This window comes from Myotis nattereri, assembly GCF_964212035.1.
Source record: "Myotis nattereri genome assembly, chromosome: 7".
Lineage (NCBI taxonomy): Eukaryota > Metazoa > Chordata > Mammalia > Chiroptera > Vespertilionidae > Myotis > Myotis nattereri.
The window spans coordinates 7969042-8257399 of NC_138082.1; the positions used below are offsets into that span (position 1 = coordinate 7969042).

General features: G+C 45.3%; 1 protein-coding gene across 5 annotated transcripts; it reads right to left on the reverse strand.

Annotated features, from left to right (window-relative positions):
* Positions 1 to 32112: 32112 nt before the first annotated feature.
* SATB2 (SATB homeobox 2) lies at positions 32113 to 212966 on the reverse strand. Of its 5 annotated transcripts, none has more exons than XM_081095481.1 (11): positions 212924 to 212966; positions 208858 to 208939; positions 182741 to 182917; positions 130746 to 130872; positions 129038 to 129161; positions 117051 to 117153; positions 99785 to 100257; positions 80873 to 81085; positions 76434 to 76589; positions 63795 to 63992; positions 32113 to 33669 (listed from the first exon to the last, which is right to left on the reverse strand). In XM_081095481.1, the coding sequence occupies exons 3-11, from the start codon at positions 182910 to 182912 to the stop codon at positions 33208 to 33210; spliced, it is 2028 nt and encodes a 675-aa protein (XP_080951607.1). In that variant the 5' UTR covers positions 182913 to 182917; positions 208858 to 208939; positions 212924 to 212966; the 3' UTR covers positions 32113 to 33207. The 5 variants fall into 5 exon arrangements, with proteins under 5 accessions (XP_080951607.1, XP_080951606.1, XP_080951605.1 ...); XM_081095480.1 differs by having other exon boundaries at positions 212794 to 212964; XM_081095479.1 differs by lacking the exons at positions 208858 to 208939; positions 212924 to 212966 and adding exons at positions 204326 to 204553; positions 205804 to 206146.
* Positions 212967 to 288358: the final 75392 nt, after the last annotated feature.

A 288358-nucleotide genomic window follows, 5' to 3' on the forward strand; every position in this document is an offset into this window, starting at 1 on the left:
GAAAGGAGAGGGATAGAGAGATGGAAACATCGATGAGAGAGAAACATCATCAATCGGCTGACTCCTGCACACCCCCCCCCCCAACCCCCACCCCACCCCCCGCCGGGATCGAGCCTGCAACCGGGCATGTGCCCTCAATGGGAATCGAACTGGTGGCCTCTTGGTTCCTGGGTTGATGTTCAACCACTGAGCCACACTGGGTGGGCTAGTTTTAATAATTTTGATGAGCCAAATGCCAGCAGAGGTTTAGGATACAGGGTGTTTTGGAGGCACGCAGAAGGGGGATGTTAAATGGCACCGTATAAAGGGTTGGCTTTGACCCGCTGAATATGCTTCCATCCGCTGTACAATTCACGCAGAACGTCAGCCTGATCCCGACAACCAAGGACCACGCAGGGTTTCATCCTACTTGATGCCGGGGGGGAGCGGCGGCCATCAGCCCTCTCTGTCTCTGAATGCCACGTGGAGTCCAGTGCAGAGATCATCTCCTGCTAGCGTGTTTTTTTTTTTAAAGAACCGCCGAGGCTCAGGCACCAGAGAGAAAACAAATGCATGTGACACGCAGAGCCAGGGAGGAGGTCGTGTCCGCTGCAGATTTGGATTCAGATCCCCACCGTTGCCCAGGTCGTGACCCGGCCCGTCTGTCTCCCACGGCGAACAGAAGCAGAGCGTTCTGCCTCAGCGGACACGAGCAGCCACTCTGCCGTGTGAAATCCCCATCAAGGCCGCGGAGGTTTCCTGCCATCACCCCGCGCCAGGTAGGCACTTGTCACCAAGCATTAGAGCTGAAAGGGGCTGACAGCGGAACTGCGGGCGAGCTGGGGGCTCAGCCCGGCCCGCACCTGCCGCCGCTCGGAGGGGGTGTCCTCTGTCAGGACACAGCCTGGCCATGGTTTCAGGAGGCACCCGTGTCACTGCCCTTCGCTGTCAGCACGCTGGAGGGCAGCCTGTCTAGCGAGAGCAGGACGGAAACCTTGCCGGCCACCTGCCTGCCCCCATATGGTGACCATTTAAAAACCCGTCACTTTTCTAAGGAAGCTCTCGGATTATTCATTCCTCAAGCGCAGTCTTGACTGGCCCCGATGCCTCGATGCAGGATCACCTGATTTTGTGGTTTGAAGAGCTTTGTTTGAAAAGGACGGCATCTGTGTGTTAACTAAGGGAGAGGTTGCTTAAATACACCTGGGTAAGCGAGCCAGGTCCATCCCCCCTTCTGGGCGCCCACACCCACCTCCAGCGCCCACGGAGGACTTCCTGCGAGCAGGAGCGTGTGCACATCCCCGGGGACCTCCCTCCCAGCCCACGGAGGGGGCATCTCACAACTTGTTTCCTCCCTCCCTGGATCCACAGGCAGACAGTTCACGGGGGAGGAGACGGGGGAGTCAGAACAGGAGCCACAACAAAACACTGACAGGCACAGGAGTGTTCACCCAGAGATCAACAGAGTCCAGACAGCTGAGCCACGGAAAGGGCCTGGAAATCCGGGGCCACCTTCATGCACATCCCATTCCACCCACAGGTTTTCTTTTAAATTCGCCCCATGAGGTGACGCAGGGGTATGGCAACGTTTCACTAGATTGCTCACATTCACTTCCTGATTTGTCTTGTGTTTTCTGATAATCTCCCTTCCCTATCACGTGAACTCCACGAGACTAACTACTGCACCACTACAACACCGGGGCCTGAAGGGCGCTTGACACGTAGGAGGCACTCAATAAATCTTTAGCAGGAACATTGGACAAATAAATGCAAAAAGGAATGGAATCTCGAATAAAGCGCCTGGTGTCTTATAACAGGGCTTCTCAGTTCTTTTGCAGGGGCTGTGATAGAAGGGGTGAGTAAAGTTGAACGATGAGAGTAATATATATACTAGTATATTCATTTTGATTTAGTTTGGTACACTTGGGCTGAACATGTAAATGAAAAAACCCTGCAATAATAAGGAATGCATTGAAGGGGCACCTGCTAATCGGATGCACTTCGCTGCTGTCTGCATGCGAGGCTCGTGCACATGCCCCACCTCACAGCAGAGAGGTTCATAAGAAAACAACGGGTGAGGGTTTACATCCTTTCTCCTAAAAACAGCTGCTAACAACCGGGTCCTTTTCCTTCAGTCTCATCTTGCCACGCACGTCATCTATTCCTCTTTCGTCAACTGACGACTCTGCTCAGCTGATACCTACCCCAAGACTCCTTGTGAGATTCCATCGAACTGCTGCTCAGACCACTAGCTCCACTGGGGGGGTCCCCAAAACCCACAAATGCAACTCCCAAACTCCTGCCCATCCTCCTGCAACAGCGCCTCCTCCCCTGTGTCCATCGCAGTGAAGGTGCCAGCGTCACCCAATCCAGCAAGCTGAGGACACCCAGGATCCCCCCCAGAAGCCACTTCCCACACCACAGCCCATGAGTCACCACGTCCAGTGGATTCTGAGTCCTAAATGTCGCTTGCTTCTATACTTCACTCCAGCCCCCCTTTACTACAGAAACTCAGTTCAAGCTTTCATGATCCTAACTAGGATGGTGCAACGGCCTCTCACAAGCCGTCTTGCCTCCAGTCTTGCCTGGGTGGTCTTTCTAAAATGAAAACTTTTGTGCTACCTCTCCACCAGCTCAGTGTAAACCCACTCAGTGGCTTCCACTGTCTCGAGGCCTCCGGCTGAGCCTCTGTCCTGTGGCCTAGAAGAGCCTGCGGGACCTAGAGCTCGTCTTACCGCTCAACAAGACTTCCCCTGCTTCATTCCTCTACTCCAGCCATGTGAGCTGCACAGGGTTTCTCAGTGGCTAAGGCTGTTTCACCCTCAAAATGCCACTCGTGCCCCCAACACCAGATGAGTTAGGCCTTGAAAAAGAAAGGTATCCTGGCCAGTTGGCTCAGTGGTTGAGCATCAACCTATGAACCAGGAGGTCAGAGTTCGATTCCCAATTAGGGCACATGCCCAGGTTGTGGGCTCGATCCCCAGTGTGGGGTGTGCAGTAGGCAGCCAATCAATGATTCTCTCTCATCACTGATGTTTCTCTCTCTCTCCCTCTCCCTTCCTCTCTGAAATCAATAAAAATATATTTTAAAAAAAGAAAAAAGGAGGTAATAGTTGCCTCCCCCAAGGTGCTGGAATGGCAGAGGTAGGTAGCTAAAGAGGGAAACTTGCCAATATTGGTAGAGCTTACTAAGAAACCCCACCTGCTGCGTTAGCTATTCCTCTTTAATTTTGGTGCGAGAAAGTATTGGCTGGGCCCTCGTGATTTCTTGCCTGGGCCAAAAAAATGCCTTCAGAGGTATCTTCCCTTTGGCCTTCTCCTACTCCATTCTCCATACTGCTGCCAACTCTCTTCCCAAACCTCAAGTAGATTATCATCACACTCCTTCTTGAGTCTTCTGTTGCTCCCAGCTTCGCCCCAGTTCTGAGAAGGCCTCCCCGCCTCCCAGGGCAGCCCACAGCGCACTCAGCTCCCACCTCCTGCTGAACAGAAGGGCATTAGTAGCTTCCAGACTGCCCAGGTAAATGTTTAAATTTTAAATGAGAATGGACAGGTTTAGAACAACAGCAGCAGCAAACAGCGCCTGTCAGAGTCCATCACTGGTGACATGTGTTTGGGGTCTGTGGTTGTCGTTGTAAGCCTTGCCTCTTTGCCTTTCCCAAACTGAAGCAGTGGGAAGAGGCTAGAAAACTACAGGCTTTGAGTGGCAAAGACCCGGGTCCAAAGCCTGGCACTACCACCCGTGATCATGTACACAGGTCCTATTCTCTGTGAGCCTCGGTCCCTTGTCTGCAGGTGGAGACCATGCTCTTATATCACGGTAATTAATTGTGGGGATCAATTGGTGGGTATGCCCCTTTCAAAGGACACCTAACTTACCTTCTCTGGGAACACAATATTGTCCACCTATTTGGATTACTTACATCAAACTTAAAAGGCATATGGTTTCTTTCTATTAAAAACTATTGCTAAAATGGAACAAATAAGCAAAAATACAATAAAAATGTTTAGCCTAAAGCTGGGGCTAAGATCTTGAGGCTTTGAGGGATAGGTGGGCTGGTTTTTTTATTTGTTTGTGTTTCCTTCTCTCACACAGATGTTTGGTCGTGAGAGACAGGCTGCAATGGACGCTATAAAGAGATCATCTGACAGAAGGGGTGGGCTTCGAGGGAAGGAAAACCCTGTTTTCAATTCTTTTAAATCTTTAAGGTCAGCTTCAAACAGGGAGTCGGGAGAGCCTAGCCAAATTGGGAGTGACTAGGCAGTGACCCAAGCCGGGTAGCACATTGCTAGCTAACAGAACCAAGTCACCTTTCGTGCGACCCCCAGCTGAGCGTCAGGTTTGCCTGCCCGCCACCAACAGCCCAGCCCAGAGTCTGTGCTCCTAGGGACCACCTCCCACAGAGGCCGGCTCGGTTCAGGGCTTGGATGGAAGGTGTTTAGATAAACTAATAGTTGCCCAGGGATGTGGTTTGCTCGGGAGAAGACAAGACTGTGTTTAAATGTCTGACATTCCTGGTGTCGCTAATAATTGTAACCTCTGCTTCAATAAAACACACAAATCATGTTTCTGAAACATTCCTAATCACAAGGTATTATTTTTGGTCTGAAACAGATGCAGCCCTCGGCACTTGAAAGGACATCTGGGTGGATTTACCTCCGCTTGAGTGGAAATAAAAATGTTGTAACGCTGTCCAAGCCCCAAATCTGAGAAGCATCTATTGGAGCGGTGGCAGCTGAGCAGCGTGACTGAGGTGCCATTCCCATCTCAACCACTAAGGGCCATATGGGGAGACCCTTATTTAAGGTCCTGGTGGAAGATAAGCCAGTAGGTTGAAGGGATATGAGTTGGCAATTTTGAACACATAATAGTCATCAGGCTGTATAGTAATATGGATTAGCCTTATTTCCATCTCACAGCAAACCCATTTTACAGATGATGAGACTGACACCCAGAAAGTTGTATAATGGACTCATAGACACCTACATAGTAAATGTGGAGCTGGGATTCAAACTCGGGGCTGTCTATACATAAATCCCATGCCCTTTGCATGCTCTCATCCCTAGGGAATTGTAAAGAGCTAACCTCCCCCACAAGGGGCACCTGGAGTCCAATTGCCAGGGTTCAAATCTGTGCTCCATTTGCTGCTATCTCTATGACCAGGATAAGGCGTTTCATCTCTCTGTTCTTTAGTTTCCTCTGAATAAAACAGGAATGAATATAGCTTCTACCTCACAGCGCTCTTAAGAGGCACTACAGATACAAGGCTCAGTGCTAGGCCTCTAGCCTGGTGCCCAGTCCAGACACACCGACACCAAGCCATCAGACAAGCAAACTGGCTTCTCTTCAGCCCAGCCTGTTCCATAGGACCCCTGGGTTAGCCCAGAGACCACTCACTCTAATCCAAAAGAGAACCCTACTGCAACCCCCACCCCCCACTAAATACCCTGTAAACAGCCATGACTGCAGGTCAAATGCTTCATCTACCACAGGGCGGTAGGTCATCTCCCAGGTTTTGCACTCAGTTGCCCTCCCAAGCCTGCCCTGAAGATACTCCCAAGATGCTGAAAACCCTCAGCCCACTTATAGGAATCCACATGTCCTTACTCATTCAGGTCGTGCTGGAGTCAGTCTGCCAGTAAAGATTTGCCAAGCACATGTGGAAAACATTAGCTGCTCTGTGGATTCAGGCAAAAGGTAGTTAGTATCCAAATAAATCAGATTGATGCTTTATCTAACAACCATTAAAGCAAAACCTGGATTCAATATTTCTGGCTGCAGACAAGGCTTCATATAAAAAGAACAATCACCCCAACTGGAAGGAACGAAAGTCTTTGGGTACAGGAGTGCTTTCTCCTTAGCCAGAAATAGATGCACACCAGTGTTATAGAAGTTAATATCTTGCATGGGACATATTAAACAAAGATAAGGTACACAGCAATTGAAGGGAATTATGAAAAATTAGGCAGTGAGGTAAAATAAATTCTTCTTTTTTCCAGTTAATCATTAACATTTCTCCAGGAAATAAACAACTGAGGCTATTGTCTTATTTCCAAAGGTTGCCCAGGGGTGAGCAGAAAAGCTAATTTCATTAGATGCAATACATAAGCCAAGGGTGGTCACACAGGCATTGCATGCATATGTGCCTGACCATAAAAATACCTCAAGAACTGGGAAGTTTCAAAGTAAATGTAAGAATAGGATACACAACGACATTTCACACAGTGTTTAAACATGTACATGTTTCAATAAAATGCACAAATCAGCTCTCCATTGTTTAAATACAGCCACTCGGCCATTATTCAATGCAGGTCAGGTGCCAGGAAAGCAGAAACTGACTTCCCCTTGAGTCCCATTTCGGTATTTTAGAACAAGAGGTAGAGAAATTGTGAAAACAATACATCATCCACCGTCATCAAGTCAAGCAGCAGAAAGGGGGGGAAATCAGAATGCTGAGTTTTTAAGTAACCAAGAATTGAAAAAGAGAGATCTTTCTGTATTTATTCTCATAACTACAGAGTCAATAAAGCTCTGGATCACACGCTTTTCACCACGAAACATAATGAAATTCCACTAGTCGAACAATTAGCAGTGTGGGGCTCCATAATGTAAGGAAAGCTCTTAGCCCAATGGTAGGCACATGTAAGAACAGGGTGATAAGTTATCAGGAGGTAGGTCTTCAGTCTTTCTGTGATTATTATAACTGTTATCCCCTTTTCCTGAAATTTATCTTAACCATGGAGGATGTCACATGGTTTTCTGTTCTGAATGTTTCTTCACTGAAAAGTAAAGATTAATGGATAAGAGTTGCCTCCTTGGAATAAATCCTTGAAAAAGAGATTCAAGTCATTTAAGTCCTGGAGATACACTTGACTCAGTTTCAAAGGCTTTGGCCACTCTCATTTCTTAGGCCCCGGATGTAACAGAAATGGCGGAATTTCCAAATTTATAGTGAATTCTAAATGTTTACCTTTTCCAAATTTACATTTTAACCCCCCAAAAATATAAAATGACAAGATCTACTTTTAAGGAATTGAAATGTATGGCCCAGTAGTTTGTAGAGACATTGAATTTGTCTGATGCCTGCTATCCTCCCTCAATTGTCACAAGTCTATGTAGAGCAGTGGTTCTCAACCTTCTGGCCCTTTAAATACAGTTCCTCATGTTGTGACCCAACCATAAAATTATTTCCGTGGCTACTTCATAACTGTGATGTTGTTACTGTTATGAATCGTCATGTAAATATCTGATATGCAGGATGGTCTTAGGCTACCCCTGTGAAAGGATTGTTCGCCCACCAAAGGGGTCGCGACCCACAGGTTGAGAACCACTGATGTAGAGTCTCTGAGACTCATCCAGGCTCAGCATGAGGATCCCTGGTGTTATGGGGTAAATTGTGTCCCCCAACAAAAATTATAAAAAATATGCATATATGTTGAAGCTATTATTTCTAAATAGGGCCTTTACACAGGTAATCCGGTTAAAATGAAACCTAATGGGTGGGCCCTTAATCCAGTATGACTGGTGCCCTTATAAAGGAGGAAATTTGGACACACAGACAGGTATGCACAGAGGGAGTACAATGTGAAGAGACACAGGGATGGTGTCTGTGAAGACAGGGGACTGGAGTGATGGATCTATAAGCCAAGAGAGGCCAACATTGCTAGCAAACCACTGGAAGCAAGGAAGAAGCAAGGAAGGGTTCCCCTATCAGTTTCAGAGGGAGTATGGCCCTTGCGACATCTTGATTTGATATTTCCAGCCTCCAGAACCATGAGCCAATCTGTTGTCCTAAGCCCCCAGTTTGTGGTACTTTGTTCGGCAGCACTCGGAAACCAAGACACCTGAGCCCGGGAGGCCTTCTGGGCCAGCCCTGGTGGCCTCTTGCCCCTGCGTCTTACTCCCCAAAGGATCTGTCCCCTTAGACACGAGGCAGCTGGTAAGAATTCCAGGCGACCAACCTGGCTTCCGCAACTTGAAGGCATTTGTCTGCAATGTTGTTGGGGTCCCTTTAGATGCGGTGTGTACATGAGGAGAAACAGACATCTCATGAATATGTTTTTGTGCATTACTATTTCCAAAAAGAAAGCAAGGGAAGGAGGCAACAACCTTCTGTTATATGTTCATCTGAGTGACAGGGTTATAAGTTATCAAGAGGTAGGTCTTCAATCTTTCTGTGATGATGAAACAATTTTCTAAGAGGATGGTAGTTTTGGATTTTAAAAAGGGCACATGGAGAACATGGTCGAGTGTACACAGACTCCTTATCCACATCACAGCCTACGTCACATTGATAGGTCGTGGCCATCAGCTGGATTGCATTGGAGTACATGGGCAACTCCGTTTTCTTTTTTGGGGGTAACTTTTACATGTTCTTTTCCCTGAACCTCCTCTTCCCTGGAAAGAGTCCCAGGATATAATAATAATGATGATGATAATGATGATAATAGCTAATATGTGTCATTTGCCACCCACTGTGCCAAATCTTTTATGTGCTTTATTTCATTTAAGCCTCATCATGGTCTTTGGAAGTAGGTGCTTATTGCTTTTGCAGATGAAGAAACAAAATCGGGAAATATAAGTAACTTGCTCAAGAGAAGATGGGAGTGAGCGGCAGGGGCAGAGCTTGAGCACCGTGTTGTTGGCCCCCAAACCCCACACTCTTAGGCACGGCATGATCCCTCCTCTGCTAGACATCCCACCTGGGGGGTACTTTAGATGAGGCTGGATGCAGTGACCAAGATGCCTGGATGCTTCCTGTCTAGACTGACAGCTCTCATTCTCAACCAGTCAACCTTGAGCTCTGTGGGGTGACCCGTCCGCCTGCATACATATAAATCCAACAAAATCCCCATGATTATTTGTTGTGTTCGTACTCTCTCTATTGATTTGAAGTTCTTCATTTTTAAACTCTTAGTGAGCCAGTCAGAGGTTATTTTCAACATCATTTGATAATTTATATAGACTTAAGAGCACCCAGAGAGTTGATTTTGACTCCAAGCCAGCTATAGACATTCATCAAACCACCATTTTCCTGTATGATAAAGGACTCAAAATGAACTTTACAACAAATGTGCAGTAGCGCAACAAATATCTGACATTTCTAGGTCTCTGGTGATTCAAGATACCAGGCCAAATCTGGGCCTATGTAGCCGTCGCATAGAAATATTACATCGATTGGTAGGACAATTTGATGGGAGCTTCTTTAAATAAGAACCAACAATTCAGCAACAACTGCCATTGGTTGAGTGCCTATTCCACCAGTGTTCCAGACACAATACTGGTAACTCTAAGCCCAAAACTGATGGTAAGTTCTTCATGTCACAGATGGGGACAGTGATGCTCAAAGATGTCAGAATTTGCTGGTGGCCTCACAGCCAGGAGAAGGCAGCACTAGGTTTCCAACAGGGGACCGTCTCTAACTCTTTACTGTTTCACTACCCTGATCCTCTAGCCCAGCGGTTCTCAACCTGTGGGTCACAACCCCTTTGGCTGTCGAACGACCCTTTCACAGGGGTCGCCTAAGACCATCCTGCATATCAGATATTTACATGACGATTCATCACAGTAGCAACATTACAGTTATGAAGTAGCAACAAAAATAATTTTATGGTTGGGTCACAACATGAGGAACTGTATTTAAAGGGCCAGAAGGTTGAGAACCACTGCTCTAGCCACATCGTGCGGGCGTTGACCTGGGGGACAGATCAAAGAGTAATCGAGCGACTTGGACAGAGTCTGCATCCTGCCTCCAACTCCATTTAAATTCCATTTTTATCTGTCTGGAGACATTTTTATCTGGAAACATAATGAAGAGAAGAGTTAGCATCCATTACACCTGTAATTCCGATTAGATAATCTTGCTGCTGGAGAGTCCGTGGGTTTTAAATGCAGGTTATCCAAAAGACCAGAGAAGCACCCAGGTCTCTTTATTCCTCATCTTCTCCAAGCACAAAACCAAAAGATCGCTTTGAGAGTGGCGCTCATCTCTCAGACGGAGGTATCAAAAGTCATATGTTTATTAGTCAGAAACACATTTACTCCAAATGGTCCTCAGTGTGACCAGTGCTCACCAATTATTCCGTAAACACAATGAACTTAGAGTCAGACTCGGTTATTCTCCTATTAGCCATGTCACCCTGAAAAAGGCCCTGTTTGCCTCTGTGCCCGGTTTACCAACTGTGGATGTGGTGAAAACAGTATCTGCCCATCCTACACAAGTGCTATCAATACCAAGTGCCACATGAATTCGAGGTGCTAATACTCCACCTCTTCCTTTTCCCTCTATCATCATTAACAGTAACATACCCCCGGTAGTCCACCACTAAATAGTAGGAAAGTACTATTTGTGCAAATATTCTCTCGTTTGCTTTCATTCCCACCTCAGTTAGAAAAACTTGGCAATTTTTTTCCTGGACGGTCACCCTGAACTTGTTAACAGCCAGTACAGAGCTCCCCATGTGCCTTCTGACTCCCCACGCTGCCTGTCCACCTGTGATGAATCAGACCCCCCATGAAGGCGCGTTCAAACACTGTCCTTCTTGGCTTGCTCAGTGACGTTACAGGGTGGTATTTTAACCCCTCATCTCCACAGCCTCTTAATTTCTCTCATCTAGTATGAGGGGTGTACATTCTTACCAAAAAGAAAAACCCAAATGGCACACTTTCAGCTTTATGTGGACTAGGTTGTATGTTAAAGTTTGTTTGATTTTAACGGATAGTGTCAAGTCTCTCTTGAGCCTTCTTTCACTTTCTTTTGCCTTTCAGATGGAAAGGTGAGAAAAGCCTGATCAATGACATTCATTCACTCATCCTTCCATGACAAAGACCAGGGATTTGGGTATGGGCACAATAAGGCTTGGAGGAGGCTTATTAACTAGTCACTCAGAGCCCTGGTTCTAACTTAGCTGCCCATTGGCCTCACTTGAGGAACTTTAAAAATGCTGCCTGGCTGGCATGGCTCAGTGATTGAGCACCAACCTGTGAACTAGGAGGGCATGGCTTGATTTCTGGTCAGGTCATATGCCCGGATTGCGGGCTTGATCCCCAGTAGGGGGCATGCAGAAGGCAGCGGTCAATGATTCTCTCTCATCATTGATGTTTCTATCTCTCTCTTCCTCTCCCTTCCTCTCTAAAATCAACAAATAGACATTTTTTTAAAAAAAAAATAAAACAAATAAAAATGCTGACGCCCAGATCTCAGAAATATTGATATAACTGCTCTGGATTGTGGCATGGGCATTGGGATTTTTTAGGTTCCCCCAGTGATTCTGAGTGCAGTCAAGTGTCAAAGCTGCTGATTTCAAACTTGGAGAAGGCCAGTTTGGGTAGATTTAGCAAGTCAGGGAGAAACATTATGATAACAGGAATGAAGCTATGTTGATTTTCCTTTGGTAGAGCACAGACGTGAACTGGCAACTCCTAACCTGCCCCAGCGCACACTGGGGCAACGTTCAGGGGCTTAGCTACGCTCCCTCTGCAATTCCTCTCATGGCCTCCTTTCTTTGGGAGTTCATTCCTTGGCTTCCTTTGATTTTTATTTAGAGTGAAGATTTTTTTAAAATGCTATTGAAATCAATTCTGCTCTTTGCTTTGCAGCACCTCAGCTTTTAATAGAGAAGATCAACTTTCAGACCACGTTGGAACAAACAAACCCGTCTGTTTGAAGCTGCTTGGTAAAAATTCTTCTAAATACCAATCCCAGCAAACAAAACAGAGAGGCCAAGCTAAGAGGCTGGGGATCATTCCTCCCTGAGCAGCGACTCAGTTGCCGGGTGTCAGAATGACAAGCCAAGAAATCACCAGGTAAAGAAAGAACCCGGGCGGGTAGCGCCCACATCAGTGCGCGGTGTGGTCTTAAATAGTTGGCCCTAATTTGGAATTTCCTTGTTTTGGTGAATTAAAATCCTTAGCACTAATCTCAGGCGGTTATTTTTGTAGGATTTATTTTCTCTTCCTTTTTGTCATTCAATATTCAAAACAACGTGAAATGCACCTCCCTCCTCACATGGAGAGTGAATTCAGCAACAACTCAAGCACGTAATTCTTCTCTGCATGGGAGGCGCTTCTGGACATCTGCTCACCCCGACCGCAGAGCGACCCGGTACCTGACACGGCAAAGCAGCAGAGGAGGGGGTCCCCGGTGGCTCCTCGCAGCACACGCTTCAGGAGAGAAGCACACACACAGCTTTATTAGAGGAAAAGGACCTGTAAATGCCGCCTTAAAAACCTACCTACTATTTGTCTGTTTGTCTCCTTGAAAATAAACTCTCCAACCTTGTATGCATAACCTATGGATGCAGACAGTGGGGTGGTGAGGACCTGGGGTGGAGGAGAGGACCGAAGGGGATCGATGGGGAAAATGGGGGACATACGTAATACTTTCAACAATAAAGATTTTAAAAATTAAATAAGTAAATAATAGACCTGGCTGGTTTGGCTCAGTGGATAGAGCGCCGGCCTGCGGACTGAAGGGTCCCAGGTTCGATTCTGTTCAAGGGCACATGCCTAGGTTGCAGGCTTGATCCCCAGTGGGGGGTGTGCAGGAGGCAGCCAATCAGTGATCCTCTCTCATCATTGATGTTTCTCTCTTCCCTCTCCCTTCCTCTCTGTTTTAGCTATTGTGAATAATGCTGCAATGAACCTACAAGTACAGATATCTCTTTGAGATAATTTTAATTCCTTTGGTTATATACCCAGAAGTGGGATTGATGAATCATATGGTAGTTCTATTTTTCATTTTTAAAGAAATCTCCATATTGTTATCCATAATATCTGCACCAATTTACTTTCCCATAACAGTGTACAAGGATTCCCTTTTTTCCACATCCTTGCTAACATTTATCTTTTTTTAATAATAGCCACCCTAACAAATGTGAGGTGGCATCTTATATGTTTTTAATTTGCACCTTTTCATTTCCCTGTTGGCCATTTGTATGTATTCTTTGGAGAAATTTTGGCTCAGTTTCCTTACCCACTTTTTAAATTGGGTTATTTTTTTATCAAGTTGAAGGAGTTTTGTATATTTTTGCATATTAATCCTTTATCAAATATATGATTTGCAAATATTTTCTCCCATTCTGTAGGTTGCCTTTATCATTTTGTTAATAGTTTCCTTTGCTCAATTTTATTGATTGTTTCTATAGTGTTTTTAATTCACTTATTTAGCTCATGCACATTTAATGGGATTACTGATATACTTGGATTAACTGTTTTCTATTTGTTGTCCTTGTTTGTATCTTTTATCTTACTCTCTTTTTGTCTCCTCTGTTTTTATGGGAGCATTTTATATAATTCCCTTTTAGCATAACAATTATATTTCTTTTTTAAAAGTTTAGTTGCTGCCCTAAAATTTGCAATATACATTTACAACTAATCTTAACTTATGTTCAAGTAAAACTGTATGCCTTCGCAGAAGCACCTTAGAACAAGATTATTCCCAATTCCTCCCCACCATTCTTGTAGCATCACTATCATTCATTTCATTTATCCACGAGCTATAACCACTCAGTACATTGTTGCTGTTACTACTTTGAACGAACAGATATCTTCAGGAGAGTTTTGGCCAAAAGTAAATAAATAAACAACAACCCCTTGATTTCGCATCAGTGTCTTACCCATTGATCTAAAAGTCCTTTATGAGGGATCAATATACACCAGGAGCTCAGTATTCTAGCATTGCTGTTCATTAGAATTCATTAACAGCTAAAATCAATTTCCCATTCTGTTCATTTTACTGCCCTGAAATCCTCTTCCCAGCATATCTTTCTAACAAGTTTGGTTCAGTTTAATACCTACTATCCCACTTTCTCCACTAACAAAAAGGGTCAACATCCAACCAGCAATGTACTGCTAAATATTTCACAGCCAGCTTCCAAAAAATAAAATAAAAATACACAGAAGCAGAGTGATTTCTAGAATTCAGCTCTGTGGGGTATAAACACTGCCACTATGGCCAATTCCTGTTTCTTTTTTTTAAATCTTTGTTGCTGAAGGTATTACATATGTCCCCTTTTCCCCTCATTGACCTCTCCCAGCCCCCCTTCACCACCCTATTGTCTGTGTCCATGGGTTATGCAAATATGCATACCAGTTCATTGGTTGATCTCTTCTCATCCACCCACCATCCCCTGCCTTCCCTCTGAGGTTTGACAGTCTGTCGGATGCTTCTGTGTCTCTGGGTCTATTTTTATTCATCAGTTTATGTTGTTCATTAGATTCCACTTATGAGTGAGATCATGTGATATTTATCTTTCTCTGACTGGCTTATTTTGCTTAGCATAATGCTCTCCAGGTCCATCCAGGCTGTTGCAAATGGTAAGACTTCTTTCTTTGATACAGCTGTGTAGTATGCCATTGTGTAGATGTATCACTGGTTTTAATCCATTCATCTGCTGATGGGCACTTAGGCTGTTTCCAAATCTTAGCTATGGTAAATTGTGCTGCTATGATCATAGGGGTGCATACATTCTTTCCAGATTGGTGTTTTGGGTTTCTTAGGATATATTACTAGAAGTGGGATCACTGGGTCAAATGGTAGTTCCATTTTTAATTTTTTGAGGAAACTCCATACTCTTTTCCACAGTGGCTGCACCAGTCTGCATTCCCACCAGCAGTGAACAAGGGTTCCCTTTTCTCTACATCCTTGCTAGCACTTGTCCTTTGTTGAATTGTTGATGCTAGCCATTCTGACAGGTTTAAGGTGGAACCTCATGGCCTTCTTTTTTTAAATATATTTTTATTGATTTCAGAGAGGAAGGGCGAGGGGAGAGAAAGATGGAAACATCAATGATGAAAGAGAATCATTGATTGGCTGCCTCCTGCATGCCCCCTACTGGGGATCACGTTGGCAACCCCTAGGAGATGTATCAGTAAACATATTGCTACCAGAGATGTCTGAGATTTTGCTGCCAATGATTGCATTTCTTACATTTAAGTCTTTAATCCATTTTGAGTTTATTTTTGTGTATGGCATAAGTTGGTGGTCTAGTTTCTTTTTTATTTTCTTTTTTCTTTCTTTCTTTTTTTTTTTTTTTTTTTGCCTGTATCTGTCCAATTTTCCCAACACCATTTATTGAAGAGACTGTCTTGACTTCATTGTATGCTCTTGCCTCCTTTGTCAAATATTGAGCATAATGGCTTGGGTTGATTTCTGAGTTCTCTATTCTATTCCATTGGTCTAAAAATTAAGATACTTAGAAATAAACTTAACCAAGGAGATAAAAGACCTGTACTGAGAAAACTACAGGATGTTGAAAAAAGAGATAGAGGAAGAGATACACAAGTGGAAGAATATACCGTGTTCATGGGTTGGTAAAATCAACATCATTAAAATGTCCATCCGACCCAAAGCAATCTACAGTCTCAATGCAATCCCTATGAAAATACCAATGGCATATTTCACAGAACTAGAACAAACTCTCCAAAAATTTATATGGAATAATAAAAAACAACAACAACAACAAATAACTGCAGCAATGCTGAGAAAGAAGAACAAAGCTGGAGGGATCACAATACCAGATATCAGTTATACCACAAAGCTACCGTACTCAACACAGCCTGGTTCTGCCCTGTGGCCAAATTCAAGCTCTCCACAGGACCTCACCCGACGGGGAGTTGGAAAGAGACAGACACTGTAGCACAGGATCATGTCATACTCCCACGGTGGACAATGGAAATAACCTCAGGAGCATCAATAATAGTAAGTTGATGGAAAGTAATTTTGTAGTGATAAGTTTTGAGAATGTATAATATTTCTTTTACTATCATTAATTTTATTGTAAGCTTATATAATTTAAATGTTAATAATGTCTGCATTTAGCAATTAGCTCACAGTGTTCCTAGAAACACACCGGTCCGGTCGACACGCTGGTTTGAGGGGCTCTCGCATGCTCTCAAATGGCACTGTAGTGAAAGGATGCAGCAAGCATCGTAATGAGAAGGGCCCTGGATTTTAGCTCAGAGACTGTGGGTGACCTGCGTAATTTCTCTGGCTTTAGTGGCTCTCAAAATACATCCGATTCAAGCCACAGGGCCCTGATTTCCAGCTTTCCATTGCCACGCCAAAAAACTCTATTCTGCTGCCCTTCCCACTTTACACATGTAGATTCCTTTCCACCCAAACACCTTTACAACATGAATAAGCATTTTTCATAATAATTGCTAACATTTATTGAACATATACTATGTGGCAGGAATATATTAATAATAACTTATTAATCCCCCACAACTCAATGAGACAGATACTCTGATTATGACCATTTCAAAGATGAGTAATAAATACACGAAGAGGATTAACAAATTGCTACCACGGCCTCTTTCACTTAATCATTGCAACCTAAGTAAATAAATGAGAACATTCCACTATGAAGGGGTCATTTTTAGGACTACTCAGCGTTGTGATATTTCAAAGGGAAACCTGATAAAACAGGAAGTGTGTTTGTGGGAGCAGATACACGGAAGAAATACCCTATTTTACCAGGGTCAATATTTTTTGATGGCTTACATTTTTTAAAGGCTCTTTCTGCCCTAGCCGGTTTGGGTCAGTGGGTAGAGCATCAGCCTGTGGACTGAAGGGTCCGGGCTTTGATTCTGGTCAAGGGCACATGCCTGGGTTGTAGGCTCGATTCCCAGTGGAGGGTGTGCAGGAGGCAGCCAATCAATGTTTTCATTATTGATGTTTCTATCTCCCTCTCCCTTCCTCTCTGGAATCAATAAAAATATATTTAAATAAATAAATAAATAACGAAAAGGCTCCCTCTGCCGGCTCGTGTTCTGAGTGGTTTAGCACAGGCCCATGAAGCAAGAGGTCACCAGTTCGATTCTCAGGGTTGAGGACTTGATCCCCAATGCAGGGGGTGTAGTAGGCAGCCTATGGATGTTTCTCTCATCAATGTTTCGATCTCTCTATCCCTCTCCTTTCCTCTCTAAAATCAATAAAAAGAAGAAAAAGTAGCCCTAGCCGGTTTGGCTCAGTGGGTAGAGCGTCGACCTGCAGACCAAAGGGTCCTGAGTTCCATTCGAGTCAAGGGCACGTACCTTGGTTGCAGGCTCCTCCCCAGCTCCCGCTGTGGTTGGGGCTTGTGCAGGAGGCGACCAATGGATGTGTTTCTCTCACACCCATGTTTCTCTCTGTCTTTCCCTAAGAATCAATGGAAAACACCCTCGGGCAGTGCCCGTCTCCTGCTTCCAGTGTTTGGAGGGAACAGCCCCAGGGACGCCCCTTCTTCCAGCCTCGGTCAGGCTCCGGGTCTTATCCAGTCCCCACCTTCAGAGCCACCTCGGGGACCAGCCAACACCCCGCTGTCGCTTCCTGCCTTCACTCCTCGTGGCCCAACAACCACGGGCTCCAGATTCCTCAGCATTACCCCCACCCCCAACCCCCCACACACACACAGGAGGAGGCTACCTGTCTCTGGGCGTCTCTTTCCACCTGACAGGGAGGCCCTGGAGGGCGAGGAGGGAGGGGACACGTCTTCCTGAGTTGGAGAAGCCGAGGGCGCTGAGCCTCTTAAGACAAACCCAGCGAGGGGCGCTTCTCTCCAGGACGAGCTGGAGCCTCCCCAGGGGAGGGGGTGACACTGGGAGTCCAAGGAGGCCATGGCCTTGGAGAGGAGCCTGGCCCAGGCCCTTTCGGAGCCGCAGGCCCTGGTGCTGCCCGCAGACCCTCTGCAGAACCACGTCCGGGTGAGGAGGGCGGCTCATCAGGAAGATAGGCCACACCTGGCCCCCCTCCGCAGGTGGCGGCCCCCGGGCGGGGCTGGCGAGTGTCTCTCCCAAAGGCTCCCCCTCCAGCACCGTCAGGCGCCTGGGGGCCTGGAGGCCTTTGGGGGCCCCTCTGTGTCCCCCTGAGGTCTCCCCAAAACCACACTAGGCGTCCTTTTACCACCTGGAGCCTCTCCCAGGCACTGAACCAAATGCAACAATAAAGCTTTTTGCAGGCAGGCAGGAAGGAAGAAAGGGGGGAGGGAGGGAGGGAGGGAGGGAAGGAAAGAGAAAAATATCCTTGAGTGAGGATTAACAAAACAACAAAAAAGAAGAAATAATAAAATAAAATAAAAAGGCTCCTTTCTCTTAAAAAAAATGTAATATCCTATAGTAGGTCCTGACATAGGAAAGAATTCTTCATTAATTAAAAAAAAAAATACTGCTTTACTATGCAATGAGCAAGATGGCAGCATACAGTAATACAAACTTATTAGATACAAACAAATGAGATAGTCCCTTACCGCCCCCCCCCCCCAATAAAAATCACATAAGATAGCACTGATTACTGTGATAATTACCTTCATTTTCACCATCTGGTTCTTCTGAATAGAGAGAGTGTGTGCCCATGAGCCTGAGAACAAGACTGGGAACTGTTGTTATCTTGAAACATTACAACATGTGAAAATAATTGCTTTTAGTGTGGCTAATACTCATATCACACACAACACAACTTCAGGGCAAAATTCTTGTCTGTGTTCCATAGAATAGTTTGACTCCTACATTCAACTCTCCTCAATATGCACACAACTGACTAAACAGTCAAAGACTGAATAAATTTTGCATAAAATTTTCCAAACTAACTCAGTGATGAAAACTCATACACAAGAATAGGGAGTTCGTTTATTTATTTCCATAATGTGCATCACCAGGTGACTTGAGTTTTTAAAGAAAGATAACATATGTGCACTTTCTGCGCTGGTCATTCTCCGGGTGCCCCTCAATCCTGCCCCCCCCTTCCCTGCTCTGTGCCAGGGGGGCTGACCTCTCTCATCGCCTCGACCCCTGTGCCCTCTGGCTTCCGATTGGTTTGGGACAATGGGAGGAACTGACAGGATATTGAAACATGTTGGAAAGAGATGGGGTGAGAGTTTTATGCCCCTGCCTTGCTGTGGTTCTGAAGGACTTCAATATTCTGAGGCCACAGATCCTGTCACACAGCCCCCCTTACCCTTCCACCTCCTGGTCCCTTCAGACCTTCACGGGGTAACAGCTTCCACTGTTGCTAACCCCTCAGGTGCCCAACACCCCTTCTGGGTTCCTTTCCCACTAACCACACCTCCTTAAGCAGGCCCTTCATTACCCTCATATAGTTAAACACTGTGCATGTCCCTTGTCCAGCCATTCATGGAAACACCATGCTTCAAAGAAATGAAATATGCATATCAGAAATATTTTAAATGATGAGGTGGATGATTTGTTCTATGTGATAACTTGTCATTGTATGTGTATGTTTGTGTGCACATAGATACATATTTTCTCTTCTCAATATTCCTTCGAACAAAGGGTAAATCCTGAGCTATTTGGTTTAGGTAAACCTGACTTAAAAGCCGCTTTTCAGGAGATGTACCTGTCGCATACATGGAGGCATCCTGGAAATGCAAGGTGTAGCTGAGTGCCGAAGAAAAGAAAGTAAAGATGCATCTTGGTCTCTGGCCATGGTTTTGGCTACTTAAATAGTGAAAGCCAACAGAGTCCAGAAAAAAATAAGACCCATTCTATCCCACGTTGTACAACTAGTTTTACAGTTTTTCATTATCACCTTGAAGAACTTTATTTTGCTGCCTTTTTCACTTTTGATCTATAGACTAGAGGCCTGGTGCATGAAATTCATGCACAGGTAAGGTCCCTAGGCCTGGTTGGTGATCAGGGCTGATTGGGGCCTTCTGGCTGCCTGCAGGGGTCTCCCTACCCTGGCTGCTGGCTGCCAGCTGCCGGCTGCCGGCTGCCGGCTGGGTCCTTCCTTCATTCCATGCCTCACCCTGGTGATCAGCCCATGACATGGTGAGCAATGGAACTCCCACTCTCCCGGTTGAACTCCCGAGGGGACACTTTGCATATTAGCCTTTTATGTATACAGATTCCTTTTCAGTCACACACAAATAAAGTGAACTAATAATCATTGTCCATAACAATAATACTTGATAACATTTATGAAACCAAATATTGCATGGGACATGTGCTGATTCTCTGAAATTCAAATTTAACTAGGTGTCCTGCTTTCTTAAATTTTGTTGTGGTTTGATTTTGCTAAATCTGGAAACTCCACACATGTGTGAGGGGCTAGCATCCTGGGCAACAAAGCCGTAGAACATTGCCATCATTGCAGAAAACGCTACTGCAGAGTTCTCTTCCAGATGCTTGTGAGCTCCATTCACATCATGTGCTTCCCGTGCATAAAAACCAACAACGTGCTCTGCATCGTCCTCTCGCCCCCTGAAGGGCAACACATTTTTATAAAAACAGACACTTGTGTCATTGAAATCCTGAACACTTATACTGACTGTATTTGTTTGGGCTGAAGTAAATATAGAATGAACCTTTTGACCACCAGATTTGAAGTTAACACATTGGGGAGTTGAAGGTCACTTTCCCCAATAATTAACCTTGTGAGACAGCCTTCTTGTCAATAACACATCTTTTTAAAATTCTGTAAAAAAATAAAATCTCCATACAGAAATGTGTTTAATCCGTTACCTGTCTAGTTTCAAAAATAGTCAGAAGTCTTGACATTCCTTCATGATATGTGGTAGAGACTGGCTACTCTCATGGTATCATTCTGATTTCTTCCCATATAGTTCTCTAAATCTGGCCAGAAATAGCTTTCTTATGTTTTAAACTCCCCTTCCATCAGCACCTGATAAATATGTTGTTAGAATCCTCGATACATTATTTAGAAACTAAAGGAATAGATTGTGTTAAAGGGAGGCATGAAGGAGATTGACCTCTGTCTTTCTAATAAAATTGGGAGAGACAGGATCCTTCCAGCCCAATCAATGCCATTAATTAGTTATTGAAGCAAATGAATGATTCTCTTTACCTGTTCTCCAAATTTAGGAGGAGCTAATATGGTCAATTAACCTTTGGCATCATGAATCTGAAGCAATTTGGAAAAAGACTATTTTTCATTCCCCGGGGCTATTCTCCTGCCCCATGGACTCTAAGAGAAAACTCTACCCAAGACATTCCAATAAACACGGAAGGAAAAGCCCCGAAGCCCTGATGCCAGAGAGGTGAGAACCCCCAGGAGGATGTGGGCCTTGTTTCTGGAGGGAGGAAGCTGGAGCGCTCTCAGCGGGACTAAGAGCATCTTTCTCTTTATGCAGCTTCTCTGATCAGGCCTGCGGATGGGCATCAGTTTACCCGTCAGTAAGTGGAGTTGAATAATATATACTTACCACTCGATAGTAAATGAATATTGAAGATCTTTGGCTAAAGAGGGCCATGAATATGTAAAAGCACTGTGAATACAAATCAAGCATTCATGACTTAGTAAAAGCTCAATATGTTGATAAATCTTGAGTTTTTGCAAATGCTGAGATGTTTCACTTCGATTCAGAATATATAATAGTCAGGGATTGAGGTTCAGCCAGAGAGGCTTTATGCAAAGGACACATATGTAACTACATTCAGCAAAAAGCTGTACATCTGGCATGGAGGGGGAAATTGCAGGGACCAGTCAGTCAAAAGTTCTGACTAACACGTCTTCCCTGCTTTTGATAGCTCTCTTATTTCCAGTCTTGGCCTCGGCACTGAAGCCTCGGGGCTGAGGGGGTGGGGAAGAAAGGTGGAGATTTTCCTCAGGCAAAGCTCTGCTTTGCCCCAACTCCACTGCAGCAGAGGTAGCCGGCCTCCGCCCGGTGGGGAGCCCAGGAGCCCCGAGAGGGCCCTGCTCGGCAGTCATGCGGAGGTGATGGGAGGAGAGCGCTGAGATGGGTGCAGACATGCAGATGAGTTTGCAGAGTGAGGCAGAGGCGCCGGCCACTCTGCACCTTGCTGCTGGTTAGGAAAGGAGCCTCGAGCCCTGGACAGGAGCAGACCACACACCATGGGAGGCGACTTGGTGGCCTCTGCCTTCTTCACCTGGACACAGTGCACCTGTGCCGTGAACAGCTGCACAGTCAGTCGCATCAGGGGCCCGAATATGAACTTGGGAGAGGTCTTTGGTCTCTTCAGAAGGATGAATTTGTCTGTGTGAAGACATGGGATTAACTTTCATGTTTTGATGACTTGCTCCTAAAAGCCCTGTGCTCTCCAAACTCAGCTTTCTGGGTACCTACAGGTGTCACCTCTTTTCCATTTAGGAGTACAGGGTTAATTCAGTAGCTAGGAATACCCATTAGAGTTGACTCTGAGCTTCCTAGCAGCCAGGGCAAAAAGGAAGTTTAACTGTCCTCATGATTGGGAAAAGATGGTAACATACCCATTCCACTGGAGAGATCTTTTGTACTTTCCACTCTAGAAGAATTTCTCTAGTGGAATTTCACTTGGGAGCCACTGAGGGATTACAGGCCACAACAGCATCAACAGTCAACAGCAGACTCCGTGGCAAGGCCCCTTGGGCTGTGGTTTCTCCTAACAAACCTGGATACCAGCAAAGCCCAGTTGAGTCAATGCTGAGAAAGCTCAGCTACTTAACTGTGCATCTTTGGTGCTTGATTTAATTTAAAAATATCGTATCTGGGATAGGAAGTCCCCAGCCTGGTCCTCAGAGCAGCGATTCTCAAATGTCATCTGCAGTTAACTTCTGGCTCGTGAGTGAGAGATTTTTCGCTGCCCGTCAGGGAAAGGCGAAAAAGAAGAGCAAGACATGCACATGTCATTGCAAATCAGTTAACGCTCCTCACCTGGGTAGGACCACACCTTATTCTAAGATTCTGTCCTCCCACCTTTGGAAGGGTTAAAGGTTCTCTCTTTGACATAATGATGGTGGAGCAGATGGTAGTTTTTTATTTTGTGTTGTTTGTTGAATGTATTAGCCAACGTGAACTTAACAACTATATTCACCCCAAGTCCGAGGGGTGGCTACAACTGGTTCATGAAGCCCGATGGACTCTGTCCCCAATGGCACTGCTGAACGTAGCAGCCAGCTGAAAGTTGCACTTGGCGCTGAGAGCTTGGCGCAAGTGCGCCTGCTCCATGCCGGGGCTGAGGATTGCAGTCTCCCCACTGTGCCCCGTGCAACAGGCTCCCCACTGCCCCAGAGTGGGGCCTCGAGACCGCCTGCAGGAAGCAGCCTGGGGTAGAAGTTTAACACACACCTGGTTGAAACCCCATTGTTCCCCTGTTTGAGACAGTGTTATCTGTCACCTGCTTTGGATGTAAAGAAGGTTCTCTTGTTTTGACCATTCTTCTGATGTTCATCACCACAAAGCAATGCTTGCCCACCGTAGAGTTAGTTGTAAAACGTGATCCCAGATCATCTAATGCGTGGGAGTGGGCCTGCCATCAGGAAAGGTTAATGCTGTGCAGCTGAATACAAATGAGTGCCTGTGGAGATCTACCCTTGACCAAGTCCACCCTGGGTCCCGCTCACAGGATAAGAGGTCAGGACACAGTACAGGGTGAGGTCACCCCGTGTTTCTGCTGATACAAGGAGGCAGCCGTACCTTAGCGCTCACTGACCTTCCCTTCCCGTCTCCAGGAAATCGAAGTTGTCCCACCTCAGGGTTCACAGGTCACCTACCCACTGTCATACTTTTCTTGAAGGCAAACACCACGACTCCCCCAAACGTTCCCACAGTTTAAAAAAGTGAACACTTTGCCATTTGCAGCAACATGGTGGCCCTAAAGGGCATTATGCTAAGAAAAATAAGTCAGACAGAGAAAGACAAATACTCTTTGATTTCACTTATATGTGGAATCTAAAAAAAACAACAACAACACAAAAAAACACAAAACAAACAAACCAGACTTCTAGATACAAGGAAAAGTTGATGTTTGCCAAAGGGCAGGGGGTAGAGGGATGGGAACAAACAATAACAAATAATTGGATGCTTGGCAGCAGGCACCATCCTTGGGAAGGGGTTGTAACTATAATGAGGGAAGCAGTGTCGTTTGCAGGCAGGCTCTGTGCTCCAGGTGCTTGAATCCTGATCCTCACACACGAAAATAACCGCAAGATAGGCATTGTTTTTCTCCTTTTACAGATGTGGACACTGTGATGCAGGTGAAACTGTAGCCCGGAGTCACAGAAGGCTGAGCAGCCGAGTAGTCAGGATTCAGACCGGCCCCTTCTGATTTCACACCAGGCCCCATGTTGTTTGAAGGGGACGCGGCACCTTTCTGCAAAGAGCTCAGTCAGGTAATCCTGTTGCTGTTGGCGGTCAGGCCCCGAGCACCCCTGCCAGTCTCTGATGCTCAGGGAACTTCCCACCTAGGAGTCCGTATTTCCCGAGACAGAAGGCAGAAACTCATGAATCATGAATTTTCTGACCCATGTGTGGGCCTGCTGTCAGGAAATGTTAATGCGGTACAGCCGAATACAAAAGAGTGACTGTGGAGATCTACCCTTGACCAAGTCCACCCTGAGTCCCACTCACAGGATAAGAGGTCAGGACCTAACCCTAGCCCTAACCTTAAACCCTAACCCTAACCCCTAACCCTAACCTTAACCCCTAACCCTAACCCCTAACCCTAACCTTAACCCCTAACCCTAACCCCTAACCCTAACCCTAACACTAACCCTAACCCCTAACCCTAACCCTAACCCTAACCCTAAACCTAACCCTAACCCCTAACCCCTAACCTAACCCTAACACCTAGCCTCTAGCCCCTAACCCGTAACCCTAACACCTAGCCTCTAACCCCTAACCCTAACCCTAACTCTTAAACCTAACCCTAACCCTAACCCCAAACCCCTAACCTAACCCTAACCCTAACCCTAACCCTAACCCTAACTGACCTGTGACTTAGGCTCCTTCAGTCCATGGCACCTGCTTGACACTTTCCTTCGGAAGAGAGTGGAATGAGGAAAAACTGCCCTGGGGATTCCAGTCTGTGAAGGGCAACAGCAGAGCCATCCAGCCTTTGGAGGCAGCAGAGGTAGAGGTTCTCCAGGCGGCATCCACGCCCGGGATGAAGGGGCCAAGTTGTGATGCCGGTGCCCCGTGGACAGCAGGGTGGTCTACACTAGAGTGGTCCACACGTGGACATGGACCCCAAACGCTACACCGGATTTTCTGACTCTCCCAGAAATTCTCTGAGCACTCTAATGTTTTTTAGTCCACCTGAAAACTTGCTGTGAAATGTACCCCACTTACACGTTTATAGATTAAAAATATAGGCTTTGGACCCTCCGGGTATTTTCATTTGGAGCTAGAAAACTAACAAATAAGCAAAAACATAAAATATAAGGAAATTATAGGTTATGTTGTAAGCTAAGGAAAAAAAAAAGGAAGTGGGGTAGAATAAAAGGGACCCAGAAGGTAGGGTGAGGTCTCCTTGCAACTTTGAATAAGGTAGTCTGAGCAGCTCCCACTGAGGAGGTGACCTTTGAGCAGCCTACAGGGAACTGAGGCGTGATCCGTGTGGCTCTCGCAGGGAAGAACTTTCCCGACTTAGCAAAGAGATAGAAGAGCAGGGGCCCGCAGGCAAGAGTGGGCCTGTCTGTGACACATCACCTGTACATTGTACTGTGTGCCCACCACCCAAAGTCAGGTCATCTTCCATCACCATATGTTTGACCCCCTTTCCCCAGGACTACCACCCACCCGCTTCCCTCTGGTAACCACCATCCTACAATCTGTGTCTATGAGGTTTTGTGTGTTTGTTTTTCTTGTTTGCTCATTTGTTACTTTCAGCTTTCTATCGCACACATGAGAATCAGCATGACTCTCTAACAACTGAGCCACCTGGCCAGGGCCACCAAAAAGTTTGAGTAAATAAAAAAGTGACATAAGGAATGGTCAACTCTGATACTTGAAAAAAAAAAAAAGCAGACAGAGCATGCAATTAGAAGCAGCATTTGCTGGATTCCACTAAATAAACAGACTCATCACAGGGGCCAGGGAGAAAAAGAGTGGGCCTATTTACTCCAGGAATCCTGGGGGGCGTGAGAGGGAAGGAGGTGAGGGAAGCTCAAATTGGGTCAGGGATGATCATGATGGCTCTGACCACACTGTAGCATATCAAAGGTGGGAGGTTGGAAGCTTGTGAACATATCTCCAAGGTAGAGCTAAAAGGACTTTGCTGACAGATTGAAAAAGAATAAGAGATAAATCTCAAGTTTTAGGCCTGGGCTACTGGAGGGTTGTAGTTGTCATAGCTTGGCTGAACAAACCTGGGAAGAAGATAAGGAGGTCATTTGGGACATTCAAGTGAGGTGTTAACAGGCCTAGAGCTTAACCGTTTGAAGCTGCGGAAAAGGTCCAGGCTGCAGATGGAAACTGGAGTGTTGTCCACACATGGGTACATTTGGTGCCATGATGGAGGTCGAGGAAGGGGTTCATATCCAGGGAAAAGAGGACCAAGGAAGGGCCCTGCAGCACCTTGGGCACCAAGAGAAGAAAAGAAAGAATCAGCAAAACACACTGAAAAGGAGCAGGAAAAATGTAGGAGAAAAACAAGAATGTGGTACCATTTGTGTTTAAACTTCTAATTTTGAAGACATCAGAAGGCTGCTAAAACATCCCATTCATTTTCTTTCTGGTTAAGAAAGAAAATGATCTTATAGCTCTTGACAGGAGGGAATGAGGGAGGGGGGAGGGAAGGAAAGAGATGGTAAAGAAAGAGAAGGCAAGAAAGAGAGGGAGGCAGAAGGACAAAGCAGGAAACACAGCACAGTAGCCCTTCAGGCACAAACACTTCCAATTGTCCGACTCAATCCTGCTTTAAAACTCATCTGAACTGTGTAGGGTCATTTGTAACATGTTATTAGGCTGCTTTCCTTTTTCTCTTGGAAGGAAGGAAGACAGAAAGGGTTGTTCTAGATGCATCTACCTAGTTATTTAATCATAAAAACAATTCTGAGATATATGAATTATTACCCCTTTTGTGGACGGGGAAGTTGGGGACCTGTAAAATAATGTAAATTGTGCCTGGGTGGCATGGATCAATGGTTGAAGGATAGACCTATGAACCAGGAGGTCACAGTTCGATTCCCGGTCAGGGCACATGCCCTGGTTGCAGGCTCGATCCCCAGTGTGGGTCATGCAGGAGGCAGCTGATCAGTAATTCTCTCTCATCATTGATGCTTCTCTCTGATGCTACCTTCCTCTCTGAAATCAATAAGAATATATTTTTAAAAAATAACATAAATTGCAAACATGATGAGACATAGATCCTAGGAAGCTCACTGCCTCCTCCCAGTTGACTTGAGGCAGATTCGGCCTCTGCCAGGCTCCCTCCCCTCCTTTCCCTGAAGGTGGAGGCTGCTCATGGGGCTGAGGAAGTTGCCTCCAGGGACTCCCTCAGTCTGTGCTGTTTTGTGTTAAAATGGAATTGTGCTTGTTAATGGGTAGTGAATAAATTATAGCTCTCCCTTTAATTAATCATTGCTCTGCACTATTTATCGCAGTGCTAATGGAATATTTGTGTAATTATTTCTCCATATGTGGAGGTAACACTTTAAACCTTTTAAAATGTCACCAAAGAAGCGACTTGTGGATGCTTCTGGGATAGTTTTGCTAGCAGAGCATGTGTTTTTAAAAATACGTTTTTCTGTCAGAACTAAACTCCATGAGAAATGTCAGTCTCAGACAAGATTATAAAAAAGTGTGTTAAGACAAGTCCCAAGGTCACCCCATATAAAATAAGTTGGCCAATAAATTGATGTTCAGTTTGGTTCATACAACCTTTCTAGAACACTCTAGGACATGAAAAGAGAGTCATGTAGACCTGCCTTGGATCCTGGCTCTCCTATTTCCTGACAACATTTAATGAGCAGGGTTCCAAATCTCCTGACCCTCATCGCACCTTCCATGCTTCACTCCTGTCTCTGATTTGATATGCTCATGGTGTTGGCCATACTCATTCAGAGGAAACACTGCCACACCTGTCCCCACAGAGCCCACATCCCCTCCACCTGCCTGCCCTGTCCTCTGGGCGGGCAAATGCAAAGAAAGACTTCATACCTTGCCACTGAGCATCCACAGCAACCACACTGTGCTGGTTAGTCCTGTGACCGTAGGCTATAACTATGCGAGCATAGGAGGATTTGTAACCACACGGCAGAGCAGACCAGGGAGGGCTTCCTGGAAGAAGTGGCCCTTGGATTAACCCTTACACTTAGCCAGGAAAAGGAGTAGGGGTGGGAGGAAGAAGAGCTGCAAGCTCTGAGAGTAGCCGCAGGGTGAATGTGCCTTTTCACTTATCCTCTTGGTCTCTATCGTTTTCAACATCCTTCTTGCTACCTTCTCTGGCAGCAGTTGTGTGTTGCCTACCCAATACCCACTTCTCTCTGGAATGAATGGGGAAGGGAAACAGCTGCCAGTCTCCCCGCATCCAGGTGGGGGGCTTGGAGACGTCTCCCCAAGAGAAAGGAAGTACGCCGTTCTTCCCTCCTCTCTCCTTCCTGGGGTGTGGAAGGTGCGTGTGAGGGCCAGAGCGCTGGCAATCCTCTGGGACAGAGGCAGAGGGAACACGGGGGAAGTGGAGGCAGACGCTGGGAGCTCCTGGGCAACGTCATGAAGCCACTTGCCTCCGCAACTTCTTTTATGTAAGAATCAGGTAAACCATCACCTCGTCTGGGTCATTACCAGTTAGCGTTCTTTCTATTATATGCAGCCGTCCCTAAGTGATCCACCTCTCAGGACCAGCCTGGCTCACAAATAATGAGCGTTTCCTTCTCTAGATTCATAGCGCTTGTTTGCACCACTCACCGGACAAATAAATCTCCGCCCGGAGACACCGGTTGCGGGGCTATTTCACTTTTCCTGGATTTATATAAACCTCCCCAACCAGCAACAAGCTTCTGGAGGAAGAGCATCAGGCCATATATCTGTGCCTGTCACTCAGTTCCTAGACAATTCCCTGGCAGCGCCTGCATGCTTAATAGCTGTTCACTGTCGGATTATGCCACGATTGCCCTTCAGAAAAAACGTGGGGCTTTTAAATCTTTGTTTCAAACTCTTCAGGAAGGGCAATAACAGTGTAAAGGAAACTATCCCCTCTAAGGAAAAAAAAAGACAAAAACTCAACCCCCAGAGTAATGGCTCTGCGATGCCGTAATATGACAAGGCGTAGCCAAGAAATCACTCGCGTTGCTTCCTTGGAAATAGGCGTTGGTAGCCCTCGCCTATTTGGCTCAGTGGATAGAGCGTCAACCTGCGGACTGAAGGCCCAGGGTTTGATTCTCCAGGGCACATGCCCGGGTTGTGGGCTCGATCCCGTGTGGGGCGTGCAAGAGGCGGCTGATCAATGATTCTCACATCATTGATGGTTCTTTCTCTCTCTCCCACCCTTCCTCTCTGAAATCAATAAAAATATTTTTTTTAAAAATAAAAAGCAATAGGCGTTGGTAGCACAGAGACCCCCTTCCAGACAGAAGCCAGCCCCCCTGTGAGCAGAGCCTCGCCTTCTGAGTTTGTCACCGCTGAGATGTCTGACCCTGGAAACAGCCTCACGCACAAGGGAGCTGTTGGTGCTGGAAGTCAGATGGCCCCACACATGCTTGCCCTCCACGTTTCTCCCAAACGCAGCCTTCAGTGCCACTTGCACAAACGCTGTGCCTCCCCCTGGACAGAGCCGCTGGTTTGCCTTTGGAAGCCTCAGGGCTGTGCTCTGGGGCTGCCTACCTCCCTGCAAGCACTGTGTCTGCAGACTGTCCTTAGCACTTACCCACACAGCCCGTGGGACAAGGCCAGGGAAACTGAGGAAGGGGGGGTGGGCCATCCCATCTGTATATCCACCAAATACAAGACATGAAAAAGAAAAAAACACAGGCAAGACGATGTACAGTATCAAAAGAAAACAAAAATCACTTTCTAATGGGCTTCCTCTTCGCCAGCTCTGAAGCGAGGCACTTGCTTCCTCCTTGTTAACATTTGCCTTTTGAGTAATTTTTTCCACTGTAAGCACTTTCTAAAAAATCGTTTTCACACATTTCTCCGATACATGATTCCTTTCAGCATTCCTCCATGCGCACATTCTGGGACCCCAGCTCTAAATAGAAAAGACTTTTATTATGTCCATTAACCATGGACATGTGTGCTCCAAAAGTTTCCTGACACGCAGTCATTTGTGGTTTTTAATTATAAACAGAAAATATTCACTAGAAAAATAAAGCAGCAAGCCCATAAATACATCTTTATGCATTTGCTCGCGGACGACAGAGCATTTGGATACACGGCTCTCCCGGCTGCCAGCTCCAGGATGTGAGCACGTGTGCGTTTAGAAACACACAGAGAGGAACATACACTCACATGCACATTCAAGTCCATGCATCGTACTGGACTCTGGCATCTTTAACTTAGAGTACCGCTGTCGGTTTTTCCTTTTAATTTCAGAGAGGAAGGGAGAGGGAGAGAGAGATAGAAACATCCATGATGAGAGAGAATCACTGATCGGCTGCCTCCTGCACACCCTCTACTGGGGACCAAGACCACAACCCGGGCATGTGCCCTGACCGGAAATCCAATTGTGACCTCCTGGTTCATAAGTCGATGCTGAACCACTGAGCCATGCTGGCTGGACCCACTGTCTTCTTTCTAAAATAAAGAAACGGGTTTTCCTCACCAGCTCTCACTCTACATGAAGGTGAATTGGCAAAGGCAACGCCCAGTAAAATACTTGACAAACAACGTCATATTTATTGAATGCGTTTTATTTTAACAACCAAAAAATTCTAACAGCCTAACAATGCACATAAGTTAAAAATTAATTATCACTTAGTGATAACAAAGATAGTTGATTTACATGGAAAAAAGAACATTTACAATATGTTAATCCTTATTCACATTGTTGATACCGCAATAAAACACAATTTGTTTTTCATTTCACACACACAAAAAGGCGGGAAATTGTGCTTTGTCAAGAGGCACTACAAGAGAAAGTTTCTTCTTCCAAATAGATATTATATGACAGATATTGAATAAATAGACATATATGCATTGTAATTCGCAAAGATCTGGCAAGACCACAGGCTAAAATGCCCACAGATTCACTTAGAAACACTGCAAACTTGGCAGTGAAATTAAAAAATAAAAGGCAAGACTTAGCATTGGAAAATACCTAATAAATTTTTGGTTGAAGTGTAAAAGATACCAAATGCGGATGCCATCCATCGATGAACCACCTTGTAAGAGCTTGGCAAATCAGCTTCCGTTCCGTGGACAGAGTGACCTTCAGCGACAGTGTCAGAAGACAATTTGGAGAGAGTAACTCGGAGATCAGGGGGCGGCCGCGGCCTTTCTGATGAAAGCCGCAGCGCGCTACAGGAGGAGGGGGGCTGGGCCCAGGCTTTAACCGCAAACAACCATCCCTTCGCAAAGGTATGTGATGCTCGTGTGGAGACCATCTTTTCAACATCGGTATTGGGAAAAGTACAGGAACATGTCCCTTTAAAAACTCCAGAGGTTACTGAGCAGCTAGAATTAGCTTGTATTGCAACGTCTTCTCCCTGTATAGTGTAAGTTCTGAGTTAATATCTACACATAGAGGTTTGTTTTTTTTTAACTCCTACCTCTTATACCTTTCAAATATATAAATAGTATTAACAGTTATATTACAATGGTTGTGTAGTAAACAGAAAATAACTTTCAAAGTGATATTGCATGAGGTCTTTGACAAGGTTGCATGAGAACACAACTCAATAATAAAAAATAAAAAAAATCCAACGGTGTGGGGCTGTCCGCTGGCCACGATGAAGCCGGGTCAGGCTCACCAGGCCGGTCCTGAAGGTGAGGTCTCCTCTTGCAATGACGCTAATGGAAGTGGGCAGCAATGCTACGAGTGTTTCTGAGAAGAAGCTAAAGGTTGGGGAGCTGTGGCAGAATGCAGCTCTCCTGCTCATTCCACTCAGCAGCCCGTAGGCATTCATTCTGCATTAGGACAAGTCACTGCTCTGTAGGGAACTGGGAAAACGTTTCCGATGGTGACAAGCAGGTGACGCCACTGCAATTGTGTCACCTGCTCTATTGCCTGGAGCTGCACAATGACTCAACCCGGGGCTCTGGTGAGGGCTGCCACGCGGGGGCTGCGAGAGCAGGAATGAGAGTGGTCGGGGGGGACAAATGTGCAGGAGGGAGAGGAAGCCCAGAGTGAAACAGGAGTGGGAAATGCCTTTTGGGAGACGGATGGAGATTTATTTGAGAGGGAGCCCCTTGAACTGGGCAGCAACTTCTTTTCTAACTTAACGTTACATTGAACTATTTTCTATTTAAAAACAAAAACAAAAAAAAGACAAAAGAAAACAGCAACAAACAACTTTTAAATGAGCAGGCTTATTCATTTTAAGATTTGAAGCCACGAGCAGGTAAATAAATTTCACAACAGAATGTGGCTCATACTATGAATTCCATATGTCCAACGTCAAAATGGCGTTTCATCAAGACCACGCTAATGTCCAAGTTTTCTCTGTACCGAATTTCAGGTTTACTCGTCTGGAATTCCACAGAAATACATCTGATCACTAAAGCAACGACAGGTTGAATAACGGAACATATCGAGTCAGTTTAAGTGTGCATTGTGTCTTTAAGAGTAATTGGACTTGTATCATTTAAGGTGCCCTGATTTTCTTTTCCCTTTACCGTCTTCTTCTTTCTCTCTCTCACTTTTTTTTTTATTTTTGTTTTTTTTTTGGCAGTGTTGATTTATTTTGTTAAATACATACCTCAAAAATTACCCATCAAGCTGCCAGATAGGAAGCCATAGAATTCAAAAAAAAATCAGGGATAAACACAGAAAATAAATAGGAATTCAAAAATAGTCACCCCACCCTGAGAGCAGGCCGAAGTTTATCAAAAAGCCAAAGCGACTCACTGGGAAGTGGTTTTTTGTTTTTAATACATAAACAAGTCTCTTCTCCAAGAACTCATTTCACAGTCTCTTCTTTCCGGTTGTAAGGTTCTCTGTCCCATGCAATTTTCATATATATATGTAAATATATAGATAGGTACATATACATATACACACACGTGTCGCTTCCTTCATGTGTCTCGTCCATCTCTTCCTCCCGGGACTGGCCCCCTGGCTCTTCCATGAAGTGCAAGAACAGCGAAGGCAGAGTCTCCCGGGGCCGGCATGACTGTGCTCCAGTCCGTGGTCGAAGTGTAACACTCGAGCGTCTTTGCCAAGGCGACCTCTGGTTGGGAAATACTGACCGTATTCACTCTACAGGTGTATCCTGTGCAACAAAGAAACGTCAAAAAAAAAAAAAAAAAAGGTAAGAAAAACCAAACAGACCAAAAAAAAAAAAAAAAGGCAAAAATAAAATAAAGCCAAAAAAAATTTTTTTTTTTTTAAAAAAAGCAAGGAGAACAGAAAATCCTTGGACCGATGTATTGCTGTGCCTGGCGGGGTTCCCATTATCTCTGGTCGCTGTCCGCGGGCGCGGCCTTGCCCTGGTCCGCGCCCTCCTCCTCGGCCTCCACCTTGAACATCTCCTCCGAGCCCTCCTCGCTGTCGTTCTCCTCCGACTCGGTCAGCAGCTCCTCGTCCTTGTACTCGGCCACGTCCACCGCGGCGCCCAGGTGCTCCTTGAGCTTGCCGTGGTGCTTCACGTGGTACCGCTGGTTCTGGAAGAACTTGATGATGGTGTGCTTGGGCAGGTCCAGCTGCGCCGAGAGCGTGTGGATGGCCTCCTGGTCGGGGTACAGGCCCACGTCATGGATGAAGCTCTGCAGGATCCCCAGGGCTTCCAAGGAGATCTTGGTGCGAGACCGGGGCTTTTTGGCACAACTGTCTTCCGCGGGCGGCGGCGGGGGCGGGGCCTCCTCGCGGGGAGGGGAGCTCTCCTTGGTAGCCTGGGCCTGCTGCCTGTGAAGGACCTGCTGGTTCAAAGGAAAAGGAAGTTAACATGGGACTCGCCATGAGACCTTCGCCGAGGCATCATCCTCTGCACGACGGGCTGTCCGTGCAGCAGGGGCGCGAGGCTGTGCTCGCCTGGACACTCAGGCCTCCAGAAAACCAAAAACACTGCTGGGGATGTAGACTCACATCTACAAGAGGTTAGTAAGAGCCCGGCCCTGGTGGCTCAGTGGTTGAACATCCACCTATGAACCGGGACGGGGGTCATGGTGCGAATTCCGGTCGGCGCACATGACGGGCTTTCGGGCTCCATCTCTGGCGTGGGGCGTGCAGGAAGCAGCCGATCAAAGGTTCTCTCTCATCATTGATGTTTCTCTCTCTCTCTCTCCTTCTCCCTTTCTCTCTGAAATCCCTAAAAATGTTTTTTAAAAAGAGGTTAGTCGTAGTGATGTTGGCAGGTATTTACATTCTGAGGCACAAAGACATTGGTCATGGTGGCCAAGGTCATTTGAATTCAGGCAACCTGGCTCCAGAGTCCTCCTTGCAGTTAGCCAGCATGATGTGCCTGCTGCCTCCCTGAAAGCCAATGGCAAAGAAACCGGACCCAGAGGAACATGCGGGCTCTGCAATGACAACCCATGGGTTCAGGTCCAGATGCTTCCACTTAGCGGGGTGTCTTCATGCAAGACACTGACCATCGTTAAGCCCAATCTCATCCCCTATCACAGAAGGATGAGACTACCTTCCCAGGGGCGTGGCAACAAGGAGTAAATGGCACAATGTACGTAGGAACAGTGCCTACCAGAAATCAGAGGCTGGCAAACGTGTCCACTGAAGGGCCAGAGAACAAATATTTTAGTCTCTGTTGAATGGCTCAACTCTATCTTTACAGCATGAAATCAGCCATAAGTAATATACACACAAACAAACATGGCTACGTGTCAATACCATTTTATTTACAAAAACAGGTGGCAAACTGAACATGGCCCATGGGCCATAGTTTATCCACTCTGGCTTCAGGCCGACTTCCAGTAAATGACAGTCAGTGCTATCATCAGCCTCACGATCACTCTTAGAGGAAGCGTGGACATTGGAGCCAGAAAACCAATCCTTCATAAAACTGGGAACTTTTCTGTATTTTCAGCCCGTGTGAGAAGGGTCATATGGGGGGAGGGCTTCCGGTAGAGGGGGCAGGGCATGGATCCCGAGCAGGAAGCTCAGCTCTGCTCACGCCTCGCAAGGGCAGCAGCGATGTTGTGGAACGAAGAGGCGCACATGGTGGCCCCACTATTGTAAAGGCAAAGACCACATTTCTCCTACCCAGATCCTGCCTAACTTCCCGCATCTTGCCAAGCCCTTTAAGAACAGTGAGTGTACTTTCTAAAAAGTAAACACACGTTTCTCCTCTCACCATTCTCTCCTATTTTATACCATCTTTTTCATGTTAAAGTAACACGTTCAATACTTTGCAGAGTTCCGGGGGAAGTCCGTCTAATCAGTGCTGAAGAAAACATGTCTAGTTGCATTAAGGAATCACTGGTCCCACCACCCTCACCACCATCACTGTCACCACCACACACTACCCACGTGACCTGTTTTCCTTTTTAGCTATAAAACATCACCATCAAAGCAAGTGTTTAAGAAAAAAAAAAAATCTCTGACATTTATCCTCGTCTTAGGGACCATCTGATGAGAAAATAACTTCTCAGCAATGGGAAAATGCCAGTCTTTTACACAGAATTTAACAAATATTGGGGCAGATGAAATTGTTACCTACGATAATGATAAAAGAGGATGAAACTTTTCAAATAGTAATTGATAATCAAGCGACAATCAAGACAACAATCAAATCTAATGCAAATAAGAAGATCTCCTTCTAAGCTGACTGCCGGGAGTAAAGAGGAATCTGAAGCAGAGACCAGGAAACAGTGGCTCAGGAGGTCCCTGTGATGTTGGCCAATTAAAATGAATGTTCCTGGCGTTTGCTTTATCGCTTTCAACTAAGCAAACTCGTATGGTCTGCCATGGGAAGCTGGCATCAGCAAAAAAGTGAGCCCCATTACTTCAACACCCTAATTACAGCAGCAGGAGATGCGGAGTGGCGTGGTGGGCAGCCTTGATGGCAGGAAGACCCTGCCTCTGAGGTCAAAATGTGGGCGGCCGGGCCCTGCAATAAATGAACCCCCATGTCAACAGGTGAGGTGTGGGCTTTCCGGTGAGCGAGGGAGATTGGAATTATGTATGGAATATATACATACTCGAAGATCAGACGCTCAGGCACGAGTACCCCCTATTAGAGCAATTGCATTAATTGGAAAACAAAAGAGAATTAAAATGCCCCATTTTCTAAATTATGCTTGCCTTCTGTAGTAAAAGTCAGCACAACGGTTCCATTTAATTAAATCATCAGATTGGTTCTTTAGGGGTTTTCCATTGTGCACTGGTTAGATTTAAAGAGATTTTTCCAAAACTCTACTTGGAAGTTACTGTAATCTTTCCGCATGACAGGGTCTGTCCCCCCAGCGGGCCTGCACCACCGCCCTGCTTCATTAGGACACAGCAGTGGCAACACATGCACACGGGAAGCCACACATGAAACAGAAACAGCGGGGATCACAGCTGCCCTTACTGACCGTGTCCTCTGTGCCAGGCATTGCTGAGAACTGCATGTGGACGACGTTTATCACCCTCCCGGTGCAGCAGGGAAGTGCTATTTGGATCAAGAACTACCTGAAAACACAGAGCATCTCGGGAAACCCTTTCCATTGGAAATGAAGACCACCAGGTGCTGTGGGTCTGAGAAAGCAGGTGTCCAAGGAACAATGCCAGCCCATCACAGGAGAGAAAGATGTTTCTCAGAGAGGTAACAGCAGTAGACATGATCTACAAAGTAGACTCTCTTGTTTCCGGTCAATGTTCTCTAGTGACTTGGGCAGCATGGCACTGTTCCATGAACAAGGTTAAGTGGTATTTCTAGCATCTTTGAAGTGATAAGGAAAAATAGAGATTGACAAAATGAGTAGCTCTAAGGTTAGACTGTCTTACAAGTCACCAAATGGGCCTACCTGAGGTTTTGGGGGTTTATTATTATTGATTTTGTTTTTTTAAAGAGAGAGACAGAAGAAGGGAGAGGGAGAGAGAAACACTGATGTGAGAGCAAAACATCAATTGGCTGCCATAACTCTATAGTTGACTTTTCAATACGACAATTAGGATTAATAGCATTGAAATTTCTAATTAGCTTCAATAATAAAAAAATAATGATGATGGCATTAGTACGTGGTAGCATTCGTAGAAAGAGTATTACGAATTAAAAACTAGCTTAAATGCTGTAAATATATTTTATTTTCGCAGTAACGCTGGAGGTAGGTGTTTTTTTACCCCATTTTATGATGAGGAACCTGGAGTTCAGAGTTCAGATAATTTGTCTGGGGCCATGGAGCTTGTAAGTAGCAGAACTGGGATTCTAAAACTTGTCTGTCTGCTTTTAAATCCAATGCCCTTAAACGTATGTGCTCCTGCCTTCTGTGAGCAAGACTGCATTGGAAAACTGAACAAAGTCTCTAGAGCAAAGGTGGCAGACCATAAACAAAACATCAGGTAGCAATAACTACTATAAGCAAAAATAGAGCAATAGATGAGGAGAAGTGAGGGGAGGGGACGTTATTTTAGAAACAGTGACTCAAGGAAGCCTCCCTGAGGAGGAAGCATTTGAGCAGAGGCCTGAGGGAGTGAGGACCAAGCCAAGAAGAAGAGCATCGGACACAGGAAACAGCCAGCAGAAGGGCCGGAGGCAGGAAGACACTCGGTGCATTTGAAACATCAAGGAGGATACCACGTTAGAGCTCTGCCATCCAACAGAGCAACTACTAGCCACACTGTCTGTTCACATTTAGAGTTAAATTAATTGAAACTAAAAAAGAAAAAGCTCAGTTCCTCAGTCACATTAGCCACTTCTCAGTGCTTGGTGACCACACTGTGCAGTGCCATCTTGGGCAGCACAGACAGGGCTCATTGCCCTCCTCACAGGAAGTGGTGGTGGGCAGCCTACACCAGACGGTGCAGAGGTGGTCTTGGCCAGAGCAAAGGACCTTGGCATCTACGGTCAGGGTGATGAACGTCCTCACAATGAACTGCAATCATAATCAGCCCAAAATATAGTGGGACGTGAAACTGCCACTATTACTAGAGAGAAGAGAAATATTCACCTATCCACATGTGAAGTAAGAAAAACTCAGTTTGTAAGGTATTACTGGACTTTCAAGGGCCTTCCACAAATAGCTACGCCATCATAAACACAACCAGGAAGATGCATGGGCATTCTCTCCTCAAGAGAATGGTCAATTTACACTTAGCTGACAGCTACCCTCTTTATCAGACATGCTTAGCATGTCTAAAAGAAAGTAGGTTTAAAACAATCAACCTTGGGTCAAAAGAGTAAAAAAGGATCCATTCATCAAATATTTATGGAATGTCTATAATAATTGAATCTATTAACTTACAAAGCTTTCTAATAAGGAGTCCTATCTTCAACAATTAGGTGTTTATGAATAGGTTATGGGTAGGACATAAACAAATAGAAAGTTAAAAGCCTAAGTTCCTTCTAATTTATTTGCTGAAATCTCCCTGGTCTAAATATGACATACATGTACATAAAAGGACATGAAGATGTGACAAAAAACAAACAAACAATGTTGTAAATATATTCAAAAGAGACATCAGCTGCAGAATGAAACCCAAGCCTCCTTGCCCAGTGATGAAGTGTAGTCAGAATACGGACACGCCGTTGTCTGCCCTCAAAACTGAACATCTTGAAAACACAGCGACAAAATGGTACCATGACAAAATCTGAGGAAGATAAAGCAGTGCTTCTTAAACCTCTCAGTGTTCAAATACATTTTGAGGGCTTCAATGAAAACCAGCTGGGAGTCATGTGTAAAATATAATGGTTTTTGCCTGCAGGGAAGGAAGTGAGATCTTGAATGATTAAGTTGAGGAAAGTATATAATTCACTGTATCATTATGGGGTGAAATGGATTACTTATAATAAGCCAAGACTTTGTGGTCTTTTTATAGAGAGAAAATGAGAAATGATTAAGGAGGTGACTGCAGAGGGTGGCTGATCCAGGGTGGCAATAGGTTGAAACAAACTTGCCCAGGTGGTCGCTGCCACCTCTCTAGGACAAGTCCCACCCAGAGAGGTGAACCTCCCCGAGCTTCGGGTCCTCAGGGCTAATGCACGTCCACATGAGATGAGGACACAAACAAGATGGCTTTGTTGCATTTATTTTGAGTTAGTATCAGAATTACTTGGACTGGTTTACTCTTACCGCATTCTATGATGACAGAATGTAAAATAGTTGACCCAAAAGAGGAAAGCATTTTTCCACTAAGAGTTCCGAGAGGAATATATTTAACAGATGATAACAACTGGTTGAAAGACCCTGTGCATAACTCAATTAGACTTTGTTAAATGAATGAATGAATAAATTCTGTTATTTAAAAAAATACCATATATAAAAAATACCATATAACTTGAGATATTTGTCTTAAATTTCAACAACCCAGTGCTATACCCTAATATTACCCTTTTTTTCTAAAGCATCATTTAAGCATCAATTTTGGCTCAAAAATTCAATGGGGAGAACTTAGCATTAATGATTAATGATGAATGTAATACCATATATCTATCTCAACGATTGGACTGTGACCTACACACGGGCATGCCATATGCCTGGCATGCTCAGATCCTCTGTGCTCTGTGGCACTAAATTAACTCCATATCCTCTCTACTTTTAGACCAGTTATTATTCTTGTTCTATGCATCTTACTATTTATTTTTTACAAACTATGTTTTAAAAGTAAAGAAACTTTACTCATCATAGAAACTTACATTTAGTGTGTATAGGAGAGTATATATATATATATATTTACCATTTCTTGTATTTAAAAAAAAAAACACAACACAACAAAACATTCCGGGGCATGGTATAACCCATAAGATGATTGTTATAGAAGTTGTGAGCAAGAGTTTGGGGGTCACAAAGTTCTGGTTTTGAATCCAGCCTTACTCCCAAAAGCACATCTGTTTACTAGCCTGGTAAGTCTGAGAAAGCCACTTTGCTATTCTGTAACATCTTTCATGTAGTGATATGAGGAATATGCGAGACAGTGCATGTTAAGTTCTTAGCAGAGTTCTTGTCCTAAGGTTTTCATAAATAGTTACTACCATCATGAATGAAAAGAGGATTTAAGAATCAGTAGTATATTGCCTCGTGTATTTTTCTATCAATTGTGAGTCACCAACAAATTCAGAGATTTCTTTCCTTTCACACCAAAAATCAACAGATCTGCAAATAGAGGTGTCAACCAGTAAGCGCTCTTATTTCTTTCACTCATACACCACCTCTGTCTTTGCTCTTTAACATGCCACCTGGCACATGGGCGCTGCCTCTTAAGCAGCTGTTACATTACATTTACTTCAGAGTCACAGTCCTGTTGGAGGTGACACCTGCTATATACACCGCCTGGGCTCCCCCGCTTAGGGAGACATCCTTTGTCAATGGTTCTCAAAATGTGGTCCAGAGACACCCGGGAGGATCCCAATACCCCATGAAGACGTCCATGACCTCAAAACTATTTTCATGGCAGAACTAAGACAGTATTTGCCTTCTGATCGTGCTGAAATTTATACTGAAGGTGCAAAAGCAGTGGTGGGAACACTGCTGGCCTGTTGGCATCAATCAGGTCAGCGGCATCAAGCTGCATCTAGCTATATTCTTCACAGCCACACACACAGTAGAAATGCCACTTTCATGTAAGAAGGCCCTTGATGACGTAGTAACATATGATGAATTATATTAAGTCCCAATCCTCGAGCATACCTTTTCAAAATACTCTGCAGGAAGAAATGGGACGCACCTCTGAAGGTGCGAGAAGGAAGATGGACGATGGTGGTCATGACAAAGAGCATCATTTTTATTGGAAGGAACAACTAACAGACACACTATGGTTATTCAGAGTTGGGTATTTGGCAGACATTTCCTTAAAAGTGAAGTAAGCCTGTTACGTCAAGGAAAATATCTGAGAGTATTTGTGGCCAATGATAAAAATGGATCTTTCAAGCAAAAATTCCAATTTTGGAAAACTTGTAGCTGCCATTATAAAATTAACAGCTCCCCACAATCTTAAAACTTTCCTAATGATATTGATGGTGATTTAACAATTCTTTAAGATGTCCTAGAATGGAATATGTCAAAATTTAGATCTACATAACTCAATATTTTCCAAATGACCAATTCATGGTATTGTGACATCATAAATAGGTAAAAGAAACATTCAAAGTGCAAGGCAAATGAATGAGTTACAAAGTTAAAAAAAAATATATGAAAAGTTCATCAATATGATTTTAGATTCTAATTGGCAAATATCCTGTAAGAAAACCACTTGTAGAGTTTTGCTATAGTATCAAAGAAGAATATTACCTGAGGAGGCTATGAATATATTCCTTCCCTTTCTAACTGCATATCTGTGGGAGGCTTGTTTTTCTTCATTTACTTGAACCAAAACCATATATTGTGTCAGAATGAATGAAAAAGCAATTATGAGGATCCAGTTAAGCCAGATACTTAAAAATATTTACAAAAAATATATAAACCTATGGTACTCTTCTCATTTCTTTGTTTTAGAAATAGTTATTTTTTCATAAAAATATATTATTTATACATATCACATATTCTTATACTTATTTTAAAATTAAAGATTTTTAAAAATTTCTCGGAATTAATTTCTACTATGGTAAACACTCACAGTTAAAACACATTATTGGAGTTCTCAAAAGTAAAAGTAAAAAGGGATCTGGATACCAAAAAGTTTGAAAATTTCTGAAATACATGAATCACACTCAACATATAGGCCTGTCGTTTTCCTAATGAAAATCAAGCACTCCACTATAACATTCAAAATGGACCCCGCAGTGTAAGACACCCTTATCTGAGCCAAGTCCCCGGGAACATCTTACGGAGTGAATGTAAGAGAAACTACACATGCATTACGACTGGTCTCTTGACTTTATCACTCAAAGACATTTTCACAGGCAAACCCTTCTCCAAGAAACACAATTCAGACTATTTCTAAGTCCAAGTGATCTTACTTGAGTTGGCTCTTCTGGTTGTAATTCCACATCCTAACATTATAAGACTTATTAAAAACCATGCTTTAGTTTTTGTTGCTTTTTTTGGATTATACAGTATCCTAAGGTCAAAACTCAGGAAATCTGTTATTAAAAAAAAAAAAAAGTATCCATGAAGTGATGACAAATTGCAGACTACAGGTGTTAGATTACATTTTTACTCCAGGCAGGTTTAATATAAGTCGTCTCCTTTTACAATTGCTCTTCGCACATACAGCTATAGGAAGGGGATTGTTTTAAAAAATTAAAAAAGGAGAGAGAGAGAATAAGGAAAAAAAAAGAGCAGTGCTCAATAAAAGAAGATCATGTCAAGAGAAATCAATACAAACAAGCAAAATGGCAGGACGTCTGACATGGAAATATGTGTTCAATTTCATCCAGCCTTAGTCTGAGTTTCCTCTAATATTGTAACCAAGATGATATTGGGACATCATGTATGTTTTTAATGCAGTTTAATAATTGCTTCTCAAAATAAACACTTTGGACAAAGATAAAAGCACTGTGACACAATAATCTGTTAGAATAAACTTGGGTGTTGGAAAAAGCCTAGTTCTTAAAACAGCCTTTGGCTTATATCATTTCCTCTTTGGTAACAAACTGAGAACAACTTATGCTAACGACTGTGGGATGGTTTGGGTAAAAAAAAAAAATAAAAACAGGGTGGAGTGCAATCACTGATCCGACTATAGGGAGTGGCCAGAGCGTGCAAACACAGAAGAGGTAGCGGCTGGGTAGCGGCTCCCGCACCCTAAGAGCTGAGCTGACAGACAGGAACTTAAGCAGAGTCAAGATGAGCAACTATGTCTCAATCAAATAGACACCATGCAGCTTAACAAACCACCATTTCTCCTGTTAGAATGTAAAGAGGCCAAGCATGGACATGTCTGGAATCTAAAGGCAATGATACCTTTCCCTTCATCAGCATCACTGATAGTACGACCAACATTCTACCAACAGGACAGACAGAATCCGTGCGATGACTCAGGAGGAACAGGCTCTTCAGAATGGTCCAGGCCATGGCCATGCATCCTTCTGCCCAGGAGAAACCATCTCCCATCCCACCCACCCCAGCTCCACTTGCTTGGCACCCATGGGCATTCATATCCTCCCTGCTCCCATGCACCCCCACCTCCTTCATAGCGTCTTCTCAAAACAGAAGCATGAACAGAGAAGACCCATCTCTTTAAGGCCAGACTGAAGGTACAGGTACCACTAAAGTGTCTTTAAAGACTTTATATTTGTGTTAAAATGATTAAGGACTAACATGGACATAGCGAGGACTGGCAGTTACCTCTGGAATAATGATTTGAAAACAAATGCATGACTTGCTTCCTAGGTATAACCAAGAAAAAGGTGGCTGTTGCACCATCATGAATGAAAAAAAGGGTCTAGTTCAAGTTAAAGGTAACCCGGGTGACTAAACAAAGAGGGTAAAAGGTTGGGATCACTTGAATACCAGGAATTCATCATGTATTAAAAGAGCCAATCTGAAAATGCATAATACCACATCAATAGCAAAGGCCAAGAGAGGAAGATGTGGGAAGGGTTTGGGATAAGGATGACCCATTAGAATTTTTAGACAGTGGGTCCAGCTGGCGAAAATAATTCTCAAGGTCAGAAAAAGCGTGACCCGAATGAAAACAACAATCAATGCCAGTGATACGTGACTCGGTGAGCTCTAAATTGTGAATTATTAAAACAGATTCAAAGTAAGATTTAAAAGATAGAATGCAGACACTACTTCAGATCAATACATGCATCCAGTAAGTTCAACCAGAGCAGGATTTTGGTTCCTGTTATATGAAAACATGTTACATTAAATGGAGGCAGAGAATACATGCATTTTCCTAAGTACAGATATCGTGTAGCCAATCCAAGAACTGTGTCAATGAAGATTTAAAAATGATTCCTAAGATAAAGCTAGAGTCAGAACTCAAACCACTTCCAAATCTCCTAGTATTTATAAATCCAGTGACAAAAATAGTAACTTGAAAATGCCTCTTTGGTAAAGAATGACCTAAAAATGAGGATAACATGGGGAAAAGTAATTATATATACTTTAAGTCACAAAATCTCAATAAATCATGTGAGCATCACTGAAAGAAAGCATTACTCTTCTTGATTTACACACTCGCTATACAATGTGACTCGGGGGTCAAGTTCCTATAACTATTTAATCAAAGAATTAGGATATTATCAAAGCATTTACTGCATTTCAAAATGTAAGTGGGTACTGTTGCATTTATTCTTCAAAGGAGGAAATGAATACATGAAATTGAGCTCCGGCCCCAAGTCACAAACCCCAGTGTCTAACCTACAACAAACATACTCTTGCTGCTGCTTAGGGCTAGGAAATGAAGAAAAACACAAAAGTATGCTCCATTTCAATTTAGTTTTGAGGACAATTTCATTTTGGTGTGAATAAATATCTTCCAATTAAAATATAAAAATAACCCTGGAAACCACAGAGGATACTATTCAGTGTGTCAAGTTAGGAATTACAAGTGAAGACAAAGAAGTCAGAAAAATTGGAATACATGATGGAGAAGTTCCCCTCCCACATGCTAACCCCACTTTAAAAAAAAAAAAAAGCACAGACCCCATTTCATCAAGCTATCCTAGCACCAAAGAGAGAGAGAAGTCCTGCCGAAGCCCAGCCAGGACTCGGGCGAGGCCTAACTATCCCCTAACTGTGATGGCCCTAGTGACACTGTAGTTCTGTCCTCTCCCAGCTTCTCAAAGAGGAGGATTTATTAAATTACTTAAGGAGAAAGTTTGGATTAGATTGTTTACTTGGGGCAGGAAAAGAAGAAAGAAGGTAACCCATGTGTCCGAGGCCTCAAGGAGGCTCCTGGGAATCCCGGGATGGGCCGCATTTCCTGCATAATTTTTACAGTCGGGGTACGCAGAAGTCAGAACCATCTGACAGCTATGGTTAGTGAAAATATTAGACGTTCACCAATAAAATACTACCTCAGCGTATTTCTTGCTTTCTGGATGTAACCACTTAATGACAGGACTTAAGGAAACTGCGCTGTGTGGATCAAACACATAAAAGCACAAATATTCCTTTTATAGAAAGCGAGCCTTAGGCAGCGCATTATAACCAACCCCTCTGGTGGAAGATGGAGTAGCCAGCACCACCACACGCTGACATTGTGGTGTATTATAACCTCACGTCCAAACTGGGTAAACAGAGTCAAATGATCAAAGAAGGGCTTTCTCCTTGGCCAGCCATAAAGTGGAAGCCACTGGTCCCCAGGGCGTGGCAGCGAAGATTCCCGGAGGCTTAGCCGTGAAAAGGTGTCAGAGGAGAGCTTATCAAACTCACGTCATTTCATCAGAAACCGGCTCCCTTGGCATGACTGTCTCTCAAGAGAAAAGGAATATGGAAAGATGAAACGACAGGAGGTAGAACTTCCCAAAGGCTAATTCTGCATCATTCTTTTAAAGTCTAAGCCACTTTTAATTAATGTGCGAGGATGCTGGCTTCACACCCTCCACAGGAATAACCCTACCACGTGAGCGGAACCAGGGATGGGGAAACTGTGGCTTCTAAACTCGGTGGCAAGCGCACCAGGTGAGATGGAAAGCAGACGGGCCAGGGGGTGGTTTCCTCAAGAAAACGAATGTCCGTCTCCCTCCCAGCGCGCCAAGATGGCCACTGGGAAGGGCAATGCTCAGCTCCTCGTTCCCTGGTGATTCCTTTCCCCACAGGAAGCCCGGGGTCTGCACCTGCAGGTGAGCCATGTGCCCGCGGGCACGGCCGGCCCAGCGGCATCCTTATCGGCTCAGACGCACAGAGCAAGTCCCCCGGCGTCTCTGAGCCTCAGCTTCCTGAGCACACGGGGTGGGCCAACAGAAGGCTCACAGTTGTCCGTATGGAAGAGAATGCCACCGTTAATCAATAATAATACGAGAATACACTCTGCTTCTCCAGCTCACGGCTGCAAGCTCCCTGCTGCCCACCTGTGTGGCCGTCCTCAGGGACCAGAACTGCCAGGCATTATACTTTCAGATGGGAATGTGCTTCTGGGTGGATTTAATGGAAGAGCTGAAAATGCTGCACAAAACAAAGCTACTTACAGATGCCAGGGGCCGGGAGGTCATCAGGAACGCTGGCTGGTGCTCCAGACGCCGCCCCCGAGGTGCCCCTCACCCGAACCCCCACATGTAGTCAATCCCTGGCTGCTGACCAATCCTAAATCTTAAACACGTCTGGGTAGTGTCTCCCTCTCCGCACTTACTCCATTGCTGTTGCTCAGGCCTTGACCACTGATGGCCTGAATGACTATGACTTCCTCCCAACTGGCCTCCTGCCAGGGCCAAAAGAGCGCATCTTCCCAAAGGCCTTCCGCGGCCCTAAGACAGGCAAGGCCTCGGGGCTTCCGAGAAGGCTCCTGACCTGGGACCCGGCCCCGGCCCCGGCCCCGGCCTTGCTCCTCCACCCCCGCCTCTCGGGCTGCCCTCGGACCCCACAGCTGCGGCCGCCACCCTATGCCGCGGTGCCCCTCCACCTCGGGCCTCTGCCGCCCCTGCACCCGGACAGCTCCCCTATGAGGATTCTGAAAGCGCCCTGGGCGGGCCTCCTCCCGCTGGCTCTCGGGTACATGTGCCCCTGCTTTGGGCTTTTCCTCCTCTGTCCCACTTCCAAGCTGGGGGTTGTAGTCATCTGTCCTGCACCTGCCTCGCCACAAATCTGTGAGCTCCTGGGGAGTGGATGCTGTGTGACATCCACCTCCACACGCTTGGCACTGCGCGCAGGTCAGGCTCTGTGTCTGAGTGACTGAAACTCAACACTTGTCCTCCAAGGTCCAGCATCGTCTGCACTGGCGACAGACGTGCCATGCAGACCAAAGTCTTCCTAAAATTTAGAGCATGTCTTCAGCTCCAAGGGGAGGAAAGCAGGGACAAGGTAGATGGCCGCTCATTGAAAAATACACTCATCACCAAAAAGAGCTGAGCGACGGTCGTTTGTGACAGTTATGAAATGCAGACATACGCTTTGAATAGGCTAGTAACATCACACAGTGATTCACGCAGTTCTATCCCCCAAAATTATCTCACTGAAAATCACCGACACTCAGAGACATACGTGCAGGGTGTGACTGTCCTCAGGGCTAAAAGCTGACATGTTTATCGGTTTGCCTCACGCCCTCTCCCCGGTCTGCAGGGCTATTTCTACCTCTGGCAGAACTCACAAGGCCCTCAGCAGACAGCTACTATGATGAGGAAACTGCTGGAGGCAAGACAGCAAGGCAACAAAGAACAATGAGAGAATCTACAGAAGACAGAGAAAGGAAACCTTTTAAAAAGGTACAAGAGCCAGACGTATTTGCTTAAACGTGGGTCGCGTGGATCACGGTAAGAGCCTGAAACACAGCACTTCTCAGCTGCACGCAGAAGGCTGCCTATCTACACGCCTTGGGAAGCACTCAGGTTTTCTCCAAAACACATACGAAATGCCAAATGGTTATTCTTGGAGTCGAATGAATGGCGTGAGCCCATGTGTGGAGGAAGAAAAGTAACGGAGTGACTTCAAAGCATGTATGTTTGCCTCCACTTTGAATCAACCTCTGTAGTTCCTACACCACACAATCCAAAGTGAGTGAGGCGAACGGTTTCAAGTCGGGGCCAGAACCTGCCGTCGGCGCTTCCTGCTGCCTTTGCAACACAGTTAGATCTTATCAAAACGTGTTTTTAGAAGTATTCCACTAAAACCAAATAAACCGTGGAAGTATGGAAAATCTAGATGCTAAATAGAAGCCATCTCCTTCATACTGGCGGAGACCAAAAAGCATTTTGGTCCTAGAGAACGTTTTTGCTCCATGGTGCGGGGCTTCTAAGGTGCTTTATAATTCCCCTCGCTGACAGCATAGTCAGCTTGGTCAGGGTCTCTGTTGGAATAATAATTCCAGACTGAGCAAAGGATTCTATCAAAACTCAATTATCGCATTAAAACACTCCGTCATGTGTTCCCTCAAGATTCCCAACTTTCTATTTCTGAAAAGAGAACAGATTTAATGAGATATTTTTCAAAGTGGAGCTGGTGAAGGGAATATTTGTGAAGAGGCACTGCCAAAAAGACAATTCACTGGGTAGACACAGATAAGGCAAAATTTACCACAGACGCTGGAGCGGTGGGTATTAAATAGTCATCTCCGAATAAACTCTACACATCCACGGGGCCCGGATGGTCTACACCAATGGACGGCAAACTCATTAGTCAACAGAGCCAAATATCAACAGTACAATGATTGAAATTTCTTTTGAGAGCCAAATTTTTTAAACTTAAACTATATAGGTAGGTACATTGTTATTCACTTAATTAGGGTACTCCTAAGGCTTAGGAAGAGCCACACTCAAGGGGCCAAAGAACCGCATGTGGCTCGCGAGCCGCAGTTTGCCGACCACAGGTTGCCAAAGGTGGCATTGCCTAAAGGAAATCTCTAAGGTCAACTCGCAATTAACTGAAAGGTTTTGATTAAAAATGCTATTGGCTGCTTTTATATCACACAGCTTCCTGCTTATTATATTTCATGGGCTAAGGAGGTGCCAAGACATTAAACTGTCAATAATCTATTAATACTGGACTGTTACACTCACTCTCCCCAAATCCGCAGGCAAAGTTCTTCAAGCCAAGTACCTGCTTGGCTCATGCAAATTCCCCAATATGGAAAACATCTCTTTATGAGCTCCCAGATTAAATGCCTAGAAGTGTTGACAAAATAGGACAAAAATATGCAGATAATAAATGCGTATTCAGGGGAGTTAAACTAACATTTGTTTTCTTAAGAAACTGCTGAAGGGATGGGGACTTTGTCATGGAATCGGGCTTTCTTTCTAAGCCATATTTAACAGTTTCTAAATTGAATGTAATAAACACTTTACGAAGAGAAATGAGAAGTTATTTAAAGGGAGGCTCATAGGTCCCTGCCAATCAGCATCTGGAAAGCAGTTATACGTTGGGGCAGGGTGGAGGGGGGGCTTTTAATGAATTTAATAGAGAAAAGCACTTTAATTAAATGCTGTCAAAGCGGATTGTATTAATGACTGCACACAGAGGAATTTCGAGCGGGCCAAGTTTATTTAGCAAAGAGGAACGGGGCTTTCAAAGCCTGCGAGTATTTATGTTTCCGCAGTTACAGTACATCTAGAAGATGATGGTGGTGCCAAATAAAAGCGTTGAGTTATTAGATATGATTTTATTTATTGTATATTATTAAAGCCTCAAAGGCCTCAGGGGAATTAATTTCATTTTCAAAATGAAACTCCGCGTCTGATCTGAAAGGGTTAAGGAGAGAGAATATTGGCCCCCAATTTTTTCGTGCCCTGAGTGGCTACTGGGGAGGACCCTGCCCAGGGTCAGCCAGTCGGCATGCACTTTGCTGCATGGCAGTGGCAAAACAATCGATGACAGTATTTCTTCTAAGACTTTTTCTCCTGGTGTTTTTCTTTCCCAGTGATTTGCCACTAGACATAATTCATTCTATTACACATAGCAATAAGCTGAAAAATGACCAAAGCTCCTAAAAATCTCCATGAAAATTTGGCTGCCATAACTTTCTTAATGGAAAACACGAGCAGCGCAAACTTCGACAAAGGAAAAGGCATGGGGTGTTTGACTCGGGGCAAACAGGAAAAGAAGAGAGGTCTTCTTCAGTACCTTCTAGTCAGAGGGAGACCACAGAACAAGCCTATTATTAATGCTCATATTTTAAAAAAATAAACAAAGAAAACATGAGCCTTAATGCATGAAAGCTGTAAAGGATTGAAAAGCTGGTCTGGCTGGAAAATCCTACGTGTGTGTCAAAATGATTTTCTCTACCGTTTGTAAAAATGTAATTATCCATGATATGCTATTATCCACGATATGCTGCAAGGGCGAGGGATTTCAAGTGAAGGCACCGCGAGCCGAGGTCTCACGTCCCTGCCTCCGCCATGTCTGTGCGATCACAAACCACGCCATGATTTACCACATCCTTCTCGCAGTTATATATAAACATAGATACACTTCTTCGGTCTGTCTTTAGATTTTAATTCAAAACATGAGGAATGGGAGGAGGGAAATGTGAGGATGGAGGAAAAGTGCAACACACAAAGCCGGGCACCTATTTCCTTTCGAGAGCGGGGTAGTGATCGCCAATGGAGACTTTCAACGTCCTAAATAAATAATCTCATTTTTAATACCCCCCCCCATCCCAGCTATTTATTAGTATCAGATGTCTGATCTGTGTCTTTGTAGTTCTGGGATTTACAAGCAACTCCCCATCTGTGCTAAGATGTTTCAGACCAGTCTTTGAAACGCTGCAAATGCAGATGAATATGACATAAAATAGGAACTGATTCCATGCACATAGGACACAGGACACAGATGGCAACACAGGACACAGATGACATTGCATGTTCGTAGGGGTCCTCTATAACTCAGCTCCGTGCATGCACATATGTAGAGATCATGGAAGTCCAGCTAGCTGACCTGACCGAGGGGCTCAAGGGTAAGTGGTTGGTTTCTTGCAAATAGCACGTTAAGGAAACATCTCCCCTGGTACGTCAGTAGCTCTACTATGAAGATGGATCAAAGAATCGTCAGTTGCTAGAACATACCGGTGCATCTGATCCAGATTATGTTTTACAAGCCAAAGAATCTGTCAATTTGCTTCTCTCCTTTCATTACCAAGGCAGTGACTATATTAACTCCCAGCACAGACTGTTTAACCACTCTAGCTCTATCTCTTTGGGAGGCTTTTGTTTCACGTGAAGTGTAAACTCAAATAAGGATTTCTCTCAAACGTCTACCCCTAAATTATACCGACATACAAATATTTGGCACTGGTCCACCACTATACCTTCCCACTCTTCTGTTACCACACTCTTTGACGTGAATGGTCATAAAACTGAAATGAGAAAAATGATACTTGAAAAGTACTGGCATGTGGATAGTGCACGTCTACAGTACAGGCTCATGTTAGCACATTCTGTTCACCTAGATCACAAGAGAAACAGGAAGACCTTTCCATGTCTACATATATTTATCTTTAAGAGGTCACATCATGGATATTAGCTCCCTAAGCTTAGAGTACTTCTTAAAAAATAATTGACTTTCCCTTCTGAAGTGCACTGTCTGGATTCAGTTTACCGTATTTTTAAAAGTTCTGCTAAAATAACTTGTTTCCCATTTTCTACCTAGAGTCCTCGAATCTCTTGGGTGTTTGGCGGTTGGAAATCACAGACTAGGGACTCATGATGCTACATGGTTCTGATTCTGCAAAATGAATCTAACCAGACACTCAAGTCAGACGTGTACATCACATATGGAAAGACACACGGAGACAGGCTTCCTTGAACATGAAGAAATAAATGTAAAGGAAGGGAAAGCATGGCAGGGGGAAGAGGAGAAACAACTGTCTAAATAAACCATTTTGATCCCCAGGTGATCATGTGAGCTGTAATACCATTTGGCCATTCAGTTCTGGGAACACCTGACCTTTCTCTCATTCAGTGGTTTTCAGCATATTATTTTCTTTATAAAAAATAAATAAATGGATATGCACAGACCTTCAAAAAAAGTTAAATGGAGTCTATTCAGTGTTGTGCTGGAAATGTCTAACAACTGGCTCTCTGGAGAAAAAAAGCCCCAATTCGATCATTTGCCAGTTTCTGTCCTGAGAATAATCCCAGCGTGGCCAGCTGAATTCTACTGACGGTGTAGCACCGCCTTCCCAGATTCCTGACCTGCAACCAGGGGTGCCAGGAGCCTGTGTAGACCGACTCCAGCTCACACATAATCTGCTGTGCAGGGGGAGACCCGTTCCTCCTCTGCTTCCAGCCTTGCTCCCTGGGAGCCCTTCGCTTGGCCTGATTTACCTGTCATTTCCCCAGCCCCACAGTGATGAGGACGACCCCGATGTGATTTATAATTCCAGAAAAGAGTCTATATCAAAGGTGAAGGGTTATATGATTTGCTTTGAATTAGATCTAGAAAACAACCTGTGAAGAAATTGAACTTGTGACCTTGGAACTGCCAAACCTATCTACTTTGCTTCATCCCCCATTTCTAGGGTTAAACCGAGTAATAGGACTTTGGCAGTCTTCCTTTAATCGAAAGTGTGCTTTTCTATCATTACCAGGGGAAGTTCCAGACTTCAGCTTAATAGAAGTCAGCGGCAGTTTTCAGCTACATTAGATTTCCACACTAAACAGAAACAGCTGAAGAAGCCACCGTAGGTAGGTTGGGCTACGAGCGTTTAAAACTCAGTGCCTGCCTTTCTCCTGCAATTGTCATAACTCTCAGTCATAAGACAATCCGCTGGATCTCTCTGAGCCCATATGAGGTGTTCATTAGCTATTCTTTTGCTGCCAATTTCTTTTTCCAAAATGCATTTAACCTCCCAGGAGCAATGTCATACTACACTCATATTTAAGAAAATCCTAGTCATCTATATTGAATGTGTTTTAAATAATTATAATCGGAAAGATCTGCATTTAAAACACACATTTATGTTGGTGTCTGCCATTCTGGAGGACATCACAATTTTTTCAAAATTAAAATCAAATGGTTATATTTATCACCAGGCTCGTAATCCTACGGCGCCCACTCATGGAGCCATGACTTATGCATTTGCTGTGAAGTGCACTTCAAATGATAGGTTACCATCAATCGCAAAACTTGCAAATGTTTGGCTTTTTTCTTTTGTTGGTGGTGGGTTAGAGCCGCTTCTATACTCCTTCGATAATGACACTATTCATGCATGCCCCCACTCCTCCTGACTTGCACTGATGATAGGAAAGGGGGTAGAATTCCAGGTGGTGATGCCAGAAATTGAGTCACGTGCATGATAATCACCCACTGATATTTCAGTCCGGAGGACTGTGTGAGTGTCCTAGGATCGCAGTGGATTCTGCATCTTTGCTCAACCTACACGACTGAGCCTACTGTGCAAAAGTCTGTATTCACTCCTCTGGTAGCAACACCAGCCAGAGACTTTCCTTCCCCATGTGAGCCCATCGGAGGCCAGTGCAGAGCTGATGGTGGGTGGGTGCTTGTCTAATGCTGGACCAATGCGATTCAAATACTGTCATGAGTGAGTGACGTTTGGACAACCCTGTGGATTGGAATGTGTTGAGAGGGTCAGCAGAAGCTCTAGGGATGATCCAGAAGCTACGTGGTCTTTTCGCTTTTTCAAGCTAAAATCATTTTTTTAAAAAGTACCAACCCACTTTTGTCATATCCAATGCATTTTATTATGCCTAACAGGGATTTTATTCAGAGCTCAGAAGAAAAGTTTTCACTTTTAAATAACATATAATGCCTTTTAAAAGAGCTTGGAAATGTAGAAAGATCAGATGAAACCAGACAGCTCTGAATTTTTCAACTCTGACTCCAAACAGCTGCACAACATACAGCCGCTGGAGGCGAGCCGCCCTCACATCTCACCAGGATCCTGCTCCCCTTTCTCAGCGCCTTCTGTGCAACCACCTTCTTGTGTGAGCCTCAGCCCTGGAGAGCTGGGGTTACTGCCACTATTTCCAGAAAGTGGAAGTGGCCTCAGCAAGACCACAGAGCTCCCACTCCGGCGCCGACCCAAACCCAGGTCTTCTGAAGGCCCAGCACTCACTCCTCATTACCCAGACTCCTCTTCGGGCTTCTGGCCGGCTACAGTGCCAATCTACTTGGATCAGCATTTTGATCATTTAATCACTTGTGTTAAAAAGGAAGGAGGAGGGGAGGGCAAAGAGATCTAATCTTCATTTGGATATCGTACTTTCTATTAAGATATCTTTGCCTGGCCGGTGTGGCTCAGTGGTTGAGCGTCAACCTATGAACCAGGAGATCAAGGCTTGATTCCCAGTCAGGGCACAGGCCAGGGTTACAGGTTCAACCCCGGTGTAGGGCCTGCAGGAGGCAACCTATTGATGATTCTCTCTCATCATTGATGTTTCTATCTCTCTTTCCCTCTCCCTTCCTCTGTGAAATCCATAATAATATTAATTTTTTTTAAAATCTGGCACTTCAAAATTTTATAAAAATGGCTGGACTCGTATGGATTTGTGGGCCAGTTTTGTCAGTTGCATCATTCCCAGCACGCAGCCCCATAAATCTCAGAAAAGCAACGAGGACTGAACGTCCAGAGCTAGCCTCATGCCGTGTTTCAGCTGCAGCCTTCTCTCAGGTTCACGGACTTGGGTGCTCAAGCCCGAATTAAAGTCTGTGAAGTTAGCACCCCTGCTCTCAACAGTCCAGTGATGAGAACTTCATCCACGTGGGGAGACCCTTCTGTGCAGACGGGCAGCTGTTTCTTCCACAGAGACAATGCATACCTCCCAAATCCACACCCACCGATGAGAGCGAAGCGCTCCGGTCGGAAACGTGAGGAGGAAACGTGAAGCAGGCTCCCATGGTCCCAGAATAGTGTGTGTGTTTCTGCCACGACTGCTCCCTTGGAGACGGACCAGTTCACACACCTGACCCTCCACAGGCCACACACGGCTTTACCAGCACCCGCTCCAGGAGCCAGGTAGTTCGGTTCAAGGGTTTGGTCAAGTACTAACAATAAATTAACCCATAACCCCAGGGCCAAGTCATAAGGTAGCTACTTAGAGAAGTCACCTGGGTGGAGAGAATGAACATGAACAGGATTTGGAAAGCAGTGTTTGTCTGTGTGGCCAGGGAGCAATTAGGGGTGAAACAGACATACTTACTGTTTCCCATCAAAACCAACTTTTCAAGTGCCACTCAATCACTAATCTGCATATGCAATTTTTTTTTAGAACTATGTGAATCCCCTGGGATTCTTTAGTATCGCCTCAGAATGTCTGTTTGCTTCAAATAGCCATACTTTCTTTCTTTCTTTCTTTTTTTTTAGATAATATCATCTCTGAGAGGCTCAGTGTGTTTTAAAAATATTACCCAGTACCTTCTGGAAACAGCTAGAAAAGCTGAAGCAAAGAGATTCCACACAAAGTCAGAATCAGAGGAAGAAACAGAACCTATGGATTCCACTAACTCACAGTGGAATTCTAGATTAAGGCAAGGTAATAAGAGGGAAAATGGAAGCTTGTTTTAAAATATAATTCTAAGTGAGTAAAGGGGAAAACTGCTCAAAATATGTGTGAAATTCTACCTGGTTTATTCACTGCTACACACATGGTGCCCAGAATAATGGGTGGCACACTGAAGGAGCGCAACAAATATTTGTTAAATAAATGAGTAGAGATGTGAGAATAAAAATGGCCAGTCTTCGCAATCATGTCTGTAACTTGAGGCCTGAAAACAGTTTTTCCATCAATATTAATCATCGTTGCCAAAAGCCAGACTTTGCTAGACATCTACACACGTACTCAAAGGGGTGTATTTTGGTTCTCACAGATGAAATGTGACAGGGCCCCACAATTGCCTTAATTTAAGTTCAAGCTTATTTTGTTGTTTCTGTGAGTGGGGGGAAGAAAGGACGCGTTCAAATGCGTATCTTAGTTTCTCTATTCATTCTGCCTCTCTCTTTCCCAACTTGCTCCCTAGTGCTCGAATTTAATCAGTTTGCCCCTCACAAAATTTATTAGCCATTACCCTCTGTTTATTCAGGTTTTGGGTTTTTTTTTTTTTAAGTGTTTCAGATTATTGAAAAGAAAGAAAAAAAGGGCAGGAGTGAGGTAGAGAAGGAAGAAAGGACAAAAGAAGGAAGGGAAGGGGGGAGGAAGGAGGGAAATAAGGAGGGAAGGAAGAAAGGAGGACAACAAAGCTTTATGTTCGAAAGTATTATGTGTGCATGTTTGATATTATTTTCCTATCAGAACATCCAGAAAAGGCCAACGTGCTAAAGTTTATCTGTGGCTTCATTTGATGTCAGGAGGAAAAAAGACAAAAAAATGTGTCTGAAGAATACCCTGCTGTCCCAAAATTTTTTAAACCAGACAGAAAACTGATAATTTCTTTGGATGATTTTAGTGATTCCTGAGCCCTGGGCAGTGAAGGAACCTGTAACCATTGAGGAGTATTTGAACGATGTCAATGACACAGCCAATCCTGATTCTCGCCTTTGCCTGGAGAGCAGCATTGGCTAAAACACCTTCCATTCATTGGTTCTAAAAGCCAACGAATCTATCAGTAACCCACAGTGTGAGAGAAAGGGATCATGCTGCACCTCAGAAATGCAAAATATCAAAGTCAGACTATTTTTTAAAGCAACACAGCAATAATGGAAGAGCAAGGTTCTTTGTGTCCCCACAGGGCAGGACAGATGGGGGGAAGGGGAGCCTGGTTGACTGACATTCCATCTCCTGCTCCCAGCCAGCCCTGATGTTTAGTTTGGAGGGTGGTGTGTTGTGAAAGTGCAGGCGGGAGAGCTCAGCTTGGCAAAAACACTGGAACAAATCCACCAAGAATGAGAAGCAGAGAGCTAATTCCAATTACCGACATGATAAGCCTAGTAAAATGTTGACCCCACTTTAAAGAAATAAACAAGCAGGCCCAGAACATGACTATAAAATTCTAAACGTACTTCCTCACAGTACCTACAGCACAATGCCTGAACACGTGGAAGTACACAATAAATGTTTTTCTCTAAAAATGCAATAAAATAAAAAGGCATAAAACTTTAGATACACGTGAAACTTAAAATCGCCCTGGGCATTGGTTTCCTTCTGCTCGCATGTCCACAGCACTTTACATAGAAAAATCATATAAATCTCCCTTAATATGAGAATTTTATATTAGACTTCTCGTTCATACCCACAATCATCCACCATGGTAAGTGCAGGGTCCTAGAAGCCATGTTCAACGATATGGCCCTAATTTCCGGCCCAAGGGCCGCCCATTAACATGTTACCTACAGGTGGTCTACAGCCACTTAGCTTTCTGCTTCTCATGATATTGTTCCAACATTCTTCCCAACAGAACTCCACCTTTAAAAGGCAGTGCTTTCCAAAGGAAGCATTCACCTGACTGGTTGGAAATTAAAGGTCAAGAAAGTTTCCCTTTGTGGGTTAAGGTGGACCAGTCAATTTCCCTCTAGTATAAGAATTTAAAGTAGTAAATATAGTTTGGGCAACAGACGCTGGACTTGACAAAGACACAGAGGTAAGTTATGAGGTAGAGCAAAGGTCATGGGTAGCCCAAGGTTTTGAGGAGGCAGAATTATAATTCAGAGAAACTATGAGTATAAGCAGAAGGTACAAGGTAGACAAGGATTCAGAGTAAATGGGAAATCCGATGGCAGTGAGAAGAAAAGCTGGAGTACAAAGAAGCTGACATGAGTTGGAGGTATGTTATGTCTAAGACAGCAAACAAGAGGGTGAACCCATGGCCTATGGCTGTGTAATTGAACCCTAACCATGTTCACAGTCCCACACCCGGATTTTCATGAAGGTCTATCACCCTCAATTTCTTTGACTTCATCTCCAATAATTAAGCTGAAGAGCCTTAAGCTGAACAGTCTTTGTCAGAATGTCTGGTAAAAGAGCACCTTTAAAAAACTTTAACTTTCGCTAATGTCTAATCTATTGGCTACCGACTCTAAAGAGGTTCTTCAACTTTCTGGCATCATTACTGAGAGAACACATCCACCACACTTTGGAAGAAGGTCAACCCAAGACGGAAGCATCCATTTCCTAGAAAAAAACAAATTGGCTGCAAATGAACTCCAAATCTGCTCTATACTCCCAAGTCACAAATGTAAAAGGTTGGACATGTCGAAAAGCTAAATCATAACGTAGAAGTGAAGAATAAATGCATGTGGTTAACATAATAGTAATGTGAAAGAAGCTAGTGTGGCTCCACCTTGAAGGTCAGGGGCTCCCCAAGTTTTCCCAGGTGAGGACCTACTTGTCCCTAATTGCTGGAATATGTCATTAGAAATGACAAGTGTCCTTTCACATCTCTCCCCAGGACTCAGCCTTGCCCCATTCAGACAGAAGGCTTTGCAAGAAGGAGCTTGGGATGAATCCAAGGTGGGGGAAATTCTAGTAACCTGGTTAGAGAATTTGCAAACATCCATAACTGACTATTAATTAGCTTACACATTTCTTTTCTTAGAAGTCCTTCTAAAAGGAAGCAAATTCACTAATCAAGATATAGCTACAGCTGGAGTACAGAGGCATGAATGAACTCTCAGGGCTCAAAGATAGATGTAAAGTACCCTTAAATATTAGCAAAGGGAGTCATATTCTAAAGCCATCTCAAAAATGTGTGATGCAAAATAAAAAATGTCACCTCTGTTCTCTGACATCACACCGAGGCTATAGGTTTCACCGCATTAAGTATCCTGTGAAAAAGGAAGCTCACAAAACTAGATCTGAAAGAATGACTAAAAACTGACCAAGGCCCGGCCGGTTTGGGTCAGTGGTTGAGTGTCGACCTATGAACCAGGAGGTCACAGTTGGATTCCCGGTCAGGGCACATGCCTGGGGTTGCGAGCTCGGTCCCCAGTGTAGGGTGTGCAGGAGGCAGCCGATCAATGATTCTCTCTCATCACTGATGTTTTTCTCTCTCCTTCTCCCTTCCTCTCTGAAATCAGTAAAAATATAAAACTGACTTACATACCTCAACAGCTCTGCATAGCACAGGCAGCTGACAGCAAGCAAGTGCTCCTGGCTGCCGGTGCTGCACGCGGACGTTCTGCCCAGCACCCGGACAGAAGTCAGACACGGAGGCAGACGGATGTGGAGGGAGGTCTCCCTTTGAGCAAGTTACTTCGCTCCTCTAAGCGTCAGTTTCCCCCCCTCCCCCTTGGTTTTTCACAAGGTTTGAGGAAAATAAGACGCAGAAGTCTCACACTTTGGAAGCCTGGTTCCCCAAAAGGCGAGCTGCTGGGGGACCGAAGACCCATCGTCGTCACCACCCCTATTTTGAGTTCTGGGGTTTGTACGGGAAGAGCTAGGACGAGGCCGCAGCCGTCACTATGCTTTTTCTCTTACGTGTTGGCAACTCACAGTTGTCCCTCCCAGCGTCTGGCCCAGCCCCTGGCACTGGCGGACAGAGAAGTCTCGGTCCGGGGGCAGGGAGGCTGCCCTGTGTATTGAGGGATATGTGGCCCCATTCCTGGCCTCCACCCAGTAGGCACCAGTAGCATCTCCAAGTGATGATAACCCCAAAATGTCTTCAGACTCTGTCAATATCCATGGGGGTCCGAGTCACCCTGGCTGAGGACCCCGGCTGACAGCAGTGGCAGGGCATGGGAGTAGGAAATGCGGCGAATCCGCCCAGGGGCTGCCACGGGCCGAGCAGGGCACAGGCCGGCGGCTGTCCCCCCCAGGTCTCGCATTCCTCCCCGGTGTACGGCATGGAATTTTAAAACAAGGACTTGTCAGGAAACCACACAGCGGCAAGCCCAGAATTCCTGAGCTTACAAAAGAAGCCATGGAAACACTGCGGTGGAAATGTAATAAAGCCATAAAGCACGCACTTCACAGACAGGAGCCGTTCGGCCACGGCTCCCCAGCCAGGCCCACGCAGTGACCTAGTCCTCCGTGAGCACCGCCCCTGCCTCTCCGGTGCGCGGAGAGCGTGGTCAGAGGAACCAGGATGCCAACGCCTGCCTTTTCACTCAGCGGGCGATTGGGCCTTCGGGCGAGGCTCACGTCTCTGCTCCAGTTTTTCCAATTGAAAAATACACAGACTGTCCAATCTCCGCGGGAAGGCGGGGAGGGGGGTGGGAAGAGATCAACCAAAGACCTTGTATGAATATATGCATAACCCATGGACACAGACAATAGGGGGTGAAGGCCGGGCGAGGGGGGCAGGGGCAGGCTAGGTGGGGGGTAAATGGGGGGGGGGAAGGGAACATATGTAATACTTTCAACAATAAAGAGGTGTTTTTTTAAATGTAAAAAAAAAAAAAATGCAGTTGATAATAACGGACACTCTGACCTGACTGGTTTTTGATCCTCCATTCACTACAGGGCCTCAGGTCATAATAACCAGTAGGGAGAAAATCACTACAACCACAAGAAATAATTGTGCCTCCAACTTTTGGCCTGAAAAAGAGAACTTGTTTCATCTTTGCCACGGAATGCCGTAATCTGCCTTCCACGCTGTCTCACTGTGCTGGCCTCCTTTGAGCCACAGCTGCATCGACCAGAGCATTCTGCATGTTAGTAGCACTCGCCCCCCACCTTCCTATCATCCCAGAAGGCGCCTACTGAGGGATGTTTCCCTAATCATCTCTCCTGCTTCATGACATTTTAATACCAGAGGTCTACTGAACAGCTCCCTTTAGAGGCCACGAGCCATTGTAAATGGAAGACTCTTCGTGCTCCCCACAAACCCATTTTCACCCCCTGGGGCAACACTGCCCCCACCCAGGGCCCCCAGTATAGAGGCATCTATCTTGCAATGTGAGCCCAGAGGCGGGAAAGTCCCCTTCTCCTCGGCGGGGCCTTCAATGGGGGCTTCCGGAGGGACCCAGAACACCAGAAAGCAAACGGGAGAAGCCAGACAGTCCCATTTGACCTCAAGGCTACTCACCACCCCAGAGGTCGGCATTCCTGGGGCGGAGCCACCTCCCTCTCCCAGCCCCCCCCCCCCCCAGTCTCTGGGGCCCACAGCACCTCTCGGTGGCCAAGCCCAGCTAGACCCCAACCATGGCCTAGCCCAGCCATGGGCAAACTACGGCCCGCGGGCCGGATCCGGCCCGTTTGAAATGAATAAAACTAAAAAAAAAAAAAAAAAAAAAGACCGTACCCTTTTATGTAATGATGTTTACTTTGAATTTATATTAGTTCACACAAATACTCCATCCATGCTTTTGTTCCGGCCCTCCGGTCCAGTTTAAGAACCCATTGTGGCCCGCGAGTCAAAAAGTTTGCCCACCCCTGGCCTAGCCTCATCTTTGAGGGGAGATCCCACCAACGGGAATTTCTTGGGAAGCTTTCAAAGGATTCTGTCAGGTGTTAGGATTATAAACATAAACTGCAAAACTGACGACGGAAGAAGTCACGATCACGCGTGGACACGTGTGGGTGGCGAGGGCCGTGCAGCGGCGAGGTGCGTGCGTGCCCTGCAGAGAAGGGCCAGCTCTAGCCAAGCAGCCCAGGGGTGGATCTCCTGATTTCGTGGCTTTTATGTGAAATCTGGATTTGACATGAAATCTCCTGGTTTTTAAATGCGGGTTTTAAATTTTAAAACCCTTTGCGGACTTTAAAAAGGAAGCACAGCCGTAGGCAACATAAGCCTATCGATCTGTAAGCGATTTGCAAACCAACAGCAGGAAAAATGTCCCCTCGCCCCAGAGGAGAGGCCCTGACCCAAGGTGCTTCCCAGCGTCGCAGAGGTGCTGACGGGCGAGGGGAGGGGACGCGCCTACAAAGCAGCGAGGTGGGGAGTTATGCAGGACGACCCTGCTTCATAGCCTTACTGCTGAGGAAACGCTGGGAAGGTGTGCCCTGACTGCTTGAAGTGTCAGTGGCATCCTCCTGTGACCACTGTGAGGCAGACTTCCTGCATTTCAATCCCCTACACATACCAGAAGCTCTAATCACCACTGATTTCACCGGAGCTAACAATTTAATAATGGTGCCTTTTCTGCCTAATGAGACAATATGTAACATCGTCCAACCAATATTATGCTACACATAAATTTTAAAATTCCCAAAATATGTAAGCAATCCTAGCTCCTTAAACTTTTACTTGGTATAAGGATACAAGTGAATTCCAGTCCTGAGTTCAATGGCTTCCCTTCTGGACAATTACAGACATTGTGTAGCAGTTTGGGGTCTTTCTGAATACAGTCCCTCCCAATTCAGAGAGGCTGTGCCAAGCGCATTCTCCAGGCTCAGGAGTTCCAGTTATTTTTCATATCAAGACTCTAATGAATACTTAATGCAAAACTTTGTATTTTGCTGCTAAAAAAGATGCAGCATTCAAATCAGTGCAACTCAGAGACAGGCACAATGTAAAAGAAAAGGTGATATATTTGAAGAGTTTCAGAGTAGTTATGGGTTCAAAGTCAATGGCTAAGGTTAAGTCAATGTAGAGAAAATTACCCAATTTGTAAACTCTTTAGCTAAGATCTGAGTGATGAGAGTAACCTCTAATACAATAAAAAATGCTCCCAGTGATACCAGAAGTTAATGTTAATAGCCACAAAGTGTTTAAAACTGAATATAAAAAATTACAGACAGATTCTTAGCCATTAAGTATTGTTAGCACACTCCAGTTTTGACATACTATCATAAAAGATAATAAAACTCATAAATCAATTGGCTGTCCAATTCTAATATTTACTTTTCTCAAACTGGTTAGTTAAAAGAAAAAAAAATCACATTGAATATTCTTTAGCTCCCAAAACATTAGGACCTCATAGAAACGAAAACTTCTGGACAAAAAATGGAGACTGAAATGTACAGGAGCCATCATTCAAATAAAGCAAAGTTCTTAATTATAATGGAGATGAGGTTTTTAGTCTTTTTATCTCAAACTTCTCTAAATTTCCAACCTTAACATAAAAATGGGGTTTAAAATGGGATGCTGCCAATGTCTAGAATAAAACAGCTTTTCACTGCTGGATTGAACTAAGATGAACCTGAATGCAGGTTCCCTTAATATTTTTGTATAAATTTATTTTCCTAAACAAAACAAAATTTTAATTTCTACTAAATCTCAAAATAGGAAAACCCTGCTCTATGTGAGTCAGTGTGTTGATTTAATAGGGAGGTGCTCCGGTGTGTGAATGAGGCCCCAGCCAGGAAAGGTCAAGGGGAGGAAAGAGGGTAGGGTGGGTCCTGAAGGGCAAGCCCAGGGGTTCACCTCCGAGGAATGACGCCCAAGCACCACCCCAGAGCCAGGAGTGAGGACTCAGCCACTTATTAGCCCGCCCGTATCACCCACTGAATGAGTGTGCTGTGGATGGTATGAGACGGCCTCTAGGCGCTTCTAGCTCTATGAAGTCATTGAGTTTAATCTGTGACCTTGGAAATTGACCAATGAGAACAGGAAAGCATTGACTGAGATGTCAATATTTGGATGAAAAGTGATGTAAGCCAGAAGTCACTTCTGACTTCTCCCTCGGGCATGTAAGGGTGGACCAAGGGGAAAGAAGATAGGAAGCGTCAGGGTAGAGCATCTCACTCCATCCTGCACCACCTCTCCTGTGAGTCTTGATCAAGAAACCATTTTCTCTCTCTCCTCATCTCTTTCATTCTCTACACACACATACCCAGCTACGTGCACTCCTGCCTCAACCTTCCTCTTCTTGCTACACAAAGGCAAACTCAGATCCAGACTGCGGAGGGTCCTCTTTGGTGGCAGCTGGGTGGGTGGTATGGGCAGCAGGACAAATCTCATCACCTACCAAAATAACCTGTGGGCAAAACTCTGAGGGGCATAACCTTGGAACCCCTAGTTAAGATTTCTCCCAGAAGCTAACTGATTTTAGAGTGCAGCAAGAGTCAGTAAACTCAATTACTCTTAGAAATAGTTCAATGGTAGCAAAAGCGAAGCAACAAAGCATGCAGCCCAAGTGAAGGTAGATTTCTAAAACAGAGGAAACCAAAGGTGGCAAAAATGCATCTTAAAATTCCAAGACTCTCTCAGTAATTCCTTCCCAGGCTTTGGCTGAGTCCGGGTATTTCCTAGCTCATGGGGATATTTCGTTCCCTCAGCCTCATCACACGCTCCTGGAGGAATTTTGACTCAATTCATGGCCACTTCAGTGTTTCCTCTTTAGAAAATGGACTGATGAGAACTGTGAGTTATGTTTTCTGACGGGGAGATGTAATTCCGCACGAACCTCTTGCTTCCCGATCCCACAGGTAACACGCCCTTAGGACAGACAGGGGCTGCCTCTGGCGCTGATGCTCAGTCACGTTTCTCTGTGTGAGCAAGTGTGTGCATGTGTGCGGACACTGTTCCCCCTGAGAGAAGGGGGTCCTTGTCCTAGGGACACAGCCCGAGACCCCCACAGCCGCCAGCACCGCCAGCACTGCTCAGAGTGGAAGGAGGGAGCTGGAAGGGGTGCTGACCTGCACTGGCTCGGGCGGCAGCTGGACCACGTGCTGCATGCGCTCGCTGTGGTGGTGCCGCGACTCCTCCTCGTAGATCACGTCCCGCTCGTGCTGGGGGAGGTTCAGGAAGCGGCGGATGGTGCACAGGTTCTCCCAGAGCGTGCGGTTCTCCGGGCTGGGGTTCTCCTTCCAGCGGAGCAGCTCGCACAGCCAGCCCTGGGGAGAGAAGGTCACTAGAGGTCACCTGAGGAGCACAGAACAGAGGCTGCTGGCTGCAGGCAGCGCCTCCCCCGTGATCACACTCTCCTGCCCACACTGCTCCCACCAACCTGGGGAGGCACGGGGGCAGCCGGCACCTCTACGCCCAACCAGTCACCACTGGGCGGGTCACACCAATCAATGCCTGAGAATCTTCACTCGTGTTCATCACTTAGCACCTTTCCTATCCCAGACATTCTCAGTTAATTCTCAGTTCCTTTGTAAAAGATGCTCAAGCAAGATTAATTAGCCAATCCTCAGAAAAAAGCAATTTGTGTTGGTCTACTACAATTTTTAAAATTAGCCAATTGCCTGCGGACTGAAGGGTCCCCGGTTGGATTCCAGTCAAGGGCACATGCCCAGATGGTGGGCTCGATCCCCAATAGGGGGTGTGCAGGAGGCAGCCCATTAATGTCTCTCTCATCATTGATGTCTCTATCTCTCTCACCCTCTCCCTTCCTAAAATTAGCCAATTGGATGGTATCCCACCCTATGAAAAGAGTGAAGATGAACAAATATGTATTACAAGATGGAAAATTCTAAAGAAAAACAATGTCTAAGTGTGAAGAGCACTGAATTCCCTAGGGAGAAAACAGCCTTACAATCATCAATAATTCCACCTAACAGAAGCAAGCACCTTAGCTAGAAAGAAAAAAGAAGTGTATTTGTGCTCCATCTCTGAATGCCTGCGGCTCCAGGCCCTGTCCCCATCACCGTCCCTCCACAGCCACACCTGCAGGAAGGTAGGCAGTGGGCCGGGTCACACCTGCAAATGTGTGCCTCCCACCTCTGGTATCCGAATGTTCTCACAATGGCACGAGGAAGAAAATGCAATGCAAATAATGATGGAGTATATGAAAATAATACAGAGGATGCTGTCAACATCGCTCGCTGACTCGTGTCAAAATATTTTCCCCAGTCGCTTTCTAACTCATCATTTCCAAGCTACGTCGCTAATTTTAAAAGCAAGAACTGTCCCACATCGCACCTCTTGTAAAAGAGTCAGGATTTTTCCAGCAAGGTGCATAAGTAAACACAAATGACTTCGTGAAAAATCAACCCCCCACCTCCACAAATCTCTATATCACAACTTGTAAGCCAATGGGCGTTCCCGACACGCATCCTAAAGCCCCCAGATCACATCATGAGCCGCTGTTCGTCTGACACTCCACTGTGTCTTCTGCCTTTACTGCCCCCACTCCCCCGCAAAAAAGGCAAGATTTGATTATCTCCGCTGCATCGGCCAAGACAGCAACACCAGCTGTTCGCATTGTGCAGCCTCTTCCTCGCGGCCTCCATGTTAATAACCTGATCATTCCATTTTCTCCTTCAACTGCTGGCTGTGGCACCGCGAGGAGACAAAAACCCAGGCCCATCTGCAGCAGCTGTAGGCACTGAACTGTGAAGCCACCGGGGATTTATAAACTAATCTGTAACACAACACTGCCTTGTTTTTACAAGTGAGAGGCCACATTTGCGCAGACCTGATCTTTTCTTGCAATAAACTGGAAGCTGGGGAGAGTTAGAGGGCTAGGAAGAATGAAAACAAGGCGTCTAATCATTTCTTTGGAAATGTTTTCCCAAGCATTTTCATAGATTTTTTCTTTTTTCAACTCAACAGAGAGATAGGTAGGTACTAGTTGATTTTCAAGGTGCAACGTCTAGGAACATCGGAGACAAAACGTTTATCAGAAAATCCATGATTTTTTTTTTTTTAAATCTCCCAGTCCCAACGTGTTTCCTCAAGGGTTTCTTGGTACAAAGGAAAGGATTCTTGAAATGGAAACGAAACCATCTGTGGAAAAAATAAGCTATTTCCCTGTCGTTTCACAGATCTGAATGCGTCTCCAACTGAACTCTTTCAGATCTTTCAAACAGGTATGCTTAACCTCTCCCAGGGGAAGCCACAGCCTGGAGACCGATCGTTTAACGGAAAATAGAAACAAAAACCTACATCTGTTAAAGGATGAAGTTCTGAGATGCCCAGACCTTCAGGGGGACGGCACCTGCCGTTCCGCCAGAGGCGTGAACTGCATTGTGGGAAGCCAGCGCTTGAAAGGGGACAGGTGACAGCTGAGTGGTACCTCCACTTAGGACGCTCGGAATGTCTCGCACCACAGTCACCGCCGCGTTTGATTTATAGGCGCTGCTGTAATCGGCGCTCATTACAATCGCTTAGAACCAACCACGGCCTCGTCGCGGGCCCTGCTGTCAGCCATCGGTCTTTAAGGAGTGTGGTGCTCAATTTGCCCACTGACATGCGAGGTCCCGACCTTGAAGCTATTAGGGAGCGGATTAGACACAAGTGTGATCATGTGTGCAGACATAAGCAAACCAAATTAATTTCTGGCACGGGGAGGGAGCCAACAGGACCCTGTTCCCGGGGCACCAGAGCACTCCCCCCGCCCCCATCCCTGGTGGAGCTGAGCTAATCGCGTGTTTAAGGGAACCCGGTTTTGAAGATGAAGCACATTCATGGTATTTAGAGGGTTATTAATCTAGTTTCCCCACCAAGTGTTTGCTTGGCTGATCAGATTAAGGGCTGGAGCCTTCCGCAGCGCGCCCCCTCCGCAGCAGGCCCCGAGAAATCTGTGATACTTCACAGCCTTGGACATATTGCACCATGTGTACCCAGCTGCTTCAATAATTAGCTTATGAATGTATCAGCTGGTTCTGCGATTTTTATAAATAATAACTAACCTACGGAGCAGAAAGATTGTCAGGAGCCTTACAGCAGCACAAAACGGCAAGGAGCTCTCGCTGTCACTGGTTCTACTGAATGCCGGGATTCCCCACTCACGGAGCTCCCGTGGTGTCATTTATAAGTTATTTATTTTGCATCTGAAGTGGCAATGTGTCCTCGTCCGTTTGCTTCACGGCAGCCATGACTTGCTTTCTCCTCACTCTCCCTATTTTATGGTCACCTTCCAGAAATCTATCCTCCCACCTCACCTCCCATCTCACCCTCCATCTTTTTATTCACGCTATCCTTCCACCAGGCCATCCGGGAAGCTTATCTTTGTTTTCTCAGTGGGATGTCTCATGAGCTTGTTTGGTGGCTAATGAATGTGTGAGAAAGTACCACGCTCTTGCCTGAACACACATGTATGTAACTGTGAGTGAACCCATCTCAGGAGAGACAGAGTCCCCACTTTGGGATTTTTTTCATCTATATAAATTTTGCATGCCATCCAAGAAAGTTTTGCAGTATCAGGCAAAAAAAAAAAAAGTGTAAATGTCAAATAAAACAGTGACAGATGACAGTATTCTCTATTGAATAGCACTGTTTCTGCCGTGCATGTTCAATGGGAACTCATGAATTATTAATAAACAAATCTCCTTTTTCTGTTAAAAATCTCAAGTAGGTTTTTTGTTGTTGTTCCCTGTGTGGTATGTGGTGCATTCCAGGAGAATGAGTTCCATTTTGGAAATACTGATACAGACGTTCATCTGATTCTCAGCCCTGGCCAGTTCCGTGAGACACCATGAGCTTTTAATCTGGTTGTAAGTTTTGACCAAATGTTGGCTAAATATTCCTATAGTCAGCTGAGCCTTTTTAGTATGGTAAAACTGAGGCTAAGTATTTGAGCACAGCTCAGAAGCACAGAGAGCATTCAACTTGGATCCCAGAGACCTAACTGCTAAGTTCCTGCTCCAACGTTAAGTAACTGAGTGACTTTCAGGCAAGTGGTTACCCTCTTGGAGCTTCTGGGAAATTAATATGGTACATTCCATGATTTGTTACCTTATTTGCCAGAAATAGCAGATAATGGTTGACTATTAGGATTAAAGGACAAAGGAGAAATCACCTTGACCAAGGTGATCAAGGTCAACATCACCAGCGATGACATGTGGACACCATGAATCCTGTGATGTGATGCACCACGAAGGACACACATAAAATCTGCGGTAGTCTAGCCCAAAATGCATAACCTCAATCGAATCATGACAAACCCACAGTGAGAGATGGTCAACAAAAAAGCATTCTGTGAAAATGGCAAGGCCAAAAAAAAACAAAACAGGAAAGTCTGAGGAGCAGTCGCCGACTACAGGAAACTAAGGAGAAATAATAAAAAATGCTGTGTGGTTTCTTGAACAGGAAATGGACTTAGAGGAAAACTATTGGAATTAGAGTATATTTTTTAAGTTTAGTTAATTATATTAAAAATGTTGATGTCCTGGTTTTAACTATTGCACTATAGTAATTTTTTTGATGTAACGTGTTAACATTAGAGAAAGTTACATGAGGGATATATGGAAACTACTCTTTTGCAACATTTCTGTGAGTCTAAAATTTGTTAAAAAAAAAAAATTAAACATAGGGACTCCAGAGAGGGAATATAGGTTTAAAGGCTGCATCTTTGTAATCGATGGTAAAAGCATTCTCACACATTCAGTGCATATGCAAATAATATCTATTAACATCTCAGTTTAGCCATGTTGTCAGCTTCTTAACCAAATATATTCCCCTCAGTAGAAAAAAACAAGTCTGATCCTCCTTTTCCACTATGAAGGGGATGCGGCACGCACACCCGTCAAAATATAGTTTATTTACAAGTCCACGTGTTCCTATAAAGTTGTACATCAATCTAAATTTACAAAGCAAATTATGTTGTCAATGTATTAGCAATGCTTACTACTTGAAGACATGTGCCATTATTTCTTTCTGGAAGATGAATAGTAACCCCATAGTTTGTCTGTTAGCAAAGTGGTAGTCACTGGTGAGTTACTTAAATGAGACATCTCTCATTCACAATTCAAAAGCATTAGAAGAGGAAGCAGTAAGAACCACAACTGGCTCCTGGTTTTCCTTCATGGTCTCATCTCCCACCCATTTCTCTATTGACCTCGTGCTCCTGCTGTGAGTTACTTTCAGTCCCCAGATCTGCTTGGTGAACCCTATCTCCATGCATGACCTGTGGGGTCGGTACCCCTGTGTGATTTCTCTTTGAGGATGGTTGTAAGTTTTAACCAAAGGTGGGCTGAATGTTTCCATAGTCAATTAAGCTTTCTTTAGCTAAAACTGAGGCTAAGTGAATTACAAGTGTTAGATACAGCTCATGTTCCTTGAGTTACTCCCTTGGCTGAAATGTCTCAGACTCAACCCTCGTCCCCCATGAGAAGTCGTGCTTCAAGGCTCAGCCAACATGGTCTCAACTGATCTCCTGAAAACGGGTTGCTCAGCCTCGCTTGATCGCAAGGCGTTTTGCTTATATTCTTTCACAACTTGATGATGATTATTGTGATGGGTGAGCACGTCTGCGTTCCCATCACAACCGTCAGCTTCCTGATGGGGCTGGAGGGAAAGGGACGGCTTCTTCCTCAATCCAGCCCTTTCAGCAGAGACTCTGCATCCTTGCACATAAAAATTGCTCAGTAAGTGCTCATAGGACTGAGCTGAAATTATTAGAGTGTATAGAAATGAGTGTAGAATTTCTCAGCCTCAAACTCGGAGTTACAGTTGGCGAGGAGTACCTTCCTCCCTCCCTTCCTAACTCCCCTCCTTCCTACCTCCTTTCCTAACAAGTCCTTCGAGAAAACACTGGGATAAAGTTGAGAACACCATGGACTCGCAATGGCCTGGCTGTAGTAAAATACATACTTCATCAGCTTCATTCTCTAGGAGTTTCATTTAAAAAAATAATGACCTAAATGCCACACTATATCAATCATTTTTAAAAATCCATTCTCATCTTTTTAATCATTTTTTTCTGTGTGTGTTGCTGTTGTTGTTCAGATGAAGCATTTTAAAGCTTTCCTGGGTTAAAATGAATGAGGAAAGGCAATATCTATTTCACTAAGAAAAAAATCTTAAAATTTTCAGGTAGCCAATAAGTGAGTGATGACATATTCTCCAAATGACATGTCAAAGGCTGAGAATTTTCCAATGACCAGTGAGGTCTTTTAACATAGGCCAGTGTCTGAGTTTGAAGTCCATCAGATGTAAGCTTGAATCCTAGCTCCAAAACTTAAGGTTACGTGATGGGGGAGGGGATGCAAGTGGGAAGAGTAAGGTTCCTGTCCGTGGTACTGAAATGTCATCGCCTACTAAGGTACTTGTTTTCCTACCGCCAGGACACTGGTAATGATTCCAACTTCCCCATGTTTTCTCCTTAAAAATAAATAAATAAATAAATAAATAAATAAATAAATAAGTTCCATGTTGGTGACAAATTTCCTAGTTTTTATAATATTTTAGAACAAATACAAACCAGGGTTTGCTCAGCAACACACACAGGTTCACAGCGGGCTTTGATCTCCAACAAAAAAAAACATAAATGGCCGTTCCTGTTAAGTAAGGTATTATGAGCCTTGAAGGCAGGGCCTTGTCACAGCTATTCCTGTTCCCCCTGATGTGTCTAGCACAGAGCTGATGGGTGAATTCAATCTTCAGTCAATGGTCCCCACCACCTTTGCCCCGCTGGGAACGCCAATAAATAAGTGGGCAAATGAACAGCTCTGGGAGGATGACTCACGGATTCCTACACCAGCCATGTAAAAGGCCATTTACTCACCCACATTTCCAATACAGAAAATGTCAGCATATGCACCCAAAAGGAAATGTTTTCTGAGCGTCTCAGAAGGAAATTCAGATTATTAACCACAGACAGTTCGCTTTCTAAATGGAAGCACACGAAGTCCCAAAACAAACTTTTGTAGCTGTGAAAGGATTTCTCTTCATCTGGTTGAGACTCTTGTGAAGTGTGAAATGAGCCAGATAATATTCAGCTCTTGTTTCTTAGTCACCGAATTCTCTTTTCATGAATCCAATAAGTGTCTATTAAAATAAATAAACCCCCTAATGATTCAAGATAACCTAATCAGGAAGCTGAAATGGGTAAAAGGCTAATGGCAAGGGAGACTCACCAAGGGCTTCAGCGAATGCCTGACAGGGGGTCACCTCAGCCCGAACAAAGGTGGGTGCTGGGCATTTGGTTATAGTTCATGGTTAATTATTTTAGGCCTTGCATGTGTGAAGTAAAAATGGCCCGCTTCCGTCCTTATTTTTCAAAATGGTACGCTAAGGTCCAAACTATATTTTCATGGGGACCAATTTTCAGCTCTCTCCAGGCATGTCCCTCACATGTCTATGGATGTGCTTGTAAAGATTGAGTCTGTAATTGGGAGTAATGAAAATTTTATTTCAGACCAATTCCTTCACCTCTGTTAGAGAGGGCTCAAGTCAAGAGGGGATTTTAGAAAATCATTCTGCTCTCCTTACACTAGATACATAGGATACACATTGCTACCTAACAGTGTGAAAATTCGGTATGAGTTTATATAAAAATGTACACACACATACATGTGTACATGGGAACATGCATCTGAAAAAAGTTGTCCATATCTGTCAAAAAGATGAATGAATTGGAATTGTGTTCTTCTCCACTTAAGTAGTAGAAAGGTCTTACCAGTAAAATGTATTAAAATATGAAGCAGAAAACAACAAAAATATTTCCAGGCCCTGACTTCAGGTCCAAATCCTAGCATGCCTATGACACAAGACTGTATATTGTGCAAAGTGCCTTAAACACTTGTAAGTGCAAGAGGGGAAAAACCAAACACATCAGAAAACTGGGAGTGGTCGCGGTTTTTAAAGATCGGGGCTGGTTCTAGGGTGAGGCAGGCAGCGACTAGGGCACAAAATGTAAGGGGTGTGGCTCTGAAAGTGCAGGCCTCCTTATATTGTACATCCTAGGACCTAGTTTGCCTCACCCTACTCTTGGCCCTGTGAAAGGGAGAAGATAAACGGTGTCTACAGGAAAGTGGTAGGAATCATTCATAGGCACCAACGTTCTCCAACTGTAAGAACCCTGCAGAGTTCTTACATTAACTCAATGTCCTCTTGAAAAGATTGCTGGGAGTGTTCAGAGACGTGGCTTTAATATGCCAACCTGACTTGTTTCAAAGTTGCATGCAAGTGTCCAAAGGCGCTATGTCATAAACAGGCAAAATCATGCAACTCAAGGTTTCTGCAGTCAAGTTGTGCTTAAAACCAGTACATAAACATTAGCAGTGGGTAAATGCATCTGACATTTTAAGATCTGCATATGAACTCTGTGATTAATCTCTGTTGATAGCTAATTAAGGGCTCCCATAAAAGCTAGTTTTAGGGCATGAAACCTTAACATAACTAATGGTGGGCACAGTAAAAAGATCCCAACTCCTCACTATAAGGTGGATACAGATCTTGAGGGAATTCTGCTTACAAAATCTCACTAGAATCTAATCCTCTAAGATTATGCTGAGAGAAAAGGCAGAGAATCAAAGACAGGTTCAACCCAACAATGAAACAGGAATGTTGAGAAATCTAATTTCTTTACTATGTGGCATCGTAATTTTTTCAAATGGTACTTATAGTGTAAACAGCTGAGTTCTTTATTTGAAGTTGGTGGACAGCCCTGAAATTATGGCATCCATACCCCAGTTGACAAGAGTAGAAAGCCCTCCTTGGTAGGCTATAAAAATTACTGGCCAGCAACAGGGCGCAGCTGCTCAGGTGAGGCTGCCTGCCTCATTTTAGTCTGCCTTCCACGCTGAATCCAAGATGGCAAAAGCAAAATCATTAGGAGTAAGACTAAGATCGCCAACTCATTTTACATGGGGCATCATGTGGTCTGTACTTCCTGTCATGGTTTATACCAAAAAGATGGGGTAAAGATCTGTGTCCATTAGCCTGAGCTAACTCTGCCCCTATAAAGCCATCTCCCAAAAGGAAAATTCATAATATAAGATAAATTGTGCAAAGAGGCAAACCTTTGATCCTTGTATAATATTTTCTAAAGGAAAAGAAATTAACTAATGAGACTAAAGATAATATTTTTATGCCCCAACATAAAAAGTTGGCCTTAAAAATTGTACTTTTGACTTGTCTTACAATTATGCATCATACAGTATGATCGTAAACATCCCTGTGCACACCCATACATATATGTGCATTAGAAGGAAAGACTCTAAAATGTGAACAGTAACTATCTCTGAGTAGTAGAATCATGAGGGACTCGTATTTCCTCATTTATACATTTCTTAATTTTCTAAATTTTCTAAAGTGAGGATATTATTACTTTAAAATATAATAGAGGTATTTTTAAAATATATATGCAACTAAATTGTGCCTGGGACATTTTTTAAAGAGATCAAAAGCAAAGATTAATATGGTAACCCAGAACTGAAATGAAAAGATTATGTTAGCACATATACTGAATGTGTTATAAACTCCAATAGCAAAGAGCAATAAAAGGAAAACAAACCAAATAACATATCCAGTATTTTTCTTTATGTAAAGTTATCTGTTTCTCCTTCATTTTTTGCCTTATTTTAAAAGGACCTGCCACTGAGACCTGTAGCAAATGCATCCTGACATAACCCACACACTACGGAACCACACACACTTCCCAGGAATATATTCCACCAGCAGGACCTTAAGCAAAACCTCAAAAGCTTGTCACTCTTTCAGCTCCTTTTCTGAATCCCTCTTCCCATTGTGTCCCTCAACACTTAAGTCCTCAGGGACCATCTGGGCCCAGAACCTGCAATCTCTCTAAAATTTTCCTTTCTTTTTCCTACTTCTCATTCAAAGCTTGCCTCACACACAGTGTTAGGTATTATTCTTAATAGCTGAGGACAGCGACTGACACCAAAGAGTGAATGTGGTTTACTGGAGGGTTTATTTCTATTTTAAAAGATAGTTAATATGGAAGGGGAGGGGCCACGGTGTCTATTTGAACTGGGCCTTCAAGGTTCCACGCCCACTCCTTTTCCCCAAGCTCCTCATGAAGGATTCCTCTGATTTCACATCCAAGAGGATGAGGAAGCCTCGCTACCCAGCAGCCTCCTCCGGCCCTGCAAGGACCCCTGACCTCTCCAAGAAACACACTGAAGGGAAGAAAGGGGGGAACCTTTGATCTCCATCCTTCAGTGCAAGGAAGAGAGCGTGGCCATGTCCCACTGCAGCCTGGAGGGGTTAAGTACCCTGGCCGAAGTCCCACGATTAGTCCTGTGCATGCACCCTGTGGGTAGGCACCAAAGACACGTGCAAAGTACCAACTCATGCAACTGATTTCACTAAAGATGCTTTTTATAAAGCCAAAGCTGGTGCTCACAAAACGGAGTGAATGTCGTCTGTTAAATCACCATTTCAAAAAGCTCAGCATTTGATGTGCCCATCTCGTCGGCTATTTCCAGCAAGGTTCCCCATTCACAAATGAGCACGAGACCACGGTCCCAAAGAAAAACAGAAAAACTTCAAAGCGCCGGATCCCCACTCAGGCTCAGTCTCATCCTTCAGCATATGAGTTCCCGGGACTACATTTTCCTCCAGATTCTACAGAACTGGGGCTACCGCGTTCTTCGGAGGCGCCGCGCATTTGGAGCACTAACTGTGGGCCGCCTGGCACCCGCGGCTTTCACTCAGCCACCTGAGTTATTTCTGGAGGCTGAGGGCATCACTCTTTCCAGAAGCCACGGTGCCAAGCCAATAGGAAGATCACAGGCATTTTGAATCAAGTTCTCAGACTGTGGTCTTCATTTTTTCTTGAAAGCTTCTTATTAAAAAAAAAAAAAAAAAGGACTGAGTGAAACTTTTATATTTACATCAAGTCACGACTAAGGGGCAGGTTTGCAAAATCAATTGTGTAGCTTTTATACCCGCTGCACATCTACCACATATGTCCTTTATTACACAGTGGAAAACCATTAAATGCACAGTAGTTTTGCCAAGTGGCATTATGCATTTAACAGCTTTATTCGTTTAACAGCTCCAACTCTCATTATATTTTGCCATGTGGTCCATGGGATTTTATGCATCGAACAGTTCAGGAAGGCTCCATGGTATTTTCTTTTCATGTATTTCATTCTATGGTTGGACATCAAATCTTAGCAAACTGCCTTTCAACGGTTTCACTGATGAGCGATAATAGGAATAATCTGGAAACATTTCTACATTAACATTGGAAACAAATATTTCCATTCTCATCAAAGTTCCTTGATCTTCTACTCCTTTCCCTTTATCAACATCTGAAAAATAACTTAAGTCAGGTAACTGCCAAGCGGCAGGTAAAAATGGCTAAGCCCCATAATTAGCCTAAATATAGCGCCTAACTCTCTCACTTTCTCTCTCTCTTAAATTATATATAAAATCTTTTTTGAAACTTGATTTTTATTGAAAACCTTCTTGCTTAATAGAAACACAATATTCAGTAACTTCCTTTCTTCATAGAACACAACGGAAGATCTGTTGGGGAGACGACGGATCTTTTTACCACTTACATCGCAGGGATGGGAACATTAGTCATGAAAGGCCACAGAGGAAATCAAGCTCAGAATCAAAGGGCTCTCGGAATGATGCTGCAGCCAACTTCATTCCCTCCTCCGTGCATTAGGTCATTGTTCATCTCGGGGAGAAATAAGCAGGCACATCCACCTAGCCCAGTGGTCGGCAAACTGCGGCTTGCGAGCCACATGCGGCTCTTTGGCCTCTTGAGTGTGGCTCTTCCACAAAATACCGACTTCTGCGCATGGGCCACAAAGTTTCAATCGCACTGCACATGCGCGCCCGCACGTGGTATTTTGTGGAAGAGCCACCCTCAAGGGGCCAAAGAGCCGCAGTTTGCCGGCCACTGACCTAGCCCATTCTCGGACAGGGTGGTGGTTGTCCCTTTAAAGGAATGGAAACAGACAGTGGATCCCATCCACAGTTGCTGCTTTCAGAAATAAATTTCCAAAACCCTAAGCATCTGTCTACGCTGATCCCCGGAGCATTCCGCCCCACCACCCCCGCTCTGCACAGACCTGCACTGGAGACGCTGCCGTGTGTTCCTGTTAGAGCTTTTAGCACACACCCTGGGCCCTCACGTGTGTTTTCTCCCGGAGAAACAACTGTATTCTACACATAAAAGGAACACCTGACTCACAAGGTGTCTCTGGGGCTTGGAAAGCAGTTATTACACCAATGTCAGCCAGGCCTCTGCTGGGAGTGAGAGGCGATGAGACGTGGCTGAGATGCGGTCTCAGAAAGATGCTGTCTCAGAAAGATGCTGTTTTGTACATATCAAGTTTGGCTCATATACGAGAGAGAGAGAGAGAGAGAGAGAGAGAGAGAGAGAGAGAGAACAGAAGAAAGAGAAAATACATAGCAGTGTTTAGAATTGGAAGAGAAATCATTCGAGGCCAATTCTTTTTTCAACGATTCTTTAACAGACACAAGTCTGGGTTTTGACTTAGTCTCTATATTGAACTCCAATGGGAATAAAAGCAAACTGTGGCGCCAAACTCGGAACACGGCAGGTCCCCTCGGGATTCCTGCTGTTGTTATTACTATGGGAACAGATGTATTTTTATGGGAGGGAGGAGGAGCACAGTGGAACCCCGGTGCTCGCCTCTGCTCCTTTAAGCACCGCTCACCTGACTTTTATTTGCAGCCACCTTGGCGAACAGGGCTTGGGACACCTTGGCCCTTTTCATCTCCTGCTGGATCTCGTCGTAAATGGCAGCTGTGATGTTGACGTTGGCGCCGTCCACCTTGATGGGGAGGTCTGCTGTCGGTGTGGAGGTTTTGGCCTACCAAGAGACCGTGAAAACAATCATTCAAAAAGTGCCGCATTCAGCCCAGCCATCTGTGCAGAAATTACCCAAGGATTTCAGTCAGCTGATGCCAAACAGCATTAGCTACAGAGGGACACTTCCTGTCCATTATTCTAATCGGGTTAATTGTGATTGGAAATAATTGCGGTGCATTCCTATAGGACAGGGGAGCCCTGCACAGCCTGCTCCTTCCCTCACGGAACCCCAGGCGGCTCACAGGTAGGCCGCGCCCGGGGAACTGAAAGCCATCACTTAACTGCCGGCCACGCACGCAGGACACACACAGCTACCTCTCGCTTTCTAAAAATGGCATACCTCGCAGGGAGGGCCAACTCTTCCAGAAAAAAGAAAATGAGTAAATGGGTAGCGGTCTCTAAATAATAAATTATTACTCAATTGAATGCACTCCCCAGAGTCGCTCTCATTCTTTATTAAAGCTTCACGTATGTCATCCGAGTATGTGTGGTTCCCCATCGTTATCATCATTATGCGACCCAGACCGTCACCTAATTTCACCTAGGAAATCAGTGGGAATGAAATAAAATTTCATTTCATGAAACGAGGCTTCGGAATGCCTTTGATGTGGCGTTTTCATTTTCTTAAACTCATATTGTGGTTTTATGTATTCTGCAGCGCTCATTTTAATTGAATGATTTCCCATCAGCTTCAGAGACAAATGAAGGACAATACAGAAGGTGTCTGTACTTCTTGGGGTTGGGAGAACCCTGGAACGTTTGGTGCTACTTGATCGAAAAGACGGTCAGCGCTTGCCCTAGTGTGTGATGCCAGGGGGCTGGGTGGCTTCATCAGAAGCCCTGGCAGCAGGCATCCGCCCTAATCCTTGGCTTCATGAGCGTAACCAGCTGATTTGGTCTAAAGTGGGTTGTTTTTCCTTTTGTCCCCATTTACCCTTAATCCCAAACCAAGAGAGTAGCCCCCAAATCACCACTGTCCCTCTATGGGTGCCCTGAGCTGTCCCCACTGGGCTGAGCATCACAGGTTTGGGGGAAGCCAGGGCAGGTAGTCTGGACAACTCGGGATCATTCTCAATGGCCTCGAAGCCAGAGCGAATGTCCCAAGTTCCCCTGACGGCTTGGATTCCTAAGAGCCATCGGTGACTTTTGCCATTCCTCTTTGACCTCCCTGTCTCATATGATTTTCTAATTATTACCAAAAAATAAGAAGAACTGATGCTGTGCTTTTTATGTGGCAGGCCATCAAGAAAGCATTTTATTTCTGTTATCTCATTTAATTCTTCTAAAAACTCAATGAGTTAGACTTTATTTTCATTTTCCAGATGAAGACAAGTGATAATGAAAGATGCTATTGGACCTCCTGGAAGACAGGCAAAAGCAAGTGAGACAACCTTATTCTGAATACAACCCTTTCAGGTGCCAAAGCGTGGGCTCAGGGCCACGGTGCAAATCTGCCTCCCAAATCTCCAGGTTTACACCAATGCTAGTTTCACAGGAATCTGCTTGCCCTCCAGTTGGGAGTCTGCCTATAACAATCCAATTGCCTGTCACTTTTTGCAAGAAATTCCTTTTCCTTCTCAAAATTTCTAGTACTCTCCCTGTCGAGTGCATGTTTGAGCACATTATTTCTGCCTTTCTCAACTCAGGTTTCTTATTAGCCTCACTGACTCTCTCACCTGACGGATCAAATCCTCTGTAAAACCCTGGGGGCTACAATGAAAGCCCTCCAAGCACTGAACTATGTTGTTAGGAGCCCAGGACTTGGAATTAGGGCAACCTGAGTTCAAATCCTAGCTCTACCACTCAGCAATGTGACCCCAGTTTTCTCATCTGTAAAATGGGCATAACAATGCAAAACAATGAAGATCCAATTCATGCAAAATGCTCACAACACCTGATACACAGTAAGTGCTCAATAAATGATCGCCCTTATCCTTGTATTGTTTTGTTATTATTAAGTACATCAAGGGTTACTGGCCAAATGAAGCCTTATGAGAAGACTCTGGAGGTTTAATTTCAAATCTGAAATGTCTTGCCCTGGCTTAGTTGGTTGGAGCGTCATCCCATACAACAAAAGGTCACGGGTTCAATTCCCAGTCAGGGCACATACTCAGGTTGTAGGTTGGATCCCCAGTAAGGGTGCATATGAGAGGCAACCAGTTGATGTTTCTCTCTCTCTCCCTCACTCTCTCTAAAATATCAATAAACATATCCTCGGGTAAGGATTTAAAAAATAATAATAATAAAATAAATTTAAAATTCTTCAATTTGTTTTAAACCAATTGGGGTTTGGAAAATAATCTCCATGAACCTCTGTAAGGCTGACTCCCACCGAAAGGCTGCCTCAGGGGGCATCTAACATGTTTTCTCATGTAGAAGCTTTACTCGCCACGGACCTTCACTGCTGAAGCATGTCAGTAAGAATTCTGAGTACATACATAATCATGAAATGTTTTAACAACTTCCCCTTTCTCAATGTTTAACCAATAGGAAAACAAGAATGACCCAGAGAATGTGAAATGCTGGTGCCAGAGTTGTGGTCTCAAAAATATTCTGAGAAAAACATTTTATAGTTATTTTCATAAATCTCAAAACTGTGACATTAAACGATTCATTTCCCTGTTATACTTGTCCCAAAGTGCACCTTTGCCTAGGAATTTTCTGGGTGGGATTCTGTGCTACTGAAAAAAGCAAACGCCTGGCTCTGTGCGGCCTTGTAAGCTGGTTTGGCTCTGACAGCTCTCAGGTGTTTGAGAAGACACCTAGGACAACAGTGCCAGAAAAATATCACGAAGGAGCACACAGACCTGCGGGATTTTCTAACAAGTGGGAGTGGCTTTCTCAGGAGAGGTGTGCGGGTGCACAGCCAGGAAGCATGGCTGGACTCTCCCATCATGCTTTAACGGACTTCAGAAGCAGCAAAAATATTGGCCGATTTAATAGAAGTAAATATTAGTGCAAATCAACAGCTCACCCAACTCAATAGCCTAATACGTATGTCCCAAAATGGGGGGAAAAAATCCCCTACAAAAGCTTGGTTACACTCGTCCAAAGGAAGCAGTTAAGAGACTTATTTTTGGTTGAACAGTCATTACAGCTCCTCATTCGCTAAAGACTAAAGTGTAAGCATCGCAGTTTGACTGCACGATAGAAAATGATCTTCAGTTAAAAATTTATTGTGGAGTACAAAATTATGAAAGTTAGAAAATGTGAAAGAAAACGGATGTATATGAAAAAGCTCAAATATTTCTACTAGAATACAATTCTGCTTGTATGCTTAATCCGTTCTTTGGAAATTACCACAAGACAAACTCATTTAACACACACGCACACGCACATGCACACACTATAGCATCTAAGCAAAAAGTCCTTTGATTTCAAAGTACCCATTTTTCTGATTTGTACAAACGTGAATCTGTTGATTATCTTGAGAACTACCACTGAGAGGGAATTGCAACCATCCTGGCAACAGTGGAAGGAGATGGCTGTGTCCTCAACCTCCCAGAGAGTAGCGAAGCTTAAGGATCGGAGGTAATAGGCGAGAAATGAGGGGTTCAGATCTGAATGGAAAATGACTCGTGACTGGCTTGACCCTTCAGTGAGGATCTCTGCAGCCCACGGAGCGACTAGCTGCCCGCATCGGCCAGAGGAACTGAGAACAGAATGCCTTACAGTTGTGGAGAGAGGAGGATGGGAAGCTGTGCCCTGGAGTCCCGGGGGTCACCTGGGAAGCAGAATAATGAAGGCCTACCTTCCCATGACCATGTTCTAAAGGCTCCATGAATGATCCAGCCATTGTGAGGGGTCCCTGCACATGGGAGCTCCCATCATGCCAGGTCCCTCCCCATTCTGTCTTCCTCAGATCACACAAAGAAGAGTTTGGATCCTCATGTGCCCCCTGACCCCCGCTATCTCCCCCCACTGGAGTAAACACGATGTAAGGAAAAGCAGGGCGCTGGCGACGCACACTCAGCTCACACAAACCCCTCGCTCCTTCCTTGATGATGAAGCAGCTCTAGGTGGACACAGCCTCCCTCCTCTCCCTCCTCCATCCCCTGTTTCCTGCCGCGGGGGGAAGGATGGTACTTCTGCTCCTAAAGGGACACCAACGGCACAGGACATAGCAAAGGACAGCCCACTGCATAGGGTCGGTTCCCTGTCCTCTCAGCAACACGCCCAGTGGACTCAGAACCCTGAATTACGTCTGTTTCCAGGGAAAACCCGCAGTGCTGGCCAGCTGCTTCCAGGGCAGAGAGAGAAATGTCCGCGGGGCGCACATCTCACCTGAGGGGTCCGGGAGGAGCTGGGGCTGCTGGAGGCCGAGGACACCATGCTCACGTTGGGGTTCATGCTCCGCTCCCGCTCGTCCTGATAGATGCGGTCCCGCTCCACCTCGGGGAGGTTGAGGAAATTCTGCATGGCCCGCAGGTTCACCAGGAGGGACTGCGAGGCTGTCCGCGGGTCTTCCTCCTTCCGGAGGATCTCGGACAGCAGGCCCTGATTAGATGGGAAAAGAGGCCGAGTCAGATCTGGGGGGGCGTGTTTCTGTCTCCCATACCCATCCCCTTTATTATTTGGGGAAACCAGTTGGCTGTGATGTCAAGAGCCGCAGTCTAATCCCACGGCTTCTCCGGCAGGAGGATGTGGTGGGAAGGCGCTTGCCTTGCGGGCGCTGTGGCTTATTTTGGACCGTTCTGTCCTGACACTTTATCATCACTGTAACCATCGCTGGGGTGCAGAGATGCCAGCTCGCCAGGTAGGCGCCGGGGAAGGGATTGTGAAGTGGCAATTACCAGCAGGTGCCTCCTGCAAGGATTGCAGGAAGTGTTAGAACTCTCTGCTTGAAATTGGGAACACTTGGCAGTCCTGCTCCGCTTTAAAAATCTGCCAAGTTTGGTAAATTTAGTTCCGACATTTAAACAGCATGGGAGATTTACATCGACTTAAAAAAAAAAGTTTGGCTGAATTTCTATGTGACCGGCCACTGCTTTCAATATAGATGTTTCTTCTAGAAAAAAAAAAGCAAATGGCTATAACTTGTGTTAACCCCAGCTTCTCAATGCACACACATAATAGGTATCCTTATGTATGTACCAGAGAGCACCCACACATTTCTATGAGGCACCCTCCCAGGGGGAGCTCTAAGCCCATCATCAAAGGGATGAAGTGTGGTCACATCCGGTGAGGGGCCGGAGCACAACTGGAGATCGCCATGGTAGACTCAGAGACTTTCTGAATGTGTGACATCCAAATAGACATCTTTGAAAGGACATTAGTGCTTTACGTGCTCTGATGACAGAATTCACACACACACACACACACACACACACACACACACACACAAAAGGAAAAGGTTGACAAGAGTGGAGACAAGCAGCATGGGTGTAAGAAAAGGGCGGGGACCGAGCTGGGACACTGTAGGACCGTGGGCACCAGCAGAGCCACTTACACTCTGCACGCCTGTTAGATTATCACACAGGCCTCCCTTACACTCCCAGCTACCTCTGCACTCAGGACACTGTGAGATCAGGGCCTAGGACCAGCCCCCAGGAAGAGCTGAGGTGCTAACCTCTGTTGCTCAGACCAGATGGGGCAACCCCAAGTCATGAGAAGCAGATGCCAAGGACATTTCCACCGAGGGGAATATCCATGCAAAGAAAGCGTGGTCAGATCTGCACCCTGTGGCTTAACTATACAATGATGCAAGAGGAATATGCCATCTCCTGGTTGGCCAGAAATCTTTAGGATAAGTTAGGCGATCTTGGCAAATAAAGTAATGCATTATAAAACAGCGACATACATGTCACAGGAAGGTGCATCCCACTGTTATCAGTTCTCCAAGAGAGTAATCACCGTTCAGGAGACCAGGAAGGCAATTTCACTACAAGGAACCTACAAGCACTATACATGCCATCACACAGTTCTGCAACTTGGGTGTCATGTTACTTTGATTGGAGATGTCTTTACGAATGAGAATGGAATATGCCACGCAATGAAGCCAGGAGAAATGTTACCCAGTGCGGGTCTGTGGGCATGCGTGATCAAGAACAAGGTAGGATGGGATGGAAAATACCCTCCTGGGAAATGGCTCTAAGAAAATCCAGATTTCTTGTCATGCTTTTAGAAGCAACAAGTGACACATTTGTCTTCCAGAAAATGTTACACAATCTAAGTACTGATTCTCTTTCTAAAACTGAGTCAGTTGTGCCTTAAGTTATTCTACTTCCACTTGTGCTAAGCAACCTAAAATATTAATAATAAATTTGTTTCTGAGATAAAATATCTCCAAAAAAGAAGTGAATTTAAAATCAATACTACTCTCCAATACCAATAAGAGGCTAAGATTGACCTTTCTGAGCATTCATAAAGGAGAAGTCGGTCTCTTTCTCCTCCTCCTGCTTCTTCTCTTACTCCTCCTCCTTCCTCCTCTTCTCTCATAAGTGATTTTAACATTTTATTATATTTCAGACTACCAAATTGGAGGAGGAGTTTCAGGGTCTATACCAGTGGTTCGCAACCTTTTTTTGGCCATGCCTCACCTAAGCATCTCTAAAATCCTGATCCCCGCCCCCCCCCCCCCCCCCCCGCATGACATATAATTCTTCTTATTCAAAAAATGAACTCCTATTCACGTGGAGGAAGCCCAAAAGGCCATTAACTTGGTCTAAACAAGCTTCCAAAGAACATGGCGTCCATGAAAGAGTAAAATAAAAGAACAAAAGGACAATTGAAGTACTGAGGAAGAAATCACTAAGAAATTGTTTTAAAATAATAATAATATGAAGTGATATGAAAGAAATAGCAAATAAAGTTTCAAAACGTATCATAGAGAACAAAATGCATAAATACGTCACAATGTATATTTATATACTGTATTTGAGGCCCCTAGAACCATAAGAAATGGTTTGTAAACGTCTATGAAATTATTTTCACATGCTGTACAGTGTGGCTCAGAATTTGCACACATGATAGTGAAATAACAAAAACTGGTCTTCTAATAGACCAGGTTAAAAATTGCTCACTCTTCATCCATCATAAAAGAAAACACTCCAAAGCATAGAGTGGTTTTTGTTTGTTTTCTTGTTTTACTTTCTTTTCCACATTGAACCTGTAGAGCTCTTTCCTCTGCATTTTCCACCGATTGGACAGCCTCACAGGGAAGCGAATCCATCTTTAAGAAAAATCAGGCCCACGCATTCTTGTAAATGGCTGTTCATCCGCATCATTTCTGACACGAGACCCAGTGTCTGTGTTTGAAGGGCTGGTGGCACACATAGCGGCCTCTGTTCCACTCGCCTAACTGCAGGGAAGGTCTCAAGCCAACAAGGTGGCCGGCGCCGTCTCCACGCACGGCCCTGGAGAATGAGCAGCCTGTTCCAAGCTATTTACTCAAGGTCTCATCCGTGTAACCAGGGTCCCGAAGCAGATTCTTCTCACCCAGACCTTTTCAGTAACAAGTGGCTAGTGGGTGGGCCTGGGAAGAGTCTTGGGTGTTTTCTTGAGTCTTTTCCATTTTGGTTACTTATGCGCTTTTAACTACTTAAACTGGGATTTTTAAAAATAGAGTCCAAATTCTGTAGGCTCATAAATGCAAAAGGAGCTTATCTGGGTAGCTGAAAATCATCACTGGGGAGGAAAATCAGAAGAAAATGTATGGCATAACTTAGATACACCACACATTGCCCCATCTAATTATCAAGATAAGTAAATGTTGACCACATGGAAACCGTCTTGAATAGAACATAAATTAATCATTTATCACACATAAATATTTCCAAGGCCCTTGCCACTAGATTATCTGGCATTTTAATTATCAGCCAGCCCAGCAAAGGTGTCACTTGGACATTCCCATTATGCAGCCTGAGATATAGAGAGTGCAGCATGGCACCTGGGCACCGGGAAGGAAAAAAAAAAAAAGATGTACTTTTATGGATAGAAGGGTCATGAATATTGAAAATGTGAAAATTGAGGGGCATTAATAAATTACCCAGGATATTGCTTATTAAACTTTCATATCAGTAATCGCATTAAAACATACTGCGAGCATTGCGCAAAGTGGTCATTAAGTAGTTTCCTCATCGTAGGCGACAGAGCTTTCTCCTGGGAGAGGTTGGAACGGCTCCCCCTCGGAGTGAGCGAGGTTACACACGACCAGGAAACGTGTGGACGGGGAGGAGGAGGAGGAACACCTGCGCGGGGTGGCGAGGCACCAGCACAAATACCTCTTGGGCGACAAGTCGCTGAAAAATGAAGGGGGTTGGGGAAAAAGGAACCTCAACTTGGCTTTCTCTGTAGCCTTTAACCGGGGACTTTGTGAGCTTCATAGTCTTTCCAGCACCAGCAACGAACAGATGAGGTTGGCAGACGATTCAAACAGAGCAAAACAATTCAAAACCCCAACTAGGAGCTAATACAATGCGACCTAGCCTGATTGCTAATAGAGGTTATCTTTGCAGACAAAACATTCAGGCTGACTTTTAAAATTAAAAAAAAAAAATGATGTACTTATTATGTCTAGTATGTTAAATAATATTTATTTCTAACGAATTAAATGACTTTACTGTTTCTGAATTTGCAGTTTCTGTCGATGGGCTTTTTTATTTAAATGATTATGATTTCCATATTTCTTCAATAATTCAATAGTTTGCCCCAGACTTCTAGCGTGCAAAACACATGCTAATACTCAGAAATGTTTGGGAAACATTGCCGTGAATGGCTCTATAGGATGTACTTGTAAGTTTCTGCACTAGCCCTTGAAGACCTGTCTGGGCAGGTGAGAAACTGCCTTATGGGCCTTACCCCTTTAAGAAAACAACAGGGGGCCCCATACCTGGGCCAGGCCTTAGGAACACTGAGCTTGAGCCCCTCAGACACCCACCCCCCTCCCCAGGCACTCCGGGACCACCAGGAATTGAATTATGACCTCCTGGTTCACAGGTCGACACTCAACCACTGAGCCACACTGGCCGGGCTCTTCAAATGTTCTGATACCGTCTTGTCCCTCACTGATCTCCTCTGTGGCCTGGTCTCACATTATCTCTATAACCATGGACTCTGCATATTTCAAACCCCAGGTCATTACTGACTCAATGTTAACAGACAGCGTTCTTCTTAGCTCTCACATCTTTGGTAATTCTTCAGGATTGAGCTATATCCCCCATAGACTATCTGGAGAACCCCCAAATTCAATATACCTAGTACCAAAGAATGACAGACCAATCCATTAATTAATTTCTTATTTGTGACTTGACACAAGGCTCAGAAAGGAATAAACAGATTCATTAAGACACAGATTCTGATGCCAAGCAGTTTACTATGTGATGGTTTACAGAAGCGCAATGCTAAAGATGACAAGGGACATACATTCCAGATAGAACTACCGCCATTTCGGTGCCAGCGAGGGTGAAAGCATTGCCAACTACAGGACTCAGGGAAAGGGTCTTGGAAGAGGTGGGACTGCACTCGGCTGGGGTTTGAAATATGCAGAGTCCATGGTTATAGAGATAATGTGAGACCAGGCCACAGAGGAGATCAGTGAGGGACAAGACGGTATCAGAACATTTGAAGAGCCCGGCCAGTGTGGCTCAGTGGTTGAGTGTCGACCTGTGAACCAGGAGGTCATAATTCAATTCCTGGTCAGGGCACATGCCTGGGTTGTGGGCTTGATCCTCAGTGTGGTGTGTACAGGAGGAAGCTGATCAATGATTCTCTCTCATCATTGATGTTTCTATCTCTCTCTCACTCTCCCTTTCTCACTAAAGTCAGTAAAAAAAAATTTAAAACATTTAAAGAAAAATAAAAAGCATGACTAACCCAGGATACCAAAAGAAGTTCCTATTCATTAAAAGGTGCAAAAACTGATAAAGTCGTAGGAGACATTTTGAAGTGAAAATAATACTGCCCGTGTCAGTATCATTCTGAACTACTGGAGTATATACACAGCCTAACCAGCAAACATTGCCCCCGAAATGAAGTGATATTAGATAATCTGCTCAGCCTTTTTGTCACCTGCAACAAATTAGGCTTTCAATATGCAAAACATCTTCCTTCCAGAAAAACAAATGATCATGATTCCCTTTAATTGTAATTTAATGAGGCATAATTTATTTTTTAAAGTGATATACACCAGGTGTGTACTGAGGAAACTGGCCCAGCCAAACCCCAGCGCTTTTCTTTAGAAAAAACACTTCCAACTAGCAGAGACTGTTTTCATTTCTGTAAACTGTATGTCTGTTTGTGGCGGATGAAGTCGGAGAGATACAGGGTAACTTGTGTTGCAGTGTTCACATATTTATTATAATATACACCCTTAAAGTAACTCAACCCTCACCCCCAAAATACTCAGTTATATAAAGCAACTGGTTTGAAAGTGCTGGGTTCCAATCTAAACAAAGGGAGATATTATTGCAGAGTGTGGGGAGTGGGGTGGAAGAGGGCATAGAGGGGATAAGTGGTGATGGTAAAAATAAAATAAAAAATATAAACCCCAAAGATAGCTGATGTGATTGCTATGCTAAAAGCAAGGCTGTGTGCTGGACACTTCCTTCAGAACATTTAGAGATAATAAGCCCTATCCCTCATAATATATCTTAATTATTAACTGTTAGATGTATGAATAAAGCACATGAGCTTTTTCATGATGGTCCTCTCCAGAACCAAGTCACATCTCTTTAAAAATGTATGAGTTGAAACATTTATCTGGCAGTCTTCTGTAGCGGTAAGTTGAAAATACACTGTTTTAGTTCTAATTTTTATTTTTTAGCAAATGATGTCATAACAGCTAAGCGAGGTCAAAAGGCACACAGATCCCCAATTCACAGATTAGAATTGCATCAGGCCAAGGGTGGAAGGGCCTTGGCGCTCACATGGGCTACCCTGCCTGCACCCACCTCTGAAATGACCGACCACACACGTCCCTTGACACACACACACACACACACACACACTCACACTCACACTCCCTTCAGAGGCACTCCTCACCTTTCAGTGCCCCTTTTACTTGCTTATTTGTTAGCCTTAATGTTCACACATGTCCGAAATGTCTGGTTCCAGCTGACACGAGAGCCAAAGCTGGTCTCCTCCTAAGAAGACCAGGTAGCCCCAAATTCTGGGCCGAACCCTACAAAGTGAACTCCTGCATTTCAGCAGCCACGCGCAGGTCCCTGCAGCTGAGGAGTCAGCGGCCGGCGTGGCTGACTGCACTGGCATCCTGCATCCTGCAAGCGGCCCACAGCGTCGGCTCTCTCCCACGCTCCAGGCTCATTTCCTTCTAGAGCAGCGGTTCTCAACCTTCCTGACGCCGCGGCCCTTTAATACAGCTCCCCATGTTGTGGTGACCCCCAACCATGAAATTATTTTCGTTGCTACTTCATAACTGTCATGTTGCTACTGTGATGAATCGTCATGTAAATATCTGATATGCAGGATGTATTTAGGCGACCCCTGTGAAAGGGTCATTCGACCCCAAAGAGGTCGCGACCCACAGGTTGAGAACCACTGTTCTAGGTGCTTCGAGAGGGCATTTTCCCCTCTGCTCATGAGCATAAACAGGTTTCCCTGAGCCCCATATGCATAATCTACACGCCCACTACGAACTTGCCCGCTGAAATTCATTGTGTGTTGCCAGAAACACCCCCCTCCCCAACCCCTCCCCCCAGAGCACCGCTTAGCCATAAAGCCAGAGTGTGTAGTCTGATTTGAATAAAAGGTTTATAGGGCACAACAATGACAATTTGATTTTTATTATTAAAAATGATGTGTTAAATCCTCAAAGAAAATGTCGTTATTGCATTAGTTTAATAAAACCTCTCTTTTCTTATAATATTTCTTTATTGGGAAAGACAGCCTATGCATGCAGCATTTTTGCAGGATGGGGGTGGATAGAATTGAGCATCTGAAGGGAATTAATGTCTCTGCAAGTATAAATGCACATTCAAGAATAACATCTGCAGATAGATGTTGCTGCTGCAGAGCTGTATCCTACAACGAACTGAAAGACTATTTATTGTGTGTACACACATACACACTGCAGTTGGTGATACTTTCTCCCTCCTTTGAAGGGAAATGGCTCTAGTTCTCTCCCATTTAGGACACTTTTATCTTTTTTTTAAATCCTCACCAAAGGATATTTTTTCCATTGATTTTTTAGAAAGTGAGTGGAAGGGAGGAGAGAAAGAGAGAGAGAGAGAGAGAGAGAGAGAGAGAGAGAGAGAGAGAGACAGACACAGACATCAGTGGGAGACACATCAAGTGGTTGCCTCCTGCATGTGCCCCGGCCAGGGCCAAGGATTAAAACGCAACCCAGGTACATGTCCTTGACCGGGACTCAAACCCGTGATCCTCCAGTGGGCTGACTCTCTAGCCACTGAGACAAACAGACCAGGACGACACTTGCATCTTTTATACTGTGCTGCTATAAAACGTCTTCCCATGAAACAGGAATCTCCTTGGGAGCACAATCTACACATTTTGTGCTTAGTGGTCAGTTGGGGGATATACAGAAACTTAGGGCACCAAGAAGACACTTAATGCGTATTTGTTCATTGTCCTGAGAGCTGAGTCCTGTTTTTGCTGAACAGCCCGCAGCCGGCCCTGACAGACCACATGTTCAAAGATTCCCATTAGACGCAAGATCTTTTCGTGCAATCTACTGAAAACAGGAAGATGATGGAAACCGAAATTTCGGGCAATGCAAACTCCACTTTGGAACAAATATGCCATGTACCCCAAAATACAATAAAACCTCGCTCATGCCACGTGATACATCAAAACACAGAAAGCATGCAACACAATGTGAGTGCCTACAGCCCAACAGCCTGCACGTCTTAAACTTCCTCCCCGTCCGAGCCACACCTGAGCAGGTACAATGGAGGAACCGGGCCTCAAACAGGTTCCTGGCAACGTGGCTCACATGTACCGACCTAATCTGTGTGTTAACAGAGGCCATTAGATGAGCAGTTCCACCTCACTTTCCTCCCTACTCCTTCTCTCCTGGGCTTAGGAAGTCTTAGGTACTGGAATGGGAGGCTACGCACAACCTAAGTCTAAATTTCCGAAGCGCATTGGCACCAACAAGCAAAAGCAAATGGAGAACTGAAGAGGCTGCCCTTGGAAGCACTTCACAGCGGTGCTATGGGCTCCGGGCACCCATGGTTTCTGCTAACACTTGAGTTCCGGGGCCAGGAGCATTGCATTCCCAACGGCCTGGGCCGCTCGTTATTCCATGAGCATTCTCCGAAACAACTGCTGGCAAAATGCCCCAAATTTACTAGTTTTTCCTACTTTTTAAAATCATTGGCAAAGATAGAACTTTCCAAAAATAAAAACAAACCCAAAACATTCATTTATTGAATATTTTTATCTCAAATGTATCAGATGCATTCAGATATAAGAAGTAAAGCAGTTGCCCTGACCAGTTTGGCTCAGTGGATAGAGCGTCAGCCTGCGGACTGAAGGGTCCTGGGTTTGATTCCGGTCAAGGGCATGTGCCTTGGTTGCGGGCACTTCCCCAGTGGGGGGTGTGCAGGAGGCAGCTGATCAGTGTTTCTCTCTCATCAATGTTTCTAACTATCCCTCTCTCTTCCTCTCTGCAAAAAATCAGTAAAATATATTTTTAAAAAAAACAGAAGTAAAGCAGTCTGTTAATAAAGGAGCTGACTCTGTCCTGAAACAGTTATAAAACATTAGTTTTTCCTGCTGAAATATGTCTGCATGAACCTCCATCACCTCCAGGGTCAAGAGCATCTGTTCCCACGAGTCCATGTGCCATGCCACAGAACTTATCCTACCACCGTGGGAGCACTGCTTTGAAAGTCTCTCTACTCCTTGCATTTCACTCCCTGAAGGAGCGACTGTCCATCCTCTTCCACTCTACGACAGCAGAAATGAGTGAAAACAAAGTGGTTCTGAGTGTGAGTTCTGAGTGCGAGTTCTGAGTGTGAGTTCCGCACTCTGAACTGCTGGGTTTCAAACTGGGCTCCGACTGCACATGGATTAATGACTCTTCCTGCGGCCCAGTTTCCTCACGTGTCAAATTAAGATAATAATGCACTTCCCCCATTGGGATCCCTAGAGAACTTATAGCTGTACCCAATACATGTTAAATGTGCAATAAATATCAGCTATCATTATAATGCCTAGCATAGTCTCTGAGCACTTAATAATTATTTGTTAAGTGAATGAATAGATAAATACAGACTTAACATCAAAGTACAGTTCTTACAGTCAAGGCCTTCCAGTTGCTAAGTGTTTTACAAATACAGTCAAAAGAAAATATGAAGAATAAATTTTAGGAAGTAGGGTAATTAAAATTATTGGGGGGTAAAGGAAAATGTAAAGGAAAGTTTAATAAATTATACTAAGTGAAATGAACATTCAGGATAGCACTTAAACTGAGATATTCACTTTATACTTCAGAAAAGTAAAAACAACTTTTCCTCCCTAAGTAACTTTGTATCATTTAAAATGAGCCGTAGTCTGCATCATTGCTTAAACAGGGACTATAATTATTAGTGAGTGATAAAATTAATTTAGCACATCATAACTAACATCCTTATACTGAAATGCAATTAGGTTAGAAAGTGCTCCGTACATGGTACAGTATTGCTTCATGAAGGTTTTTTTTTTTATCTTTCATGAAGGCTTTGCTTTAGAAATATACACATAAAGATATAAGTGGAAATGAGATCGAGTTCAAGATAGACATACAATATGCAGGTGCGGCCACGTGTGTGCATGTGTGTACCAGCTCCCGTGATAAAAAGTATCGTACAGGGTGTTGCAGTCAGAGCAGTTTGAAAGCAAATGCTTGCCCAGCCAGCGTGACTCACTGGTTGAGCATTGACCTGTGAACCAGGTCACGATTCGATTCCCAGTCAGGGCACATGCCCAGGTTGCATGCTCAATCCCCCGTAGGGGGCATGCAGAAGGCAGCCGATCAATGATTCTCTCTCATCATTGATATTTCTATTCTATCTCTCTCTTCCTCTCCCTTCCTCTCTGAAAGCAATAAAAATATATTTAAAAAGAAAAGGAAGTCAATGCTGTAGTCTGCACTGAGGCACAAAACTTGTAGATAAAATTTAAGCAACCTTGAAATTTCCACCTAACTTTGAATTGATTCAGTTATATTTTTCTCACAGCATTTCTGGTCTTTAAATTTAATTCACTTTATTTGAACAAATATGCACTTAACCGCAGGCCAAATGGTCACCCTTTCACTCAATGGCCAGGGCAAGAACACTTGTGTATTTATTTTATTACTTTAAATAAGCAATGGCGAAAAGTACATAAATAGTGGGATCTAAAGCTAGTGTTTCCTGGTGTGTCTTCTACAAAAATTCTACTTTAATTATAAACATCACCCTGAATTTGGGGAAAGTAGTTCCATAATAAAACAAGAGGCCTTCACACTGAACGTGCAGGTCTCCACTGAGACACTCACTGGGGGTGAAAGAAAGTCCTGATTGAGGACAAAGACGCCTTATTTGTGTGAAATGAGTCCATCCTTCCTTGTTAGGGAATAGTGACAAAAGTTTATAAAACCATCGCCAAAAGGCAGTCTTTTTTGGTAAAAATGGTGAAACCTGCATTTTCTGTAATTAGCTCATAACTAATTTTATTTTATTTTAATCCTCACCCAAGGATATTTTTCCATTGACATTTTTAGAGAGAGTAGAAGGGAGAGGGAGAGACACAGAGAGAAGCACTGATATAAGAGAGACACATCGATTGGTTGCCTCCCACACACACCCTGACTAGGGCCTGGGATTGAGTCTGCAACTGAGGTACGTGCCCTTGACCAGAATCAAACCCAGGACCCTTCAGTCCGCGGGCCAATGCTCTATCCACTGAGCCAAACTGGCTAGGGCTCCTAACTAATTTTAAGAACTTCTCACACTAGTTGGTGAACAGATAGACCATGGGCTATCTTGTGTTTCCTTTGGTACGAGTTCTGTGAGGGACAGGGGAGGAGGGGCGGTGAGGGGGACAGTGGGTGGGGAAGAGTCTTCCAATTTTCCTTTATATAAATGTTTCTATTTCAAGTGGACTAGGGACTGAGGAGAGAGTTGTGTATATTCGACAGCTTTGCCTCAACCTTCTCATTACCCAGAGCACTAACAAAGCCAGCATCCTGCCCAGGCTTTTTGGTTGAAATTGCCTAGAAAGTGCTAATTAATGATACTCTTTCTGTGTACACACGAGGCACTACAGGAAGACCACTATCTACAGGGCCATCCTCAAGCCATCTAATAACTTGGAGACACTGCTATTCTGCAAGATATTAATATTATTAAAATCTTTAAATCTATGAAGTCACGCCAGTGGTTCTGAAATGAAAGATTGCCTGTTTGATGAAGCAAGCAGGGCCATCTTCTCCTACTTTATTAATTTAATGTTGAAATCAAAAGAAGGTATATTATTTGCTTCCCAAGCCAATAACATGTCCGTGCCTGATCTGTGGCATTTCATATTGACAGCCCATCATTCAGAGGGTGGACTTCCTCTCCTGGCAGGTCCCCCTGTCGTTTTATAACCAGCTCACTGGACCATGGCGCCCAGACCCCCGGGTTTGCATTGTGTGTTATTCCTGTATGGCTTGTGGAGGGCCCTATGTTTACTGGAGACAAGAAAGGCTGATGACTGAGACCAGAGGTCTGCTGAGGATGAATTCTGAATATCTCAGAGGTCAAATTTTCTACCCATATAAACTGGATGTGTAACTAAATCATGCCTATCTTTGGCAAACAATATATATAAATTAAACACAAGACTTAAAAAGGAGCTTCTCATCACCTCCCCCCCCCAAAAAAAAAGTGACTGGCAAAGACTGAAGCCAAGACTTCCAAACAGCTTCGCCAGCATGGCTCAGTGGTTGAGCATCAACCTATGACCAGGTCAGGGCACATGCCCAGATTGCATGCGGGCTTGATCCCCAGTGTGGGGCGTGCAGGAGGCAGCCAATCAATGATTCTCTTATCACTGATGTTTCTCTCTCTCTCTCCCTCTCTCTTCCTCTCTGAAATCAATAAAAGTATATATTTTAAGAAACAAAAAGACTTCCAAGTATTTCGGTCGCTAAAATTTTCATCTTGTTACTACACATCTCTTCCTAATGCTAAAATTTTCATCTTGTTATTACACATCTCTACCTAATGGTGCCCCTTCAAAATATACTAGTCAGCAAGTCCTGAGGCATTTTAACCTTAATAACCTGAGTGTGCATATACCACAAACATGGTGCCAAGAAAGCATGAGAGCAAAATCCATGTCACTTCGCACGAAGACATTTGTACTTCCAGCCACTGACCTCACTGCCAGCTTTCCTGATACTTCATTCAATCTAATTTTCCAATCTGCTGAAACATTCTCCGGTTGCTGAGTGACTTCAGAAATTATATTTATAGCCCTGGCCTTCAGTTTCTTCAAATGATGTGGCTCTGATGCGTAAACAGCAGATTTTTGGCAAAGTCTCATAAAAAATAACAAGTAGTCAAATAAGGACGGGTCAACCAAGTGAGTTCCCCGAGGATTTTTTAAATCCTCTTCTCTATCAGATCAGACCAGGACAGCTTTCTCCAGCCAGGCTTTGGACAAAAAGTTGAGAACCTGGCCACTCAGTGACTTTTTCATGGGTCCAAAGAAGGAGCCAGACACCAAATCAGGGGCCTTACGGTTACAGAAGAACCACACCGCCTGCAGAACAGACCTGTGCCTCTACTGAAGACGTGTTTTTAAGAGCTGGCTCAGGAGAGCCACCTGAGACACAAAATGAGCCTGAACTTTCTGAGACTTGGCAAAAGTCTTGTTTAAAAATTATACAAATGCCTCACTGCCGATTCTCTGCAGAAGGATGTCAGATAAAGGGGCCAGTGGTGCAGAGAGGGGCCGAGGACCACAGCTAACTGCCCTTTCCGGGCATTCTAACGCTCCTATCCGCCCATGCGGGCATCCGTGCCAATGGACTCAGCCTAGTTTGGGTCAAAGCGTCCTCTCCTTCATTTAACAGATTTGCTCAGATGGACGGTCTCAGAGGAGAAGCAATGTTAGTAAGTGGGGGGTTTCTAGACATATGAATAAGTAGGTCATTGGATTTTTAACTAAATTAGAGAATAATTTATCTGTTAAGGAAGACTCACTGTACATATTTTATGAAACTGTGCTACTCACAGGACAGTGGACATCCCACAAGCATTCTTTAAAAATATTAAGTCTTTTAAAATACTGTCATAAGCCTCTGACTAATGTTTTAAGTCCATAAAGTGACAAGGGGCAAAAGAATACGTGAGGTTAGGATTCATAATCAAACTGTCAAAAGGGAAAGATGTAAACACAGTAAGCAGCTAAGCAACTTATTCCATGTCCATAGCTCCAGAAAGCAAAGTCTGCCAGCACTAAAGTAAACTCAGAATATAGGCAAGGGGAAATACATATGGAAAAAACACCTGACAGATAACTGGTCCTACTGCTTCTCGAAATATTTGGTCCTGCATCCCCGACAGAGCCCTGGAGAAGGGGCGGGCCAAGGAGCAGAGTGACTCTGAAACTCACAGAAATCACATAACTCACCATGCAGACTCAGGAAGAATGGCTTTCATTTAAGTCAAATTTGGAAGATCTCAGAGGAACTCAAAACTAATGTGTATCTGACTCACATTCTCTCTCTCTCAACCCCCAATATCTAATCCATAAGTAAAACTGACATCAATATCAGTCCACTGAGTTCAGGGGACTCAGTTTAAAATAATAACAACATCTTGCTTTAGATTTGGGAAGGTAGTAGGCTAAAATGGAAGGTAGGTTTCATTCAAACTTCTAACCCATGGCATAACCAAATGTCCACTAGGCTGGCAATGGCATTGATCTATCACCTGGGACTTGCTAAGGAGGTGCTTCTGAGGGAAAGTGGTGAGGGACGAGGAGGAGCAGCGGGACGCGGGAGGGGAGAAACCCAAGCAAGGCCCCAGCCTCAGCCGATCCTGCAGAGAGGAAGAGCTCTGGGTGGGAGTCACTCCTCAGTGTCCCTGCGGCAGCAGGCACGGGAGCTGCGCTTCGTCCTCCTCCACCTGGCAGGCCTCGGGTGGGCATTGCCAGCCCCTTGCTGGTGGGAGCAGGCAAAATGCAGTGGCCTGAGCAGGATCCTTTGAGTTTTTCACCTGAGAGTCTTAAACATGAAAAGCTATTCTGATGTATATTCACAAGTCCAGCATCATTTATAAATGCTGTGCATGTGATTTTGTTACACACACACACACACACACACACACACACACTAGATTTGTTCTTGGTCTAATCGTCAGGCACAAGTCCAGATACATAAACTGTAGGCTAAAAAATTGCTTTTCGTTTAATTTGATAATAAATGAATAATGGACATCACCAGCTATTTCTGGAAAATACTCAGTGGACTGAGGATACGCTACATATCAGTAAAGCAACTGAGTGCAAGACTGATACGGCCCTAGGTGTCCATCAAAACCAGCGGTTCTGATTCTGTTTGCTTTGGGGGAGGGGGGAGTTGGGATTCTTTTCTGTCCAAAGAGTAACAATTCTTTTATGTCATCATCTATAAAAGTTAATTTTATTTGCTTATTATAGCTGGCAAATTATTATATCACCCATAAATGCCTGATTCCACTCAAAAAAAGCCTCCCACTTGGAAAGTGCATGGTTGGTTTCATAGGGCATCGTACCCCCTCTTTTCCACATAACAAGGCTGCTGGGGAAGCCCAGCTGTCCAGCCTCGCTGCTGGTGACTCCGTGCAAACAGCAAAAACAATCTGCCTGCTGACCTCCGGCTTGAGTTCAGACTATGTCATTCTGTCAATACCATCTACCTTGATTAGGTTGGGCTTTATACACAACAGGTTATGATCCCAGAGGGATGAAAAGCTTTCCCAAATTAAAAGCAGAATTTTAAAAGGAAATACTCATACATTCCTAGGCAGTTTCCATTTGATATCCTCAAGGCTGGCCCATGAACCCCAGCTCATGTTGATTGAAAGTGAATGTTCCTTTCTGGGCGTAGCCATCTCACAAATTTAATGGCAGGAGGAAAAAAAGAAAATGTGTTCCATGCTTCAATTAGACCTTTTATAACTTGGCACTTGAAAGATGGCAATGCCAAAGAAAAATCATTAATCCATAAAAATAGACAAAAAGGACTGTGCCGCCGAAGACAGACCTCCCGGAGTCTCGGCCCTGGCGGGGGGTTCCCTCACACCGGCGGCCTGGCTTTTGTCTAGCCTCATTGTGCGTCTTCTCTCGGGCTTCGTGCTACTTGGACAAAAGGTATACTGTATTTGGTTTTAAATCCGAAGTAATACAACCATGCTTTCAATTGTGTCCTTTGCCAAAGGAGCTGTATATAGAACCAGGCAATAAAATGTTGGCTAACCATGAAATGCCTATTCATGGGCATGAATGATACATGAAAGAACTCACGCGCGCACACGCGCGCACACACAGAGCTGCACATGCAGACTGAAAGATGCATCTTTCCACTTTGTATTTTGCAGCAGCGCCCAACAGCCTCGCTCAAAAGGACCAGAGCTTTTCATAATCACAAAGGCTGCCCGAGGACCCGGAGTCACAAGAGAAACGCGATGGAGTGATGCTTGGAACATGCGCAGATCTCTGTGAACGTCAAGACTCACTTTCAAATGATGTAAACAGACTCCATCAATAACAGAATGTATAAATTTGTTAAGAGTCAAGGGAGCAAGAAACTTCACCTCCCTGAGTCTCCTGCCATACTTAATCCGTCAGCACCCAACCTCAAGCAGCCCCACGTGTCTCTTCCCGGCTCCCACTCCTGGAGGCCGGCATTGCTGAAGACTGAGCCAGCCACAGGGGTTGCTTCTAGCACTAGTGCGTGCTGGTGAACTTCAGCCGAGGCCTCCAACTCCCTCACAGATCCTTCTATCTCAAACTGACTCCCAATCCCATTCAAACTGTCAACCTACTTCTGGCCTCCCTTTCAACACCAAATTTTGGAAACAGTAATTTGCAGCCCCTGCTTCTGTATCCTCAACAGTCCATCACTCCTTAACTCCTAAATTCTGGCTCCTGCCTTCACCACTCTAATAAAATTATACTTTAAAGTTTGCAAAGATCTCTACCAACCAATCACCCAATTTCATGGCACGGTTTCAAGCTTCTTCCTCCCAGACTTCTTTGGTTTCCATCCACAATGAAGTCTCCTGGAAACCTGACTCACGTCTTCCATCCATCTCACTACCATTTCCCCATTCTTTCATCTCCACCTAACCCCAGCTCTCCTGGCATTTCTTCTGTCTCTTCCTCGTAGGAGCGGTGGTGATGGTTTCTTCCCCTCATTCCCCTGACTCTCTAAATCCCAGGCTCTGTAAATAAATTTCAAATCTCCTTCTCTAACCCTGACCACTCTTTTTAGCATCAACCTCCTATTTTTAACGATGGCAACACATCTTCACTTGGGAAATCTGCCTTCCCCTCCAAGTCAAAACAGCCCAATCCAACACATCTCTTCCAATATCCTCCCTGATTCTCTAATGCCAGCTTTCTTCTCCATCACCAGGCTCACCCCTTGGCATTATCTTTAGTTCTTTCCTCTTTACCCAGTCAAGTAGCTGCATTTTTCTGTCAATGTTACTTCTGCAATGCTTCTTGACCACTCCATCACCATCAACCTAGTTGAAAACTTCTACTCATTTCAGCTAGACACTATGGCAGCCTTCTAAATGATAGTCCTACCCTCTTGCTATCATGAGGAAAAAAGAAATCTTCCAATTCTAATTATTGGATCATAGCACATTCCTACATAAAATTGTCAATGGCTTCCATGTGCCTATGACTTACCATGTGCCTCGTAAAGACTTACCATGTGCCTATGAAATAAAATTCAAAGTTCTTAGCATGGCCCAAAGACCTTTTTTGATCAGTTCCCTCCAGATCAAAGTCTTACTATCTAGCTTTGCTATCAAGTACCAACTATTCTTATATTTTTGACTCAACACTTTTCTCATGAATTCCTTTAGCCTGGAATATCCTACTTCTACTTCTTTGCCTGTTAAATTTTACCTGTCCTTAAAGGTCTAACTCCCCAACATACTCAAGTCAGTTATTTGCACATGTGCAGGCCCATGATCTTTTTTATTTGCACAGAGCTTAGAGTCCTGCCTAACTTAAACCCACTGTCCTCGTAAAGACTTAGCATGTTCATTATACTGTAAGTATTCCTTACTCCCACCTCCCCGCGAACACCCGCTGCAACCACTGCTTCCTCTCTCCTATGCTATTCACCGCACTTCGTGTTTTACTTCTGTTATTTGGGCTCAATTATTTCTCACTACAAGGTCCTTAGTTCCTTGAGATTAACACTTTTTACTTTGTTACTCAAACAAGGGTTAGATTAGTGGCTCTCAAAGTATGGTCCTCAGACAGCAGCATCAGCATCACCTTACTAGAAACGCAAATGTCTGGGTCCCACGCCCAGACCTATTGAATCAGCAACTAGGAGGCCACACAATCTGTGTTGTAACAGCCTTCCAGGCAATTCTGAAGCATCTGCACACACTGACGGAAAAAATGTCTTACTTAAAAGCACCCCTCCGTAAAGAAGACACATATAAATAAATAAAAAAGGGTAAAAATAAACTTTTTACCCTTTTATAGTTACCTTAGAACATTATAAAATGAATAAATTAGCCATTGCCACTTTATCCATATCTTAAATCTAACTTGCATGTTTTGAAGAGTTTATAAATTAAAGAAATTATAACATATAATGATACTTTTTATAAAGTTCAAAACCAAAGTAATAGATTGGGCATGCGTTAGTAGTTTTAAAATTACTTTTTAAGAAGACAAAGTAATGACAACCACAGAACTCAAGGTCAGGGTTACATCTGAGGAAAAGTAGATGAGAAGATGAGGGAGGAAAGGAGCACACAGACCAAGTCACTGGTCATATTTGGGGTCCTGAGTTGGTGAGTTCAGTTATGTCCACTGTGCTGCTGAAATTGACTCATTAGTTATAACTATGCATGGACAAATCGCGACAGTGGTTCATACACTAAGCAGTATTCATTAATCTAATTCTCTGTGCTCTGAGAGCCAGGAAAGGTTTTTAAGAGATAAAAAAGAAAATGTGTCGCAACGTCATCCCCAGTATCATTCTTAACCACCACCAGTCACCCTGCTCAGTGCTAACTGTACCTGTGTGCGGTTGAATGCCACTCTTGCAAAGACAGCTTGGGACACGCTGGCCCTCTTCAGCTCATCTCTGACTTGCTGGTAGATATCGGGAGAGACTTCCACAGAAGAGTTGGTTGGCTCTGGCTTAACTGCTCTGGGAATGGGCGGATGGTTCAGGAACTGCTGGTTGATGGCTTGAGGGTGCTGGTGAGCCAGGAGGCGGCTCACAGCAATCTGTTGGTTTATCAGATGGGCCATGGCTATTTGCTGCCTGACAAGCTGTGGACTAAGCTGGGGAGAGAGAAGCCCCGGGCTCATGATGGGCTGTAACGCGGGCACTTGGTTTCGGACTGGAGTGCTGTGGTGGATTTGGCTATGAGGAGACTGTTCGTTGGTTTTCCCCAAGGATGCCAGCTGATTCATATTTGGTAAATGCATTGGACGCTGGCCCAGAACACAATAGTCTGAAAGGTTTTCTCGTTCCACTCTTTCCACTGTTAAGAGATAAAAGTGATAATGATCATGATTTTCATTGGTATAATTTATTGCTAATATATCACTTTTTTTTGGTAAATTAATGACATAAACAACTTTTAATATGAAACTGGAAACCCTGAAGTAAAAGTAAGTTACCCTTTCCTGCAAAATGTTAGAATAATAGAGTTTTTCATAGGTGATATGAAAGTGATAATATCTGACACTTTAATTTTCTTAAATTCTTAAAAGTAGGCATTTTATTGAATAGCTAAGACAGAAAACACTAACCATTATACTTCTAAATCCTCTCATATATCCAAGCTCTGTCATATCCTTTCTCACTCTTCATTATAAATACACCAGCTGTCCTCATCTTCTGTAGTTCATGGTCATCAGGAAATGATGAGCACAACATCTTCTGCCAAATGGACTACAACCTCCTAATAAAAATCCACCTAACTATGAAAACCATCATAGAAATGTCTAACACACAGTATTATCCTGTTATCTACTCACTCGTTATCTTTGCTATAGAAATGTTTAAGAAGTTGATATTTTAATGATGGTAATATACAGTAGGATAAGAAGCCTCATAAAATTAATAATACCACCTTGACTTGCCGTTAAATAAGATGCTCCCCCCCCCCTCTGGGTTACCCAGTTTTTTACATTCTATTGCACTTAAGTGAAACTTTAAGGACCAACCTTGAAAGGGAGAAGATACATATATGCTCAAACATGAGGCAGATTTTTTTTCTTCCCCCTACAATAGTTCTCAAGAAAGAGTGAGTCACCTCATAGTCAAACCCTTATTTAAATCTCTGTATTACTTTATTATGTAAAACAGAGGTTTGCTTGGAGAAAACACATTTGGCTAAAAAACCCCTCCATCATTACTAGCTTTACATGTCGATAGAAATAATCTACAAAATCTGTTTTTTAAACAACAATTCCAAACAGATGTAATACCTATTTCGTAAAATTGCAAATGTTGGATATGATTTGCAAAAGCCTATTAAGATAACTGTAAAGAACACTACAGTGGGTGTTGCATGCTGGAGATCAAAAGTACTCACCTAGAGGAAAAAACTGTTAAGCACCCCCCTATTTTGTTCCGTTATTATGTGTATGTAATTGGCATACAGTTTACAGGGACTGAATCATATCTGAATCACAAAAAACACTAAGTCTTGCCCAGCCGGTGTGGCTCAGTAGTTGAGCATTGACCTATGAACCAGGAGGTCATGGTTCGAGTCCCAGTCAAGGCATATGCCCGGGCTGCGGGCTCAATCCCCAGTGTGAGGCGTGCAAGAGGCAACTGACCAGTGATTCTCTCTCATCATTGATGTTCCTATCTCTCTCTCTCCCTCTCCCTTCCCCTCTGAAATCAATAAAAAATTTTAAAATTTTTTATAAAGCACTGAGTCTCAAAAAAGTTTAGGCAGAAGTGAAATGTGCTGCAACACTGGGTGAGATGACTCAAAAAACAGTGATGAGTTTGTCTTTACTTTGATGGAAGATGCTCGTGACCGATCACATGTGAAGAATTGTAATAATTAATTAATGAACTGTAAGGGTGGGGGAAAGTAACATTTCTAAATTAATATTTTACGTAACGTGATTTTAAAATATATGAGGAGATAAATTAATACATAAAAAATGTAAGCAGACATCTGACCATTTCATCTGCATGTCTAGAGGTTTTATATATTCAAAACTTTTCATTGGGAAAATAGATAAATACTGATATCTCAAGTTCACATTATATTCAGACATATACAGCATTTTTTCTGCTTTTTTAAAAAAAAAAACACACTGAATGATTGCCTAACTTTCCTATGAACCCCAAATAAGTCAAAAGTTCACCTCAAACTTCTGTAAGTGTTCAATTTTTAACTTAATCCTTTCAATGTAATTCATTTAGTTTGCATTCACCTTTTCCTCATAAGGTCAAGGTGAACAAATTATTTTAATCTTATCCTCTTAAAGGAAAATCCTTTTCAATCACTGTATTAATTAAACTGTAAGGCATACAGTCTTAAAATCAAACCAAGCAAATAGTTAAGAGTCTTCGAGTAAGGTAATCTAACACAGTGTCTGTAAACAAAAATCACTATTATGATTTCCTTACTGAAAAGAGAAGTGGAGGCCATAGGCCTGTCCAGAATCAAGTTGTACTTTAGAGGCGGAAATACTTGGCCTCAATAGACATTTTATTCACTTTTATTTATTTGTTTGCTTTTTAATTCAGCCGAAGTAAAAACAAATTCAAATATTAAATTATATTTTCAGGTACTTAAGCAAACATTTTATCCATTTCTTTTTCTACTTAAAAAAACAGACCCATTCTCTCATAGCATGCATTCTTTGACCAAATGCTAATTTTCCAAAATTTCAGCATTTTCAGTTTTCAATGACTGAATTACATTTGAGTGAGTTACTTTCTTGAGATATATTTAAATGACATCATCAATTAAAAAAAACATTCACAGATCTAGTCAGAGCATGCACACAATTAAGCATGAACATCAGAGTTCTATGTAGCCTGTATGAATTGGTAAAAAGAATCAGAATAATGTCAGCCCATATTCCTTTAAGATGATGCATAATGATTCTCACTTTCCTTATGAGTTCGCAGATCCTTCTAAGTTCATATAGTTAAGAGCAGTGCCTGCAAAAGCATCCTTAGAAACATGTGGCACCATCATGAAGTCCTAACTACCTAGTGGTGAGCCATACGGCGCGAATTGCAAACACTTCCGGGCACAGAGCAGCCAGCAAAGCCAGCTGCAGAGGCACGAGTGGAGCGTGGAGCGAGGGAAAGCCTAGAATGAATGCGCATGGCATATTCAGATCTCTGTTGTTTCAGCCCCTCTCCTGCATCAGCCAGTTCTTGTCTTCCTCCTATTGTCATTTCTTCAGATTTTTTTTCAAGAAAATAATAAATCTGGATTTTTAGATGATCACTCCTAATTTTTTTAAGTGTTGGCAACCAATTCCATTTACAAAATGTAATAAAAGCCAAATGAAATATTTCTGAGCCCAGCCAGTGTGGCTCAGTGGTTGCGTGTCAACCAATGCACCAAGAGGTCACAGTTTGATTCCAGGTTGCTGGCTCAATCCCCAGTAGGGGGCATGCAGGAGTGATGTTTCTCTCATCATGGATGTTGCTCTCTCTTCCTCCACCCTCTCCCTTCCTGTCTCTAAAAATCAATAAAAAACATATTAAAAAAAAAAAAAAAACACCATTTCTGGAAACCAGATGCTGCCCATGGACAGCCAGCCTTAAATTTGTGCTTAGAAGACTCAAGAAACCCCCTATGTTGTTAAAGATAAAAGTATCCATCAACCCTTGTCAAAGATGGTAATGCAGACCTTATCAGGACCACTGCGACAGACAGAGGGGACCCTACAACTGGGTTGCACAGAGCGGAGAGAGTTTGGGCTCAACTCCAAATACAGCAGGGGCCAGTGGGAATTCAGAGCCGAGGAGGATGGTGAGGGTCAGTGGATGGAAAATGGCCAAGAGGCACTAGCAGCAGTAAGGAGGATTCTGGCTCAACCAACCTAACAAGATTCTTTGCTGTAGACAGGCCAGGTCATCAGACATCACCTGGGGGATCCTGGAGGATGAGATATGGAGGGTGATCAGATACCAAGGGGAGGGGATTCTGGGTAAACTGACTTAGCAGGGTTATTGTTAAAACTGGAATTTACAAGGAAGTGCAAGGATGGGCCTAGGAGAAGGTCAGGAGCCTGTCGACAGGTTGGTCAAGCAAAGACTCTTAGTCAATGTTTTCCAGTCCCTGGCAGCTCTACTAATAAAAGCCAAGTTCTTTACTCCTAAGAATGACGTGGGGGAAATCATCACCCCAACCTTACTAATGCCTAAAAATCCAATGCTCCAGGACCCCAAAGTCTTCTCAAGTTCACAGTTGATGTTCTAACCAAGAGCACCTTCTGACCACTAGCTATTAAATGCCCATGATTTTGGGCGATGGCAGGCTGTTCATACCTCGGAAGGCTTTACTCCTCCCAAGAGATTTATCCTCATTACAATTAGAAGATATTTGGTTCAAAAATATCATGTTACTTCAAGCAATTTTACAGTACATCCAGGAAGCCAAGTCTTTCTTTTAATTATTGCAAATCCCTGCTATACACACACACACACACACACACACACACACACACACTATATATATATCCACACACACACATAACTTGTCTTATATTCCTATCTGACACTTTTTGGAAATTTCTTTATTGCAATTTTGGGAATATCTTTTCATCTGTTGGGAAAGATGTATGATATGATGATTATAAGCAGAGACTCCTAAACCAGACTGCTGGGATTTAAATCTCAGTTCTACCACTTGGTAGATGTATAACCTTGGGCAGGTTACTTAACTTCCCTGTGCTTAGTTTCCAATATATTTATTGTGGGCTAATAACCGTGCCTATGACGAACGATTACTGTGTGGATTAAATGAGCTAATATTTGGTGACACTTAGAACAATACCTGGCACTATGCAATGTTTACCATTACTATCACATTCATCTTGTCATGTCTGTGTGTGTGTGTGTGTGTGTGTGTGTGTGTGTGTGTAGACAGAGATGAATGAATGCGCACTGTATATTTCAGTTGTTTCAGAAATACTCAAAATATGGTCCTTTAACCATTTATACCCATCTCCCCTGAAAGACTGTTAGAAACATAAATTCATGGGCCCAGAATCAGAATCTCTTTGTGTTCTATGTGCACTAAGATTCCACGTAAGATTTGTTATATATACTGAAGCTGGAGGATCAATGTTTACATTGCCTTTGCTTTTACTTAGTATCTTTAGAGATTATGCCAGATGCTTATTATTATCTCAGAATTGTAAAATTTACATGATCAGTATCTACATAAAAGCTTCTTGTGAAAGTGCCGTTGTAAATTTCAGAAAACTATCCGTATAAATATGACTGACAGATAAGGCTACTCATTGCAAAATTTCCTGATTAGGATGTCCTGGCCAATGTCTGCTATTTCCTAAAGGGCACCTAAAGAATTGCAATCTTTTCTTTGGTTTCAAGTAACTATGCCATGTTACATCATACCAAACTTACAGACACATCCCCACCGTTTAAAAGAATTCATTATCAATACAGAATTGCAGACTTCATGGTACGTGCAGGAATATGTTGCTATTCCCCTTCTGCCAATGAGGCTTCAGAGTCCATACTCTGACCTATGAATCAGGAGGCAGAATTGATGGAAAAGAAAATGACTTAATCTCACATCACAACTCTTGACATTAAAGTCACAGGAGCATTATACAAATCCAGCTTTAAGTGTCAAAAATTATTATAAATAAAAAATAGGGAAACACAATGAATAGAATATGCTTTAAATGTATGGGCATACCTCGCTTTATTGCACTTGGCTTTATTGCACTTCTTTACAAACTTTAGGTTTGCGGCACCCTGTGACAAGCAAGTTGATCAGCATCATGTTTCTGCCAGCATTTGCTTACTCCGCATCACATTTTGGTCATTCGCACAAAATTTTAAACTTTTTCAGTATTACTATTTTTGCTATGGTGATCTGTGATCCATCTGTAGCCACCAACATCAAGGCAAGGCCCTCAACCAGCAAAAGATCTTGCTGAAGTCTCAGATGATGGTGAGCAATGAAATTTTTATCAATGAAATATTTTTAAAGATATGTACATTTTTTGAGACATAATGCTATTGCACACTTAGTAAGCTACAGTAGAGTGTAAGCATAACTTTGGTATGCACTGGAAAACAAAAACGTGCATGTGACTTTCTTGACTGTGATTTGTGGTGTCTGGAGCCAAACCCACAGCATCTCTGAGGTGTGCCTGTGCACCTGTTACATTTACCTGAACCGAAAGAAAGGAAGTGTCCCACAGTACTTTTAAAAGGCAAATGCTTAGTGGCTTGTTTTTATCTTCCAGAGAATGGATAAATATCAACATGTTCTAACTTTTAAAAAATAATTTTTAAAAAACATACTCCAGGGACTAAGTGCCCCATAATGTATTTTCTGAGCATTTATAAGCAGCATTTGACAGGCACAGGTGCCCGCCAATCAGAGCAAGATGTTATTGGATAGGTGGAAAGAAGAGCAAATGGGGACTTTTAAGGCCTGAGTTATAACTTGTTGAGTGTTTGGGGATTACCTGTAAAATGGGGAGGATTACCTGTAAACTGGGTTTGAATCAAGCTTCCAGGTTACTTACCTAATAGCATCTTAGAGTCCTGATAGGATTGTTAAACAATTCCCTCTCTCAGACTACATGCTTCTGTTTTTTCATTCTGGCAAGAAGTTAGGACTCTGCTAAGACATCTCTTTTTGTGAAACTCCACGCAGCAACAAGAATATTAGTAGCTTATTTAGTGGTAATAGTGGTAGCTGTAGTATAGTGGTAGCTTAGAAGCTTATCTACCAATACTGCATTAAAAAACTGATAATTTTTCCAGAACAATGAACCTAGTATTTCAATGCAAACTTTAACACAGTTCTTTTGGAAAATAACCCCTGGGGTCTGTCCATAATTATAGTAAGTGAAAAGCAATGAACTGAGTAAAAGGTTTTACACTGAGAAATTTCTAGAATTTCTGATCTATGGATTTTTCCTTAAACCATTAAGATGCTCATGCAAAGGCATTCACTAGCATGAATGACTGCTACAAAAACTCTCGAGTATCCCCCACACAATATCTCCTAAAATCCTGAATGGAAGAATATAAGCCAAGTTAAAAAAAAAAAAAAGAAAGACTCTTTTAGTCTCAGAAAGCTCTCTGGAAGTGATTCGGCAAGATAAGACATAGGCTTGCCTTTGGCACTCTTGGTAAAATGGTTGCCAATGAAAATGAAAATTTCAAATGGATATCCAAACCTTGAGCACATAGAAATGATACGTGATCACACCATTGGCCTGGATTTCCAAACTTCCATTCCAAGATCCTTGCTCCCCCCTCATTAGCCCCAGAACCTGGTGTCCACAGTGATCCTACCTAATACCCAGTGAAGTCAGATAACTTGTTCAAGGTCAAATATCTGTCCAAATGTAGATAAATATTTAGGAATAGTCAAAGGATTAGGGCTGGCTCTAGCTTCATAAGCATAATAAACAAAGCACAAGGCCAGGGAAAACCACTTCTTTTCTCTTTCTCTGAATAACTCAAAGTCACATTCTTAGAGCCTAAATATTTCACAAGTACTTTTTAATGGATTTCCTTTAGAGAAAAATGTTCTTATTATAAGTGCAGAGATTGTCATAGCATGCTAATATGCCTCTTTTAAGACATGTTGGCACTGCAGGTAACATCAGGCACTGAACTAACCCCTTTACACATTATTGTCAATTAATTCTCACAACAATTGTATAACAGAGATATGATGATGCCCACTTTATTGAAGAAGAAGCTCAGAAAGTACTGTCACACACTTATCAAAGGAAGAATCAGAATTCAAACCCATGTCTTCAGGACAGTAGCGCCTTTGTGCCACTGATTATGCTAAACTGCCAACTTGGGGCATGTGATAATCATTAATTTTAGGGTGTGAGTCAGGACTAATCAACTTTTCTATGGATAAGTCCTACTTCCTGTTTGTATATGCGTGTGTGCATGCATGCATGCATGTGGCATGTACATGCACAGGTGATATCATGTATGGATGAGTTAACTGAATGGTGAGAGCTCAACCTCATGCCTCCACTAACATCCTGTCACCTTCTTGAGGTGACGGACTGAAGCAGATGGTCAGTTCTAAAAAGTGATGAAGTCACTGATTTAGCTAATCCATAAAACAAGGTCATTCACTTTTGTTTATTGTGTTAATGCATATAATAAATGTTTATTAATCAACTGTTATGTGCTGTGAATGATGTCAGCTCCTGGAGATAAAGTACTGAATAATATCAGCTTTATAAAAAAAACTCCACCTATGGATTTGTATCTGATAATTGAACTGTTTAGTACACGTAGATGCAACATCTGCCTATGATTTAAAATGCTTTTCTATTTAATCAAACATAACTCCTTTCGATCCCTATCTCGTTTTTTATTATCAATTCATTCCAGTCATCTAAAACAAATTCACACTCGTTACATTTATTTTCATGAATCCCTCTTTCTTTTATTTTTCTTGTGGCCAAAAATGTTTTGTCCCAAAATGAGTGTGATCAACATGGGTCCCAGCTGACTGATGAATGACATGACTCACACAATGAAGACCTTCAGCAAGTATTCATCATAAATGCTGTAAATATGAAGTGTTTATTAGAACCACATAGCCAACACAAAGTAAAATGGGTATGCACACTCACATCACATAGTAATAACCCCAGAATCTCCATTACATGGAATGGCTGATATGCAACAGTCTGACCTGCAAAAAATGGCAATTTCATATGGTCCTACCTGATATTTATGTTGACCCTCTCTCTGAACTGTACTACATATTGACATTAAGCAACCCTACCATTCAGGCAAAATCTATCACTGAGTTAAATTCTTTTTAAAGTGTAAATATAACACTAATTTCCCCCAAAACCCAGAATAGCATCCCATCTGCCAATACCCATTATGTCCAATCACAGAAAACACTTCTAATTTAATCTCTCCTATTCAATGACTGCAGGTACAAAGGCAATTTGTTATATGAAAACCAATTTCTGTTAACACGATCAGAGACAGACATGATTTCAAAGAGCTAAAGCTAATATCCCATATATAACAGATATAAATCCCACAGCACTGGATGGGGGAAAAAAAAAACACAACTATTACCAGAGAGTTCACTAAATATAATTAAAGAAAATATTAGGCATCTGAAAGGGCTGGGGGCAAAAAAAGAAAAGCTAAGTCTTTGAGGACCACAAAACCTAAAGATGTTTTTCTCTACATTCGTTCAAGAGAATCTGTCTCTGGGTTGAGAACTTGCTTGCAAATCTCTGCCTAGAGCAAGCCATTCAGAGCCAACTTGTTAACTCCTAATAAAACAAGGCTTGGAAGGAAAACGCCTCCAGGCCCATAAGTGAGGTGGACCTGCCGGCATTGATAATTCTGTATGACTGGTCTTAGGTGTATTTTCCCTTATTATCAACTTCCTTTTTCCGTCATATTAAGATGCACAAAAAAAACATATATGTCTAACATAAAGCAACTTGAATCTGGACACCTCTGATTTTTGGCAGTAAAAGCTCATAGGACCCCATTATGTTCCATGGAAAAAGTGAGCATTATCCATCCACCTTTACCCATACTGCCTCTGAACATTATTGTCCCTTTGGTTTCAAACAATGCTTTATTTTGGATAATCATTGATCACTTCAAGTATTCCCATAACTTTACGTATAGGATAAAGTTACTTATATGCAATAATGTCTTTATTTTTCTTCTTTCTTTTAATCTGAAGCTATTGTTTCAGAGGTGAATTCACACATGAGAGAGAAAAACACACTTCAGAAACTTAGCATCATTGTTTGGGAGCATTCTACTTTTGCCAGTTAGCTTTCTATGTGTATTAATTCCTTAGTTCAAACCTATTAAAGAAAAATCAATCAAGGAAACAATCAACCCATGATTCATTCTTTTTTACTCTGATTTTATAAAACTTAAATGTCTTGGGCCATTTTTTTAAGGAAAATACTCAATAAACTAGCTAGAAAAACCTCAAAGGTATGTTTTTCTCAGGCTATATAAATGGTCAATTTTTACTCCATATAGGTGTCTCTTTCAGTGGAAGTGACTATTACTAAATCTTCAGCTCAATAACTAATTAGCAGAAAAAGAGAATGACTCTGATTACTAATTGGCAAAGGACATTTGTAAAATGATTCAAACAACCCAGTATTTTCTTTTTTCTCTCAATTGAAAAATCAGATAATAAATAAGATCAGTCACGATATAATATGTGCAAAAATAAAACTGTTCTAAGTGCACATATGTTCAAATACGCTCATCTACATAGTAATTTAATTCTATTACTATTTACTAAGTGCCTACAATGTTCAAGGTCCTACACTCACAGGGCTCTGAGGAAGTCACACAGTGGATGAGTCACCAGATGTTTCTGAAAGGAACTACTAGTCTAGTGGGGGTTATTCAAGAATCGAGACTACTGGGGAACACGGGACATAGAAACGTGAGAGTTGAAAGGGCCAGCGTTAGCACTCATAGCCTCACTGGCATTCCAGATGATTCTAGATTAATGCTCATGCTCTTGGGACTTCAGGACTCTAAGATCAGATAACCTCCAAGTCTTACAAAAGTTAAAATGATGGCCCATCATCAGTCAGGCAAACAGCTGGTTAAACTGTCTACCACGGGCAACTGTCATGCTAGTCCCAGCATCTTACACAGCATTTGTACTTAAGAGCTTTGAGCACCTTGCAAACTTAAGTGTTTTTCAGCTTGCAACCTGGTAAATTGTCTGAAGAAAAACAAATGATTTTTGATCAAGAAACCAAGAGAATTCTCTGATTTTAACTAACTGGTCCCCCCTCCCTCCCCCCCCCACCCTCCCCCCCTGCCAAATTAGAGAACATCACTATAATCATGCCAGATTTTAAATAAGCTAGACTTTTCTGGTCTAAACACCAAAATTCTCTTTCACAACTCTGTAGATTCTTCATCAGTCACCACCAGATATATCTTTGTTTCTGAGTTTTTAATTTTGGTTCAGGGCAGGACAAATGGAAATCTGAAACTATGGGAAATCGAAAGCATGCTGGAAGTACTGATAAATGCTAAGAATTAAAAAGACCTGTTCTACTATGCATCCTGTCAGGTATATAAAGCAGATGCTTACATTTATTTTTAAATGACAAAACATGCAACAAAAAGTCTACATTCTATAGTCATTATTTCATATATAACACTGAGTTTCTGAAACCAGGCCTTGTGTCTTATACTCCTTTCAAATAGGAAGCATACATGATGGATGGATGGGTGAGTGGATGGATGGATGGATGGATGGATGGATGGATGGAAGGAGGAAGCCAGGAAAGCAGATATTCTATCCTTTTTAAGCATGTATTTTAAATGGCTTATAAATAGTATAAATATAAGCAGATAGCAAATTTGTTTCTTTTAATCTACAAACGACTTGTTGACAAACAATTATTTTACTTCTTAAATATTTATGAATAAACATATTCAGGCTAAAGAAGCAGCTACCTGGAATAAGTAAGGAATGAGCCCACATCTGAGCTAGGGTCCAGGGCATTTTCCGTGCACCATTTTTCCACATGCCAACCCTCCCAAGAAGCTTCTAGTAGGGAGGCCAGGGAGGGTACGGGGACTGGTGAACAGTCGCCCGTGCTCAGCGGGGATTGTCACAGTGAACCTGTGCAAGCTCTTCCAAGTGTTGGAAAACCAGTAAGATAAAAAGTGGCTGGCTGTGAAAGTGATGTTTCTATTTCCAGGAATCCAGTGTTGGTATGAAACTCAAGGGCCTGATGCTGGCATTACTGTCAGCAAGGTACAGTATAAGCAGGGGACAAACTTCCTTGCCAAACACCTGGATTTAGAGCCAAAGCCGAAAGCACGTTTCTTTCACAACGCGGAGGCAGAACAAGGTAGACAACAGGAAGTGGCTTGTACCTCCCGAGAGCCCAGCACCAGCAGGGGCAGCAGTCCCGGCCGCTGATTAAAGGCACTGTCCTGACCACCGACACCACCGTGGCCAAGCGAGGGCCGCCTCACGGGGCCAGGTCAGAGGACACTGATTCCTCTATGCAACTCGAAGGCACCACTTTGTAAATGACACAATCATTTTGGGGTACAAGAGGTGCTTTAAATGTGGTAACATTATATCATTTCAGCTATAATGATCATAATTACTTATTTCTTTTAATCACAACCCACTTAACCACTTTAGTACAGAGGACTAGTTCAAGGAGTTTAATTTCCATTCAACATCTAATCTTTGTGTTTACTGAAACCCTTCCCGGGCTTTGTTTACTGTCTGCGCGCTGGCCTGGACGTTTGATCTTGCAGGACTAGATCAGACAGCGTCAGATAAAATACTGATTACTAGAATAAACCAGGCTTGGGGAAGGAACTCTGATTTTTAACATCCTCGTTGCTCCCAGCTTTTTAATATTTTGCTAAATAAACTCAAATAAACAAATAGAATTAAGACAACTAGCAATCAGGGGGTTCTTGAGCAATGACTGAGAAGAAGAAAGTGATGGGGATAATTTTGCTTTTTGAACAAACTATGGGGTTTGGTTAGGTCCATGCATTCTAGTGGTATTATTTATGACACAAATAATTTCACGATATGCACTAGTATCCATGTGAACTTGCGATGACCCCTTAATTCTGTGACATATTAAATACTTGAGCTCGACCTCACCAGAAACAACAGTTCACTTGGTGTTTGGTGCCAAGTGCAAAACACTTTAGATATAAAATTATTTTTTAACTTGCAAATTTTTAATTAGGAAAGATTTAAAATACAAGAGTCCTTCTTTGTTGTCACTATCTTATTCTTATAAAATCCCCTGCATGTGTAGACTGCCATAAAAGTATCGTTGCTAATGGTATGGCCCTCATAATTCCACTTAGTTTCATAAAAATGGTGGGGAAAGTTTTTGCCTAAAAGTAAGTAACACAAAAGAAGAATTAGGTTAAAAATAAGTTTTTTATTAAAATGTATAGAACAGCCCTAGCTGGTTTGGCTCAGTGGATAGAGCACTGGCCTGAGGACTGAAGGGTCCTGGGTTTGATTCTGGTCAAGGGATCAGTTGTGGGCTCGATCCCTGGCCCTTGTCAGGGCAGATGCAGGAGGTAACCAATCGATGGGTCTCTTTTGATGTTTTTGTCTCTCCCCCTCCCTTTCACTCTCTCTAAAAATCAATGGAAAAATATCCTCAGGTGAGGATTAACCAAAAAATAAAATATATAGAACCTATGAAAGAAAAATTGAGTAAATCCTACATAACCCCAAGAATTCTTGAAAATAATGTGATGGCATGAACACCTTTAGGTCTTTGTGGACTATCCTTGTATCTAACACTAAAACTCCTCCACATCAAACAACTGTTAATATTGCCCTTTTTTGTTCTTTTACACAACATGCACGCTTCTTTCCTTATACCTTGAAGCTTCCTGCTCTACATTGTAAAATGTAGGCCAGAAGCAATTATAGTATGAGATGAACAGCAATAAAAAAAAAATGCTGTCTAAACAACCTACTACCCCATTCACCCACTTCATTTCTTCATGGGATGTAGGCTCATAGTTCTGGACCTTAAAACCAGAGTATACACACTGTCTTCCCATCCACCATGAATGAACACTAACGTTAACTCAAATATGTCTGTGTCAACCATGATTGTCTTTGAAATTAAAGGAAAAAGGTAAACAGAATGTGCTCTGCTATGATCTCTGGGGAAAATAAAGTTAACAGGCTAACCCAAACCAACTTAGGTCTTTTTAAAAAATAAGTGTAAATAGTTTAGCTTTAAGAACAACAAATTCAAAAAACGCACATTAAAATGTTTACTTCAAAATCTAGACAATTCCATTTGTATATAGTTTTTACATCTGTTTTTAATGATATCAAGTTATTGATTGTTCATTTTTCTCATATTTATTTAAGCATTAACTATAGAATTTGCAATCTGATCTTTTTTTTTAATCCTACCAGTAGACTTTTATTTTTGCCAGGTTTTAGTCATATTTACTTTGATCTTTCCGAGTATATAATTATTTTACTGTTTATTTATTTCTATGAGAAGAGAAAAAAAAATTTGACCTAGGAGATCTATATGTGGCAATTTGTAACAGAATCACATGGCTTATGTTTAGGAAATCATGGTTTTGATTAAGAAGCAACCATTTAGTTCCCACTGTTTTATTAAAACAGACATTAGCAGATAATAGGAAACATATTTGACAATGCAGCCGGCCTTCAGTTTGGGACATCAGTGAGTTAGCGTGAGATTTCCTTCCACGCTGACTATCAGCCATGGGACACGTAACTAGGTAACTGTGGGCTGAAAGCGAGGAGGGAGGGGTGGTGGGGAGGAAGCCCAGAAGGAGGGAGAACTGACTTCTCAGCTCTCAGGAAGAGCCCCGAGGTGGAATTCTGGGTTTGCTACTACTCATTTCCTACTTTTTATTTATTTATTTTTTTCATTTTGAAAATGGATGGACACAAACAGAAATCTTACACACAAAATCATTACTTTCTCGTGAGAACTGGATTCTATGAGAGAGGATCCCCCACAGCAACATCTATTCGGAGCATAAAGCTCCTAGCCAATGAACCGTGTCTGTATAGGTCCAACACGTGCTTTTCTCTGGGGGTCGAGAGTTAATAAAACACTCTTCTCGGGTGTGGATTTTCTGCGCACCCTCCTACCTGCCGAGAATGCTTTGTTTTCCCTCCCACCCCCTGGGCTGATGCATCAACACCACTTGAACTGTTTGATGGCAGCTTGTGTTTACTTCACACATACCTTAACCTTCCCTGTTCTCCTCCTACCACACACGCTCGCATACACACGCTTTCCGCAGGAATGACTAGCTCCGTCTCCCTGAACAGCATGTGTACACAGCGTCTGGCAGCCTCTTCAGGTATGTGGATCCTTGACCCCTGATTGAAATCAAGGTCTCAGTCTGCTTTTACGGCACTTAAACAATTTAACTGTGCATTTACTATCTTGAAAAGAAAGAGGAAAAAAAACCTGGATTGCTAAGGAAAACAAGAGAAAAGTAGAAGCCGTAAGGGTTAAGGTGTGTGTGCACAGATTCACACAGACACACGCACTCTCTGTAGTGGCCATCCTGAAACACTAGACTGAAGGGTTTCCAGTCTTTCTGAATCTGGGCTTACACTCCAGACGACTAGAGGAGGACACGCTCTTCCGTTCTCTCGTAACAGCGAGCAAATGGGATTCCACAAGTGACCTTGGAGCTGCGAGATTCTGTTGATTTTTAACCGAAGAGGGTATGTTCAAGCACTTGAACCATCTTATGCTAAAAGAAAAACTTGGCGACAGCACTGACAGAAAAGAAACCCTTCTGAACCATGCAATCATGTCTTGTGGCGAGGAGTTGTTCATCGCATCCTGTACAAGAGTCAATACTAATAATATTCTAAAGCAAGTGCCCGAGCCAGAATCTAGAAGGTCCTAAGAATTTGAGAATAGGTTGAAAAGAAAGAGATCTGAACTCAGTCTCCAGTGGATTTCATTTCTTTTGGGAGTTCAACATTTTGACATTTTTATAAGTTGTATATTTAGCATAAAATGCTCTCATTCCTTTGTAATAAAAAAAGGGCCTCCAAAGGCAACCTAGTAAACTAACTCCCAAATGTTCAACAACCAGCAAGCGCCCCTTCCACACTCTGAACCCCGAGAGGAACCAGCTGTAGTAAAACAAGTAAATCCATCCTTCACTGTTACCTACTAGCCACCAACCATGCCATTGGCCCTCAATGGGGCAGTGAACTGACAACAAGGCTACGAGAACCTACAATGAAATGTGATGGATGATACCATAACTATGCAAAATATGGACTGAAATACCTGTGAACATCAACCTATTGTGTTACCAAAAATTCCCCAAGTGCCCTCAGTGGCCAGCAGCATTTGAATTGAACAGCATTTGAACTGGGGTGAGAACAACGTAATTTTTCCAACATTGACATATGTGCAAAGGCCAAATATCACAGATATATTTAAAGGACTGGATGGTCTAAATCGCACGACATTTATTATATGAGAGCTGTATATTCAGGACCAGACATAATTTCACATGTAAGACATTACTAGTAGTACAACTACTGCTATTAATTATTGTTATAGTAGGAGAGCTAATAATTAAGAGATTGCTTTGTGCTAGTATTAACTTATTAATACTAGCTAGCCAGCAACTTAGATACTTTTATCACTGCAACTTTCAGATAAGGAAACTGAGTCTTGGTGAAGTTAAGAAATGTGTTTGAGCTCACACAGCTGGCAAATGGAAGATAATGATTTGAACACAAGTCCCTTTGCTTTAACCATGGATGGCTCTAGAATTGTCTCCGAATACACACAACAGCAAAACTCCATTTCTGACTCCAAAATTCCTGGGACCACAACAATCCTTCTAATATGTAACTGCTACTTGAACTACAAGTGCTGATTTAACCTAGAATGACTGCTTTTAAACTTTCATTACTATATAAGTGGAAATGATTCATTGATTAGCTTTTAAATAAACATGCCTATGTGAAACCATTTCAAAATATTTTGAAAGATCTCAACCCCCACAAGCATCTCTTGTGAAAACTATAAACCTCATATATTATGCTAAGAATTTTACTTTTAGCTCTAGTGGGTTTGGCTCAGTGGATAGACCACTAGCCTGCAAACTGAAGGGTCCTGGGTTTGATTCTGGTCAAGGGCATATACCTTGGTTTCAGGCCCCGATGGGGGAGCATATGGGAGAAAACCAATCAATGTATCTCTCTCACATCAATGTTTCTCTCTCTGTCTCTCCCCCTCCCTTCCACTCTGTCTAAAAACCAATGGAAAAAATCTATCTTTGGGTGAGAATTAACAAAACAGAACAACAAAAAAGAATTTTACTTTTAGTTCTAATACCATCTTAGTTTTAAGGAAGTCAATTTGGATCTCTTGATGGAAATATTAAGAATATTATCTTTATTAAAAATTACATAAAATTTTATTTTCAAAGTATACCTAAAATTAGCATAAATTCCAAAGACTCAACAACTCATTAGCCTAAGAAACTGAAGATAAGCTTCAAAAATAAAAAGCTTACCTTTAATCTTCTTGTACTTCTTATACCATCGCCCAAACTCCTGGCACTTGGTTGCTGACACGTTGGCATAATATGTGCTATTTACAATGGATGAAATCATACTCTGTAAAGAAAAAAAAAAAACACAGTTATTTTTCATAAATGTGAGGACTCCCTTTTAGGGACAAAAAAGGGCACATGATCGCCCTCACCAATCTCCTTTGTCTTTTAAATTGGAAGGGCTCACCCTCCTGCAAACTAAACTATTAAACACTAAATATGATTACCTAGCCCTAGCTGGTGTGGCTCAGTGGATAGAGTGTTGGCCTGTGGACTGAAGGGTCCTAGGTTCGATTCTGTCAAGGGGACATGCCAGGGTTGTGGGCTCGATCCCCAATAGGGGGCGTGCAGGAGGCAGCCCATCAATGATTCTCTATCATCATTGATGTTTCTGTCTCTCTCTCCCTCTCCCTTCCTTTCTGAAATTAGTAAACATATATTAACCAACAAAAAAGGCATGATTACCTAAATGTACTACCCCTTTAACGAATACGTGTCAAAGTATAAGGGACAACGTCAAAGATGGATGGGCAGGCCGCGCACGGCAGATGCCCAGGGAGAGAACAGTTGTGATTTAGGAACCAGAGCACCAGGTGAGACCCGAAGCCGCCGCCTCCGTCACCCAATAATGCCTTTCAGATGCGCCTGTTCCCTCTCCAACTGCAGCGAGCGCAGAGAGCCAAGAGCCAGGGAACATCCGTGCTGCACGCTGCAGAACAACGTTTAGGGAAATAAGTTAAATTAATATAATTTATAGAAACGTGTGATTAGCACTGGTGTGAAAATTCACCCAATGAAAAAATTAACAGTGCTATTCTGGAGCCAGGGAAACTAAGCCTAACACTTGTACTGTGTGTCAACCAAAAATGAACCCAAGCTAAGCCTTTCTGAGTCCCTCCCACTGGATTCCTCTCCTCCTCCTCCTCCCCCTCCTCCTCCGCGACTGTGGTAGCAAGAGAAGGGGAACATAACCCATTTACCACTGAGAAACGAAAATGGTGATCACACACCTTCAATTTTCTACAGCTATGTTTTCAGGCAATACACCATGCCCGGGCTAGCGATGGTGGCAAACAGTAACTTACACCTCAATGAGTGTGACAGGACAGGCGTGTGTTTTATAAATAGGTTTTATTGCTGCTTCTGTCTAAAAACAAATGGACATAAACAATGCAGGAGCTCTGAAGGTTTTCTATCCTGCCTTGGACTCATCTCTCTCTAAAACGGGCCCCCCAGATACAAAGCAGCTGAGCGAAACCTTAGGGCGTCCCGTGGCGCTGCTGCAGAGGAGCTGATGAAAGGGGGGTGGCGCGTTCTTCACCAGGAGGCTCCAGCGCCAGCAGCGTCCTGCACAGCCGCCCACTGGACACCACGCCCTCTGCGAGCCCACAAGCTCCTTCTCTCCCATCAGTGGGCCCTAATTCAATTCCCAGAAACCCCTTTGGCCCTTTCGCCAGAGCAGATGGCCACCCTCCCCCGGTCGCTGATCTCTAAGTGACAGCTCTGCTCTCCAAGGGGAAATAAGGAGAACTCTCAACTCAGGATCTGAGCGCAGCCCTCGGAGCGCCAAGAGCCAGGAGCGCCCGAGTGTGTTGCCGAACTTTCGGGCCTCGCCCGCTGCCCTGGAAGATCTGTGGGACCCGAACCTTCTGAGGGGGGCCTGCTGTGTATACTATTAACAAAGCGGGGAGGAGTCTTGTCCTAGCTGGGCCAGTGCCCTCTGGCTGAGCTGTTCTCTGTGTCCTGGTCTGAGATACCCGGACCTGGGATGAAGCAACTGTGTCTGTTTCCATTTTCTCTTCCTCCCTCAAGTCTACCACAGTGCTGATGTGGGGTAGCTGAGTCACTGGAATATAAGAGATGAAAAGGGACAGCGATGAAATTTTAAAATGCCAAAGTGAATGTCATAATAACGGAAGATTTAACGTGAAAGCCGCCTAGGAGTAGAGGCACCGCCACCTGGGTGGCTGTGAGCCATGGCAAGTGGACTGGCCATCTCGGAGGCTGTCTGTAGGGAGGCTATCCCCCCGAAAGGCCCGGCTACACAGCCACGCAGGCGTCAGCACTAAGCCTTTGCTGCAAATGATTTCACGTCCAGAGCGACGGTGAGCTCAGAAGCACCAGCACCTGTCTCCCCAAAATGCCTTTCAGATGGGTCCCCTTTCCTGCTGCAATAGAAAGACTGAGGTGGGGAGTGCCTCAGGCCCTGCCCAGAGCTCAACTCCTCCGCCCTAGGACGGGCCACAACCCCAATCACTCACACGGTCCACATGTCCACGTGTCCGCATTCCCTGCCTTCATGCTTTGTCTTTGCTCCACAGGCACCTTCCCTGACACAGCCCAACGCCAGCGTCAACCCAGGTGGAGAGGAGATGAACACCTGGCTTTCTATGGCTCTGTCACCAGGTCCTCTGCTGGGGGCACACTCATACTCAATTAAAAAGGAGGTGGCTACCGAGACTCAGCCAGATCTGTTCTCTTCCCCAGAGCACTATACATTGGTTTTCATCTTTACTGATCGAAGAACAAAAAATAAACTGAGCCAAGGAACTATGGGTAGTAAGTGAAGAGAGCTTCCTAGCTAATGGGAATATTTAGTCACTGGAAAGATCTCTTCCAATTTGTGGCAAATTTTATTCCTACTAGTTCTCTACAGGTCTTTACACATAGTTGACACTCGGAGAAGTCTTACTGATATATAAGGTTGTATAATCCCCCAGAGAGCTTTAAAGACAGAAGAGGTACATCTTGGGGATGTGTCAGATGCAAGGTCATGTTATGCCCTATTACTTCAGTTTCAAACATGGACATGCCCTAACCCTACATTAGACTGTTACATTCTCATAGCCCCAGTCTGAATTACTAGGCCTCACTAGAATATTCTGGATGCATACTACAAGGTCAACTTCATGCTAATGTCAACTTATTTTTTAAAAATCAAAACTTAACTCCTTATAAACAACACTGCAAGGGGCTAAGGCAGACGCAGCACACGCGGCCTTGACAGGGAAGCACGCTCTCCAGAGGGTGGGCACAGGGAACCTGGGTTTGCCACGTGTCACCGTTCTCCACCACATGTTTTACACCTTTACCGTCCCTGAAGCTGAGACGCATCTTACATCAGGAGCGTGTTAGACCTGATGAGATAGTTGCTGCAAAATGGAATGAGTAATGATTAAAATCTCCCCCACCTACTACCCTGCCAAAAAGATCTAATTTCCATTTACTGCTTTTTCAAAGACGTATATAATTCTGCAGTTTCCGTTGCTCTTTTATGTTTTCCAGTCATTCTCGAGCAATCACAGAACTTTTAGCATCCCCACACCTTCCTGATAAATGAACAGGAAAGATCTCTTCCAATCCAAAATGCAACCAAACCCTGAGTGTCCAAGTCAATATAACGCCATGCTGATACACGTCAAAAAGGTAAGTGCACTGTTATGTGTTGGCTAACCAAAGGGCTATGCTTTATGGAGGGTTATATTAAAGTAACTGTGCATATACTGAGCTCATTTCTTCTTTCTTTAAAAAATATATTTTTATTGATTTCAGAGAGGAAGGGAGGTGGAGACAGAGATAGAAACATCAATGATGAGAGAGAATCATTGATTGGCTGCCTACTGCACGCCTCACACCAGGGGCTGAGCCTGCATCCTTGCCTGGAATCAAACCTGGGACCTTTTAGTCCACAAGACTACGCTCCTCCCACTGAACCATACTGGCTAGGGCTGCGCTCATTTCATGTTGCATGGAGCTGGCTATAAGAAAGAATGGGAGGACACACATACAATGGGAAGTCAAGGCAGCCCCTCAGACACTTGGTCACAGCCAGGAACATCACATAGACAGGGACACACCACAGCTACTTTATAGGAAAATATTATGTGTTAAAATAAATAGGAAGGCTTAACATGTCCTGCCAACTACAGAAATGTTCTGGAAGTTCCAGACTTCTTTGTAATTAATCAAGAGATTATAAATATGAAGACTGTAGATGGGGCGTATAATCAAAGTGTCCTCATTTGCAGTCACTCTGACACATCATTTGCCACTAATATTTGCAAGTTTTAAGGGTTTTTTATATAAAAGGAGGTATTTGAGAAATTGAAATATACCAGAGCTAGCTACTCCAAACTTTACTAGCTCATCTGAATTTGCTCCACGCCAAACTGCAAAAGTATATCATAATACTGCTAATAGTACTTACGAGAGCTAAGCAGACTGCCTTATCTAAAAAGAAAGTTTGTTTTAGGTTCCTCAGACAAATGTTAACCACATTCATGTGTGTTTTTGACTAGTCAGAGAACAGATGTCACCTGTGATTAGAACTAAGGTTCCAATTTTCAAATTGAGGGCACGAAGCTCAGAATGTAGCATCTTGTCCAAAGTCAAAAAGCAATGGGTGGCCCCACAAAGAGACACCACGACCAGGCCCCACTGTGTCATGGGTCTCTTAAGAAGGGAAGCGAATGAATGAAAGGAAGGACGTATTCCCCACCACCTCCATCTGCCAGCACACGCTCAACACTGGGCACTGCAATCAATTCTTTAGACAAAGCAGGGAACAAGGCGACGGGAAGTAAAACAACGGTGTGACCTCAGGCCCCTTCTATGAGCGGATTAAGTTTCGAGTCAGAGAAAACTAAGGAATCAAACTTAATAGGAAAAGCTAAACAATAACCATGAACTAAGATGATCTGTACAAGACACTTAGAAAGATCTGAGGATCCCCTCTCCCTCCCCCAAAAGAGAAAGATACAAGAATAGTCTGTTCTTCACTGCCTTCCCTGTGGCTCAGTGAGATTTGTTTGAACAGGAACGTTATAATAAGAGTAGCCAACCTGCAGACACATAATACCGTTGCTCTAAAAAAGAACATTAAAAGCAAAGTGGATGGTTAGACGTTCTGCCAGTGCAAATGTCCTGTTTAGCAAGAAGAGTGTGAGAGTAAGGGAGAAGCCGGCATCTCCAGCCTCTTGGCCCACGCTAACCTGGAGGACAGCATGACGCAGGCAATAACTAATGCATGCGTTCCTTGCTCATTTTCGGCTTCTTCGTGCTGCTCTGTGATATGCTAAATAACATTCTGAACATGAGATGATAAGGATACTTCAATTAAGTACGGTGAAGAAACAAAACCTGATGTGGAGGAGTTACTTGGTCATGAAAAACTCACTTGATGCCATTCGGCAGCCTCCCACCATGGCTTTCCAGCCCTTTCTGAGCTACGTGAGCCGTGATCCGAGTGGAAAACCGTTACCATTGGCGCTGAAAGAACCACTTCCTCTGGGCTTTGGGGTGTAAGAAGCCTCCATGGGAGAGCTTCCCTCCGAAATAACCACGGAGAGGCTTGCTTATCGAATGGTGGCCCCTCCTCTGGGGGCCTGGGGTGCGGACACCTGCCTCGGAAGGGTGTCAGGATTCGGGGAGATGATGCGTGGAAAAGTGCTAACACAAGATGAGGGATCAATGGATGCTGGCTCTCTCCCCTCCATTCAATCACTTCGCATGGACCCTCCATCACCCACTCAGGCGTTCTTTCAAGCTGCCAGAGCCTCCATCAACCTGAGCTCATGAGGTTGGGCCTCGAACTAAAACAACTTCGCATGAAAATAACAACTGAGAGCTGGTTACAAGACAGGGTGCATCCTCACTTCATACGCGAATTTAAGATTCAATTAAACAGACAATTGGCAACTGGTTAGCACAAGACTGGCCCAGAAGTTATCATCTGCTTGTCTGTAGGTGAGACACAATCAACTGGTTTTCTTCTCCTGACCCAACTGGCTGCCTGATTTCACCGCCCGGTTATGTTGGCATATGGTACATGTAAGTTAGTCCTTTAATGATCCCCAAATGGACCGTGCTTGCCAGGGGTAACAGAAATAATTATCTTACAGCCTCTTTCTAAAGAAGACTAGCAATGCTATTCCACCATCATACTGCAAATCTAGTCACGTGTTCGCAGTTCAGTAACTTTGGTCAGTCATTTTATTCCATGAATACTTGACAGTAAAACCGCAACTAGGGAAATGGGACAGAGCTTTGAAAACATATCTGCATGCTTGAAATAAGCCAACACAAAAGGACAATTATTCTATGGCCTTACTTTTATGAGGTGCCAAAACAAGCACATTCACAGAGACAGGAGCTAGAAGAGGGGTACAAGGGGCTGAGGAAGAGAGGGGACGGGGGATTATAACTTCATGGACATGGACTTTCTCTGTGGGATGATGAAAAGTGTGGAAACAGATAGGAGTGATGGTTGCGCAACACTGTGAATTAATTAATGACACTCAATTGTAAACTTAAAAATGGTTTAAAATATAAACTTCATGTTATATGTATTTTATCACACAAAAAAATTTAAGCATATCTAGAGTCACAGAGAGCATGGTTGGGAGAGGGGGCCGGCAGAGGGACATTGGAAGGTGCATTCATTCACAGATTGTTTGTTCTTTCAATGCAATTTTCATCAACAAGATGGTCTTTTCAGCCATTCCCTTTGGCCATCCTAACCTATGAGGCCGACAAGGCAGGGACTGTGAGCTCTCCTTATTTTAATGGATCAAAACCCTGAGGCCTGGGGTTTTATCATTTAACTCTCCCTCAATTAATTATAAATAAGCCAGAGATGTGTTCATCTGCCCTTGCATGGACTTTCCACTCTTCCACTGTCCGGGGTGCTCTTCTGAACTGCAGCCCACTGGGAAGTTCAGGAAAGGCTATATTAGCCACTGAGTCATTCCTTTATGCAACTGCCAAATTTGAGTGAGGAAAGAAAGATCTAAAATGGTTTAGTTTGGGGGTAATGAGGAAGAATTATTTAAAAACAGGAGATCACGGTTTGATTCCCAGTCATCTCTCTCTCTCTCTCTCTCTCTCTCTCTCTCTCTCTCTCTCTCTCCCCTCCTCTCTGAAATCAATAAAAATATATTTAAAAAAAATAAAACTAGACATCTTTTACTCATGAGTGGAGTCGATTTTAAATATCCAATAGCCAACCTTTCTCCTTTGAAGCAAGCAATGCTGTGTGCTTCGCTCTCCTCTTCTTAGATAGAAGGCTTGGTCCCCATCGTCACCACCATATCCCCAGCCCACTGCAAAGTGCCAAGCATTTACTCGGGGATCCATAAGCTGGTGGATTTCACTGCTCAATTACCCCTTCACCTTCTTAGAACAGAAATGCGTTCTTTTTCACGTTCCATAGGTTGAACTTCAAGAAATTAATCCACTGCACCTCTTCTACTGCAACCTCCAACAGAATAAGTGAGGTTGTCTAAATGCAGTCCAGCCATGCGATGCAGGTGAACCATCTGGGACATTTGAGGGTGATACCTGCAGGACTAGGGAGGGGTCCACATTCCGTGCCCATGCTGGCTGAGGACTCCTGCATTGAGATCAAAATCACACAGCACCCCAGAAGCCCAAGTCAAATCCCCCCCAAATCTAAACAGCAGTCCCAGCCCGCTTGACTAAAACTGTGCTGGGCATCACCTGTCAGCTGACTGCAGTCACTGTCACTAGTTCAAGACATTGCAGGGCTGCCAAGGACACTGTCACATTACTAAACCTTCACATCGCACAGCACTTTCCACAACACTTTTCTACTCAGCTCTTCATTATTTATTTATTTATTTATTTATTTATTTATTTACTTGTTTGTTTGTTTGTTTATTTATTTTAGAGAGGAAGGGAGTGGGAAAGAGAGAGAGAAACATCAATGATGAGAGAGAATCATTAGTCTGCTGCCTCCTACACAGCCCACACTGGGGATGGAGCCCACAACCTGGGCGTATGCCCCGACTGGGAATTGAACCATGACTACCTGGTTCATAGGTCGACACTCAACCACTGAGCCACGCCCGCTGGACCATCCTGAACTCTTTACACCCATCAGAGCAGTGGTTCTCACGAGAGAGTGACAGTGCTCCCTCACGGGGCACCCGGCAATGTCTGGAGACATTCTGGTTGTCACAACGGGGGTGGGGGAGGGAGGGGGATGCTACTTACATCTAGTGCAGTGGTTCTCAACCTGTGGGTCGCGACCCTTTTGGCGGTTGAACGACCCTTTCACAGGGGTCGCCTAAGACCATCCTGCATAGCAGATATTTACATTACGATTCATAACAGTAGCAACATGACAGTTAAGAAGTAGCAACAAAAATAATTATATGGTTGGTTCACAACATGAGGAACTGTATTTAAAGGGCCAGAAGGTTGAGAACTACTGATCTAGGGGGTGGAGGCCAGGGATGCTCTAGACATCCTACAACACGCGGACAGCCCCACCGCCAAGACGGGTCCAGCCCAGAAGGTCAATAGGGCTGAGATGGAGAACTCCAGCCTTAGAGCCTCAGCTACGGGGAAGAGACACATTGTGCTGAATGGGAACATGACGATAAACATGTTCCCATTGGCGTCTGCGACTGCGGGCAGTTCATCCGTGATGGGACAGGCAGACCCCAGGACAGTGGGCCGGGATCAGCGCTGGCACAGAGGGGTGTGCGGAGACTACCAAGAGCAGAAGCCATACTTCAAGCGTAGGTCAGAGTCCTGCCCCAGCGCTGACTTTCCACAGGGATTTGAAAGATTTCATCAGTAGGAGAGAGCAGCGCATGCTGGAGAAAGCACGTGCGAGAGCGAGCGGTGACTCCGGGCCATTGGCAGGTGTGCAAGGGCTGCCAGAGCCAGAGGCCAACCCGGTGCATCTCCCTAAAGGGCCAGTCCCATGAGCATGGGAGACGGTTAGCAATTTTACAGGTAGTGATTTCCAAGGCTTTTTTTAAATATCAAAAACACCGGTATATTGAGCAGAATATAAACTTGGTGTGAATTTTTAAAATAACACAATAACCTGCCCCGGGTGGTGTGGCTCATTTGGTTGAATGTTGTCTCATGCACCAAAAGGTCACAGGTTCGATTCCCTGCTGGGGCGTGTCCAGGGTTGTGGGCTCGATCCCCAATAAGGGGTATGCAGGAGGCAGCCCATCAATGTTTCTCTCTCACATCAATGTTTCTCTTTCTCTCTCTCCATCTCCCTTCCTCTCTCTCTAAAATCAATAATAACTTTTTTTTTTAAATATACAAGAAGCCCAGCCGGTGTTCTAAGCGGTTAGCGTCAATCCATGAACCAAGAGGTCAGGGCACATGCCCGGGTTGCAGGCTTGATCTCCAGTAGGGGGCATGCAGGAGGCAACCAAATGATGTTTCTATCTGTCTATCCCTCTACTTGCCCCTCTCCCTAAAAAAAAAAAATCAATGAAAACATTTTTTTAAAAATCACACAAGATACTTTGGTAACCTTACAAAGTACAAGGGTACTAGTTAGCTTTTTCCCACTTCAGGAATATTTTGGTGAAGTTTGAACAATGGCCAATGTTCCAAATAATTAATGCCATGTGTTTGGAGCACAGAGCAGGTGCAGGTAGAGGGGGCAGATGGCTCTGGTGGGAGGTCAGGTGGACAGTCTTCCGATGGCTCTCAGAGGCCATGCTGCAGAGTCTGTACTTTGGACAGACCGGGTGCGGGAAGGGGGCGGAGATGACTGAAGGGTTACATGGCAGGAGATGGCCTGCAGTAGGGCTGGAGCAGCAGGGGGCAGGGGAAAAGTCATGACACCTGACAACTTAAAGAATCTCAGATGAGAGGTGAGGAAAGTCTCCACAAGGCCCTGGCACAAAGGAGGACGGTTTTCGACGTGGAGGCAGTGGGACCCACAGGCTCAAACACGAGAGAAGAAACTTTTCAGGTCAGGCAACTAGGTGGGCGAGCAATGGGCACGGAAAATGGAGAGAGAGCTCTGTTTACAGCAGGAGTAGAGATGATGTCATGTGAACCTCCAGGCAGCCCTGTGAATGACGGAAGATGTGTCGACACGATCATGTCACATTGACAGAAGCGTCTGATGGAGCTCAGGGAGCGCAGGCCTCGCCAGGATCACGCATCCGGCATCAAAGAGCAGGCCGTGGGGCTCAGGGCTCTCGGCCTCAGATCTGGGTTCTTTCCATTCTTGCCCTCTCTCCAGTCACATGTCATAGTTATAATCAGGCCTGATCATCATGATAGATCAGTTTGGGCCAAATTTCCATCGGCCTTAAAAGCCCTGGATAAAACTCTGAGTTGGTGATATTAAGTTAGGAGCTTGTCCTCCTTCAGGCAAAGCCCATTCTGACTTCCATGAACGTAAATCCAAGAGGCAATTCATTGTGACTAATTGTGAAATCAGGACAAATGACTGAAAGTTCTTTTCCTAAACTGCTCTTTATTCAGTCCCTGCGTATGATCAGAATAATTCAAAAATAATTATTTTTTATAACTTCATGAGCTATCACATTGGAATAAATCAAATTTCTAGCAACAGCCTTAGCACCTGCATACATCCCTACAGGTAGGCACTGAAATGGCCTGGGCGTGCACTGTAAGCACCAATGCAGGCACAGAACCGGTTTATGATCAGTTCACTTAACATGCAGTATCGCTCTTTCTCCAGATGCACTTCTACCTGGAGTATTCACTACGAAATCCCTACAAATGTGTATGACGCAAAGACCACCTCTCTCTCTCTGCGAGACAGGGGAAGGGCTCAATAAATACATATAAATAAAGATGGGTCTGACATGGTTGACTCACTTCATTCACCAACCTGTGCAATGGTTTCCAGAGCAGATCAAGAAGGCTAGTGCCCCTCCCTTTCTGTCTAGCTGCCTACTACTCAGATGCATGCCTCCCTGATATTTTGGGAGCAAAAACATGAATAGTATGATTTGTGTCAGAGGGTCTAAATACTAAAACACACCCCAAGACACACACAAAAAAAACTGTTCACTCCAACAATATGATGTCTCCATCCTAACAGCTGACACTGTTCACAGAACATCGCCGCATACCATGTAGCAGGCCAAAATAGCTCTCCCTCTATGACTTAGAACTATTTCCATCCTGGTTCGCTTACAAAGAAATAGGCTCATAAAGGTGAGGTCACAGAGGCCATAAGCCAAGACCTGCATCTAGACCCACCTGCCTCCAGAAGGCGCGCTCTGAACCACCAGGCTCCCTGCTTCTCCCCAAGGCTCCATCATCCGAAAACCAGCTCCGGTTCTACGGTTTGCATCACCTTCCCGTGAGCTTCACAGGCAGGTAAGTAACCTGCTGTCTTACACCAAGTGTAGCAACTCACACCAGGAAGTGGACTTCCAGGAGTGGCTTTAACTCCTGTCAACCTGAGTTCATGTCGCCACGGTTCTAAGCCACTGCCTCTGGCCACCAACATGTTATCGTTCAGAAGGCCTTGCCCATCGACACAAATGGACAAGCAGCCCTTCTGTCTGCTGCTTCCCCCTTCGATCCTCTCCGTCTCTTGTTTTGGTCTATGACCAGGTCGCTAGAAGTGCAGCATCACTTTTTCTCCCAGTGCACTTCCACCTGGTGAATTCACTACAAAATCCCGACAAATGTGTATGATGCACAGATCACCTCTCTCTGCTAGACAATAAATAAACAGAAATAAATAAAGGTGGGTCAGGCGTGGCTCACTCATTCCACTGAGCAGGTAGTGCAGTGATTTGGAGCCTGAGCTTCGGCAGGTGATGCTCAGCGTGTCACTTAACCAGCCGACCAAGCTCAGGCAGGTCGAGTGCTTCTCCCTGGATTTCTTCATCTATAAAATGGAGACACTGATACCTACCTTCTAGAATACAAATGAAAAGATAAAGATTGTAGATGTAGAAGGTTTTAATACACTCCCACTACATCAAAGCTTTCAGTAACTGGTACCTTCTATGCTACAATAAAAAGCATCACCATCTCCATAGTTTTCCAACCACAATGCAGTGCGGCTCTATAAATAAAACACAGCTGTCGAAGCCGGTGTGCCCTCCCGCGGGATGGTCCCCTGTGGCGTTTCCCGTTCCCCGCCCCCCCACCCCCCACCCAACCGGGATACTGACCTGGGAGAGAGGGCATTCTTTGGCTAGTGTGCTCTGGTTCATCTCTTTGAGCAGTTCCTTTAAGGCATTGCGGACGGTGGCGTGGTTCCACTGCTCTGCGGGCAGGTCTTCCAACTTCGAGCAACTGGAAAACACAGCGAGAAGGAACAGGCAAACCTTAATGAAGGGCCTGACTGCAGAGGTGTGGGTTCCTCCCGGCCCCACGGCAGCACTAGAAAAACTGCTCAAGGCCCGGCCTGCGTGGCTCAGTGGTTGAGCGTCCACCTATGAATTAGGAAGTCATGGTTTGCTGCCTGGTCAGGGCACAACCCGCGGTGCAGGCTGGATTCTCAGTAGGGGGTGTGCAGGAGATAGCCAGTCAATGATTCTCTCTCATCATTGATGTCTCTATGTCTCTCTCCCTCTCCCTTCCTCTTTGAAATCAATAAAAATATATATATTTAAAAGTAAAACTGCTAAAGAACGCAACCAGGTGTGGGCCCCGCATAGGGAAGGCGGGCAGAGACCGGCTTCTCTAGGCCCCTGACAGCCCAGCAGTTGCTCACGCCAGCCTGAGAGAAAAAGCCCCTTCGGACTTTTGCTAATTTTTAAAAATGAGATTTCCCTCATCTGCTGAAGGAAGTGGTGTGGCCGTGGGAGTATAAACTTCCAGGATACAAATGGAATTACTGGGCCTCCCTAAGGCTAAATGTCAAGCGATGCTCCGTCAGACTTGAGGTTGAAAGGCCCAACCTTCACTCTCACAGAACGATGCGGAGATGTGGCTTTCCTCCCCGAAACAGAACTTTTAAGAGAAGACACCAAAGCCATCCGTGCTCCCGTCAGAGCACAAGTTCTCCGAAAGCAGCAAATCCAGAGCCTTCACACTACAGGAGGAGGTTGGAATCACCTGGCTCACAGGCATGCACAGGAGCAGGCTCTGCAGAGTGCCTCTAGAGCAGTGGTTCTCACCCTTGGCTGCGTGTGAGAATCACCTGGGAATCTTTTTAAAATCCTGATTTCTGGGCCTCATCCTCCGGAAATTCTGTTTCTTTGTTACTCATGTTGTGGCCCCACCCCATCACAAAGACACAGAATTTCCGGAGGATGAGGCCCAGACATCAGGATTTTAAAAAGATTCCCAGGTGATTCTAATGTGCAGCCAAGGGTGAGAACCACTGTTCTAGAGTCTTTGAAAGAGGCGCCATTTGTTCTGGACGCTGTATGGGGGGTGGGGGGGTGCGGGAGACAGTCGCCGTTCCCAGAATCTCGGCAGCCCGTCGGAGAGAAGAGGGGAAGAGGCGTCCAGTGCGGTGATTTTTAGTAAGTCTCTCCCACGGCAGAACGCTCGCCCTCAGCACACAAACCTGAGACCGAGGAGGTATTGCATCCTCCAAGCCTCCGTGCTGAGCATTTCCCAGGAGGACCCATGGGAGCAGGGCGGCGGGGACCTCCCCTTATGGGCCGCAGATCTGTAATGATTTGTCAGCTTCCCTTCCCCCGTTACCACTCCGCTGCTTCTGAAAACAAACCCTAGCCCGGCTGGAATGTGGCGGACAAAGATGCCCGGGGAAGGCCCCTCCGCGCCTGCTCACTCTCTCTCTTTTATTTTTTTCCCCATTTCACCCAGTGTCTAGAGTCTAGAAGACACTCGCACAGACAGACGCGCTGGGCTCCGGGTGACGCCTTGCCGGACAGAAGGGACACGAGGGCGGACGTGCAGACCCACCTCTGCAGCTGGATCTTCAGCGTCACGACGTGATAGACGTCCTGCAGCATGTCGGCCACCGTGGCGTCGGGGGCCTCGGTCACGTAGCTGAGCGGGAGCGGGTTCCACCTGCCCAGCTTGATTATTCCTGCGCGGGGAGGAGAAACATCATAAACACCTCTCTGCCATTTATTAAACCTGCCGCTGTTTGTTCGCGGTTAAGAAGGTCACTCCCGAGTCAACAGGCCAGGCCCCACTCGGAGGGATTTTACAACCCAGGCCAATAACCCCGCTCGTTCTGGCCGACGGTGGAGTGAGCTAGCGCTCCGGGGAAGAGGGGAAGAAAGGGATGAGGTTCAATCACGGACAATCGGTTATTTCATGTTTTCCTGTTTCTTAAATTACTTAGCAAACCATAAGGACACTTCCTTCCCCCAAAGTCTCGATTCACACTCTAACTTAAGCCGGATGCTAAATATACCAGACTGCTGATTTCATAGACCAGAAGAGGAAAAAAAAAAAAAAAGCAAGCAAGCCTTAAGTAAATAGGAGATCTGGCCTGGAATTGTACAAGAAAATTCCTGCGTGTGGGCTCGGCAGACACCGTCACATCCTGACTGTGGTGTGAGCCCAGGGTGAGCGGCGCTCGGAGCTGACGGAGCAGTTTGAGTTCATGCCCAGGTTGCACTGCACCGGGCAGAGGGGGTGTTCGCCAACGGCACAGGGGCTGACCACAGATCGCAAATAGCAGCCGTGCCTTCAACTTCCTTCTTTTCTAATTCCTCAGCACTTTTTATCTTTTTCAAAAAATATTTTTTAAAATATATTTTTATTGATTTCAGAGAGGAAGGGAGAAGGTGAGAGAGAGAGAAATATCAATGATCCCACTGGGGATCGAGCCTACAACCCAGATATGTGCCCTGACCGGGAATGGAACCGTGACCTCCTGGTTCATAGGTCGACGCTCAACCACTGAGCCAGCCGGCCAGGCTCCTCAGCTCTTTCTAGAGTGACAATGGTCCCCTTTCCCTGTGGGTTCCCATGACAGACGGCACACACAGGACAACAGAGAGAGAATAAAATCCTGGTCAAGCTCAGGCTTCATAGAGCAGCGACGTTAGGGATACCCTTGCCACAGGAGGGTTCACGAGACAGCTTCGGCATCATGTCCTGAAAATGCTAACTTCCTCTTAAGCTGGACCCATCTTCTCTGGGCACACATAACATTAAAGAGGAAAAAATAAAGAAAAACTCATTTCACAAACACAGAGTAATGAAAATTTTATTTGTGTGCTATGAAAAATCAAATCGTCCCAGGCTGTTGGAAATTCTCTCTCTCTCTCTCTCTCTCTCTCTCTCTCTCTCTCTCATTAACACAGCGTTTTTATTTTTAGTTTTGACAATACAGGTAAGTCCAACTACACTGTTCTTTTAAAAAATATTTTTGTCATCATCAGAGAGAGAGAACACCTACATACTCAAGTGAATGTTTAAAAGCTTCCCAAAATAACGCCTTCTAGCTGTGGGGTGAAATCCCAATAATAGGAGGCGAACTCCATGGTCAGGCCATGTCCTGTCCAAGATGAAGTAAATGAGTGCGCAATGCTTGACATAATGCTTGAAAACAGGGGGTAAACAGAACAAAAATATTAAAATGATGCACTGTTTCAGTATTAAGCTTGAACAATCTGGTGCTGAATATGCTGCAGTATAAATAGTGCCTGGACTCGGTTCCAATAAAGGAACACAGCTCTCATTCATGGTACCGTATGTCTCCAGTGCTGGCTCCTTCAGTCATGTTCCACTTGCCAAGAAAAGCTGTTTTCTTGTGGGGACGGTTGTGCTAACATTCGCTCTCATGACAATGAAAAGTGCACAGCAGGCAGCACGCAGTAGCCATGAAATGCGCATCCGGGCCCGCCGGACAGCCACCCACGAGGGGCGGGGGCTGCCTGTGTGCTTCTTCTACTCCTGACACGTGAACATACTAAGGAGATACCATGTCACATGTCTAATGTATTTCCTTTTAAAAAAGAACCACTCCACTGTTTTAAATTCCTTTAAGAGTCATGACCGTGGTAGCCCATTGGTTGAGTATAAACTGGCCACGTTCTAATGACACGACGTTTCATTGTCAGAGGTGACAGAGGGATGAAAACGAAGCTGGCAGTCATGCACGATGAAAGGCAAGTAGCAGAAGCTGATTCTGTGGGTCACGTTGGTTACTACGGACGCAAAGCAAAGATAATACGAGGTGAATGAATCCTGCGGAGTGCAATGTACAAGCCTAGAAGAGATGCATCTATGCTGTTGTGCATGCCCTTGTCCACTCCTTTTTACTGAAGAGGGTTCCACTGTAAGAATAAACCATGCCCGGCCGGCGGGCTCAGTGGTTGAGCATCGACCTATGAACCAGGAGGTCATGGTTCGATTCCTGATCAGGACACATGCCCGGGTTGTGGACTCAATCCCCAGTGTGGGGTGTGAGGAGGCAGCCAATCAATGGTTCTCTCTCATCATGAATGTGTTTCTCTCTCTCTCTCTCTCTCTCTCTCTCTCTCTCTCTCTCTCTCTCTCCCTCCCTCTCCATTCCTTTCTGAAATCAATAAAAATATATCTTTTTTAAAAAGATTAAACAACAATGCAGCTAAAAACAACACACTATTTCTGTATGATTTCATTTACATAAAATGCAAAACAGGCTAGACTCATCTAAGAGCTCAACCTCAGAAAGTGGTTGCCTGGCTGGCAGGGGCAATTGACTGGGAAGGGACAGAAGAGAATTCTCTTCTTTTGGTTGGTGGTTGCATGGGTATAAAAGTTGTCAAATTTCATAAAACTCAACAATATGCATACATTTTATTGTATGTAAATTATACCTCAAAAAAAAAAAGTGAAGGGGGAGGAAATGATAGACAAATCCCTCTACTGAAAATAGTAGCCTCCATTTAGGTAAATTCTCTCCCCACATTGGGAGCCAGAAGGAGACTTGTTTGGGCTGGAATTAGACACACACAGGTGTCCTCACAACACACAATGCCTCCGCCGAGAGCAGCTGCTACAGGTTGGTCTCTGCCTTAGACGAGAGCTGCTGACGGAAGAGCTATTTTCAGGCAATGGGGAGTGTGCACCCTGCTGACTAACTCCCCAGTCCTGGGAGCCTGTCCTGTGCTCCACTGTGTCCCAGGTTCTGCAGGTGGCGGATCTGCTAGGACAGCCGTGTCCAGGAGGCTGTTCCCACAGCCGGTGCTAGGCACTCAGACCAACGCAACCCTCTGAAATACGTGCCTTAGCTACAGTCTTGCTCTGATATAAAATAGACAAAAATATGATTTGGACTAGGAGTCAAGTGTTAATTGAGGAAATCAAATTGGGATTTTATATAAGTCCAGTCCTCCTCTGTGACTTATAATAATGAGGACGTAAAAATATCCTTGTGTCAATATTTTTTTAGATAAATGGACTCTACTTTTTAAGAAGTATCAAAACTTCTTAATAGATGCATCTCTTCTATTGTTCAGTTGTACACTGAACTCTGCAGGGTAAGTTCAAAAATCAAGTTGCGAAGCAGGAGAGCACAATGACTAAGTACACAAGCGGCCAAGTCTAACTGCCTCCGTTCACATCCAGGCCCCTCCACCTACTAAATGTGTGGGCTCAGCGAGTTACTTCATTCCTCCATGCCTCAACCTTCTCACCTGTAAAACGGAACAATAAAAGTACGGACCTCCTAGGATTCTAATGCAGAGTAAATGGAAAGCCTTTAGCACAGAGCCTGGATGTAATTAATCTCAATTGTTTACAGTCATTATTCATATGATTTTAATACTTCTTAAAAAGGAGATAGAGTTCACTTATTTAAAAAGATATTGACTCGAGGATATTTTTCCATCTTCGTTACCTTTCCCTTTTTAATCTGGTCATGTGCCTGTAAAAGGCCTCGTTATTATAAGTCACAGAGGAGGACTGGACATCAATCATGTCCCTCCTCGACCCCCACGCTCTTCAATGCCTCCATCCTTACTCCTCAAGGTCTCCTTTCCTTTCACCCGAGTAGACTCAGCTCTCCCTCCTCTAACAATTGCACTTTCACGCTCCCTTTCCTCTCAGTGCTGCACCGCCACGTTTACTCAAAGTGCACCTCCGACTTCTCCCTCAGACCTTCGCCACTAGGCATCTAGTTTCAGCACTTTCCTGGGGAACTGGGAAATCTGAAGGAACAAAGCCCAGATTCCCTTCGATTGCCACATGCTTGCTCTCCTCAGTATCCTCCACATCACAGCGGCTCATGGGTGAGGCACATCGGAAGCGAAGACGGGGAGAGAGCGTGTTCCAGGTCTGCCAGGCCTTGAATGCCCGGCTCAGCAGCACGCTGCATGGGTCAGAGGTCAGGAGCAGAGCCTGGAGTCAGAGGCGCGGGCAGGTCCCACCTCGTCTGCTTTCAGCTGTGAGACTCTGAACAGGCTGTTCATCTCATTGAGTCTCAGTCTCCCTCATCTGTAAAATGGGATCATAACGACATCTACCCTTCAGGGCTGCCAGGAGGCTTAGAACGAGAATTAGAACTTAGGGCTGGGGCTGGCACACAACAGTGCTCAGTCAACCTCAGGGGAAATGGATCCTTGGAAGCCTGGGGTTTGGGTGTAATTTAGGAAAATGAACCTATACTGGAATGCAGATGGATCGAAAGAGGGATGCATTTTGAGGGAAGAATAAAAGAGCTGCAGTAATATAGATAGGTGTGTCTAATGATAGCCTCTCCCTGGCTCTCTCTAAGGAGGGAGACCAACCCCAGCAAATACTACTGCCCACCGGCGGAGGACAAAGAAGAAAGGATCCCCTGTAGATACTGGCTCACATCCCTGGAAAAATCCCAATAAAAATGGCATAACTATAAATATACAGATACATGTCCAGTGCTCACATTCTATGAATAGGTTTTGAAACCCCAATCTGGAAAATGAGAAAAATGAATTATGATTAAATTAGATTGTATTATGTTCACATAGGTGTACACATACACACACACACACACCACACCTTGAGCCCAGCCAGGCACATGGGGAATGCTCAATGGATGCCAATTCCTGTTTCTTCCCGGAATACATATCACACCCTCATTCTGTCTGGAGTATTGATCCCCAATAGTCACTGCTGGAAATCAGACACATTCTTTCCAATTCTGCCCCGAGGATAATTCTAACCCTGATCAACCCAGCCTGAAGTAATCCTTTCCCTACACAGCGGCACAATAAAAATTCTTGGTTGGTTTGGGTATCTTACAAGAGACGAACTTTGTCACACTATCCCCTTGTGTTACCTTACAGTTTGCAAGTGTTTTTTTCAACCCATTAGTTCATTCTCATGAGAAGAGTGATGGGGCAGCATTCTAACTGGAAGCCAGCTGAAAGTCACAGAAGAGCCATTTTCAAGGACACCAGTGGGGAATAGTCAAAGAGAGACCCTGGGCTTCATCTCACAAGTTTCCTAAGTACAGGACCAACAACACCCTTCCCACTTAGCTCTGCCCACATACCAATGCCCAAACACATGATGGGCGCTGGGAAGGCTGGGCCATGCGCATCCGAGGTCACCTACCAGGCAGGGTCTTGACGTTTAATGTTATACAAAGCAGATGAGACCAATGAGGAAAGAAGTGATGGGCCCAGAAAAGCCAGCTATACTTGGAACTTCTCTGGAAAACACTGTCTCCCACAACAGTGCCATTTCAGAAATAAACATTGTTTCCAAAATCATCGTTCCTATTTCTAAGGAATTTTTCATCTGCAAGCATTTAGAAAAGGCCTGACTATTACAGATGCAGTTTCAAGGTCTTTGAGTCACAAATTATGGGCCTTTATTTGGGGGCTGAAATTCATACAAATGTTAACATGATTGAATGGAGCTTTATATAAATAAAATTGTTTACACCCAGACAAATCTGTTCACTAAAATACAGAGGACCAATCCACTCTTTGTGCAGAGCCTTTAGACCAAATAACAAAATGCAATTGTAGGTAAATTTCCCATTAGTGCCATAAAATTAGGTTGGCAATGGAGGCAATCTTTGTCTAAAATTAAAAAGATGCAATAATGGAGACCGGCTTCCACTCTCTCGATGCAGTCTTCTGTCATAGTCACAGAGCTGACATTTCATAAAAAGAAATGCCAAGTTGTGCGTGTGTGTTCATGTTTTCGTTATTTTTTTAGTTTATAATCTATCTCAGAGAAATCAAATACTCTTCTCAGTAGATGCGTAATTCATTATTACTATTATTTACCTCAAATTATGCAAAAACAAGAGTGATAATAATATACATTATAGTTCATCAATGTTTAGCTTTTTAGAAAGTTGACCACTTCTGAGAATTAAATAAAATTATATGTCTAATACAACATAATCAATAGGGCATCAGAAGGGTTTGTATTAAGCAGTAATCATTCCTTCATTCATTCAACAAGTTTTTCTTTTGTGTCTCCAGCATAAATCGCAAAGATGCAGAGATAACCTGGTACAAGCTCTCCCTACACCATGGAGTAGAGGAGCTTATTATCGCTAAACACATAGCTAAGTGAAACCACTCCTAAAATAAACCACACGATAGCTTTTATCCCCTGTACTTCAACTATGAGAAACATTTACTTCACGAAGGCCTGCATCAGACACCTTGTGAAGTACACACACAGAAGTAATTCTCACTGTTTGCAGCAGCATATAGACACTAATAAAATAGGTATCGATTGGGTGTACTGTAGAATAAAATCCACCAACCAAATTGTGAGACAGATACAGGAACCCGCCAAGATATCAGCAGTATTCTGATCATGCAATTCAGTGAATAATGTTCTTTTATTCCAGTTATGTTTTAACATGAATTTTCAAAGCAGTGAAAACTCAGCCTGGGGGTGGAAATGAGACATTTGCTTTCATATCCAAAGGCTGGGGCTTATATATCTCATTACTCCCTGAAAAAGATTTCAGCAAAGGAGTATCAATGAAAAAGCCAGCCTCAGAGTAACTAAGCCTGGGGCTTCTGGCTCCTGGTATTATTTCCATACCCACTGGTGACGAGGCCCCTTGTAAAAACAGAACTCCTGGCATCGATCGCACCTCAGAGTGGCCGGGGCTCTATGCGGCAGCATATAACTTTCTGTTGTTCAGCTACGCTTTGTTAAAGAAATGAAAAACTGTCTGTCCTGTGTAACAATGCCAGAGGATGATTTATCTGTAAGTCAGTTCATGGGAAATCCCTGCCCGGCAGTGTGTCATAACTCAGCTTGTTTCTAACCTGTGCCGACTGTGGTATATCAGCAAACTGTAGCAACACAAAGTCATAAATTGTAGTCATGATTGTTAAACCTGTGGTGGGAAAGACTTTTCCATGAGAAAAGAGGAAAAATGCCGGACAAAAGTGATTCTTGGAGTGCACACATTTCCCTTTGTAATGCATAGCTTAGCCGGGCCCCGATACAACTTTCTATAGCTCTTCTTCACCTGCTGCTTTGATTTTAAGGACTACTGGTACGTTTCACGTGTCTTGCATTGGGGTAAAAGGACATGGAAAATGAAATAGCATTCTTCTGGCATTTACATTATCCAAGGGCCATGATAACTTCCACAAGTTAATGAAACTCACAACATACTTGTCTGGGAACCTGCGATACATTTAATCTTGTCTTTATAACAATACAAAAGAAAGCACCAGGCACAAATCAATAATTCAGTGATTCCCAATAAATGTTGACGCTATATTGTTAGATAAATCGTCTAAAAATCAACATACACACACAGGATGTACTATTTCCTGTCTCCAGACAGCTCCTCTATCTGCATCAACTTGGGTATTACTGACAAACACAAACAAGGTAGTTTTGTACTCGTTAAGAATCCTAACTTTTTTTAAAAAAATATATTTTTATTGATTTTTTACAGAGAGGAAGGGAGAGAGATAGAGAGTTAGAAACATCGATGAGAGAGAAACATCGATCAGCTGCCTCCTGCACATCTCCTACTGGGGATGTGCCCGCAACCCTGGTACATGCCCTTGACCGGAATCGAACCTGGGACCTTTCAGTCCGCAGGCCGACGCTCTATCCACTGAGCCAAACCGGTTTCGGCAAGAATCCTAACTTTTATCTTAAAGCATATCTGTATCTTTCAGGGAAAATTATCCTCAGGAACACTGTTAGTAGTAAGACACTGAACTATGACGTTAGAGAGCTTTCTGAATAAACTCTAGGATGAACAGCCGTCTGTCAATCTTTTCTTGAGTTGACTACTCCCTTACGCTACAGAAATGTTCTACTTAAAAAATATTTACAGTACGATTTGGTGCCTTGTAATTCTATACATGGTTTTTACATTTTGCAGCAAAAAGATTTTTGTCTCATGTAATAGATGCAGCTTCACATTTGGGAAACGTTATGTTATAACCCTGACTTTTATTAGATTATTTAATATAAGCACTAAGTAACTAGACTAAATTAATAAAGACCCTATTGAAAAAAACACACAAAATTATTCCACAAATTAAATAAAACTTTCTGAAGTTGGCATTTTAGAAACCTTTATTTAATTTTGAAAATTCCGATTCTTCTGAAAAACAGCCAAAATATTGGTCAGGATATGAAAAAAATATGGTTGCTGTTTAGCTATTTGTTTCGTAAGCATGCCATTGAAAATCGTTACAATGGAGGAATGGGACAAATGAGAAAAAAAGGGTTACGAGAAATTATTTGGGATCCGTCCTAAGCTCCGGTCACGGGTTAAAAAACGATTTCATCTGGTACATATTGTGTTATTGTCCTCAGTTTAACAGCTTAATCATTATCTAAAAGGGTTTGGAATTCAAGGATCAGTTTTGGCAGGTAACCCAAACAAACCTCTCTTTTCTTTTCCTCCTTTCCATTCAGAAATACATTTGCATAAAGAGATTTCCCTCTAGCATTTGTCCCCCTAAAATATCTTCAATAATCCAAGACACAAGGGGAAAATATACTCTTTTAAACAGACTTTGCTATATTCTAGCAGATGCTGGTCTAGCCCGCGTTTCTGCATCCTCTGGGGTAAGCAGTACCCACTGACGATCTAAAAATACAGTTGCCGCACACGGTTGCCATCCTAATTAGTGACATGTATTCTTTGCAGATGGGGCTGGAAGGACCTACCCTTCCAGGTGCTCATCTCGGGCCCAACACCTTCGAGATCCCAATTACATATTCCAGAACTGCCCCCGGGCATCTTCTGCTCCCAATAATTTAAGGTTGCGCAACATGTGACTTCAAGGGCCACACAATATTGGCATGCTGAAAATCAAAGAAAATGTTGCCATATAATAGGAAGGGAAAAAGTAGACTTACTTATGTTGTACATTTTTACTCATGTTCCCACTAACCTGATTTCACAGTAATTTGTTAAGAAACTATGAGACATGGAAGCAAATATGGTGTAACTATTACAAAATGGTAACTGCTTTTGGCTTAGAGTTTTGTTTGGCTTTTTGTTTATTCGATTTGATAATTTTGGGGCTCCTTTAAGAACATTTTGATAATTTTCACTTGCAGCACATCTTCCTATCAGATGTTTTACATTTAAAATAATTTTGAAAGTTGTTTAATTTCCATGTTTGGAAAATGTTATATTAAATGCAGCAAACTCAACCTTTAAATATGGTACTACCATTTTTGGTTTGTTTTTGTTTTGTTTTGTTTTTTAGATTTTCTTTATTAAGGTATTACATGTGTGTCCTTATCCCCTCATTGCCCTCCCTACCCCCGCTCATGCCCTCACCCCGCTGATGTCTGTGTCCATTGGTTATGCTTATATGCATGCATACAAGTCCTTGGGTTGATCTCCCCTACCTTACCATGTTAATGGCTATAATTAAGAGGCCCAATACATAGGTGGGGCTCTCCATTGGCAAATGTTTCTTGGCTTGAATCTAAGATAGATCTGTAGCCATTACATAACTGTTTATGAACAATGACAATGGTCTACTTGAGTCCAATAAAATATTCAGCCATGTCAGGAAAATGCCATATAGAATCAATGGGCTACTGAACTGTGATACTTAGCAATTCCTCCTGAAAAGATGCCAGGCTATCCTTGGTAGCTGAGAAGTTTGGGATGATCTGTAGGGCAGAGCAAGGTCAGAAGTTAATTCTTCCCCCCACCCCCAGGAACCTCCCTTTTAGTAAGGGCTGTGCTGCTGAGAGCTGTCACATGGAGTGATCGAGTTCCAAGCTCATCCCCAGTCATGTCTGTGGCCATGCTCTGCCCCAGCCCCACCCCAGCTTCGGAAACCAAAGTGCAAAAGGTAGGTCCCAGGAGACACTGAGGGTGAGCCAGGTGGAGAAGCACTGTCCAGGTGGCCTGCTACTATTCTCATTACTGTCAAGTAGGAAAAGAGAAGAGAGAGAGTCAGGGCATGTGAGAAGGAAAATGGGGTTAGGAGTGCATCGTCACTGAGTTACATTTCTTTTTAAGTTTTCAGGATTTGACATGAGCTAAAGAGGTGAAGGCCAAGGGAAACAGGTTTCCTGTAGATACATAAACCTCCCTTATCCCGACTACAAACTGCCAGAGGGCAGGGTCAGTCAGCTCACTGTTTATACAACCTTGTCACAGCCCGTAAGCCTGAGGATGCCTCGGACACAGTGGGCATGCGACGGCCCCATCTCAGGAAAGCCACTTGGAAGCAGCAGCAGCAACCTGGCATCATGATGTCTAGCTCTGGTCTCGGATGCTGTCGCTCTGCACTTATGGCAACTCAATCTCCCGGGGCCCCTATCTTCCCTTCTACAAAATGGGTATTGGAAAGCAAACCAATGCTCACTGCAGTGTCATCTACAATAGCCAAGATATGGAAGCAACCCCAGTGCCCATCACTAGGCGAGTGGATAAAAAGGAGTTGGTACATGTATACAATAGCATATTACTAGGCCATAAAAAAAAGACTGAAATCTTACCATTTGTTTCATCATGGGTGGACCTAGGGGTACTATGCTAAGTGAAGTAAGTCAGGCAGAAAAATTCACATACCACATGATTTCACTTACATGTGGAATCTGAAGAGCAAAATGAATGAAAACAAAATAGAAACAGACTCATAGATACAGAGAACAGACTGGTAGCTGCCGGGGGGTGGGGGGGGAGGGCGGTTAGGGGACTGGATGGAAAAAGTGAAAGGATTAAGACAACAAATGTGTCGTCATGAAACAGTCCCAGGGGTGTAAAGTACAATGTGGGAAGTCCTGTCATTAATGTTGTGATAACTGAATACGGTGCCAAGTGAGCACTTGAAACATCGGGGGACACTTGTGAAGTATATGACTGTCTAACCACTAAGCTGTACTCCTGAAATAATAAAGAATAATATTAAATGTAAATGGTAGTTGAAAAATAAACTTTTAAATAAAAAATAATAAAAGCAAAAACAATAAAAGCAACACCAAAAAGCAAAACAAAACAAAAAAAACCCTCCTGTCTGACTCACATAATGGAATTACAATAAAATACATAAGCTAAACTGCACTGAAAACTGAAGGTGCAGCATAAACACATACTGGCTTCCATGAATTCTAAGTTAACATGAAAAAGGGAAGCATAGCATTTTTTAGAATGTTTCTAAGGGAAAGTTTCCTTAAACAAAAATGGGAATCTTCTAACATGTCATGGCTAATGTAGTCAGAGAACCTGGGCCCGGAGTGCCTTCCATCTCATAACTGGTGCAAGCCCCTTCCTCTCTGGGGCCCCCACTTCATCATCCTTAGGAGCTGAAACCTGAGATGCAGCATCAACAATGGCATTTCACCACCTGCTCCACTGCATCCCAGACCCACTGCGGCTGCAGTGCTCACGGGGTCCATTCCTCACTAGAGCCAAGCTGCACAGGAGCACAGTGCCTGGCAGATGGCAGAGGCACAGAGATGGATGGATGGGTGGATGGATGGGTGGATGGATGGGTGGGTGGATGGATGGGTGGGTGGATGGATGGATGGATGGATGGATGGATGGATGGATGGATAGATGGATGGGTGGATGGATGGGTGGGTGGGTGGATGGATGGATGGATGGATGGATGGATGGATGGATGGGTGTCTGGATGGGTGGGTGGGTGGATGGATGGATGGGTGGGTGGGTGGGTGGATGGATGGATGGATGGATGGATGGATGGGTGGATGGGAGGGAGGAAGGAAAGGAAATGGGGGGAGGGAGGGAGGGAGGGAGAGCCACTTTGCCTTGATCCATGGGCATCACTGGCTCACTCTGCAGGTTCACTTGATGCTCTCTCCCCAGACTCTGTCCCCAGCCTCCTGCTACCCCCCAATAAGTAGAAAACTGAGCTCCCACATCTTGGCACCCTGGACACCTAGCATAAGACATATTCTAGACCAGTGATGGCGAACCTATGACACACCCGTGTCAGAGGGGACACACGAACTCATTTTTTTGGTTGATTTTTGTTAAATGGCATTTAAATATATAAAATAAATATCAAAAATATAAGTCTTTGTTTTACTATGGTTGCAAATATCAAAAAATTTCTATACGTAACACAGCACCAGAGCTAAGTTAGGGTTTTTCAAAATGCTGACACGCTGAGCTCAAAAGGTTCGCCATCACTGCTCTAGACGCTGCTGAAGGCACAGATAACTCTAGGCCTGAAGAGATGAAACCCTCACACCCAATCTTCTCATGGAACCACGCTGCGCAGAGATGTCCGGATCACCTACCCCTGGACACTCTGATGCTCTAACGCAAAGCCCTGTCTGAATGCTCTGGGACCCAGCCATGGAGGTGTTGATTACTGTCATTTTAAAAAACACTTAAGCCTTCAAAACTGTGAAAATAAACTCAACATTGAATTGGTAGACTGAGGAAGGAAGGGAGAGAGGGAGGAAAAGTCAAGAACTCAGCATTTTGCTTCTCAGGGAGAGCTCATTTTTAAACTTTCCAAGTAAAGTAAACAACTTCTAAATTCAGGGTCATTGAAGGTCTGCCAGTTGGTGAATAAAACAATGGCTTTGGTATCAACCACAAGAGGAAACACGGCTCAATCAGGATTTTATTAACTGAATATCCTTCTGCCAACTGCACTTTTACTAAAAGAGCAAAAGCTGCTGCCCACAGACTACTGAATGGACCACTACCTGAGCAAATGCAATTGTGTTCATCACTCTTCACATTCAAATCATTAGCCAGAAGTGACTTTCCCTGGGATTCTTTCATGTTAATGAAACATGATAACACAATTATTAAACAGGTAAGATACACACAGATCAATTTTGCATTTCCATCATACCAAACAGAAGACATAAATTGTTTATATGCCTTCCCAAATAAGTAATTTCCTGTCCTTAAAGATGTATTTGTATATAACCAAATAAAGTCCCTAACATAACCCACATAAGTAAATAAATCTAATTCACTCAGGAAGTATGATGCTGAAAATTAAGATCAAGGCACTGAAATCTCAAAATTATCTGATTATAAATACTAAGAAATTCCCTAGGAATCATGGACATATGAGACCCTGGAAATGTAAGCGAGACTTTCTTTTATTCAGGGCTTTAAAAAATAAAGACTGGCTAGGAAGATGAGAAGACAGAAGCTATACGAGAGCTAATACTGCACATTCCTATCGTGTCCATTTAGAAAAAAGACTGGAAAGAAGCTCTGAGGGCTATAGCCTCAGGAGGATTTTATTTTTAATTCAACCATCCTTAAAATAACTTGCCCTAGCTGGTTTGGCTCAGTGGCTAGAACGTCGGCCTGTAGACTGAAGAGTCCCTGGTTTGATTCCTGTCAAGGGCACATGCCCGGGTTGTGGGCTCGATCCCCAGTGGGAGGCGTGCAGGAGGCAGCTGATCAATGATTCTCTCTCATCGTTGATGTTTCTATCTCTCTCTCCCTCTCCCTTCCCCTCTGAAGTCAATAAAAATAAAATAACTTGAGTGGTGTTTTATTTTGATTCTAATATCAAGCCACCATCAACTTCCCACCTCTAAAGAGAGGAAAAAAGACAAATCTCAAAAACTGATTTGGTTCTCTGGTCACTAAGTCAAATGGGGGGGGGGGAGAACAGTTTATTTCACTTTTTGTTATTTGCTGCTTTAACATATATGTTCTACAATACATGGGAGTGGCACAGAAAATAGTCACTACAAGAAGACTGGCTTTCTTCGTGTCTTTCATAGCATGATGAGCTGCATGGGCCCTAATAGGCCCAACTTTTCCTCTCAGACTCACTCATCAGTATGTGTAGCATCATATTCACTTTCTAATGATCCATCAAGAAACTGGGCACTACTTTGATGCTTCTCATGGTATTGCTATGTTACTACACTAGAAGCAAATAGTTAACCAAATTATCGAGTATCACATTAAAAATAGTTCACACCAGAAACAAAGAATAAGTTACTAATTTTTAAATTCTGATGTAATACTTTCTAGTCTGATTCACAGTAAGTTAAACTTATTTATGTTAAAATGCCCATGGAGCCCAATGTGGCTCAATGGTTGACCGTCGACCCAGGAACCAAGAGGTCACAGGTTCGATTCCCGGTCAAGGCACATGCCCAGGCTGCGGGCTGGATTCCCAGTGTGGGGCGTGCAGGATGCAGCTAATCGATGATGCTCCTATCTCATCAATGTTTCTATCTCTCGACCTCTCTCTCTTCCTCTCTCTCTAAAAATCAATTAGAAAAAACATAGTTTAAAAAAATGTCCATGGATATTTATGTATCAATTTGTGGTTCTTCGAAACTTAAAACATCTCAAAACCAGTTGTAATCAATCAGGAACTATTCATCTTAGTGTCCTAGCCTAGTGATTGACACTTAGTCAAGGCCTCAAAATAATGTTTGTAAAATACTGAAACATGATTATGTTCTAAGAACTATGAGCCCAAAAATGGCTGCAAATGTCTTTCCCAATCACATCCCTGTAACTTATAACTTTAGCATTTTGTTTATTTTGCCAAGTAAAGTAAATAAGAAGCAAGAGCTTATCCATTCTTGCCCCTGCTACCTACCTAGTTATTTGATGACATAAAATATTGGGTCGGGTGGTGCATATAAATAATGCTCATAATAAGCCAGAATACGGGTTTATCATGAGTCTTATTAAAACACAAACCTTTTATTCTTCCGTAAACCACTCCACATGAAGCAAACCCATGTAAAGGACTAACTATGATATTTGTCACACAGGAACGTCTCTCTCTGCTCTATTCATGACGACATAGACTATGTTAATTGTTTAATGTTCTGGCTCCCCCATGGGCAGGAGCTAATTTGGGTTACAAAAGGACTTCACATGAGATATGGCTCATATTAAATAGCCAGCCATTTTCAAGATGAGCTGGACATAGACTTTAGCTGTTTATGCACCCAAACCTGGAGAAAAGGACCCAATTTTGTCTCCTGAACATACAGCCCCTGCTGGGTTCATACAAACTTTTTACTCTATTTCCCATAAAGTGCAATTATTAGTATCAAAATATTTTCTTAAAACCTGGTCTAATAGAGTCATAAGAGATGCTTGGGATTTCCATACCTGCTGTCTCTATTCTCTTTTTGGAAGATCATTAATGCTTCACCCCAGGGCATTCAAAATAACTGTTGCAGTAAAATTGCCCAGAGTGGGTATCCTTATTCAAACATTCATTCTGGACAAGTCAAGGGATTTGCTCTTGCAAATGTAAGGCCTACAGATGTGTTTGACAAAAATGACAATAACATTTGCATTTGGGATGCAGAGGAAAATGACCTTTCAAAGTCGCCCCAGCACAAAGGGAAGTCACAATCCCCCTAATTTCTGGAAACCCCAAAGTCCTCGGGGAGAAGCCGCATGAGAGCAGAGGAAATCATGAGGCGTGTGCCGGCCACACTGAGGAGCTGCCCGAGTGTGACCTGACCCATGGCTATTCGTGAACATATCACCTCTGTTGTTAACTCGTTCCCAGCAAACACATGCCTGTTTTAATGGAAAAGAGGATCTGGGTTCACACTAATCAGACCCAACGCGAGGCCACATTAGCACTGCAGGTGCCCGAGGGCCACACCTAATCTGCATGAAGGGAAGCAGATTGCAGCCGCCCTCATCGTTTTTATTTTTAAACTGGTTTTTGAAGCCGAGCATACGTGAAATCTGAGGGAGACAAAGAGGCGGAAGTGCACACATTTCCCTTCATGCCTTTTATTGTCATTCTTTTTGTACAAACCACCTTCCCGAATGACTACTGACTGAAGCAAGGAGAACAGAAGGAAGGAAAAGGAGCAGGCAGAGACCACAAACGAGAAAGCAACGTCTTATCTCTCCTAATAGATCTGTACAATCCTCTACGGTATCATTTTAAATCCGTTTTCATTTGACTTTAGTGTTCTTATATCATTTGATGAAGACAAAATATTCCCCAAATTTGGAAAACACGCTGCAGCTAGCAGAGATCCCAAGACCAGTATCTATTTGTAAACTGTGACCTGTCTCATAGAGAGAAATATTCTAACAAGTGTCACCCTTATCATCTCAATCCTGGCTGATGCTGCTCACAGAATAATTTAAAGTGACAGAACTCTTTAGATCCTAGGAATTGATCATATAAGTCCATGGTCGGCAAACTGCGGCTCACGAGCCACATGCGGCTCTTTGGCCCCTTGAGTGTGGCTCTTCCTAAGCGTTAGAAGTACCCTAATTAAGTTAATAACATTGTACCTACCTATATAGTTTAAGTTTAAAAAATTTGGCTCTCAAAAGAAATTTCAATCGTTGTACTGTTGATATTTGGCTCTGTTGACTAATGAGTTTGCCCACCACTGATCTCAATCATTCGATTCAAGCCTGGGTATGTCTGCAAAATAACTCAGCAAAAATAAATGTGCGTCAAGAAAGAAACACAAAACCTGAAAAAGAATAAGCACAGAGATCATTTTTTAATGGAGGTCACAGACACATGACAGTCTCAAGATGGCCGTGATGAAAAAACCTGGTTGCTGCTGCTTTAGAAGGACAGGGGGTGCCGAGTCAGCAGGGTCCCGGGATGTTACACAGAAAATGGTTTCACCTCAAAGAGGCCATATCTTAAGCACATTCCATACCTCGGCAAGAAGGTGAAATTAGGGCCAAGAAATCAGGAACACCTTGTGGTTTTGAAAGAGAATGGAGGAGGACCTTGAAGTTGCTTCACAGGCCATGAGAAGCCAGTGTAGAGCATGGAGGGGTGACTGAGAAATGCCAAGCTACCATCTCAACTCAAGGCAGGCGCAAGCCTTCCCAGAGCCACAGAGTCTCGGTCAGAAGAGACTGCTGCATAAGACGGCCACACAGAAGCGAAGCAAAGACGGCTGTGGTCTGGAGAGAGAAAGAAGGTGAAAGGATGAACGCGGGCAACCCCGGGAAGAAAACCAGAATCTGAAGACAGGGAAATAGAAAGACACGCGCGATAGGAAGTGACAAGCACTGGATGGGAGTCAGGAGACCACCCACCCCGTTCTCAGTGCCTCTCCACCTCCCCCCGTGAGCAGATGACAGTGGCCTCCATTGCCAGGCTTGCTGAGAGCATTGAGTGCGGCCCTAGGAATTCAGGTTCTCTGGAAAGTTGAAACTGCCAACGAAATGCTTTGTTGTTGCTGTTATAAAGAGTAAACATGATGACAAAGAGCTTAACATGATTCATTTCTGGTTTTGAATTTGAGAAAGAGGAGACGCTACTTTCTCGGCCAGTGGGTGAGAGGGACACTCCTGAAGAGCCGAGTCAGTGTTCCAACAGGCTGAGTCTGAAGTGCCGATGAACTGCCAAACTTGGAACTCTTAAAGACAAAGATGCAGATAAGATCGGAACAAGTAAAAGAACTACGGATTCTTGGAGTGGGCTATTTTGTAATTCCCTGTATACAGAGAAGAGGACAGAATTCCTGTATACAGAGAAGAGGACAGAATTCCCTGTATACAGAGAAGAGGACAGAATTCCCTGTATACAGAGAAGAGGACAGAATTCCCTGTATACAGAGAAGAGGACAGAATTCCTGTATACAGAGAAGAGGACAGAATTCCCTGTATACAGAGAAGAGGACAGAATTCCCTGTATACAGAGAAGAGGACAGAATTCCCTGTATACAGAGAAGAGGACAGAATTCCTGTATACAGAGAAGAGGACAGAATTCCTGTATACAGAGAAGAGGACAGAATTCCCTGTATACAGAGAAGAGGACAGAATTCCCTGTATACAGAGAAGAGGACAGAATTCCCTGTATACAGAGAAGAGGACAGAATTCCCTGTATACAGAGAAGAGGACAGAATTCCCTGTATACAGAGAAGAGGACAGAATTCCCTGTATACAGAGAAGAGGACAGAATTCCCGTATACAGAGAAGAGGACAGAATTCCCTGTATACAGAGAAGAGGACAGAATTCCTGTATACAGAGAAGAGGACAGAATTCCCTGTATACAGAGAAGAGGACAGAATTCCTGTATACAGAGAAGAGGACAGAATTCCCTGTATACAGAGAAGAGGACAGAATTCCTGTATACAGAGAAGAGGACAGAATTCCCTGTATACAGAGAAGAGGACAGAATTCCCTGTATACAGAGAAGAGGACAGAATTCCCTGTATACAGAGAAGAGGACAGAATTCCTGTATACAGAGAAGAGGACAGAATTCCCTGTATACAGAGAAGAGGACAGAATTCCCTGTATACAGAGAAGAGGACAGAATTCCCTGTATACAGAGAAGAGGACAGAATTCCCTGTATACAGAGAAGAGGACAGAATTCCCTGTATACAGAGAAGAGGACAGAACTCCAGGTGACGGCAAAATAACGCGTTGATACGTCTCTATGCGCCGAACACTTTCTCGAGTATTCTTTTCACAAAAACCCTTTGGCACAGATATGCGTGTCTCCACTTTAGATCTGGCTAGATAACTCGCCAAGGCCACCAGATACTCACCGGCAGAGGCTGGAGGCAGATTTCCCGACCTCAGAGTTCATACCCATCCCCCATCACGGCACCTCCCACCCCCTGGGCAACTCCAGCTTGGCCTTCATGGTCCAACGCACACAACACTTCCGAGAAAATAGCACTTTTTCTGTTTCCCCCAATAAAATGAATCTCACTGCACTTGTATGTATTCATGAGGTGAATGACTACACCATTCACGTGAAGTTCCCTTTCCCACTAACCTGTAGGGTCCTCAGTATAGCTCCTTCTCTGTCCTCCTGGTAGCACCAGCACTGGGCTGAGCACCCGGCACAGACCTGGTACCGGACTAACAGGTACTGAATGAATCAATGGAATTTAAAGGCTCCAAATTGCCACAAAGTAACTTGATCTCAATTCTTTCCTGCTGTTATTTTTATTAGCCACCCTTATTCATTTTTTGAAGGTCAACTATGAGCCAGGTAGTGTAGCTGTAGGTATCCTATATCAGTTCACTTTGTATTATTATATTATGTATAACAATCATGTGCAAATTGATTATGAAAGTGTGTCATAATTTATAATACATATAAACTACATTATATAATTTAATCCTCAAATTATTCCTGTTAATAAAAATTATCCTCATTTTACAGATTAAGAGTAGCAAAAGAAGATTAAGCAACTTACTACAAGCACATGGCTTCTAATGATAATGATAATAATATAATTTAAATGCCGATTTTGTGGCAAGCACAGTGTTTGGATTTTATATATATATATATATAAAATCCCCTTTGATCTCCACAACAAACCTATGAGATAGATTTTATCACCTTTTAGCAGATGAGAACATCAGGGGACAAAAAGGTTAAGACGTTTCCCAAGATTACACAGTTAACAGGCAACATAACTGCTCTTTAAACTCTGGTTTTTATGACTCCAAAGCCCACATTCTTTCCACTATATCAAGATCCCTTCTGCTATGTCATGGTGCCTAAATCTTTCTATTTTAAATACCTGAGATAAGCACTAGAGATAATAAATCTCTAATGGACTATTTAACCTGAATTGGTCACATTTCATAACTGGGTCAGGCAGAATTAAAAATAACAGATAGGCAGGTCAAAGGGGGAATGAAGGTCTGATACAGCTAACTGCATCGGTTGTATTTTGTCAGACCCAGAAGACCATAAATTGCTTTTGAATATAAAAAGTTGGAATATTACTATTCTCTTCCGAATGCATTTTTTTTCGCTCATTCATTCATTTCGACATTTACGGAGTTGTTTACCCAAGTACTGGAAGTCCAGGGTGATGAACCAGATAGGCATGGCGCCTCCACTCCTGACACTGAGTCCACTAGGTCTAACCCATGAGCAAAACAAAAATAAAAATGGAACAGACGCTAGCACAGAAGTGATAGGATGCTATCAGCAAGAATAATCAGGTGGTCAGGGAAAATGGCCCAAGGGACGCCCTGATGAGCAAAATTGGGGGAAAGAATGTATGCTGGTCATGACGAGGGAGAGGCCGGGCCCAGACTGAGAGGCAGCGTGGCCGGGACAGGAATGGGGGTGAGTGGTTAAGGATGAGGACCAGGACAGATGGACAGAGCTCCGCAGGGCACGGCGAGCATGTGGACTTTCCTCCAAATGAAACAGAAAACTGGGCAAGGGTGTAGGCAGAGGAACAGAGGAACGGCGTTATTCAGTTTACGTACTGAAGCCATCGCTCTGGCCTCAGGGGGTCTGAGCTAAGGTGGATCAGACATGAAAAGCAGAGAGGCCCTTCAGGGGCTGTTCAGTGAGTCAGGGTAGAAGGGACTGCAGACTGAACAGGGGGAAGCAAGCAGGGGATATGGAAACAGCGAGATATTTCCAAATCTTCCTCGGTGTAGCACCACTGAGCTCTTTAGGGAAAAATAAAATCCACAAGAGGAAAGCATTAAGGAGTTTCAAAGGTATTGGGAATGTTCTATTTTCTAAGCAGAGTAGGCAGAGCAGGATCTGGTTTTGTTGTGTGTGTGTGTGTGTGTGTGTGTGTGTGTGTATGTGTGCGCGCGCGCGTGTGTTTTAGTGTTAAATGTACATATTGTTAATAGTTGTGTGTAAACATGGCATATTTCATCAGAAAACATTTAGAGGATCAATGCTATGGGTTTTAAATGACTGCTATATTTTAGAATACCCAGGAATAGCCTTTTTGTGATTTCAGGGTGAACTTTCTCAATCTGACCCATAATCAGGACAATCGGCTCAAATTCTAACGAAACAGGTTATTTCCTAGTTCCAGATTAATTGTAATAACAAGAAAACTATAAGTTAAACTTAAAATCTGAACTTTGTCAACGTAACATCTTAGATATCAGTAAAAATAAATCATGAGTTAGTCAACTGGGAATATATCCAAAATTTTAAAAATGATTGGCCATAATCCCAATTAACCATAAATACAGAATGATATCCAAATACAAAGATATTCATGAAAAAGTTGTCTGCAAAAGTAAAAAACTCTAAACAACCTAAATGTCCAAAACCATTGGTATGGTTAAATAAATGATGGTATACTCATACTATCAACCATTAGGAAGTCATTAAAAATTAATGCTATGGAAAATGTTTATTATATTAAGCTTTAAAATGTTATATATCCATTGCCTATGAGGAGAGAAGAAAAAAGAGATTATGAGAGATGTGGAAAAGACTTTATCAGTAAATTTTTTAAGACAAGAAATACCTTGGACCACAGGGGATGTCTAAGGGGACTGTTACTTTATCCTTCCCACTGCTTTGTATTTTCTACGAGGGGCGCATTTATTTCTAGACAATTGCTGTGCTTTCCTTGCAAATGATTAAGCAAAGCAACCACACACAAAAAGGAAGCTACCTGCATTTAGAAATCTCCATTCTTTGATCAATTCTTGACTATTTTCAGATAAGAAACCCTTCCATTTAGAAACCTTTAGCTAGAAACACAAACGGTTACAACGTTGCCTGAAAGATGAACCAAGAAAGCCTTAGAATTCCAAGTGACTGGATGATAGGAACACCAACAAATCAATGCCATCTGATCAATTAGCAGCAATCTCCTATTCTTCACCATTTATTCAGCCAACATCTACCAAGTGCCTTCTGGAAGGGCAGGATACCGAACCCCAGGGAGACACAGTCTCTATCCACAGGGGTTCCTTATCATCTGGCTAGAGAAAGAGCAGGTAAGGCGAGGACACCCAGGACACATCAGCAGGTTGTAAATGTCCCCTGGTGGACGCCAGGGAAGGCAGAGGGAGGGAGAGAACCACCTGGAATGCTGTGCCGAGAAGCAGAGCTGGGTGAGGAAGACTTCCCCGTACCAAATACTACAGAGGACCGCCTGCCAAACCGGACTAGTGGTCAATGCTACTCTATGAACGCGACACTGGCACCAGGACAAAAGAGGAGTAAGAACTTTCACACAGAAACTATCCCCAAAGCTAGCTCCCCGGGCTCCCCCCATCCTTCCCGGCCTGCCAAAGGCACAATTATCACGTTAACAGATAGCAGACAAAATGTAAGTGGCAGCGCTAACTGACATAACCAATAACTCTCAGTTAACGGTTGCTTACCTTCATTAAAATAGTGCACATTAGGTAAAAGAAAGTTTTAACATTCCATCGGAAAGAGCAATACAGGATATAAAGTGGCTCAGTATAATTTTGGGTAAAACCACAAAAGAAAAATATGTCCTTGAACCCAGAGAGTATGCGTTTACCACGTGTACTTATTAGCATTAAAGAAGGTATATTCATTGTAAAAATATGAGCACTGTGAAGATCGGTTTAATGCTGTGTGAGTCACTTCAGGCCCCCTAAATAAATAACATGTATAAAAAAACCATTGCTTTAAAGTAAATGACATTTTAAATAAAATCATGCAAATTCCAAACAAATAATTCTTTTAAAGTCATTTGGCATTCTTCCTTTTTGGCCTCCACAGTATTCTATTTCATCGATTAAATGCTGCACGGACCTTCTCTCTTTCCTTTTGGGTATGCCCTAGAAATAACGGTGATGCTCCCAGAGCTCAGAGCTTTCAATGTGTAAATAACCCCTCCCAGAAGCCCAAATCTCCATATCTTAATATCATGAAAGCTGGAGCTGTAAAATAAAATCTGTTAGCAGCTGAAATCTTAATGAGGTTCTACAAAGGAGCGGCTTTTCTGCAATGACTCAATGCATGGGAACAGTTGAGTAATTATAAATGCATGGGCTGAATGTGAGTTGGCAAATATAATACCACAGAATGTACCCAGAACCAGGGTTGTCCCAGTTCAAATGAGCCCGTATTCCTTTACCAGGGCAGGCACCCGACGAACCTGAAATGTCTTTGGCTAGGAGGTAGGTATGAGCCCATAAAATCGTGTCCCCTGACTCCCACTGACATGGCGACAGTCTGTTCTGGCCTGGCGGCAGCCTGTTCTCCAACCACAAAACACTGCAGGGGAAACATGGCTTAATGTTGGGTTATCTGACATAACACGCCAGTGACAACGGGACTGGACAGGGGTTCTCAGAACCTGGGGACCTGAGGCCCGCACCCATAAAGAACTTATGAAAGTGAAGATTTGGCATCTGCCACCAAAGGACCCGATGCACTGGGTCAGGAATCTGCACTTATGTGAGCACCTCAGCACCCCACAACCAGCCAGGCCTGGGAATGGGGGATACTAGAATAGGGTGTGTCCCCCTGAGGGAAGTGCAGGAAGGCCAGAAGGAAAATAGTATGAATTAGGGATGGGGGTGGGAAGAGGGGATCCACATTTGGGGGAGGAATACTCTACCATCAGCATTTTTTCAGGGAAAAGAAAAGGAATTTCCTCAAAAGTCTTCTCTGAACGTTCACACATATAACTGCAAACTTAGAACATGGCCTAGAAATATTTTAGTACAACTATTCATGGTAAAGAAATCAAACTCCACATGCTTATTTCTAGTTATTCTTAAAAAGGCAAAAATGAATAAAAAAGCTCTCAGGGCCCGATGCTCTCAAATCCATTCTTACTTAGGAATTCCAGAAATTCAGGAATGCTTCATTAGACGAACCCTGCACAGTCCTGGCTAGCACCACGACTTACCCTCTGCAGGCTGCTTATGAAAACCAGGCAGTGTCTTTAACATTAACACACTAACGCCGAGGTAGGAAGTTAGCATGTAAACACAGTGAAACCCTTTATTTTCGTGATTAGGTTTCCACAATCCTCACCTATTTTTCCCTAAGCCCATTAAATCCCTGGCTCTATATGCTAATAACATGTTTAGCTTTCACAATGTGCGGTTCTTTGTGAGAAAACCCAGGGAAATACCCATGCCTCCAGCAGAGACTGGGCCCCCGCCCCCGAGAAACTGAGGTCTCCACAGAGGCTCGGAGAGCTCAGCGTCCTGAGAGGCGTGGGCAGGCCCCTAAGTCACCCGGCTTCTGGCACTCACCGTGGGAGACACAGTGAGCACCTTTCTGAAGGTGAACTATGCTGAGCCTAAATGGGAGGAACAGGCTCGAGAGGAATGAAGCCATAGGAGTCTCGCAGGCACAGAAGCCCACTTCTCCTGACGTGTAGAAGAGACAGGTGCTCCATTGTTTAGAAAAGCAGCCATCAAAAAGATGAAAGAAGATATGGGTGTAGTTCTATGAATAAAGTTGTTTCGGAGGAGACGGTCTAGAAGAGTTGGGAGGCTGTGAAAAGAGTTGGATGACCACAAACATGTGAAAGAATACGAGTGGACTTCACTATGAGAAACAGTCGTAATAAGATTAACATCCATTGAGTGCAATGGCACATTTCGGTCATTGACATAGCATCTCACCTAATCCGTAGACCAGCCCTCGAGTAGGGAGGGCTCATACCCCATCTCACAGATGAAATGTGGACACGAAGGTCAGACGCCCTAGTAAGGAAAGAGGCCAGGATCTGAACACCATACGAAAAGCCTCCTGGTGACTGCTGACCAAGTTCTCCCAGGAGCTTGTGTTTTTAGGATTTCATAAAAACCGAGGAAAGCGAGCAGAGAAATAGCAGGGACCGCTAAGAATCTTATTTAACAAAGGGGTCACAGTTCCATTTCAACCACGTTTTTCAGGGAAGTCAGGAGCCAAATGATGATCTAGGGAAAGACAGGACGCCTGTTTCAGGGCGATGGTATCCTGTTAACAAGATAAAAAGATGAAAGGCCAACTACCCAGCTGCCCACCTGTCTCCATGTCATCTGCTCAAGCAAATGAAGCTTCAAACTGCAAATGCTAGAACAATGGCTAAGAAAGCCCTCAAAGCTAAGAAAGCAATGGAAGACCATCAGGCTGCATCAGGCTGTGGTGAGCGAGTGTGAGTCACCTGGCCCAGGAATTCACATCCTGGGGCCTTTAGAAATGTGTAGAAGTGACATGTGATGGTAAAATACACACACACACACACACACACACACACACACACACCGCGTGGGGCAAAAGTAGGTTTATAGTTGTGAGTACATGAAACACAGAGTTTATTCTTGCGTTATTGCTTATTAATTATTGCATTCTCTTCCATATGAACAACTGTAAACCTACTTTTGCCCCACCGTGTGTGTGTGTGTGTGTGTGTGTGTGTGTATTCATGAAGAAACAAAAGAATTCCAGAACAAGCCCAATTTTAACTCAAGGTTCAAAATATTAAAAGCAAAAAAACGCAGACCACAAAGAAAGTGTAACACCAAACCAAAGTCATGTCCTCTGACCCTGGGAGCAGGAGAGGCAGAAATGTTTGAGGAAACCATTCAGGACGCCCTGGTGAACCTGACAGGCAGGTAGTCTGCGCCTTGCCGAGTCATAACTCGTCTCCAAGCAAGCGGGCAGCCTTCCAGGTGGGGTTCCAGGCTGTTACCAGCATTCTCTCTGCCCAGTCAACATTTTGCCATTGATTTGGATGAAGATACTTATAGGATCTATAGAGTTCACAAAAGCCAATGTAATTGATAACATAATTTAGATTCAAAATTATCTCAGAGGGCTATTAACACTTAACTAGATAAAACAAAATTAAATTTAACAAGAATGAATACATTAAAGTCAAATATATATATAAAAGCCTAAGCGACCGTTCCACCATTTGACCAGTCGCTATGATGCACATTGACCACCAGGGGACAGACGCTCCAACCAGTAGGTTACCTTGCTGCTGGGGTCTGGCCGATCAGGACTGGGTGAGACAGGCTGGACACGCCCTGGAACCCTCCCTGGCCCCAACTGTGCACCGGTTGGGTCCCTCGGTCTGGACTGCACCCTCTCACAATCCAGGACCCCTGGGGGGATGTGGGAGAGCTGCAGACCAGGCCAAGGAACTCCACTGGTGCACAAATCCATGCACCAGGTCTCTAATATATATAAGTTTTTACACCTTATCTAAATTCATGTGGAGGGAAAACAAACAAACAAACAAAAAAACCCAAACTTGATTATAAGGTGAGATCCTGAGTCAGTATTGTGAATATCTGCTAAAAATAATTACTGCGTTTAGAGAATGGAGATCATTTGCCAAAGCCGGTTTGGCTCAGTGGATAGAGCGTCGGCCTGCGGACTGAGGGGTCCCAGGTTCGATTCCGGTCAAGGGCATGTACCTGGGTTGTGGGCACATCCCCAGTAGGAGATGTGCAGGAGGCAGCTGATGGATGTTTCTCTTTCATCGATGTTTCTAACTCTCTATCTCTCTCCCTTCCTCTCTGTAAAAAATCAATAAAATATATTTAAAAAAATAAATAAATAAATAAATAAATAAAAATAGAGACTGGAGATCACATGTGAGGTAGTGAGATACGTTAGTCTCAGGGGGCCATGAACAGCCATGAGCATCCAGGTTCAACGGCAAGACAGCGTAAAAGGATGGACAAGGACCAAAGGTGCAAATGGCCTTCTGTGGTTGGTTAGTCTCCAAAAAGTCTTGCAGAGAACATGGTCCTTACCTTCCAGATACCTGAGTGCTCTTTCCAAATACACTGTGTCTGAAGACTATTTCCTTTACAATCCTCGGGAACGGTAAAACTAGACCTACTGGTGACAGACATCTACAGCCTCACAGAGAAATGAATGAGCTCCCCACCCTGGAAGAAGCCAAGTGCAGGCTAGATAATACCCAAGAATTCATGGAGATTCCTGATTATGGTGGGGAGCAGAAAGAGGTGATCTCTAATTATGTTTTATGACTCAACTATAATCCCCATAGCCCATTCCCGTTTTTCTTTTTACAGCCTGTTATTCAATGGTGATCTCCACGGCACTGCAGAGGAGTGAATTTACATTAGATTTATTGATATACAAAAGGCATTAATTAAAATAATACTTAGGAAGCGGAATTTAGATCATGTGCAAACTTCCAACATTTTACAGAGCAATAGCTGGCTATAAGACATTGCATAGTTAATGCCATCTCCCGGAGGAATCGCTTTTTCCATGGACAAGATGGTGCATTAACACATTCATCATGGCTAAATTAATCTGTGCCCTACAACTGTGCCTACTTTACATTTTCAAAACCTGACTTTAAAAACCAAGACTAGATTTTTCTATGCCTTGGTGTCATAACACCACCTGCAACAAATGTCAAGTTTTCAGGAAGGAGGGATTTTGCCCGGAATATGCATGCTGTTTAGCATTGTTTTGTCTTTAAAGATTGGTCACAGTGTAAATGCCCTTTCTCCTGCAGGGGGTAATGTTAAGAAATTCAACTTCAAAAGAGCCCCTAGCTCATCTTCACAGTGTAATGATACTTCTGCTCAGTCTGGATTTAATTACAAGTGTGCAAAGAATGAGGGAGGGGGGGAATTTGCCAGCATGCCATTCCCTTCTGCCCCCCTGCCCCCGTCTCCATCGCTGCCACCTCCCCTATTACTGACTTTTTTTGTACACACTCTATGGGCCAGACGCAAGCGTGTGGCCTGCCGGCCGCGATTTTGACATGCTTAGGCCAGAGTCATTAATAAGCTGTGCAAACAGGCTATTCTAGAGATGATAAGGCTGCCCTCCCCCATGTGTGTTAACTTAGCAGTTAAGGCTATTTGAGAGATTTTTAAAACACTATAGAACAAAGCCTTTGTACAAAAAAATATATATATATCAAGAGCATTTTCTTCCTGGCTCCCTGAAACTAAGCCAGGACTCCCTGAACTCTGACCTGAAAGGACTCTGGGTCGGCCAGACCTAATCCCGGGCTCTGAGATTAGTTTACTGATACTGAGGCAGCTGAGACCCACCGTGGAGCATGTGGCCGCCACATTGTAAAAACGAGTCATTGTTCCTGGGGCACGTACTCTCATCTCAGTGGCATTTGAGGGAAGCTGCTATCACCCATCACCATTCCTCGGGGCAGATAACTTGCCAAGCAGCACAGGGAGGTATTAATGCCTTAGAACTCCACACGTCCCTGTAGCATCTGTATTTTAGCATCTTCCCAAAGAACTGGGCGAAGAATGCTGGGAACTGTCACTGTTACCAATCTCCAGCCCTTCAGTGAGATTAGACTCTGAAACACTGACTTCCCAGCGCAAGTTGGTGGAACTTTAACTGGGGAATATTTTGGGCTGCAGTTCAAGAAGAATGAATGCTCCGTTATTTTAACCGACTGCTCAGGGTGGTCACTCTAGTTTTTAATGCAACATCCTACACAGGAATGACATCATAAGGCTTCCATAAAAGCAAGTGTTAAAACCTGTGATGAATTTTCCTACTATAACTAAGCAGTTAATAAGTGTAAAAGTAGATCAAAACATACACTTATGATCTGGTAAAACAAACACAAAAATAAAAAGTTCTTTTAAAAGCTATAAAAGTCCTTTTGCCGCTTACTTCTAACGCTCTATTAGTGATCCTAATGCCTGGAGACTTTTTTTCTAATTAAAAAGCCCAGCCTGGCTGGTGTGGCTCAGTGGTTGAGCACTGACCTATGAACTAGGAGGTCACAGTTAGATTCCAGTCAGAGCAAATGTCCAGGTTTGGGGCTCAATCCCCAGTAGGGGGCGTGTGGGAGGCAGCCGATCAATGATTCTCATCACTGATGTTTCTATCTCTCTCTCCCTCTCCTTTCCTTCCTGAAATCAATAAAAATATGTTTTTAAAAGCCCAAATAGCAATTGCTAATAAGTGACATTTATTGATCTTGGGTAGTTTCTCTCTTCTTAGGATACAGGTCTCATTTGGGCCATATTAACTAAGTACCAAATTCAAATCCCACTGAATGTCTTGCTCTACTGGGCTACACACATGCGCTTTCATTCTCTCACACAGCTTCCTTGCACCTGGGAGAGACTTCCTTCTGAGGCAAAAAAAACCCTTTTTTTGTAGACAGAGAAACTGAGGTTCCAGGAGGTTTACACACGTATCTGCTATCACAAAGCCAGCCAGTGGCAGAGTCAACCTATGGCCTCCTGTCCTGGGCGCGAAGCCAGTACGGTAGCCATGAGAGTTGTTATACAAGCAGTGGGTGCAGACAAGACATGGGCCTGGACTGAGTAACTCAGAGACTGGGGTGGGGTTTGGGGGGAGGATAACGAAACAGGCAGACTTTAACTATTGTGTTAAATGTTGTTACAAAAATCAGCACTGTGGGAGCACAGAGGAAAAACCACTAAGGCTGATGGTGAAAGGGCAGGGGGTGGGGGGAGGACCCTCCTGGATGGTAACTCGAGTTACAACTGGGTCTTCGTGTTGGAGGACTGGAGAGGGACAAGCACTTCAGCAAACGCGTAAAGACAGAACCCAGGGAAGAATATGGCGCATCTAGGAACAACGAGAAAGGCCCCTCTGAATGAGGGTAGAAGATGCAAGCGGTCCCACGGTCGGAAGGGGATGGAAGGGAAGACTTAGCCATATTGTGGGGCCCTGCACGTGCTCACTAGGAAACCAATGTTGATCTCAGAGAGAAGAGGCGACTGGAGATGGATGGGAGCTAGACTGTGAGGATGGAGTGATGCAAACTTAGAATACATTTTTAAAATTTTTACTTATTAATTTTGAGAGAGAGAGAGAGAGAGGGGTACCTCAATTTGTTGTTCCACTTATTCATGCATTCATTGGTTGATTCTTGTATGTGGCCTGACCAGGGATGGAAACCACAACCTTGCTCTAATCAACTGAGCTACCCGGCCAGGGCTGAATACATTTAAACAAGGGAAAAAATAAGGCACGGTGGTGGCCTGGATCAGGGAATACATATTGAGAATCTCTGTTTTAGTGTCGGCTAGGCTCGACTGAGCATTTCTGTAGACCAAAAAGCAAGAGCCAATGGAGGAAGGAGAAATGGAAGACACCAGAACTCTGGGCACAAAGGATGAAGCAAGGTCCCCAAATAGGTGAGTCAGTGCTGAGTGAGCAAGGAGAGAGGACAGCCCTGGACAGGCCAAAGGACCCCTCGCCCAGGTGCCCGCCCGCCAACGTGAGTAGCACCGAGGTGAGGCCGCTGCAGCCATTATCTTGTCTTCTGTGCCCTTCTCTTCTCTTCCCAACTAGGCAACAGATCCCCAGAGGGGACGGGCCAAATTCTGTATTTCTTTGTATCTCCCTCCATCCTTAAAACCGCGTGACCACATGTGAGTGAGGGACACGTGCCTTATCCTGGCAGTTGGAGGGAGAAATCAGAGACACAGCCAAAGAGGCAACACCTCCCCTAATGGGGACGAGTCAGGGATAAGAAACAGAAACGCATCTTCGCTTTATATGGTGGGAGGTGCCCCAGATGGAATTGTAAAATGCATGGAGAGCGTAATTGAGCTATTTATCAGGAAAAAAAAAAAAAAAACACGTGTAATAAATTGTCACATTACAAATAATCCTGTTAGAGCAGGGGTTGCGGAGTGAATCTGTTATCTCCCATTTCCCTCACAGTAACTAAATGCAAGTAGAGTTGATAACAGAACACACCAGCACCAAGGACTAGAGTGCTGCTTTTTAAATACTTTTTAAAATTAATATATGAAATACCTTTGCTAGCCCTCTAGTTCCTCAAATTATGAGAAAACAGTTTCAAATAACATTTCTATCTTCTCAGAATCTATATGTTGGTTCTTATAACTCCATGGTTTATCTAAACACAGCACTCAAAAGCACCTAGGCCAGCGGTTCTCAACCTGTGGGTCGAGACCCCTTTGGGGGTCAAATGACCCTTTCACAGGGGTCGCCTAAGACCATCAGCAAACACATATATAATTACATATTGTTTTTGTGATTAATCACGATGCTTTAATTATGTTCAATTTGTAACAATGAAATTGGGGGTCACCACAACATGAGGAACTGCATTAAAGGGTCGCGGCATTAGAAAGGTTGAGAACCACTGACCTAGGCCATCACTCCTGGATTTTGGCTCCTGTGTCTCCAGGGCCCCCGTGTTACAGAGGAGAAACGTGAGGTGCAGACGTGACTTCTTCAAATGCATGCGTGCCTCACGACCATGCCAGATGGAAAGCCCAGCTTTCCTAACTCATTGTCCCACGACCTTTCATTCAGCAAGCCCACAATGGACACGGGATCTTCAGTTGTTCTCCCTGGATCTAATCAGGAGCCTTGCTGGCAAGGCCAGCCCTCTGCCTTCCCTGATTTCCCACGACAGCTGCACAAATGGGCTGTGGCCAGCGCTGCTGCTTGTCTAGCAGTGTTCACTCTGCCCTCTTTCTTCCTACAGAATCCCGGTCTTTTTCTGAGCAGCACTGTGTCATAAAACACTTGATTTCCAGGCTCTCTAGACCCGAGACTAAGACAAAGTCTGGGGGAAGGTGTCCCTTCCAGGATAATAGAGACAGAGCCAGCCCAGCCAGTGTAGCTCAGTGGTTGAGCGTCCACCTACGAACCAGGGCACATGCCTGGGTTGTGGGCTCCATCCCCAGTGTGGGGCGTGCGGGAGGCAGCCGATCAGTGATTCTCTCTCATCATGGATGTTTCTTTCTCTTCCTCTCCCTTCCTCTCTGAAATCAATAAAAATATATATATTTTTTTTAAAAAAAAAAAAAAGACAAAGCTTCATGAGAAGAGGCATCGGGCCCTTGGCCTCTCTCTCCACCCCGTCCTGCCTGGGATCTGAGCTAAAGGTCTGTAGGGGCAGCAGCCACTCTGCCGCCCTCAGGAGAGAAGCCAGGAGGCAGACAAACACTGGATGAGCCTGGGTTGGCCGCCTGCATCAGACAAATAAAACCCCTACTTGTCTAAACCACGTTTGTAGAGTGTCTGCCATGTGTAGTCACTTGCAATCTTAACTGATTAATATCTAAGCTCACATCAAACTCTGACATATTTTCAACATATCCCTCCCCGGACTCGAACCTTCAGGGGAGGCCGGACACGGGAGGCTGCAGAGTAAACATCCAGGGCCTCAGCCTGCCGTCCAGGGCGCTTTACACAGATTCCTGAGGCGGATACCGCCTGAGCTCCCCCTGCACACCAGCCACACAGAACGCCCGCCCGCCCGCCCGCCCGCAGCGGCCTCTCGCCTCCTCTCTCCCGTCCGTGAACTAGTCTTGTCAAGGCCCCGCTCACACTCCGCCTCCCGCTCTGGTCTGAATGGGTCCCTCCAACCAGATGAGATTTCTTCCTCTTTTGAAATCTCAAGGCAATTTTGTCTGCCCCTCTCCTGTGCTCTCTCCATGATGGGCATGTGCTCCCAGGCGAGGGGCACCTGAGGGGCACCCTGTCATTCTGTGGTGGGAGTCTCGCCCCCACCCGTGCCCAGGGCCCGGGGCCGCACACAGCAGCTGATTAACAGACGAGGCCCCTCTCCTAATGCGTCTCCAAGGTCTGGAGAGAGTCCCACCAACAGAGACACACAGGGAGCCTGTGTGACAGCAGGACCGCTGAGCACAGCCCTCCTGCTGTATTGTTTTGACACCAGCACAAGTGATAATGGGCTGTTACTTGGGTATCAAAGCGCTCACTCAAGCCGCCTGCCAGCCTCCCCTGCCTGTCACAGCCCTGTCTGCAACAGCCTCTCCATCCAGCACCATATGCCTTCTGCTAAGGAACTCCTGTGGCTGGTCACTCCTCTCCCAGGGGGTCCCAAATAAAACCAAGGGAGTCCAGGGGAAGCAGGGTCTGCCTGGGGTGCAGGGCACACACCTGTCCCTCCAGAAGTGATCCATGTGGCGGGGGGAGAGGCGGGTGCAGGGGAGACGCAGGATGCTGTGGCTGGGAAGCAGTGACCAGGCAGACTGCAGTCCTCTGGTTAAGTAGGGGCACTGCCCAATCACCACCACCCCAGCACAGCAATACTGAGGGAGCATGCAATTCACATTCAGTTCAGATTGCAAAAGGCTGGGGATAATAAAAGGAGGAAAAATCCACAGGATGAGAGGAGATGCAATTTGAATACAATCTAAAAAACAAAATAACTCAAATAGGAATGAGAGCCATACCATTTGCATATTAAAATATGTCCTTCATCCCAGAGCAGGCCTGTGTCAAGTAGATGCCCCATGACTACAAGTCCACAAGGAAATGCTATCTTCAGTAACAGAATAGTTCTAAGTCTGCCATCAGTCCACTGGCCAAGGGCTCAAGTAGATAACTGCTCAAAATGAGCTCAAACAAAGCAACGGTAACATGTGTCATTAATTGAAATGGAGACTAAATCATCAATATGACTATAAGTCTCGGAGAAGAGTGCTAGCCATCTGAATCACTGAACGTGCTATATAGTATTGTTTTAACTTAGTAGCTACTATAATTAAAAATAATATTGCTTTACAAGCATTTGATACTAATGATGTGGGCTGGTTAAAAAATGAATGAGTGAAAGTTAATAAGAGAATATATATGGATATCAAAATTGCATTAAAATCCCATAAATAAGCTATTTAATTTGATAGGAAGGTGCATACTTCATTCATGAGGATTTTGATTAGTGAATGAATCCCTCACACCCACCAACAAGACTGTGTCTGCTGGGTGCCCAGCGGCTCAGCACCCTCTGTGACCCTGCAAACCTTGGTGATTGGAGACTAGACCTGTGGTGCTTGCACTGTGCTCTGAGCTGGTCCAGCTATTCTTCTTTTTCTTTCTTTTTTTAAAATATATTTTTAACAATTTCGGAGAGGTAGGGAGAGAGATATAAACATATATATATGCCAAGCAAGTGACTGGAACGACCAGAACAACTGGTCACTGTGACGTGCACTACAGCAGCCAACCTCCCGTGGCCCGGCCCCAGCAAGTTCTGCCCCCGACTGCCCCCCCAATTGGAGGCAGGGCCAGCTGACCTCCAACGCCTCACCCCCCAGCCAGCCTGGCCCCAATCAGGCCCTAATTGGGGGCGGGGCAGGTGGCCAACCTCCCACGTTCCCTCCCCCAGCTGGCCCGGCCCAATCAGCCCCCATTAGGGCAGGCTAGCTGGACCCCACCCATCCACGAATTCATGCACCAGGCCTCTAGTCAATGATGAGAGAGAATCATTGATTGGCTGCCTCCTGCACACCTCACACTGGGATCAAGCCTACAACCCAGGCATATGCCCTGACCTGGAATCGAATCACGACCTCCTGGTTCCTAGGTCTACACTCAACCACTGAGTCAGACAGGCTAGCTCTTCCTCTTAACACGATGCTTCATCCTACTCCACGAGGCCTCTGAGCGAGCCTCCAGGCCCAGCACACTCCCTGCTCCAGCCCCACCTGCCAACAGGTACCATCCCCACTGCCCCTGCACTGTGAATGGTCACAGGGTAGAGGTGGCTGTCAGATGGCCTGGCCTGGGCAGGGTGAGTCCTTGGGAAGGTTAAAAATAGGACAACTGGACCCAGAAGGGAGTGGGCACTGCGACCTGGCAGCCGTCACACTATAATATTTGGCAGAAGGAACATTCTATTTCTATTTCAGTGGGTTTCAATTACTTCCATATAGGTGCCGTTATTCTTTTACACCAAACTGGGTTGTTTTGCCTATGATCTCCTGGATGACCATTTGTGGGGAAATAAATAAATTTTAAAAATACACAATTTTAAAAACACTCCTTTATGTACAAGTCTATGAATGGGTAATTATCAAATAGACTGTCCACTAATAATTATATTTGACTTCGAGGTACACCATGCAATTTTTGATACCGATTTACCTTCATAATTATACTTTCCTTAGAGTATTATTAGCTTTCAGTTGGGAATTCTAATATTAAAATAAACACACAAAAACACAGTGGGACCACACAGGTACTAGCAGGCAAGAACCAGGTCTTCCAAAGCTATGTTTCCCACAGGTAATCCAGGCCTAGCTTTCTTTTTTTATGGATAGAATATTGCTCAATAAAGGGCGGGGATGGGGAGACAGAGCTATTTCAAATACAAAGGGCAGGGAGAGAAAGAGTGAGGATGGAAAAGAGTGCAGGGTGAAGGAAAAGAAGTGGATAAATCAGGATAAATTAAAACTGTCACTTTGGAGTTTCTACTTTCTCCTTTCTTATTGCCCTGGTCAGAAGCTGACTGCATGATGCGACAACGTAACTGAATATAACATAACATAACATAACATGACCTAATGTCTTTATCTATCAGACTCTTTAGTCACCCAAATGCCACTATTTTACCCTCTTGTAGGCCACGATCATTGAGCCCAGGTAAAAGTGTGCAAAGCAACAGGATCTCATGGCAAACCTGTCTCCTGTGAGATGCACCAGGAAGGAGAGGGAAAAGGAAGGGCCAGGATTCAAAGGTGATAGACATTACATTCAAATTTTCCGGGACACAGATACCTACTGGCAACGTGTTCCCCGAGGGAAAACATTTACATCCCTTCCACTCCACAGTCCCCCCTCTTGGTGAGACAGGTCCACAGAGGGATTGCCTCAGAAGAGAAAAGACAGAAGCAACTATGTCGGAGGGGGAATGGGAGGGAACACGGCCTGGGTTTCAGCCCAGCTGTGAAAGAAGGTGTGCTAACTCAGATGGCTTCGCTGCGGTCCAGTCCCGCTTGTAGGAAAGTATCTGGGTACTGAGAACCCACGAGAGGAGAGGATGGAACTGATGCAAAATAGCTGTCATCTGACTAAAACACTAGCTGCTCATTTGATTGCAAAGCCGGCGGCAAACATTTCCATTTGTCATTAATAAAAACGATGGCATTTTTTAAAATACACAATTTCAATCAGATGATTTGGGAGGAAAGTTGCATTATAGTAACTTTATAAATAAATAAAATATATAAATATGCGTGAACTGCTTTGGGGGGGGGGGACAGGGTAAAAGGCGATGTATTACAGAATACTTTGTCCACAAAAAGGGAATTGACTCTTTTCTTTGCCATGGAATAGGATTTTGTTGATCAAAAGACATGAATGTCAGAGGATCTGTTCTTATTACATAAGAAATTAAAGAGATTAAGGAAACAATACTGGCAATTCTCATCCAGTGTTTCAGAATGAAGGGTTGTTTTTTATTGAAAGCTACAGAAAACAAAAGAAATTAACCTATCTGGCTTCTGCACTGCAAAGTAATAACACTAGTAATTATAATAGTAACCAAGGTGTACCCAGCCTTTACCCTGTATACTACACTTTCTATGGCTTGTTTTATTGAATCTTTCTAACAATCCTGGAAGGTATTATTGTTACCCCTATTGTATATTGAGGAAACTGAGGCAGAGAGTCACAGAGCTGGAAAGTCATAGCACCAAATTAAAAGCCCAGCATTCAGTCCTGGCCAGGTAGTTCAATCGGTTAGAGCACCAACCCTGTACACCAAGGTTGTGGGTCCAATCCCAGGTCAGGGCACATACAAGAATCAATCAGTGGATGCATAAACAGGTGGAACAACAAATCAGTGTTTTTCTCTCTCTCCCTTCTCCCTCTCTCTCTCTAAGATCAATCAATAATTTTTTTAGAAGCCCAGCAGACAGACTCCTAAGTCCACACACCTAACCACCGCACTCTACTCTCCTGTCCTCAATGAGAAGAAAATTCTAGAAGACACAGAATTGGAGATCGAGCCATTACGCCCCATTAAACAGCTCTCAGCTGATCTGACAGATGAGCTAAGCCAAGACAATCAACCGTTCACCAGGAGTCACTCCCAACAATGCCTTAGAGAAAAGAAACCAGCAAATCAACACACTTTCAACCATTTATTTTTGTTATGTTGGGAATTAAATATATATGTTTTTAAAATACTAATGTACAACTGTTTATCAGTGACCTTTACTTCCAAATTTTAGCTTGGTTTCCTTCTACATCCTCAATGTTGACAATACTACTTGTTGTTAGAATTAATAAATTCTAACTTTCAAACTGGATAATCGTTTTCAACCAACTCGCTGCTGCACAGGATGGGGAATGGACCTGAGAAGAGAACATCACCTAAAGCATCGAGTACATGTCCTGCTCTCAAGGATGGCCCCTCCTGTGGTCTGAACGGATCAGGCTGGAGTCTGAGGCGAAACAGACCACTACCTGCCTAATGGAGTTCTGCTTTTCAACTTGACCCAAAGAGACCTGGTCTTCACCCCCGTCCCTCCCCACCCGGCACACATCAGCTGTGGAGGGTCACCCAGGGGACCCGGGGAGGGATTCTGGCAAATTCGGTGAAAAATCTGCCACTGCCCAGAAAAACCAAGGCCGCCAGCTACCAACCCATCACCGACCGTCCCTCACACAGGACGGCACTCTCGCTTCCCCAGAATCCCCAGGGCTGCAAACAGAACTACTTTGGTTCCACATATTCCAAAGCCTTTTTAAAACTCAGGACAAGCACATGACTGTGGCAGCGTGGGACACAGGTCCTTTCAGAAGCGCTTCCCCTCACCGGGTCCCAGTGCTGCGTGCAGCCTCCCGCCCCACAGTCCTGCAGCTGGTTTCCAGTCCCGCGGGAAGAACTAGCTCAGTCTTACCATGAATCAGGTTCCCTCCAGCAAAAGCCAGCACAAGCCTTGCAGGAGACCATGCAATGCCCTGAAGAGAGAATTTCTAAATGCTACCCCCGCCCCCGCCCCCTCCGCCCCACCATGCCCTGAAAGGGTCCTTCTCCCCATGGGATTGAACCGCTGATTTCGGAAAAGGACCTGCCTGGGAAAGAAGTCCTATTAACAGTGATGGCGAACCTATGACACGCATGTCAGAGGTGACACACGAACTCATTTTTTGGTTGATTTTTCTTTGTTAAATGGCATTTAAATATATAAAATAAATATCACAAATCTAAGTCTTTGTTTTACTATGGTTGCAAATATCAAAAAATTTCTATATGTGACACGGCACCAGAGTTAGGTTAGGGTTTTTCAAAATGCTGACACGCCGAGCTCAAAAGGTTCGCCATCACTGTATTAGAAGCTACAGCTGCATCCCCCGGCTTCAGAAGTTCCACGGGAGCGGAGCTTGGCGTGACAGCGTGTTTTGAGAGTGTCAGTGCGGTTGTAACTCACCTGGGGACGCCCTGGGAGCGGGCGTGGGAGCCCGCGTGGGGCTGGCGCGCACTCAGCTGCTCCTCCCGCCCGCCCCCGGCGCTGGTAATGAAAACACCGCCATCCATCTTGATTTGTCAGAGAACAAATCAGTTTTATCTGTTCATTTTGTGGTTTAGTGTCATAGGTACTTTAGAAAGCATAATTTATAATTCCTCATGCAATTATAGAGGAAATTAAATCATCTCACTTTTCCACAAGCATCAAAATACTTCAGATTAAGTAGAAGGCACCTGCAATACTTCAGATTAAGTAGAAGGCACCTGCAATGTCTTTGAAGTCCTCATCCCCCAATCTACTACCAGAAGAAAATAAAGGAAAGGGAGGGGGGATTGTGTAGCATTTTAACGAGCTGGTCTAGTTCTATTGGGCCAGGCCTTATAGAGGCTTTTATTTATATTCTTAATAATAACCCACTATGATACCTAACCATGCCACAGACATGAAAATACCTAATCATGCCACCGAGGGGCAAAGGGTAGTGATAAGCCACTGCTTCAAAGAAGCAGAATAACTGGGTTTGAACATCTGCATCCTGGCTCCATCCTTTCCTTGCTGTGTGTCCTTGGGGAACTTATTTAACCTCTCTGTGCCTGGGTCTCCTCAGCTATACAATGTGGATTATGGTACCTATGCCTCACATGGTTTGTGACCAATAAATGAGTTAACATCTGTAACCAGTTAGGACAGCGCCGGGCGCCCGGCACGCGGAAAGCTCTGTGCACGCCAGCATAATTGGCAACAATAGATACACCACTCGTTTTCTAAGGCATAAACAGACAAGAAAACAACACTGTGTCTTACGGACTAACACCGAGGCATTCCAACAGAGATACACGACCGATGGGTCCTTGATTGAGTGGTAAATGGGAAACTGTAGTAAACTTCAAGGCCACGCAACCAAGATCCCTTACGAAGTACTCAGTGACACTCAGTCCCCTGGGAGGAGGGGCCGTTCCTACGAGTGTTTCAATCCCCCTGATTTACAGAGTTGGGTCTGTTCCTTTTAATTTACCTGGTTAAACGCATACCTGCCTGGAGACTACAACCAATTCATAATCTTACCATTAGTCACAACAGGACACTCCCCCTTGGTAAGACAGAAGAGCAATTGCTGATCCTAATTGCATTCATTTAAACTGCTAAGGGGAACGTTTTAATATCCACGGGGCGGGGGGCAGAGTGGGCAACAAATAGAAAACGAACACGGTAGCAAACTGTAACTTAAAATGGTACATGAGACAGCTCTGGTTTGTACACTTGAGAAACCACTGGTTTCATCATTTAAGCTCATCTTTCATTATAAATGGATATTTTTGGTGACATGAGTACATTTTAATAGATAACCTGAGTTACATAAATCCTGACCGATCCGTGCTATGTCTGTTACGAAACCCACCTAAGTAGGTACTGAAAGCGGATACTTCTCTCTATCCAAGGGACACCAACACCATCACAGAGGAAAAGGAAGCTCCCTGCCTGGGAGCACAGGCTCGGTGTGCGCGGAGGGCCTCCCGAAGGCACCCAGAAGGGAGACAAGAGGACTGGTGCCCGGACACTCCTGGGAGAGGGTGCAGGGTGAGCAGCAAACACACCTGAATTCCAGCAGGCCCACCTCACACCTGCGAAGCTGTGGGGTCAATCTTAGAATTCTAAAATGCAGGAGAGAGACAGAGAGAGCGATGGCTCATCTCTGTCCAGGCCCAGGGGATCCGAGGTGAGGTACAAACCAACCACCAAAAGGGATTACAACCCGTTCCTCCATCAAGCTAGGAGCCTTCCTGACTTGTTTTGACAAATTCCCTACCCATTAGTGGGCTGTCCTCCATCCATTTAAACACAGGAAAAAACTTTCCCTAAGAATTTCCCCCAATGACTCTTTCATAAAATCTCCATCCTACTGCACAGAGCAGAAACCAGAGGCTACAGTGCTGTCATCAGCTGTTAACCCCCGGGACATCTTTAACTCAGGGCCCTGGTTGAGAAACTAGCCAGCACTCAGTCACGCACCCGCACAATGCTGTGTGTGTTCTTTAAAAGTGGAGAAAGACCAAAATGTGGGCAAGAACATAACTATTGTAAAAACAAAATATGAAATCAATTAACTAAAGCTTCCTGAATGACACAATGTCCTTCTACTCTTCTCCCACATTAAAGAACTTAACTCTGTACCACTAGGCCGAGTGAGAAAGAAAGCGGGTCAACGCCAAATTAAAAATAATAACAACAATAACTGGCCTTTCACCTGCAATAAACCAAATGGGGAAAAAGTGGTCTCACAGACACGTTGGAGGAAGTCACTCTGGTGGTGCAGCAGGGGCTAGGCACAGCCGCAGAACTTACCCCCTCATTTACTGACCCGCCTAAATCTTCTAGACAGAAAGCTAATGCTTCACATTGGATTTGAACACCAAAAGCTTGCCGGGCTCGCGTGGCTCAGTGGTTGAGCGTCGACCTCTGAACCAGGAGGTCACAGTTCGATTCCCAGTCAGGGCACATGTGCAGGTTGCAGGCTCCATCCCCGTGTAGGGCATGCAGGAGGCAGCCAATCAGTGATTCTCTCTCATCACTGATGTTTCTATCTCTCTACCTCTCTCCCCTCCTCTCTGAAATCAATAAAAAATGTAGGAAAAAAAAAAAAACACCCAAAAGCTTCACTACTGTGTAGTATTAAAAAAATGATAATAAAAACTATGTAAATTACACATTATAACATTAACAAAATTATATATATATATATCTATCTCCAGAGCTCTACCTAGAAAAGAATGACTGATAAGGCTGCCAGCTGTTATCTCTGGGTGGTTGGACCACGCGGGCAGGAGGGTGTCTCCTTTCCACCTTTTCTCTATATTTTTAGTTTTCTATAACTAAAAGCAATTGATTTTTATTAGAAATAGATTTTTTAATATGTAAGTTTATAAGGAGTGAGATAAATAAAAATGGGGTCTAATAAAATAAGTTCTTATAAAATGCCATCTCAAACCAGCAAGTTCAATTTTGTTAGTTAAACTTAAAACAAGCTCCCACTCAGTTTAAAAATCTCTATGGTCAGCTACCAATTCCACAATGTCAGCCTTTGCTTTGTGCCTGTAAGATCTCGCTACTGTTGGCTGGAACGGTGGCCTGAATTGGCAGACTGGAACTATGATGCCCCTACGCGGGGCCCTGGCTGAGGACAGTCCCCGGAGCCAGTGTTTGGTGTCAGACGGCTGTTTACCTCTCTCGGGCTCAGCTCACTCACTGGTACAATGTGGACAATAAATTGATCTTCTTCAGGGGGATAATATGGGGACTGAATGTTAACCACCTAGAACAGGGCCTGCTGTGCCACAAGCACTAAATAAATATTAGTTCTTAATAGAATAAACCCACTCATCATATTAATTTTCTTAAATACAGCCATAGCTTGTCTATCATGCAAAAATTTCAGTGTCCCTTTCAAAATCGAGACCATGGCTTAACACAAGCTAATTCTGACAACGTTACATTTACCCTACCCCAAACAGGACTGAGCCCCCATCGGTACATTTTTCTGAAAACGGAGGTTTAAGCTTTTAAGAGCCTATATCATGTGTTTTTAATCCTCAAAACCCATTTGAAACCTTCCATGTTGTCCTGGCTAAGCAGCTGCTTTATAGAAGCCTCAAGTTGCCAAACTTGGACACGATGGAGAGAACAGGGCCAGCATCTGCATAAGATGATGCCAGGCCCCACCCACCACTTGTCACGTGCTCATGGTTTATTTTCCATGCCCCCGCCCCCCGCATGTCAGGGTCCTGAGGGCAGTGGCACTAGGTCCTTGGTCCTCTGCTGTGTCCCCAACACCTGGCACAAGGCCTGGCACACACTAGGCCCTTCATAAATACTTTGCTAAGTGAGTACATAGAACGATTCTATGTGGCAGAACCAGAGAATTAAGGTGCAATCTTTAAATCTTTCTCTGCAGCTTTCTTCTCCAGAAAACGGGGACAATAAAACTCGACCACATTTCCTCCGGTGGCGCTCCACAGGCTAAATAAAGTGCTTTCTTTCCAAATAACGTTGATATATCTTCTATTGCAGTGTCTACACCAGGCCCCCTTCCTAAGAATCCTCCCTCCCATCCCAAGGAATCACGGTATTCATAATAATAACACATGACATTTAGAATTGTCCTTTATGACTGTGGCTCTGCAGCATATATTTAAAAAAAAAAAAAAAATCCCCCATCAGAAGTTGGTGAAACTGTCAGAGCTTTTGATCCAGAACAGACTCCTCCCAACATGGGGGCTGGGGAGGAGGAGTTGGAAGGGGGCAGCCTTTATCTGGGAGACCATTGGGCTTTGCGGAGCCCAGTCATTGAGGGCAGAGGTTTGACTGTGCCAGAGCCTTCCCGCTTGTCATCCTTCTATTTGTAACACTGACAGAAGGCCTATGTGTGACGGATCCCCCGCTAGCTGGCTGGGAGCAGGAGGGACCTAGGGTGCTGCATGTCTGCGTGTAGCCCGCAGCAATCTTCCCACCCTCAGTCACAAGCTGGTAAAACAGGAGGGCAGATTTGCTGCTCTGTCCTGGGCGATAGATAACGTATTTCTCCAAACTCAAGAAAAGCAGACAGAGGAAAACCTTTGTGTGTTTTTCTCATTGACACACAAATAACGTTGCCAGCCACTGCTTTCGAGCAAGCGAACGGTATGCGCTCACTCCTCAGAGCTCTCAAAGCTGCCATCCAAAAACAACAAAACACTGCTTTTCAAAGCCAGGGCTCTGGAGATGCTCATCACAGCCGTGAGAAAGCCACCTGACACCTCAGAGACCAAACCAAGGTGCCCATGAGTGGCCAACTGGCCGCCGAGAGCTGGCCTTTCCCCTGCCTCCCGCCACCTCCCCTGCACGCACCCTGTCACACACAGACAGAAGTGGTCCCTGGCATCTCAGGGTTCCCGCCTGTGCCAAGCTCCCTAAATGAGTAATAAACCCCCCACGTAAGGATAGGAGGCAGAGGAGTGGGTTATTATGGCATTGAGCTCCCATAAGAATTTTAAAATTCAATAATCCTGTACCTGAGAAAAGTTGGACTAAGTATAAATGTACGATGTGCACTAAAAAAAAAATGTGAAAGCACTGCAATTGTGAAACTTCACAAAGAAGTGACTCAAATTGTAAGATTTAGATGACAGAGCTCTTATCCCTATTTTTTTTTTTAAGCAGGGAGTTTTTAAAAAGCATTTTCATTATTACAAAGTGCTCCATGGCCAAGAATTTTTTACTGTCTATCATGAATGTCAAAAGAGACTTTATTTAGAGTTGGAATAGGGTGGGGCAGCACCCAGACTGAGGGTTGTATCAATGGAGTGCTTTCATATGAAGGATCTACCTGGAAGATACCAGCTCTCTTAATGAACGCACTTTTCACCAAATTAGTTCCCTGAACGGAATCTGTGCTACATCTTCTCAAAACACAGAAAGACCAGGGTCTACAGCATTTGACTGACTCTACCCTGCATTTAAAATATGAAAGGCAGTTTGGAAGGGAATGAGATTTAAAAAAAAATTAATCACAATATAAACTGTATCGGAGTATCGCCAATTTTAGGTTGTCAGTTTCCTACTCAAAACTCTACAAAGCTATATATGTGTAATGGGACATACTCTAAATAGTAAATAAAAGCTGCATATCATTGTGAGTCAATCGGTTTCACCTGGATCATTTCACAGGAATGACAAAACACAGAACTTAAATGATAAGTCCCCTCCAAGTCATAGGCATGAATGCCTAAACTCTGAGAAGGATTTTAAGCAGTTAAAAAAGTACTCCAAAGCTAGTTACCATCATGGCCATTTGCCCCAAACGAAACAGCTAACTGAAAACATTGCTATTCACTTCTCTCATCATGGAAGAAATAAGGAGCTAGATTTTTTAAATGAATTATTTCTAATGGTGTGATATTTTTTTTAAATGGGCAGGTAGAAATCACAAGACCAGAGGTAAAATGAGATGACACCCCCCTTACAGCCCCCCCACCCACCCACACACACACACACACACTGGCTTTAGCAGTTTTTATCAAATACTTCCTACTCAACCACTAGGCATCCAACATATCAAGTCAGATAGGGTCGTCCCTTCTGCAAAGTTACACAGACAAAAATACCGTAAGCTGACCCTCATGTGAGCCATAATTATATATCTATATATGTGTAAGAATATAAACAGCCTGGCCTGGCCAGCGTGGCTCAGTGGTTGAGCATCAACCTATGAGCCAGGAGGTCATGCTTCGATTCCCACTCAGGACACAGGCCCAGGTTGCAGGCTCAATCCCCAGTGTGGGGTGTGCAGAAGGCAGCCCATCAATGATTCTCTCTCTCTCTTCCTCTCTAAAATCAAGAAAAATATTTTTTTAAAAGAATATAAACAGCCGAAACCGGTTTGGCTCAGTGGATAGAGCGTCGGCCTGCAGACTGAAGGGTCCCAGGTTCGATTCCGGTCAAGGGCATGTACCTGGGTTGCGGGCACATCCCCAGTGGGAGATGTGCGGGAGGCAGCTGATCGATGTTTCTTTCTCATCAATGTTTCTAACTTTCTGTCTCTCTCCTTTCCTCTCTGTGAAAAATCAATGGAATATATTTAAAAAAAAAAAAGAATATAAACAAATACAAGAAATACAGGACTATAAGCATTTGTATTAGATATTTTCTTAAGTATCTATTAGACAGGGAAGTAAGATAAGCATTATTTTCCGCCCTTGGCAGGAGCAGTGTTTCGGGTTTTGCCGTGTGAATGAACAAACATATGTGCTCACACACATACATGAGTATTTCATTGTATGTGGTAAAGGAGGGAAGAGTATAGGGCTTGTTAGAGGTTTGTGTTGGCCCAGCCAGTGTTTCACCTTTTGGCCCGTCCAACTCTAATGAGGTTCACTGAAGCCTGGTTGGGAGCAATTTGGGGGTCGCTTTTTTAGCTCTCTTTTGAGAGCCACAGAATTTTTTTTTTTTTAATGCAGCTTGTTTGTTAAAAGTTTGCTCCAAGGCCTAAATTTTCTAAATATGCACCTTTTTCCAACATTGCCCTTATAAAGAGAAAACTGCCGAGAGTGTCCCAAACATGAGCATTTAATTAAAGAAGGAAACGTAGAAAAAAAGAGAGAGAGCCAAAGAAAGAACCCAAAGAAGCAAGGCAAGGCGAGAGAGCATTTTACACATGTTCAATGGGGAGAGTGTCAACCTTTGAGAGCAGGAGACCTCGGCTCCAGACAACAGAGGACGGTCAGCCATCCTCCCTCAAAAAGAGTGATTCTCTGAATTCCAAGGTTATGATTGAACTTATTGATTGTTTATTTGAGGCCATAGCATTTTCAGTATTTCTAGGGTAAGAACTGCCATTAAGTTTAGCAAAACAAAAATTATTTTGCATTCACTTGCAGCAAACCTAAGTTTTAAAAAACTTTTTATGAGCAATTCAAAGACTTCATAGACACATCAACCAAGCACAATAAATACATCGATTTGTGTGGCTCCCAACATAGCAAACACTTTAAAAAGTTTATGAAACAATTGTGTGGAAATTTGAACTTTGACTGAATATTTCAAGATTTTAAAAAATTATCTTTGCCGAAACCAGTTTGGCTCAGTGGATAGAGCGTTGGCCTGCGGACTGAAAGGTCCCAGGTTCGATTCCGGTCAAGGGCATGTACCTGGGTTGCGGGCACATCCCCAGTGGGAAATGTGCAGGAGGGAGCTGATCGATGTTTCTCTCTCATCGATGTTTCTAACTCTCTATCTCTCTCCCTTCCTCTCTGTGAAAAATCAATAAAATATATTTTTTAAAAAAAATTATCTTTGTTTTTAAGAATCATGCTGGTATTGTGGTTATGTTTTTAAAATAAGCTTTATCTTGCCCTGGCCAGGTCACTCTGCTGTTTAAAGCACCATACCATATACCAAAAAGGTTGTAGGTTCGATTCCAGCTCAGGACACACACCCAGGTGGTGGGTTCGATCCAAGGCTGGGGCAAATACAGGAGGTAACTGATCAATGTTTCTCTTTCACATCAATGTAGCCCTCCCTCCCTCTCTCCCCCATCTTTTCTCTCTAAAAATATCAATAAAAACATCCACAGGTGAGGATAAACATAAATAAATAAATAAATAAATAAATAAATAAATAAATAATAAGCTTCATCTTCAAGAAATACTTAGTAAAATATTTGTAGTTAAAATATGAGGTCTAGAATGAGCTTTAAAATATTCCAGTGGGGGAGCGGTGAGAAAAGATTGGTGGCAGCAATAAGCAAGGTTGGCCATAATGTGTGAATTGTGAATCCTAGATAACGAGTTCATGAGCATTTAATACACTAGTCTCTCTACTTGGCATATTTTGCATGTTTCCGTAATAAAACATCTTAGAGAATTAATTTAAGAACAGAGCATTTCAAGCGCTGTACAATCTAAACTGAAAGTGTATTCATTTCTAATGGCAAAATTTACTTAGAAAGTAACTTCTGGTAAAGTTCTTCCCAATAAAATGTTGTACAAAGCTAGTCCACTGGAAAGTTTATACTAATAAATATTATAAAATTAAGCCATTCCTTTTTTATATAAATATCCTTACTATTTTTGTTTTAAGTCTTATTCTATTTACTTATTGTTTTTGTTTTGTCTTTGTTTATTGATCTTTCAAAGAGAGGAAAGGAGAGGGAGAGAGGGAGAGAGGGAGAGAGAGAGAGAGAGAGACATCAGTGTGAGAGAGAAGCATTGATTAACTTCATCCCGCACACATCCGGATGGGGGATCAACCTGCAACCTAGGGATGTGTCCTGACCCTTAATCAAACCTGCCACCTTTCAGTGCATGGGGGGACACTCCAACCAACTGAGCCACACTGGCCAGGGCTATTAATTTAATTATAAATTAGCACCAAAATTATAAATAAATTTTATATGTATTTCTATTCTCTGAACCTCAGTAGTTGATATTTCTGAGCTCAGAGGGTCAAAAATCAACTAATAACCTACACTCTACACTCTTCGTGTGTAAGTAAACTACCAAATGGAAGCTCCATGAATGCAAGATTTTTTTTCCAGTTTTTTACCCCCAGAACCTAGAAAAGTGACTGGCACATGGTAGGCACTCAATATTACTGAATTAATGACTTTTGAAGATCAGAATCAATAAGCAATATGCTTTCTTTTCATATCAGGAATCATCCTGGCCTCATAAGCAAGACTTGTGTATTAATCACACAACCTTCAATAGACATTAATTCTGTGAGGTTCGTTTTTTTTATTTACTAAGTTGTTTTTAAGGAGGTATGTTTTGCTTACCTTGAAAAAGTGTCTCTATGTATTGCACCATAGGAATGAAATATGCATAATTTATCATTATCTAAGAAATATAAACTAAACTAAACTCCCAGTGACCACGTCTGTCACAGGACAGCCTGTGGGGAAGGACCCTGAGTCTGGATGTGGGTCTCCCACCCCCTAGTCCTGTACCACAGGGAATGTTACTGCCCCTGTTCGTTTGCCTCAGTTTCCTCATCTGTGGAATGGGAAACATAATTTACCTAAAAGAGCTGTTGTGAAAATTAAATTACTTAGTAAATGTAAATCTCTAGAATAGTGTCTGACATATAGTAATTGCTCAATCAGTGTGATCTAGCACTATGAAGACTCTAAGAAATGCCTTGGTTTATACATCATAGGAGCATACTCATGACCTACTGACTTTTAAAATCTTAAACAGAATAAAACGAGAGAAATGCATCTATACCGTGTACAAGTTTTCACATTTACAGGTAAATCAGGGACAACGTGAACTGATTACCAAAGTTGGGGAATAAGGTAGAAACTTCCTACTTTTTCAGAGAAGAATTCATGAAGTAGAATTTCATACTTATACATTGTTTTCTGATTAGAAAATTAAAAAGATAAAATCCCACTTAATCCACCCTGTTGACATAATGTATTTCCTGTCCTTTTTTTTCTATGCATATATGTGAAATTTTATATAATTAAGACGGTAGTGGGAGAGGGAGGGGAGGAGAGGGGAGAGGAGGAGAAGGAATGGGAGGGGGAGGGAGAAGAATAAATGGAGTGACGAGTTAAGTGGGGAAAGAGGATGGGGGTGTCTGCATAGCAGTCCCCTATGTTCACATTCCTCTTCCAGAGACATGGATTGAGCCTGGGACTCAGAGCCTCCTGTGCCATATGAAATGTCCTTGCTGCTCACTACACCTCAGCCCACCTCTTCTGGGAAAAGCAAAGAGCCTGCCAGGGGCAGCGTTTTGCATATGCAAAACAGCAGATCAGATGCACCCTGTAGCTCCCATCCTTGAGACTCACAGCTACTGGCATGTGTGCTGGGAAGTGCGGGTTCGGGTAAGATAGGAGCATAGCGCCTGTGATTTATGACAGTATCCTGTGTCTTTCTCTCTCTTGGGTACCACTATCTGGTCTGAAATAAAGAAGGTTGCTATTAAAAAGGGGAAGGGGTGGGAATTGGAAATCTCTGAATTCCATTTTAGTGGACCTTCTCTCATCCTTCAGAAGTAAATATTCTTTATGAATACAACCTCTGAGAGGGAGGGCCCTCTCAGAAAAGGAAAGTGACTATCCCAGAAGGGGTGGGAGTGCTGGTGGAGGTGGCGGTGGGCAGAGGGACATCTGTAATCGTGTCAACATAAAAATAACATCTTAAATCAATAAAACTAGAAAAATAGAAAATAAGAAAAAGAAAATCTACTATCAGGCTCCTTTTATTGTCCCCAACAGCAGTTCCACAAACTTGGACTATGTATAGGTATAGCTTAACCACAACCTGAAAACAAGAAAAAGACATGGACTATCCCACGCCCCGGGAGCATGGGTCCAGGCCCTTGTGCTGGGACCTGAGCCTCCCTCCAAAACAAGGACCCCGCGGAGACACGCGCTCTTTTAAGGCCCTCGGGATACTGGCCCAACCGATTTCTGAAACTCTTTTCTGGTCACGTCCACATGAAAATCACACCTCAGGAGCCTCGAGTTTTACAGCAGGTGCATGGAGTCCGCTCTCCACGCAGCTTAGCTCTGCCCCCGGGAAGAAGGGCTGGGCTCGGTACAGGCAGTTCATAGGCTGCAGATGACTTGCTGGTGCCTCCCCCACCCCTGGGGGGCGTTACCTAAACACTCACAACCCAAACCAACACAAAACAAACCAGAAAACGAGAGACAGGGAACCTCAGGCCTCGAACAGGAGGCCATACTTTGTCCTGCTGCCTCCCCCAGCTTCCTCCCGCTCTGCGGCCCGCGCACAGGGACCACCTGTCCCATCATGCTCTCTGCTTGCTCCATAACCAACAAGCAGCAAACTGCAGCCCCTCGAGGATCTAAATGACAACAAAGACCTAACACATTCATCTCAAGGCAAACAATTCTAAGTTTTCCTATTTACCCACAGCAGAGACCAAGGAGCCTAATTTAAAACCAAGTAAACACACCGTGATTTCTCTTTCCCTCTGTGAGGTTACAGTACAGGGCCCAGGGATGAAACCTCTGCTTGCCTACAAAATAAAGCATACCTGTGATCTAGGGCTCCTTCAGAACAGCGATTCGGCTTTGTTAATAGTGTAATAGTTCGCATTTTTTAAACCAGGGTTTTCACCCAGTTTGGGGAGGCAGAGATTCACTTTTGACTTGCCCAGGGTTTAACTCCCCGCTGCAGAGGGCATTTCCTACTAGTGCGTCGCACGTGGAGGGGCAGGGCTCTCGGTTCACATCACTGAATGGCACAGTGTGGCTCCCCGGTGCCCATTTCCTGCGCGCCCCTTCCCGGAGCCCGTGCCAAGAATCAAATCTTGGCCACTTGGCGCTGTGCGCTCCACATGTGAGCTCACGGCGCGCTGAGCAGCGTGCTAACGGAGATGGATAGCCTGTCAAGCAGGAAGCCGGCACGCCAGGATGCAAGCAGTGGGATACAATGACCTTTACATTCAGGGAGGAATATCCCTAAAATGGCATGAAAAGTGTGGGGGGGGGCAGGGGGCAACCCTTTTATTGCATAGCGTGGAATAAAAGCATGCTGCCAGCGTGCAATTTGCTCCAGATCACATCTTGAATCCTTCGTACCAGAAGGAAAGTCCTGGGAGAAAGGAAGGGAATCATCCTTTACTGAGCTGCTGTGGCAACAGCGGACGGACGCCAGGATTCGCTGTAGGAGGCGCGGGACCTATCTGCGCTCCGGGTGGGGTTCTGAATGCACTTGGGCTCACCAGAAGCCAACATTCGGGACCCCTGGTTTCGGATGGGCTGTTATTTTGGGAGAACTAAGATAGAATTTAGATACTTCACGACAGCATTTTTTTAAGGTACTGATCTGCTCACAAAATCAGAGCCCAAAGCTTGATCACTGAAATCCCATGTCCTTGGTCACCATATTTGTTAGTTTGCATAAATAGCTTAATCTCTCCTGGTTTCCTTATCTGAATAAATAGATGTTCTGACTGATAGCTCCTAGGCATTTTGGGAAGAGGAACGAACTCATACACAAAATAGCAAAGATCCTTGGCACAGCCACACGTGTGAAGATGGTAATTTATAGGAATATATGTAGGAAATTGGGATAAAACACAAAACCCAGAAGTCACAGGTTTCTCTCCTCCAGTTATAACTATTATCATAAACTATGCAATTCAATCATTTCAGCTGGAAAACAAGGATAATCATCCCATTGAGTCAAAAAAATTTTCTATTCTTCAAGGTTTGGGGCTGTTTGTGTTGTTATTTGTTTTGTCAGTCCTTTGGCAGGAAGAACAATGGGCTCTGCCTAGAAGGCTGCCGCCCAGGCTCACAATGGGCTCCCAGCCGCACAATCACGCTGAAACACTGATGCAACTTTAATATTCAATTAAATAGGTAAAAGGGATTGATCACAATGACACTGAGATTTTCTTTTCTTTTTTTTAATGAATGGATTACATCAAAACTACAGCGCAGTATTCAAAGACACAAAAGTCAGATGCATCCATTTTTTTTTCTATTTAATTAAAAGCCGATTGTAAAGTGTGGAAGTTGCAGTAAATACATTTTTAAAACTGAGCGCTTATAAATCATGTACTAAAGTTTGGCAAGTTAGGAATGAAACACCTCAGCACCAGCTCAAAAACACATCCATCGGGGGACTCAGAGAAAATGCCAGGGTTATCAATGAAAAACAAACCATCAAACACACCCTGGGATGATCCCTTTGAAATGCAAGGTGGTTTGGGTGACTCTAGAGGTGCTGGCCTAATCTTTCCTAAAGCAACCAGAAAATAAGACTCCACCCTGCCAAGCGTGGCTCAGGGGTTAGGCGTCGACCTATGAAACCAGGAGGCCACGGTTCGACTCCCGGTCAGGGCACATGCCCGGGTTACAGGCTAGATCCCCAGTGTGGGGTGTGCAGGAGGCAGCCGATCAACGATTCTCTCTCATCACTGATGTTTCTATCTCTCTCTCCCTCTCCCTTCCTCTCTGAAATCAATAAAAACACATTTTTTTTTTTTTTTAGAAAAGACTCTGCACAAAGTATTCTGCTGTTCACTGTCTGAGAAAGATGCTCAATTTGACCATTCTCCTCCAACCCGTGTTTGGAGAATCACTTCAGGGAACACATTCTTCCCCACATCACGACAGACAAAAGGCAGGAGGCGGAGGGGAGGGGAGGGGATGGTACCTTGGGCCTGGGCGGCTGAGCTGTGGGAGTAGCCCAGGGCCAGCAGCGCCGTCTCCACCAGCTGGCTGAAGAGCACGTCCTTCCGAACCAGCACGAACTCGGCGTGTTCTTCTCTGTTGTCATATTCGAGAGAGCCGTCCAACTGCTCCACCACGCAGAAGACGGGAATCATCAGCCCTGGGGGGACACGAGGCGAGAGCAAAACGCAAACATTACCCAGCGCGCCTCCGTCACCACGACGAGAAGGGAAGGGACAGTCGTAAAAGTCACTCATCTGTGATCCGTGATGGTTTAGATTAAACAAGCCTCTCAGTCAGATGGGCCTAATGGGAAAGCTGTGGGTCCCCCCTCCTTCATTACTCTCGGGCAGCGGCCGGACTGCCCTGGGCCACAGGGGGAAGGCCTCCGACTCCAGTCATTAAAAGGGGGGCCGCACCAGTCAATCGGCGGAGTCCTGCCTGCCCTGCGACCTGAGCTCCCCGGTGGCACAGAGGTGAGGTCCAGGCAACCTGCGGGCCCCTGGCACCCTTCCCCTTCGAGTCTACGGTTTTATCATTAACTATCAGCCAGGAGGACTATTTTCAGGTCAGAGCTGCTTTGGTCGGGAAGTGCTGTAAATTACCCAGTAGGATGGTAGGTTCGACATCAGGGCCTGTGCCATTGTGTGACTATGTACCGAACGTCAAAAGGCGTGTAAGAGAGGTTTCTCCTCTGTATCTTATGTTTCTAAATCCTGATAAATAGGTCATCCATGAGCCTGAAATAACCCGTCCATGAACGTCCTAACTGACGGTGAGCTTAGGTCACAATATACATCGAAATAAAAAGACTTTGTCCTCTTTAAAATTAGGATTTTTATCCATCAGCACCCGTGACCACTGGAAGGGGACTGTCTCTTGTGTTTTCAGAGAAAAGAAGTAAACTCCCCCAAAGAATAAAGCAAATTAGTCTCATTGAAAATCTGTTGAAATCTGTTATCACTGAAATATTTCTCTGCTTTGTATCAAAGTGTGAAAAGCTAAAAAATGCTTAATTTGCCAAAGATTTTTATAAACTGTTTTTTATTTAAAAAAAAAAAAGTTGTACAGGAGTTTAAATCTAAACATAGTCAAGGCATAAGAAGATCAAAGTTTCACCAACATACAAGTAATAAACATGGACTCTGTCCCATGCGACCTACACAAATGAGCGTGCTATGGACTAACAATCGGCTCTGGATCTTCTCTTTGTGCAAGAAAAATCGAAAGCTGTGAAGGATGGGGGGCAGGCGGAGGGGGAGAGGGGGAGATGGAAGGTTAGTGTCGCTGTGAAGGCCCCTCACGCTGAAGGTGGCACCTCTGGGCAGTGCCGTGCGGGGGGGCGCCGGAGCTGCGTGCGAGCCCCTCCCTGTGGCCGGACCCTGGCAGCCTGACTCACTGATCTGGACAGAGAGGGTGGCAGCAGACACTCCGCCAACGACCAGCTCGCAGATTTTTGTTCTGAAGATAATACAAAGGCACAACTGGTTCCCAGGTGCTAATTATTATTATTAAAGATACTAAGTATTGGGTGTCATTATTAAGTGTGATCCTTATTAACAATAATAACACTCATTAGGAGCTGCTATCATTAGAGATCGGGGTAATGGTTATTAAGCCGGCACAACACTCTAACAAGTCACACCGTATCATCCCTGGGACGACGACGGACTCAGGGTTCACTCTGGAGAACAGCAAAGCAGCAGTACTGCTCGGAGCAAGGGCACCATCGACGGGGCGGATTTATGGGGAACAAGAAATGAGGGCGGAGCAGACTGACTGTTCTAGACAAAGAAGAGAGTGCAGCCTGGCCACGGGGTGCCTTGCAAAAATACCTTTTTAAAGATATGCTTATTTATTTATGCCCAGTGTATTCCCAAACGTAAGTAAGACATGTAAGGAATAGTAAAAACTAGATGTCCTTCAAATTATCTCATTCGTGTACCCAATTTGTATCCCCTGAACACCTACTGTGTGCCAGGTATCCCCAGTGGCACCAGGGATACAAGTGAGAGCAAGTCTGATTGGCTGCTGCCCTCAATGCTGTTGCAGGGGCTGTAAAATCTTCTGAAGCAAGCATAACGTTTTATAGGACCCACTCCTGAGAGGCCCTCCGGCAGGGAACACCCCCCTTTCAGACCTTTTAGCTCTCACGTCTCTGTCTGAGGAAGCAGGCGGATTTCTATTTTTAAAGATTTCAGTGTATGCACACATGGGGCCATGTGGTCAGGGGAGTCATAAGCCTCCTCACCACGAATACCTGTGTGTACGTGAGTCTCGACGCTGACAGCCCATGTGCAGTTCCTAATGCCAACACCTGAGTGTCACGCACCTGGGAATCACAGATAAGACCTTCCCATGAATCCAGGGGCTCCAGGAGCTATTACGTATCCATTACTTAGGAATCATAAATCCTCCTCAAGTGTAGGGTCGACTGAGAAAACTTAAGACCCTATTAATTCTTAAAAATGATATGAATAGTTCAAGGAGCTCACTATGAAATACAGCATGATAGCACAGGGTCTACTCCATGTAGGGCCTTACATTTTGGAAGTGTCAACGACCGAAATCCTACCTAAACATTTTAGTTCAGTGACTGAAGGAAGCAATTGCTATCGGCCATGGTAACCATAACCCCTCCCAGTCAGAGGGCAAACACCCATCCCTCACACGCATCACCTACTTTGTCAGAAAGAAAAAATAAAGGGATTTGAGGTAATTTGTAAAATAAAACAATATTAACCAGGAGAGGGTGATAATAAGCTTGTTCTGAAGCCCATATGCATGAGATCCCAAAGAAAACCATAAACTGGTTATATTTAATCCCTAGAAAAATGTACCTCTTCCCTAGGATTTCATCGTTCTAAACAGTTATGAATTTTTTACAATGAAATACAATCATTACAAAAGAAGGGGACGACAGGAAAAACAGGCTCAATTTCTAGTGACAATGACAAGAGAGATGAAAAATAGTACAATTGAGGTCAATTGTGGGGAAGAAGAAAATTAACGTCCAGATTCTTAAATCCTTTAATAGCAACTCCGTGGGGGGGGGGGGGTGAAGATGACAAAAGAGTGTGTAGAAATATATTCCATAAAAAGGTATTTATCCGTTTGGTCCCCCCACTCTCTCCAGGCAAAATGAGAAAAAAGAAAGAGAAGGAAAAAGTGGCAACAGATGAAAACATAGAGACTGTTTGGAAAGCACTTCAAAAAATAAATTAAGAATGGGGAAAATTAAAAGAGAAGTCCAACAGAAGAACAGCCACGTAGAACTAAAATGCTCTGACAACAAAATTTAGAAATAGCCGAGAAGAAACAAGCTGCCCTTGCCCCAGCCCGGCATCGAGCGCTCCTGGCCTTGTTTTCTGACTGTGGCACCGACCCATTTCCAGAAGATCAAGTGGAGACCTTTGAGCCTTTGGATCGGAAGCCTCCCTAAGCCTTTTACAATCGTGGGAGGGGAGCTGGGAGTTTAATGCCGGGGACAGGCACAGAGCCACCGCCATTCGAAAAAATGACACCTGGTTCTGCCGAGTGGGCGAAATGGTGAACCTGTTGTCATAGAGGCAAGATAAGCATGAGCCTCTCTCTCTCCTAGACAAACGCCTTCCCCACTCTCAGGAGTGGCCCTGCTCAAGGTGCCATGGTCATCACGGCGTGACTTCTGAGGGTGTGACTAGAAAGAGCCACCTGCGCTTGGCCGCCCGGCCATGGGCACGGAGGCCTGGGGGGAGGTGGTGGGCGATGGTGGTGGAGACTAAGCTCGGAGGCAGGAGCAGGCGGCCTGGAATCTCATCCTGGCACTGTCCCTCCTTCCCTGAGAGAATGACCTGGAATCATGTATTTGACCTCAAATTCCACTTAGCAAAATGCAAATGATAATATCCGCATCCCAGAGCTATGCAGCCTAGTTAAATGGTCTGACCGCCCTCAAACGGTGGAAGCTATCTGCTTTTCTTTTTTCCAAAATCAGCACTCATACATTTTATGGAGATAAAAAAAGAGAGAGAGAGAGAGAGAGAGAGAGAGAGAGAGAGAGAGAGAGACCAATAATTCTTTTTCAGGGTCCCATAGTCAATACTCAGGATACTTACTAAGATTACATTTCTTCGTAATAAAACTATTACTGATAGTCACTGAGTGGCCAGATTTTATAAGATGCATAAATAATAATGGCCTAAAAGGTTCAATGTGCCCAATAGCCAAATGGTAATGGCAGCAAGAGCACCTCTCCAACAGCAGCCGCTGGCCACGTGTGGCTGCCGAGCACCTGCACTGTGGCTCGTCCTGAACTGAGGTGCTCGGTAAGTATAAAACACACACTCAATTTCAATGATGTCGTAGCAAAAAATAAATACACCATGAATAATCAAAATTAACTGAAATAGAAATAATATTCTGAGTAAAACATCATTACATTATTTGCACTTGTTTCTTTAACTTTTTTAAAATAAAGCTACTAGAGCCTGGCCAGTGTGGCTCAGTGGTTGAGCTTCAATCTATGAACCAGAAGGTCACGGTTCGATTCCCGGTCAGGACACATGCCTGGGTGATGGGCTCGATTCCCACTGTGGGGTGTCCAGGAGGCAGCCGATCTACGATTCTCTCTCATCATCGATGTTTCCATCTCTCTCTCCCTCTCCCTTCCTCTCTGAAATCCATAAAAATATATTAAAAATAAGTAAGTAAAGCTACTAGAATATTTAAAGTTACATGTGCGTCTCGTATTTGTTTTCTATCAGACAGAGCTGCTCTAAGCGATCTGCCGAACGCCAGCACATACAATGGCTTTCTGACACACGGTACATTCATGAGAAGCGGTAACTAGGAAACTGAACGACTGTCATGAGCACTTCTGAATGCTCCTCTGTCATCATGCCTCTGTGCTCCAGGTCGTAGGAGACCTGAGGGCAGGTGTCCTGTCGGTGAAATGCCATAATCGAGCATGATGTCTTCTCCGTATCAGCAAGCAAACTGTAGGCTATGGTATTCCTAACTCTATTAATCCAGCTTCTTTAATCAGAAAAAGGCTTTTTTCCCCTTCCTTCATTTTAAAGAACAACGACAGCGTTCCAGAAACACCACAGCACTGCCACGAAAGGGCCTGAGGAGCAACATCCTGCAGCGCTCACTGGGAAAGATGCAGGGTCCAGCAGACGACAGGGTTCCACGCCTTCCACGCCAGTTAGGGTACAAAACCACCGCTCCTCGCATAGCAGCTCCTAACTCATCAAGCACTCTATCATATTCCCTCCCCACATTTACCCCGAGAGAGGGTTATTCTTAATCTCCTTTAGTAAATGAGGCAACTAAAATGGTGAGAAACTGCCCGGCTAGTGTGGCCCAGTGGTTGAGTGTCAACCTCCTATGAACCAGGAGGTCACGGTTAGATTCCCGGTCAGGGCACATGCAAGGGTTGTGGGCTCGATCCTCAGTGGGGGGCCAATCACTGATTCTCTCCTCATCACTGATGTTTCTCTCTCTCTCTCCCTCTCCCTTCCTCTTTGAAATGAGAAACTAAATAACATGCCCAAAGAAACCCAGGAGGACAAAAGAAGAGCAGTTCAGGTTAGCCTCCGCTAAACCCCAAGCATTCTGCTTTCTTGGGGGTCAAAACAACACTTCCAAACCCACACCCACAGAAAGCTACAGGCTTGGCCTTTCAGGAGAGGACCCTTCACCACCTGCTGTGTCCAGGGGGTGACCTGCGTTGCTTGTAAGTGAATTCACCGTAGGGCCTACCGCAGGTCAGGCACTGTGCTGGGCGTAGAGGAGGAACCAAACACGGTCGCCAACCTTCAGTCCCTCACAGACAAAGAAAGGCTCCAATCAAGGGCCACACTCTGATGTGGGTGAGCAGGTCTCCAGCTTCCTGCCCAGCCCCTCAGGTCCTGGGTCCACCCGCAGGCTTGGACCTGCCGCTGGCATGACAGGAGCCGGTCTGAGATGACAGGAGGCTAGCCCTTCTCCTCCCCTCCTTCCAAGGGCTCCTGCCACCACCATTCGAAGAAGGCAGGCAACAACGACGGGGCCCACCCCTTCCACCTGGCTGCCAGGATATCTGGTTCTATCACCTGAGAAGGTCCCAGGGCTAAGTGAGGATTGCAAAGGCTTCAGGGTGGAGCTTCTCATGCCTGCTCTTTGCACAAAACTAAACCCAGAGAAAAGCACCCCACTCAGCAACCCCCACCATCAATAAATCACAGAACCCCGGAAACACTAGCCAATTCCGCCAAGTAAATCACATGTGTCGCACAGGGTCTTCCAGGGACTGGCGGAGGAGCGAGTGAGGGTGGCAGCTATCATTTCTTACTGCAAATTTACTGGAAAAACAAAACAACCACTTACTTGCTATATAAGCCCCCCCCCCCTCTCTCTCTCTCTCTCTCTCTCTCTCTCACACACACACACACACACACACACACACACACACACAATCATATTCACACGGTCAAGGGAAATAACTTGCCAATATTAACCTCTACACATTTCCTCCCAACAACGAAAGCAAGTTTGAGCACCAAGAATTGCAACCAAAGACAGAAAGAGAGAATACAGTTGGTGTCCCTCACCTCCCCCCTGGGGTCTCAGCCAACATTTCCAAATGGATCCAATGGATCTGTCCTCTCCCAGGCACCTGACCTCCAGAGCCAGGGCAGCCAGAAGCACCACAGTCCATGGTTCCCCCAGGGGCTGAGCTCAAAAGTTCCAGAGACAAAAAATGCTGAACCTCACTGTCTGGCCCGAGTCGGGCCTTAATCTCCTTAGATATATCGCCACTGTAAAAGAATCACACTGCATCCCACGTTAACCGCCGATGGAAAGGATTTCAGGTCATGAAATAAAGACATGGGCCAGTCTTGGGATGGGGGAGAGCAACCACTTTAGGGGACAAGGGAGCCACCCACAGGCGGACCAGACGCCCACTTCCCAAGGTTCCTCTGCACCCTCTGCTTGGGAACTACGGATTCAACGGAGGATGCGTTCACTTGTTTGTGCTGTGGTCTTGTTCTTCACTCTTACTGAGGAGGGAGCAGCAGCCGAGGCAGAGGTGGGACAGCTGAAGGCCTGGGTGGTTCCCAGGTGGAGCAACAGGACATCCTACGATGATGGAGAAGGAGCTTTCTGCCTAACGATCCCTCGAAGGGACAAAAGGAGCTGGATGTGCAGAAATTAGACTTCCTGCTCCTCCACACCCCGGTGGCTCCTATCTCAAGAGCAGGCCTCCAACCAGAGCTTCAACAAGAAGGCTCCTTGGTGGTGTTGGGGAGCGGGGGGCAGAAGGGATGTGATCAAGGAATATTTCACTCTCAGAGTTCCCTCTACCGACACCAGAAGCTGCCTTTCAGGCCCCAAGGTGGACCCTAACTTTGGAAGATGAGAACAAAAACAGACCGAGGATTGGGGTTGGCGGGTGAAGTCCGGTCCTCTTCTCACTTGTGACCCTGAAGTCTCAAACTGGGGTAAGGGCGGCAGAGAAGGAAGATGGGTTTGGGGTTCCAGAACCAGGACTCCAGGCCCATTCGGGCTGAGATCACCATTCCGCCCGAGGCCAGCTCTGAGGCTGAGGTCAGCCCCAGGCCCGGCCATCCTCTCCGTGGTGGCAGGATCCCGGGGGCCTGGCAATCTGCAAAATGGGATTCCACAGGCGCACGGGAGGCACAGCGTGTACCTGGGCCACCCCTGGGAGCTGGGCCGTAGCAAGCCTGACCCAAGGCACTAAGTCCCTGATGACAGACATGCCCCGTTAGCCAATGACAGGGCCGCCTCCCCTCCTCCAACATGGCTGGACTCAGATTAGTCTCCTTCAGTCCCCCCTCTCCCCGCACCCCTGAGCCGACCTACAGCAGGCCCACAGTAAATGCTGGCTCCGTAACCCAAGGCTCATCCAGGGGGACATTCATCGCATCATTCATCGGTGGTGCCGGCGCCGTCTGTTCCCCGGGACTCCCCAGTGGCTGAGCTTGCCCACACCACGTCGGCCCGGCAGCACTGCATCGAGCAGCAGCGGACAGGAAATGTCCCAGAAATGGCCACACAGCGGGCTCAGGAGCTCGCCCCACGTTCCCGGGGGAAGCACACCAGACCGCGGGCTGTGCATGAGCACTGGTGACGGAACCTGTTGGCTTATCCATCGCCCGGAAGGCCAGGCGGGCAGTCACTGTTGTGAGACTCCAGCCCAGTGCCCAGCAGCTCTGTACCCAGTGCCTGTGCACACCTGGGACCCGGGGGGCTTACCTGCAGGCCCACCCAAGACTGACTTGGAAGGACAGCAGCATCTATTCTAAGTTTAATAACCAGACAGAGAGACAACATGTTTACTGATCCCAAATTTTTTTTTTTTTTAAATGTTTTTAAGGAAAAAAGTAGAATATGCAAGTTTGCGCTTCACAGAAGGGTTCACACATGTGGCATATAGTTTCGCTAAATTTTGGGGGTTCCTTTCACAGTGGGTTACAGAAGCAGATGTTAATAAGTGTCAAGACTCAATGGATCGGTAAGCGGACTGTACCCTAACTCATCAACCTCAGGGTTCTGCCCCCTGTCCTCCATGAAGTAGAATTTTACTCTGGAGCTTTCTCAGAGGATAATTTTTTAAAAAAATAATATTTAAGTGAAGATGCATTTGCCACTCGCCTCGTTCTCATTATCCTCTCTGGAAAGCAATTTGCAAATCAGAGTCCCGTAAGTCAAAAAGGAGTCGATAAAATTGTCTTTATGCAATCATTTGCTTCATCACCTCAGGTTCTGAACTCCACCTAAATGTTATTTTATTTCATTTAACAATTAAAAGGAAAAACCCTTGATTAGCTTCTCGAGTGTGGTGTTAAGGAAAGGCTGGCTGCGCTGAACTGCAGCCAGGAATTAATAAAAGAACCAAGCACTCACTGCCAATAAGTCAAGACTACCCAGGTTCCTAGTGGGGATGGTTCATAGCACAAGCGTGTTTTCTTTGGGGAGGTTAACTCACCAAAATTATTAAAAATTGAGCTCAAACACTGGTGCAAAGTCCCAAAGGAAATCATACGAGAGTGGAGAGATTTTTTTTTTTTTTATCAAATAAAACCCTGAAAAGGTAAAGTTTTTATCATGAAAAATAAAAGGATTTCTCCTTTACAAAAGGAAATCTTACAGGCTGTGCTTAGGGTTCAAACAGAAAAACAGGCCGGGGTATTTAACAGATGTCAATTTCATCCCTGGGAGCGGAATGCAGATTGCACAAGGCTGAGCTGAGCCCCGCAGGCAGGCAGGCAGCCATCGCCACCCTTCCCCAGCCACCAGAAGCCACTCTCCCCGAGCCCCTCACCAATGCCTCCACGGAGATGCAACAGCAGCCAGAGCCCCTGAAGGGCTGACACCGGAAGGAGAAAAAGAGAAGAGAGCAAGAAAGTGAGGAGCAGGGTGTCCTGCAGTTCCCTCAGGGCACACGGGACCTCGGACGGCAACATGGAGGATATTACTGCTGTGACTGAGATGAAGTTAATAAACCCGCTCACAGGCTGGGGAAACGCGGGTGCCCACCGATGGACTCCAAGATACTTTAGTAAACGTGTACCTGTGTAATCTGTAGCAATTACTTAACTAAGAAAAACAGAGCAGAGGAAGTGAGTGTATTCCTTTTTTCATTTGAAGACACCCACTTTACGTCTATAGTTTCCAAAAGGAAATACTAAATTTAGTATTAAAATAACCCAAGAAACCTCTTAAGCCACTGCATATAAATCCAGTGAAAATCTTATATTCATCCTTGATATTATCCAAAGGAAACCACCCAGCCACAGGAGTGCTATTCCATGTTTAACTCTCTTTGAGAAGTGTCACCAAAGCCCAAAGTGACCTGTCTCCTAAAAAAAAAAAAAAAAAAAAATTTTTTAAATCTAAATATTAAGAAAAAAATAAGTTTCGACTTTCCTTAAAGAAAAAAAGAAAAAAGGCCTGGAAAAGCACCCCATCATTTTAAATTGTGGGTAATCCCAGATATAATGCATCTCAATTTGAAAAAAGATTTCACTCCCCGCAGATCCCCTGGATTCATAAATTCTTTTCTATAATAATTTCTGAGCCACAAAATGAAGCCTGAGTGTCATTTCTCCCCTTCCCCCCAAAGGCAACAGTTTCAGAATAGATCTAATCTCCCAAGCTCCACACAAAATAGCAGAGAGACAGGTCAAAGACTCCTTTCCAGCCCCGCATTAAAGGAGGTGGCGGTGCCTCTGTGGGTATAACCTGGGGCTTGGGTGTGAACTCAAGGACTGGTGTGGCACAAGCCTCCCTCTCAGGTCCAGGTGAGAGGGGCTATTCTATCTCAGCACCATCTCAGCCCAGATCCCCCGTAAAGATGGTAAAAGCAACTATACCTAACAGTTTCCAGGCATATACATTCATTTCTTTAGTTTGGTAACAGAAGTAGGATCACAAACGGATATATTTTCAAAGAGCGAGCCTGTGTGTATTGTATATACGAGAGGCAGCCTGCGAGCCAGACAGCCTGGAGGGGTCCTAGGGCAGGAAGAGGGCGCATCTCAGGGGCGCTCCTTGCTCAGAAAGAACCGTCGCCCCCAGACGCGCTTCCCAGCTCTACATCCATCTCCCATATAATTATGTTTGACAGAATATAAGCTCTTGGCAGTGAACTTGTTTACAATAAATGCTTCGTTTGGGTACATGGGCCGTATTTCAGTCTTATAAATATCAAACACAACCTTACAACAGCCCCATTATGAAGCTGAGAATTATTCTGCTATAAATCTTTTTATTGGGGGGCCAAGGGGAATTACTTTGCAGCTTGTATTCCACTAACCACTTGGAACAGTGTGAGAAGAGGTGCATTTATACTCTGACCCTGTGCTAATTGGGATTCTGTGGGTTTCCACGGGAGAAGGCACAGTATCCACCCTGAGCGCGCAGGTGGGTCCCCAGACAGTCGGGCCACGACAGAAAAAAAAAAAAAATACAAAAATACACGTGCAGCAGAATGGCTCTTCCTGGAGTCGCAGCGTTTGCCTGCAGTTCTTTTTCCTCCTGGAACTCCCTGGGGAACTAATGGCCATTTGTGACGGGATTGGCAGGCTTTCAGTGGTGAGCTCCAGTTTAGGGAGATTTATAAGTTAGCCGTAAAAATGTGCTTAAGGCTCAAACTGACGATATGAATGGGCCTGTAAATAGAGTCAGTTTCTCTGAATGTTACCTGGCGATTCATTTGAAAAGAAAAAAGAAACCAGGATCGCCTTATTTACCCGGCAAGTACGTTTACTTGGGTCTTAAATGTGTAATAACTTCCCTTTCAGAGAACAATTTGCTCCTCTCATACGTCCTCAATAACAGTAAAGGGGGTTTAGTCTTCGAAGACCATATCTGCCAAACCTATAGGGCAAAACCCGGTCTGAATGGAGCGTTGTCAGCTGAAAGCGGGCAAAGCTTGCGGGGGGGGGGGGGGGGGGTACCCACGCTTAGCCCCATCCTCCGTGGACGCCTTTCTCCAGGAATGTACCCCTCACCAGCATTCCCAACACTTTCTGGTTATCAAGTGATGGTAATTTATCACTGCCTGACTTCTGCACTGGTTTCTTAATTTCACAATGACCTTGTCATCAGATTACTATAGTAATTTAACTTTAACATAACATTGACATCTAGAAAAGATCATCTGAAGAATCCTAATGTAAGTATGTTTTCCAAAATAACTGATACTGGGAAATAGTCATTTTATTACTTAAAAGTGAGATTCCAACTCCTTTCCTTCCAGTCAGCGTTATAATTCCAGTTGATGTAAACTAATTTTGTATGTCTCTCAGCTTCTAATGAAGAAGAAAAGCAACTGATTTATAAGTTTCAAGGGTCATGAAATATAATTTTATAAAAAAAATTTACCACATGACTTTAGTATATGAGACAGAGAGAGAGAAAGAGAGGAAAAATATTTTCATTGCATTATCAGCCTCACCGATCTCTCTTGTTCATATCAAAAACACTAGTTTGCAATGTGAACTAATGGAAAATTGTTAAATTCACCTAAAATAATCACTCCCTCTTTTGAACTAAATAAGCCCTTTTAAAACCTTTGACTATTTAGCTGCTATTTACTTGGAGGAGGGGAGACATGGAGAAGGTGACTGTATGAAAAAAAAATACTTTTTTTTTTATTGTAGAACAAAAATTCCCTCCAAGGCAAGAAGACACGATGCCAAGTTCCACCCAGAATTAATGTTTAGGTTTAAATTGTAAGGTCCAGAAAAAACAGAACCACTAAAAGACCCTTAAAGCTCATGGCATTCGTCAACGCTGTTAGGTTATGTAAATGTTAAAACTGAAAAAACCCTTTGCGGACAAAGGTTTTAATGAAGCACTATTAACTAGGCTCTCGGAACCGCACGTTTGAAGCCTTTTGAGCAGTTCCACTCGGAGGCGGACGATGCTCGGGACGCCGCCGGGAAGGGCTCACTGCCCATCTCACCCCTTTCCTCCTGCCACGCTCAGAAAGCTTTAAATACAGACCCCGAGACAACTCTTACCACAGAGCACAGCCCGCTTCTCCAATAACTGTCCCAGACTCCAACCCAGGGCTCCTGCTGCCTGGATCGCCAGCGTTAGCTGCGGTTTCAGTAACTCCACAAGGAGCAGAGGTGAACTCCACTGTCTGGGCTCACCACTGTCATCCCCAAGCTGCGGCCGCTCACAGTGTCTATGGACAGAGTCAGACACACAGGCTCCAGGGAAAGGGCACCGGCCACTGGTGCTGGCTGGGGCCGCAGGGCCGCCTCCACGTTGCTGAAAGCTCCCCTCCCGCTCGGGCAAGGAGGCTGGAGGCTCAAGGACGTGGAGGATCCTGGGTTTAACGGCCCGGTCCCGGCGAGTGCAGATGGAAGCCAGAGGCCCTGCGAGAGTCTGTGTGCCTGAGTGAGTGTCAGGGGATAGTGCAGTGGAAACTCCGGGTCCCCCACAGCCCCTAGTGTGCCGAGAAGTAATAAGGGTGCTCATTATTTGCCTTCACTCTCTCCCTCCCCGGCAGCCTGGTGATGGCGTCCAGAGGAGGAGCAACAGGCCCAGGGACCACACCTCACCTTTCCTGGGCAGGGCTCTATAACAAGAGGGACAGTCATTACTTCTAACTTCCATTGACAAAGGTTAAAAAAAAAAAAAAAAAAAAGAGGAGAGTTACACCTCAGGCAGAATATAAGAAAACGCGCTGTATATGAAAACAAACATCAATGAGCACTGTGTATGTATAGATAAGGATTGATTTCAGAGAGGAAGGGAGAGTGAAAGAGAACAGAAACATCAGTGATGAGAGAGAATCATCAACTGGCTGCCTCCTGCCCGCCCCCCACTGGGGACCGAGCCTGCAGGCTGGGCCTGTGCCCTGGCCAGGAATCGAACCGTGACCTCCTGGTTCACAGGCTGGCACTCAACTACTGAGCCACGCTGGGCAATCAAGGAGCGCTTTGAGTATCTCCCAAGCAACCGCCTCCCCGGCCCCCTCCTCTCCCAGCTTCCCAGGGAGGAGCAAGAACCAAGGGGTCCTCCCCCAAACAGCTTTTAGGGCAAAAGCCCAGCGAAGTCCGCGCGAAGCACTCCGGTTATTCTGCCTCTTCCTCAGGACTCGGAATGTGTACACTGTGTGACAGGTCCGCCTCATTCTTCTTAATGATGTTTTTATTATTCTCTCACTCAATTAAAACAGAAATGGATATTGCATCTTCCCACTGTATAATTGTTATTGTAATCTGTTTTCGATCACTGCTCGGGAAATGGGTCCAAAACAACATAAACTCTCCCCTGCCTCACAAGGCAAGTCATTTTCTTTTACTACGACACTTACAGAGGCATTTATCATGCTGCTCTCTTAGCTTCTTTGGATGATGACAAAGAAAAGTTCTTGTTCTGTGAACCCCGCCCCCCCCCCAAAAAAAAAATATTTTGAAAACACGGCTATTTGAAGAATTTTGAGATGAATGCCTTTCCCTACGAAGCTAGCAATTTTGCCTTCCCTTCCTTGTGTAAATAATTGGAACACATGCAATAAAAGTATCCAATTTTAATATGGGAAAGAAGAAGGAAACTTGAAAATCAATCTTATTCAGTTATATTAAAAAAAAACAACAACACACATACCCTGATACCCTTACTTTCCAGCCAAATACAAAGACAACTTGCAGACATTTTTAAAAGAAAGAAAAAGAGATATCTGTGCTCCATATAATGAAATTCAAACTGTTTCTATAGAAAATAGACACCCCCTCTTTGGAAAACACTTGCTTTAACCAGAGTCTCTGTCACTACTCACACCTGTGCAAACCTTCCGCAAAACCACGGGAGTCACTGAGCGCTGTGCACGCTTCAGCCACCGCGCCACCCTCCGTGGACGCCCCACGGGCTGATGGGAAATGCGCATTTTTCATAAATGGCAGTGCTTCCCCTTCACTTTTTGATCTTGGCTGTCATGTCGGGCTACGGTTCACTAACGCACTGTGCTAAGACAGTTCTCCATTCCGAAGATAAGGCAACGTGTGACGGGCAGAACCAAATTTGCCTGACACACCAGCAACCAGTAATAATATCGGAAGCAACTGTACTTGAGATTCAGTACTTCCCGCAGTGGTCTTATCCTACGGTGTCAGAACCACACGTAAAGCTTATTCTTACTACAGGATAAGACTGGCATATTTTGTGGATAACTTTATTTCAAGGTTCAAATTCTTGAAATTTCTATTCATGCTTTTTTCTTTACTTTAAGTACGTGTCACACTAGTAATGATTACGCTCACTAGTTAATACGTGTACACGTCACTTATAAAATGGAAAAAATAAATGCCATAAACCCAACTGGCTTAATATGTTTAAGGCACAATTTACTCCACATAGAGTCATTTTTACCTAGGATTTTTTAAAAATCCGGAATAAGAAGAACTTTGCAATGAGGAGCAAAGGGCCTCAGTTGTGGAAGACCGTTCTGATGCCGCCTTCCACGGCCACTGCGCTACGGGGATTCTGTCACCGTTTTTAAGCGCCTCGCTATTAAACAGCCAAACAGCTCTGTTGCTTCAAAACCAAACAAGAACCCTATAGAGCTCCGTGATTTTGAAAACCCCACCATGGAACATGTCTACGTAAACACCGTGCAGCATGAAGTGCTATGGGGCTTGTTTCATGTAAAAGAAGAAAATCAATGTTTGGCTGATCACTGACAGTAAGGGCAGCGACGGCCTTCAGAAACGGGAAACGCACAGTGTGGAGGCTGGCCGGCCTTTGGGGGTTCTGTAAGTCCTCACCTGGCTTTCGTTTTAACTCAGACCGCAGTCCCACTCAGGCCCTCCCCTTTGACTTGAAATATCTATCCCTTTGCCCGTAAGCAGTAGGGTGATGAATCCTTTGTATATAAAAACCCCACTTTTAGCACATAGACGATTTTCAAGCCTCCATTGCACTTTTAAGATCAAGGGAATGCACCGCTCTCCTTCCTGGCGCCCTGAATGAATGCTGAAGAGCAGTGAGGACTGGAAGTGAGAAAGGCTCCACACAGTCCAAGCCAGCAGAGGGAAATCACTTATTTCTAAGCTGCTCTAAGGAGAAGAATGAAAACTAAAAGACAAACTCTCTTCTTCATTTTTTTCCAGCTAGGCTGAAAGGTCTCCTACTTGAAACCATTTTTCAGTTTTTCTTCTCTCTTTCTCTCTCTCTCTCTCTCTCTCTCTCTCTCTCTCTCTCTCTCTCTCTCTCAAAAAATAACGAGTTAAAATGTATGGGTTAGATCCAACATTTCACTGCTGTTCTTATTCTTGGGGAGCTGGGGGAGGAGGAACTTGCTGCCAAAGCTTCTGAAAAGAGAGTTTTGCTGCTAATTTTCCGTTCACAAAAATCTAAATTTCCCTGATGCATCTCACACAACTCATGAAATAATACGAAACAGTATTATATCACTGCAAATTGAGACATTTTTATCAAAATAAAGAGTGACGATGCCAGCATTTCATTTGTCATTTCCCACTTGTCACTTTTCACTGACAAACTGTTACACATACAACTTTTGTCAAATGCTTCATCTTTAAATGTGTTCCAAAATGCCTTTGTATCTTAGCATTCATGTAAGGAAGAGAGTAAAAACTACCATGTTATCATACATTAGTTATATAGGTTAAAAAAAAAAAGACTACTTATTAGGTAAAAGAATATAAAGGACTTCTTATTTATTTACATGCTATGTAGGATAAAGTTTAAATTTCCTGAAATATAACAAACTGTGCGCATGTTGTATGCACCCAAATGTGAGATTATTACCTCTAAGAAACTTTTTTAATAGTGAGAAAAATGGGCCATTTTCATCTCAACAGAAACCCAAAATCTCTAAAAAGACCAAAGAAAATACTACAATTTGAAATTCATCTAGCCCGAGTAATCTAATGTCTTTCTGATGTATACACATAAACTGTTCCTACACTGAATTCTTTAAAAGGAGAAGAAAGGTAAAAAAAGAAAGAAAGAAGAAAAGGGAGAAGAAGGGTTTTTAATTGTCAAAGTGTAACCACCAAACCTGACTGTTTACCAGATATACCAAATAATTACCAACTAATTACCTGGAATATAACTGATTTCCATATTCTTAAAATAACTCATTCATATTCTTAAAGAGCTAATAAATGATGATCAGTCTGTTTCCTTCCCCACAGATATAGTCAAAAAAAGCAAAGTAGACTTAGCCCAGGACTCCCAGGTGTAGAGACTGACTTGGGTCACATCCCTGGGAAAGGGGGATGCTGCTTGCCTTCTATGGGGGTTAAAGAACAGAATGCCTCCCGGCCTCTGCACAGTTCCAACACACACACACACACACACACACACACACGCACGCACGCACGCACACATTTCCCTGCAGATGATCTTGAATATATACTGGTCAGTGGGTTTCTGCGGGTGGAACATAGGGCTTCCAAAATTACTTGAAACATCCAATTATGCTCAGGACTTTGAGGGGCGGATACCCTATGTTCTGTTTAATGTGTATGTTCCACGGCATAGATTTTTTTTAACCAAGTATATCTTTATTTTAATAACAGGCCACGGACTAAAAACACTTTCGAGAAGGGCTATTTTTCTACCTCAGCAAAACTACAGAGGACACGCTCGGTGGCTGGATGACCCCAACACCTAAGTTCATTCTATTTAAAAGACATAAAACCCTTAAAAAAAAAAAAAAAGTGGAGTGGGAGAGGGAAAGACCATCTTTTCTCTTTGGAAGCCATGCGTCCTCCCTACAAGCACACTGGCATCTATCCTTGGTTAAAACGAGTGTAACGTTTGCTCTATTTTTCCCATGTTGACAATATGTTTCTCAGTTTCTAAGTATTGAATGCATTTCAATCCGTCAATATCTCTACCCTTTCCTATCTGCACTCCCTTCAAACAGGAAGGTGCCTCTCTACCACTGCTAATATGCTGACTGCTCCCAACCTGGGCTGCGTGTCTCTTACTTCCAAAGGAAAAGGGAATGGTCCCCATGTAGACAGTTAGACAATGTTCAGCTCTCGGCGTGGTCCTGCCCAACAACACTGATCACATCCTCTCCCAGGTGAAGACATCAGTGTGTGGTGAATAATCACTTTTTGTCTCCTTTGCAACAAGACAGTTATATTCTTGAAAGGGCTGCCTGACAGCAAGAAGAATAGGTCTACTTCCGGTCAGCTAGTCCTCAGATAGCTTCAACACATGATTCTTTAGCAAAATTAAATTATATTATAAACGAATTCTCTTCCCCTCCCCCCCCCACAAAAGCAAATATCTCTAAAAGATATTCCCAGTGTTTAAACATTTCCCCCTAAAATCTAGAACATTGAACCCCAAAGAAAGCATCAGAAGTCACAGGAACATGAAAAAATCTCAAAAAGATGTCTGATGTTCCATGCCTCCTATCAGCAAATACACCATCTGGTCGACTCCAGCACTGTTCATTCAGTTTAAATAAAGCTGTCTGGAAGTTCTTCCTGAATCCAAACAGTAAAAAATGAAACTGCTTCTGTGGACAATGAATGAAGCTCCGTCAATTAGGGCTACTCCCGCCCGACTGGCCAGTGGCTCTCCGGCCAGGAGGAGAGAGCGCCTGGCTGGCCTTGGCACTTGGTGGGCATCACTTTCAGTTTATGCTGTAGGCTGCGTGGCTGAAGGGTTACACGTAGCAGAGCACTGCAGGTACTTATGCTAATGGTGGTAGAAAGGATCATCTGATTCTTATTTTTGTCATCTTTTAAATAACCTTTGCTTTTCCTAAATCTTCAAATAGATCTGTAAGTTTTAATCACCAATTTTACAAATATAAATTTCCCCACCATTAATCATCCTTTTTCAAAATCCTTATGGAGTGAATTACTGGCTGACAAGGAACGCCAATTCGGGTAAGTGAATGTTACCCAGCAGGGATATAAAGCTGTCAACACCACCGTGCTCTTGCCTGCTCTAAACTCTCTCCCGGCCTTCATATGTTTTTTAAAGAGATATTAGCCTGTTTTTTTCCTTCCTGAGGACCTTCGATAAAAGCTGACTGTCATACACATCTGAGCACGTATATTTTATTACATACGAGCTTTAAAACACCGCTCAGATAAGAGCAAAAACACCCTAGAAAGTGTTGAAAAGACAAAGTAAAACTGACCCCTTTCTTATAGTCTTCTGAAGCTAACCACATTGTAAACAATGCACAAACTTAAAGTCCTCTATTAAAACTGTGAGAGTGTATCTACCACCTCAACTAGTTAAAAGCCAGACACTAAAATAAAGCAAACACCCCCCCCTCTAAAGTAGAACAACAAAAAAATAAAAAAAATTTTACTGTTGCAACCAATGCACTCAGAAACATTTATCCACTCACTGTTTATCAAAGCAGTAAGATAAACTGCCATTTTATCAATAAACAATTAACAATAATTAACAATTAACAATAATTTCTGCTATTTTTAGGGGGGAGCTCCCCCTAACATCACTAAAGATTAACAAATACAACCTCCCAAACTGAGCTCTATTTTTAAAACATATTATTATAGTCATTATTATAGCAACCTTTTCAACATCTACAAGACTGCACTATATCTGAAAATTGTAATAACAACGCAGAGGTATATTTCTGTAGTTGCCTATACTTATTATATTGCTTCAAAAAGAAAATTTAAACAAAAGAAGGTAGCGTGATAGAAATATAATCTGGTTTTTATTTACACTATGTTCCAAAATGTAAGTCTTTGAACTATAAAAACCTGCTCAATAGAAATATATTTTAAGCATTTTTTAAAATTTAGAATGTGCATTTTTAAAAGCTTTGCTTTTCTCCAATCTGTGCGTGATTAAAAGTTACAAGAAAATGAAATTATTAACATTTCAATGCACATTTGGAAACTACTGTATATAAATGTAAATCCCTAACATAATCATTAACATTCAATAAGAAAACTTTGTATTATTGAAATTTTATGTTCTAGTTGTTACATTTTAAAGCTTTCTAAATTAAAATCTTTCCACCCTATTATGCTATATAGAGTAAAATTTTTCTTTTTTAAAAATCTTTAAAAATCCACCATGTGTAAACTATTTAAACCACTTTGCTATTAAGTATTATAAATGGTAACTGTTGAGACAAAATAATGTCATCTTTATTTTCAGTTTGGGAGCAGCCAGTAAGACTTTTGCTATTACTAAATGAAGCTAAAGGTCAGATAAAGTGACAAAAGTAGTTTGTTGACACAAATCCATTATGCATCACCAAGACTTAATAATTTTACTTTATATCAAATTTATAATAAATAGTCAAATGTTAAGTATAGTCTCAAAAAACATGAAAAGCAACTACTATTGTACACTAAAGGTAGCCCTGGTTATCAAAATTAGGCTGTGTCTTTCACAGTTCAATATGATATAAATAAAATTTGTTTTAGAAAAGCCCAGTTGTTAACAATTATATTCAAAAATATTTAGAAACGTCTCTCAATTTAGTGACTTTTTCTAGGTCTTTAGAAAGAAAGCAAAATTTCAAGTCTATGTTTTTTCTTTATGCATAAGGCCACTTTTGAGAACAAATCTCCTCCAAGGATTTCTAAGAGTTTTTTAATCAAACATTATCAGCGCATATCATATCATCCAACATCGTCACTATATATTTTTCTTTCTTACATGCATATATTTAAAAAAGGATACAAAAAAGTCAAAACTTATTGCTCCAGGCTCAAGACAGAACATTAATAAATACCACTTTTAAAAGTGGGTCACAGAGCTATCAACTTTTCTTTTGCTTCATGAAAGTATGTCTTCAAGCCCCTAACATGGAAGATATGTAAGCTACAATCTACAGCCAATTAATTTTTAAAGCTTTAAAAATTGTGAGAATGAGCGATTCTCAAAGGAGATGATTAATATAAGGATCTAAAGCAAACTTTCTGAATGTCTACCATGAAGACAGTAATAGCAAAATAAAAATAAAACCCTGTTACTTTATAAAATGCCTGTATTTAACTCTTTAAAGGTGAGTGAACATGTTAAATAATTACTTCAAAATACATACTATGGCTATTCAGAACCTAGGGATGGAGCTTATCACTAAGTTTTGCCAGGGTTTTGTAACATTACAACAGGCTAATATAAAGAATTATATTAAATGGGCTACTGCTGAAAATTTTAGGACAAAGAAAAACTTTAGAAGCAAAAAAGTTAAAAGTCACTAATCCCAAACACAATAAAACTGCTTACCATGGAGAAACCTGCATTTTATTTCTAACAAAACAACTGGCAAATGGCACATAAACCTCAAAATATTTGAGTAATGCATCAATTTCTTGCACATCTTCATTTTATAAAATTACTTTTCCTAACCACTTTAAAAGAAGGTAGCTAAGTAGTAAAAAAAAAAAAAAACCTACAAAAGATTATTTTTAATAATATTGAATTCCTGGAAAGGAAATAAGGCTACTATGCTATTTTACCTATGGTGCTCTAATTCCTAAAGAAGTTACGAACGCATATGACTCTATAGGACACAGTAGCATTAAAGCCGCTAAGGGCCTGATGGATGCCTGATTATTTCACACTGGGAAGGTGGCAGGGAAGGCCCCGGTTGTTACTCACTGGTCTCCAAGCCCAACTATGAAGTAACAACCCTCCTGACCCTCCGGGCCGGCGCATGGAACACTAGCCCCCCAAGAGCGAACATACCTGAACTTCATCCCTGCCACCGACACTGGGAGGCCAGGCAACAGAGTGAAATCCCTAAAAAGCTCTCGAGGAAAAGCTAGAAACAGTTAGCTGGCTGTGACATAAACCTGCCAACACCTCAGCGCACAGTGAGTGGCAACGTGCCCAAAAAATGCCACCCCCTGGGGAAAGCGCTTTCTGGGCTGAGCTGGAGAGGAAGCTACCAGTGGCAGAGGAGAGGCCGCGGGGCCTTATCTGGCGACCTGGCGGCCACTTCCTGTAACCCTACACCGGCAGGAGCCCGGGGCACCTGAACCCCGGCCCGGCCCGGGCCCCCATCCCCGCGCCCGCCGCCGCCTCCGCCGCCGCGGGCCGCCGCCTCCCTCCGCGCGCGGGCTGTTACCTCCCACGGCCTTGGCCACGGCGCCGTTGGGCCTCCCGCGGGCTCCCATGGGGCTGCCGTTCTGCTCCAGCCGCGCCACCTTCACCGGGGGAGGCCCCTTGACGTCGGGGCTGCCGCTGCGCCGGTCGGGGCTGTCCCGCAGACACGGGCTCTCGCTCCGCCGCTCCATGCTGCTCCGGCTCGGAGACAGAGTTCCCACGGGCAGGTCGCAATAAAACGCGCAGGGACCTAGGGAGGGGGCGGGGGGAGGGACGGGGGAGGGAAGAGAAAAAGAGGGAAAACCGCTCACACACGTGATAGACGTGCAGGCCAGTGGCAAAGCGACGCGCCACAGCCACACAAACTTCCTCCCACGCGGCCCGGGCCGGGCCGGGAAGCCAGTCCCAGCCCCTCGCCCGAAGGACCCCGGGGCTCGGAGGGCTGCGACGCCACCCCACCCGGCGCTGCTGCCCAGGAAGAGGCCCCCACGGACCCCGTCGGGGCCCCCGCCAGGGGCGCCCCAAAGCAGCGGCCCCTTGGAAGGGGTTGGCATCCACTGTCCCGGGTGCCACAGCTCCGCCGTCGGGGGTCGGGGTTGTGGGCAAAGTGAACTTCCTAGAAAGGCATCCCACCGACTCACTGTGGGGTGGGGGGGTGCGCACAGCCTATCAGGCACCAAAGGAACCACACGGTGAAGGCGCTCTTCCTGGGCAGGAGCCGCAGGCCTGGCGACAGGAGCCCTGAACCCCTGCGTGTTACCTTCCCCGCGGCTCGAAGCGCGTGCACACACTTTGCACAAAATCAACCCTCATTTCACAGAAGCACCCAGAAACATTTGGAGGTGTTCCTCTGAATAACCTCCAACAACCTTCATCCCCAGGGCGGGGCTACAATTGTTGTTATGGTGGAACTTTCTTATCTTCGAACGATCCATGTGATTTTTTTAAAAGCTCTTCAGCATAACATCCAAAAGCAAAAAAAATAAAAATAAATAAAAATAAAAGCATTTAAATTAGTGCAGCCAGGGCGAGCCTTGATCAACCCCATGTTTAAATCTCTCCAAAAAGTTTTTCTCCGGGCCGCTTGACTGGCAGCGCTCTCCTCGGGAACCCACAGATCTCGGCACCCCTGGATTTTTTTGGGGGGGCGGCGGCGGAGGAGGAGGAGACACCTGATGAAACGGCACCACACTGTCGCGACACCCCGGAGAAGCAGGAGCCCGGCACCGCGGAGTGCGCCGGGCATCCTCTCCGGCGCTCCGGCCGCGGGAGCAGCCACTGCGCCCGGCTCCCCGAGACAAGGCGGGGGCGGCCGCGGGGAGGGGAGGGGGACCTGCCCGCGCCGCAGGGACGGAGCCCCAGGGCTGGGGTCACAGACTTCGCCCGCACTCCCGGGGCTAGTGCTCCCCGGCCCGAGGCTGCGCGGCGGGCAGGGAATGGAGCCGGAGCCGGGTTTCCCCAACTCCAGACGCGGCGCGGGAGTCCCGGCCACGTACTTACTGCTCACGGTCTGTCTGTAGCTCGGCTGGCTGGGGCTCTGTCCATGGAGCAAAAGTAGAGACTCCAGGGTGGAAAGTTTCTGCTGCTTCGCCTCGCAGTGCGGTCCGGGGCTGCCTTCCTCTCCCTGCTTCCCCTCGCCTCCGCCCCGGGTCCCACCGCGCACGGTCCCGGGTCAGGGTGCCTTCTAGCGCGGAGATGGTAGTTATGATGAGGATGACTGGGGGGGAAGGGGAGGGGAGGAGGGAGGGAAAGGAGGCTCCTCCGAAGGGGCACCGAGCGAGCGGGGGAGGGGGCCGCAGAGGAGGGGAGCAGAGACGAGGCAGAGAGAGCCCTTCGCACCTCCGCGGAGGAGACCCGTTCCGGAGAGCAAGGGCTGGGGACCCGGAGGCGGGCCGGGCTGCCGCTCCACCGGGCTGCTAGCTCGCGAGGAGGCGCGGCCGGAGCCCCAGGGCCGGTGCCACCGGGAGCCGAGGCGGCGCAGGGAGCCGGGGCCGCGCACGGGAGAGAGCGCGGTGGCCGCCCGAGCTGTCACCTCCAGCCTCTCCGCTCCGGGCCGCCGCCGCCAGCAGCCGGAGCCAGACTCCCTGACAAGCCGCAGAGAGAGACGCACTGAGAGGGAGATGATTATTAGTTGCGTTGAGTCATCAGGCAAAGTGAGTCCTTTTGGGTTGTCCTCGGTTTCCGATTTCTCCCCCTCCCCCTCCCCGTCCCCAGATCTAGCGCCTTCAAAATAATAATTTGGGGTGGGGGCGGGGGACGTCTCTGGATGATTTCGGGATGGGGGTAGGGGGGGAACGATCTAAACCCAAGCCAGACTGGTCCACCGCCGCGAGAGCGGGGAGTGGGGGGCGGGGAGGAGGACGGGGGAGGTGGCCGGGGGAGGGGGGCCCCGCCTGGCAGGAAATTAAACATCAATCAATCAATCGCAGGGAGCCGAGCGACCCAACGGCGGCGGGGCTGCGGCGGAGGTAGAGGGACTGGCGCGGGGCGGGTGCGAGGCCGGGAAGAGGGAGGAGGAGGAAGCGGAGAGGCGGCGGTGGGCAAGCCGTGTGGCAGGGACCGCGCGCGCGGGGCGGCGGAGGACCGAGGACCGAGTGCCGCGCGAGCGGCGGGTGCTCCCGGGCGCAGCGGGCGCCGGGGCGCGGGGTCTGCTCCTCCTCCTCCTCGCGGCGAGTCCAGGGTGCGGCTGCCTCTCCCAGCCCCGAGGCGCGCTCGTCCCGGCGCGGAGGCGGCAGCGACCAGGCTGGCGCTGGTTGCCTGGTCTCCCCGCGGAGGCGCAGACCGGCGCGCGGGAGGTGGCCACGGCCTCCTGGGCTCCGGGTCCCGCTCGCTGCGCCGAGTACTTTCGACTTCGGAGATAGGATGGCTACCGCCTCCCCCACCCCCCGCCTCCGCCCACCACCCACCGCCTCCGCCCCTCCGAGCAACTTTTCGCGGTGCCTGCGAGCTCCCCCTCGGCGCGGAGCCGGCTGGCCGGGCCCGCCGCGCGCGCGGAGAAGGCCGCTGCGCCCTCAGAGCTGGCACGATCGCGGGTCCAGAACAATGGCCCGGGTGTCCCAAATGGCAGGAGCGCTGGCACTGCCCGCCGAGCCGTGGGTGGCACAGGAGAGAGAGCTGTGTGCGGGGCGCAGAGCCGGGAGCATCCCTGGACGAAGTCCCTGGAGCGCTCGCAGCGCCGGCGACATCTCGATCGGTGCCACCCGAGCCCCCCGGAGGCCGTGCCGCGGTGGCAGCGAGGGCGACGGGGCCGCCCGACCCCCGGCTGCGGGGCTGGAACTCCGGGGACCTCCAGCGGCGCGGGCCCCCGGCTGCGAGCGCCGGCGGAGCTGGGCGGTGAGGACCTAGCCTCTCGGTTCCCGGGGGGCCGCGCGGGGGCGTCTCCAGCGGGTCCGGCGAAGGCGTCGCTCAGCCCCAAACTTTTGCCGCTTGCCGTGGCAGCAGCCGCCCGCAGCCGGGCTCCGGCTCCGGCCGCGGCGCTCATTTAAGGTGGCGCGGGCATTCGCCGAGCCGGCCAGGCTCTGGCCGCGCTTTTGTCCCTGAGGTCCCGCTTGGGCGCGCAACCTCCTTAAAGAAAAGCACGTGGGCAAGAGCCGGGGCCCCCCGCCAGGTGTCTAGGGCGCCGGCTGACACTCGCGGGCCGGATCGGGGGCGGGACGCGTGGACGCGACCCCTCTGGCCTGGAGGCCAATGAAGACCCCCTCAGCTGTCCGCACCTTTCGTCCCTCCTGCGCACCTTGGCTCCCCCTGATCCCCAGGACCCGAGGACTCCCCACACCCAGCTGCCCGAGCCACCGGTCCCCCTTAAGAAGTGCTGACTGTACGGCGGCGCCAGAGGGCCAAACTAAAGTCGGTTTCGGGAAACGCTCTCGGGGGTGATCCTGGAAATTCTCTGCACCCGCGCACGCACCGCGGGAAGTCTTGCCAGCCTCGTCCGGGGCCTGGCCGAGGTCCCCTCGCCGCACCCACCACCCGGTGGACGTCGTGCACAGGGCCATCCCCTAAAAAGTAGGGGGAGCCTCTGGAGCAGAAAGGACGGTCGAAGCGAAACCTGCCCCCGGCCGGAGTCTCGGCGCCCGGATCCCCGAGAGCCCCGCACCCAGGCGCCGCCCACCCAGTTTCCAAGCCCGAGGCGACTCCCGGGGCGGCCGGAGCCCTGCCGGGAAGGGAAGCCGGCGGAGCCGCAAACCTGCGGGGAGCCACCCTGGGAGTTTTAGGCAGCGTTTTCTTTTCCCCATTTTTTATTCCTTAAATCCCACCCCAAACGCACCGGTTAGAGAAAACGCACCCTTCACGTCGGCGAGGAAGAAAAAAAAAAAGTGGCTCAAGTAAATCTACTCGTGGTGGTAGCTGGAAGGGTTTGGGGGCTGCAGAGAAGCAAACTGTAAGTTTGATCGACAGACTTTCTTCTTTATATATCCTATCCCGCCGGAATGGGAAGGGGGTGTTGCAAAAAGCAACGACTGCCGTCCAAGTTTGAGCCTGCTTTCAAAATGGTGAAAGGCGCATTTCCATTTCACTTCCCCACGACGACAGTAATGCTGTTTCTTTCCTTACCTGGGTCCTGAACTGCGGGATCCTCCTCGGGATCCGGGCCCAGGAACTTGGAAGAATTGGTGATATTAGGTCTTCAGGACTTCTGGGGAGGGAAGGAAATGCAAGTGGGTTAGCCAGGATCGTTCCTGTCTGATTCGTCACTATTATTATATCTGATGATGCGAATGGCTGGAGCGATTCAATCTTAAGTCATTAATGAGCTATTTTACGAACGCCACTGCCGGAGGGTCATTTACATTTTGCGAAGGATCACTTCCCTAACCTCACAGGCTTGTGTCAACAGCATGATTGCAGGACTTCAGTCACACTTTTATGAACAACACAGCCCTGTGGTTAATCGGTTAATATTTTATACAGTGTAAATATTTTATTATGCTTTGAAGGGGAACTATTGATTCTAAATTATTAAACTCCCGAGAAGGGCGATTTAAATAAAGTATACAATTATGTACAATTAAATGTACATTGCGGCTGGTTTGTTTTCAGGTTCCGCACACCCTTTTAAATTCATTGCTTTCTCTTTATTGAAAGCAAAATTCACTGTTTTCTGTTGTCCATTTTTTATATCATTTTGGGGAAAAGAACTCCAACTATTTAAAAGTACATTTAGCGTAAAGGGAAATGTGGAATAATATGAATGATTACCAGAAATGTGTTTTGAATGTAGACTTATGTTTAGTAACACCTTTTACAAATATCTTTCGATTTAAATGAGAATTTTAAGAAGTTTCGTGATATATGTGTGCTGTGTGTTTTATTCCCCCCTAGAGTTTTGTCCTTAATAAAGGCTTTTATGTTTCAAATTGCATAAGCTTTTATATTGAAACTGAACAGTTTTTGTATTGATCTTATATCATCGAAATAAGCAATTATTTCCAGCATGTTTAATTTTGACAGTAAGAAATTTTAAATGACATTTTTGCTTTTGATTAGGATTTTCTATTTTTTTAAAACAGTAAATAAATTATGATGACTCTACAAGTTTTGTTTGGTTTCGTTTCATATTCCTCAAGTGATTTATTTCCTAACATTTTAAAAACAAAATCATACTCAAGAAAAAAATTTGTTTCAGTTACTTTTCTAAAAAAAATTAATTTGACCCAAAATGCATTTCTGTGCATTATCCGATAGTTTGCTGCAGAACTCACAGCCTAGAGTTCCCATGGGTGGGGGGCATTGTTATCTCTCCGCTTGCTTCTCACTGACTTTTCCTCGGGAATGTACTCAAATTTTCCCTTCTTCCCCCTACTCCCAATTTTTTTCACATGCCATTTAGTCAAAGGTCGCCTGTCTTTCACAATCACTGAGATTTATTATTTTAAAAATCAACGGATCTTTTTTGCTGGGCTTAAATATGCATGTTTTTTCTTATGTCCATGTTCTCCCCCTTTTCTCTCTAGCTCTTCGCAGGCCTTCTCCTTCCTTCTAGGGCCTGCATTTTAATGACAACACTTGATTTCCGTCTCCGGACGCCGAGGCTTTGCCGCGCTAGCTCGCCACTCGCTCCGGCCAACCTTCCTTCCCCGGGGCCCGCTGCCCACGCGGGACGGCATGGGCCCAACTGCCCGGGAATAGGGCGCCGGTGCCCAGCCCGGGAGTCCGCTCCCCGCTGGGCCACGCGGGCCTCCGAGGGTCCAGCATCCGTCCCAAGGCTCCTAGATTTCAAGTCTGGTCCCCAGGCCAAGAGGCCCTGCTGGCCAGGCGCTGCCCCTTGAGAGCACAGGCAAGTTGGGCCGCGTCCCCCGCCCTCCCCCCGCCTCCCCCCCCCCCCCCCCCGACGCCCACATGCTCTCAGGGGGGAAACTGAGACATCCAAACCCTTGGACGGTTCCTAGGTACCCACGCGGCCTGCCTCTACCAGCCTCCCACCCCCACGCACATACCACCACCACCACCTGGCCCTGGGCTCGCTCTGCGGGGGCCCCAGGGGGCGGGCGGGAAGCCTTCATTCACGTGAAGCCAACACCAGCTCGGCGGCCAATTTCCGCCGCGAACTGTCCCGGAGAGTCGGGCGCCCCACATGTTCGAGGACCACTTCCCTGCGCCGGGGTGGGGTGGGCCAGGGCGCGCGCCAAGTGGACGAGGGCCCGGGGCCAGCGCGCCCCCAGGGGAAGGAGCCTGGACGGCCGGGTCCGGGGTGTCTGGGGACTGACCCGAGCGCGGGGGGCGGGGGGCACTTACTCTGCTTTCCGCTCCCTTTCCCCCTTTGGCATCCGAGCGGGACAAACCCCAGCCCGCGCCCGGCCAAGACAGATGACTCCTGGCTCCCGCGGCGGCCGGGCGGGGGCGGAGCGGGGAGCAGCCGTCGGGCCGCCTAGGCAGGGGCGGCGGAGGGCCTCCCACCCGCCAAGGAGCCAGCCCTGCCGCTCCGACGGACACCAGTCGCCGGGCGACGGCTAACTGGGAAGGGAGGAAGGCCACTGGTCCGAGTCAGACCAGTGAGCCCAGCACCGGGAGGCGGCGGCCCAGGGAGGCCGGGGGCACAGGCCTGACGCAGGCGCCCAGGGGTCCCAGACCGAGGGGCTGAGCGCGCGCGTCCGGGATGAGCGATGCCCGCGCGAGGGAGGAAGGGAAGGGACGGGTTTCGGGGCCCGGAGCCTCGGGCCTCCGGTGGGGATGCGCCTGCCGGGGCCGCGGGCTGGGAGGCCGGGGAGGCGGAGTGCCCGCGGGGCTCCGAGCACAGCTCCGGCGGCTCCGACCGCGCCCGCGGGACTCCGGCTCCTGCAGCCTCTCCACGGACCCGAGTGGAAGAGCCAGGCCTCCTGCAGCGGCGGCGCCCGAGAGAATGACGGCCCCGCTCTCCTCGCTTTTCAAAAGCAGAAATCGGCTTTAAACGTCCTGGGGATCCAGGCAGAGGGGCCGGCACACGAGACGCCGCAGGAGCGGCCGCGGCCCCCGCCCCACCGGGGGCGAGGGGTGGGCACGGGAGTCACGCTCCAGCCCCGCCGCGTTTTCCGTCGGGAAGCACCGCGCCAGGGGGAGGGGGCCGGTCCCCTCGCCCATCCCCGGGCCCTAGATGGCGGCGAAGATCGCGAGGCCTGGACTCGTCGTCGCGGCCCCTCACCCCCGAGCGCGGGTCACCGCCGGGGTCCCGGCTCAGCCCGGGCGTCCGCTCCCGACAGCGCCACCGCGTGGGCTGCGGCCCAGCCCTGCGCTCCGCTCCGCCGCCGCGCCCGGAGCCGCGCCTGCTGCCGCCTGGACTCCTCCGACCCGACGGGGATGCGGCGGGGCCTGGGCGGGCCCCGGGCCGCGGACGCAACCCGGCCGTCCCCCCAAAAGTGCGATGCGTGGGGCAGGCAGCACGCCGGGCCCTTCGTTCGCCTCGGAGCGGAAAGGACACCTGGGAACGCCAGGCCCGCACCGCACCCGCACCCCAGACTCCGGCCAGGCCAGCCTGCGGGACGCACCCCGCGCCGACCCTCCAGGGACCGGCGAGCCGGGAGGCCCGCGCTGGCTTCGCCCCGCCGCGGAGCCCGCCCCGGAGCCCAGGTCGCGGGCACTTCCTGGGACCCTGGGCCAGACGGAGCCGCCGTCGGTCTGCCCGGCGGCCTGAACCCGAACGCGGTGGCGGGGAGCCTAAGGGCTTCCGAGGCTGGCGGCTCGCCGGGGCCCTGGGTCCCCCTGGGCCGCACCCTCCCGGTCGGTGGAAGCCCGATCCCGGCTCGGGCCCAGGCGGCGCGACAGCCGTGTCCTGGGGCGCAGACCCGCCCGCCTGGGCGCCGGCCTCGCTAGGCTGCGCCGGGCATCACCTCCCGCTGCCGGGGCTGTCGGGGCTGCAGAGCCACCCCGTCGGGCTGCGAAGACTCAGTAGGTCGATTGGGAGCTTATTTTAAATAAATTCAACTGTTCACACGGGCGCCCCCCCCCCCCCCCCACACACACACACACACTGTCAGCTATTGAAAGGGGCAAGCACCCAGAAAGGTGCACGCTCACCGGGGTCCAGCCCCACGCGAACAGCAGCCTGGGGCCCTCAGGGGTCCCCTGCCCGGCGGCCACACTCCGGCGGCCCCGGCTTGTCACCAGCCCGCTGAGTCGGGCGCCCCGCAGCCCCGGGCCTGCTCACCCACGTCCTTGCCAGTGGCGGTGACGCTTCGTCTCCCAATCTCACATCCACAGGCCACGGAGCCTCCTCCCAGCGGGCCGACCGGCAGCCCTGCCCAGTGGCTCACCTCCGCCCGCTGCGCCCGCCTCTGCCCCGGTGCCCAGTCCCGATGGGGCGCGCCTGCACCTCCAGGAGCCTCCAGCGGGTGCCCAGGGCGTCGCTCTGCCAGCCCCGGGGCTGATTTAAATAACTAATAAGCTGGGAGACATTTTACGAGGGGAACTTTACCTTTTAGTATCAATAAAGCCTAGTAATTGGGTTTGTTGGTTACCTAAGCTCGAGTTTCCCAGTCTTTCTCTTGCCCCCTCTTCTCTCTCTCTCCCTCTCTCTCTCATTCAGAAGCAACATTTTTTGAAAAACCGGCCCCGGTGTGTGCGGCTGTGTGCCGCCTGCAAGTGTGAGCGTGTGAAAGAAGTTTGTTTCACAAGCCCTCTGGCTGCCCAACAGTCGTCTTTGTCGCGTTCTGAAAGGTGGACTGTTGTTACTTCCGTGGAGGAAAACGCTGACAACAATTCCAGTCTCACCATACAAGTATCGTATAGGGGGGTCTGAGGAGTGTTCCCCGTGGGTGTGATAAAGACATAGGCAGGGTCTCTCGCAGAGTTCGCATTGCAATTCCCTTTCCCTGCATTTGGAGTTCCAGTCCTAGATTGTAGTGATAGCTCTTTGACTCCGGAGACACCCCGATACGGTAACGCATTCTAAACGTTTGCTTTAATTTTCTAACCCTTTTGAAAGCACGTTTTTTTAGTCACAAAGAATTTTTCCACCTGGGAAACCATACCTCAATTTAAAAACAGAACAGGCCATTCATGAATGATGTCTGCAAGTAGCCCATTCGCTAGTGTCTGCGAATCTCCGGGATCTAAAGACAATCCGAGCATCCTTCCCTCAGTCAGAGCGGGCTATACATTGTTTTTTTTTTTTTCATGTCTGCTGTACACGGAAGTAAACAAATCTTTTAAAGGACTTTTCGAAAAGCGTTATATACGAAAATTCCCTTGAACTTAAATTCTATACGGAATACAATGTAGCTAGTGTTTGCCATTACCAACCTAACGAAATGCAGAGTGTTTCTAAATCCGATTCCTGTTCGGGTCAGCAGCTAGTCGATGAAAAGCGATGAGAATGCAATCGTGCGAACCAAGGGGGTGGGAAGGCAGCCGCACGGAAGTTCCCAGGAGCACACCCGAACCTGGGCGCTCAGATGTGGTGTTTACATATACGGCATGAGAGCTTGTCCTTTAGGCTTTCAGCTAGAGCATTGCTGAGCTTTCTTTAGCACCCCTTGTTTTAGCCTGCGAGCCCCAAAGTGAGCCGAGGGCTGCCTGCAGCCAGGTAACTTCAGGAAGCCCAGTGATGCCGGGATAGACCCAGCCCTTTGCCCAGGCCCCTGGAGAGCCGCGTCCTGCCCTCCTCCTGGGCGCTGCGGCTTCCCCAGCCTCAGGCGGCATCGAGGGCTAAGGGTACCAGACAGCCTTTCCCTCCTCTCCCTTCTCCGATCGGCTTGCCTGGGTGTTGGCATTTGGCTGCCAAAGGGGGGGACTCCTGAACTGTGAGTGTACACTCCCCATCGCCTGCTTTTCCGAAGGCTTACAAACAACCCTCCTTCCCACCTGCTCCTCCGGGGCTCCTGTCCCACCGTCCTCCTAATTCCTGCCCTCGCCAGGCTCCTGGCGCCCACCGCAGTGGCCACGTGCTGGGCACCCCCTTGTCCCCTAAAGTGGCCGTGCCAAGGACGTGTGCTCCTGCGCCGCCCTCCCAGGGCCAGGAAGTGGAATACAGTGGCTGAGGGAGATGAAAGGATTGGGAAGAAAAGGGCAGGGCTGGGGACAGCCCAGCGTCTCTGCAACGCACACCTCAGCCTCCCCAAATCGACCAGGACCTGCCTGTCCCTCCCTGACCTTCTGCTGAAGGTCCCATCCCAGCTGCGGTCCCCAAGGAGCTGCCCTGTGAACCCAGGCTGTGCCCCAGCTTGTAGGCACCCCCTGCTCTCTCCTGTTTTGGTTTCGGCTAAGCTGTTTTCTGAGGTCTTGGAAACTCCGCTCTTTGCCTCCTTCACACTCCTTTAAAAAGCAAAAAACAAACAGATATCCCCCAGCCCGGCCTCTGCCAGGGCCCTTGCATCCCCCAGAGCTCTGTGTGCAAGGGGAGCAGAGACTGGTCTGTTTACAGCCGATTTAATTAAGACAGTTATGTGCCGTGAACTCTTTGGGCCCCCAATCAATGCGATCTGATTTGAAAAGTCAAATAGAATCACATCTTACACTTGTGCAGCCCCTGTTGGCCGGCGGGGCTGGGGACAGACGCTGTGGTCCTCCTGCACCGCCTGGACCTGGCCCGAGAGCGTCCTGCGGAGCAGGTCGCCCTGCTTGCCCCGTGGTGACCTCCGGACGGCCTTCCAGCAAGACCCAGGCCTTGCAGGGCAGGGTGTGAAAGGCTGAAGGCCAGCCCCCGGTGCCCCTAAGCCAGGAGGCAGGCATGGGATTCCGCTTCCCCGAGGCCCACGCACTGCAGAGCTCCAGGCCCTAGTCCCGGTCCACCTGGCCCAAAGGCAGAGAAAGCGGGAGAGCCAGCCTCTCCTCCCCACTTGTGCCCCCAGTAGCGTCCCCTCCCCCCAAGGCAGACTCAGGTGCCCGGCTGCAGCGGCGCGTTTGCCTAATTTGTCACGTTGGAAACCTCAGAGGATCTGAGTGGAACACTTTCCGGGCTTCCAGGAATATGCTGACAGCAGGCGCTCAGTGGAGGGGGCAGGGGTTCTGAGAGTCAGGGGGGGGATAGAGACAGAGGTTCTGACGTGCCCTCCTGGGCTTTCCTCCCCTCACGGCCCCCTCCCACCTTCAGAAGCAACCCCTCCACTTCTTTGCCCTCCAGGAGCAGCGGGAGAGAGTGCCAGGGTCTCCCAGGTTCTTCCCCTCCCCTGGGCTTGTCCTGGGACCCAGGACTCCGAGGCCTGAGCCCAGGGGCTGGCAGTCCTGGCTGTGTGGGCGCCTACTACTCCTTCCTGCCCCTGCCTCCAGCCCTGGGGCCACCCTGCCCACTGCGGTCCTGACCCTGGGAAGTTGCAGGCACGACACTGCCTTCATCACCCATCTAGATGCCCACCTCGGTTTCCAGTAGACTTGGGATCCAACAAAAGTGCCTTATTTTTTTTAAGGAATTGGGGCTGTTTAACATTCTGGGCCTGCAGTTGCGGGAGGGTGGGTCTTGGAATTGTCCTCAAAGCTGCTGGGACACCGGCCAGCCCACCTTTGCAGTCACCAAGGCCTGGGTAGGGTTGGCTGTGGTGGGCCTTGTGTGCTCCCGCTCCTGCACCCCCCCCCCCTAATAAAAAGGCCCCCTGCACCTGGGGAGAGGAAGATGGGGTTGGAGAGTGCCGCTTCCAGGGGGCTTTTTGCATTTTAAAAGAAGTTGTTTATTTCCTTGAAGGACTCAGCCCAGCCCTAGAAGGTGCGGTGGCGGCTGCCTGGGACTCGCCCCTCCCACGTGTGTCTGGCTGCGGCGGTGGCGGTTGGCTTAGCGCTGGGAGGTATTGGGGCCTGGCCCTGGCCGAGCACTGGGCCAGGCGACTCCCAGAGGCCCGGGCGCCCTGCGTGCGTGCGTGTGCCAATTGCCTGGGGTGTTCGTGCCTGCGAGTGGGGGGCCGGCCTGGTGCTGCACCCACCCTCGCCCCAAGTGTGGACGCAGTGCATGAGCCCACGGATCAGCTCCACGGAGGGGCGGCGGGGCCTGGGGCAGGCAGGGCTGCGTGCAGCTGCGCGGCCGCCCCCTCCCTCCTCCGAGGCCGAGGTGGCCCGGGAGCCCCGCCAGCACGCCCGCCCCGCAGGCGGAGCTGGGCCCGGCGATCCCTGCACTTTGTCATCACGCCCGAGTATTTGACATTCGCAATTATCTGCAAATACCCTGATCGGTTTGTATATGAAACACTTTTTTTCCTGCCTAAAGATTGGAATCTGGTAAGTTTCAGACAAGTGGTTGCGGGGGGAGGTGACCCGGGGGACCGCGGGGTGAACCCTACTCGGCGCGGTGGGCGACGAGAAGGGACGCGTCTGCGGGCTGCCCACTCCTCCCCCAGCCCCGCGCAGAGGAACAGCCCGGAGAGGTCAGAAAGGGCCCAGAAGGCGACCCCGGGGTGCCCCTGGGAGAGGAGTGCCCCCTAATCCCTGGGAGGGGGAGCTGCAGGGAGAGGGGGAGCCCACCAGAGGCAACCCCGGAGGTTAAGCGTCTTGATCACCGGATAGGGCGCTGCCCGGCCTGGTTGCCATCACTGTCAGTCACCTGCTCTACCCGCCGCAGAATTACCTGCTCAAGGACCATCCCCATCCCGCAGAGCCCTCCGCCCAGCGCGCCCCGCCCGCCGTCTGCGGGAAGTAACCCGCGTCCTCTTGCCAAATAAACGGATGTCCCTTTGACCTTCCTCCGCCCCCAGAAGGTTCCTAAACCCGGGAGGGCCGTGCCGGCCTCCGATCGCTCAACTCCCACGTCGCCGCCTTGGGCTACCTGCCCAGGACGCGGCCCATCAGCAAAGGGAAAAGTGGAGGCGGGGACAGGGTGGGTGAAAGACCCGGATTGTCTGCTTCTTCTGCGGCCTGGGGAGCCTGCTCCTGGCCCCTGGCTGGGCCGAGGCGCCTGGGGCCCAGGCACGGGGAGGCCACACCCTGCCCGCGCGAGGTGCACACAGCCCGGGGGCCCACTTTCCGCCCCCACCCCCACCCCCCCCCCCCCACCGTCCGTCCCGCTGGGTGTCTCTGTCTCCAACCGGTAGAGCCTCTTTGCAACAGTGTATCCGCCACTTTCGAAGCACCAGCCCTCCTGCGAAGCCCCGGCCCCCGCACGAAGCCTGCAGCTCAGACGCTGGGCTTGGCTGATTTTCACACATATTACCTTCCGTCGGAGGGGGGCAGGTTAGAGAAAGGTGGGTGCGGGAGTGCACCGTCTCCAAGGAAAACTGCGGGAGCGGGAGGGGGCGTTTGGAAAGTCTGCCTTCATCACAGCCCAACCGCCAAACCACTGGCGCATTCTGCAAAGGACGAGCGGGGAGAAGCGGGCAGGAAGGAACCCCTGCCCATGCCCCTCACCCTCTCCCAGTGCCCCCAGTCTGCCACTCCGCGGGGAGCCCAGAGCTGCTGCTGGGAGCGCAGCCGCGCTCCTGGCTCCGGCTCCGGCTCCGGCGGCTCTCGAGGGTCCTCCCAGCCTCCCGGGCGCCCGTGACCCAGGAGAGCAGAAAAGGCAGCGGAGGAGACCTCACTGATCAGCAGCAGCCTCTGCCCGGGGCTCCCTTCCTAAGGGGTGGCCCGCATCGCCCGCCCGGGCCGCGGCTCCTGTCCTGGGCTCCCCGAGCCTGGTCTGCGGTTTGAGTCCCTTTGCGGACACCCGTCCGGGCCCACGAAGGAGGCTGCTCCTGGGCCGCGGATGCCAAGCGGGGGACGGACACCAGGCTGTGCCAGGCCGCAGGGTTTCTGTGGGCGTCAGGGTGGGCGTGGGGGGGGGGGGTCGAGACCTCGGCGGGGCCGGGAGCGGTACGGTGACCTCGGGGCGCCTTGCGCTGCCTCCGGGAAGGCCCTAGGCCTGAGGACGGGGTGAGGACACGGGGCCAGGGGCAGGCCGAAGCTCCCCCCTTCATTTCCTGTGATTTCCTCACGTCCGTGTCTTGGTTGGATAGACGGATGGCCGCTGGACTCCGGCGTTTACCCGACAGAAAATGCCCCAAAGACGGGGCAGGGCGGCGCACGCGGCTTCCCTGTGGCCGCTCTTCCGTGTTCGTACCCCCCCCCCCAACCTCCCCGTCCGAGGGCACCAAGGGCAGCGCCCACTTTGCCAAAAGTGATGGCTGCTCCGGCGCACGGGGTGCGCCTCGCCCAAGCGTGTGCACCCCAAAACGCACCCTCGCCGGAGCTCCCGCCCAGCACGCCTGGCGTCCCAGGCACGTGCGCGCATCCTCCCGCTCGGAAGCGTATTCGCCCCGCGTCTTTCCTCCCAAACGGCTTTGCTCTGGGGGCGCTACTCAGACCCAAGTCCTAGGAGGTACGTCCCGAAGACAAGAGCTGGGGGTGCGGGACCCGCTGCTCACCTGGGCTCGGGGCTCTCCAAGGCCCCAGTTAACTAGCGGCTGCATCGGGGCTGGCGGGTGTGCAGTGGCTGCGCCCCGCGGAGGCGCTCGGTGTGGGGGTCCGGGTGTCAGCAGGCATCAGGGGTCGGGGTGGGCGGTGCTGACTACCTGGGCGTGCGGATCCCAGGCCGGGAAAGGGGGATCCCAGGCCGGGAAAGGGGGCGCAGTGTGGCCCGGCTGACCGCGGATCCAAGGCGGGGAAAGGCGGATCCCCGCCGGGGAAAGGGGCGCGGTGTGGATCAGGATCGGCCCTGACTTTGCTGGTAACTTCAGCGCCTCTGAACTCAGGGAGTGCGTGTGGGGCACCTCCTTGCTTTCGGGCCTCGCGTCTTTTCCTCCACCTCCTGCCCCCCCCCCCTCCTGCTGGAGGGCTCGATCGGTTTACAGAGCCGCCGGTTCAGACGTTCAGATGTTTACTCGCAGCCAATTGTTTATGCAGGAAAATGCTCGTTCCCCGGACCGCGAGCTTCCGCCCTGCGCTGGCCACCGCTCCGGCCGCGGCCGCGGCTCACGGATTCCACCCACAGGAGCCGGCGGCCCGGAGGCTGTGCCACCGGGACCGGCCTGGGCGCTGCTCGGCTCGCCCGGCAGGGGGAGCAGCCGCGGGCGCCGGCCTAGGCCGGCCCTGTGCCCGCGTCACCGCAACGGATGCGCAGCCCTGGGGCCTCCTCACCTGCCCGCCAGGTGCTGCCCGCCAGCAGAGGAGGGCACGCAGGGCCCAGCCTCATTCCCGGGTGGTTCACAGCCAAGAACATGGAGGAGACAGGAGTATAGACTCTTTACGACTAGATACAGTTAAAACAATGTGTAGGTGAGGTCACCTCCTTTGCCCACATCCAGTGGGAAGGAAAGACAAAACATAGGTCGGTATATAGTGATATACACACATACGGTGATGTATACACATCTATAAACTTTCCCCCCACACATCTTGCGCCTTATTTAACATTTTCGGTGGTCTGATTCCTTCTCACTGTGTTCCCGAGAGGTGTATTTCCAGGAGCATTAGCTGGTCCCAGCACAAAACAGGGGCGAGGGTGAGGCCTGCGGCAGGTTTTCTTCCTTCCAGGCTCCATGTGCTTCATTCAGCAAGAGTGCAGACAGGATAGGACCGATGTTGAGAACAATCTTAACCCAGGGCGAAGGGGGACCCACAGACACCCCCCCCCCCCCACCGCGCCCCGTGTGGCTGCACTCCTGTGCTGCGGGAGCAGAGATGCCTGGCCAATACTCCCACAGCTACCAGCCGGCCAGCTCTCCCACAGAAATCCCTGCGGGCCCACAGCTCTTCAGAGCTGTCCTAAGGCCCAGTCCTAAGGCCAAGTCTCTCCAGAGAGGAGAACAAAAGCAAAGAATTTCACACTTAGAAGGAAACTTGAAGACCATCTCGGGGCTAACGGTTGTCGTTCACTGGTGAGGAACATGAGCTGGATCAAGGCAGAGAATCACACTCCCGGTGAGAAAGCTCCTGAACTGAACTCTCTTCCTGGGACCTCAGTCCAGCAGTTTTGAGGACAGGCTATTAGCAATGAACGTTACTGTTGTCATTATCCTTGTATTTCCCACTGTGTTTCCACTTATTTGGGGTTATTTGTAAGGCGTACTCCGTTAATAATATTGTACCAACAAACCGGCAAGGTCTGTGTGAAAAGGGTATTATAGTTGGTTCAAGGGAGGATGAGTTTTAGAAATGAAGATACGGTACAGTGTGGAAGCATTTGGAGAAAAGATGAAACAAAAAGTCGTACCGTTTTACCCCAGCTTAACAACATCGGATATGTGCAAATATATGAGTGGATGAACAAAACAGAACATACCTGGGATTGTGGTTTTATAACAGCGTTCTTCACATTGTGTAATTTCTCTCAAAAAACCAGAGCTGATTTGGTGTATGTCAATGTTCATTTATAGATTTTTAAGTGTTGAATTCTGGTTTATTTTTAAGGACCAAGGTGAAGGAATATAAACATTTTTGAATTAAATATTAAGGGATAAGAAAACACTCCCCACTGGCTTTGTCATAAATCCTGAGATATAAATGGTATTTTATCATTCTCTCCATAATTATCCTCCTTTTTTATAAGGTCAACACAAACATTCCTTATAAGGGCACTGCACTATTCCTCTTTATATCTGGTTCACAAAGGCAAAGCGATACATCATCAAATGGACATGTCTGACTCTTTCCGTAACTAATGTCTGATCTTTAGCAAATGGCGCTGTGATGTCATTGAAATGGGTATTGGACAAGGTACCAATTGATTTATTGATTTCCCTTCTTCAAGTCCTTTGGGGGTTGGGGAGAGGAAGGAAAAGCATAGGTTGGCTGAGGTATGCAATACTTACTCTATCATCCACTTGCAAGAATTATATTTGGCTGATCAAATTGAGAATTCAGAAGCATTACTTACAGAAATTCATAATGGAGTGACATTGAAGCCACTCAACTGATCAACCTGCCTCTCCCCTACCTTGTCATCCTATTTGCCCTTCCAACTTGAACCTTTTAGAAGTAAAAAAAAAACAACAAACCACTAAGTTGTCAGTTAACCTACAGACAATGGGCGTAGGAAGAAAAGAGGAGGCTCACGGGGCAGGAGACAGAATAGGCATGTTTGCTTTCACATGCATAGCCTCAGGAGTCCTGCTCACGGCCCATCAGCCGGTGTGACTGACTCCTGGCACTTGCGAAGGGTCTCACAGGGGTTCTCTGTGGTCCTCGGGGCGGGACTGACTGCCCACCTGGGGGGTCTCGGAGCTTCCTATAGCCTAAACCTGTGATGGTTCAGAGACTCGTGGCAATGAAAATAAAATAATAAGGCTGCTCTGATTGTCTTGGGTTTTGTAGGAGAGGATTTCAAAGCCAGGATCCTTTCAGCCTCAATCACTGAACCGTGTTTTATTTTTGAGGAGAAAGACTTTTAATCCGAGTCCTGTTAAAAATGCCAACTAAACCGCCTGGAGAAACTCTACATTGTAACATCTGCCTAGAAATTACCACACACAACAGTATCTACAGCGAAGCTGAAAATATATGAATAAAAGCAAACCTCAGACTTCCTCTCCCTTGGCACGCGGTATGGGTTAGCTGCATTGAATGACAGGGAAGGTTTACTCTCAGGCATTCTCAGCACAACTGCATATTAGCGACTTTCTTCCCTACTCCGAGAAGAATTGAACATCTGAACTTCTAGAGCTTTCTATGTATTCAGCTCAATCTTTGGGGCTTAGCACCTTCATCTAGGAAGTCCCTACTCACTAAGATGAGTCAACTTCTCTTGTGTGAAAAGTGGGCTGAAGGACATGGCGGAGAGAACGTCTATTCCCTGTCCGGGGTGCCCTTCCAGAACCTGTGGGTTATTTGACCCTAGTCGTGGGCCCCCTGTTGAGGCTGGCGTGTAGGCATTTTCTTCTCCAAGAGAGATTGGGTGGGGATGCCCATGAATAAGGATCTGAAAATTGTGTGCACCCCTCCCCTCACCCGAGGGAGGGCTAGTAGTGAAGAAGACATTAGGCAGGGAAGTATGATGGAGAGGAAAGGAGAATTTGGCCACTGTAAGGAGGTACATCAGTGTGTGTTTGGAGCTGGTGCCGGAAAAGGAAAAACACTCTCTTAAAAAAAAATAATTTATTTAAACAATAGCATCCACCTTCTTGCAACGCTAACTTTAATGACTATTAAAAATTCTTAAAATTTCTGTAAATATTGAGGAGAAATGAAGCTTTGCGCTTCAGAATTAAAAGCCTCCAGGGTGATTGCATTCTGTCTTCCCTACCTACCAGCCGGGTAAACCGGGGGAGGCTGACTTACCTCTCTGAGCCTCGTTTTTTCATATTTGTCAAATGGGCATAATACCAACAGCCAGCTCCTAAAATCGCGAGGATGCAATGGGATACTACATGTGAGTTGCTGAAAAACAGTTCCTGGAACATAATGAAAACTTAGGAAATGTTCGCTACATATTATGCCTTGGGAGCTGCTAATCCGCTAGGTTCTTTTTTTAATTCATTATGCAAATCACTGAATGGGAACAAGGACTTAAAGGCTGGATCACATTGTTCTCCTAGATTCATTTTTTTAGACAAAATAATGTAAAGAATCTTGTATCACTTCATCACCAATGAAGTTTGTCTGAATTTTTTTTTTAATATGTATTTTTTATTGATTTCAGAGAGGAAGGGAGAGGGAGGGAGAGAGAGATAGAAATATCAATGATGAGAGAATCATTGGTTGGCTGCCTCCTGCACACCTTACACTGGGGATGGAGCCGGCAACTAGGCATGTGCCCTGACCGAGAATCGAACCAAAGACCTCCTGTTTCATAGATCGACGCTCAACCACTGAGCCACGCTGGCTGGGCTGCCTGAATTTTATCAAGCATCTCTCCAGAACCTTTCCCTCAGCTCTTCTGCACTTTCTTCCCTACACCAGAGGCTCCCTCGCTGGTGAGATGGGCAGAGGTTACTAGGACTGTCTGCCAAGAGGTCACTCAGCATCCTCCATGGAGGGCTACGCTCGGGCGGGGCGGGGGGGGGGGAGATCTTTTCCCAGGACATTATATTGGCTCGGGGTACAAAGAGAGAGACCCAGACGCTATATCCTCTAGGCTTTGATTCTTGCTACCAAATGGTGAGAAAACCGTAGGCTTACCCCCTGAAACCCCTCTCTCACCCTCTGCACTCAACTTGCCCAGGAACCAATATTGTTTTGTTTGGTGTTGACAAAAACAATAAAACATTGCTCTTTGCCTCTCCAGTACAGCTATTTGATTTTATGAGAGAGAACGGTTACGCCTTGCTGGGTTGGGCAACATTCTCCGTCGAGTGTATAAATCCCTGTGCCGTTCTCACCATGGCCAGCATCCCCTCTGGGCTATGCTCCCATAGCTGCACGGAGGCCCAGCAGCCCCAGGAGGGGCAGCTACCGGGCAGAGCGTCCAGGGGCAGCAGTCACAGCCACGCCAGTCACTTACCGGGAAGACCACGGGCAAAGCCGGGGACTCTCCTTGAGGCCTCGCTGGAGCTGCCTTTTAGTCAAAGCAGAGCAGGCTGTAGGGGTGACCACCAGAGCCTCACTTCCTCCCTCCTGCGGCTCTGTGTGTGCCTCTTTCCCGGGGAATTTCTTGGAGTCCACATGCTAACCCAAATCAGCTTTCAGCCGGCCAGCAGGCTCCACACACCTGGCCCACCGCTGCCCTGGATGGAGATGCCGGTATCAGAGAGCAGGGCCCTGAGGCCCAGGGAGAGAACGCCAGGAGGGAAACGCCCGGGAAGCTGTTCTGTCTGGTTCTCTCTCGGACTCAATGTCTTGTCCTTTGTGAGCTCTGCTGGGATGTTTACATCAGTTAGAAACGTTCATACAATAAAATCTCAATGACCTTCCGGACCATGTTCACGCCCACAAACCAAACACACACTGATTGCTTTTGACCAATCAATGCTCAACTGCAGCTTCAGGGGAGACGCTGCCAGCCAGCTGGGAGCCCTTGTCCCAGGAGGAAAATCCTCTGGTTCTTTGGGGTGGGCCTGTTTATAATAAACAAAAGCAGAACAATGTAGCCCGAGGTACCCACTCTCTCCCTCTTTCCCTTCTCTCCTGCAAGACAGCCATTTCTTTTTACTGCCCCTGTGCGTGTCTTCAGTGCTGAGGAGAGAAAGGGGATGGACCTAGATATTAGCCACCAAACTGGATTGCCTGAAAGGCTGGGTTTTCTGCTGATTTCCTGGACCTCCAAACCCGGATCACAAACATTTCAACTCAACAAATCTACCGAGAAGCTATTGGCTCATGGCTTCTATTGTCCAGCTACCTTCTATTTCAAGGACTAATCAAAACTACCGAGTAATCGCTATGAATGTTAGTAGGCCCTTTATGTGCATTATCTCATTTAATCCTTCAAACAATACTGTGAGGTAAGTACTATTATCATGCACATTTCACTTTCCCAAGAGAGTTTAAGAGGTTAAATAATAACCACTAATTAGGAGGTGGGTTTAACTAGCAGGTCTAGCAGAGGATTCAGACCTTTAAATATATATATATATTGATTTCAGAGAGGAAGTAAGAGATAGAAACATCAATGATGAGAGAGAATCATTGATTGGCTGCCTCCCACACGGCCCCTACTGGGAATCGAGTCTGCAACCCAGGCATGTGCCCTTGAACAGAGCCGAACCTGGGACCCTTCAGTCTGTAGGCTGACAACGCTCTATCCACGGAGCCAACCCAGCCGGGGCAGAATTCAGACTTTCTGTCTGGTCCTGCCATCAGCCTAACCACGGGAAGGCAAAGATGAGATTTTACGCATGTGACTTTGCGTAAAGGCACCTTTCAGCAATCCCTTTGAAGTGTGTTTTCAGACCAGAAACTGCCCCGGGCACATTAAAAATACATCACATGCATCCGCTAAGAATTTACCATCTAAGATCAGCTATTGCGTCCTGCCTGACCCCTCGGACGACGGGTAAACAAACAGCTCTCAGAGCCAATGTACAATGAGCCAGCGTTTGGAGTGGTCATTGCAGAGGCATCGCTTCTTTAGAAACCCAGGCTTAGAGGAGGTGCGATCACTGTCTCACTGAGGGCATGTGGGGCCTGCTTCCTGGAGAAAGAGTTCTCTCTGATGCTGATGGAACTGAGTGAGATGGACACCATGGTGGGGAGGAAGCTGGTGTAGACGCTGACGTGCCCCATCTGCTGGGGACAGGAGAGGGTCTCACCAGCAGGGGTCAGAATAGCCAACAGGAGTCCCATGGAGGCTGGCTGTCAAGTCAGGACAAAGGGGGCGTTTTCCAAGGCCACGCAGTCAGCTGTTACTACACCCAAGCCCCCCCCCCCAACCCCACCCCCGTTACCTTTTTCATTCCTTCGTATTCATGAGTACTGTCCCTATGAAATCCTCCTTCAAATATTTTGTAGGAAGGGTGACCAGTGGTCTGACACATGTTCATTCCTTCAGCTAAGATGTGAATACAGTTCTCAGAGTATATTGACCAATGTTTTACCTATTACGTGTTCAGAACTATGCTAGATTGAGCAGAGAAAGCAAGGAATTTACAAGCGCTCGCCCTTATCCCTGAAGAGCCAGGACTTCATTTGGGAGGTCAGAGTCACTCGGGAAAATAGTTGGCAACAGGGGTGTGGGACAGACGTGAATGAAATGTCCGAGAAGTGATATATACAGTTAAGAAGTAAGATAGTCACAGGAGGTGAAATTTAAACTACATCTAGAATGATGACTCAGCCTGAAGTGGGCAGGAGGACAGGGTTTGATAGGAGTAGCAGCGGGTCCGTGAGGGAACCAGAACAGCCTGGATGGGGGAATCCAGGGAGAGGATGCCTGGTAGCTAGACTAGCACTACTTACGGAGACCTCAAATACTGCCCAACAGGTACGAACTCGATGAAGAAGCGAGAGCCACAGCAGCTCCCAACTGTCCCCTCCCAACTTTAGACACATTTAGTCTTTTTATTATTACAAAAATCATACCTGCTCATTTGAGTGGAATTTAAAAGTAAGAAAAACTCCAACCCCAGCAACAACAACAAGAAATAGAAAACCACTCCCAAAACTCCTCTTGGCAAATTCTGAAGTAAAGAAGGCTCAGAATGAAAAGGGTTTTGAAGGGTTATCACGGCAACAATAGGCAGGGTGGCTGTGAGGAGAGAAGGTGAGTGGGCTGGTTAGAAGCGTGGCAGGACAAGCCCGTCACAGCAGCCTGAGGGCCACGCCTGCAGCAGGAGGGAAGGTTGAATCTGAGACCTGGAGGAGCCACCATCAGGCACCAGCCTGAGAACCATGTGGCTCAGGGTCCCCGCAGCCCCTGGAGTTCCAACCCCAGGGCATGGCCGCAGGGATCCTCGCCTGGATCTTCCCATTCCAGCCATTCTCCTCCAGAGCCTGGGTCCCCCGGCATCTCACAAACTGGCCTGACCCCAGTTAAGTGGCCCCAAAGTAGGCTAAGAGGGCGCTGAAGTTCTAGAAATTGCTATGTGCACCAGAGTGAAACTGTCTTCCAGCTTTTAAAAAATTTTATTTTTTTAAAGATTTCTTAAAAAAATATTTTTATTGATTTCAGAGAGGAAGGCAGAGGGAGAGAGAGATAGAAACATCAATGTGAGAGAGAATCATTGACGGGCTGCCTTCTGCACCCCTCCTACTGGGGATCGAGTCTGCAACCCGGGCATGTGCCCTGACCTGGAATCGAACCATGATATCCTGGTTCATAGGTCCACCCTCAACCATTGAGCACACCAGCTGGGCATCCCAGCTTTTTAAAGTATTCTTCATGGATTTTGACCTTTGGACTGACCTCCGGGGCCTTCCTCAGGCTGAGCAGGTGTGGAGGTGGCCCTGGGCTGGAGCAGCATCTGCTTCTGGGAGGGAATGTCACCCCCAAACGGTCACTGTGCCGCTCAGCACCTCCTCTTCCGTCTCTCCTTCCCATCAGCAGACCTCTCTGCTCCGTGCTTCCTGGCTCTCCCACTCACTTTCCAGCTGTTTACATCAGTGACCCATCATCACTCTCCCCAGAACCACCAGCAACCTCGCTGCCTCTACATTACTTTTGAATCACAAGCCAAGAACCAAACTGTTTCAAGGGAAGTTACTTTTCTAGGCATGAGCTTATTTTTTCTTTTCTGTGAAACGTGGGGTGGATGGATCTTCAGAAATATCAGCACTTACAGTAACAGCAGCACCTAAGGCTCTGCCAGTGAGGAGCTTGAGACAGGCTTTAGCTTCTCATCTCATTTGTTCTTCTCTTCCAGGCACCTGGCTTCCCAGCTGAAGCCTACATTTCACCTCGCAGCTAGGTGTGACCATGTGACCGGCTTTCGGCCAACTAAATGAGATAAACTGTGGGTGCTGCTTCTGGTCTTAATTCTAAAAGGATCAGGCATGCACTTCCTGTCCCCATTTGTCTGCATGAGAAAATACAAGAACTGGAAAAGACACTTGGAGCCTCGAAAAGAGATTCAAATGTTGAGGATGGCAGACTGTCCTACCAGTTACCTCTGGAGATGCATAAAAGGGAAACAAACTCCTACCCTGCTCCAACCACTCTGCTTACCAGTCCTTTGCTTCTATCAGCGGATCTGCAGTCCAGCTAGTTTTAATCTCTTTTACATGTAGTGAAACATGTCATGGCTCATGTTTGGGTTATTCAATGCAGCTAACCTTTGGGTGTAGTGAAACATGTGAGTAACTTCCTTATGTTATCCATTCAATTTCCCATGAAGATGCCAATAAATCGGGAACTGCAGAGGCATACAAAGAGCTGAGGAAGACTGAAGGAGGCTGCATGGCAAACAGAACGATTTCTGGCCAGGAAGTCAGAAAAGCTGAATTCTAATAACAGTATCAGTTTCCGCGTATTGAATGTTCACAATGAGCAGGTACTATGCAAATGCTTCATCCTCATTGTCCCACTATATACCATTGAGGTAGATACTTTTTAAAATCCTTATTGCACAGAGGAGGAAACTAAGATCAGAAACGTTAAATAACCTGCCCAGAGTCACAAAACAAACGATTGTGAGAGCCCAGGTTCGAAGCCAGATCTGACTCCGTAGCCTGTGTCTGTGCCCGTGAGACTCCACCGGCTCTCATTCCTATCTAGGTCACCATTGGCTCGGTGACATTTGGCAAGGTTTTCCCTCTCTGGGTCGCGTTTTCCTTAACTGTAACACGAAGGCTTTGGACAGGACCATTGCTGGGGTTCCCTTTAATCCCATCACTCTGTTGAATGACTAGTTCTAAGTTTGGCTGCGCAATGATTTGCTGGCATCCAGACGAGGAGTTGGACCTATTTTTCCAGCATGTATCATGCCAGTGATCGTAGTGATGTGTAAATAAATCACAGTCGTGCAGTCAAGCCTAACAAAACAGCCCGTGGCATTGACCAGAGATGGTGGCTACTGTGTCCCCAGGCCCCGGGTTCCCTAACATCCCTGCCTCACATTTCCTTCAGTGGTTGGCTGCCACCTCACCACTCACTGCCTGAACCCAAACACATGGTGGAAACTGCGGACCTATTCCAGACCCTCTAACATTTCCAAACCACCCCATACCCCCCAGGTGAATCCTGGCTCCTACAATAGTCAGCAGTGTCATCATCATCATTTTCTTCTTCATCATCATCACTCTACTGTGAGGAAAGCTCTTAGGTTCCTCCTCTCCCACAGTCCAGCTCTGCAGCGCTGACAGCTCTGGCAGCCCACCCTGCAGCCGTGGGCTCTCAGCACCCTCTGCTGGGCTCTGCCTGCAGCTCAGAGCCTCTCTCCAGGAGGAAGTGGCCAGGCTTCCCCAGAGCTCCCAGGGCGGTCGCCTGGGGGAATGCACCAGGCCCGACTTCAAAGGCATTCCTGCCAAGTGGAAGGCTGTGCTCCAATTAGGCTCTTTCCCTGGACCCCCACATGGCAGTTGTCCAAGTCCTGACATCCAGGCCTGGTGAGTTACTTTCCCTAGTTTTGAGGGGGCAGAATGCCTTGGATTGGGAAGCTGTGGGCCACTCCTCCCGGGCCCATCTCAGGGACCCTCCCTACACCAGCAGAAGCCGCCGCCGAAGACCAGAAGCCAAGGTTTCCAATGAGACTGTCCACGATCCACCCCTAATTCTGTCACTTCTCAGCTTTCAAATGTTGGTCAGGACAACCTTTTTTGGTTGTTGCTTCTTAGCTATGACATATGGATAAAAATCTATACATGCCTTGCCTGCCTCACAAGATGTTGTGACAATAAAAAGTGATAATTTGCTGAAAAGGACATTGAAAACTGTGACTGCTACGCAAAGCCCACTTCTTCCTGGTCTGAGAGCAGTGTCTGCGCACCGATCCACGCAGCCACTTTAGGGAAACAATAAAGCAAGTTCTTACAAATGAAGGGTAATACCCGAGATCTGCAAGGCCACAAAATCCATGGAATCATTAGCCTTCCGAGCCTGACCGGGATGTGGGGCTCACAGCGAACACCGCAGGGACCTGCCATGCAGATTCCACATGTAGAACCTGGGATCCGAAGGCGCAAGGATGACCTCAGAAGCGAATCCCAAGCCAAACCTAGTTCGAGTCCGATGGATCTGCATCTCATCGGACTCCATACTCCTGCCCCCTTCTCCAGGCAGCAGGAAGGAAATCAGCGGACAGATTCATGCATTGGGCAGGGAAGATGGGAGTCCCCATGTGCTTCGCCAGGCTGCCGACCAGACACCCGGGGGAGTTTCAGTTACTACATCCTTCCCTCCTCCAGACATCTCTGCCTTTGCAGTCTCATTCCTGTGGCACCTCTGCCCATGCACTGGGTTTCAGCCCCCTTCATGGGGGCGGGGGGGGGGGGGGGAGGTCTGTTTCAGCCACTAGCAGGTGCTATCCAGTAGCAACTATAATGCCAGACATGTCATTTAGAATTTTGTAGTAGTTATCTTTTTAAAAACTAAAAGAAACAGGTAGAATGAATTTTAATAATAGATTTTATTTGGCCCAATATTTTAACACATTTTTATTTCCACATGTAATTAATATTTAAAAATTACTAATAAGATATTTTATGGGTTTCTCCGAATGCTGAGGCTTTGAAAACTGGTGTGTGTTTTACACATTACATTTCCATTGGGACTAGCCGGATTCCAAAGGCTCAAGAGCCACATGTGGCTGGTGGCTACCGGATCGGACAGTGTGTGGCACTGAAGCCCGTCATCCAGTGCCATTTGGTTTTCTAGCCCCAAAGCCAGGTTTCAGGGCTTCCAACTAACAGTGAGAGAGCCTGATGGGAAGTGTCTGGGGCTCAATGGGATTGGGAGGGAATTAGAGGCGTCCAGGCTCCATTCTTCCTGCTCCTTTAATGATCCCCCAGGTCACGAAAAGGCACACCTGTGCATGCACACTATGCATGCACACCTATACATGCACACCTATACATGCATACCTATTCATGCACACTTGAACCGTGCAGCTTCCTCCCTCTCTTTCTAGTAACCTAGGTATTTGAATGGGAACAGTAGCTACCCCCACCCCTGCAATGTCATTAAGGTGAGATTTCAGGTCAAGTTGTGGGGAGAGGGTAGCAGATGTGCTAGGGGTGGGGGACACTCTTGCAGGGCTCCTCCAAGCAAAAGGTACGGATGGTACCTCCCTCCTTTTGGGTAGGGACAGACCTATTCAGTGTGGTGGCCAAGAAGGGACACAGAAGGTCCTGGTGAGTCGAGGACAGCGAGCTTGTGAAGGAATCACCTCCAGGGTTCCCTGGCTCTCCGTGTCCTTCAACAGGCACGGTGAGTGCTTGCCACGGACCCTGCCAGACAGAGAGAACCCTGAAAATAGGACTACCGCTTCCTCATCTGTGCATGGCCGACGTCCTACCTGGGCAGTTCCTACAACTTCAGTCCAACACAAAAGATGCGTGATGTTTTCATTTTCCTGTGCAGCTTTATTTCAGATGGAATCTACCTGGGGCTTTCCTGGTGCGTGGAGGAGGGTGTGTGTGGGAGGTAACGCCACTGCCGAGGCCACAATTCAGCCTCATTGTCTCATAAGGTGTGAATTGAGGCCCCAGATCTTCAATACAACCACAGAGATTTTTACAGTTGGGCAATTTTCATGGAGGGAAGCTTCTGGAATTTTAACAGTCCATGCCATCTCTGAAGGCCCAGGCTGGGCTGCAGGGAAGCAACAGTAGGACAAAGGCAGACCCAGCAATGCCAACAGGAGAACCCACTGGGTTTGCAGCCCAAGTGGCCAAGCAGATGCTTGTATTCCTAGTCATGCACGTCACGCTCCAGTCCTCACAAGCATTCTGTATCCCACAAAGTCACCGGCTGAAGGAAACAACAGGAAATAGCCAGGCCCACCGTAAAATGCCCCTCACAGTGCTGGTAGCTCATTACAGAGGAACCTGGGACAAAACCCTCCTCGGCCTCCGATTCCTGTGTCTCAGGGAAGCACACGCGGGAACTCTGGGAAACAGAACCGTCTGGTCATCGCAGCCACGGTCCGTGCGAACGGGCCTCAGTCAGGAACAGACTGTGCTCCACAGGCTCCTCTGTGATTCCGCGTGGGAGCCCACACACATTTTCCCACGGAAACAGCCATGCTGATCAGGACCCCGCCTACCCTCAAGGACTGCCCCCCGCCAGCGCTGTGAAATAGGAGACTTTTACCCTGATGAATAGCAGGTGCTATGTCATCGCCACATTAGGAGTGATCATGAGAGGGAAATAAATGCATCGAGAAAGAGCTAGAGACTTACAATAAAAGCTGAGGTCACAGGGCGATGCCATCTATCACTTGCCACCCTCATAATAGGGTCTGATGACCAGAGACACTGCCCCCCAAACCACTGAGGCTTGGACTGTCCCCTCCAAGCTCCCACTGCCTTTCTCACCCCGCCTCCCCTATGGCGGAAGAAAAGCTTCCCCAGGGTTTGCCTGTGAGGAATGCCATTCCTCCCAGACACGCCCCCTGCTGGAGAAGGCGCTTTCTGCCAGACTGCTGTCCTGGAGGCTGGCCTCCCTTCTGAGAAGGAGCACCCAGGACAGGAAGCCCGAAGCCCTGAGGAATCCCTTCCCGGAACGTGGTGGGGACCAGTCCACAGGCTGCTGCTGGCCCCTCGGCCTAAGAGTAGAGCAGGTCAGGGAAAGAATCCAGAATTTGGGGTTGTTCAATAACAAGATACTTAGAAAATACTAATCGAAAACCAATGAAGCCAGCATGTGCCACATTTCAAATTATTTTATAAATTTGTGTCAACCTCAGTGTTCTAGTTTGCTTTTTCTATATCAAAGGAAACATTTCTTTTCTGATCTCGAGCCTGTCGGCAAGCCCCAGAAACGCCAATGAGCCCTGAGAACCGTGTGTGTGGCCAAGCGCTCCTGGCCTCCGGGACACAGCACAGCCATCCGAGTGACCGGGTGTCCCTGGATGGGTGTGAGCCGTAGTACGGACCATCAAGATATAACCGACGTTACAATCTCAGGATAAATTTCTTGTTTCAGTACCAACAGCTGGAAACAGCTAATTAGACAGAATAGGAAACCCAGCAGCCTGTAGCAACATGACAACGAATTCCTTTAGGACTGTCCACCAATTCTACCTGCAGGAATGCACCTAGGGACAGGTTTCCAAACGTCTATAAAAGAAAGTATCCACTGATCTCCCTGTGGCACTGCTCACAGCCTTGGAAACCTGGAAGCAAGGGAGAACAATCAGGAGGCTCCTGCTGTATTCCACGGGGGAGATGGTGGTGACTTGGGCCGGAGGAGGGTCCGGAGTAGACACACTGGGGATGGTAGATTCTACAGCAGTGACTGAGGTCTTGGAAAAGAGAGAAGGCAAAGGGATGTTTAGGTTTTAGGCCCAAGCCACTGAGTGATAGGAAATTAATTTCTTTTTTTTCAATCCTCACCTGAGGATTTGTTTTACTGATTTGAGAGAGAGAGAGAGACAGCGATGTGTAAGAGAAACATCCATCAGTGGCCTCCTGTACACATTCTCACCAGGGCTCGAATCTGCAACCTCTCTGCACAGGACAATGCTCCAACCAAGCCAAAAGGCAGAGCTGCTATTCCATTCCATACATCCTTCTTATGGTGCTTAATATACAGCAGGTTGTCAAGACATTTCTGTTTAAATCCGGTCTATAACGCTAAGGTGTCATTACTTCCATCTCAATAGTTGTATTAATTGAGTCAATAGTTTCTTAGTGGAGTCAGTCTTATACAGTAATTTTATGAAAGCTTTCATCTTGATATGGAACTTGAAGTCAGAAATCTGTTTCTACGACCCACCCTTCAGGGGTGGTGCTCAAGTCCTGAGTATTAAGCTTTGTGTCTATGTGTTTATTTCCACAGAAAATGTGGCCAAAAGGAAAGTCAATATTTTAGCCTCAGTTATAAATAGTATTTGGTTTCTTTGCAGTGATCCTGTGTTTTGAAAAGGACTTAAGGAAGGGGTGATGAGGGTGCAAATAGGAATGGAAAAAATTTAGCAGAGCCTCTAAATGACAGATCAGCCTGTTCCCCCGCCTCCCACCACCCCCCCCCCCCAGCCACACACACACACACACACACACACAGAGAGACACACACACAGACACACACACACACACACATTCCTCTGGGCATTATGCCAGCTGAAATGCCTTACATGTCTTCAGCTCACCTTACATGCAATTCTCTGTCATGCCACATATGTGACAATGTGCTAAATTACTAAGACAGAAACAACAATAATCTGGAGAAAACACTTCCCCAATTTCACCTTGAAGTCAACCTCCATCTTCATCATAGAAGACCCGTTGTACTGCTGCCTCTTTGTGGCAGCTTCTGCTTGAAGAATGAGTGTTGTGGATGTAAGAACGTACTTCTGCATTGGGATCAAGGGGTAAAATAAGAGGCTGGGGTTCTTAAGAAAGCCTGGGTGTCAGCCGAGTCCTGGAACACTTGGTGAAGACCCCTCAGTGAGCATCCTTAGAGAAGTACACGCATTCACAAGTGTTTCTGCTGGAACTGTGTTTCAGATTCCTGAAAACACGGAGTTCCATACATCTGGGCAGGCACTCAAACCAACCAAGTTTGTGAGTTCTATAAATCTTGCACTCAAACCAACGAAGTTTGTGAAGAAAATATAGCTGGTGCAAACCACTCAAAATCTATGAAACTTGACAATTAGGATAGGACCTAAATAAATAACACCTTGCACAGTGTATAATGAATATACTCGCATGTTTTAAAAAAGCACGATACAATCCTAATAAAAATTAAATAAATATGAAATGTAAGCTTAAAAAAGTCAAATTATTTGGATGAAAGGGACTTTTGTTAGATAAAAGATGGTTACAAATTTTTCGCTCTTCCTCCCATTGAAAAGTAGAGTCTAGTTCCCTCTCCTCGAATCGGAGCTGTCTTAGTGACTTGCTTGGCCAATAGAATACAGCAGAAGTGGGTCTGTAGACGTCTGAGGTCAGATCATAGGGACATTGTGAGTTTCCACCACAAACTCTGGGAGAAGTCAGCTGCTGACCTTCCTACTCACATGACAGAGGGTGAGAGCAAGAGTCTGCACACACACGCTGGGCTCGTCCTCCCCTCATAAAGGCACCAACACCATCATGGGGGCTCCGCCCCTATGACCTCAGCCTAAGTGCCTCCCAAAGCCCATCTCCAAATACCAACAGATGAATGGGGATGGGCACGAACATTCGGTCCATAACAATAAAGTTATATATTTCTCTACTAGACATTATATAGCACAACCAAATGGCTTTTATCAACAGGGGTTCTATGTAAGAATTAAGCCAAACATGATTTGACAATTTTTCTGATGTCACTAGGATGTACACCATCTACCCAAGATGGTACATAGATCCAACTATACTGCATAAGTGACAAGGGAATTCGTTACACATAATGAATGTTCTAGAAAACCAGGGTTTGATGCTCTTGGAACTCGAGGGGGTCAACTTCATAGACACCAGACCTAGACTGTGCAGTAGTCCCTGCTTATCCGAGTTTCGCTTTTGTACTTTCAGTTACCGGTGGTCCACCATGGTCTGAAAATAGCAAGTGAAAAGATGCAGCAATAAACAACTCATAATTTTGAATTGTACACCGTTCTGAGGAGCAGGATGAAATCTCAAGGCCTCTGGCCCGTCTGACCGTTTGTCCAATGTGTCCAACTGTCTATGCACCCAACACGTTAGTCACTCGGTAGCCATCCAGGTGACCACGTCAACTGTTGTGGTATCGCAGTGCTTGTGTTCACATCACCCTCTTTTTCTTACCAAGGGTAGCGGCGCTGGCAATCCGAATGCTTGTCACTTCAGTACCATCAGAAAGTCAGTAGCAGCTTAACGCTCTGGCACCAGTGCCTTGCCATTCATCCCACTTCTCCTCACAGAGGCAATATCATCTCACTTCATCCAGGAGGGTGAGTGTAGTTCAACACGATAGGTGGAGGCCAAGAGAGAGCCACATTCACGTAACTTTTATCACAGCATGTTGCTATAACTGTTCCATTATTGTTGTCATTAATCTTTACTGTGCCTAATTGATCAATCAAACTTTATCGTAGGTTGGGTGTATAGAAAAAAAAACTGTGGCATATGTGGGGTTTGGTACTATCAGTGGTTTCAGGCATCCGCTGGGGTCTAGGAGCGTGTCTCCCAAGCGTGAGAGGGGACGACTGTGAGAGGTTCAGATCCAGGCCCCTCCGGTGACTTCCCAAACAACCAGGGACAAACCACCTGATCTCTCTGTGCCTTAGTTTCCTCATTCGTAACAGGGGACAGGAATATTACCTACCCTCTTCTTTGAGTTAGGAGGATGAAATGAGTTAATATATATAAGGCAAAAGGTCAGCACATAGTAAATGTTATCTAAATGTGTTATTTCTGTAAACACGTTAGCTATTAAAATGACACATGTTTGGCCCTGACTGGTTTTGCTCAGTGGATAGGACATCAGCCTGTGGACTGAAGGGTCCTTGGTTCAATTCTGGTCAAGGACACATGCCTGGGTTGCAGGCTCAATCCCCAGTTCAGGAGGCAGCTGATCAATGAGTCTCTCATCTTGGATGTTTCTATCTCTCTCTCTCCCCCTTTCCCTTCCTCTCTGAAATAAATAAAAATATATTTAAAAATAAAAATAAAATGATACATGTTTGGTAATGTGCTACCTAACATCGCCTTAAATTATTTTAGTGGAATATATGCTCACTAACCCACCTGGATTACTGACTCCCTTCCCCCCACTGCTAGTCCTCTTGATGGAGGTTCTTCAACATGCTGCTAACCCTAACCCTAACCCTAACCCTAACCCTAACCCTAACCCTAACCCTTCATTCAACAAGAAGCTGCTTGTACTCAGAAAACCATACTAACTGCCACCCCCGGCTGCAGGGCTGGGAGGGGGAACTGAGGGCTCGTCACGTGCAGGGAGGAGGGCTGGGAGGGAGAGAATGTTCTCTGGCTCTCAGCCAGAGAAGCAGCAGACAGTGTCTGCCACTCATTTCTCCTCAGCACTGATTCTAGACTTGAAACGAAACAGAAGTTACGCTCCACGCTGAACCGACCTTCTACACTTTGCGTTGGTAGCACGGGCTCATTCCAAGCTTGAAAAAGATGCTGGCACATTCCTGACAGCCCGGCTTCCGGAGAGCAGCTTATGAACAGGGAGAGTCGGACCCAGGGGCTTATGATAATAACTACCGCACATTAAACGGACCTACTTATCTGTCATGTAAGAATAATCCTGTGATTGAACTGCTGATGATACATGTTTTGTGGATGAGGGCCAAGTTACAACTGTGTTTGAAAAGAATTTTAAGCTAACCCTACTGTGGGCAGGGCCCTTGGTGGGCACTGGAGTGCCAGTTGGAAGGAAAAGAAAGTGTGTGAGAGGCATGTGATGTTTTTGCAGTGGTCTGAGGGCCGGGCTGGGTAATGATACTCCCCAGTGCAAAACTCCGATGTGGCATAATGAGAAACACACCTCTGTCCTGCTTCCAAAACCAAGTCCAAGTACAGGACAGCCTTCGCCCAGGCTGGCTGTGCCCATGAGCAGTGCGTTTGCTCCATTCTGTGGCTACGAGGGCACCAGAAGGCGCACGAGACACCGTGGAATGTGCCGCCTCCTCCCTTTCTCTCCTGTTAACTCGGCCTCCGAGCCACCCTCCTCATCACCCTTTTTGCTCTAGCGACTCATTTTGACAACAAACACAAAGCCAGTCTTGATAGAAGGAAAAGTAGCCGGGCCAGTAGCAAGTCAACTGTGTAGTTCAGATCATTATGACAATAAAATACCGCCCATTGAGTGCCCTGCAGAGTTAGAAAAAGGATAGCTTGTGTCCAGTAGAAATAAAAAGCCAGCAAGGAATTAGAGTTCAATGGGAAAATGCTCTTTTACTACAAAATTCTTACCCAAACCTTCCCTGCAACATCGAACATTTGACTACGGAACTTAAAGCGACCCAAAATTGCCCCATGGATTTTGAACCACATATTATGAACATTCATAACATCTGTCTTCCCTTATCTAATAGAATTTGCTAATGGAAAGGGGAGACATTCTCAGTCCTTTTAGTATAAAAATATCAAGTTCTTCCTTTAGCTGCCTATGTAGAGGGTTGGTATAGTTCACTGTTTATCCTATATAATAAAAGCCTAATATGTGGATTCGTGCACTGGTGGCGTCCTTCAGCCTGGTCTGAGGGATTGGGCAGAAACCGGCTCTCCAATATCCCCCAAGGGGTCCCAGATTGCGAGAGGGTGCCGGCCAGACCTAGGGACCCCACCGGTGCACGACTGGGGCCAGGGAGGGACCTCGGGAGGGCTCCAGGGCGTGTCCAGCCCATCTCGCCCAGTCCCAATCGGCCGGACCCCAGCAGCAAGCTAACCTACCAGTCAGAGCATCTGCCCCCTGGTGGTCAGTGCATGTCATAGTGATTGGTTGAATGGTTGAATGGTCGGACACTTAGCATATTAGGCTTTTATTATATAGGATAATCTATAAAGTAGAGAGTCATAATGAGGGGAGGAATAGAAAGCTTTTCGTTGTATGGTATTAAAAAGACGGTATAACATTTCATTGAATTGTGTCGCATATAAAAAAATAAACAAAACTTTCAGGACTCTAAAGAAAATACTTCCTAAACTTTTGAATCCCTGAATAGCACTAGGGGGTGGGAGTGGAAACTCTGAAGACAATCATTTTAAAACAAAAACAAACTAGTCCTTTAATTATAGCATAATTATCCCTATTTCAAACTGTGAATTCCCTTTTGCTTTGGTCTTTTAAATAAATTATGCATGTTTTCCATATGCGGCCCCACACCAAAACTCCTTTCAAATCTGAGAAAAACATTTCCAAAATCCAAGTAAGTATCCAGACACTGGGATATTAATTTGACTTTGGATTCCTCCATAAACTTTCCATGTTTAGCAATCGTTTTGAACTGTCCCTTGGGGCACACATGTTTGTATTACACATACTCTATGTCTTTTAATAGGAACGTTTAAGAATTCAGTAGGAAAAAAATAAGGCCCTTGTAAATTCGATCTCTTTTACAAACATCAGAACATGAAGTGTTCTTGGACTTACCCCCCACTAGGTTTACATTAATAAACCATCAATTGTAAGCCCAACCATCCAATTCCAAAGAAACTCCCAACTTCAATATTATATGCTGTTTTATTCTGTTGTGCATTTAACAAAGGATTAAGGCATAATGCATTTTTAATTAACTGAAATATTAATGGCAAAAGTCTTTTAAGAGCAAATTTTTAAAGAATTGCTCATCATAAATGTGGTTTCAATAGAATTTATTTATAAAGCTGGATAGAGAACCAGAGATGGATAATTTAAACTTTAAAAAAAAAATGTTTTCCTTTTATATAAAATGGTTCACTGGAGAAACTTGATAACAAAAAATGTGGGAACATTCTTGGGGGCCATGTATTAATTCACAAATGCTGAGGTTTTCTTGCACTTTTGTTGCGTTTTTGTGAAACTGCTTGTACTAAACATATAGAGCCTTGATTATGTGTGTAGACTCCTTAATGGGCCCACACTCCACCGTCATAAAGGCCTCTCTCAGTAGCCACTAACAGGACCTGAACCAGAGCGCTGAAGAATCCAGTGCAGCCTTGCTTTTATCTCCACTGTCCACGCTACACAAAGCCACGTCAAGATTTTATACTTGGTTCTTGTTAGCGTCTCCACACTGACAATGAGCTGATTTTCACAGCCTCCAAAATTGTGAGGCCAATTAATCCAATGAAGGTACGTTTGGCTAAATTCAACAAAAACCCACCAACAGGGGATCAGCAATAACATTTTGTTTCTCAAATAAATTTGATGTCCAGGAAAAGGCATCACAAGCATGAAGGAAATCATCCAAGATTCAGGTTCCTTCTAAAGTCTACCGCTCCATCTTCCGTGGTGTCTGATTTTCATGGTTCCCTCGGTAGCCATCCTATCTGTGCTCTGAGCAGGAGGAGGGGAGTGCACAGGGCCAGTCTGCCTGCAACCTGAGTCTGTCTCTTTTCAACAAGGAAAATCGCATTCCTAGAAACTCTGCCAGTAGAAGGCTGCTATATCCCCATGGCCAAACCGTCTCGCATGAGTCACTTCCAGTTGAAAGGGTAGCTTGGGAAATCAAATTCTTTTTTGTCTGAGTACTTTGCTTCCCTCAGCAAAACCAACTCTCCATTGGAAAGGAAGAAAGAAGGAAAACGGATATTGGGTAGATAGACAAGTAGGAGTGGTTGTAACACCTGATGTGGCTTATGGTGACCAAATTAATGATCCATTTTCCACTTTACTTTATGTTGTAGAGATACAGCCTCAAATGTGCCCTCTTGTAATCAGAAGATCCAAAAAGATTTTATATCACAACCACAAATCCTCACAAATCCTCTGAAATCCCCGGTTCTCTCCCACAGGCCTAGCAAGGCCCTCAGGGACTTCCCAGGTGTTTCACAAGGAGTTAGCAGTAAGGGCAGAGCATGGCAGAGGGGGTCACAGGATGGTTTGGCCATATTTATCTTCATCGTCCTTTTCACTCATATAAACCGAATCCTATTTCATTTAGGCACAAGGAATCATAGCTGATGACCACACACTCCTAATTTCAGGCCTACTTACATTTCTGCATTAAATTAGAAAACTCTTCATTTCTCAATATTTCTACATTAGGCAAGTCCACAATACTCATGTGATAATGAATGACCCAAATTAGGAGTGTGCCAACTGAAGCTCACAGTCAAATCTGGCTGGCTGCTTTTTTATTTGTTTATTTTTAAAATATACTTTTACTGATTTCAGAGAGGAGGGTGTGGGAGAGAGAGCTAGAAAGATCAATGATGAGGGAGAATTATTCATCTGCTGCCTCCTACACACCCCATACCAGGGATCGAGCCCCCAACCCAGGCATGTGCCCTGACCAGGAATCAAACTGTAACCTCCTGGTTTACAGGTCAGTGCTCAACCACTGAGCCATGCCAGCTGGGGATGGTTGCATTTTGAACATAAAGTTTTCTTAGAACATGGCTGCACCTGTTTCTCTCTGTGAGCGGCACTGACTGCTCTCACATCAGCAGAGCACTGTGAAGTTGGTGCAACAGACACCACCGGGCCTGCAGAGCCTAAAACATTTTCTCCGTGGCCTTCACAGAAAGTTTGCTGATCCTTGATCCAGAGTCAATATACAAAAAATGAGCAACTATTTGCATTGTGTGAGGATCACTCTTTTCTAAACACGTGGGAAATACTTTTTTCCCTTGTTTTATCCCAGAGCCACTGCCCAGCAGCAGAAGCAAAGAACTCCGCTGCAGAAATCATTGAAGGAATTGATAAAAATCATGGGAAGTGAGGCTCAGGGGTTAGTTAGTTAGAGAGCCTCACATGGGGGTGGAGCAACAAAGTGAAAAGCTTTGAAAAGTTGTGGCTACCCATATCACTCACTGACAGGAGTAGTGCTGTTATCGTCCTCATTTATAGGCTAAGAATGTAATTCAGAGTCATGCCATTTTTCAAGAGAAAGAGATCTAATTTTCAGGATAATAAGATAAAAATAAAATTCTCCCAAAGAAAAATAATTTCCCCCCACAATTCCAAGCAAAATTACATATTTTCTTCATAGGGGCCCTAGAATATTTTGGTGGATAGTACTGGAATTATACGTTTAATAATTAGTTCACTAAGGGAGGCACCGGCTCATTGAGCTCTTCATCTCCATGGCCCATCAGGGTGCCTGGGTCTCAGTAAGTGCTCAAAACATGATTTTTTTTTTTAGGGTTTTTCTTTTCTTTTTCTTTTTTTAAAAATTAAATCTTTATTATTCAGATTATTACATTAGTTACTTTTTTTCCCCACCATAACTCCCCTCCACCCAGTTCCCACCCCACCCTCCACCCTCACTCCCCACCCACTGTCCTCATCCATAGGTGCACGATTATTGTCCAATCTCTTGCCTCACCCCACACCCCTCCCCCCCCCCCCCCGCCAAGAATAGTCCATTCCCTTTCTATGTCCCTGATTCTATTACAATTTTAACAGAAGAATCAATGAACTGGTTAGCAATCTTATTTTAGTGATTTATGGATAGTGCAAAAGAGGTCCAATTATCAATAGTTTGCAGTAAAAAACTAACTTTGCCCTAAGAGAGGTTTGGCCTTTGTTTCCTGCTCCTGAGAGGCAACCTGTAAGCCCTTGGAACTTCCTGCTCGAAGAGTGGTTGTGTTTACTCAGTGCCGTGGGCCACACCGTACATCCAAGCTAACAGTGTAATTCATGGTGAGTGCCCGTAGCCAGAAGTACCGGCCTGGCTTCTGGAGGGGCTGGAGGCTGAGCTCCGCGATGCAGCCAGTCGATCATGTCTCTGTGGCTGAGGCCCAATAGAGCCTCTGGACAGCCGAGCTCAGGCGCGTTCCCCTGGGTGACAACACTGCACTGCCGCATGTAGTCGCTAGAAGAAACAGACATGGTTGTACAACCCCCCCTGGGAGAGGACGAATCTTGCACCTGGAACTCTCCCGGACCCTGCCCTATGTACACATTCTCTAAAGGGACATTCCTCTCAGAGACCAAGGCACTCAATCACTGCTCTTCTTTGTGAAGCCACTTCATGGTCTCTAAGCGGAAGTGGAATGAGAGTTGCTGATGTAGAAAAGAAGGTAAATTTAGCTCTGCCCTTTCAAGAAACCAGTTTGGTTGAAGGGAAATCGTTTCTGCCTCGCTTTCTGTTTGGACTCGCTTCTGCACAACTGACGCAAGATGAGCAAGAGCATGCTTCTGTCTGCTCATCAGCCCAAGGTGCTATTCTGATTCACGTGGGACGGAGTGTAAATGCCACCGTGTCTGCCCACTCAGCCCCACTGCACTCTTACCTGTGGAAATTTCATGAGGATTCTGGCCTGGGACACACCTTTTCCGTGATATCCCTTTGCAATGTGAGTTTTCATAATTTTCTATGTCCCAATGGGTATTTTAAATGGGAATGGACAGACTGTGAACCATAGGCTACTTATGTTGATATTATTATGTTAAACCGGAAGTCCTAGCGCCACTAAAATATTTGTTTCAATGCCTGATGATATACGAACATGTCTATTATGGAGTTATTCTTTTTTCTAGCTTTATTGAGATATAATTGAGATGTAGCATTATATAAATTTAAGATGTACAACATGAAGATTTCATATATATATGTATATATACATATACATACATATATATATATATATATATATATATATATATATATATAGAGAGAGAGAGAGAGAGAGAGAGAGAGAGAGAGAAATGATGACCACAATAGGGCTAGTTAATAGCTCCATCAGCTCACATAATTATTATCATTTCTTTGTAGTGGGAACATTTAAAATTTACTCTTTTAACAACTTTTGGGTCTATAATACAGTGTCGTTAACCATAGTTACTACATTAGCTCTCCAGAACTTAGTTCATCTTGAAACTGAAAGTTTGTACTTTTTGAACAACATCTCCCATTTCCTCTACCCATGAGCCCCTGGCAACCACCATTCTATTTTTTTTCTATGAGTTTGGCTTTTTTAGATTCTACATATAAGTGAGATAATACAGTAGTTGTCTTTCTGGGTCCAACTTATTTCATTTGGCACAACGCCCTCAAGGTCCATCCATGTCATCACAAGTGGCAGCATTTCCTTCTTTCTCCTGACCGCATATTATTGCATATTATACACACACACACACACACACACACACACACACACACACAAGATATATACATACACTAAATGTATATATACATACACATCTTCTTTATCCATTTATCTGTCGATGGGTTTTTAGATCCTACATCAAACTAAAGAGTTTTTGCACAGCAAAGGAAACAAGGCAAAAGACAACCTACTGAATGAAAGAAGATATTTGCAAACAATGTATCTGTAAAGCAGGGGTGGGAAACCCTTTTCCTGCCAAGGGCCATTTGGATATTTACCCAACATCATTTGTGGGCCATGCAAAATTATCAGCTTAAAAATCAGCCTGCTATGTTCAGTCAAACATTTAATTAACTCACCCTAGTGCCTTGGCAGGGCCAGACCAAAAGGTTTCATGGGCCTCACATGGCTCACAGGCTGGACATTCCCCACCCCTGTGTTATGGGGTCAATATTCAAAATACATAAGAAACTCATACAACGTTACACCAAAAAAACAAAACAAAAAAAAACCAAAACATACCCCAATCTGATTAAAAAATGGTCGGAACACCTGAATAGACATTTCTCCAAAGAGGACGTACAGATGGCCCACGGACATATCGAAGGATGTTCACCATGACTAATCACCAGGGAAATGCAAGTAAAAACCACAGTGAGAGGATCCGAGCTGGCAGCAGAGTAGGTAGACGTGAAACTCACCAGATTGGAATTGCAATTAAGTGATAGAACAATCAACCTGAATACCCAACTGAAGACGAGTAGCACAAAGTCCTGTGATAAAGGATTGACAGAAGGCGCCACGCTGGGGCTCGTAGAAGGGCAGACGTGCAAGAAGGGCCGGCTCCTCGCCCCCATGCAGCTTTTGAGAATCTGAAGGAATATCTCAGCTGCAAAGTCCCCCCTGGGGAGTGAGTGGTCTCAACCCCAAGCCAAGCTCTCCAGCCAGGAAGAGGCGCCCAGGTAACATCTGACTGAAAACCAGCAGGGATTTTCTGCCAGGGAGAGATGAGGGACCTGCTAGAAACCTAGGTGCCCTCTTAAAGGGCCAGCGCACAAAATCTCATTCCTGGTCACTCACCCTGGTCTCTGGCGAGGGGAAGGTGGCTCAGAGCAGACTGGAGTCCTACAGGGGGAGACCGGGTGGCGTGGCTCTGGAGAGAGGGCTGGAGGAACAGCTGCCAATGTCCCTGCGCTGAGTGCATCTCACACTCTACCCACAGATGGTATCTTTCCTGGGTCAAGCATTTTTTTCCATATGGCATTAGCCGGAGGGAATGCACTAGCCCCACCCTCCTGGCTCCGGATGGCCCCACCCCGCCAGGCTCACACCCTCTGAGGAGACTGCTGGCTGAGGCCAGCCTGGGCCTGTGGTGCACTTTTTTGGAAGGCTCTCCAAGATGTCCAGGCAGATTTGGGAGGCAGAGGCGAACAGGGCGAGACTGAGCTGTGTGGCTCTAAGTTGGGGGCCGTCTTCCCCAGGCATGCCTGATAACGCCATTGTTCCTGTGCGGAGCCCTCCCTCCACGCAGCCAAATCTTGGTCTGTTCTCGCCTGATGAGCTCCACTGGTTTCACCCTGACAGCTCCTGAGACCCGGCCCCACCACAAAGCTCTGCAGGCCCCCAGCAAGTGTGGTTGCCTTGGTGTACCCTGAGACTTTTGCTAAGCAGCCTCTGGCCCAGTGCGGGTACCAATTTTAAATCCATATCAACCCAGGGACACTCACTGTTCATCCCTACCTGGAGACTCACTCAGGGCCCACCTCATGCAACTCTCTACAGCCAGAGGCTCTCTCAGTGACTGAGCCTAAAGGGCAGCGGCAGGTAATGGCAGGTCTCAAGGAGCCGTGGGCCTTTTGAAGACCTGTTCCCGGGCTCAGCGCTGGTGGAAACCAGCCTTGGTATGCGGCTTGGCCCTGCCATGTACACCCAGGTCCAGCAGAGGTAGCTACGCACTGTGCATTGCTAAGTAGCTCCAAACAAGTAGCCCAGGGCCAGTCATAAGCAGCACCTGATACTCACCTGCACCACAGTCCCTCCCAAGAAGCCGAGAACCAACACACCGGTGGCAGCCTTCAGACCACATCAGAGCACAGCACATGCAGCTCCACAAGGGAAATCTCACCCCAAGGGAAATCTCAGTAGGCACCAGGCCCTGCCAGGGCAAACTCTGCTTCATGAAGGCAGCCTCCACTCAACAATTTGTACACTGCAGTCAGCCAGCCTAAAGGTCAACCCCACCCACGGATGGGCCAACAGCAATCAAGACTCAACTATGACAGGAGGGCTCACGTAATTCACACAAGAGAAATTTCTGGAGCCCCTGACTCAGGTGATCAGGGAAACGGTGCCACTTAGTCCCACAAAACACCTATTCCATAGGTCACCATACCCAGGCTGGGAGACATAGCTGATTTACCTAATACACAGAAATAAATACAGAGAGGCAGCCATAAATGGGAGACAAACGTGCCCCAAATGAAAGAACAGGATAAATCCACAGAAAAAGAACTAAATAAAATGGAGGCAAGAAATCTACCAGACAGAGTTCAAAACAATGGTTATAAGTAAGGATGGGTGCTCAAGTAACTTAGGAGAAGAGTGGATGAACTCAAGAATAAATTACACAAAAAGATAGTGAGTATACAAAGAGACAGAGCAACTATAAATGAAACCAAGAGTTGGTTCTTTTACAAGATAAACAAGATGGATAAACCTTTAACCAGACTAATCAAGAAAAATAGAGAGACAGCCAACATAAAATCTGAAATGAAAGAGTTGAAGTAACAACTGACACCACAGAAATACAAAGGATTATAATAAAATATTATGAACAAAAAATTGGGCAATCTGGAAGAAATGGATAAATTCCTAGGAACATATAATCTTTCAAAGATGAATCAAGAATAAACAGAGCCCTGGTCAGGTGGCTCAGCTGGTTGGAGCATTGTTCCATACACCAAAGGTTGAGGGTTCAGTTCCCAGTCACCGTGAGTGCAGGTGGCAATTGATTGATGTTTCTCTCTCACAGCAATGCTTCTCTCTCTCTCTCTCTCTCTCTCTCTAAAAATCAATAATGGCATATCCTTGGGTGAGAATTAAAAAAGAAAAAAAAGAAACAGAAAATCTAAATAGACTGATTACAACTAACAAATCAAAGCAGTAATCAAAGAACTTCCAACAAACAAAAGTCCTGGACCAGGTGGCTTCACAGGTGAATTTTACCGAACATTCAAAGAAGAATTAACACCTATTCTTCTCAAACTATTTCAAAAAATCCAAGAGGAGGGAATACTCCCAACCTCATTTTACAAGGTCAGCCTTATCCCGATTCCATAACAAGATAAAGATACTACAAAGAAAAAAAAATGCCAATATCCCTAATAAACACAGATGTCAAAATCCTCAACAAAATACTAGCAAACCAAATTCAGCAATACTGTACAAAGATTATACACCATGGTCAAATGGGACTTCTCCAGGGATGGAAGGTTGGTACAATACCCACAAATCAATAAATGTGATATAGCATATAGACAAAGTGAAGGATAAAAATCACATGATCATATCAATAGCTGCAGAAAAAGCACTGGATAAGATTTAGCACCCATTCATGATAAAAACTTTCAGCAAAGTGGAAATAAAGGGAACATACTTCAACTTAATAAAGACCATCTATAACAAACCCATACCCAACCTCATACTCAATGGGCAAAACTAAAATTGTTTCCCTTAAGATCGAGAAAAAGACAATAAGATAGGGATGTTCACCTTCACCACTCCTATTCAACATAGTACTGAAATTCCTAGCCACAGCAATCAGACACGAAGAAGTCAAGGGCATTCAAATTGGGAAGGGAGAAGTAAAACTGTCATTATGTGCAGATGACATGATGTTATATAGAGAGAACCCTAAATATCCCACAAAAAAACTACTAGAACTGATAAATAAATTCAGAAAAGTAGTATTTTATACACCAATAATAAATGATCAGAAATGGAAAAGAAATCAAGTTCACTTACAATTACATTTAAAAAAATAAAATACCTAAGAATGAATTTAACCAAGAGATAAAAGACGTTTAATCAGAAAATTATAAGACACTGAAGAAAAACACTGAAGAAGACACAAAAAAATGGAAGCATATACTGTGCTCATGGATAGGACGAATTCACATCATTACAATATCCATACTACTACCCTGGCCGGTGTGGCTCATTTGGTTAGAGCATCATATCTTGCACTGAAGGGTCGTGGGTTTGATTCCTAGTCAGGGCACACGTGTGAGGCAGCTGATCGATGTTTCTCTCCTTCCTCCCTCCCCTTTAAAAAAATATTATTATTGATTTTTAGAGAGAGTGGAAGGGCGACGGAGAGAGAAACATTGGTGCAAGAGCAGAATATAGATGGGCTGCCTCCTGCATGTCCCCTACCAGGGACTGAGTCTGTTATCTGGGCATATGCCCTGACTTGGAATTAAACCGGCAACTTTTTGGTGCATGTGATGACGCTCAACCACTGAGCCATACCGGCCAGGGCCTCCCTCCTCCTTCTTTCCTCTCTCTCTCTGAAATTGGTGAAAAACACATCCTCTAGGTGAGGATTTAAAAAAAATGTCCATACTACCCAAAGAAATCTATAGATTCAGTGTAATCCCTGTCAAAATAACAATGGCATATTTCACAGAACTAGTACAAATAACCCAAAAATTTATATGGAGCCACATAAAACCCCAAGTAGCCTCAACAATATTGAGGAAGAAGAATAAAGTTGGGGGTATGATACAATCCAATATAAAACTATACTACAAGGCCATACTAATCAAAATGGCATGGTACTGGCATAAAAATAGACATATAGATCAATGGCACAGAATAGAGAGCCCAGAAATAAACCCACGTCTATATCATCAGTTGATATTTGACAAAGGCAGTAAGAAAATACAATGTGGTAAAGACAGTCTATTCCATAAATGGTGCTGGGAAAATTGGATAAATATGTGCAAAAAATAAATAAATAAAAGTAGACCACCTCCTTACACCTTATACAATAATAAACTCAAAATGGAATAAAGACTTAAATGTAAGACTCAAAACTATAAAAATCCCAGAAGAAAACATAGACACATTTCTTGTAGCAATACTTTCTCTGATATACCTCCTTGGGCAAGGGAAACAAACAAATGGGATTACACCAAACTAAAATGTTTTTGCACAGCAAAGGAAACCATAAAAAAAATAGACAACCTAATAAAAGGGAGAACATAAGGAGTTAATATCCAAAATTTATAAAGAACTGATACTACTCAATACCAAAGATAACAATCCAATTCATAAATTGACACTGCTCCAAAGAGGACATGCAGAAGGCCAAAGGACATAGGAAAAGTAGTTAAACATTACTACTTGTCAGAGAAATGCAATTAAAACCACAATGAGATATCACCTCACACCTGTCAGAATGGCTATCATCAATTAATCCACAAATGACAAGTATTGGCAAGCATGCGGAGAAAAGGGAACCCTGGTGCATTGTTGGTGGGAATGCAGATTGGTGCAGCCACGATGAAAAACACTATGAAGTTTTTCTCAAAAGATTAAAAATGGAACTGTCTTACAGCCCAGTGATTCCATTTCTAAAGATTTACCTGAAAACCCCCCAAACACTAATTCAAAAGAATATATGCACCCCTACGTTCCTCACAGCTTTATTTACAATAGCCAAGCTATGGAAGCAACCCACGTGCCTAACAACAGACAAGTAGATAAAAATGTGGTGGTAATACATACAATGGAATATTACTTGGTCATAACAAAAATGGAATCTTACCATTTTTGACAGCATAGATGGACCTAGAGGATATTATGCTCAGTGAAATATGTCAATCAGAAAAGGACAAGTACCATATGATTTCACTTATATGTGAATCTAAAGCACAAAATAAACAAACAACATTGAAACAGACTCACAGAAACAGAGAGAGAACTGGTGGGTGCCAGAGGGGAGTAGGGGCTTGGGCACTGGGTGAAAGAGGTGAAGGAACTAAGAAGCACAAATGGTAGTTACAACATAGTCACAGGGAAGTAAACGATAGGAAATATAGTCAGTAATATTGTGATAACTATGTATGGTGCCAGTGGGGGTGCTGGAAATATCAAGGGGGACCCTATGTAAAGTACATAATTGTCTAACCACTAAGCTGAACACCTTAAACCAATCTCTCTCTCTCTCTATATATGTGTGTGTGTGTGTGTATATATATATATATATATATATATATATATACATATATATATACATATATATAATATATATAACACATATATATGTTGTGTGTGTGTGTGTGTATATATATATATATATGCCTAAGTGACCGTTATGATGGTTGACCGAACAACCGGTTGACCAGTCGCTATGACGTGCACTGACCACCAGGGGAAAGACGCTTGATGCAGGAGCTGCCCCCTGGTGGACAGTGCTCCCACAGCCAACCTCCTGTGGCCGGCCAACCTCCCACCGTCCCTCCCCGCAGCCAGCTGGCCCCCATCGGCCCTGATCACTGGCCAGGCTGAGGGATCTCACCCATGCACGAATTCGTGCACCGGGCCTCAAGTACATAGTGAAAAACAAACAAATAAATAAATAACCACCTGAATCTCAGTAAGAAAAAAAAAGTCCATACTGCCCAAAACAATTTATAGATTCAACACAATTCTTATCACAGAACTAGAACAAATAATCCAAAAATTTATATGGAATCACAAAAGACCCTGAATAGCCACAGCAAGCTTGAGAAAGAGTAACAAAGTTGGAGGTGTCATGCTACCTGATATCAAACTATATTATAAGGCTCTATTAATCAAAACAGTGAGATGTGGGCATTAAAAACAAATGTGTAGGCCAATAAAACAAAATAGAGATCTGAGAAATAAACCCACACCTATGTGATCAATTAATATTTGACAAAGGAATCAAGAACATAAAATGGGGTAAAGGCAATCTAGTCAATAAAATGATTTTGGAAACACTGGACAGATACATGCAAAAAATTAAACTAGACCATCTTCTTTCACCATATACTAGAATAAACTCAAAATGGTTTAAAGACTTAAATGTAGGACTTAAAACCATAAAGACCTAGAAAAAAAACACAGGCAGAAAAATCTTGGACATTTCTCGTAGCAAAATTTTTTTCCCTATATCTCCTCGGGAACAGAAACAAAAGAAAAAATAAACAAATGGGACCACATCAAACTAAAATCATTTTGCACAGCAAGGGAACCATCAACAAAAGGAAAAAACAACTTACTGAATGGGAAAAGTTATTTGCCAGTGATACATCCGATAAGGACTTAATATCCAAAAGTTATAAAAAAAACTCACAACTCAACACTGAAAAACCCCAAGCAATCCAATTAAAAATGAACTAAAGACCTGAACAGACACTTCCCTAAAGAGGACATACAGATGGCCAATAGACATACGAAGAGATGCTCAATGTCACTAATCACATTTTGCTGGGATGTAAACTTCATTACTTGTGTCCTAAAGAGTTTCTGAGGTGAACAGAATTATTCTGGCCTCTAAGCAACTAGTTAATTTAATGAGTATATATTCTCTCGTTGAGGGAAATCTAGAGCAAGGACAAGGAATGTGTCTATCGCTTTGAAACTTGCGTTGGCAACTGGGTCAACTTGGTCTAACATGTAAATTCCTCCTTGCAGGGCTGGGCTGTGGCATGTTGGGAATTAGAGCTGATAGGAACATACCCGGGGGGCGGGGGGGGGGGCAGCGGTGCCTGGCGGCTGTACAGTGAGGCCAGGCTGAAGGCCCGAGGCTTCATGTTTACCAAACTTCCTAGGCTGGCGTTTCTTCACCGTGTGCAGAGTTTCTCCTTTCTTTCTGCATCCCAGCACTTAAAATCTATACACTGACATTTGACTGCATTTGAAGTCTTCTGAGATCTCTCTGGAAAATGCTTTAATGGTTCAAAGTTTGGTCATGGCGTTGACAGCGTCGTGGGTAGGGGAGCACTGCCTAGTTCGAGTTCCTCTTGGCCGCTGTGATGGCCTTCTACTTGCTGCCTTGCCCCCGATTCTGTGTCATTTCCCATCTGTTGTCTGAGTTCCGAGGGACAGATTTGATCACACCGCTGTCTTAAGAATATTTATTGCCCCCCTGTGGGCCTACAGGCCGGAACCGTAATTCCTTAGGAAGATGTACAAGGCCCTCCTCCCACGCCTGCCTCTACTCTGTGCTCCAGGCAAACCAGAATCATGGCTGTGTTGCTCACCATTCTCCGCTAGTGAGCAGCAGGTTCCGAGGTGACCAGGCCTCAGGAATGAAGGAGATTGGGCGGGTTGGGGGGCGGGGGGCGGGGGGTATGGGGTGAACGGGCAAGCACCTGCCTTTTCAGAGGAGCAGGCATAGGAGCTGCACTCAGCCATATTTGTTACCATGTGAGAATGTGGGCCCCGTGTTGCCAGATCTTCCTTTTTTTTTTTTTTTTTTCAAGAGAAGCCAGAAATCTGGAATTTTATAAGAAATCTTCCAATTTTTAAATCTTGGCAACTAATTCAAAATATTTTTAAAACACTCTATGGGCCAAAAAAAAAAAAAAAAAAGTCTGTCAGCTAAGACTGTGACCTCTTTGGTAAGAGCCAGAAAGTGTCTGCTATCTACCTAGCTTGGTGCCACCCCTCAGGCACATGCCGGGGATTGTGTAGCCCTCTCCAGCATCGATCTCGCTGCCAGAAATGCCCTCCTTCTCTACTTGGAGGCTCCTATGCATCCTTCAGGACCCAGCCCAGATGTCACCTGAGTGGTGGGGCTCACCTTCACTGAGGAGGTGTCCCCAGGCTCTGCCCAGCCTCTACTATGACACGCCCCATGTGTACAACGATCCTTCCAGACCAGGAGGGGCTCTTACGAATCTGCTCTGGCACCCGGAATAGGATCTGGCACATAGTAGGTAGGCTCTCAAAATGTTTGTTGAATGGATGTGTTCCCATCAGCATGAATATATGAGATTTCCCGGGGAAATAAACACTTTTCATTTCCTCTCATCTTTGCCACGTCGGCAAACCCATCTGTGGATGCTGTGTCCTTTTTCAGTTCTACACCACGTGCAGGCTGCACTCTTCTGGGAGCGCCCCGTTACCCAGTCATTGGCTTAGGGTTAGAGCGTATCTAGGCAGATGGCTAGGCAACTATTGGTATTAAATGGGCGGAATTATTCAGACGGATGTTCAAGGACTTAAGGTGTAGAGGAGTTGCTTCTTAGTGACCTGGGAGTCAGTTTTATGGAAATAAAATTATTACATGCTGGGTCAGGTAATTCCAATTAAAAAATATGCCACTAATTTTATAAGCTTGACTTCTTTGTGAGAATTTCATTTCTTAAAACTGTTTTGATGTATATTATGAGAATAATGCCAGCTTAAATGATTTCATATGAGAAAAATGAAAGCCACTCCAATCTATCCTTACCTCTGTTGAAGTAAAACCATAAGTGCTTCTAATTCCTAATTTCCTGTATACACCCTATACTTCGCAACAAACAAACCCATCCACATAATTTGACCACATATCCACCCACACACAAAAAACCCACAGATTCCATACACACACATGCTTATAAACAGAGAAATATACTAAGCAATTTGCATATAATCATTCTGTTTACACATATAATATTCAAAGGAGACTTCCCCTCTGGAATTTGATGCACTCGAATGTTAATTAAGAAACTATATTTCTCCTGCCTCCATAAACCCATACATTGCCCTGTTTTATTTTTCTGAAAATTTCTACCTATTCTAATATTTATATATAACTTGTCTGGAAATGCAGGAGGGTTTTGAACAAAGAACAACATGTTTTCCTAAAGTTATCAACAGAAATTTACTCTTACTGAGGAGCTGCATGGAGCAGGATCTGAAAGAAGATCTTCCCACCTATTACTATCATTCCTATGAAATGTCAAAGACAGCAAAAATCAGTTTTTTAAAAAAAGACAATAGTCTTTCTTTAATAAGACAGCTCAAATTTAACCAGATCCAAAGGATGACTAAAATGCATGAAGTAGAAAATTCCATATAGCAAAAAATGAAAAGAATAAAGCTTCCAAGTAATTTTTTGTCCAAGACAATAAGATATACCATTTTTGCATGATGACTGATGATACATTATTATAATATGAAGTTCACTCTACATGACTACGGCACAGTCTTTGTTCTTCCCTGTACTACATTTTCTCCTAAAATACACCACTAATAGGATTACTCAGTTAGGCCCTCATGAACTCCAGAAAGGGTCAGGGCAACACACAATGCTATGCTTGGCAGGGAAGCCCAACCACAATCCCAATGCCCCCTCTGCCCTCACACACAGCTCCAGAGGCTAAAATAGGCCAAGTCATCAGTGTCACCGCTGAGCCAATGGCCTCCGCAGCAGTAGGAACCCAAGTGAATGAGGAATGGGAAGTGCTAGGCAATGAACTCCAAGGCCAGGATTTTGAATTCCAAAGCTGGTGAGACCTTGGTCGCTGGCCAGCATGAAGCATCAACCACCCCTGCCCATTTGTGTGTGTTCTCTCATAGTCTCTATGGATGCAAACACGACTAAGATGTAGGGTCTCAGGGCACGAGGATCCTAATCTAAAGCCAGGGAGGTCCGGCCCCCTGGCTTGGGTTTATTTGGTTCCTGGCTCCCGTGAGCTCAGTCCTTCCCTAACCTCCAGGCCACGCCAGTCCCCTGTCCTAAGGCGCTGTGCCCCATGTATTGCCTTGGCAGCTTCCTTATCCTTTCCGGCTCTTCTTGCTTCCCATCCCCTCATGATAAGACATTTACAGGATCACTATGACGGCAGGAGTATTACAAATGCCTTAGATGTCAACTGGAAAATACACTACTGGCTTGGCTGGAGTGGCTCAGTGGTTGGACATCTCCCTGTGAACCAGGAGGTCATGGTTCAATTCCTGGTCAAGGGCACATGCCCAGGTTGTGGGCTCAGTCCCCAGGGTGGGGCATGCAGAAGGCAGCCGATCAATGATTTTCTCTCATCATTGATGTTTCTAGCTCTCTTTCCCTCTCCTTCCTCTCTGAACTCAATAAAAAAAAAAATACTTTTTTTTAAAAGAGAAAATACAATACTGTACCTGTAAGTCAGAGACAGAAGGGACAAGGGTGTGGTGTGTTAGGATTAAGCATTTAGTGAAAAAGGAAAGAATGTTCACCAGGAACCTCATGCTCCCATTCAATAAGGCCTGTCCATACATTTAATTTTCAGAGACAATAGGGAGATACCAGACAACAAAGGTAGTAAGAATTCCCAGATGGAAAATGATAGCAGGTCATTTTTAGACTAAAAAACCTTGCATCTTTCCTCTTAGGGAGAACAAAAATCCTTTGCTAGGATGCAGTGGTAGACATGGCCTGTTATTAGGCTATACATTTTAAAAACCTTATTAGGCTCCCCAAACCAGGAATATAAAAGTACAGTTTATCCAATGCTCCCCAAAGACATATTTATTGGCATCTACAGTGAAAAAAAAAAAAAAAAAAAGGCTCTGCGAGTCCCAAATGTATCTAAATGAGCAGTTAAGAATACACAATGGGCATACGCCACATCAAAAGGGGCCTTGTAATTGAAGGACGGCAGGGTAAAAAGAAAGCCCAAATCTGCCACAGTTGCATGGAAATGTGTTTCATCCTCTGTCTGGGTTATTTTGTAGGAAACAAAACCTACAAAACCCGCCCCAACAAACCTTGACACGACTCGGGGGGAAGTTAGCCAGGCCGCTGGGCTCCGGCAGGCTCTGTGGTTGGCCAACCCTCATACCCCTCCCAGGGCGACCAGGCTTTAAATAAACGCGTCTGACTTTGAAGGAATGTGATGTAGACAGACAGATTGTTTGTTTGCACTTAGGTCTCTGAAATGGAGATGATTCTACTCGTGTAAGTGTCGCAGCAGCAATCTTCACTGCAAAGCAGAGTCCAGGAACTCCCGTCGGTACCTGGGAAAGGGACCCCACAGGCCTCCAGAATGGGTACCTCTTTGATTGGGCCAACAGCTGTATGTCCCACTCGTCAGGAATGCTGGGCCCAGGAGGCTTCCACATGGTACTTGGCGGAATTAGGGGCGTTTTCCCCAAATTATATTAGTCATGCTTTGGTGCCAAATGAGTGATTTTTTTTTTTTTTAGAACCAATTGCACATGCATATAATGATCATAATGCTAAATAAAAATTATAGACATAGCAATAGAGCTAAAGTTGATCTTCTCTACACTTTGCCATGTTCATTAAACATCTACTTCATGGCAGGACTTGCATTGATTCAAACAGAAACGTAGGAAGCTCACACACCTGGGCCACTACAAATAGTTCCCAGAGGCCAGACAGTGGGTGCTAGAGGGGAGGGGCTCACACGCGGAGGGAGCGGAGGCATGCATTCGTGTCTCCATCTTCCTGCAAGTCACAGTGGGTGAGGCTGGGAGGCAGAGACGTGGCAAAAATCTCAAAAATGTCACCCTGGATGTCTTTATGAAGGTGTCACATGTCACCCCTCAATAACTTCATTCTATCTTTTAAAAATGTTTTTATTGATTTCAGAGAGGAAGGGAGAGGGAGAGAGAGATAGAAACATCAAGATGAGAGAGAATCATGGATGGGCTGCCTCCTACATACCCCACACTGGGATTGAGCCCGAAACCCAAGCACGTGCCCTGACCGGGAATCGAACCGTGACCTTCTGGTTCATAGGTCCGTAGGTCGATGCTCAACCACTGAGCCACGCAGGCTGGGCAATAACTTCATTCTAGACAGGCTTTCTCCCCAGCTTCATGGAGCGGGTGCTTCTCCTGTAGAGTACCAGATGAAAAATGTGCCTTCCATCTTGAATCCGTGTGTACGGATGCTGAAACACCGGCACCCTGTTCAGTGTGGTGAGATTTCCGCCCCATGAAAGGCACGGAGAAACTCCCTGTTGCAGGGGAAACAGACACACATCTCCCATCTCCCTCTTGATTCCAGGACGTTCTCTCATTTAGTGAAGTCCTGCAGTATTTCAGTATTTAAGTTGTAATGTCTCTCCCTCTTGACTCTTCTACCGGGTACTAAGAGTTTGTGTTTAGAAAATTGAAGGGGAGCGTGTGAGCATTACTGCTTGGCCAAGGGTAGTTAGAGGAGTTGAACACACCCAGTCTTGGGGTGTGGAATAGTGAGTGGTAGCTTAGAGGAGGCATATAAGGAAGGGGTATAGGAGACAGGCTTGGATAGTGTTACAAAGGCTGGCGATAAAGCAGAGGCAATGGAGATGGAAGGGAACGATTTCAGAACGGACATGTAGGTGGTAGAAATGACTGGGGGTTAGTGATGACTGAGATAAAAAGGACGAAGCAGGGAAAGGTAGGAGTTATAATAAGACCGGTTTTTGACAAGGTATGCAAAAATTCGATGCTATTCTTATAAACAATTTATAATTTGGGCTGGCAACCCAGAAACACATGTGAAAAACTTGGCATTTATGGTGTGAACTGTGTGATGTTTTCCCCAGCATCTCTGCTGTGAAGGACATGTGAATTAGGGTTTATGATTTATTTGCGTGCCAAATTTTTTATGTTGCTATCGCGTGAAGCTATGAAGTAATTTGTTAAAAAGCCAGATTTTGATAACAAGGAAATTGAATTGGCACGTGCAGGTACAATGCCGGTGACCAGGCTGTCCTTGGGACTTAACGTGTTTCCCAGGAAAGCTTGGCAAATCAGTGATCTATAACACTGCTATCAGAAGCAGTTAGGGCCAAAGGTTGATCCGTATGTAGAATATAGCACTTTTTGTAAAAACAAAAGTGTCAGCCCTGACTCAAATTTAAGGAGATATGCCATTGTAGGAACTTTCTTTTACTGTGGTTTATTTCTAGCGTGATATTGAATCCTTTAAGATTGGGATGCGGCACTGGTTCTGGTGTCTGTGGCATGCGGAAATAAAAAAAAACCAACGCAATTCTATCTGAACATTCTGGCTGGTTAAACTGCCTGCTGCCTGTACTCCATCTGCTGAGAACGTGTCCTCATTCCTCCTGGTCCTGCGCCTGTTTAGGAGGGAGTGTGTGAGTGTGTTCATGGCACTATTCATGACAAAGTGGAATTATGTTTGTTCAACTTATTTCTTCTAGCTCCTCGGGGATTTTAGCTAAAGAGACACGAATGACTATAGCTTGCATTAAGCAATGATGCATGTGGCAGTGCTGAGATGTTTAGGTCTTGTCAGATTTTCTTTCACAGAATTTTGTCTGGGGTTGAGATTTTACATAATTTCACAAAGGTAAAACTGACCATGCATTTCCTCCTCTAGTTATTATCCTGCTGTGCAGGGACCTACCTTTAAAATCCAAGACATTGTTTTAGACTGAGTAACATTTACTATCAAATCATGTTATAAAAACTTAAAAAAGTAGACACTTCAGCAATAAGATAGTTATGATAAAAGATAACATTACTCCCTAAATTAATCAAAGATGCCTAAATTTTAGGAACAACAACAAAAGAGTTAACCATTGAGAAGTATTAAAAGCTGAAATAGTACATCTATCGTTGTAACAAATCATATTTTCTCTTCAAGAAGGCCTGAATATATTGACACCTTTTGAACACAATGGAAAAATTCTCCATTTGGCTATAGAGAATACACTACATTCAAGAAACATTCTCTTGTAATGATTGAAAATGATGTCTTCTCTCCAGCATGGATGCCAAACTAAAACATCATAAATACACACTGTAGGCATAAGCAATATTGATTTCTACCATTTTAAGAAGAATCCGTCTCAAGCCTAAAGTAAAACTTTCTTGGGGGTGAGGTGCATTCTGGAACAGACAGGTTTGGTGGGAGAGCTGGAGAAACGTCCAGTATCTGCCAGGACTAGCACCGCAACAAGAAGGATCTTAATTTTGACTAAACTCTTTTTTAAAAAATATATTTTACTGATTTTTTACAGAGAGGAAGGGAGAGGGATAGAGAGTTAGAAACATCGATGAGAGAGAAACATCGATCAGCTGCCTCCTACACACCTCCTACTGGGGATGTGCCCGCAACCAAGGTACATGCCCTTGACCGGAATCGAACCCGGGACCCTTCAGTCTGCAGGCCGACGCTCTAGCCACTGAGCCAAACCGGTTAGGGCTTGACTAAACTCTTAAGAAAACCACCTCCACACATATGTAAGGAAAGAAACGTGCTAGAAACACATGGACACAACGGAAATCTTTCCCCAGTGCCCCTGGCCCCTGGCGCTGTACCCACGGAGGCACCCGGGAGGGAGCGGGGAGGCCTCCCCAGGACAGGGCACAGGCCCCCTTTCTCCTGAACTCAGCGAGTCGCGTATTTTCCCTGAAAATCTGGGCCCAGCTCTCGGTTTCCTCCTCGAAGGGTTCCATACGCTAGTTTTCTCTGTAAGGCTACAAGCTGGCCTGCATTTCCGACGTTTCCACATTCCTAATTAAGAAGGGCTGCCTGTAGCGGCTGGCAGATGGTGCTGCGGCAGAGTCTGCTCACACCGAGGGGATTTGTGAGGCCTCCCCCCATCGGAGATTTATCATTTATCAAAAGAAGCAAATGCACTCGGCATACCTCCCATGGCAAGTAACTAGGTAGGTGGGGAGAGAGGGAGAGAGAGAGAGAGAGAGAGAGAGAGAGAGAGAGAGAGAGAGAGAGAGAGAGAGAGAGAGATCTAGGGGTAGAGACAGAGAGAGGTAGGGTAAAAAGGGCTCGTATTACAACTTCAAGGTCTTCCCTGCTCCAAGTCCTGCCCTAGTTCTCTGCAGAAGCCAGTAAAGGGTAGCGGTTGATACCAGAGAGCTGAAGCCTGACAGATTGTATCTTGAATCCCTGTTCTGCCACGTATAGATGGGCAAGGCCTTGAACTTCTCTGCATAGCAGTTTCCCACATAAAATGGGGACAGCACACTCTCCCAGGGGGAGATTACAGGACCCATGAAGTAATACATGTAAGGGAGATTATTTTACAACGAACGCTGACACAGCAGGAGGTCCCAATAAGTAATTTTATATTATTAAACATAAGCTAGTTGAGTTTATATCTATCCTCGATATTGGAGATATAAGTTAAATTTGTATAGAGTGCTGGCCCAAACTATTACTGGTTTTCTTGGGCTCAGGGATGTAGTTCACCAGCATGGCATAAAAACACTGCGTTGATTGGTTTCTGTTTGGGGTACAACCTAGAAGCTTGTAAAGATTTTGTTTTCAAGGAAATCTACTCTGGGTGTTGAATATCAACATCAAGGTTAAGTTCCCCCGCAGTTTATCTTCTTTCCGGTTTTATCATACCTCTACAGGCCAAGTAAACATTCTCGGAAAAAAATAAGCGGTAAATGTTGAAGCTCCAGAGTGGCACTCGGCCCAACAGTGAGAGGATGTGTTCTTCCTCATCCCTGCTCCTCGGATCCCTCCTGCATCTCTCTTTGGAATCCAGGCCAAGCGCTCGCCCGTCAAGGCATCCCGGAACTGTCGATGATGGGGTTAGCTGACAGTCACTCGTTGTTTCTCCACAGAGCACACCTGAAGAGCCCAAGAGCTTGGGAGGCAATAGAAGTCACCTCCAACGGCAACATTTTAGCTAAGTATGTGCCAGGGGGCTTCCAGAGGCTGCCTTCTTCGGACCCTTATTCTACTACTATAGTCATCTACCGAAGGCTGGCGTCGCGGGGCAAATGGGGAATCCGTAGGGAGTGGGGCCTACGGAGTCTCGCGACCAGCTATAAATATAAAAGGAATTGGGACAAAACCCCTCTTTTTTCCTCTCCCCCAACTCTTCTACACATGGAAGAAAAGCAACTACATTCATTTCTTAAGAAGAAAGGCATTATTAGTGGCAAGGGTTGTCAGGGAGGCGGAGCCATCGGAGCCCTCAGATGCTGGTGGTGGAGATGAAAGTTGGTACAAACACTTCAGAAAATCATGGGGTGGTTTCCACTAAAGCTAAACGGCACACACCCTGTGACTCAGCAATTCCGCGGCAACAGCGAGGCGCACATAGGCCCACCGAAAACATGGACAAAAATGCTTTTCCCTTTATGCGTAATAGATAAAAACTGCAAGTGCCTCAGATGTCCACCGACAGTGGGATGGATAAATGGCAGTATTCACACAGTGAAATACCAGCTGCCAAAAAATGTACTGCTACACACAACACAGTAGGTGAATGCCATAAACAGAACTTTGTGTGAAAGGAGTCAGACACCGAAGAGCATCCACGATGTGATCCATCTTATCTAAAGAGCAAAGCCAGACGAACTGACTTACGGTGTTGGAAGTCAGAACAGCAGCTACGCATAGTGGGAGAGTGATTGGGAAAAGGCACAGAGTGGAAGAGGGCTTGGTAACATTTTGTTTCTTGACCGGGGTGTCTGGTTGTATGGCTGTAACCCCTCTGTGAAGAGGCATGGAGTGTATGCTTACGATGTGTGCACTTTTAGGTGCATCTATGCTATATTTCAATGAAATCTACCCAAGGAGACAAAACAGCCTCTGGTACCAAGACGGCAAAAGTAGACGACGGTTTGGACAGAGGCTGTGCTGGTCCTGCCACTTTTCTGAGGAAGAAGGTCAAAGGCAAGGGCAGAAGACCCGAGTTCCTCTCGGAGCATTTGGACAAATCGATGCTCCTCTCTTGGCCTCATTTTCTTGCTCTGAAAGACGGGGAGTCACTAGACTCTAACCTTCCTAATGCTGTGACCCTTTAATACAGTTCCTCATGTTGTGGTGACCCCCCAACCATAAAATTATTTTCGTTGCTACTTCATCACTGTAATGTTGCTACTGTTAGGAATCGTGATGTAAATATCTGATACGCAGGATGTATTTTCAGGGGTCGAGACCCACAGGTTGAGAACCGCTGCACTCGAGGGTCCCGAAGAGTTCTTTTGGCTTTTACATAAGCATATTCATCTCAGAACCAACACACGCAACCACCCAACGTGTTGTCTGCCCGGGACTGGACCATGGGCAGCTCACAGCCTCTGAAGTTTCCAGAGGTGAAGCCTGCTTCTTCCTCAGACAGACTCTTGGACAGTCTAGTGGAAAACTACACCAGAACAAACTTTTAGAAAAAAGTTTTCTTTTCTGTTAGACTATATCCTGGGTCTCATTAAGCAATAACCCCCTCAAGAGAGTTTATTTTTGATCCTAATAGAAGTGGGAAGGGTTAAAGCAACAACTGAGGTTGAGGCCATCAACCTAAAGACCCTAAGTCAGCTGTTTTGAGGAGGGTTATGTTCTTGAGTGGCCACAGGCAGCATTTGGCTTTTTGATTGCCTTCCGCATCCAACTCCTAATAAACTGGGGTTATCAGTGAGCCTTTGCTAACTGAATTCTTCTTTAAAAAACTATTTTTATTGATTTCAGATAGGAAGGGAGAGATAAAAACATCAACGATGAGAGAGAATCATTTATCGGCTGCCTCCTACATACCCCACATGGGGATCGAGCCAGCAACTTGGGCTTGTGCCCTGACCGGGAATGGAACTGTGACCTCCTGGTTCACAGGTCAACGCTCAACCACTGAGCCACACCAGCCAGGCTTGCTAACTGAATTCTAATGTGGAGGTCTGAACTGAAATTAAATGCAGTCCGTTTATGTGAGGTTTTCTTCAGTAAGCTAGCCATAGCCATGCCCTTCACTGGGCCAAAAGCTTCTCTAAATTGATATAGTTGTTTAGAGATGGCATTTCCCCTGCCCCTGCATGGGGAGAGGGCAAGCCCCTTCTCATTAGACCCCTTACCCCTGACCCTCTCTTCTTACCTTGGAACAATCTAGAAAAGTTATTCGGATGGAAAATATGTTGCTGAATTTTTTTTTTTCCTATCATTTCCGAGAATTTTCCAAAATAGCAAGGGGGGTTGACTTCCCACTAGGACTCAATAGAGTGTATAGCAAATCACAGTTTTCCAATGGCATTTTCCTACCACTCATTTAACCACATTTCCCACCCCACAGAGAAGTCTTGTGGCCGCAAGCGGCATTATATATCTGAGATTCTCACATTGAAATAGGTATGTTTTCAAATCTTGGAGGGAGAAAGGAACAGAGAGAAACTCCAGAACAGACATGTGAGAGGGGGTGGGGTGGGCAGGAAAGGACAGAGGCAGTGTCATCAGGGGAGAAACACATTCACTTACGGTCTGGACTCAGGTGGAGGTGCGGTGGGGACCTGACTGGCTGGAGAGTGTGGGCGGGGACCCCTGGAGCAACCCAGAGGACAGTTTCAGATGCTCTTCCCCGTGATCCGCGGGTCTCGTCTAATCAGGGAAATGTTATTTTTCATCATTCCTTGCTGAGCTGTGACACATGAAAATAATTACTGAGGTTAGGGATGGAAAATATTTATTAGGTCAGCTCGACCATCCTTCCTTCTATGTAGGCCGGCTCCCTGCTGGGCTGGAGAGACAGAGCCGTGACAACAGCCTGCCACGTCCCTGTCTCCCAGCACCTGAAAAACAGGTTACTGCTCCCTCCTTGGTCTTTGCTGGGTCAATGAAGACCAAAGAGGGGGAAAAAGATGTGATCCAGCAACACAGCCCTGCCTCCCGGCCACCGAGCAGCTATTCCTATGGGACCGTGTCCAGTTTGGCCTCAAGAGGTTGACGTCCAGCCCCCCTGGAAGGCTCCGTGACTGTTTGCTTGTGACAGATGCGCAAGCCCATGGTGAAGGTTGGGAAGGTGGTGCTGATGGGTTGCATCCGGCCCTCATCGCTTTTCCTTGGGCAAGAACGGGCCCCTCAGAAGTGATGCTCAGCGGATCCTTGCCAGGGGCCTGCATGTCCCACTGGTGGTTTCTCAGCCGAGGAGGAGGGCGGTCCCCTCTGGGCTGGGGAGCCCAGGCCCTCCCCCTGAGCGCCTTCCTTTCTGTGGTTTCCTCTGCATGGCCTCCAGCTCGCTAACACGGAACCTGTCCTAGGGAGACCGCAGCAGCACGTAGCCATCCAAAGGTGGTCTCTCCAGAGCCATCGAGACAGGGTTGCCCCTGTGCTAGGCCCCCCAGATAAACGCCCTCCTCAGCCCCCCACCAGCGCCAGTCTATGCGCCCTTGTTTCGTGCGGAAGTCTGGGGCCGGCTTTCTGCGGGACGCAGGGCACAGAGGCGCTGATCTGGGTAAAATAGTGCTGTCTGGCTGCCTCCCCGTCCCCTGTGACCAGGGGCCGGGAGGGCTAAAGGGCTTCCATTTCCGCCAAATCGCCTCACACCCTGACAAGCTCAAGGGCCCCACACAGAACCGGTCTCCACAAATAGCCAAAAAAAAAAAAATTGATTCCAATTCCTACCCGAGCCCCAGAACATCTAAAGGGGAACATGGAGCAAAACTCACTATAAAATGAAGGAAGTGATTGAGGAGAAGGTCCTGACGATGGAAGATATTCGCACTGAGGGCTGGGGTTGCTTGTACAGGTGGTGCGGGGCGGGGACAAGCTCGCACGGAAAGACAAATGATCCATACAGTCTGCTTGTCCATGGACAAGGAGGGCCTGGACGGGATGTTTTTAAGGTAACTGGACACCGTCCACAATTCTCCGGGGCAGCTTCATAGGACCGGGGAAGTGGAGATCTTTTGCAGGCGCTAGATCGGGGCCTGGTGTTCCCAGGAGCTGTTTACCACCGGGACCTGGCAGGCCCGAGAGCCGTGCCAGCTGAGCCCCCGGCTCCGCACTGAGACGCTGTGTGCTGGGGAGAGTGGGGTTTACACAACAGACCTTCTCCCAGGACTCGAATATGCTGAGTGTTAGTTATGTGTGTCCCTGGCCCCTTACGCCCTTGTCCACACCCCCAGGCAAGCTACTCTGACAGCCTTCTTCCCGCTCGTCAGCTGGCAGCACAGCCTCTCGAGGGGGACGCCCTCCCACGGGACCAGGCGCTGCTATTTAAGGATGTCAGCTTTTCAAAAGTGAGGGAGGCCATCTCAACTGTTTATAAAAAACCCAGCTTATAATTTTTGCTACGCTAATTAGTTATCTGTGGAGGCTTCTCTCCTACGTGATTATCAGCTGCTATTACGACTGTGTAGGGACCTGGGAGAAAGGTAAGTATGAATAAGACATCACATGTGATTGGAGACGTGTAATTAAAGGTAACAGTTTTAAAGGAAGGGTTTCTCAGATTAAAAAAAAAGAAGAAGAAGAAAACATTTAACAGTGTTTCCTCTATGCCAGAGCTGCATTATATCTCTTTTGGTTTTTACCTCTAGTATCTTTTTTTGTTTTTGTTCATTGCTCCATATAACCTGTGGTAGGGGACTTGCTCGCCTCATTTCAATATATTTTTCTTATTCGTTTTAATATCCATAAATACTCCAATTTTCTTCCCTATTCTCCTGGAAAAAAAATCCATGCTTCTCACTTTTTCTTTTTTGAAAAGAAATTAACCAAAATGTAATATGATATGGAAGTGCAGAACGCCACGGATGTTAAATGGTCCGCGTGGCGTTCCATTATGGTGTCTGTTTTGTTCCGAGCATCTCTCTAATACAGGCTAACGCGGGTGTTCACACAAATTGCTCTGGTTTTATGGAACAGGAGGCTGCATTCTTTCTGAAACCCAGGGCTCGGGCGCAGTAATAGAAAAAAGAAGCAGCAACAAAATAATGGGCATTGGCAATCAAACCATCATTATAGGTACATTATGTGCGGGGCGCTAAATTGGTAGAGGGCCTTTATTTTTAATTTCTGCTCATCTGTTCACCATTATTAAGCGAGCTCAGACATCAGAGGAGATTTAAGAGTGACAGAGGGTAATTATACACTTTAGGAAAAGATATTTTTCATCATAGGGTTAGAACTGCACAAGAGAAAAGCCTCTTTGGAATTTCACACAGGGCTGCGAAGTCCATTTGTGCGTGGTCAGGTACACCATTTTCATTTTGTATTCCAGTTTGAGTTCCACAGAATGCTATTCCCATTTGATTTTTACAGTCTGCTGCTACTCTATGTCATCTCATAGTTGTTTTTAAAGGGCATAATTTAAGTAAGTAATTTCTTTTGCATTCTGTACTTAATTCATAATGCAGTTAATTAATTTTCAATTTCCCAATTATGGTTAGTGTCATTGGGATGAAAATGTGAACAGGATAAACATAGTTGCAGCCCAACTGGTGTGGCTCAGTGGTTGAGCATTGACCTATGAACCAGGAAGTCACGGTTTGATTCCTGGTCAGGGCACATGCCAGATTGCGGACTCAATCCCCAGTGTGGGGTGTGTGGGAGGCAGCCGATCAATGATTCTCTCTCATCACTGATGTTTCTATCTTTCTCTCTCTCCCTTCCTCTCTGAAATCAATGAATATATATATATATATATATATATATATATATATATATATATTTTAAACATAGTTGCAGACTTTGGTTAACTCACACGATTAAGGGCACAGAGTCATAGAAACTACAAATTTTTTTCAGCAGTTTTATTGCTATATAATTGACATCCCATCAACTGCATATATTTAATTGCACACTTCTATAAGTTTTGAGATATATTTGAATAGATGTGATATATAAATACTCACTAGCAAAATCATTACCATAGTCACAAGATAGTGGACATAGTCATGCCCGCTACACTCTTCTTATGCCTTTCCTTTATAATCCCTCCCTCACACCCTTTCCTGCTCTCTGCCCCAGGTAACAATTTATCAGCTGTCATTACGGATTAGCTTGCATTTTCTACAGCTTTACTTAAGTGGAACCATGCAGTATATACTCTTTCTGGCTTCATTCATTCAGCATAGTTATTCTGAGATGCATTCGTGTTGTTGCATGTCATGTGTCAATAGCTTATTCCTTTTTAGCTGCTTCATTGTATGAATATATTATAATTTGTGTGTTCATTCACCTATTGATGGACATTTGGATTGTTTCCAGTTTGGGGCTATTACAACTAAAGCTGCTACAGACATTCATGTGCAAATCATTGTACGGATATATCCTTTCTTTCCTTTAGGGGCAAATACTTAGAAATGTCATAGTTGATTTATAAGGTAGGAGGGTGTTTAAATTTTTAAGAAACAGGCAAACTGCTTTTCAATGTGGCGATACCATCTTACATTCCCACCTCAGTCTATGAGAGTTCACGTTGCTCCTCATCCTCACCAGCCCTTGGTATGGTCAGTCTTTTATCTTTTACATTTTAGACATATAGCAACATCTATATGTCTAAATTGTGTATAGCAATACCTTATTCCGATTTTAATGTGCATTTCCCTAATGGCTAAGATGTTGAGCAGCTTTTCATGTGATTATTTGACATCCAAATATTTTCTTTGGTGAAGTGGCTGTTGAATACTTTTACCATTTTTTAAAAAAAGGGTTGTTTGTGTTTTTATTATTGAGTTTTGAGATAGTTCCTTATTACATATTCTGGATACAAGCTCTTTAGCAAATGTATACTTTGCAAGTATTTTCTCTCAGTCTAGGGTTTTTCTTTTCATTCTTTTAACAGTATCTTTGAAACAGAAGTTCTTAATTTGGGTGAAGTGCTACTTGGTTATTATTTTATGAGGCTGGACATCTCAAATGATGGGATTCTGTTTGACAATGGTGTGTATCAGAGCCCTGGAAACTCTTTAGGGACTGCCCCTTTCACAGATAGTAGACAAAAAAGTAGGAATAGTATATATATTCCAATTATTTTTCCGAAAGAAAATACCATCACAGTCAGTTACTATGCTCCCTAACCTTTCAGTTAAAATAGTGCTAGCTGGGCTGGTGTGGCTCAGTGGTTGAGCATCAACCTATGAACCAGGAGGTCATGGTTTGATTCCTGGTCAGGGCACATGCCGGGTTGTGGGCTTGATTCCTAGTAGGGGGGCGTGCAAGAGGCAGCCAATCAATGATTTTCTCTCAACATTGATGTTTCTATCTCTTCCTCTCCCTTCTCCCTCTGAAATCAATAAATGAAAAAGAATGAGCTCTGCCATGATTCAGAATAAGTGTCACAAAGAATCACACAGCGTTGCTCCTCTTGGGAAAGATGGCAGACATTCGAATGTCACCCAGTAAACGCTGTGTCCCGTCACCCTGAGGAATGATGAGAGGTGGCGATTCACATAGGTCTGTTAATAGTCACCCGATTTTTCTTATACTTGTAAACAACTTTCAAAGAATGTGAATTCCAGAAAGTGTACCCCCATTATGATATAGTAAGCATAATTTATCCTTTTACAATTTAAAAGATTTTCCAAGTCTTAACAATGGCTAAACGTCATTGGAGTGTATAGAAACTCAAAGATATTGTTAGTTACGGGATACTAGATTGAAAGCTATCGCCACCCACTTTGTATTAAAGTATTTCCTTGCATTTGTACAATGCAATTTACTTAAAATATATAATTATGAAACATATAAATATATAACATCGATGAATGGCTAAAATATCGATAAACAAAAACACCTGTGTACCCAATATCAATATTTGAGTGTCCTGTGTACTAGTAGCTTTCCCAAATTATATCCCCTTTCTCTATCCTCATGATATTCTGAACTTTGTGTATAGGGCCCCCTCAAGTTTTATCATGTGGGCATGTCCCTGGACATTCTACTGCTTGGTTCGCATGTTTTTGGACTTTCTATAAATTGAATCATTATGCATTTGTTTTAACTTTGTAACATTTGCCTACGCTGATAGAGTTAGCCGTAGTTCATTCATTTTTTTTTCCACTGCTGTAGACTACTTCATTTTTGAATATACCACATCAGTCATTCTAGAAATAAAGACAATTTTTTAAAATTGATTCATATTTTTGTGTTGTGTCCAAGTTAGAATGCCTCAAAAAACCCCAATCATTTCCTTCTTGAGAAACTGAAGGGAATGTGGCTCAAACCCTGGCTTTCCCGGCATCACTTTGGGCTGGTTACTTAACCCACCTGAGCCTGTTTTCCCACCTGTACCCTGGGGGTAGCAATAGTACCTATCTCACAGTTGTTAAATGATTACATGAGCGAATACACAAAAAGTGTTTGAGACAGTGCCTGGCTCATATGCTAGTGCTCCCTGAACATTATCCGCTGCGAGACACAGGCTTGGAATGAAGTCTAGATGTTTCTGCACATTTAAGTGTATATGAGAAGGTGTCCTAAGAATTTTCAGTTAATGAGCTACTGGGAAAAGCATTGTCCCTAATACTTCTGGAGAAGAGATGACAAATCTTTCTTCCTTATGCCACCTGAGGCATTAAAGATAGTGCTAAATGGACCAAAAAGAAAATGGAAAAGGGATAAGTTTCAAAATAGATTATATTACTGGGGTCCAGTCCTTAAATAGCGGAGATGAATATCTCTTATCTATATTGTAATTGCAGACTTTATATAGTTAGTCCATTAGGACATAAATTTATGATGTTCTTTAAAGAAAATTTATCATCATGAAAACCACTAAGTGAATTGAAAGCTCAGTGAGTAATTGGAGATTAAATCATCATCTCATGGAATGAAGCCAATTTACTACTAAAAATCTACAACCGCCTTCACCCTTACCTTGGAGAAGAGCCAGAGGGGATGGGAGGAGGCAACTTCTGACAACAGGAAACATCATGTGACATTTGTGCAGGGAAAATGAATATTCCCTACTCTTCACGGATGGGAAGTAGAGTTGGGGTTTCTAAAGGAGGCTCCTTTATTTATTATTGGTTGTCATTTTATGTGAAATACAGAAATAAACCTCACAAGCAAATATTCACCTTTCCTTTTCACAATGTTATCCTTGTTTTTAAGATAAAGGTAATAGAATTATAGGAATAGAGGTGATCTCACAGGCTGGGCCCGAGTTAGCATATTGTTCTACCAGCCACTGAGAGACTGAGAGACATCATTCCAGAGATTGTCCCTAGTGGAGCTCCCGGCGTACAGAGTGCTTAATGCATTGATATATGGATGATGCTCAGGGAATAACATGGAATAAACAAACAAATCCTGTGTCACCTTGAAACAGTAATGGTCTCAATTATTCAACTGGTCTAGCAAAATACATTTTAATGCTTGTCAGTTGAAAATTCTTATTGCTAGGAAATTCATGTTTATACCACACTCACATCCCAATTTTATATTCAAAATCCATGGTTCTCTTTAAAAAATAATTTTAAAAACTACTTTTATTGAGAGAGGAAGTGAGAAGGAGATAGAGATAGAAACGTTGATGAGACCACAACCCGTGCATGTGCCCTGACCGGGAATCGAACTGGTGACCTCTTGGTGCATGGGCCAAAATCAGCGATTCTCAACCTTTTCAAAGACAAAGGCTCACTTTTAATGGTGAACATTTCACACCAGAAAAAGAAAATTACCCTTTTTGTATTTAGTACTTGATAAAATAAATTTGAGGATCCCTTTAAATAATTTAGTGGCAACATCCCTACCTGTCCTTCCCACCAGGTCTGGAATCCACAAATTGGCGATCAAAGTTCTAGATTCTGTCCTTGCATCCTGGCCCTGAAGAGAAAGAGAAAATAATTGCCCTGTAGCCTCTATATCAGCGGTTCTCAACCTGTGGGTCGTGACCCCTTTGGGGGTCGAACGACCCTTTCACAGGGGTCGCCTAAGACCATTGGAAAAACACATATATAATTACATATTGTTTTTGTGATGAATCACTATGCTTTAATTATGTTCAATTTGTAACCATGAAATTGGGGGTCGCCACAACATGAGGAACTATATTAAAGGGTCGCGGCGTTAGGAAGGTTGAGGACCACTGCTCTATATGAAAATCTGTAATGTGACCGCTAATCACAGCACCAGTCACTCCTAAGTATTTTTAAACCTTAGCAAAAATAAATCCCTTTAATCTCACCTCTCAGGCTTTGTTTTTCCTAGTCTTTTCTGAAACTTCTCCAACGTTTCCACATTTTCAAGTTGCAGAACCCACAAGTGGCCACAGGGTTCTGGTAGTACTCAGCTAGTAAGTGTAACAGAGTGGCAGGCTTCTTCAAGATATGCGCTTTTAAACACAGGAAACAGTGAAATAAAAATCCAAATCGAGAAAGAAATACCACTGGTCAATTGCGGCCTGTGATGTTTGGTGAAAAAGATATCTCAAGACAATCCATAAAGTTCCTGTGTTTCTTGGACCTTATCTCTCCCAGGCCAGTGTTATTCTGCTGTGTAACGGGATACGCAGTCATGTCTCTAACCCATAAAAATGCAGGAATGAGTCCCATATGTACCTTTGCCTACTCTTTATGATGTAGACTCTGATTAGCCTCCGGGCCACACAAGTTGAGTTCACGTGTCTTTCCAAACAATTCTGTTATATTTCATTGCTCATGCTCCTGTTGGCAGGCTGATGAAATGAACAGTTGCTGTTCTCCCGACGTCCTCCATCCAAGGAATCCACTCCAGGATCTTGGAGCGTGTCGCTGAGAACTAAACTGTCGCGTCCTTGCTCAGCCTTTTAAAGGATTAATAAAGCACAGATCGAATCGTTTTTATCAGTGGAGGTGGGATTTATGAGTGAACTAGAGATCTCCCCCATCCTGAGCTGGCTGCGAGTGGCTGTGGCACTTCGGCTAAGCTAAGCCCTATGGCCGCTGCGCTGTGGAAGAAGTGGGGGATGTATGTGCTTGGGTTTTTATTGGCGTTAAAGCTGGGAGTCCCTGAGGACAGACATGTGGCTCGTGAGCCAGCAGCTTTCTCAATCTGAATTTTTTTTCCTACCGATGCTTTCTCTGATTCAATCCGAGTTTAACAGAAAGAGCAACAAACTTGAATCACAAGATGCATCCGTTCCTGGCTTTCCCCCCTTGTCATCTGCGTCGTGTTGGGCAAGTCTCTACTCTGAGCTTGTTTTCCCTTCTCTAATATGGGAATAATGAAATCTGCCATCAGTGCTATTTTGAGGATCAAGTGGGACAATGTTCAAGGATACGCTGGATAAACGACAAAGTGGAGTAAGACCGTGGGGTATGATCGCCATGATCAGCAGCAGCAGCTCACAGTCTAATGATTTACCTGCGATGTTATCTGCCCAGGATGCCATCGAGGGGTTGGCAAAGTAAGCCCAGTGGGTGAACCCCAACCCATGGCCTGTTTTTGAACAGTCTGTGAGCTGAGGATGGTTTTTACATCTTTAAAGAGTTGTAAAAACAAGACAAACAAGCAAAAGAAGCACCCGCCGCGATAGAGACCATATGTCATCCACAAAACCTGAAATAATGTACTATCTGGCCCTTTACCGAAAGTTTGCAAAGATAGTAGAAATTGCAGTTTATACCCACAATGTCCTCACCAAATGGTGAGCTTACCACCCTCTGCTGCTGCCTCATTTCATCCTTTAAAAAAAATGTTTTTATTGATTTTTAGAGAGAGAAGAAGGAAGGCGAGAGAGGTAAAAACATCTATAAGACAGAATCATTGATCGGCTGCCTCCTGCACGCCCCCTACTGGGGATCGAGCCCGCAACCTGGGCATGAGTCCTGACCAGGAATCAAACTGTGACCTCCTGGTTCATAGGTCAAAGCTCAACCACTGAGCCACACTGGCCAGGTTCATTTCAAGCTTTACTTCAAAATCTCCCCCAAATCTACACTGAAGGGCCATGGATGCAAACAGTCTATTTAGTAGAAATCAAGGTCTTCAATTGCATATAAAAGATATTTTTAAAAAAAAATTCTCAAATTACGTGGTTTGAGAGGCCAGCGAACCTATGTACTACAATTGAGTTGTGGGCATAAATTATTTTAGAAAAGGCCAAAGGATATCACATTTCATATTTTTGCCCCCTGCCCCCAATAATCCACTGCAAATAGAAGGATCTAATCTCTCATTTTCTTCTATCACCACAATCTCCAAAACCCCTTAATCCAAACCTATACTGGTGGCAAGGAGCTTCTGACATAATTAAATCGAACCATCTGGATTCTGGATCCAGATTAAGACACAAATTAAAGCGTTTATGGTGCTGAAATGTCTTATGCCAATTTTCTGCTCAAAAGGAAGATTCAAAAGGTCAGGGATTCGGCAGCACAGACTTAGTGGTATATTAGTTACAGTAATTCAGCCTGGAAATTCCAGCAGAAACAAATATAATGGAATGCCACGAATTACAAGAGACCACAACTTTAATCAGCTCATGGGAAAAGCACAACAGGCATCTGTCTATTGACAGTTGATAAACCGAATCCTGGAGCTTGTTTGGAGACCCAGGAGCACCCAGAGCCCCCACTGCTGCTGGGATGTTGAGCAAACATTCTGAGCTTCCATCCCCCCTCCCCCGCCATTGGTTATGATATAAAGGCACACAGAACAGAACCCTATCTGCATTCTTCTCACAGCTATTCATTATGCTCATTTAGTGGGTGTTCTCTGAGTCAGACAATCCCCCAAAGCATGAAAACCAATATGGTTAGATGATAAGTCACAGAATGACAGGAACTTTATGAATTATTGTACTCTAATTTCAGAGGCAACATTATAAGCCCCAACACAAACTCGTCCGTGCTGATGTCACAAATCTTATTTACACTCATATATGGTAGAAAACTCACAATTAAGGAAAATACTATGCCAGACATATAAATGTTTGTTGAATAAGTTTCATCTCAAGAATCTTACAGAATTCTTGGGCTTTCATTGAAACATGGCATCCAGATTTCATATGAATTTGACCCATAAGAATAATGCCTAAATTGCCAAATCCTTGAGCTTCTTAAGATGACTGTACAATGCCAACAGATGTTTTTGGTTCCTTAATAAATTGATTCAAAAATTCATATAGAAAACAAATACATGGTAAACAAGAAGTTTTCTGAAAAAGAAAAATAATGATGTAAAACAATCTCCTTTCACTCAGTAAAATAAATGGTAAAGCTGTAGCAGTTAATTCCGTGAGGCACCAATACAGGAATAGAGAGAGAGCTCGCTGAAACAGGACAATCTAGAAACACACCCTAAATATGCAGGGGTTTGTGAAAAAATGGTGTATCAGATCAGTAAATTGTTTGGAGACAAATGGTAGAATTTGGTGAAAAAATGTTTGACCATATATGAAAATATAGGAACCAAATATTTCTCAAACCATATATAAAAATAAATCATGAAAAATAATTATATTTATTTATTTTAAGTGTAAAAAAATGAGAGTATGTAAGATACATTTTTAAAAATAAGAATTGAATGGTGTGACCAATGCCAAAAAGCCATGGAGGGAATGATGAAAAACATTTGAGAACATAAAATTTCTAAAACTGTTTTATGGTAAACGTGCCATAAACAAGTCTAAAGAGCCAACAAACAACATTTGACAAAGAGATATTTACCTAAATATATGAAGACCTCTTACAGATCAACCAAAACAAACAAACAAACAAAAAAAGAAAAAAATGATGAACACACACACACACACACACACACAGACAAGAACATGAACAGGCAAGTCACAAAAGAAAAAATACAAATAATCTATAAATATATGAAAAGATGCTTATATTTGTCAATAATTAGAAAAATGTAGACTGGCAACCATGAGATAAAAAAAATTATCTTTCTTAAAGGCAATCAGACAGTATGTGTTAAAATTTGATCCAGAATTTTACTCCTAGAAAAGACTGGGGCAAAAGTAATTACCCATAAATAGCTTTGGTTACCTAAACTATACAGCACAATCATTTAAGGGCGACATAGGGAATATATGTGAACTATTTAGAATTCTGTTTGCTTAATATTAACATTTGTTATTTCTATGTGGAACAATTTTTTAAAACTTTCTCCTTTTCCATAATTCAATTAATAGATTAAAACAGTAATGTGTAAGAATCATTTAACAACAAAATAAAATCTACATGTACTCACATGGAACTATGTCCGTGAGTTTTTAAGTGAAAAAACAGTTAACATTATAAGATTATGGAAAAAAAGAAAGAAACAGTTTACAGAATAGTATGTGTATTGTGACCCCATTCAAGTAAAATTATGGAAGGATATACTACAAAGAGAGAGAGGAAAAGAGAGAGAAGAAAAAAGAGGCCAGAAGATATGTAGTGAAGGGTTTGCTGCTGTGGCTGTCATTGAGGAGGGAGATTATAGATGTTTTCTCCTATTTGCTTCTTTTCTTTTTTTTTTTTTAATTGGTTTGAAATCTATATTTTCTTGTGATAAAAACAGACACACTTCTTAAATTTAAAAAATGAATATTTTAACCAAATGAAGGCATCTGTCAAGATGATGGCATATAATAGCTCTTCATGAACTGTTTTTGTTCGTTTGTTTAAGCAAGACCCTGAGAAGTGACATGAACTCAGGCTCCCCCCGCCACCCACCTCCTCTCTGCGTGCCTCTTACTGGGACCCGGCGTGGTATTATTAGCTAACCTACCGCACTGCTGCCAAGAACGGGGAAGTAAATTTCTATAAGTACAAAGTTTTACCTCGTTTCTCTTTTACATGAATAACAATTGTAGAATCAATAAATGACAACCCTTCTGATTATATACTGCTGCTGTCCAGGGCCTTCCTATAACTCAGGCCAAATTTCCACTCGTCTAAATGGGAAACATCTTCGGAAAAGACTGAAATGCTGGCCTGAGGATGGTTTTTTAACATGTTCCTTCCTGGGTGAATGACTCTGTGAAAGAATTAAGAATTGGCTGCCGGTCTGGGGCCTGGGAGAAGGACAGAGCCTGCAGTGAAAGCGACACTGCCCTGTCTAGGCAGCTAGTACAAGCAGCTGCTTTCTCCAATGGCCCGGCGGGCTCCTCCCAGGCCACCCAGGCCACCCTGCTCGGCAGAAGGCTGCACCAGCCTGTGTGGTTTCTTACAGAACACGGTGAGTTTTTATTTATCTATTTTTTAATATATTTTTATTGATTTCAGAGAAGAAGGGAGAGGGAGAGAGAGGTAGAAACATCAATGATGAGAGAGAATCATTGATCGCCTGCCTCCTGCACGCCCCCCACTGGGGATCGAGCCCACAACCCCGGGGCATGTGCCCTGACTGGGAATGGAACCGTGACCTCCTGGTTCATAGGTATGTGCTCAACCCGTGAGCCACACTGGCTGGGCCCACGGTGAGATTTTAATTGTTACAGAGTGTCATTTAAATTTCTACCCAGGCTATTTAAAAAATGGACCGGTGTCTGAAAGAGAGCAATGCTTCTTCTGTTCTATTGTGTAGCGATGGACAGTAGCACCGCAATCGGGCAGCCAAGCCTCAGGCCACGCGGGATTCAGAGCCTGGAGGACAGGAAACCGAGTCCAGGCGATGGCTCTCCGTGGCCGCAAAAACTATAACCGAACCTGACCTCATTGGAAGCCTTGACATTTCTTTTGGTCCAACATCAGACTATCGTCACCCTCATCAGCAACATGAAATAGTCTCTGGGTGAGGGGCTCTTTTCTGAAGCGCTACCCACTCTCAGATCGGGGAGCTCCCTCCCAGCCTGGACGGCGCATTCTCCTGCCGAGACCCTCCCATACGATGTGGGCGCGGGGCCTTGAGGAGATGGCCTGTTTCCTGGTTTAGTCACTCAGTTAAGGGTAGGCAACAAGCAACACTGAACCCTTAGGGATCATGGGTGCTGCCCAAGGAAGCAAATGGTGGGGAAAGGAAACCCCAGCTGGGTGGGGACGGAAGGTGGATATGTGGGCAGAATGCAATGGAAAATGAAGGTGAGGAGAATGGGGAGGGGAAGGGGATGACGATGACGGAGAAGAAAAGGAGATCTTTTTCTCTTTCCCAGTGGAAAGGTAAAACAACATTTTTCTTTTATGCAGAACCCATGGACATAGACAATGGGGTGGTGTGGGCCTGGGGCAGCCGGGAGGTGGAGGGAGGACAGGAGCGGGCTCAAAGAGGTTAATGGGAGTAAAAGGAGGACCTACATAATACTTTCAACAATAAAGATTAAAATAAATTAAATTAATATAATTTTTTCTTTTAAACAGAATGTGCTTTAAAGTCTCTAAGCCAGAAACACGGCCATCAGTCAACCACGTTTCCTAAACATCCATTGCACGAAGTCCTCAGCCCCAGGTAAGACCAAACACTCTGTCAGGCCCCAGAATCCGGATGTCAGGAAAGTTTGACATCTCATCACCAAGGACAAGATGACAAATAAAGTTCTGGACAAAAATCAGAGTAGAAAACATGTTTTAAGACTGTTTACCCAGAACTGTTTCCGGAAGCTGAGGAATCACGCATCTGTGCTATGCACTAGAGATTCTCAGAGCTGTCCCTCTAGGTCTTGGATGCTAGAGACTGGGGGCCTGTCACTTTAAATGATGCCTTTTAAAATGTACTTTTCTGCTCGGCCAATTCTTTCATTCCTGGACGGAGCCTGTGCTGAGTGACAGCCTTGTGCAGCCGTGGGCAAACTACGGCCCGCGGGCCGGATCCGGCCCGTTTTAAGTGAATAAAACTAAAAAAAAAAAAAAAAGACCATACCCTTTTATGTAATGATGTTTACTTTGAATTTATATTAGTTCACACAAACACTCCATCCATGCTTTTGTTCCGGCTCCGGTCCAGTTTAAGAACCCATTGTGGCCCTCGAGTCAAAAAGTTTGCCCACCCCTGGTGTCAGCCAGGGAGATTCGGAGGAACCAGGCAGAGCTCTGGCCGACGTGCTCACATTTTAATGGGAAAACAGTTGCATCGATAGGTAAGTCTAACCCTGTGGTCACTGCCGTCAGAGCCTACTGTCTTTTTCAGCCATTTAGACCTCTTCAAACAGTTCCCTGAAACAGGTGAGATTACTCATCCCCACACCCTTTTTCTCTCCACAGTACCTGACCTTACTTCTAGCATCATGGATAACGAACAACTATATACAGACAGGAATTCTGGGTAGACTGTGAGCAATCTGAGATCGGACAGGGGCCAGGTATCACTTAATCCGTATTCCAGATGCCTACCATTGGGCATGGCCTAGATGCTCAATAGATGCTGCCTACATTGCACTGAATTTCAATGAGTCCTTTACTGTCATCCCTTTGATTACAGGTTCCCTCCACAGCAGCCATATACATTTACAATGGGCCAGTAAGTCTGGGAGACAAAAAAAAAAATTCCTTCAGGGAAAAAAATTACTGTGGTCAACAGTGTGTCAACGCATTGCAATTGATGTCATAGCTCTACTATTGCTTCCCTTTGGGCTAATAATGAGTGACTTTCATGGTAGTGAGGGTAAACACGGGTCATTGGGAATTAAGAGAGCTGGTATTGCCCAGTTATGGTTTTAATAAAATGTAAAAACTCTCTCCACATGCTTTAGTTTACTATCGTAGGGTTTAGCTTCAATCTTCTTAAAATTATTGTTTTAGAAAAGAATTAATACTTCCAAGTGAAATTCTTTTTTTTTTAAAACAAGGTGGACGTTTTACATAATTCTTTTAAAGTGCAAAACACGTTAAGATTATACTCCTATCAATGCTTGGTTAAGCTATTCCTTCAGAAACAATGTCTTCCATAGAACAATTGTTGGAAAATGAAGTCTGATAGAAAGGAGCTGGTGACAGCAGCCCACTGTTTATTTGATTCTGGCAGCTCCGCAGCCTCTGGCTTTTGCTGTTACCAAGCGAAGCAGAAGTTGGGGGCTCAGCAAAGGTTTCGCCACTTTTATTTTTAGCAAGTAAGAGCATAAGAAGAGAAATCAGCAACAGTATTTATTATCACATTATTTCTTAAAAGGGGGGGGCTTTGTAACATTCAAAACAGGGGAGGTCTTCATCTCCGAAGACAGACCTTTAAACTGAGTGGCTTAGCTTCCCAAAGCCCCACTGCACGCCCTTGCTAATCTCAGGGTGCTGTTGAGTAGTGAACATTTGGGTAGGAACTTGCAGTGCCCACTATTCAGTCCTTGAAGCGTCTGTGCCTTCTCCTTGTCCTTCGCGCATGCTCACTCCATCATCCTGCAAAGCCAGGGGGCCCTGCCTATGTACCAGGTGCCCTGCTCGCAACATTCACCCTCTGTGTCTGCACAGCTCCATTGAAGCAACCTGCTCCTCGTAGACTGGGGTCCAATAGACAATAGTTCTACTGCACGGAAAACAACCAGATAGATAGCACAAGGAAAGGTATAATTTTAACAAAGATTTCATGAAGAGGAAATTAAGCCCATAGCATTATCAGCTTGTCTAATGTGAAAAAAATGACGGAGGATTTTTATAAAGTCCAAGTTATAGAAATGCCACTGTACATGTGTGATAGCAGTGTAGCATTCTAGGAGAATTAAAATAATAGCACATGTCTTACTAAAGAGATTCACTTTTCAAAATCTATGAATGTGAAAGGCAATATCTGTACTCCACACATGGGAAAGGATGCAGGCAGGACGAGAGAGCATATGGGGAAGAGTCTCTCTCCTTCTTCTGAATCCCAGCTTCTCAGGTCCTCTCCCCAGAGATAACTATGGCAACAGTGGTTACCGGATTTGTGTGTATCTTCCCTATGATTATGCAAATACATATATTCTGATTTTTTTTCTTTTTTACAAAACCAATAGTGCACCATAGATGCTGCTTTCTACCTTGCTTTTGTAAGTTGATAATTTTATCTTAGGGATTGCTTGTATTAGCACCTACAGATTTGCCTCATTCTCAACACTTGCTTAGTATTTCATTGTGTGGTTATAAATGATTTAGTTAACCAATTGCCTTTTAAGGTTTTCTATAGCCCTTTGCTATTGCACACAGCACTGCAACCAGCATCCTGGTACCCCGATACGTGTACCCCTGTCTTGCTATTGCACACAGCACTGCAACAGTAACCTGGTCCCCGTACACATGTACCCCTGTGGGGTATCTTCCTGGACGCACAGACGCTGAGCTCAAGGGTGTGTCCATTTCTGGTGCTCTCCCTGCCTTTCAATGACAACTCAGCGATTTTAAAAGATCCATCGGATTCATCACTGTTTCATTTGGCTCCTCTCCAGGCTTGCTGATTCTAGTTCCTTTATCCCAGTAATGCTTCACCCTGCTGCCAGTCACCATCACCACGGGGCTTTTCAAATACCCACGCAAACTCGGGTTCTATCTGAGTCACTGACTCAAGTGCGCGGCTGGTCATGTCTGCTCCCCAGCCCACTGCTCCTCCTTGGGGCCTCCTTCAGGCTGTCCTGGGCACACAGTAGCCCCAACAGTGAGGAGAGCACAAGAAATGGTTCTTGAAATCTGAATGAAGAGCTGATGAATCATTTGTAAGAGGGTCAATTATTTATAAGATAAACATATAAATCATGTATATGCCTTCAGGGGCAGAAGAGAGGCTCCTCTATCTTGCTCCTTCTCCCAGCTCCCTCTCTCACTTCTTAACGAGTTTACCTTCAGCGTCTGCGGCGTGACTGAGTCCTTTGCTGCTTTATTAAATGCGGGCTGAAAACCCAGGACTAGCAGAAGTCAGGAGCAACTCGGGAACGAGGTAGAAGAGTCCATGCTGAGCTGAACTCCTGACTACCTAAGTTGTTAGAGATCTTTGGTTATGTCTCCCTTTCTGCATATTTTTTTCCTTCATTGTTTCTTGCCCTCCCTCTCTCCCCCTTCTCTGTGTCACGCTTCTGCATGTCATTTCTTTAACCTCTATGGTAGCTCCTCGCTGTAAGGGTCAGATGATGGCTGACAGTGTCCAGTCTGAAGAATGCCTGAAATTTTGTGTCCAATCGGGTGGAGCCATTGTGTGCGTTTTCCTGTGCTTAAGGTTGCGAGCAGCCTATGGCCGTTCTTTGATAACCACTCATGCTTAGCAGCCCATCAGCTCCAGAGGAAAGTGCTGAAATCCGTGACCTCTTGCTGTAGCTGCTGGTTTACAGATGCTGGGAGCTCTGGGCGGGGCGGGGCGTCCCTAGAAGGCTGCTTTGTAGCAATTCGGCTGTCTGCGGGGGGAAATTAGTTCCAGCATGTTTTATGGGCAGCTACAATTTTGGTTCAAAGGAGGGAGCGCATCATCTCGGCAATTCCAAAAGGGAAATATCACGGGCAAATTCCGATGCATTTCCATCTCATAACTATTCGAGAAACCACCGACACCTCCCATCTGCATGCTTCTCCCTAGGTCATCCGCTAACAGTAGCTCCATCACTGAGGAGCTGGGAGGATGGGGGCGGCGGGGGCGGGGGGGCGGGGGGGAGCTGTTCTCTGCTGTTGGGGCAAGGATGTGCCCTTCGCATGATAAGCCGATCCCATCCCATTAAATCACAAATCTGCCTCCTCCCGTGCATCCCCCGTGAACGGCTGGAGGAAGATCGTGGAATTGCTAACACTCGCTGCAGCTGTCAGGAAATGATACTAATTAGTTTAATTTGCAATAACACGAGCACTTAACTCTCCAAATAATCTAAGTTAGTAAGTCGGTTTTTCTATTATGACAATGACATGTTTAAGAGACGCCCGAGCACTGCTCTTTTGACCTTTGCCACCCATTTCTGATAAAGGAGCACATCAAAGAGGTGTGTTCCCCTCCCCCTACGCTCTCATCTGTTTCAGTTTCGCAAATTATTTGATAAATGAGGCAGTTGGGTAGTTTTACGTAACAGACAAGAAGCTGAAATCGATGTCTTAAAAAGCATGCCTTAGCCAAAGGCTTATCTTTGCAAAAAGAAACTATTACTCCACGGATCGGAACACACCTCTGGGCTCACTAAACCCCCTGGAGTTCCTGGGTCCACACTGGTTCTGTCCATGTCCCCCCGGGGCCGCCCTCAGTGACTGTCAGGGTGGGAGGGGGCTCTGGGCTGGGCGGTTTCACTTTCTCCCCTCCTTCCAGGCTGTTCGCAGGCGCTGCTGCTGCTACTGTTGCCGCTCCGTCCCCTGCCAGGCGGGTGTTTAATGTCTCTCTCTCCCCTCCTTTCCCTCTACCTTTGGTATCAACATCCTTTTCAAAGCCTGAGAGAAAACGCTCTCAGAACCCTTTGCATACACAGGACAGGACCTTCCTCCCGGGCCTCCCTGGGTCCCGTAGGCGTGGAGTGCGCAGTGGGACGAGCTTTCTGCTTCTTTAGAGTTGCTCCTTCTTCCCTGTCATAGTCACTCTCCTTCCTTCCACACGAGATCCGGGGCTTCTGGCTGAACATCCCCAGACCCCGTGGAATCCTCGCGGATTAGCTGCTTCCATGGGGAGGGGATGCGGGCCCCATTCCCGCCCCCAGGGCCAGGGCTGCAAACACCTTCCCAGAGGGCTCGCTGTTTCCATCAGAGCCTCAGTTTCTCAAGCACCTGTTCGCTTTTACAGATGTCATTAGGAAGCGTCCTTTAGGCCTGGGAAGCCCGTTCCGAACACCTTGGAAAGAGAGATGGTAGGAATTTCTGTTCTTACTCAAATAGGTGGAGACTTGTCTGGCCTCCTGGAGAGATTTTATTCATAGCCACCCAGGTCTGCCTCTTCCTGTGCCGCCCACGGGAACTCAGATAGGGGCTTGTAAAGGGAGGTTGGATTCGAGATTTCCTTTCTCCTCCCAACTGTGGTTCAGAGGTCAGAGCAAAATGTCACCTCCTTCTGGGAGACTTCATTCTAGTGAGTGAGAGCTAAAGTTAAGAGCAAGGATCAGAGGTGGTAGGATACCGCTCTGCTCTGTCTTGCTTTTAAAAATCCACTTACTGAGGAGACAAGAACAAATCTTACAGTTTAAAAATTTCTGCAAAGTTACGGCCTCACTTTCAGGGGGTGTATGAAGTTGATGTTAAACCTAAAAATTCATTCTGCAATGGACGAGGCACCCCTGAAGGGCTCGGGGTAGGGTGAGGGGCACGGTGCGGGGAAGGGCATTAAAATAGATGCGAAATAATGTCAGCGTTTGCTCAAGTTGGAAACCCTACCTCGCGGGCGCATGTCCCGCAGAAACCACGACAGTTAGCATTCTGTCAGTGTTTCCATCATAAATAAGCCTCAGTGTGGAAAGCTTCCTAATTTGCTTATAAAAATTTGCTTTCTACTAAAATCTGACAGGATAAACAAGATCCAATTGTCCCAGGGAAAGATTGTTTTGCAAAACATCAGGAGGAATAAATAAAGAAAGATTAACATAGTATGAAATGAGAATCAGAAGTTTTATACCATTTTTTAGTGGTCTAAACAGTGACATATTTAGATAAATCTTGGCCCCAAAGTAAAATTTGAGAAAGAACTCACTTATCCACTGGCAACTGCTGAATCAACATGACTGCTCTCCTCCCGCTCCCCACACTCAGGGGCGTCTTAGGTGGTGTTAGCGACTCAGAGACACACAGACAACACACATGGGCTGTGGAGGAAAGGTGCCAATGCTTTATTTTCCCTCCACTCTAACCTGACCTTGCTTTCCATTGCCTATTATTTCCCCAAACTTTTTATTTTTTAGCGTTATTACTTTAAAAAATATATTCTTATTGATTTCAGAGAGGAAGGGAGAGGGAGAAAGAGAAAGAAACATCCATGATGAGAGAGAATCATGGATCCGCTGCCTCCTGCAGGCCCCACACTGGGGTTCAAGCCCACAACCCAGGCATGTGCCCTGATCGGGAATCGAACTGTGACCTCCTGGTTCCAAGATGGATGCTCAACCACTGAGCTACACTGGCCAGGCTCCCCAGACATTTTAAGTAATTAATACCACGGACCTAGGTCATTGTCACTCAGCCCAAGAGCAAATTCCGTAAGTTTACTAGATTTAATTAAAATAATGTTAGAGCTGAAAGTTTTAAAAACAACGAAGATTGGGCCGAACCAGGGCCCTGCTGCCAACCGCCTGTGTCACCTTAGCTGTGTCATTCAAGCTCTGGAGACGGCAGTGGCCTCAGCTGTACAGTGTGAGTGCTGACAGGGTAGGTTTTGGTTCCTCTCAGCACGACGTTGTCATTTTAGGTGGAAAGGGGACGGAGTTGCAGAGTTCCCTCGTAACACTTGGCAAACACTTCCTGTGGAATTGACAGAGCCATGACTTCCATGGCTTGGGGAGGGGCTTTCTTTCACAGGCCCCCGGCCCCCCCAGCTCTATAGGGAATGCTTTGGGTCTCTGCCACATATATGGCTATAATGATTGGAAAATGACAATGCTTATTTTATGAAGCAGTTATGAATAGGTAATCTTGTTCAATTCTCACAAAGTATCTGGACTATAGGTATGGTCTCCATTGTACAGACAAGAAAACAGATCCTCCAGATGCATTTACTTGGCCAAAGTGGTGAGTGCTGGGGCATTCAGCAACGGAGTTGGGTCCTCTTTCGGCAACGTTTGTCTCTGCTCCCTAACTTTAATTTCCGTGAGAGATGCTCCTTTAAGAGTCAATGGAAGTTATTTATAAAGACGGACAGGCGTGAGAGGGCGCGTCTCTGTGTGGGCGTTCGCGTGTGAACAGGTGCATTTATTCTTGTCCCGTGGCTACGACAGTCCCGAGAGAGGCGGCGGCACATCCCAGTGCCTCAGCCCCAGTCAGTGCTGAGATGTTCGCATTCACATCCGGCTGCGGGCCTAGCTCCCGCTGCCAGGAGGCTTGTACGGCCTCTGCAAAGCAGCCCGGACGTCCAGAAGCTCTTGGACTCTTAATGCTGAGTGAGTTTTTGACACTATCTAGGCCCAGACTCTCCTTTTTCCAGAAGGAGAAACAAAAGCCCCAAAGTCCTGAGAATTCTCCCAGCTGATTGGTGGAAGAGCTGGGACTGGAACCTGTTTGGGACCCAGTGCCATTCCCATGACTCCACGGTAGTCTCATCGCCTTCACCGAACGGTCCAATCAGCCCTCTGGAGAGAGAGCCGTGGAGGCCTGTTTAAATGGGTAGATCAAACTACTTACTTAAGGCCTTGCTGGGCACCCGAGACAGGCAGGTGTGGCTGTGGCTTATGACACAGTCTCTGCTCACACTCTATTCATTCATCCCTCACAAGCATCCCTCTATTTTCCTTAGCATCATCCCCTCCATCCCCAAGTTCTACACCTTCCCGTTTCCTTCCGCCCCACTCCCAGCGTATCCGCGTATGTGACATAATGACCACTCAGCAACATTTGCAAATCGTACTTAGTTCTTTAAGCTTATATACATATAATCTCAATGCTCTGATCTCTAACGCATGAAAGAAATTTAACCTTTAATTCAAACCAGCTGATTAAGGGTTCTTCGTGTTCAGAACAAACAAAAATAGCTCTTTGTTTTCATCTGTGATGCCCAAACTGACAAAAAAGATGAGTGGCATGACTGGCTCAGGTTACAGTGGGACAGTGACCGGATAGAGCAGGGGGAATGGAGGCCGAAGAGCCCTCTTTTTGGAGTAAAGGAAGCAGCGATACTACCTAGAATAATGCAAGACGGACCTCAATATTTCTATTCAGATATGCCAGACCTTGACTTTAGAGGGAAACAAAAGAGAACAATGCATTCCCTTACCAGAAATATTCAGCAGTTTTGCATCATAAATCAGTTGTTTGAAACCAAAAAAACCTAGCTATTATCCTCTCTTGTTACAGCAGCAACCACACTGGTGCAGTGAAACTGACATTTTGGTCTTCTACGGGGGGGACAGGGCCAGACCTGCTGGGAACCGACAACACTCTGGTTTTGCTCCCGACGTCCATTATTATTCAGAACCTGCTGCCATCCAGGTAACACATCTTGTTTCTGAGAGGTGTCTCTGGCCTTTGTGATTTCGTCTACACTTCATAAACAGAATTCAGAGACTCTGAGGACTCAAAGAAGGTCTTGGGGCCAGGCAAGCAAATTGAAGGAAATAAGTGAAGTGTTGATTACAGAGACATCCCGACCCCGGGGCTGCTAGGCAGCACGCATAAAACACGCGGAATATCCCCTGGACGGAGGCATCAGTATCCCCTCATCCTCCCGAGTCCCTGATTTGCATTATAGTTACCCAGCGCTCTCTGGGAAAACAACATGAAGAGGGTGAATATTAGAAAGGCCAGAATTCTTTTCTGGCCTTCACTTTAAAATCTAGGCCACTCTCAGGAAATTCACCATAATGGAGGCCCTGGCAAATGGGACCACGTAGCTTATACCCTGACCTTAAGGCCAGGAAAATGCAACAGGAAAATAAGGAAGGGGTGGCTTCTGCTGGCCATGGTAAAACTATGCAACGCGTTTCTATGAGGTGAAAGCTCGGTTTGGGTGTCTCAGTTATTCTCAGCAAGTACCCTAGACGTTCTTTAATATTTGCATGTAAGTCACTTCCTGGGTCCCAGTTCCTCCAAAGCAGAAGCCACTTTGCACATCAAGGTGCACAGGTGATCTCCATCCGCCACCCTTCCCCTCCACAGAGACCGGCTTGAAGGCTTAATGTGTTTGTTCCAAACGCCGCCTCCCCTGAAGTCACCAGGGCTGCTTGCTATAACCAGTAATTTAGGAACAATAAGAACACTTTTCAGTAGAATTATAATGCGGTTGTCTGATACCCAGAATGCCCCCTTGTCGAAGCTACACTTATAATCAACATGAGAAATGAAGGGTGAGTTAGTTGGCAGTGGCTTTAGAGAAGGGAGGGAGGGGGAGCTTGTGCCACATCAGTGCCTATCGGATGGAACTTTTTATTTCCCCCCTTGAGCATATCAATACGGAATTATCCACTCTAGGCGCCCCCTGCCCCCCTCCAACTTGGATTGCTGTCACCTTTCCTGGCACAGGGAATCAGCACCAGATGTGCCAGGCCTTGAGTAACAACGCAGAGCTCATCGGGCCCTTTGTAATATGTTCGAAACGTGTCCTGGAGCTCGCAGACGATTAAATGAAGCCAAGTCGGGAGTCATGCTTCAACAGAATCCAACACGTTGGAAAATTCCATCTCTTGATTTTAATAACTAAAATTTTAAAAAATATCCCTTGTGACAACTCCCAATAGCCAGACTTACTCGGTACCTTGTATTGCTGATTAACGCTCATATTACCGACTAATTGCTGCTTGTTTCAATGGAGTATACATTCAGGTGAGACACAAGCACTCCGATTATTATCTGCAGAGAGCTGAGGTTGTGGGGGTGTGTTTTTTTAATGTGTTTTATTGGAAACACGAAGGACAACCTTCCTTGGATTCTGAGAGAGCAAGCGCTGGCGGAAGCTGGGAGCTGTCAGCAGGGGTTAGGTTACTCATGTACAACAACAGGGCTCATTCCCACCTGGGGCCCTACACGCAGTTCTGGTCACGACATCTCGAGAAATACAAAGCAGACGGTAAGCTTATCCATGGAGGGATATGGAAAATGATCCTGGGTTTTAAGAGGTTTCTCTGCTGAGATTAGACTGTAAAAGTAGCACATTTCTCTCTGGCAAGATGAAAGCTGATCAAAGTTAAATCAGAGAGGTGTCAAGACCCACTTATCTAAGCTCAAATAACCAGATCTGGGAAAGAATAGTTTTAGATCAAGCAAAAAGTTCAACTTTCACGGTATTCTTAAAGACCTTATTACCTCAAATATTTGAGAAACCAATTTATTTAGAGTTCTCATAGGATCACAGATGTCAATTTCAAATTGGTTGTAAGGGAAGATGGGGCTACCTGGGGAATGTCTCTTTAATTTTCTTATATGACCTCATGAGATGACAGTAGCCCCGACACCTGTCTACTGGAGATGTGTGTGGAAGGTCTGACCCAGGGCGGTTGTCCCTTCATTCCTGTGACTGAGGAGGAAAGAGGAGCCGCGGAATTCCACTGAGTTTCCAGGCTACCGAGCTTCATATTCACGGAGTAGGGAAACCACAGCCAGGAGGCGTTGGGGGCTCACTCTTTCTAGCAGAAATAGAAATGATCACCATACGCCATGCATCAAGTATTGTTACAATGGCTACTAATTCCCTTACAGAAAGGAATGATGGCCAGGTCAGAAAAATCTCACTAGCAGTAACCTCTATATAAATGCAAGAATTGTAACAAATTGCATTTTTCTAACGCAGAAATAAAACCCAACTAAAATAAAAGCTTTGGTGCCATTTCCTTTGCCTTAGTCGCTGGAAACCTATGGGTGGTCAGTGTGAATTAAAACCAACAAAGGTTAAAAGTGCAATGTAAGGTGCGTCCAAGAATAACATACGCCTTGCCCTTGGGATGCCCTTCAGGGTAGGGTGTCAGGGGGCCTCTGGGCCTGTCCAGAGAGGATGGAGACAGTGGCTGTGAGTGTCTCGGAAAGGGCTGCGTGCCCGGCTGCTGAACTGCCCTGGGGGAGGCTGACGGTGTTGCTGGGGTTCACCTGCCCCCGGGTCCCCCAGCCAGTCCCGGTTTGACTGTGACCTCCCTTTCTTGAGGTCCCGTTGGCGTGTGACACCAAGATAGAGCCCAGCACTGGCCATTGTCACTGTAGCTGTGCAGCGGCAGCTGCTCAATAGGCTCACAGGCGGAGGTAAAACACGGGGAAGAGAGAACTTTCAAATGACTCGGGGAGTTCCTGAAAGAGCCCGATGATGCCCCTTCTCCCCACGGGAGAGATGCCCTTTGTGCCCTGAAGACCCTGAGTCTGAGAAGGACGCGGAAAAGCGGTGGGAGGCGGGGAAGTAGAGCGAGGCGTCTTCTTTCCCCACCACCCATGGGGGCCCGGGAGTGTCACTTCACCAAAGAGGAATTTCACTTTTCGCCTTGGATCGGGGGTTCCTGATGCTGTCATTTGGGGCGCAGGCACCCCTACCCTGGTCGCTGCT

Bases quoted from the DNA above. Each gene is read 5' to 3' on its own strand.
- SATB2 (XM_081095478.1), bottom strand. From the start codon at position 204,857: ATGCCAACCCCTTCCAAGGGGCCGCTGCTTTGGGGCGCCCCTGGCGGG. The intron at 81,086-99,784 runs GTACAGTTAGCA...CCATCTAATCAG, and splicing joins TGGCATTCAACCGCACACAG to GGCCTGCTGTCCGAGATCCT. The intron at 33,670-63,794 runs GTCAGCACCCCT...TTGAACCAGCAG, and splicing joins TGCCGCCCGAGCCAGTGCAG to GTCCTTCACAGGCAGCAGGC.